Source organism: Rana temporaria, chromosome 1 (assembly GCF_905171775.1).
Source record: "Rana temporaria chromosome 1, aRanTem1.1, whole genome shotgun sequence".
Taxonomy (NCBI): domain Eukaryota; kingdom Metazoa; phylum Chordata; class Amphibia; order Anura; family Ranidae; genus Rana; species Rana temporaria.
The window spans coordinates 496,754,014-497,042,371 of record NC_053489.1 but is presented as its reverse complement, the minus strand read 5'-3'; the positions used below and the strand labels follow the sequence as shown (position 1 = coordinate 497,042,371).

Below are 288,358 nucleotides of genomic sequence, written 5' to 3'. Positions count from 1 at the left end.
CGTCGGCTGGCTGGACAGGACCACCAAGTTGATGACATCGCTGGCGAGATTTTCCCTATCGATGGTAGAGGTGGTGTAGATGGATCCGGAAGTGGCGTTAATTCGAAAAAGCGCATGGGATTCGCTCAGCCGGTAAGTGAATCCTGGTTTGGTGCTTATGGTACCTACATAGGTCTCTGTTGGCTGTTCCTCCAGAACTTCAAAAACCTGACGTGGCTGATTGCTGCCCAGTGTCCCAGGAACCCATATCACAAAGAAGAAGGCTAACAGGGGCATTGCTGACCAGGACCTCTGCGGGGTCATGGTGTCCATCCAAAACGTTCCTTTCTGGAATTCAAAAAGCAATTCTAGGAACACCTTTGTAGACTTAGTGAGATAACAGGAAAGTTGTGTCCATCAGCTGAAGAGTTGGCAACACTGGAGGGATGAGGATGGAGAAGATTGTACATCCAGGAGGAGAAGACAGCATTCCGCACTGCAGTCACTGCACAAACACCAACATCTCAGGAGGATCGGCCACTAGGAACAGTCATCCATAGACACATCGATCAGTGTGCAGTTCCAAAGACACATCGGTCAATGTGAAGGTGCTCAGTGTGGAGATCCAGCCATACACACATCGATCAATATGAAGGTGTAGAGACACATCGGTCAGTGTGGAGGTCTATAGACACATCGGTCAGTGTAGATGTCCATACACATATCGGTCATCAGCTACACTCAGCTCCGATGATGTCTCCCTGATCTCTCTTCCAGGCTCCCCAGGACCGATCCGTGCATTGTCCGCATGCACCCCCCTTTATAATCCAGCTACTCATCCCCGAAGCCTGCCGCACATTTCTTTTTCCTCACCATGCCAGATCTCTTGCGCATCCCAGCAGCAACTTTGTTCTTTTTTTGTAAATCCAGTAAATGGGGGGGGGGGGGGGCCTATGAGCGCGGCGCCCCCAGGAGTGCGGCGATGATCGGGGGTGTGCGGGTGAGCTTTGCGGTCATAGTGAGGACTGAGCTCTCACTACAAGTGTCTCCCGGAGCCTTCACTGAACAAAAAAAAAACTTTCTCCGCTCATTGATCCCTCTTCAGGGGAGCCAACATTGGAGATCTCCCCCCTCCCCTACCCTCCCTCCTCTCCATCCTTCGCCCCGCCCAGCCACACGCCTGTCACTTCCAGCAACTCCCCCCCGAGACACGGATTGGACAGCGGCTACCTAAGTGCCCGCCCCTCTCCGCACAGTCCTGGGATGCCCGGCTAATCCCTCCTCACCGTGATTGGCTGCTGCCTCTTGTGTGCGGGCCAATGGATGGATCCGCTCGCCTGAACCGTTATGTGGATGGAGATGGACTGGTCCACGGGATCACACACTGGACTGACAGATGAGACCATTATTATTATATACTGTATGTGTACACCGCACTGATGAGTCTATATAGGGGAGAACACTCACTGTGTATTATACATCACACCCTCATTACCTCCATACTGAACGCTTACTATGCAGCGCGGAATCCCTGTACTAGAAGCTCTGTCATCACCTTGTCCGATGTACATTAGGGATTCATTAGGAGAGCAGGTTACCCAATCCATGTCTATACAGCGGGGAGCGCTTCACCGGTGTGTACACACTGCCCTCTACTGGCCGCATACCGGTATAGCGGGGTGATCGCTGAACACTCTGATGTAGGCTAGAGCCCAGCATAGTACAAGGGAATGATTCTATGGGAGTGATTTACTAAGACTGGAGAATACACCCCATTACTACCCATCATAGCATAAGAACGCATACCTAAATAATACAATAAACACAACAAGGATTATGGGAAAGTTTAGGATGCAGCCCCTCAAGCCTTTTTCTGACACTTGTTGTTTACAAGTAAAAATCTGCATTTTTTGCGCAAAAATCCTTATAACCCCCAAACACTCTTTATAATATATATATTTATTAACCACTTAAGGACCGGACCAATATGCTGCTAAATGACCCAAGGGGTTTTTACAATTCGGCACTGCGTCGCTTTAACTGACAATTGCGCGGTCGTGTGACGTGGCTCCCAAACAAAATTGGCGTCCTTTTTTCCCCACAAATAGAGCTTTCTTTTGGTGGTATTTGATCACCTCTGCGGTTTTTATTTTTTGCGCTATAAAACAAAAATAAAGGGATAATTTTGAAAAAAATATTTTTTACTTTTTGCTATAATAAATATCCCCCAAAAATATATATATTAAAAAAAAATGTTCCTCAGTTTAGGACGATACGTATTCTTCTACCTATTTTTGGTAAAAAAAATCACAATAGGCGTTTATCGATTGGCTGGGCAAAATTTATAGCGTTTACAAAATAGGGGATAGTTTTATTTATTTATTTATTTTACTACTAATGGCGGCAATCAGCGATTTTTTTCGTGACTGCGACATTATGGCGGACACTTCGGACAATTTTGACACATTTTTGGGACCATTGTCATTTTCACAGCAAAAAATACACTTTATGAATTTAAAAAAAAACGAAACAGTAAAGTTAGCCCAATTTTTTTCAATAATGTGAAAGATGATGTTACGCCGAGTAAATAGATACCAAACTTATTAGGCTTTAAAATTTTGATTTACAGAGAAGGTCTTTGTATAGAATTATTGATTTCGCTATAACGATCGTGGCGATTACCTCACATGTGTGGTTTGAATCCTTTTTTTACTTTTGCAGACGCGACTTACGTATGCGTTTTCTTTGGTGCGCGAGCACAGGCGCTTCAATTTTTTTATTTGTTTCTTATTTATTTATATTTTTAAATTATGACCTGACCTGACTACACTGAACTGACCTGACCTGCATACACTTAACTGACCTGACCTGACCTGACTACACTGACCTGACTACACTGACCTGACCTGACTACACTGAACTGACCTGACCTGCATACACTTAACTGACCTGACCTGACCTGACTACACTGACCTGACCTGACTACACTGAACTGACCTGCATACACTGAACTGACCTGACTACACTGACCTGACTACACTGACCTGACCTGACTACACTGACCTGACTACACTGACCTGACTACACTGACCTGACCTGACTACACTGACCTGACTACACTGACCTGACCTGACTACACTGAACTGACCTGCATACACTGAACTGACCTGACTACACTGACCTGACTACACTGACCTGACCTGACTACACTGACCTGACTACACTGACCTGACTACACTGACCTGACCTGACTACACTGAACTGACCTGCATACACTGAACTGACCTGACTACACTGACCTGACTACACTGACCTGACCTGACCTGACTACACTGACCTGACCTGACCTGACTACACTGACCTGACCTGACTACACTGACCTGACCTGCATACACTGACCTGACCTGCATACACTGACCTGACTACACTGACCTGACCTACATACACTGACCTGACCTACATACACTGACCTGACTACACTGACCTGACCTGACCTGACTACACTGACCTGACCTGCATACACTGACCTGACTACACTGACCTGACCTACATACACTGACCTGACCTACATACACTGACCTGACCTGACCTGACTACACTGACCTGACCTGACCTGACTACACTGACCTGACCTGCATACACTGACCTGACTACACTGACCTGACCTACATACACTGACCTGACCTGACTACACTGACCTGACCTGACTACACTGACCTGATCTGCATACACTGACCTGACTACACTGACCTGACCTGCATACACTGACCTGACTACACTGACCTGACCTACATACACTGACCTACATACACTGACCTGACTACACTGACCTGACCTGACTACACTGACCTGACTACACTGACCTGACCTGCATACACTGACCTGACTACACTGACCTGACCTACATACACTGATCTGACCTACATACACTGACCTGACCTGACTACACTGACCTGACTACACTGACCTGACCTGACCTGCCTACACTGACCTGACCTGACTACACTGACCTGACCTGCATACTGCATACACTGACCTACCTACACTGACCTGACCTGACTACACTGACCTGACCTGACCTGCATACACTGACCTGACTACACTGACCTGACTACACTGACTTGACCTGACTACACTGACCTGACCTGACCACACTGACCTGGCCATACTGACCTGACCACACTGACCTGACCTGACTACACTGACCTGACCACTCTGACCTGACCTGACTACACTGGCCTGACCTGCATACACTGACCTGGCCTGACCTGCATACACTGACCTGACCTACATACACAATCACTGACCTACATACACTAACACTGAGTGACCTACCTCAGCCGTGGTACAGATGCAGCCAGAGGACTCGAGGAGGCTCAGGACTCAGAAACCGAGGAGGAAAGGAGAGCTGCTGAATGGAGCAGGAAGCTGGGATGTAGGGTGCCAATGTGCCTGAGGTCACCCTGTCGTACAGATGCAGCCGAGGAGGAGAGTCGCTGAACCGAGCGACATGGCGCGCCGGGCAGGATTGTAATTCCCGCCTTCTGAGCTTGCAGCGCTTATGATGGACGTCACATGTCCCGCGGTCCCGGATTGGACCAGTGGGACGTCCATCATAGGCGCTGCAGGTTCCAGAAGGCGGAACCTGCTGTGTCTTTGGGCACACTCTGAAAAATATATATATTTTTTTTTACTTTTTTCTTTTCTTTCTTTCTTTTTTTTTTTTTTACGTGATTGCGATCACAAGGGGTTGTAAAGGTTTGTTTTTTTATTTTCTAAATAGGTTCCTTTAAGCTAGTGCATTGTTGGTTTACTTACCTTTTCCTTCAATTTCCCTTCTAAATGTTTTTTTTCTTTGTCTGAATTTCTCACTTCCTGTTTCTCCTCAGTAAGCTTGCCCCCATTATCCGAGCCATTCTGGCTTGGGGTTAGTCAGCGTGCTTGCCCCCTCCCTTGGGACTACATCCCTGCGGGGAGACAGGGAACCTATTTAGAAAATAAAAAACTCCTGTAGAAGCAACGTTTTGTAAGTCAGTGTGCATGGAGACTGAGGCCCCGTACACACGACCAGTTTCCTCGGCAGAATTCAGCTTCCGACCGAGTTTCTGGCTGAATTCTGCCGAGAAAACCGGCCGTGTGTACACTTTCGGCCGAGGAAGCCGACGAGGACCTCGGCGAGGAAATAGAGAACATGTTCTCTATTTCCTCGTTGTTCTATGGGAGCTCTCGTCCCGCCGAGCTCCTCGGCGGCTTCAGGGCTGAACTGGCCGAGGAACTCGATGAGTTCCTCGGCCGTGTGTACGAGGCCTCAGCCTATTAGACTCAAGCAGCAATATCTTATACCAACCAAATAACAATTTACCAACGCCCTATGGGCGACATTACCCACATAAAGGGGGGCCGTAAAAAAGGAAAAATAACAAGGTGGGGAGGGGGGAAAACAGGTAAAAAGATCCAGAAGGAAGGCTGAGGATAATCCAGGGGTGAGTCCAGCTGACAGACCTGAGGTAAATTCTGACTCCGCCCAGTCACAGGAGAGGATAGAAGTAAAAGGTTACACTTATTGGCTAGATGTTTCACGCCAAAGTATTTGTCACCAATACAGTGCTCAGCATCTGAGGTAAATCTTCCTAGCAACAGCAGGCAGCTTGTTACCTGAAACACAAAACAGAAAGAACCAGCAAAGCAAACCATGGAAAGCCACGTACTTAACAATCACCATATCCCTCTATTAAGAGTAACATTTATTTATAACACAAATGGGTGTTAGGGGTGACAATCCCATGGGGCCACTTCCCTATTTTATTCTTTCATGGCCCTGACATTCTGGTGCAGCTCTCCATAGAAACCAATCAGCGTCCAGTTTTTATTGTCAAAGCTTAATTGAACAAAATTGAAGTTAGAAGCTGATTGGTTTCTTTGTAGAGCTGCCCCAGATTTTGCACTCTGCATTTTTAGTAAATCAACCCCAATGTCACCTTCCGTGTGTAGCTAAACATGTCTATTAGATATGTAATGGATAAATGCGGTCATCAAAAAAGAAAGCAGTCTTAACTATTGTAAAGTATTATTAATGTAGTATGTTGCACTTTACCAATCATTAGATGTGGTGGCTGCATTCTTTTATTTAGCCCTTGTTCAAATTGGAGCGATTTGATATGCAATTTAACAGGTCAAAGCGCATGACAAGTCGCAGCCTATTGCTGGCAATGGCCCCATTCCAATAGGTGCGACACCGACTTGCAAATGTAGTTCCTGCACTACTTTTGCAGATTTCGGGTGCAATTTCAATAGATATCTGGGCATAAATTCGCACAGATGTCTTTCAAGTAGCACCTGAAATTGCATTGACCTGCTACTTTGTAATTGTGCTAATTCAAGTGAAGTAGTAAGATTTCAAAATAGCATCAATGTGAAGCAGGGCTTAGGCTGTTTTCATTCTGTTTTCATCTGGTGATCTGGTCACTAACACACCTCATGTATTAGACCCCTTTCACACTGGGGCGCTTTTCAGGCATTTTAGCGCTAAAAATAGCGCTTGTAAAGTGCCTGAAAAGCGCCTCTCAAACCTTTTTTCGGGGGTTCAAAGCGCCTCGCTAGCGGCCGAAAAGCGGCGCTATAACTGCGGTAAGGAGGAGATAAAACTAGCACCGCTTTACCCCTAAGGCCCGCACTGTGTTAAAGGGGTCTTAGTGAGACACCACTCTGGAGGAATGAGAACAGGTAGAACAGCTGACAGCAGCATTGTCAGTGTTTGTGTGTATGTGGGGGGGGGGGTGTTAAATGTATTATCAGATTTAAATACATTAACAAATTAAAGCCAAACTCCAGCTAACACTATATAAGCCATTACAGCATTTTGGGATAAAGGTTTTACATACATAAATAAAAGATGATCATTTTAAGCACCCCAGTCAGAGTTGAATGGTTTGTCTCATCCCTCTAACTTATACAGAGTATATCTGCAAGAGAGTTTATTCTTTTGGAAAAACAACAGATTTAATGCTCAGATCACCAGATGAAAATAGAAGAAAGAAAGCCTGAAGAAGAAAATGAATGTGGCCATCACGGCTAAGAATTAGTAAGCTGTGATATATTAAATGTTTGCTTTTGGGTTTAATATCACTTTAATCATATGATTTCCAATTGTGACACTATGGGGGTTATTTACGAATGGCAAATCCACTTTGCACTGAAAGTGCACTTGGAAGTGCAATCGCTGTAAATCTGAGGGCTAGATCTGAAATGAGGGGAAGCGCTGCTGATTTTATTATCCAATCATGTGCAAGCTAAAATGCTGTTTTTTATTCTCCTTGCATGTCCCCCTCGGATCTAAAGCGACTGCACTTCCAAGTGCACTTGTAGTGCAAAGTGGATTTTCCTTTAGTAATTAACCCCCACAGTGTGAGAAATGCATACGGAACATGGTTTTCCTGCACTATACTCCATTGTGCACAAGCCCTTAGGCCCCTTTCACATGTGCGGATTGTATGTCCGCATTTTCATCCATCCGTTTGCGGATGAAAACGGGACATAAATTGGTCCCTATGTGATTGCGGGTGTCAGCGGATGTACATCCGCTGACACCCGTAATCACCCGCCTCCGCAAAGATCCGATTTTGCGGACAGAAGAAAATCCTATTTTTTCTTCCGTCTGCGGATCGGATCGGATGAACACACGGTCCGTGTTCATCCGATCCCCCCATAGGAAAGACAGGGCGGTCACAGTGTGCGGGGACCGCCCTGTCAGCCGATGGTTCAGCTGGGATTTTACGGAGCGATCTCAGCTGAGCTTACGGACACACGGAGGCCAATCATTACAGATCCGCCCGTGTGAAAGGGCCCTAAGGCCTGGTTCACACCTTTGCCGTTTTTAGTGCATTTTCAATTGTGCAGGAACACACTACAGTCCATTTAACATGGCTTCCTATGGATGTAGTTCACATCTGTGCATTTTTCGGAAATGTCCAGTTTTTTTTTTCTGGTTTTTGGTTCAATAGACTTCAATGGATAAAAACGTGTATTGAAAAATGCAAAATGCACCTGGAATATGCAAAATGCAACCTGCATAAGTGTGAATCAGGCCATAAAAATGGATCTTCCCCTAAAGAAAGACATGATGATATAAGATTCCCTAACATTTAAAAAAATATATGTTTTTCTGCTTTACTTAGCTTTTTTCTCATGCACATCTTTGCTTCCCTTAACCCCCCCTGACGGTATTCCCGAGTCTGGCTCGGGGTAAGATTTCAGTACCAAAAGTGGTATCCCTGAGCCTGACTCGGGATCGCCTTGCAGTGTCCACAGGCATGGTTTACTTACCTTGTCCCTGGATCCTGCGATGCATCCCCGATGTGTGAGCGAGCGGCATCCTCGCTCGATTCACACAGTGCCTGTGTGCCGCAGATCTCCGTTCCCTGCGACGTTACGACGCACGGGGGCGGAGATCAGCGCCAAATTCAAAAAAAGTAAATAAACACATTGCATACAGTATACTGTAATCTTATAGATTACAGTACTGTATGTAAAAAATACACCCCCCCCCCCCTTGTCCCTAGTGGTCTGCCCAGTGCCCTACATGTACTTTTATATAATAAAAACTGTTCTTTCTCCCTGTAAACTGTAGATTGTCCATATCAACCAAAAGTGTCCCTTTATGTCAAAAATGGTTTTAGAGCAGCTAGAAAACAGCGATAATAAATTATAATCACTTGCAGAATTGGGCGATAGCGATTTGTGGGGAAATTCGTCATAAAAAAATAAAAGTAATGACAGCGACAATTCTGCAACTGAGCAAATTTCAGTGTTTTTGATTTGATTACATTATTGAATCATTTTTATTATAATTATATTATTATTTCTTATAATTATTTATAGTTATTTATTATATTATAATTTATGATTTTGTTTTTCAAACTTTATCATACCCAGGATGTCTACTAGACTCTTGTTTGGACAGATTTAAGTGAGTTATTCATAAGAATTCTAGCCCTACAATGTAAAACGCCAAATTTCCATGCAAAATAATGGTACCGCTTTCAGCACCTAAAACCAGAAAGAATCATACCGCCAGGGAGGTTAAAGGAGTTGTAAAGTCTTGATGTTTTTCACCTTAATGAATTCTATGCATTAAGATGAAAAACCTTCCGTAGGGCAGCAGCCCCCCCCCCCCCTTTTACTTACCTGAACCCGATCTTTCCAGCGACAGAGACAGGCACAGAAGCTCCAGCCGCTGTCTCAGGACCTCATTGGATAGATTGATAGCAGTAGGACTCATTGGCTCCCACTGCTGTCAATCAAATCCAGTGACATGGGAGCCGGGGGCGTTAATGGACGCAGAAGCAGGACTCGTGAGCACGCCCACACGAGTGCCCCCGTGGAAATCGGCTGTCCGTGGGGGCACCCGATGAAGAGAAGGAGCCAGGAGCGCCGCCCAGTGGATGCCAGAAGAGGAGGATCGGGGCCACTCTGTGCAAAACCCTTGCACAGAGGAGGTAAGTATTAAATATAATATATATGAACCTTTATAGCCCCTTTAAGGCAATGGTGACATACTCCCTGATACACAGATGCCCCCTAAAAATACCACCATTGCCTTTAGGGTAATCTCAGTGTTATTTTTCCGAACAGATGTCGGGAGTATCATAAAGCACATGCGTGAGATTAGAAAATGTGACGTCATGCGCTTTGTCTTCTTCTTATGCAGTATCCCCAATGTTTTCAAAATGGCAGCACAGGAATGGAGACCTAGGCAGCACAGATGCAGGACAAAATAAGTATGAAGAAAAAGTCACAGGATATAGCTAAGTCAAATTTTTGTATTTCCTCTTGATTATATATACAGGTTTATAGAGTAGGTAGGGAGGAGTTGGGATAATGGAGGTCCTCTTTAAATCAAAATTAAACTCATCAACTTACATCAGAACTAGAAGCTCCTCAAGATACACCTTCTTCTTCCAGTGCTGCGACAGTTACATCCTGCACTGGTCGGTGTCATTTTGTCTCCAAACAAAATTTGGGTGCTGGGATTTCAGCCTATTGATTGGCCAGTGGGGGATGACACGATGCATGTGCATGAGAGTCAGTCATTCCAGAAGTGGCTCCCCTATCTATGCGTCCAGCCCCCTAATCTACATACGGAGCGCCGGACGCATGGATTCCAATGGGATTCCAATTTTTTTTAAGCATGTGGTTAGAGCCAGAGGCTCTAATAAGCTTCAAAAAAGGGTGAGCTCGGCGTGCATAACACTGCACCCCAAGCCCACCCAGTTGTGTGAAAATAGCCAATGAATACGCTATTGTCTTCCTGATTCTCCCCACGGCCAATCAGGAAGCAGGTCCTGAGATTGGCCAAAAGAAGAAGTGATTCTATTGGCCTAGGAGATGGAGGGAGGAGGAGAAACAAGACGGAGGGGAAGCCGTCACCTGGAGGGAAACGCTGCCTGCCCTGCGCCATAGATAGGGTAAGCTCAGGGCTGGTAACCGACCGACCAGGGGGGGGGGGGGGAGAGGGGAATGCATGCTGAATTGAAAATGATCATCTCAGTGTACATTCAATAGAAGAAATATGCAAGTAGGCAGGTGAGTCTTAATGCAAAAGTGACATCCTAGGTCTGCCTGCTCACAATTTTGTTTATTTATATATTTTGTTCTACTTTAAAGTGAAACAAAAGTCTAAAAAAAAAAAAAAAAACCTTTGACCTGCAATGTCCCTTCTGCAATAAAATAATCCTACCCGCCTGTTCACAGTCTGCATTAAAATGTACACTGAGCTGCACTCATGTGCATGTACCCCTATTGTGTACATAAAGTCACTAATAAGGCTTCTTTCATCTATAACAAGAAATCCTGCATACAGCATAAAGCCTCGTACACACGACCGAGGAACTCGACGGGCGAAACACATCGTTTTCCTCGTCGAGTTCCTTGTTAGGCTGTCGAGGAACTCGACAAGGCAAGTTTCTCCATTCCCGTCGAGGAAAAAGAAGACATCCTCTCTTTTTTTGGCTTGAAGGGATCCTCGACGAAAAATGTACACACGACCGGTTTCCTCGCCAAAAAAAAAATCCCATCAAGTATTTCTTGCTGGTTTTTGCCGAGAAACTCGGTCGTGTGTACGAGGCCTGAGTCTGATGTGCATGGACTTTGCTTTTTTAAGTCACTCAGATTCACAGTTTTTAACCCTTTTTTCTGGGCATGCAGGGATGTTAGCAGAGCAGTGGCAATGCCAGTGCAGGGCACTATAGGACCACTGTACTGGATTATATAATACGTGTGCAGTTTGCCATAAAGACCCTTCTTTACAGCCATGAGATTTTCATTTTCATATCATAGTTCATCTGCTTAAAAATACCCGATTGCTCATTCCTGCATTAGGACACTGCTGTCACTTTAATATTTGAACAATATATATATAAAAAAAAAAAAAAACAATATAAGGAAAGCCAAGTGGCTGCTGTAGGTGGCAGTTGGGTTCTGTGGATGCCGAGTGCTGCTTGCTGGCTTAGCGGATTACTGGAGGTAATGGGATGGAGATAACAGATAGTGATGATGCAGACACCAGACTGGTAGATGTTTGATGAAAATCAAAATTTTTACAGCCATTTAATGCCATTAGCGGGGGCACTTAGTGGTCAGAGATCTGACTGCCACCTGAGCCACCCAGTTGCCTTTTTATATCATTCCTGTAATGAAGTAAACACAATAAGATCAGTTTATTAAGAAACAAATGGTTGTGAGTGTCACCGGCGCAAAAGAAAATAAATAAATAAATGTGAACTGTGATCTGCTGCAGTACTGTGTGCCCTTAGTGGGGGTCAATAGTGCTCTAAGAAGAAAAATGTTACTGCGCTGATCTAATTATCCAGAGGTATTTAATCTCTGGGAATATGGACATAAGTGAAATATCAGGGCCACAATGTACCCAATCTTAAGTGTGAATAACCTGAATACAAACAATAAAAAATATAAGAAATATATGAGACATACAAATGTGACACAGTGATTTCAAACTTAAATCATATATCTAGATCAGTGTGTCAGCATACAATCCATATGCCACAGTGCTTCTATGAGAAAAATGGCTGTTGCTGCTACTGACCAACCAAATAGTGAAAACAATACGAAAGATATTACAAAAAAATATATTATATATATATATATATATATGTGTGTGTAAAAACCCAATATGCGGTACGCCAACTGCACCGTGAGTTGTCCAATAACCAATATTGGAACAAAATAAAATAAATATCAATAAAAGTGAAATAATTATCAAACAACCATACAAATGTGCAATGTGCTGGCTGCACTTAAAAATAGTCCAAATGACAGGCAATCTTGCTCTTATACAATAGGTTCCAGCAAACACAAGGTTCAATGTTGGTAATGCTGTATACAGGAAAGTGCCGCTATCTCTTCCACCCGACAAAGATGTGCCACCATCACCAATGGTTAAAATCAACACTCACCAGACCCCAGATATTATTAGGCTCCAAAGTGGTGTCTTTTCTTTGTCGGTCAGTGGGTGTTGCCTCCTTTTCCCTTTTACAAGGTGTCATCAATTCCTCAAAAACAAGGGGCTCATCATGGTGTAGTATATTAAAATATGTATTTATTTAAAAAAGGTAAAAAAATATAACACTTACAATATAAAGTGCCTCTGACCGGCACTGAGTGTCTTTGGCAGTGTCAACCGTTAAAAGCCGCTGACCAGCATTTAAGTGGCGTCCTAAGAGGTGTGCTTGCCCCGCTGTGCTCCGCATGTATTGCTACAAGGGGTCCGTGCGCGCTGGTGTGCTGCACCCTCAATGTGTGTGTCCAAACAGCCTCTACGCGTTTCGCTAGTTGCGTCGTCAGGAGAGCTGTGGACACTACTGTTTAGGCTGTATTTATACCCCTGTGGATTCCCTGAAATGCTGCAAGGTAGTCACAGGAAACAGGAAGTCTTCCGGCCACCATCTTAGCTGGTGGTGCAGGAAGTTCCTGTTCCACCATTTTGGTTCCTGGATACCTGGCTTTTTGCCAGTCCTGGCCATTCACAGGAAACAGGAAGTCTTCCGGCCGCCATCTTAGCTGATGGTGCCGGAAGTTCCTGTTCCACCATTTTGGTTACTGGATACCTGGCTATTTGCCAGTCCTGGCTGTTGTTACTGGGTGTCAGCAATAAAAATATAAATATAAATATGCCCAGCAGCCAGGGTGGCTGTATGTGTGGGGCGCTATGTGCGCTGCTACCTCTGTTCGTTTGTGCACCTCCCCCCACCCCCGTGTGCGGGCGCTTGTCGCCCTGTGTGTTATTCCCTGTATTATCGCCACAACCGGAAGTGCTTGTGCGGCCACCTTGCCTCCGTTACCGGAAGTGTCCGTTCCGCCATTTTGGTTACTGGCATCCTGTGTTAGTCTATGCCTATTTTAGGTAATGGCTAATTCCCCACACAGGATGTAATATTGGTTATTTTAGCTACTGGCAATAGTCCCTGTGTAGCAGTCACCGTCTCTGGTTGACGCTGCCAGGGACACTTTACAAAAAACAACATTTTATCACCTATATTACTGTAAGTGGTCAAAAACTATGTTTACTAAAAGTTTTATTTACTAAAAATTAATCAAACACCATGAGGCCATAAAAAGCAGGAAACAAATACAGTTTTCATTTTTCTGCTGCTATATTTTAACTTTTCTATATAAACCCTTCTCAGTGTATATCATTACTGATATTTTAACCCTATATAATTAATACGCATACTCGTTGGTTTCTGATACTTGATGGTAGGTGATCCATCATCAAGTGATCTAGTGCTGTTTCTTAGATGCTGTTTCTTAAAGGGGAACTGCTCTAATTGCATACATACTAGAAATATTGATGTTATCAACTTATTAATGGAATGCTTAGGGGGAATGAAATGCGGAATACTTAAAACATCAAAAATCTTCCAAAAAACTATTTATATCTAATTCCACATTCATTCCCTTAGGCTTTAATGTGTCCAATCTAAAAATCCACTCAGTTTCGTTCCTCGATACTTCCCTTCTTAAATTTATGTTCCTCCAATTCTGTTCAATTTTATCTATGGCATAAAACTTCATTTTACTGGGGTCTCTGTTATGTTTATTTCTGAAGTGTAATGACACACTATGATGTATATACCCTTTTTTGATATTTCTAATGTGTTCTCCCATTCGCACCGAGAGTTTCCTTGTGGTTCTGCCCACGTATTGCAGCCCACACTCGCACTCTATTACGTACGTTACGTGTGTGCTGCTGCACGTGATCAGTTTACCCACTTTAAATTGTTCATTATTGGCGTGAGATTGAAACTGGTCAACCTTTCTTGGTCCTTTTGTGGTGCGACAAGGTTTGCATCTTCCGCACCTATAAAAACCCTTCTGGTCAAGGAAGGATATCATCTTTTTGGGTGGGTCCGGTACATTTTTAACCAAGGAATCTCGTATTCTCTTTGCTCTTCTGTATACAAATTTTGGTCTAGCTGGTAAAATTGTACTGAGTTGTGGGTCTCCCAAAATAATGGGCCAGTGTTTTCTAATGATGTCTTCAAACACTCTGTAGTCTGCATTGAAACCCGTTATGAAGGTGACATCATTCTCTTTAGGGGGTGCAATTACTCTCTTTTTTAGCATATCATCCCGGTTCAGAGATCCAACCTCCAATCTAGTTTGCTCCAACCTTCCTCTATCATAACCTTTATTAGCAAACCTATCAATTAAGATGTTTGTCTGTGTCTGATAGTCGGCCATAGAGTTACAATTTCGTTTTATTCTGATGAACTGGCCTTTGGGTATAGCCCGCTTCCACTGCGGATGGTGGCAGCTTCCGAATGGTATATAACCGTTACGGTCGGTTTCTTTAAAGTGTGTTTTCGTGTGCAGTTCACCTTCGACCTTGAATATTTCCAGGTCTAAGAACTGGGTCACATCAGGTTGTACGTTTACCGTGAATTTAATTTCATAGTGGTTGGCGTTGATATGCTCTATGAAATTACTTAATTGCTCGCGATTCCCTTTCCAAACGATTAGGATATCGTCGATGAATCTTTTGTATATTTGTATGTGTGGCCAGCATTTTCCGAATATTTCCTCGTTTTCCCACTTATTCAGGAAAATGTTGGCGACACTTGGGGCGTACTTATTCCCCATGCCAACCCCCTTTATTTGGCTATAGTACTTATGGTTGTGCCAGAAGAAATTGTTCTTCATGGCCATCCGCAGACCTTCAAGTATAAACCTTCTTTGTTTTAATTTGAGTTCCGAGTGTTTTTTTAGAGCCCATGCCACTGCTGCCAGTGCATCTGCTTGTTTTATATTCGTATATAGAGACTCCACATCTATGGTTATTAATAGTGTGGAGTTATCTACAGGTACCTGTTTCAGTGCGTTTATGACGTCTTTGCTATCTTTAATAAATGATTCACCTTTCGCTGCCAATGGCTGTAGGAATACATCTAAGTACTCTCCCAGTCTTGAATGAACGGAGTTTATGCCGCTTATTATTGGGCGGCCGGGAGGTTTCGATTTATTTTTATGTACTTTTGGTACCTGATAGATCACTGGTATTCTGGGGGCCTTAGGTAGTATGTATCTTCCCTCTTTTTTGTTCAAAATGTGATCCGCGATCCCTTTGTTTAGAAAATCTCTCAGTTTATTTTTTAGTTCTTTATTGGGGTTCTTTTTTAATAGTTGATAAGTGGTGATGTCATCAACTAACCTGTTTAGTTCACTCGCATAATCTTGTTTGGTCAGGATGACCAGCCCCCCCCCCTTATCTGCCGGCCTCACCACTATGTTTTTACGTTTTTCTAGTTTTCTTATCCCTTGCCATATTCTATCTTGTTTGATGTTTTTCTTTGGTTTGATATTTTTTATTTCCTTTTCCACCATCTTTTTAAATACTTCTATATGGTGGTTGGAACTGATTTTGGGATTAAAAGTGGATTTGTTTTTTAGTTGACTATGTGCGTATTCAGGGGTACTTGCCTTATGGGCATTCTCCCCTTTCCCCTCGAAGAATTTTTTTAGGTTTAATTTTCTTATAAATTTTTGCAAATCTATAAAAGTTTCAAAACTGTTAAAGGCCCTGCTTGGCGCAAACTTAATGCCCTTGTCTAATACCAGTAGTTCCTCCTGGGAGAATTCAATGTTAGTTAGGTTGAAGATCCCTTCACCTAACCCACCCTTTTTCTTTTTGCTTCCCCCTCTGCACCCTCTCCTTCTTGGGGGTTGTGATTCCACCCCCCTCTGCCAGTCTGAAAAACCGGCATAGGTGGTCTGAAAGACTCCCCCCAGTCCCTCCATTCCCCCTGCCATTGGGGTGGCCCATAGTTTTGGCCATAGTATCCTCTCCCTCTACCCCTTTGGCCTCCCCTCCAGGGCCTGGAGTATTGGCCATAATAAGGGGGGTGGGAGTGTTGTTGGGGTGGTGGTGGTGGAGGTGGTCCCCCTTGTTGGTTTTTATTTGGGGTGGATTTGTGTGCATTATTTTTAACAGCCGGGGTGGCTGCTTTCTTTTTCACACTAGTAGTTTCAATTTTCCCCTGGGAGGTGCTTGCACCCTGCGTATCGTTCGTTTCCATTTCGTCATTAAGGGATGTATTATTCGAATTGGGTATTGTATCATTCTCTTGCCAGCTATAAATTTTCCCTGCTGCATAATCTTTCTTATCTCGTTGGTATTTTTTAACCTTTTTGTTTTTGATTTCATTATCTAATTTAGTCAGGAAATCTTGCAATTTTTTAGCTCTGGTGCTGTAGTCATCAGTGCTACTATGTGGGGTCATGTTCTCTTTAAGGCCGTTAATGGTTGTTTCAATTTTCTTTAGCTTTATCTTTCTTCTATCAATAATAATGTCCAATAATTTGTTTTCACATCCATTAAAAAAGTTATACCAAACTTGTGTTAGGCCCTCCTCTGTTAGCCCATCATTGGGTCCTAAATCCCACCTTAACCTACGCGGTGTTATGTGGGCTTGTTTGTATTTTTCCAAGGTTGTAATGTCCCACCATACCCTTATTTGTTTGTCCATTAAGTTTTTTAACTGTTTGAACCTTTGTTCCAGATTGACTGTGGTGATGTCATCTGTATTTTCAAATGGGTCTCCCATTTCTAACCTTCTGCTGGCCAGGAATGAGAAGACCTCCATTTTATGCTGCCCGTGCGGTAATTTAGGAGAAAACAATTGGTTGTGAGTGTCACCGGCGCAAAAGAAAATAAATAAATAAATGTGAACTGTGATCTGCTGCAGTACTGTGTGCCCTTAGTGGGGGTCAATAGTGCTCTAAGAAGAAAAATGTTACTGCGCTGATCTAATTATCCAGAGGTATTTAATCTCTGGGAATATGGACATAAGTGAAATATCAGGGCCACAATGTACCCAATCTTAAGTGTGAATAACCTGAATACAAACAATAAAAAATATAAGAAATATATGAGACATACAAATGTGACACAGTGATTTCAAACTTAAATCATATATCTAGATCAGTGTGTCAGCATACAATCCATATGCCACAGTGCTTCTATGAGAAAAATGGCTGTTGCTGCTACTGACCAACCAAATAGTGAAAACAATACGAAAGATATTACAAAAAAATATATTATATATATATATATATGTGTGTGTAAAAACCCAATATGCGGTACGCCAACTGCACCGTGAGTTGTCCAATAACCAATATTGGAACAAAATAAAATAAATATCAATAAAAGTGAAATAATTATCAAACAACCATACAAATGTGCAATGTGCTGGCTGCACTTAAAAATAGTCCAAATGACAGGCAATCTTGCTCTTATACAATAGGTTCCAGCAAACACAAGGTTCAATGTTGGTAATGCTGTATACAGGAAAGTGCCGCTATCTCTTCCACCCGACAAAGATGTGCCACCATCACCAATGGTTAAAATCAACACTCACCAGACCCCAGATATTATTAGGCTCCAAAGTGGTGTCTTTTCTTTGTCGGTCAGTGGGTGTTGCCTCCTTTTCCCTTTTACAAGGTGTCATCAATTCCTCAAAAACAAGGGGCTCATCATGGTGTAGTATATTAAAATATGTATTTATTTAAAAAAGGTAAAAAAATATAACACTTACAATATAAAGTGCCTCTGACCGGCACTGAGTGTCTTTGGCAGTGTCAACCGTTAAAAGCCGCTGACCAGCATTTAAGTGGCGTCCTAAGAGGTGTGCTTGCCCCGCTGTGCTCCGCATGTATTGCTACAAGGGGTCCGTGCGCGCTGGTGTGCTGCACCCTCAATGTGTGTGTCCAAACAGCCTCTACGCGTTTCGCTAGTTGCGTCGTCAGGAGAGCTGTGGACACTACTGTTTAGGCTGTATTTATACCCCTGTGGATTCCCTGAAATGCTGCAAGGTAGTCACAGGAAACAGGAAGTCTTCCGGCCACCATCTTAGCTGGTGGTTCATTCAAGACTGGGAGAGTACTTAGATGTATTCCTACAGCCATTGGCAGCGAAAGGTGAATCATTTATTAAAGATAGCAAAGACGTCATAAACGCACTGAAACAGGTACCTGTAGATAACTCCACACTATTAATAACCATAGATGTGGAGTCTCTATATACGAATATAAAACAAGCAGATGCACTGGCAGCAGTGGCATGGGCTCTAAAAAAACACTCGGAACTCAAATTAAAACAAAGAAGGTTTATACTTGAAGGTCTGCGGATGGCCATGAAGAACAATTTCTTCTGGCACAACCATAAGTACTATAGCCAAATAAAGGGGGTTGGCATGGGGAATAAGTACGCCCCAAGTGTCGCCAACATTTTCCTGAATAAGTGGGAAAACGAGGAAATATTCGGAAAATGCTGGCCACACATACAAATATACAAAAGATTCATCGACGATATCCTAATCGTTTGGAAAGGGAATCGCGAGCAATTAAGTAATTTCATAGAGCATATCAACGCCAACCACTATGAAATTAAATTCACGGTAAACGTACAACCTGATGTGACCCAGTTCTTAGACCTGGAAATATTCAAGGTCGAAGGTGAACTGCACACGAAAACACACTTTAAAGAAACCGACCGTAACGGTTATATACCATTCGGAAGCTGCCACCATCCGCAGTGGAAGCGGGCTATACCCAAAGGCCAGTTCATCAGAATAAAACGAAATTGTAACTCTATGGCCGACTATCAGACACAGACAAACATCTTAATTGATAGGTTTGCTAATAAAGGTTATGATAGAGGAAGGTTGGAGCAAACTAGATTGGAGGTTGGATCTCTGAACCGGGATGATATGCTAAAAAAGAGAGTAATTGCACCCCCTAAAGAGAATGATGTCACCTTCATAACGGGTTTCAATGCAGACTACAGAGTGTTTGAAGACATCATTAGAAAACACTGGCCCATTATTTTGGGAGACCCACAACTCAGTACAATTTTACCAGCTAGACCAAAATTTGTATACAGAAGAGCAAAGAGAATACGAGATTCCTTGGTTAAAAATGTACCGGACCCACCCAAAAAGATGATATCCTTCCTTGACCAGAAGGGTTTTTATAGGTGCGGAAGATGCAAACCTTGTCGCACCACAAAAGGACCAAGAAAGGTTGACCAGTTTCAATCTCACGCCAATAATGAACAATTTAAAGTGGGTAAACTGATCACGTGCAGCAGCACACACGTAACGTACGTAATAGAGTGCGAGTGTGGGCTGCAATACGTGGGCAGAACCACAAGGAAACTCTCGGTGCGAATGGGAGAACACATTAGAAATATCAAAAAAGGGTATATACATCATAGTGTGTCATTACACTTCAGAAATAAACATAACAGAGACCCCAGTAAAATGAAGTTTTATGCCATAGATAAAATTGAACAGAATTGGAGGAACATAAATTTAAGAAGGGAAGTATCGAGGAACGAAACTGAGTGGATTTTTAGATTGGACACATTAAAGCCTAAGGGAATGAATGTGGAATTAGATATAAATTGTTTTTTGGAAGATTTTTGATGTTTTAAGTATTCCGCATTTCATTCCCCCTAAGCATTCCATTAATAAGTTGATAACATCAATATTTCTAGTATGTATGCAATTAGAGCAGTTCCCCTTTAAGAAACAGCATCTAAGAAACAGCACTAGATCACTTGATGATGGATCACCTACCATCAAGTATCAGAAACCAACGAGTATGCGTATTAATTATATAGGGTTAAAATATCAGTAATGATATACACTGAGAAGGGTTTATATAGAAAAGTTAAAATATAGCAGCAGAAAAATGAAAACTGTATTTGTTTCCTGCTTTTTATGGCCTCATGGTGTTTGATTAATTTTTAGTAAATAAAACTTTTAGTAAACATAGTTTTTGACCACTTACAGTAATATAGGTGATAAAATGTTGTTTTTTGTAAAGTGTCCCTGGCAGCGTCAACCAGAGACGGTGACTGCTACACAGGGACTATTGCCAGTAGCTAAAATAACCAATATTACATCCTGTGTGGGGAATTAGCCATTACCTAAAATAGGCATAGACTAACACAGGATGCCAGTAACCAAAATGGCGGAACGGACACTTCCGGTAACGGAGGCAAGGTGGCCGCACAAGCACTTCCGGTTGTGGCGATAATACAGGGAATAACACACAGGGCGACAAGCGCCCGCACACGGGGGTGGGGGGAGGTGCACAAACGAACAGAGGTAGCAGCGCACATAGCGCCCCACACATACAGCCACCCTGGCTGCTGGGCATATTTATATTTATATTTTTATTGCTGACACCCAGTAACAACAGCCAGGACTGGCAAATAGCCAGGTATCCAGTAACCAAAATGGTGGAACAGGAACTTCCGGCACCATCAGCTAAGATGGCGGCCGGAAGACTTCCTGTTTCCTGTGAATGGCCAGGACTGGCAAAAAGCCAGGTATCCAGGAACCAAAATGGTGGAACAGGAACTTCCTGCACCACCAGCTAAGATGGTGGCCGGAAGACTTCCTGTTTCCTGTGACTACCTTGCAGCATTTCAGGGAATCCACAGGGGTATAAATACAGCCTAAACAGTAGTGTCCACAGCTCTCCTGACGACGCAACTAGCGAAACGCGTAGAGGCTGTTTGGACACACACATTGAGGGTGCAGCACACCAGCGCGCACGGACCCCTTGTAGCAATACATGCGGAGCACAGCGGGGCAAGCACACCTCTTAGGACGCCACTTAAATGCTGGTCAGCGGCTTTTAACGGTTGACACTGCCAAAGACACTCAGTGCCGGTCAGAGGCACTTTATATTGTAAGTGTTATATTTTTTTACCTTTTTTAAATAAATACATATTTTAATATACTACACCATGATGAGCCCCTTGTTTTTGAGGAATTGATGACACCTTGTAAAAGGGAAAAGGAGGCAACACCCACTGACCGACAAAGAAAAGACACCACTTTGGAGCCTAATAATATCTGGGGTCTGGTGAGTGTTGATTTTAACCATTGGTGATGGTGGCACATCTTTGTCGGGTGGAAGAGATAGCGGCACTTTCCTGTATACAGCATTACCAACATTGAACCTTGTGTTTGCTGGAACCTATTGTATAAGAGCAAGATTGCCTGTCATTTGGACTATTTTTAAGTGCAGCCAGCACATTGCACATTTGTATGGTTGTTTGATAATTATTTCACTTTTATTGATATTTATTTTATTTTGTTCCAATATTGGTTATTGGACAACTCACGGTGCAGTTGGCGTACCGCATATTGGGTTTTTACACACACATATATATATATATATAATATATTTTTTTGTAATATCTTTCGTATTGTTTTCACTATTTGGTTGGTCAGTAGCAGCAACAGCCATTTTTCTCATAGAAGCACTGTGGCATATGGATTGTATGCTGACACACTGATCTAGATATATGATTTAAGTTTGAAATCACTGTGTCACATTTGTATGTCTCATATATTTCTTATATTTTTTATTGTTTGTATTCAGGTTATTCACACTTAAGATTGGGTACATTGTGGCCCTGATATTTCACTTATGTCCATATTCCCAGAGATTAAATACCTCTGGATAATTAGATCAGCGCAGTAACATTTTTCTTCTTAGAGTATTAAGAAACAAAGAAGAAAAAGAAGAAGAAGAAGAAAGAAACAAGCATTGGGTCAGCAAGGAATAAACCTTCTGAAAAGTTAAAAATCAGAAGCCCACACTAAGCTAGCTGCAGATATAAAAGCAACATTCTTATAAAAAATAGACACAAAGAAAAAAAATGTAATTGTTGCAAACAGTTACAAAACACAAAAAGGAAGCTCATTCATAGAAGAGTCAGGCCTCGTACACAGGGTTGCCTACAGCCTCATACACTCAATTGTATTTTCATTGGACAAAGCGTAGGACTTTTGTGGTCAGGAACTTGTATTGCATACAAATGGCAAAGAATTGTCGGCCAACAAAAATGTGTTTTTTACTAATGTTGTGTTATGGTGATCATTGCTTCTGAGCATGCATGTTTGTACGACAGACTTGTGTACACACGATAATCCGACAACACACAATTGTTGGCAGACATTTTTAAAGCATGGTTATTTTTAAAGCATGCTATCCCACATTTGTCCGCATACAAAGGGTTTTCGACAGCCTGTCATCACACAATTCCCATCGGATAATCCGATTGTGTGTACAAGGCTTTAGCATGCTTTAAAATTGTCTGCCAACAATTGTGTGTTGTCGGATTTTCGGACCATGTACACAATCCGTCGGACAAAACTCCAATGTACAAACAGGCATACTCAGAAACAATGCTAACCATAACACAACATTAGCAAAAGTTGTCCAAAGAGTTGTCTAAAGAGCTGAAAAACCAATGCAATACAACCAATGCAACACAGGTTCATGGCCAACGCCCTTCGGACAAAAGTCCTACGCTTTGTCCGATGAAAATCCCATCGTGTGTATGAGGCTTAAGCTAATGAGGCGTGACCCCATGCAAATGATGGGGCAAGTGCCATAGAAGTTCTTAAAATGAACGGCGCATGCGCCGTCCCGTGGCCGCATCCCTGTGTGCATGCTCAGAATCACGTCGGAACTACTCCCTAAGATATGACGGATCACTGCCTACGACGTGAACGTAACCTACGCCCAGCCCTATTCACGTACAACGTAAACCACAAAAGATACGACGGCTTGTGTTCCCTGGTCCATACCTTTGCATGAGTTGCGCCTCCTATATGGGGAATAACTTTACACCGGATGTACGACTTACGCAGACCGCGTATATAATGCGCCGGGCGCAACTACGTTCGAGAATCGGCGTATCTCCCTCATTTGCATATGTGCATAGAAAATCATTGGGAGCGGCAAATGCACCTAGCGTAAATATGCGCCCACGATACACCGGCGTAGGAAAGTTACGTCGGTCGGATGAAGCCTATTTTCAGGCGTATCTCAGTTTATGGGCACGGCGTATAGATACGACGCCGCATACTTACACTTACGCGGCGTATCTCGAGATACGTCGGCGTAAGTGCTTTGTGAATCCGGGCACTAGTGAAAAAATAGGCTTGGTCCTTAAGTGGTTAAATTATGTTCCTTGACTGCTTGGTAGTTGTCATGGTCCTGAGCACATTTTCTTTTCCACTTCACGCAAATCGCTGTACCCATACATCGGTACTTCGACACTAAATTTCTCTTTAAGATAAAAGTGGTCTCCACGGCTAATTCACTGCAAAATCACTTTTATCGGCGGCGGGAGAGGTGCCCACCCTCCTCCCCCCAAGCTCCGGCTTACCAGACCCGGACACGATCGTGTGCTCTTCCTGGTTGCTGACTGAGGGGAAGATGGCCCCCTGCTTGACTCCATAGTATGGGAGGACGGAATCGACATCAAACATCACTTCCGCCCATAGCTCTTGAAGGAGAATTTTTATTTACATTTTTTCAAGTGACATTTTATTTATTTTTTATTGCATTTTAGTGTAAATATGAGCTCTGAGGTCTTTTTGACCCCGGATCTCATATTTAAGAGGTCCTGTCAGTGACCCAATAAAAAAAAAGACAGTGTCAAAATATATTTTTTAAGTAAAATAAATATTAAAACATTTTTTTTTTAAAGCACCCCGTTACCACGAGCTAGCGCGCAGAAACAAACACATATATGGGTGAGAGCAATAATTCTAGCCCTGGACCTCCTCTGTAACTCAAAACTGGTAGACATTTTTAAACATTGCCTATAGAGATCTTTCACAATATAAAAAAAATGTGACTAACTTTACTGTTGTCTTATTTTTTTATTAAAAAAAGTGTATTTTTTCCAAAAAAAGTGCGCATGTAAGACCGCTGAGCAAATACAGTGTGACAGAAAGTATTGCAATGACCACCATTTTATTATCTAGGGTGTTAGAAAAAATATATTTAATGTTTGGGGTTTTTTAATAATTTTCTAGCAAAAAAATATATATATTTTAACTTGTAAACAACAAGTGTAAAAAATAGGCTTGGTCCTTAAGTGGTTAAACAATATACTTTGGTGAGTAAATCACTATGGTAAGTACATTATCCACGAAGAGACATGTTCTCTTCTCCCCCTTTATTGTATCTGTTCTCCACGTCCTTCCCTGCATCGCCCGCCGCGCGCACATACTGTCAGTGGTGTACATTCCATACACTAGGGTACATTAATCAAGTCAATTAGCCACACAATTAAATGCAAATCAGGCTGCCTCTTATTTTGCCAAGTCTATGTGACAGATACCTATGTATTTGTGACCCTTGTGCCTGTGACCCTGAGCAGACAATTGAAACAGATTTATTACTGAAGTATGACAGATTTTCACTTTAAACAAGTACATGAATTAAATTTGTTTCTGGTATATACAGTAGGCTCAGTAACATTACTTACCTCTAGTGCAAATCCAAATATAATCATATAGTTGGGACTATTGGGCCAGATTCACATAGAATTACGTTGCTCCACGTCAGCGTAACGTATGTGATTTACGTTACACCGCCGCAGGTTTACAGCGTAAGTGCCTGATTCTCAGAACTCTTACCTGTAAACTTGCGGTGGTGTAACGTAAATGCGCTCGGCGCAAGCCCCCCCAATTCAAATGGGGCGGGCACCATTTAAATTAGGCGCGTTCCCGCGCCGAACGTACTGCGCATGCTCCGTCGGGTAAATTACACGACGTGCATTGCGCTAAATGACGTCGCACGGACGTCATTTGTTTAGATGTTAACGTAAATGGCGTCCAGCGCCATTCATGGACGACTTACGCAAACAACGTTGTTTTTTAAATTTCGACGCGGGAACGACGGCCATACTTAACATGGCTTAGGACAACTAGGGCTCAGCCCTAATTTTACGCGGCGTAACTCGACGAAAACGACGTAAAGTTAGATCGACGGGCAGCGCGGACGTTCGGGGATCGCCGTAACTATTCATTTGCATATTCTACGCCGACCGCAATGGCCTCGACACCTAGCAGCCGGCCTAGAATTGCATCCTTAAGATCCGACAGTGTAATTCAATTACACCTGTCGGATCTTAGGGCTAGCTATGCGTAACTGATTCTATGAATCAGTCGCATAGTTAGGACGGCCCTAACACAGAGATACGACGGCGTATCAGGAGATACGCTGTCGTATCTCTTTTGTGAAACTGGCCCATAGAGCTTAAACAAATTAAAATCATACTATCTTGATGATTTAATATTTCAATATTTCCAGTTGGAATAATTGCCCTGTAGCCACCCTTTCCAGAATTGGGTATTGATCGTTATCTAGATCACTATGATAGCCTGGCCTAAAGGCATACGTATAAAGGGGTGGAGAAGTATAGAAGGTCAGTAGGACCTCACTTGTAGTCTTAGGCCCCGTACACACGTACCGCGGTTTCAGCATACATGTTCGGTCGTGTGTAGGCGCGAGCGGGCCGAATTCCAGCAAACATTTGCGGGCCTTTTCCCAGCAGACAAATATTCCTGGACGTGTTTTAAAACCGTCCGCTGGAATCCTGCCCGCTCGGACATGTACAGTCGTCAGTACAGACCTACCGTACATGTCCGAGCGCCCACCGTACCTCGCATGCGTCGAATGACTTCGACGCATGCGTGGAAGCCTTTAAATGGCAGGCCCGCCCACGTCGCCGCGTCATCGCCGCGTCATCGTCGCGGTGACGACGCGGACACGCCCCGCGTATTGTTTACGCGCGGACTTCTGTACGATGGTTAGTACAGCCATCGTACAGAAGCCCTCTGGCAGACATGTACGGTGAAAACGGTCCGACGGACCGGTTTCATCGTACATGTTTGCTCGTTAGTACCCGGCCTTAAAGTGATTATAAAGGGTTGTTTTTTTTTTAAACAACAAACATGTTATACTTGCCCCCTCTGTGCAAGGGTTTTGCACAAAGCAGCCTGGATCCTCCTCTTCTTGGGTCACTCTTAGCCCCTCTCTCTTTTGAGTGCCCCTCAGCTAGCAGCTTGCTACAGGGGTCACCCAAACTGAGTCAGAGCTCCACGTATCCATTCAGACACCTGGCCTCGCCCCCTCTCTCCACTGATTGGCTGACTGATTTTGATTGACAGGCAAGGGATCCAATAGCGCCACTGCTCTGTCTCAGCTAATCAAGAGGAGTGTACTGGATGGCTGAGGGGATTGTGGACATTGCTGGAGAGAGAAGAAGCCCAGGTAGGTAATTGGGGGGTGCTGGGGAGGCTGCTACACACAGAAGGTTTTTGATCTTAATGTATAAAATGCATTAAGATAAACTCCTTTAAGCAGTAAATAAATTTACAACTCCTTTAAGCGGTAAATATGATTCTGAGATCACCTGTGATTCCTTTAATTATGTGTCTCCCCCATAGGCAAGCACCAGCTATCATAGGGTCTAGATCAATCATTCTCAACCAGGGTTGTGTGGATCCTTGAGGTTCCTCCAGGGGTAGATAGGGTTTCCTTGAGCTGTGGCTAACTCACCTCCTATCTGATCTGGTATCTGCTCAGTTCAACATCCAATGCCACTTGGCAGAGCCAAGGGCATTACTGAAAGGGAGTCATTCTGGCCAGCACTATAAGGAGGGCACTCTTCTCTCTTACTACCACCAATAATAGAGGCATTTTCTTAATGACAATTGGAAGACTAATCTTACCAAGACCCAAAAATTATTTCAAGGGGTCTTCTGGGGTAAAAAGGTTGAGAAAACCTGGTCTAGATAATGATCAATACTAGATTCCAGAAAGGGTTTCTATAAGGTAATTATACCCACTTAGAAATTGTTGCCAAAAATTAAAGGGGGTTATTTACTAAAGGCAAATCCACTTTGCATTAGAAGTGCAAACTACAAGTGCAAAGTGCACTTGAAATTGTACTGGAAAGTGCACTTGGAAGTGCAGTTGCTGTAGATCTGAGGGGGACATGCAAGGAAAATAAAAAACAGCATTTTAGCTTGCACATGATTGGATAATAAAATCCACAGAGCTTCCACTCATTTCAGATCTACCCCTCAGATTTACAGCGACTGCACTTCCAAGTGCACTTTCAGTGCAATTTCAGGTGCACATTGCACTTGTAGTGCAAAGTGGATTTGCCTTTCATAAATAACCCCCAAAGTGATTATAAAGTCTTAAGGTTTTTCACCTTAATACATTTTATAACATGTATACCATGTTTATTATTTTTATAAAAATATATATATATAGTTTAATGAACGCTTTGTGACCCGTCTTTGAAACAATGTGATAACTGAATTGAAAGCCTGTACTTTGCCACATAACACTGTGGGGGTTATTTATGAAAGGCAAATCCAGAGCTTCCCCTCATTGCAGATCTTTCCCTCAGATTTACAGCGACTGCACTTCCAAGTGCACTTTCAGTGCAATTTCAGGTGCACTTTGCACTTGTAGTTTGCACTTGTAGTGCAAAGTGGATTTTCCTTTCGTAAATAACCCCCTGAGCCTGGCCCTGAGTTGCTTCCACCACGTCACTGCGGACATTCAATGACAAGGTTTTGTTCCCCATCATTTTTCTCAGTGTTTGTATGTGTGGGAAAATTTGGGAAAATTGGGCACATGATAATTAAGGTTAGGGTGAAATGCCTGTCCTAACCGCATTGAATGCATGTGTCTTAATCATCCTGCCGCAGCCTAGCACAGGACTGCTGGTAAGAAAGGTATATTTATATAATGGTGACTGCTACAACAACATACATGTTAATTAGCTTGTGGGTTCAGGCAGTGTCTGTGGTACAAGAGGAATATAAACACTGTGAGAGAGAAAAACAACAATCATGGGTCATTTCTAAACATTTTAATAGGATATCATTATGTGAGTATTTACTGTTTGCTTTGTATAGTATTTCAGATAAATAACTACACAGAACAAAACCTTTTTTTCAAAGGGCAGGTTCATGCTAGTGTGCATAAAAAGGTAGGTAAAAGCTCATGTGCACTCACCTGCTTTTACATCAGTTTTTATGTTTTGTTTTGTTTTTTTACATATCACATTTAGCTGCATTGTTTTGTTTTTTTTAATGTGAGTTTTCTGGAAGCTGTCACTATACAGGCTTTTCACCAGCCACCAGTTTTCTTTTTTTTTTTTCTTTTTGCGCCCTGCTGCGTTAGTTTACTGTGTGTTTCTTTTATTTCAACTGTTTTTTTGGGCTGCAGTGCAAAAAAATACAGTCTTGTTGCAGTTTTCCACAAGGCTTTGCGTACACCGCTCTGTGGGGATTATTTACGAAAGGTAAATCCACTTTGCACTACTGAAAGTGCACTTGGAAGTGCAGTCACTGTAGATCTGAGGGAAAGATCTGGAATGAGGGGAAGCTCTGCTGATTTTATTATCCAATCATGTGCAAGCTAAAATGTTGGTTTTTCATTTCCTTGCATGTCCCTCTCAGATCTGGGGGAAAGAGACCGCCGCTCCAGATGAGTGCACTTCGGTGGTAAGTATGAACTCCAATGGGTGCAGGCAATGCACAAAGCATAAATGGAAGCAAAAAGGTATGGACAGCCGCACTCCGATAAATGTAAAAAACAATAAAAGCATTTAATCCAGTAAAAAAAAACACTGCACAAACAGAGAAACAGCAAACAGTGGAATAATATAGCTGACGCGTTTCACATTGTTGTACAATGCTTAGCCATAGCTTCACTTGCTGTGTACTTGTATGCAAGCTGGATTTGCCTTTCGTAAATAACCCCCTGTGTTTCCACACAGCTACAAATACTGTAGCTGCTGACTTGTAATATTAGCACACTTACCTGTCCAGAAATCCAGCGCTGTCTTCAGCCAAGACAATTTTACAATCAGATCTCGGGTGCTGCCGCCGCTGCCATCTCCACTAAGCTTCCCTGCTGCGCAAAGCACACCGCGCTTTGCGAATGGGCCGGCTGCGGGGGAAGGAGGAGGGGGACCAAACTTCCAACTCAATTTGCCAAAGTGGGAGTGGGTACCTGTCAAAAGCAGGTAGCCGCTCCCCCCCAAAAGTTGCCAAATGTGGCAGTGGAGGGGGGAAGGAGGCAGACAAGTGGAGCTTCCCCTTTTGGGTGGAGCTCCGTTTTAAGAATACATAGTTAAATCATTTTTTTTTTTTAAAACAGTGTCACGTTCAGCCTGCAGTGTATGGCTAGCTTTAGTTGTAGAGAAGGAACACAAGTCTATACTTGGACAGTACCATAAAAAAGACTGATCAGTAATGAAAAAGTTATCTCAAAATCATTTTTTTAGACTAAACAGTTTCCAAACTGTCCCATCCTCAATGTCTGTAAACTGGTTTGATCTTTAAGGGGGGTAAAACTATAAAGTGAGTCAGCTGCACAGGTTTGTCTAAAATAAGATAAGTTTTTTTTTTTTAGAATAATTCAGTCTGCAGCTTTTATAACATTGCAGTAGGCTGTTAGAGCAAAACAGCTCCCTCTTGTGGCTATTGTAGTGTAATGCAATCACTCTAACAACTATTCATGGTAAACTTCAAACATAATTGTTAAATGATATGGCTGGTAGGTTGTAAAATGATATTTTGAACAATTAAGAATGCAGTCGGGGAGGAAAGTGTCTGCAAGTTTATCTCATATTTTGCAGTTTAATACACAGCAGCTGTGCAGTAATTATATTGTTAAAAACAAATAGCCCAATTTTCCTTTCTATTGTCAAGTGTTGGTTGGAAAGAATTATTAAACTGTGTGTTCAGTTAGTGATATCACAGGTCTCAATCTACCTCATTAGTAAGCAATCTTGGGATATAATTGATTGGAAACTCTTGTGTGCTTATTTGTTTGGTCTAAGAATTCTACGCAGATTCTTTTATATCTGGATCATCAAAAAACTGGCTAAATTTGGGGCGAGATGAAGACCGCATAAACCACGAAATCCTCCTGCAGTTTCAAGGTTGAGTCAGAGGATTATCTACGTTCATTCCTTGACGTTTTTTTTTTTTTTTTAAGTTTTCTTTTTTAAACAGTGAGTTGTTTCAGTTTGTCTGCTCATAATTGTACATCATTAAGATATATATGAAAAGCCCAATTAGTGTTCTTAGTAATGTATGGAGACGTGATAGTGTGCTTAATGCAGGAGCTGCTAGCAAGCAGTTTTCACCTATCATCAATTCAAATCAGTTAGAATAATAAAATATTGTTGCTGTTTGGTTGATATAGATTAATGCAATTTATGTTTTCACTGTCGTTTTTCTGTAGTCTGTCCCAAATAAATTAAAGTGTATTTAGCACCTCCTTGCCCCTAGGCAGGAGTTGAGGACTCCAGGTGGCTCACTGGGCTAGCGATTCACTTTAGGGTGAAATTCCTGACTCTTTGTGGAGTGGAAGAAATTGGGCACCAATCAGTTTAGAAAGTTTAACATTGTTTACTATAGGACCATAACAGGACTTATGCCGCATACACACGACCATTTTTCATGAAGTGAAAAATGCCATTTTTTAAAATGCTCATTTAAAACGATTGTGTGTGCGCTCCAGAGCATTTTTCTCGACGTGAAAAATGGGCATTAAAAATTTAGAACATGCTCTAATTTTTCTCGTTGTTTTTCACGTGAAAAACGGTTGTGTGTAATCTTTAACGACGTGAAAAAAACGCGCATGCTCAGAAGCAAGTTATGAGACGGGAGATGAGATGCTAAAACTAGTGTTTGTAATGGAGATAGCACATTCGTCACGCTGTAACAGACTGAAAAGCACGAAGACTGAAAAGCACGAATCGTCTCTCACCAAACTTTTACTAACACAAAATCAGCAAAAGTAGCCCAAAGGGTGGCGCCATCTGAATAGAACTTCCCCTTTATAGTGCCGTCGTACGTCACGATCGTGTGTATGCAAGGCAGGCTTGACGAAGAATCACGTCGGGAAAAAACGTTGTTTTTTCTAGGACATTAAAATTGGTCGCGGGCTTTAGTGCTTTGAAGAGAGATAAGAAAACACTGCAGATATATGTGCCCAGCTCAAATGTCATGAATCAGGTTTACATCCACTTGAAGGGAAAGTTCATTCATGTCTATATAGTTAAAACTTTTTTTAATTATAATTTTTTTCAGTAGAAAAAGGAAGGATTGAACCTTTGTCCGTATTTTTTTTTTTCTGTGTCCTATGAGATTTCCCATCACATCCTGTCCAAGAGACACAACATGAAGTGCAAATAAATATCTACTTTTTTTTAATATATACTTTTTGGCCGTTGGTACTAAAACAGAGGCGCGACTTTGCGAGACGACTTCAGGGTGACTTGGAGCGACTTACAACGTGTCTTCAAGTTGCCTCCAGGACAGGCGACTTTGCCAGTGGCCAATAAAACAATAATCAGCTCTGTGGAAGGGAGGGGTTTGCCTGAGTAAACTATTTTCTCTTTCTGTAAAGTTGCTTCAGATAAGACAGTGATCTGGCTTTGGAGGCATCTTCCATTGAAATCTATGGGTACAAGTTGCCTTGACGTAGTACATGAGCGACTTCAGTAGTGTACATTAAGATGGCTCTCATTTACTTCAATGGAATTTCTCATGTCACGCGACTTGGGGCGACAAAAAAATAGACAGGCACCACAGCGTGTTGTTACACACTGCAATGCATTACAATAGCAATAGTGTTGGGCTGATTCGCAATCCGCTACTTTATAGGTAACTTTGTATTCTATCAATGAATACAAAGCTTTCTGTAATTGGTCAGAGATTATGATGTCATCAGCCTGCCTCTCTGACTAATCAGAGGAAGCTTTGTATTCATTAATAGAATACAAAGCTGCCCATGAATGGCTGAGCACCACTCAGACCAACACTATTTTGTTCCAAGTGTGAGACAGGATGGTCTTGTCTCACACCTGGAACATGGTGCTGTATACGGTATGTAGCTGAGGCACATGTTAGTGAAGGAAATAGTTCATTTTAGGCAGCTTGGCCCAAACGAACTTTAAAATTAAAGTAAACCTGAACATCAGCTTGAAAAAAAATCTTAAACAAAAGCATTGCAACATAATAAAAAATACAATTTCAGCACATGCAAAAACACATCACAGTGTACATCATCAGTGTGTGTGGTATGAACCTGAGGCCTTTGTAATAACGCATTTTCTCTTCAAGCTTTGCACTTAAACTTCATTTTTTGAACGTCTCAATATATAGTATGTGGAAGTCCCAGCATCTATTGCTCTGATTGGGCTTTGCTATAAGAGTTTCCTCAAACATCTGTCATTTAGCTTCCTATGCTACATGAACAGTACATGATTCAGGATTTCCTAGCCCTTTATTATGCACTGAGGTGCTGCTGTTAACGCTCCTCAGGTGCATTTGGGAGTGAAGAGACAAGCTTTGGGCTTCCCATACTACAATAATAGGCCTGGAATTGATGGAGGGAGTAGAACCAATATACAGAGAAGTACAGACTTTTTTCGTCTTCAATGAATATAAATAAATAAATAAATATATATATATATATATATATATATATATATATGTCTGTAATATATCAGAGGGTAGAGGAACAGCTGACATTTACAGTCCTCAAATTGTTCCATTCCAAGTAAAATCTGAGGTTCACACAATCCAGTTTACTAATCTCTAAGGATCAATCTCTAAGAAACAATAAACCAAGATCCAATATCCGTCCCAGAGACTCATAGCCTCCAGACGTATACAAGGCAAGCATGCCCTTCAGTGTATACCGCACTCCGATGACGGTCAAGACTGGTTTTTACATCACTCGGAGTACAACCAGCACCTGGAGCATACTTTCTCCAAGCTGCCATTTCTCTCACGAACTGCACTACCTTTCTCTCCAACCCACAATCAGACAAACATGGCAGTTCCTTATTCTCCTCTGCACAGCGGAAACTCCTCCCCCTGCCAATTGATTGGTGCAAATGTTCTCTGAGAACTGTGGCACCCGCCCTTTTCATGTTGTAGCGTGCCCAAACTGCACTGAAGTTTAAATCAACCCTCACAGAGCTGGTGGGAAGTGTCAAAGGACCAGATTGATCCTTTCCCCTGAGCAGTGAGACTTGGTGTTTCTTCCACACATCGATAGTACACATGACAACACAGTCCATTAGAAGTGTAAAAGTCACTTGCCACCTTCCCACAGAGACGGACGAAATCCCGATGGAGCAGAGGCCAGTTGCTATGGGTGCCAGCTGCAGAGATAATGCCTTAGCCCCACGTTGGGCACCAAATGTAGCAAGGTCCCAGGCCTCTTCTGGTCTGATGAGAACCTCTAGGGCCAGGGATAGCTGACATCATTCGGTATCAAGTGGGTTGTGAGGCATAGTTGGTGCAAAGATGGTGAAAGTCATTGGGCGCCAGACACTTCTTGGATGTAAAAGAGGTTTTATTTCTCTTAACAGTCCTTTTTGTATTTTGGGGGGAGATAGGGTTAGGGCCAGGACACCCTTAGATAGTTGCAAACTCCATTAGCAGACTCCGAGACTTCAATAGGAGGCCAGCAGTGCAGGGAAAGGCCTCCAGCAAGAAACTACATCTGCACATGCAGGAATGTTGTCTCCTATGACAAAAGTCTTTAACAATTCCTAACACAAAGCTTAACAGTTCTTTCACTACAACTTTTCCTTGTAGTTCTTCCATACACTGAGCTCCCGGTCTCTCACTAGACCCTCTGATTCACTGCCACTGAATCCCTTGAGCTCCTCCAATCTTCACAGGGGTATCTTCCTCCAGCATCACCTCCGCTTCTCTGCTGGTTCCCTAGCTTCACCCACGCTGACCTGCTCGGTCCCTAGCTTGGCACACAAGGCTGTTCTGCAAGCGTCACCTCCACTGGCTGGGTCCCTGGCTTTATTACTACTGAAGTTTCCCGATCCTTCACCATCCCCATCTGGTGAGAATGCTTCCCTTCTACCTCCGAGACAGCTTCCCCTCTTTCCCTCTACCTCCGACCACGACAGGTTTTCCGGCCGACAGAACCGTCATGTTTGGTTGGACTGCAAGCCGCAATCTTAAAGTGGAGGTTCACCCTTTAAAAAAATTTTGACATCACACGGAGCCGCGCCATCCTACCGACAGAATGCCGGTGTTTTTTTTTTTTTCTCAGCACATACCTCTTAATCAGGATTTTCACCTCACGGCGATCCCGCGGGAGTGGGCGTTCCCAAGCACTGCCTGTGATTGACAGGCTTCCGAACGGCGCATACTGCGCGTCACAGGTTGCCGACACAACCCGAACGTCGGTGCGCAGGCGCCGTATAGAGCTGCACCGACGTTCGGGTTTTTTCGGCAACCTGTGACGCGCAGTATGCGCCGTTCGGAAGCCTGTCAATCACAGGCAGTGCTTGGGAACGCCCACTCCCGCGGGATCGCCGTGAGGTCAAAATCGTGATTAAGAGGTATGTGCTGAGAAAAAAAAACAACCACCGGCATTCTGTCGGTAGGATGGCGCGGCTCCGTGTGATGTCAAAAATTGTTTTCAGGGTGAACCTCCACTTTAACCCTGCGCTGCTCTCTTGCTTCTAAATATTGGATATGTTTTATAACAGAAAGTGACAATTTATATTTTAATATTTATGAATGCATTATGGGAAATTTGGGGTGAAAAATAGCAGAGGGGGAGTTTTTTAGAAATATAAAAAAAAAACACTGGTAAAGGCCGACACAGGTAAATGCATCTTAACATGCATAAATGCTTGTGCTAAAAGTGCCTTTTTTATGCCATGTTTTCCTGCCAGCAGTACTGGCGTTTAGTTTTTTTTTTCTAACATCCAGTGTGCATGAGGGCTTAGGCCCCATGCACACGAGACGCTGCTAAACTCGAGTTCAGAGGCATTTGGGCATTTTTTTCAACTGCCCCTGAACACATTTAATGTTATCCTATGTGTCCATGCACACAATCACGTTTTTTGGCGTTTTAAAGCAGTTGGGTTTATGTCCGTTTTTTCAGACGCAAAATTTTGGGTTCAGAAGCTTTTTTTTTTTTCAGCCACAAACGCGGTAAAACGTGGTTTAAACGCCGGTTTTTGCCTTTGAAAACGTGAGTTTAGAGGTGTTTGTAATTGCTTCTCGTGTGCATGGGGCCTTAGAGGCCTGTGATCATCCACAGGCTTATTTTCTCCTAATGTATTGATTTCTATTTAACTATCTAATAGTGTTGTTGTACTTATTGATTAGAGTAAGGTCACACTTAATAGAGATGCCTTTAGCTAATAGTATGCCTTACACATGTTTGAAAAAAGATTTTGTCGGCCTCCCAAGTTTGATTGCAGAGGATCAATGTGTATTGTTCATTCAGTAGTAGAGGGAGGGGGGAATAATAATAGTGGGAGGAAAAACCTCAAATTATTAGGAGCCTTATGTGTCACAAGGTGTCACATGGATAAGTGAAATGTAGACAATCCACATAATCAGATCACAGATCTTCTCCGGGGATCCTTAAGTTACTTTGATTAGAAGTGATAACAGCTCACAGTTTAATCACATAAAGTACATATAGCTGGTGACCCAATAAGGCTGACAGTCAAACCCTCAGACTAGACTATTAACTCTGATTTCTCATCTAATTGTGGAAATGTATCATCAGGGGAAAATCCGGAGGAAAAAAACATTGTACAGCAGAATGAGGAAACTTTGGGAAAGGGATACCTATTTTAGCTAAACTGTGACACCCAAAGATTTAGCGTACTTAGTGAATATGATAGTTTTAAGGAAAATAGGAAATATATATATATACGAATATACAGTATCATAAAAAAGTGAGTACACCCCTTACATCTTTGCAGGGCTTTTTTTCTCAGAAAATAGGTGCAGGAACTCAACCTTGACCCTTCAAATCACCCCCCCCCCCCCCCACACACACACACACACTCAAACACACCCTCCAAACCATTTATCCAACCTCCATAAAATAGTGTGGTCAAATTTCACTCACAGTGGAAGGGTCTTAAAGGGGCATTGAATACCAGGAGTGCATTATGTACAGAGTACAGGGGGGGTTACACACAGAGTGCAGAGTTCAGGGGTGTGCTATGTACATTGTGTAGAGGTAAGGAGTGCCCTTTGCCTTCTTCCAAAGCTGCTGTCAGGAAAGGTTCCATCCGCTGGTAATATCTATCATTTGGCATGCAGTACTGAGGTCCACCAGCAGGTGTCTCCTGGCAGTTTTTAACTGTCAGGGGAACTTCTCCCTGCTGGTGTTATGTCATTCTTGGGCCGCAGTACTGGCGTCCACCAGCGGATGGATCCTGGCAGTGTGGAGCAGACAGCAGCTTTTGCGCTCAGGTGTGACTTGAGGCCAATTACAGGTATTCCTATAAATACCCGGCAAGTGCAAACATACCTTGCCCTCGTATCGTCCTTGTGCCCTGATCTGTACCTGCTGCCTGATTATCTGAACCTGTTCCTGAAATCTGCTACCTGAGTTCCTGATCCTGTCTCCCTGTCCTGACCATCCATCCTCTCCCTGTCCTGTGTTCCTTACCCCATCTGCTGATCTCCCTGTGTATGACCTTGGCCTGGCTAACGTTTATGTTTCTGGAATATCCCTTTGTCCATCTACCGATCTGCTGTGTATGACCCTGGCCTGGCATTTCCCATTTATTGTACATATCTGCCTGTTGTTATTTGTGGGTCTCTGTCTGTTGGTTGGTTTGTTGCACTGTGTCATATTGGAGGTGGTTGTATTTATATTATTCACTTACCTAAATAAATCATTATATTTTCACTTATATGTGTTTGGTGTTCCTCTGTTGCTAGCCACACAGTTCTGGTCACACCTGGTACATGACAGCTGCTTACTTCTGCATCCCCTAGCCACAACTCACTTTCCCCCTTATTCAGCTCTGGCCTCTGCATGCAACCCCCCCTTCCACTGCCCCCATATTCTTCCTCCCTCCTTAGAAGCTCCACCATCTTCCACATGCAGTGGCGGTTCGTCCATAGAGGGCGCTGGAGCGCCGCCCCCTCTGGCTCTCACCGCCACTGAGTCAAATAACATAGATTCATGCATTGCACGAATCTATGTTATTTTCGCCGCTGCCGCTGTTATTCAGATGGTCGGCGCTCAATGTCCGGCCATCTGAATAACGCCAGCTGGTTGGCTGTACGGAAATGTCTATCAAAGCCAACAGCTCTGATAGGCTTTCCCAATACAGCCCCCAGGTCCCGGAAGCTTATTCACAGAGCGCACAGACTGTACGCCCCTTGAATAAGATGACAGGCGTCTCAGCCAATCAGGTTGGCCGGTTCTGGCTACCGGTAACCTGATTGGCTGAGACGCCTGTCAGTCATCGAGGGCGGGAGAAGACATTGTGGGACGTGGATGCCTAAAACCAGTAAAGGTAAGTGCCGGGCGGGGGGGGGGAAGAAAGCAATTTACAGGGCACAGTGGGGACAATTGGCACAGCGGCGACCATTAAAGGGCACAGTGGCTGCGTTTAATGGCATGGCACAGTGGTGACAATGGATGGCACAGTGGTGACAATGGATGGCACAGTGGCTGCGTTTAATGGCATGGCACAGTGGTGACAATGTATGGCACAGTGGTGACAATGTATGGCACAGTGGCTGCGTTTAATGGCATGGCACAGTGGTGACAATGTATGGCACAGTGGCTGCGTTTAATGGCATGGCACAGTGGTGACAATCGATAGCACAGTGGTGACAATCGATGGCACAGTGGCTGCGTTTAATGGCATGGCACAGTGGTGACAATGTATGGCACAGTGGTGACAATGGATGGCACAGTGGCTGCGTTAAATGGCATGGCACAGTGGTGACAATGGATGGCACAGTGACTGCGTTTAATGGGATGGCACAGTGGTGCAAATTGATGGCACAGTGACTGCATTTGATGGCATGGCACAGTGACTGTATTTAATGGCATGGCACAGTGGTGCGAATTGATGGCACAGTGACTGCATTTGATGGCATGGCACAGTGACTGCGTTTAATGGCATGGCACAGTGGTGCGAATTGATGGCACAGTGGCTGCATTTGATGGCATGGCACAGTGGTGCAAATTGATGGCACAGTGGCTGCATTTGATGGTATGTAACAGTGGCTGCGTTTGATGGCATGTAACAGCGGCTGCGTTTGATGGCATGTAACAGTGGCTGCGTTTGATGGCATGTAACAGTGGCTGCGTTTGATGGCATGTAACAGTGGCTGCGTTTGATGGCATGTAACAGTGGCTGCGTTTGATGGCATGTAACAGTGGCTGCGTTTGATGGCATGTAACAGTGGCTGCGTTTGATGGCATGTAACAGTGGCTGCGTTTGGGCACAGTGAGACTGCAATTTTTTTTTTCCTTTGCGCCCCCCCAAAAATTTTGAGCACCAGCCGCCACTGTCCACATGTTTTACTTCTGTTGCTGTATTATGTTGAAGCACCCACCGGGCTCTAGTGCCTCCCCGCACACTGTAGGTGGCTCTGCCTCTATCACTTGTAGGGAGATCACATGATCCAGAAGGGGTTTTGGAATCTGGGCTGCACCCGGGCACCTTCATCTCCCTTGTCCCCATCCTGCACTCAGGAGATCAGATCTGTGGGAGCTGTCGGGAAATAAGCTGTCATTGATAAAAGGCCGGACTTCTTTTTTTACAAGTGATAGTGGTGACTGGTGAGAAGGGAACTGGAGGCCTGAGCCAGAGGTGGTGGGACTGAGTTCCACCAAGTTCCAGCTGAAAAAAAAACCCTGTATTTTTGTAAATATTTTATTTATATCTTTTCATGTGGCAATGCCAAAGAAATTACACTTTGCTACAATGTAAAGTAGTGAGTGTACAGCTTGCATTACAGTGTAAATTTGCTAAAAAAAAAAACTGTTGTTTGTGTAGCTGCGCTGGCCCTTTAAATGTGTATATTAAACAGTGCCTCAACATGTTTACTCTATCACATATTATGCCTTAATTAACATGTACTAATGATTTCCATCATAGTCCCTGTTTAGCAAAACATGAAAAAGTCCCAGTATTGAAAATAAACAATAAAGTCCAAAAGAGTTAAAGCGTAGCTCCATAGCAATCGATTCTGCGATTGCTCGTCCCTCGGCTGACGACATTGCGGGTGCGCTGGACAGATAAGTGTCCATTTTTTTAAAAGTCAGCAGCTGCAGTATTTGTAGCTTCTGGCTTTCTTTAGACTGGAAGTGTGTTACTGGCAGGATCACCAGGTGAAATAAAGGAAGATAAACTAAAAATGAAAACTAATGCAGTCACCATATCTAAGGATTGGTAAGCTGCAATACATTTTTGGGTTTAAAACCACTTTAAGCATTTTTAAATGAAACCAAGTTCAGATATTAGTCACAGCTAAGATTATGTTATGTAGCAAGGTCTCCGGCCTTATCCAGTCTAATGAGGACCTCCAAGGCCAAAGATAGCTGATATCCTTCAGTATGTAGTGGGTTGTGAGGCATAGTCGGTGCAAAGATGGTAACAGTCATTGGGCGCCTGACACCTTTTGGATGTAAAAGAGGTTTTATTTCTCTTGACAGTCCTTTTTGTATTTTTGGAGGAAATAGGGTTCGGGCCAGGACACCCTTAAAGGAGTTGTAAAGGAAAAAAATGTTTTGTCTAAAATTAATGTCTGCAAGGTAGACAGACAGAATAGTGTAATGATTCTGTTAAAAAAACGAGTAAATACCTATTAAATTCCTTCATCTATATCACCTCCGGCATTCTAGTTTCTGTTCTCTCATTCACTTCCTGGTTTGCGGCGCTCGTTCATGTAAGAACTACATTTCCCAGTATGCATTGCGGCACGCCCAGTAATTCACACCTCCTTGAAGTCTCTAACACGTAGAGAGCGTCCTGCCACTCAGATGTAGTTCCCAGGAGGGGGTGAGCACGTTACCGACCACCGCAGTAAACCCTCCCGTCACGGTGGTCAGTAAAATCAGACAAGCAGGAAGTGAACAGAACAGAGAAGAAATAGAGCAACTTCTGAGCAAAAACAAACAATGAGGAAGTGAAAAGAGGAATGTCTGCAGGTAAAGGATACTTATTATGAAAAAAAGTGTTTTCCTTTACAACCCCTTTAAGTAGTTAAAGATTCAATTGGCAGACTCCGAGACTTCAATAGGAGGACAGCCGTTCAGGGAAAGGCCCCCAGCAAAGCGCCACTTCTGCACATGCAGTAATGCTTTCTCCTATGGCTACAGACCTTTAACAGTTCCTAACTCAAATGTAACAGTTCTTTCAGCTTCACTACAGCTCTGTAGTTCTTCAACACTGAGCTCCCGTTCTCTCACTAGACCCAGTGGGGTAGATTCAGGAACAATTTCCGCCGGTGTAGACTGAGATGCGCGGCGTAAATGCCAATTTGCGCCGGCGTATCTCCGCGCCGTATTCAGCAAACAATATTACGCCGTAACGTAGATTTATTTTTTTCGTTTGGACCTTTCCACGCCGGTGCGGCGTGGGCGCCCATTTACGCTGGTCTGAACTAGCGCGGCCCTGGTTTTTCTATTTTAAATATGCAAATGAGGGAGTTGGTCCGATTCAGCAAATTACGAATTGCCGGCGCAGGCTACTCCCGGTGCGTGTAACTCTGGTTTGCAGCGGAAAGTTACCCTTTATAAAGCAGGGGTAACTTTACACCAAACTTGCAGAGGTCAGCTGGAGAGCAGCTAAAGCAGCAGCGTTGCAAACGACCTGAGCAACAACACTTGCTGGACAACACATAGAGGCGGTCCCCATGTTGGGAGAGGCCCTCAATAATTACAGCCCTCTCCTCTGGGCTGAAATTGGTCATCCGCCCACCTGAGGATTCCTCATCAGCCATAACTGCCCCACCACAATGCAAACGACCTAGCTTAGAAAAAAAAAAGCTTCAGTACATTTGCACCTGCAGGGCGGAAGTCTGGGCTGATTCATGGGCTGGGCTTTGGTAGTGGGTCGGCGTAGCTCAGGGATCACGCCGGGGCGCAGTTCTGAGCATGTGCAGATTGGGGCATTTACCCCTGGATGTCACTGAGCATGTGCGGTCTAAGATGTGCCCCGCCGTGACCCCTGCGCCATGCTCCCCGCTTCATTAGCATAGGGAGCCACCCATTTTATTCTACCCCGCCTTACGCCGCGCTACGCCGCCTTACGCCGTGTAAAATCCGCCACGCTGGGGCAAGAGACAGGAAAAAAGTTTCCTGAATCACTAGCATGCCTCTCTGCGCTGCTCCGGCGCAGTGTAAAAAAGATGCACTGCGCCGGACCAAAGATCCGCTGATGTTCCTGAATCTGGCCCACTGATTCACTGACTCTGAATCCCTTCAGCTCCTCCAATCTTTTTTTCACAAGAAAAGCTCCTCCAATCTTTGCAGTGGTATCTCCCTCAAGCGTCACCCCCGCTTCCCTGCTGGGTCCCTGCACTCCAGATACTTCGCAATCTTCACCCCTGCTGACATGCGAGGTCCCTGGCTTGATTTCACAAGGCTGCCCTGACAGCGTCTCCTCTGCTGGTTGGGTGCCTGACTTGATCACCGCCTAAATTTTCTGATTCTCCACTGTGCCCGTTCGGTGAGAATATGGTTCCGGTACTTTCTTCAGTTACTCACTGTGGTCCGTGGTAAAGGTGGTTGGTCCCTTTGTGGCGACAGATTCCCTTCTACCTCGGACCACCGACAGAATTATCACCTGTGCTGCCCTCTTACTTCTGGATAGGCCATCACACAGCCTGGCAGCCAGATGCCCCCAGTATAGGCCTAATCCCCAGCTAGCAGCCCGGGGCGTACGACACATGTCCACCCAGACACCCATCCCAGTGGCACAGAACCACGATCACCTGATCTCACCCGAATATATAGGGCAGGGGTAGTGAATTAAAATTCACGGGGGTCCGGTCGGAAAAAAATTCTTCCAGCGGAGGTCCGAATGTCATATTGGTGCTATGACGCCACATGATATCCTCCACTTCACAGCGCCCCCCCACCACACACATGCACACACCTTTAAGACCCACACACCATCGAAATCGACATAAAAATCTCAAAATACATTTCTTTCATTTTTATGCAGCACAGATCAGTTGCGGTGCATAGAAATTAAACAGAATGCATTTTGCACCACACTGCTCAGCACGCAGGGGCACTGTTTCAATGTGAACAGGACACATAGAAAACCTGACCTTTGCCAGTGCAGAAATCATAGAACCCCTTTTACATCAGTGTCCTCAGCCCCCCCCCCTTACATCACATCCCCCTGCCTCATCACAAACCCCCCATTACAGACTGACCCCCCAAATCACAGATCTCCCATCCCAGACTGACCCCCCCAAATCACAGACCCCCATCACATACCGATTTCCCCCCCCCCAATCACAGATGGACACCCCAGCACAGACTGATTCCCCACAATCACAGATGAACCCCCCAATCACAGACTGACCCCCCAAATCAGATCCCCCAAATCACAGACCCCCTATCACAGACTGATCCCCCCAATCACAGATGGACCCCCCCAATCACAGATGGACCCCCCACAATCACAGACCACCCCATCACAGACTGAACCCCCCACAATCACAACCCCCCCAAATCAGACCCCACATCAGACTGATCCCCCCCCCCCAATTACAAACGGAACCCCCCACAATCGCAGAACACCCCATCACAGACTGAACCCCCCACAAACGCAGATCCCCCCCCCATCACAGACTGACCCTCCAAATCAGACCCCCTTATAACAGACTGACCCACCAATCACAGACTGACCCCCCAAATTCACAGACCACCCCATCACAGACTGACCCCCCCCCCAATCACAGACTGAACCCCCCCCAATCACAGACCCTACTATCATAGACTGATCCCCCCCACAATCACAGATCCCCCCCATCACAGACTGACCCACCAATCACAGACTGACCCCCCCAAATCACAGACCTCCTATCACAGACTGACCCCCCAAATCAGACTTGACTCCCCCCCCCCCAATTACAAACTGATGCGTGTGTGTGCATGTGTGTGGTGGGGGGGCGCTGTGAAGTGGAGGATATCATGTGGCGTCATAGCACCAATATGACATTCGGACCTCCGCTGGAAGAATTTTTTTCCGACCGGACCCCCGTGAATTTTAATTCACTACCCCTGCCCTAACTTAAAAAGTCCCGCCCATTGTCCAGCGCGGTCGTGATTCAAGTTTGTGTGAATAAGGCAGACAGGCAGTGTGGGGAGGGGGGAGTGCAGAGACGGCACAGACCTGCTGCGCCTGCCATGCTGTGTATATAGCGGCATCGGCAGGCGGGCGAGCCGGCCATAGAGACACACAGGCGAGGCTGCGGTCCGGGTAGAATGGCCACTGGGGCCGGAACCGGACCGCGGTCCGCCATTTAGTGACGCCCGATATAGGGTCTCCCAGCAGGCCAAGGGGTTCAAGAAAAACCCCTGCTCATTGGCAGAGATACCCCATATACCCATAAACTGACCTTAGGTTGCCTAGTGGTAGAAGAGAAAAGTGCAACAAGGCCAAACTAAGGGAGAAATCAATAGATCTCTATCAATCGACCAAGATGACTACTCCTGGCAAGTAAATTTGTGAGGAGCTCCCTGGCTAAACCCAGAGTGCTACAGTTATAATACGTTTTTATTTTAAACTTTTTTTAAATACATTTTGCAGGTTTGTATATATAGTATACGTGGTTTTAAATCCATCAGTTCTCCTTTTACATATAGAAGGCCCTTAGATGCAAGCAGCAAATTGGTTGCATTCAGACCTGTGTTTACTTGTGTTTTCTAGATACTAGGTAAGTTTTTTTTTAAATTAAACCATTGTCATTACAATTTAGTGTGATTTTTTTCAAATATTGCTAGCAACCTTTTAAGCACACGTTCCTTGAAAAGGCATTACAATGAATGGTATTGCATATGCAACGTGCATGTAACATGTACAGCAAGCATGTAATGCATATTTTACAAGAAAAAAACAAATACATTTTGACTACCTTCTGTTTTCTTTAAACCTCAATTCCAAATTCATCCCCCAGCCCCTGGTGTTCTTCCCTTACCTCCTGAAGCCCCAATTGCTTTGTCTTCTCATCTGCTTTATCTTTTAATGGGAAATACTAGACCCAATTTTTTAGACAGAAATCAATCATTAAAGTGATTAAGATTTCCTATCATCTGTGCCCAGTCTTGCCACACAGAGTTAATCCAGCGCTGAGCAATCCACTTTTATTGTTCAGTGAAATACAACAGACTTCCAGATAAAGACCAAAGTCCTTGCTTAAGTGACAGGTTATTTACATATCTCGTGCACTAGCTTGCAGACATGCACAGCTTCTGGAAAAAAAGTGCACAATTCACATCCCCCTCCTCTCCTCTCCCTTCCAGCTCTCCCAGGATTGGCTGTCTTTCCTGTGTTTTGATTAAATGTTTTCAAAATATGGGGTGATACAGAGTTCAGTGTCATGAGGAAATGTTCCAGTGAACAGCCATCAGAATATACATAAAGCTGTGCATGTCTGCAAGCTAGTGCACGAGATATGTAAATAACCTGTCACTCAAGCAAGGACTTTGGTTTTTATCTGCAAGTCTGTTTTATTTCACTGAACAATAAAAAGAGGATTGCTCAGCTCTGGATTAACTCTGTGTGGCAAGACTGGGCACAGATGATAGGAAATCATATTCTCTACATTGTGACATCCAAAAAAAAATTTTTTTGGGGGGTTTACATCCACTTTAACTTAGCAACATATCTTTGGAGTGTAGGAAGAAACCCATGTAAGTTAGGGTGACCAGACGTCCCCGAATTTGTCCCCAGGTTGGAGGGGTGGCGGGGGGGGGAGAGTAGGGGGAGGAAGCAAACGACAGCTCTGTGGTGTGTGGCTGCGACATCTCCCTGGGCCTTGTAGTTCTCTTCCTGAGCCTGTACAGTGGAGAGGGGAGGGGCCTCTGACCCAGGGCATCTATCAGTTTCACTCTTCAGAGTGAGTCGCTCTGCTTGTACACTCTTGCTGATAGATGCTCTGGGTCAGAAGCCCCTCCCTTCTCCACTGTATAGACTCTGGAAGAGAACTACAAGCCCCAGGGATATCCCGCTGCCCGTGGACACCACAGAGATGTCGATCGTCACCTCCCACCTCCCCCCACTGCATAGTAAACTGCAACAGAAGTGATCTGAGGTGCAGGGGGAGATGCTGACCACAGACTGTCATCAGAATTGATTGGTCAGTGACCAAGGGGAGAAAGTGTTGGGGTGGAGGGGGGTATAGAGGTGTGCTAGGGGTTGGGTGTGGAGTGGGTACGGAGCACATATGTTTTAGGCTCTTTCACACTGGTGGAGTGATCGGGTCCCCCTGTCAGTTTCCAGGCAGACCCGATCATATCATCCATAGCCCTCTATGGAACCGTAGATGTCAGCGGACCTGTGTCCGCCGAAACACCCGCCACATCCAATCCAGTCCACTAAAAACAGACAGATGGGAGATCCATTGCCCGTCTGTCTGGCGGATCAGATTAGATGGTCCATCTCCATTCAAAAGCCCCACAGAGAGCAGCGTGCTGTGTCCATATGCGTTCTACATCAGCGGACCGGACATGTCATCCGTTTGCTCAGCTGTAATCAGGAGATCAAGAGATCCCCCAAAGAGCAAATGTATTTCGATGTCAACTTTAATTTGATTCGCCGGGTGCCTGCCATCACACAAGTCCTACCTCCTGGGTTTCTTTTTTGACAGACAGCACACTTGTCCAATGCCAGGGCATGTGTGTTGTCTATCATAGATAGGAGCCATCCAGGAGGCAGGACTTGTTTGGCTGCATTCCTGGGCATGGGTGAGACTGCATTCCTGGGCACAGGTGATGCTGCATTGCTTGTCACTGGTGAGACTGCATTCCTGGGCACAGGTGAAGCTCCGTTCCTGGGCACTGGTGAGGCTGCATTGCTGGGCACTGGTGAGTCTGCATTCCTGGGCACAGGTGAGGCTGCATTCCTAGGCACTGGTGAGGCTGCATTGCTGGGCACTGGTGAGGCTGCATTGCTGGGCACTGGTGAGACTGCATTGCTGGGCACTGGTGAGGCTGCATAGATGGGCACTGGTGAGGCTGCATTGCTGGGCACAGGTGAGGCTGCATTGCTGGGTACTGGTGAGTCTGCTTTCCTGGGCACAGGTGAGGCTGCATTGCTGGGTACTGGTGAGTCTGCATTCCTGGGCACAGGTAAAGCTCCATTCCTAGGCACTTGTGAGGTGGCATTGCTGGGCACCGGTGAGCAGGGCAGCCATCAGGAATTATGGGGCCCCTTACACAGCTTCAGGCATGGGCCCCCTGGAGCAGAGAACCGGGGGGGGGGGGGGGCTGCCGCCTAGAATTGAGGAGAAGCGGGGGGGGGGCCTTTACAAAGAAAGAAGAAATAAAGAACAATATATATATAAAGAAGGGGGCCCTTTAATAAAAAATAAATATATATATACAAATAATATTTTTTTTTTAATAAACAAAATTACAAAAAAGGGGGGTTGCCATCCGGGACCTCTGGGCCCTTTAATAATAATAATAATAAAAAAGGAACCTCTGGGCCCTTTAATAAAATATATATATATATATATATATATATATATATATATATATATATATATATATATATATATATATATATATATATATATATATATATATATAAAAAACATTTATAAAAAATGGGCCCTTTAATAAAAACATAAAAAATAAATATATATAAACAAAAATAAAAAAAAATAAACATTTATAACAAATAAAAAAGGGGGTTTGCCACATGGGGACCTGGGGACCTCTGAGCCCATTAATAAATATATATATATATATATATATATATATATATATATATATATATATATATATATAAAAGAAATAAAGTAATATAATTTTTTATTTTTATAAAAAAAGGGGGGTTGCCATCCGGGGCCCTGGGGACCTCTGGGCCCTTTAATAATAATAATAATAATAATAATAATAATAATAATAATAAAAATATATATATATATATATATATATATATATATATATATATATAAAAATATATTTTTTTATAAAAAAAAAGGGGGGTTGTCATCCGGTGCCCTGGGGATCTCCGGGCCCCCCGTACCCCTAAAAAAAATTGTCTCTTTAATAAGAAATAAAATAAAAATATATTAGAATTTTTTTTTTTTTTTTTATAAAAAAATAAGTGAAACAAAGGGGGGGTTTCAATCCAGGGCCCTGGGGGCATTCAGGCCCCTGAGGACCTCCGGACCTCTAAAAAAAAAAACATATTAAAAAAATATATTTTTTTAAATAAAAAATAAATAAAAAAAAGGGGAGTTGTCATATGGGGCCCTATGGGCCTCCGGGCCCCTGGGGACCTCCGGACCCCTAAAAAAAAAAAAAAAATGGGGGTTGCCATCAGGCCCCCTGGGGACCTCCGGGCACCTTACAGGTGTACTGCCTGCACCCCCCTGATGGCGGCCCTGCCGGTGAGTCTGAATTCCTGGGCACTGGTGAGGCTGCATTGCTGGGCACTGGTGGGGCTGCATTGCTGGGCACTGGTGAGGCTGCATTCCTGGGCACTGGTGAGGCTACATAGATGGGCACTGGTCAGGCTGCATAAATGGGCACAGCTGAGCCCTGCATTCTTTATGTAGTGCACTCCTGAACTCTGCACTCTGTTTTTTCTCTGTCTTAACATTTGGCAGTCATATCTCAAAAAATTCTAAGCAGTATCTTTTTTTAATCTTTATTCATGGATGAATATTAGAAATAACGTATGTATGATACAATCATTCCATAAACACATACCACATACACTGCATACAGGGCCGTCTTTAATATGGTTTGGGCCCAGGGCAAACATTTTTTTTGGGCCCCCCTCCAGCTTATTTTGGGCCTGGCTGGTGCACATGTATGTTTTGGCGGTCCTCATTTGTGCAGGTACAGCAGCCCATTGATTTGAATGGGCTGCCATGCCTTTGTTTCCTGCAGAAAAAAGGTGCATTCAGCATTTTAAAAATACAGTTGCCTTGAAATCCATTCTGCTTTTGCACCATGCTACTTACCTGCAGTTCTTGCACACACAAACGCACTGTGTTTTTAAAAGCATGACCTAAACATCTAAAAATGCAGCAAGTTTGACAGTGCGGGAACTGAAGATAAGTCACAGCAGACAGCAGAATGGACAGACAGTGCTGTATTTCAGTGCTTGATGGGCATAGGCGTGCCGTGTGCGCAGCCTATTACATGAGGCATGCGCTTTTCTTTGCAGGAAACGCAGGCATGGCGAATGGGCTGCTGTGCCTGCGCAAATGTGGGCCGCCAAAACACATACATGTGAACCAGCCAGGCCCAAAATAAGCCCATCAAGCAGTTAAATACAGACAGTAATGTCATGTACTCTGAGGCTTTACTCAGCCTGGACTGCAGGTCTGGTCTGTGATTTAAAGAGTTCCTCTCTTTTACACATGGCATGGCATGGGGTCCCATGGTGCTAAAGCAGAATGGACAGACGGTGCTGTGACCCCATGCCATGCCATGTGTGTAAAATAGAGGAACTTTTTAAAACACTGACCAGACCTGCAGTGAATCATCAAATATTATAAAGACTTTGGGCACACTCTACAGAAAACTTCAATTTACAATATAGATTAGCAAACAGTGACATACCTTGAGGAGCAGGACATGAAGAAGTCAGCCTCAGGAAGAGCAAACTGGGGATGTTATAAAATCACATTCTAATTCACTTTTATATACAAGCAGCACCCAGTGGCAGGAAGGGAGAAGTGCGCGTCTAAAGGGAAGTCAGGGGTGCTGTACATTTTAAAACACTGGGAAGGGAAGCAGTACTGTCACTGGCTGCGTGCCGCTGATGATTTTCAGCCTGATTTGTGGGCAGCACAGGGGCTTAACGGGAGGCAGGGCCGCCATCAGGAATTATGGGGCCACTTACACAGCTTCAGGCATGGGCCCCCTGGAGCAGAGAACCAGGATGGGGGGTGCTGCTGCCTGAAATTGAGAAGCAGGAGGGGGGGGGCTGCCGCAAATTTAGAAGCGGGGGGCCCTTTACAAAAAAAGAAATAAAGAAAAATATATATATAAAAAGGGGTGTAGCCATCTGGGGACCTCTGGGCCCTTTAATAAAAAGAAAAAAAGAAATAAAATATATATATATAAAATATTTTTTAAAAAGGGGGTTGCCATCTGGGGCCCTGGGGACCTCTGGGCCCTTTAATATTTTTTTTTTAATAAAAAATAAATTACAAAAAAAAGGGGGTTGCCATCCGGGACCTCTGGGCCCTTTAATAAAAAATATATATAAAGAAACATTTATAAAAAAAAAAAGGGGGGGGTTGCCATCCAGGGCCCTGGGGACCTCTGGGCCCTTAAATTAAAAATAAATAAAACAAATATATAAACAAAAATAAAAAAATAAACATTTATAAAAAAAGATAAAGGGTGTTTGCCACATGGGGACCTCTGAGCCCTTTAATAAATATATATATATATATATATATATATATATATATATATATATATATATATATATATATATATATATATATATATATATAAAGAAATAAAATATATAAAAAAAATATTTTTTATAAAAAAAAGGGGGGTTGCCATCCGGGGCCCTGGGGAACTATGGGCCCCTGGGGACCCCCAGACCTCTAAAAAAAATTGGCCCTTTAATAAAAAATAAAATAAAAATATATAAAAAAATTGTCCCTTTAATAAAAATATAATTTTTTTTTATTATTTAAAAAAAAATAAAAAAAAGGGGGGGTTGCCATCTGGGGCCCTGGGGTCCTCCGGACCCCTAAAAAAAAAAAAAAAAACATTTTTTTTTTTTTTTTTTAAAGGGGGTTGCTTTGGGCCCCCAACAGTGACAGGGCCCAGGGCACCTGCCCCATTTGCCCTGCGGTAAAGACGGCCCTGACTGCATATATCATTTGAGGAAAATATACTTATAAAATAGTTTACCATTTGGCAATAATAAAAAAAAATGTCCCGGATTTTATTTAAAAAAATCTGGTCACCTAATGTAAGTACTAAGAGAACATGCAGATTCCATGTACACTAATGTTTCCAAAATGTAAGGCGGGTATGAAAAAAATGTAAATTAAGAATGCTTTACAAAATAGAGGTGTTATTAATTGTTACTCAGTTAACAAAATGGTAAGTAAATGAGCAGAAGAGAAATCCAAATCAAATCAATATTTGGTGTGACCGCCCTTTGCCTTCAAAACAGCATCAATTATTCTAGGTACACAGTTTTTGAAGAAACTTGGTAGGTAAGTTCCAAACATCTTGGGGAACTAATTACAGATCTTTGGCCAGATTCAAGTAGAGCGCCGCATCTTTAAGGCGGCGTATCGTATTTACACTACGCCGCCTTAAGTTAGAGAGGCAAGTACTGTATTCACAAAGCACTTGCCTCCTAACTTACGGCGGCGTAGCGTAAATGGGGCCGGCGTAAGCGCGCCTATTTCAAATGAGGATGGGGGCGTGTTTTATGTTAATGTTTGGTGACCTGACGTGATTGACGTTTTTTACAAATGGCGCATGCGCCGTCCGTGTACATATCCCAGTGTGCATTGCTCCAAAGTACGCCGCAAGGACGTATTGGTTTCGACGTGAACGTAAATTACGTCCAGCCCTATTCACGGACGACTTACACAAACAACGTAAAATTTTCAAATTTCGACGCAGGAACGACGGCCATACTTAACATTGACTACGCCTCCTAGGGGGCATCTGTATCTCTTACGGAAATGGCGTATCTTTACTGCGACGGGCGCACGTACGTTCGTGAATCGGCGTATCTAGTCATTTACATATTGTACGCCGAACTCAACGGAAGCGCCACCTAGCGGCCAGCCTAAAAATGACACTTTCAGATACGACGGCGTAGAAGACTTACGCCGCTCGTATCTTAGCCTAATTTAAGCGTATCTGGTTTCCAGAATACGCTTAAATTAACGCCGGCGTAGATCCAGAGTTACGTTGGCGTATCTACTGATATGCCGGCGTAAATCTTTCTGAATCCAGCTACTTGTGTGGATGTAGTGTGTCCCTCATCCTTCTGATGTTGAGATCAGGGCTCTGTGGAGGACAAACCATCACTTCCAGGACTTTTTGTTCTTCTTTACACTGAAGATATTTCTTAATGACATTTGCTGTATGTTTGGGATCATTGTACAGCAGAATAATTGTGGGGCCAATCACACATCTCCCTGATATTTTGGCATGATGGATAATTGTCTTCCTGTATTACTCAGCTTTAAGGACATCATCAGAATTGCTGCTGTCTGCTGCTGTCTGTTTCCATCTCAAAAGCCTGTAAAGAAATAAAATATACACAAAACTAAAGGCAGATACAACGACCGATCAATAGATAGATACCTGAATTTGTGCCACATCCGTGGGTTTATCACTAGGTAGAGGTGAATGGTGGGCTGCGGTAGTCGTTGGTGCCATCGACATTGCAAAGGAAGGCTCAGATGTCTCATGCAATGGAATATCCTTTAACTCCTCCTCCCGCGTCTTCCTCTCCTATGTGGGCAAATTAGATGTTGTCCTGAAAAGAGAATTAAATATTAAAATATATATTTTTATTTAAAAAATATAATGCCATTTTTTTTTATTTTAAAAATGTTATAAACAATTATTTTTTTTAAATGTAATTTGCTATAGAAAAAAAAAGACATGGGGGCAGATCCACAGAGCGAGTACGCCGGCGTATCTACTGATACGCCGGCGTACTTTCAAATTAGCCACGTCGTATCGTTGTTTTGAATCCTCAAAACAAGATACGACCGCATCTGGGTTAGATCCGACAGGTGTACGTCTTCGTACGCCTTCGGATCTAAGATGCAATTCTTTGGCGTCCGCTGGGTGGCGTTCACGTCGCTTTCCGCGTCGGGTATGTAAATTAGCTATTTCCGACGATCCACGAACGTACGAGCAGCCGTCGCATTTTTTCACGGCGTCTCTAGTCGGATTTTTCCGGCGTATAGTTAAAGCTGATATTTCGTCGCGTATAGTTAGACCTGCCATGTTAAGTATGGCCGTCGTTCCCGCATTTATTTAGAATTTTTTTTTTTTGTGTGTAAGTCGTCCGTGAATCGGGATGGACGTAATTGACGTCTATGTTAAAAAAAATTACGTCCTTGCGACGTCATTTAGCGCAATGCACAGCGGGAAATTTAGGGACGGCGCATGCGCAGTTCATTCGGCGCGGGGACGCGCTTCATTTAAATGAAACACGCCCCCTAATCACCGATTTGAATTCCGCGCCCTTACGCCGCCAAAGATAGACTACGCCGCTGTAACTTACGGCGCAAAATCTTTATGGATTCGATTTAAAGCCAGGTAAGGTACGGCGGCGTAGCGTATCTCTGATACGCTGCGCGGGTGCAGATCTCTGTGGATCTGCCCCTATATATTTAAAAAAAAAAACGTAAACAAAAATGTGTACAAATGTTTTCTTTAAATCTTAATTCTTACGGCATTTTTTTTTTTTATGGCCACATAGAATAACATGCAGGGGAGCTTCGAGGCAGGAAATAAAATGCCTTACGCCCCTAGAAGCAGCTGCGAAAACATCCAGTGTGCATAAAATGCAATGAGCAATGCCTAAATAAACCAGCCATGGAAAGAGCTCTGTACATTAAAGAATCCAGCAGTATGTTAGCTAGACAAGTAGAACGGGATCTACTTTCTAGAATTACGCCAAATATTCTAGCAAAATCAGGCCAGAATGACATATTTATAAAGGACATTATTATAGACACACAGACAGCGAGGTTGCAGGCAGGTTGCAATCTTCAAAAGAATTATCCCCAAAGCTTAAAGCGGGGTTCTGGCCATAAAATGTTTGATTTTTTTTTTTGCAATCTCAATTACATTATTATGAATATTCATTAAAACATATTAATAAAGCACAATCGGTACATAAACAGTTGCAAAAACTTACCTGATGTCATCTCAGGGATCTTGTGGCCGTTTCCATCATAGCTGTGTGCATTATGAAGCCCAGTTCATGTTTCTTCCTGGATTTTCCGAGAGAGGTGCATGCTGGGATTTTTAGACACAGTAATGCCCAGAGACTCCTGGGAAATGAGTGTCATCATTTCCCTGGAGGCAATGGGGTCTTAGGACAGGAAGTTCTACCACCTTGGACTAGGAACTAGGCAGATTCCGAAATCTGCCTAGTGACAGCCATATAGAAGTGAGCAAAAAATAATTTCTTACGATTTTTTTTTTTACATTAAAGGCATTAAAGGTTCATAAAAAGTTAGGGCCAGATTCACGTAGAATCGTGGTGGCGTAACGTATCGTAGATACGTTACACCGCCGCCAGTTTTTATCGCAAGTGCCTGATTCACAAAGCACTTGCGATAAAACTTCCGCCCGTGGCCTCCGGCGTAAGCCCACGTAATTCAAAGGGGCGTGTGCCATTTAAATTAGGCGCGCTCCCGCACCGGACCCACTGCGCATGTTCCCCTTTGAATTTCCCGCCGTGCTTTGCGCGAAGTGACGTCATTTTTTTGAACGGCGACGTGCGTAGCGTACTTCCGTATTCCCGGACGTCTTACGCAAGAAGGAAAAATGTTCACATTTCGACGCAGGAACGACGGCCATACTTTATACAGCACATACGTGTGCTGTGTAAAGTTAGGGCACCAAAAACGACGACTAACTTTGCGATGGGAAACTAGACTAGCAGCGGCGTAGCGAATGCGAAAAACCGTTGTGGATCGCCGTAACTACTAATTTGCATACCTGACGCTGGTTTACGACGCAAACTCCCCCCAGCGGTGGCCGCGGTATTGCATCCTAAGATCCGACAGTGTAAAACAATTACACCTGTCGGATCTAAGGGCTATCTATGCGTAACTGATTCTATGAATCAGTCGCATAGATACTCTGAGAGATACGACCGAGTATCTGAGATACTCCGTCGTATCTCTGCTGTGAATCTGGGCCTTAGTATTTTAGGGTAGAACTCCGCTTTAATGAATGAGGTGAAGTTTTGCTGACTTCCATCATCCAATCATGTGGAAGCAAAAATCCTGTTTATTTTTTTCTTTGCCTGTGATTGGGTATTTTTTGCAGTCAAACTTCACCACATTCACTAAACTCTGAAGAAAAGTCTCTTGCAGAGTACTATTTCATTTGCAAAGTGAACAGTGTATTTTCCATTAGAAAATCAACCCCCTTGTGTCTTGGCCAACATTTGTACACAGCAAAGCATGACCTATTTTCTAGTCTGTGAAAAACCTTAAAAAAGGCCAATCACTGACGGATGTAAAGCACTTACAAACTGGATGTACAAATACAAAAAAAAAAAACTGAAAGACACCAGTCATAAATGGAAACATATGTACATGAAACACATACCGATTTGGCCAAATGTGTGATATCTAGTCTCTGATCCCCAAGTCAAACTGTGAATTGTGTTGGGACAATTGAAAAAAAAAATAACAAATGGTACCATTATCAATAGGTCAAAGGATTTGTCTGCCAATTATCTACCTGGGTGCTGCACATTGAACTAAAACCAACACAGACAAATGTCTTTATGTCCATCTCATAAAGACTATACACAGACTTTTATTAATAGTTAATACAACCCTGAAAATTCAAAGGTAACACCTATCACACGCCAGAAAACAAATCATAAGATCACTACTTTTTCCATTTCCTGGATTGGATTTTTCTTTTTATTTTATGATTTTTGGCAATCAAGTCTGGATTACTTTTGATGAATTTTAAGGTTTCTGGTCATAAGGTATGCATTACTTATGATTACTTTTTAAGGCTTTTGGCCATTGAACCTGGATTACTTTTGATGTTTTTTTATAGAATTTGGCAATTGGGTGTAGATTACTTTTTGTGGTATTCATTGTATTTATGTTAACGTCACTGGATTACTTTTTGTGGTATTAGCTTTAATGCTTGGTGACGGCTATCATCTCTAGTTTAAAGGACTGATCCTCTTGGAAACAAAGGGCAATGTGTGATATTTGTGAAATGCTCTTCAATGCTAATTCAGCGCATTGCATTGTCAAACGATGCCTTTCATTTGGGTGGTATGTGTCTGCTTCTAAAATTTAGAAATGGGCTTATGACTGACTCAATACATCTAAAAATAGTTTTGTCTGGTTTATTTTAGCTTTCAAATCAGCACTTATTTCAGCAGCACACACATATTTGCAATGATATTAGTAAAATCTAGAGGGGCCTTGGTGAAAAATCTGAACAGGGTTCACCTCGTTCCTCTACTTCTCTTTCATGTAAAAAGTATAGATATGTATTCCAATTTCCTCTTTATTGATTCTAATAACTTCAGCAAAAGGAAAATGTGTATAAGACCCCTTTCACACTGAGGAGTTATTCAGGCGGTACAGCGCTAAAAATAGCGCTGCTATACCGCCTGAAAGACTCCTGCTCAGAAACCTCAATGTGAAAACCGGAGGGCTTTCACACTGAGGCGATGCGCTGGCAGGAGATAAAAAAATCAAGCAGCAACTTTGGAGCGGTGAGAATAAAACAATGGGAAACCGCGGTAATACCACCCGCAATGCACCTCTGCAGAGGCGCATTGCGGGCGGTATTAACCCTTTATCGGCCACTTGCGGGGGTTAATACCGCACCGCTAGCGGCCGAATCCCGCCCCAATGTGAAAGGGGCCTTAAGGAAAGAGAAATGCGTCTCTATTCCATGGAAAATGTGAAAAAAAAATCTAGAATGTAAAGGGAAGGAGCAGTTTTTCCAGTCTCTTGACCTCATTGGTCCAGGAGCAGTGGCACACCTGTTTGCCTCATTAAACCTTATCATATTTCTGGTGTTAATTATTTGAGGGTGCTGTGTGTCCTCTGATGTCTGGTGAATAACCACTTCCTGCGAATATTAGAGCGAACGTTAGAGCGAGAGCAATAATTCTAGCCCAAGACCTCCTCTGTAATTCTAAACAGGTAACATGTAAAAAAAACTGAAGTGTCACCTATGGAGATTTTTAAGTACCGAAGCTTGGCGCCATTCCACGAGTGTGCGCAATTTTAAAGTGTGACATGTTAGGTATCTATTTACTCGGTGTAACATTTCACATTACGCAAAATAATCGGGCTAACTTTAGTGTTTTGTTTTTTTAAATTTGTGAAACTTTTTTTTCCCCAAAAAATATGTTTGAAAAATTACAACAAACAGAATTTTATTCCATAGGGCTTCTGCTAAAAAATATATATATAATGTGTGGGGGTTCTGAGTAATTTTCTTGCAAAAAATGATGATTTTTACATGTAGAAGAGAAGTGTCACAATTGGTTTTGGGGGCAAGTTGTTAAGTTACTTAATCTTACTTAAATTGGTTGTAAAGGCTTTTATTTTTTTTATAATACCAAACATGTTATACTTGGTATGCAATGGTATTTCACAAAGCAGCCCCAATCCTCCTCTTCCTCCAATCCTCCTCTTTTGGGGTCCCCTGTTGGCATTCTAGGTTCCTTCTCTGCTTGGTGTGCCTATTGACACACAACACAGATTGGCCCTGCCCCCCACCCCATCCTCACAGGATGTGCTTGACAGCTTCAGGAAGCAATGGTGCCTCTGTGTCCGCGTGAAAAAGGAAAGAGAGCAGCGCTGGTTGCAGACAGGCACAGTGCAGGGTAAATATAGGATGGTGAGGGGGCGATACACTTAGGCTGGCCATACAGTATGCCATTTTCTTTCCTTCAACCTTAAAGGAGTTCTCCAAGCTAAAACTTTTAACCCCCGCTGTGCCCGGGCTGTAAAACTATACAAAATAAACTTTCACTTACCTGCCTACGATCCCCCGTTGTTCCGATATCGGCGTCCCGTTCTCCGGTCCCGGTCTCTTCCACTTCCTGCGGGTCGGTGACTCACTGTGCGCTCAGCCTATCTGCGGCCGCAACGGGACATTGCTGCGGCCGCTGATAGGCTGAGCGCACTGTGAGTCACCGACCCGCAGGAAGTGGAAGAGACCGGGACCGGAGAACGGGACGGCGATATCGGAACAACGGGGGATCGTAGGCAGGTAAGTGAAAGTTTAAGTTGAAAGAAAGAAAACCAGTTGATTCCCCACATTAACACTGCGCTATTGTATTCTGACAGAGGTTGGTTTCCCCGCCATCAAAATACAATGATCACTACTGCCAGCTACAGCCACCAAAGGTGATTATATGAACAAAAACCTGACAGGCCAGTTGTAGTGAAGTTAATCAATAGATTGACTTTAGAACAACCATCCTGCCCATAGATGGATCTAAATTTAGCTAGTTCCTGCTGAACCGGACACATTTTGATCCATCTATGTCTGGCTTTACTGAGGCTTTTTTTACCTTAAAGGGTCACTAAAGGAATTTTTTGTTTTAGCTAAATAGCTTCCTTTACCTCACTGCAGTCCTGGTTTCATGTCCTCATTGTTCGTTTTTGCTTTGATGTTGCTGTAAATCCTCTCTGTTCTGGACACTTCCTGGTTGTCTGTTTCCTGATCACCACAGTACTGGGAGATTTCTCACGGTGGTGACTAATCAAGGAGGTGTGATTACTGTGTGTAAAACGAAACTGGATTGGTGCTGAGGAGTTTTAGACAAAGTATCACTGCTCTCTATTGGCTGACTGCCCTCTATTGGCTCTCTGTACATCAGAGAACCAGCAAACAACAGCAAAAACGAAACTAAACTGCAGGCACATTATATGATTGGTTTTATCTATTTTTAATCGTTTTTAAAAGGAATCAGTTAACTATTATGTCTCTATACCCTGTAAACAGTCATTTCAGCTAAAAAAAATGTTTTCCTTTAGTGACCCTTTAGTGACCCTTTAATGCAGTAATTCATTAAAGTGGTTGTAACCCCTTACATACAGTATACACAGTGACCTGACTGGCCTCAGTTGATACACAGAGGTAAAATCCTCCTAGATAAGTTGTACCTGTTTATCTATGGCCGTCTTTCCCCTCCCTTTATTCAAAGTGCAGAATTTACACAGGATCTCTGAGCTTTGAAAAGCAGGGGACGGAGACCTGAAGTTATATCAGTGAGGAGAGATCTTAGAGTTGATTGGAGAGAAGGGATACATCCCATTCACACAGCACACAGTAACAGAGCTGAGACTGTTAATCTGCTGGAGGTCCCTCACCTATCACCATTTTTCTCTTCGTGTCAAGAAAACTCGTCAGGAGTGACTCATACTTATAGCAGGAGAAAGAGGCAGTGGACAGAAATTACACTTAGGTCTACTTTGCATATTTGTTCAAGGTCAGTGGTTCAGAAAATATCAAAGCCAGAGAAAGAGCATTACAGGGAAAAAAAAAACATTTTAGAAGCATGCAGTAAATGGTAGTCTCTGTATTTCTCTAATGACACTTTACTAACTTATCAAGAAAATTCTGGCTGGGTTCACACCTATGCAAATTTTATGTGGTTTTCCCCACTGCCAATTCGCATAAACACATCTAAAAGGTGACTAATTCTGTTCATCACCTGACCAACCAAATGATAAAACCTCCTCCATTTTAGGAAACCATTAAAGTTCTGCAAAACAATTTGTGAGTGACAAACCTGCGCACGCAGCTGTTAGGTGGTGATGTGGTTTACATGCTTTGTACTGTGAATTGTTTGTGAGTACCACTTTTAATAATAAAGCCCTGTTTTTCTGGATAATTTAGGGCTATGGACTGTGGTTTATTTTCTTTTGAGTGATGCAAGTATCCCTTAGAGCCGGTTCACACTGGGGCGACCTGGGATCCGACTTGAAGTTGCCCCAAGTCGTCCCAAGTCGTGTGGTTATGAAAATCAATGGAAGAGAATGGAGCCGTCTTAATACACACTACTGAAGTTCCTCCGACTTCAGAAAAGGTTCCTGTACTACTTCAATCCGACTTGTAGGCAACTTGTACCCATTGATTTCAATGGAAGTTGCCTCAGAAGTCTGATCACTGTCTTAACTGAAGCAACAATACAGGAAGATAACATACATTTCTCAGGCAAACCCCTCCCTCCCACAGAGCTGATTGTTGTTTGATTGGCCACTGGAAAGCCTCCTGTCCTGGAGGCGACTTGAAGTTGCCTTGTACTGTCCTTGAGGCAACTTGAAGTTGCCTTGTAAGTTGCCTGATGATTCATACTCAAGTAGTGTCCAAGTTGCCTCCCAAAGTCGTGCTGGAAGTCGTGTTGCCCCTGTGTGAACCGGCTCTTATGAGATGATATTCTGAAGCCAAGAAACTGCATTGGGTGACATGCAGTAAAGAGTATTCTGAGGCTGAGAGGCTGCGTTGGTTGATATCCAGTAAAGAATATTTTGAGGCTGAAGCCCTGTACACACGACCGGGATTCCCGGCGGTATAAAGTCCGCCGGGAATCCCGATGGGAAAACCTGCTTGGTAACTTTCCTTGTGTAAACACAAGAGGTTTTCCCATCGGGAAAACTGCAGGGAGAGCTTTGGCTGAGAATCCCGGCCGTGTGTATGCTCCCTTGCAGTGTTTCCCCATAGGAAAACTGCCGGGCTTAAAACCGCCGGGAACCCCGGTGGGAATATAGAGAGCAGCTTCTCTATTTCCCGTCGGGATACCCAGAAGTTTTCCTGTTGAGGAAGCATACACACGTCTGCTTTTCCCGGCCAAAAGCTCTCTTGCCAGTTTTCCTGGCAGAAAAACTGGTCGTGTGTACAAGGCTTGAGAGGCTTCATTGGTGCCCCCCCCCCCCCCCCCCAATAAAGAATATTCTGAGGCTGCATTGGGTGCCATCCAGTAAAGAATATTTTGCAGCTGAGAGGTGTGTTGGGTGACATTCAGTGAAGGAGCTGGCTGTTGTGGCAGTGAGGGTTCACACTCTACATTAACATCTTATAATTTGAAGGTTAATTCTCTAGTAAGCGACCTGCACTGTTGGTGGTTGTGGAAACATTGTTTATTTATTACATTTGGTTGTATGGGTTTTTTATACACTCAGTATGAATATGCATTTATACATAGGTGTGCGCAGCCTATTGAATTAAGGTGTGCACCCCAAAGCTCAAACACATGTCTTGCTCTGCAGCCTCAGCTGTACTGAACAGTGAATGAATGGGAAGTACTCTGTGCTGAGCAGCTTCCTGTTCATTCACAAACTGAAGCATAATAAACACAAGATTCTTTTCTGTACATAATGTCACCCTAAGGTTTCTTTTAAGTTGTACAGCAATGCTTGCGACTTACTATGGGAAAAAAAAGTTATGTTTTTCCAAATATACATATTTTTTCACAGAAATATTCTCCATCCTCTGTGGCATTTGGACATACTATCATTAAACTAACAGTACCATCAGGGTGTTATTTATAAACACCTCCTATACTTTTGGATGTCTTGAACTACCCAAAAGAGATAAGGATTGCTCCAGGTCTGACATCTATCAGGGCTCCCTTGAGATACATATAGCACCTCCATTCCCTGGCTCTGTATCTGGTGGCACTCAAAGCTCAGACCCCATTTTGGATTGGTTTGTTCTCTCAGACTCAATTCCAACGATGTTCCTGTTTTTTCTGTTTTTGTGATTTGATTCCAATCTACGTTGTTTCATTTTAGAATATTGTATAGTATAAATACTCCGTATGGTATTCCCCTGAGAAAAGGACAACAAATCGGTCCTGAAACGCATTGGGTTCATTAATAGAAAACTATACTCATAAGATGCAACTCTGCAATTGTTTTTATCTACTTTGATATATGATGATGTATGCACCACTTTTTTTTTATATATCTTTAATACAATTTTTATATTTCTATAAATCTATTGGTTATTAGTTGCCCTCAAAGTCCCTTGAGTGCATTTTTTGGGGGGTACTGTCTTTATATGGTACCATGGGAAAAGGTGTTAAAGAAATCTGTTACAAAAGCATACTGTAAAATCTCTGTTACATTCTTGTATAACAAATCTGGATGCTCTGGGGCATTACAAACAGATCTTATTGAAGAAACTGTGATAAGAAATTCATTGTGAAAAACAAAGCTCAGCATATGCAAACATAAGTTAATACCACACATTTTATAGACATTATACACTATAAACATTTTTTTCATTTTTTTTATATAAATATAGACATAGAGAGCAACCAATAGGTTGTATCTCTTGCTTTCAATGTTATAGCCAGCTATGCAGGTTGGCCAGGGGTTACTTGATATGTTACCCCTGTTTTTGAGTCTCACTCCTGCTATTGCATTCTCTATAACAGCCTGTCCCAACCCTTTAACCCCAGAGAAACCCCTAATTTTCCAGTCTCAGAGAACACTAAAATCTATTTATTAAGGTTCAGTGGCAAATACGTCTCCTGCAGTGATGGTAGGAATGTTCCCTTTACTAAAGCTAAAGAGATAATGTTTGTCATGCTGCTGCCTTTCCCTAGTGCAGGGGTCTTCACAAATTCGGCACGAGGGCTGGATGTGGCCCTTTGCTAGCCTTCATCCGGCCCTTGGGGCAGTATTGCTCTCAATGATATGAGGCACTATTCTTCCCAATGGCACCAAAAATGGGGCACTATTTCTTAGACTAATAGCAATGATGGAGCACTATTCCTCCTGCTACTGCCCACCAACACTGGGGCCATGTTTATTCTAACTGATGCTCGGCCCTGGGGCATTTTCTACCCTGACTGGTCAGAATACGGCCCCCCTGAAGTCTGAAAGACCGTAAACTGGCCCCTTGCTTGAAAAGTATGGAGACCCCTGCCCTAGCGGCTTTAGCCTTGCAACCACCATGTTGGAGGTCAATCAGCCACAGCTCATGGAACCCTAAGGACTTCTGGAGCAACTCTAGTTCCACAGAACCTTTGCTGAGAATGGTTGCTCTGTAATGTAAATTGTATAAAACAAATAAAGCAGGAACAATAAGCACAGCAGGTACAGTAAGTACTGTAGAGCACCTCAGATGCACATAGGTTACAAATGGACTAATATAATAATTTTGCAATTTACTGTGTTGGTATTTATCAAGACATATATGCTTTTGGGTAAATAATATCCTTTAAACTGTTCTTGTGGGGAAAAAAAAATATTAAACATTAAACATATAGCAATAGTGATTTATATTACAGGTACCTCCAGGTGCCTACAAGCCAAATGTGTACTTTTTTAGATTTCCTCCAGATACCTGAAAAGTAGGGCACTATAATGTGCAAATAGCAACCTGATTCTGTTCTTATTAGCCCTGGCCCAACTCCAATGCCTCACTAGTAGCCCATTACTGTGGTGTGTGACTTCACTAACCAATAAACTGCAGAGGAGAAGGAAATGCAGGACCAGCAAACACCGACACTGATTGCTGCTTGAATGTTATAGTCCTCTGCCATTCAATGATCCTTTGGCTCTGTAGAAAACAACTTGATCTGTAAGCACCTTGAGATAAAAAGCACCACTATAATGAAAAATATTGATTTCTGGTAATACCCACAACAATGGTTTTCAGCATATGAATTCCTTTCTTTTATTTCAAATTCCTTTAGTTATCATTTTACCCACCTTTACCAAGATGGTACAGTAATAGTAACTGTTATAAAGTTTAGACAAACCATGTAACAATGCTGGGGTGCTTACAACATTCTGACTTTTATTCATCTAGTTTTGGATAAATTAGGGACAGGTTATGCCCCGTACACACGATCTGATTTTCCGTCGGAAAAACCTTAGATGGTTTTTCCGACTGAATTCCGCCCAAGCTTGGCTTGCATACACACTGTCACACAAAAGCTCCCTGAACTTTCGTCCGTCAAGAACGCAGTGACGTACAACACTACGACGAGCCGAGAAAATTAATTTCAGTGCTTCCGCGCATGCAACTAATTGTTTCCGAGCATGCGTCTGAATTTTGCGCGTCTGAATTGCTACAGACGATCGGATTTTCCGATAGGAGTTTTTTTCGTCTGAAAATTTGAGAACCAGCTCTGAATCTTTTGTTTTGGCAGAAATTCAGACAGCAAAAGTCCGATGGAGCATACACACGGTCGGAATTTTCGTTCAAAAGCTCACATCAGACTTTTGCTGTTGGAATTTCCGATCGTGCATACGGGGCATTAGACACTGTGTCCCTGCTGGGAAGATTCACCCTAAGGCAGAAAGTAATGGGATATCTCTCCAGCAGGACACAGACAGCAAACATTTAAAAAAAAAAAAAAAGGATAGGGATTTGACCCTTCCCTACAGTGTTTTAAGTTTTGACTGAATTTCTATCAGTGTGTGCCCACCCCTGTTTAACAGAAGCCTAAAAATAAATTGTTAGACAGGGTCAATTTGGTTGTTTTGCAGGTTGGCTGGTAAGTGTGCTGGGAAATCTTGTGTTTGTTTCTGAAAGAATGTGTGGTTGTTAAATTTGCATGACTGGGGTATTGGGGGGATTGGGTAGATGAGATCTTGGGAATGAGTAATAGAGGTTTTTCTGAGGGTAGTTGGCATGGTTAACAGTTCACATAATTTTAGGGACCCTAGACAGGATTGATTTAATATGGGTAGTGTGTAATGTATCCAGGATTTCCAGAAATTTAGTTTTAGAGTCATTAAGAATACTGCATAATTTATCATTTACTAGGAAGAAGTTCATTTGATTCTTTACTTTGTGAATGATTCTATAGTTCCATTTTAAGCATCAGGTTTGCTTTAAGTTGTATTCTCTTTTAAATGCAGCATAATTTAATAAATAAATACATACATAAAGTCTGTTATAAGAAAAACTGTAAATCCGTATTGAATTTCTACACAGGATGATTATAAATGCATTCACCATGTAAGGGGGATTTAGTTTATGAGTGTACTGAGATACTAGATTTGTATTGTGAAAGAAGGTACATTTCAGCCAAGTTATCTGGGAGCCAGCCAGTTCTCTTTAATATAGCAGAGGTGAGGCTGTGTCATTTTTGCTATGGAAGAAAGTGATCTATGGAATATGGATTTGTGCTAAATGTCAGGGTTGAAGACTCCAGTCAAAGAATGATTCATATGTGCATGCAGAGTATAATTACTGGTGTTAGGGATGTATAAAAATAAACATTTATCAAAGAATGCACTATACTTGCCTAGACCTTATTGCAATATATATATTTAATTTTATTTATAACAGCTTCCCTATAAAATCCATCAAGTCACATTGCTGTACAAACTGGCAACGACTACACACAGAAGAAGTAAATAAGTCAGAAAAGTAACTCATCTTCCCCCCCACACACACACACACTTTTGTTTTTTGTCAACTTTGTCCAAGGTTTAGCTAGTCGCAGAGAGGCGAGCACTCCTGATGTCTATTTCTTTAGAAAATATATAGGGTAACATGTCAATTCATGAATGCCTCCCTTAAACAGGCCATACATGCTTCAAATTTCTTGCTAAATCAGCTGACCTCTGATCCATCTATGAGCAGGGAGATTATACAGAAGTTGATTTGTATAACTGCCCTGTTGAACTTCCCCTGTCATTGGCTCAATCCTTAGTTAGGTTTTTCTTGGCACAGTTACCATAAATTTTCTTTTTTGGTGGCCTCTTCGGGTGCTTAAAAAAGTTGAAGCAGCAGGTCCAGTCTTCTACAGATACAATTTACACAGGGCCGATCCTAGGGTGACAGGTGCCTGGGTGCAGAAATATTTCAATAAAACTAGCGGCACTTTACCGCCGATGCCCCCACATTGTCAGTGTAAAAGGGCTCTTGATACACTTCTTTTTATATATTTCATCTGTAGATGGACTACTGAGGCACAGAAATGGGCAGGGGCTGTGTATACTATGCAATCTATCATGCCATAAAACATCTAGAGCAGGGGCAGCCCAGAGCATGTGTAAAGGGATGCTGGGGATGCCATCCCCCAGCACACTGAACACTGTGACTTACCTCGGTTCTCTCTCTGTGCAGCCCGAGATAGAGATGGGAGGGGGAGGCATTCCAACTGGAGTTCGGAATCCAAGACTCCCAGTGTGAGGAGTTCATTCCTGCACATCAGCACACAGCAGCCACTGAAAACTAGAACTCTTGTGTCAGGAAGAGGAGCGGCCCCTCCCCCGAGCACTGCCAGGCTGGATGGACTGCCCTATGCTCACACGTCAGTTCTGGACAGACACACACCTATGCTCAGAACACTAGTTCTGGTTGGACACAAACAAGGAGAGAGGAGGGAGGGGAGAAATCTGTCACTTCGGCGCCCCCACCCCTGCAGGTGCCTGGGTGCAAAGCACCCTGTGCACCCTGCCTAGGATCGGCCTTGAATTTACAGGTCATCCAGAAACAGGCTTTAGGTTAAGCAATGTTTTGTGCTGTTAGGCTGGGTTGACACCTATGCGAATTGGATGCAGGTTTCCCTGCATCCAATTCGCATGGTAGGAGATTGTGACTGGCTCTCTATATCTCCTCTGTGGCTCCGGTACAAATTTGCACAGGGGTCCTGTGCATCTTTTGGTCCGTTTCAGGTCCAAATTCAGCTCCAAAATTTGGGCAGATATCGGACCTGAAACGGTGAACGGGGACGTACCGAACCCTTGTTGCATGTGGTAGTAGTGTGAACCCAGCCTCATGAATGGGTTACATTCATAACAGCTGTGATTTTTATTGTGATTGGCTACAGCTAATTACTTGGTACAGGGTGCTATGATTTGCCCAGGTACCAAGTGATAGCTGTAGACCAATAATAGCATCAATGTATAGGAAACACAGCTGTTATGAGTGAAATTCATTCATAACAGCTTTGCTGACATTGTGATCATGTGATAGTTTAAGCGGCCATGTAATCGGGAGCTGCAATGCATTTTGTCTAGTGGGCACATCGGTCACGGAAGCGGAGTACTGCGCGCTCCAGGCTGGATGGCGTACACATATGTGATCCAACCTGCCCGTGACACCCGCCCACAGTAAATGTACTGTGGGCAGGCGACAAGTGGTTGATGCGGTTGATGAACCTGCATGCAGTTAGTGTAGGTTGAAGAAGTGGCAGGGCTTTTTTTCAGGGGGAACTTGGGGGAACTCAGTTCCACCACCTCTGGCTCAGACCCTTTGATGCCTGCTCACCACAATCACTTGTAAACACAGAAGTCTGGTTTCTGTGTTTACAAGTGACAGCTCGGCACTCTGTGTGTAACCCCCCTGAACTCTGTACTCTGTATGTAATGCAATCCTGGTATTTAATGCACCTTTAAGACCCTTCTACTGTTTGTGAAATCTGAACGGGGTCGTGGTTGAGTTCCTGCACCTATTTTCTGAGAAAAAAAGCTCTGAGAAGTGGTATAGTGTTTTAAACAGATATAAAGTAGATGCAGGTAAAACCGGTGACAATTCAGTAGAATCACGGTACAGAGTTAGTATAGGTGTAGTATAGCCCTGGTAGAAGTACTGAAAAAGGCTAGTGTAGACATAGCACGTGAGAGGTGTGGTTGGCGTCTTGCTCTCAGTGACACAGTCTCTGCCAGCAGTATTATCAATAGGCTAAAAGCCATCTCACCAATCCTGGGGTACAGATGTGGATGTTCTTACCAAAAGGGGGCCCACTCCCCCCGAAGCTTCCAGCTGACAGTGGTGTGAGCAGATGGACGTAAACATTCTGACCTCCTGTTAGCAGTGGCACAGGTGTTGCTAGTGCATCAGAGTCAGTGCTGCATTGAGCGTCCTCAACTCCCTAGTCACAGCAGCTGATATTCAGAGGTCCTCTCTCCTCCAGCCCTGGCACCAAAAGCCTTAAACATTTCCAGCCAGAGCAGAGCAGTAAAAATCCTCCTTTCCTCCCCGAGTCCTACAATCTATTGTGACCTGTAGTTTTGCCGCCTCCACACAGTGCGGCAATCCCTTTTTCTTATAAGCTGACTGTATTTGCACAGACTTTAAACAGTTTGTCTAGGCCACTTTTTAACAGGACCTAATAGACGTGCACTGTCGAAAAATTTGTTTCCGTTTTATTCGTTTTTTTTTTGTTTGTTTTTGGTCATTCATTTTCATTGAAACCAAACATTTTAAAATCCGAAATAATAACTAACTAATAACTAATAATAAAATTATAGGTATTGGAGATTCCTTTCAAATTGTCTGTTAGTGAATGTAACGAATACGAATTTATCCAAAGTTACGAATTATCCAAAATCACAAATACCACATCTAAGAGCCCATTCACAGAGGGGCAACACGACTTCCAGCACGACTTTGGGAGGCAACTTGGACACGACTTGAGTATGAATCATCAGGCAACTTACAAGGCAACTTCAAGTTGCTTCCAGGACAGTACAAGGCAACTTCAAGTCGCCTCCAGGACAGGAGGCGTTCCAGTGGCCAATCAAACAACAATCAGCTCTGTGGGAGGGAGGGGTTTGCCCTGAGAAATGTATGTTCTCTTCCTGTATTGTTGCTTCAGTTAAGACAGTGATCCGACTTCTGAGGCGACTTCCATTGAAATCAATGGGTAAAAGTTGCCTAGAAGTCGGATTGAAGTAGTACAGGAACCTTTTCTGAAGTCGGAGCGACTTCAGTAGTGTACATTAAGACGACTCCCATTCACTTCTGTTCATTTTCTCGACCGTGCGACTTGGGGCAACTTGGGGCGACTTGAAGTCGGATCACAGTTCGTCCCAGTGTGAACCGGCTCTAAATGAATAGAATGTAACAAATTAGAAATAATAATAAAACGTTTTTAGTATTATTAAATATTATTAGTTTGTTACGTTCTATTTGTTTAGATGCGGCATTCGTTATTTCGGATAATTTGTAACTTCAGATAAATTTGTATTTGTTACGTTCACTAACAGCCAAATTTGAAAGGAAATTCCAATACCTATGATTTAGTAGTTAGTAATAGTCATTATTATTAGTTAGTTATTATTTCAGATTTTTGAATTTTTGGGTTTTCGAATCTTCAGATTTTCTTTCTTATTTTTGGATTTTCGTACTTTTGAATTTGCAGATTTTCAAATGTTCTAATTTCTTAACCTTTGAATTTAGAATTTTAGAATTTCCAAATTTTAGTTTTTGGAAAAATTTGTTAAACGGGTTTTTGTTAATTCAAATATTTATGAATTAACAAATTAATCGAACTTCGTCTAAAAAGGCCATTCGGAACAAAACGACTTGCACATGCCTAGGACCTAAACCAGCCATTTTTAAATCAAGAAATCAGTGTTAAAGAATATATTTATATAACTGTTAAAAAGCCCCCAAAAACATTATAGGGAGAAAATGCAGTCTTTACACACTTTAACCATGCTACTTTGTCAACAGGACCCACACCAGACAGCTTTTAAAAAGAAAACAGCATGATAGCATATTTATTCCACCAGAACCCCCCCCCCCCCCCCCCATAACAGTTATATGGGCAATACAATTGAATCTATATTGTTTCACTAGGTTCATTATTCATAGTAATGCTGCCACCCTGTGGTCATTGTTTTAATTACACTTTTTTAGTATCCTCCCTCCTATATGATGTAAGATCCTTTCTTCCTCATTCCTGTATTGTTCCTGCAAGACATACAATGAGACTCGAAAATAAATATTTATTTTGATCTTCAAACGCTGAAGAAGCCAACATCTACTGCATTAAATTGTTTCCTTCAACCCTTCTTCATGCAATAAAGATATCTATGTATGTTAAAGCGGATCTTCACTGCACCTGAGCATCACAAGCCAAAAACACTATGTAATTCATATTTAATATTGAAACCAAACTCCTCCATCCATCCATGTCTCCATGCTTTATTTCTGGCTGTGACCATCTCCAGTAAGAGCATTTAAATCCTGGGATCCATCTTTCCATAATTCAAGCATGCATGCAGAAGAGTGTGCTTAGCTGAGAAAACCCATCTTCCTCTCCACTCCTGAACAATCCTTGGATGTGTGGCAAAATTAGCTTAGCCTGGACATCAGGAAGTAACTGAAAAGAAATGTAACAAAAAAAAGTTTAAAGCAAGTAAATGTGATATAATTTCCTATCTATCTACTAATGCTAGCAGCATTACCATTACAAATAATTAATTTTGATTTGAAGAGTGAAGTTCCACTTTATGTGTTTGGTAAGTTCAGCTATTTGGTCTACAACCAACTGAGTGACCACCTCATAAAGAATAACCTTTTTGATCCCCTTCAGTCTGGATTTCGCCCTCAACACTCAGAATTTGCTCTTCTAAAACTCACAAATGACTTACTAACCGCAAAAACCAACGGACACTATTCTGTATTCCTACTTCTGGACCTTTTCGGCTGCCGTTGATACGGTTGACAACCCCTATCTCCTGAAAAATGTTTACTCCCTCGGTCTCTGTGACTGCGCTCTTCGGTGGCTCTCATTCTACCTATCCCAACGCACCTTCAGTGCCTCTTACAATTCTACTTCGTCCTCTCCTATTCCATTCTCTGTTAGGGTCCCCCAAGGTTCTGTTCTTGCACCTCTCTTATTTTCAATCTACACGTCTTCCCTGGGTCAGCTGATTGCCTCACACGACTTTCAATATAATTTCTACGCTGACGACACCCAAATCTATCTCTCCACCCCCCAACTTACTCCATCAGTCTCCTCACGCATTACTAATTTACTAACAAACATATCTGTCTAGATGTCACACCACTTCCTCAAACTCAACATGTCCAAAACCAAGCTCATAATATTTCCTCCCTCACCTGCTTTTTCCCCTGACTTATCTGTCAAGAGCAATGGCACAACCATCCACCCACCCCCACACAAGGGCGGATCCAGAGTCTAGTCTCGGGAGGGGCACTGCCAGAAAATAAGGTGTTGCTTACAGAACTCAATTAGGTGTCCGGTGTGTCCGCTGCAATGTTGCAGTAACGCTAAAAAATCAATGATCGCCGCCATTACTAGTAAAAAATATTTTAATATAAATCTATCCCATAGTTTGTAGACGATTGTCAGGGACTGCAGACATGGTACAAGAGTTGGTCAGAGACTGCAGACGTGGTACAAGAGATGGTCAGAGACTGCAGACGTGGTACAAGAGATGGTCAGAAAATGCAGACATGATACAGGAGATGGTCAGAGACTGCAGACGTGGTACAAGGGATGGTCAGAGACTGCAGACATGGTACAAGAGATGGTCAGAGACTGCAGACATGGTACAAGAGATGGTCAGAGACTGCAGACATGGTACAAGAGATGGTCAGAGACTGCAGACATGGTACAAGAGATGGTCAGAGACAGCAGACATGGTACAAGGGATGGTCAGAGACTGCAGACTTGGTACAAGAGATGGTCAGAGACTGCAGACATGGTACAAGAGATGGTCAGAGACTGCAGACATGGTACCAGGGATGGTCAGAGACTGCAGACATGGTACAAGAGATGGTCAGAGACTGCAGACATGGTACAAGAGATGGTCAGAGACTGCAGACGTGGTACAAGGGATTGTCAGAGACTGGAGACATGGTACAAGAGATGGTCAGAGACTGAAGACATGGTACAAGAGATCAATGTAGCCTCATCAGTGCCCATCATTGCAGCCTCACTGTACATATGAATGCAGCCCCACTGTATATATGAAGGCAGCCCCACTTTTGTATATTAAAGCAGTCCCACTTTTGTATATTAATGCAGCCCCACTTTTGTATATAAATGCAGTCCCACTTTTGTATATGAATGCAGCCCCGCTTTTGTATATAAATGCAGTCCCACTTTTGTATATAAATTCAGTCCCACTTTTGTATATAAATTCAGTTCCACTTTTGTATATAAATGCAGTCCCACTTTTGTATATAAATTCAGTCCCACTGTATATATAAATTCAGTCCCACTTTTGTATATAAATGCAGTCCCACTTTTGTATATAAATTCAGTCCCACTTTTGTATATAAATTCAGTCCCACTTTTGTATATAAATGCAGCCCCACTGTATATATAAATACAGCCCCACTTTTGTATATGAATACAGTCCCACTTTTGTATATGAATGCAGCCCCAATTTTGTCTATGAATGCAGTCCCACTTTTGTATATTAATGCAGCCCCACTTTGTATAATAATGCAGCTCCACTTTGTATATGAATGCAGCCCCACTTTGTATATGAATGCAGCCTCACTTTGTATATTAATGCAGCCCCACTTTGTATATGAATGCAGCCCCACTTTGTATATTAATGCAGCCCCACTTTGTATATTAATGCAGCCCCACTTTGTATATTAATGCAGCCCCACTTTTGTATATTAATGCAGCCCCACTTTTGTATATGAATGAAGCCCCACTGTGCATGGCACTCACCATGGCATTGCCTCGATCACACACAGCAGGTATCTCCTCTCCCGATGTGTGTCATGGAACAAACAGGAGCTGTAGGTCTGTGTTTGGCAGGGCAGTGTGCTCTAGCAAGGTCCCCCCCTAGACGGGCTTGTGTGATAGACAAAACACTGATTCAATCAGTGTTCCATCTCCATCTACTATCACACAAGCAGGTCTAGCACAGGCAGCACAGCAAAACACAGACCCAGCTCTCACACACAGCGAGAGATGCCCGGTGTCCTACATGCAGGAGAGAGGGGGAGCGCTGCAGTCAGCTACAGCTCAAAGCAGCCTCAGGACAGGCAGCCTACCTCGGGGTGGGGGGCAATTTCCCTGTTGCCCCCCCTGGATCCGCCAGTGCCCCCACATGCCAGGGTGCTAGGTGTTATCCTGAACTCTGAACTCTTCTTTAGGCCCCACATCCCATCTCTTCCCAAAGCTTGCCACCTCAACCTTCGCAACATCTCCAAACTATGTCCATTCCTAACCAATGAGACCACAAAGCTCCTGATTCACTCCCTGTTTATCTCTCGCCTTGACTACTGCAACTCCCTCCTCAATGGTTTACCTTTAAATAGACTATCTCCTCTTCAGTTCATCATGAATACTTCTTCCAGACTCATCCACCTTACAAACCGCTCAGCATCTGCTACCCCTCTCTGCCAATCCCTCCATTGGCTGCCATTCACCCAACAAATTAGGGAAGTAAACAAGTGGCTGAAGAGCTAGTGTAGTAAAGAGGGGTTTGGATTCATGGAGGACTGGGACGACTTCTCAGTCGATAACCAGCACTATAGAAGGGACGGACTGCACCTAAATGAGGAGGGTGCAGATCAGCTGGGAATAAGGATGGCCAAAAAGTTAGAGGGGTTTTTAAGCGAAAGGGGGGAGGGTCCAGAGATAGAGATAGTCAGTGTGGAACATATTCAAGAGGGTAGTATTAGGGGCATTAGTGGTAGGGTAACCAAAGCACATAAACCCAAGGTAATTAGAGTAGCAGGTTCTAGTTGCAATTTCGGAACACCCAACAGGATAGTATGTGACCGGTCAAAATATATTAATGCAGTAAAGTGTTTGTTCACCAATGCCAGAAGTCTGACGAGCAAAATAGGTGAGTTGAAAGCTCTGGTGCATCAGGAGAGCTTTGATGTAATCGGTATTGCTGAAACTTGGCTTCATTCCTCACATGACTGGGCTGTTAATATTCCTGGCTATGCACTCTTTCGGAAAGACAGGGTAATAAGGAAAGGTGGCGGGGTCTGTCTCTATGTGAGAAGTGACCTCAAAGCAAGCGTGAAAGAGGACCTGGCTGATGGTGAGTGTGATGAGGCTGAAGCATTATGGGTGGAACTGCATACAGATGTGCATAGTTCAAAGTTAATCATTGGAGTTTGTTATAGACCACCCAATGTTAATGAGGAGGTGGAAACTCAGCTCCTTGCACAGATGGAAAGGGCTGCAAAGGCTGGGACGGTGATAATAATGGGGGATTTTAACTACCCAGAAATTAACTGGAGTAATGGCACTGCTGGGACAGGTAAAGGGCAACAATTTATAAACCTATTGCAGCCCCACTGTATATATGAAGGCAGCCCCACTTTTGTATATTAAAGCAGTCCCACTTTTGTATATTAATGCAGCCCCACTTTTGTATATAAATGCAGTCCCACTTTTGTATATGAATGCAGCCCCGCTTTTGTATATAAATGCAGTCCCACTTTTGTATATAAATTCAGTCCCACTTTTGTATATAAATTCAGTTCCACTTTTGTATATAAATGCAGTCCCACTTTTGTATATAAATTCAGTCCCACTGTATATATAAATTCAGTCCCACTTTTGTATATAAATGCAGTCCCACTTTTGTATATAAATTCAGTCCCACTTTTGTATATAAATTCAGTCCCACTTTTGTATATAAATGCAGCCCCACTGTATATATAAATACAGCCCCACTTTTGTATATGAATACAGTCCCACTTTTGTATATGAATGCAGCCCCAATTTTGTCTATGAATGCAGTCCCACTTTTGTATATTAATGCAGCCCCACTTTGTATAATAATGCAGCCCCACTTTGTATATGAATGCAGCCCCACTTTGTATATGAATGCAGCCTCACTTTGTATATTAATGCAGCCCCACTTTGTATATGAATGCAGCCCCACTTTGTATATTAATGCAGCCCCACTTTGTATATTAATGCAGCCCCACTTTGTATATTAATGCAGCCCCACTTTTGTATATTAATGCAGCCCCACTTTTGTATATGAATGAAGCCCCACTGTGCATGGCACTCACCATGGCATTGCCTCGATCACACACAGCAGGTATCTCTTCTCCCGATGTGTGTCATGGAACAAACAGGAGCTGTAGGTCTGTGTTTGGCAGGGCAGTGTGCTCTAGCAAGGTCCCCCCCTAGACGGGCTTGTGTGATAGACAAAACACTGATTCAATCAGTGTTCCATCTCCATCTACTATCACACAAGCAGGTCTAGCACAGGCAGCACAGCAAAACACAGACCCAGCTCTCACACACAGCGAGAGATGCCCGGTGTCCTACATGCAGGAGAGAGGGGGAGCGCTGCAGTCAGCTACAGCTCAAAGCAGCCTCAGGACAGGCAGCCTACCTCGGGGTGGGGGGCAATTTCCCTGTTGCCCCCCCTGGATCCGCCAGTGCCCCCACATGCCAGGGTGCTAGGTGTTATCCTGAACTCTGAACTCTTCTTTAGGCCCCACATCCCATCTCTTCCCAAAGCTTGCCACCTCAACCTTCGCAACATCTCCAAACTATGTCCATTCCTAACCAATGAGACCACAAAGCTCCTGATTCACTCCCTGTTTATCTCTCGCCTTGACTACTGCAACTCCCTCCCCAATGGTTTACCTTTAAATAGACTATCTCCTCTTCAGTTCATCATGAATACTTCTTCCAGACTCATCCACCTTACAAACCGCTCAGCATCTGCTACCCCTCTCTGCCAATCCCTCCATTGGCTGCCATTCACCCAACAAATTAGGGAAGTAAACAAGTGGCTGAAGAGCTAGTGTAGTAAAGAGGGGTTTGGATTCATGGAGGACTGGGACGACTTCTCAGTCGATAACCAGCACTATAGAAGGGACGGACTGCACCTAAATGAGGAGGGTGCAGATCAGCTGGGAATAAGGATGGCCAAAAAGTTAGAGGGGTTTTTAAGCGAAAGGGGGGAGGGTCCAGAGATAGAGATAGTCAGTGTGGAACATATTCAAGAGGGTAGTATTAGGGGCATTAGTGGTAGGGTAACCAAAGCACATAAACCCAAGGTAATTAGAGTAGCAGGTTCTAGTTGCAATTTCGGAACACCCAACAGGATAGTATGTGACCGGTCAAAATATATTAATGCAGTAAAGTGTTTGTTCACCAATGCCAGAAGTCTGACGAGCAAAATAGGTGAGTTGAAAGCTCTGGTGCATCAGGAGAGCTTTGATGTAATCGGTATTGCTGAAACTTGGCTTCATTCCTCACATGACTGGGCTGTTAATATTCCTGGCTATGCACTCTTTCGGAAAGACAGGGTAATAAGGAAAGGTGGCGGGGTCTGTCTCTATGTGAGAAGTGACCTCAAAGCAAGCGTGAAAGAGGACCTGGCTGATGGTGAGTGTGATGAGGCTGAAGCATTATGGGTGGAACTGCATACAGATGTGCATAGTTCAAAGTTAATCATTGGAGTTTGTTATAGACCACCCAATGTTAATGAGGAGGTGGAAACTCAGCTCCTTGCACAGATGGAAAGGGCTGCAAAGGCTGGGACGGTGATAATAATGGGGGATTTTAACTACCCAGAAATTAACTGGAGTAATGGCACTGCTGGGACAGGTAAAGGGCAACAATTTATAAACCTATTGCAGCCCCACTGTATATATGAAGGCAGCCCCACTTTTGTATATTAAAGCAGTCCCACTTTTGTATATTAATGCAGCCCCACTTTTGTATATAAATGCAGTCCCACTTTTGTATATGAATGCAGCCCCGCTTTTGTATATAAATGCAGTCCCACTTTTGTATATAAATTCAGTCCCACTTTTGTATATAAATTCAGTTCCACTTTTGTATATAAATGCAGTCCCACTTTTGTATATAAATTCAGTCCCACTGTATATATAAATTCAGTCCCACTTTTGTATATAAATGCAGTCCCACTTTTGTATATAAATTCAGTCCCACTTTTGTATATAAATTCAGTCCCACTTTTGTATATAAATGCAGCCCCACTGTATATATAAATACAGCCCCACTTTTGTATATGAATACAGTCCCACTTTTGTATATGAATGCAGCCCCAATTTTGTCTATGAATGCAGTCCCACTTTTGTATATTAATGCAGCCCCACTTTGTATAATAATGCAGCTCCACTTTGTATATGAATGCAGCCCCACTTTGTATATGAATGCAGCCTCACTTTGTATATTAATGCAGCCCCACTTTGTATATGAATGCAGCCCCACTTTGTATATTAATGCAGCCCCACTTTGTATATTAATGCAGCCCCACTTTGTATATTAATGCAGCCCCACTTTTGTATATTAATGCAGCCCCACTTTTGTATATGAATGAAGCCCCACTGTGCATGGCACTCACCATGGCATTGCCTCGATCACACACAGCAGGTATCTCTTCTCCCGATGTGTGTCATGGAACAAACAGGAGCTGTAGGTCTGTGTTTGGCAGGGCAGTGTGCTCTAGCAAGGTCCCCCCCTAGACGGGCTTGTGTGATAGACAAAACACTGATTCAATCAGTGTTCCATCTCCATCTACTATCACACAAGCAGGTCTAGCACAGGCAGCACAGCAAAACACAGACCCAGCTCTCACACACAGCGAGAGATGCCCGGTGTCCTACATGCAGGAGAGAGGGGGAGCGCTGCAGTCAGCTACAGCTCAAAGCAGCCTCAGGACAGGCAGCCTACCTCGGGGTGGGGGGCAATTTCCCTGTTGCCCCCCCTGGATCCGCCAGTGCCCCCACATGCCAGGGTGCTAGGTGTTATCCTGAACTCTGAACTCTTCTTTAGGCCCCACATCCCATCTCTTCCCAAAGCTTGCCACCTCAACCTTCGCAACATCTCCAAACTATGTCCATTCCTAACCAATGAGACCACAAAGCTCCTGATTCACTCCCTGTTTATCTCTCGCCTTGACTACTGCAACTCCCTCCTCAATGGTTTACCTTTAAATAGACTATCTCCTCTTCAGTTCATCATGAATACTTCTTCCAGACTCATCCACCTTACAAACCGCTCAGCATCTGCTACCCCTCTCTGCCAATCCCTCCATTGGCTGCCATTCACCCAACAAATTAGGGAAGTAAACAAGTGGCTGAAGAGCTAGTGTAGTAAAGAGGGGTTTGGATTCATGGAGGACTGGGACGACTTCTCAGTCGATAACCAGCACTATAGAAGGGACGGACTGCACCTAAATGAGGAGGGTGCAGATCAGCTGGGAATAAGGATGGCCAAAAAGTTAGAGGGGTTTTTAAGCGAAAGGGGGGAGGGTCCAGAGATAGAGATAGTCAGTGTGGAACATATTCAAGAGGGTAGTATTAGGGGCATTAGTGGTAGGGTAACCAAAGCACATAAACCCAAGGTAATTAGAGTAGCAGGTTCTAGTTGCAATTTCGGAACACCCAACAGGATAGTATGTGACCGGTCAAAATATATTAATGCAGTAAAGTGTTTGTTCACCAATGCCAGAAGTCTGACGAGCAAAATAGGTGAGTTGAAAGCTCTGGTGCATCAGGAGAGCTTTGATGTAATCGGTATTGCTGAAACTTGGCTTCATTCCTCACATGACTGGGCTGTTAATATTCCTGGCTATGCACTCTTTCGGAAAGACAGGGTAATAAGGAAAGGTGGCGGGGTCTGTCTCTATGTGAGAAGTGACCTCAAAGCAAGCGTGAAAGAGGACCTGGCTGATGGTGAGTGTGATGAGGCTGAAGCATTATGGGTGGAACTGCATACAGATGTGCATAGTTCAAAGTTAATCATTGGAGTTTGTTATAGACCACCCAATGTTAATGAGGAGGTGGAAACTCAGCTCCTTGCACAGATGGAAAGGGCTGCAAAGGCTGGGACGGTGATAATAATGGGGGATTTTAACTACCCAGAAATTAACTGGAGTAATGGCACTGCTGGGACAGGTAAAGGGCAACAATTTATAAACCTATTGCAGCCCCACTGTATATATGAAGGCAGCCCCACTTTTGTATATTAAAGCAGTCCCACTTTTGTATATTAATGCAGCCCCACTTTTGTATATAAATGCAGTCCCACTTTTGTATATGAATGCAGCCCCGCTTTTGTATATAAATGCAGTCCCACTTTTGTATATAAATTCAGTCCCACTTTTGTATATAAATTCAGTTCCACTTTTGTATATAAATGCAGTCCCACTTTTGTATATAAATTCAGTCCCACTGTATATATAAATTCAGTCCCACTTTTGTATATAAATGCAGTCCCACTTTTGTATATAAATTCAGTCCCACTTTTGTATATAAATTCAGTCCCACTTTTGTATATAAATGCAGCCCCACTGTATATATAAATACAGCCCCACTTTTGTATATGAATACAGTCCCACTTTTGTATATGAATGCAGCCCCAATTTTGTCTATGAATGCAGTCCCACTTTTGTATATTAATGCAGCCCCACTTTGTATAATAATGCAGCTCCACTTTGTATATGAATGCAGCCCCACTTTGTATATGAATGCAGCCTCACTTTGTATATTAATGCAGCCCCACTTTGTATATGAATGCAGCCCCACTTTGTATATTAATGCAGCCCCACTTTGTATATTAATGCAGCCCCACTTTGTATATTAATGCAGCCCCACTTTTGTATATTAATGCAGCCCCACTTTTGTATATGAATGAAGCCCCACTGTGCATGGCACTCACCATGGCATTGCCTCGATCACACACAGCAGGTATCTCTTCTCCCGATGTGTGTCATGGAACAAACAGGAGCTGTAGGTCTGTGTTTGGCAGGGCAGTGTGCTCTAGCAAGGTCCCCCCCTAGACGGGCTTGTGTGATAGACAAAACACTGATTCAATCAGTGTTCCATCTCCATCTACTATCACACAAGCAGGTCTAGCACAGGCAGCACAGCAAAACACAGACCCAGCTCTCACACACAGCGAGAGATGCCCGGTGTCCTACATGCAGGAGAGAGGGGGAGCGCTGCAGTCAGCTACAGCTCAAAGCAGCCTCAGGACAGGCAGCCTACCTCGGGGTGGGGGGCAATTTCCCTGTTGCCCCCCCTGGATCCGCCAGTGCCCCCACATGCCAGGGTGCTAGGTGTTATCCTGAACTCTGAACTCTTCTTTAGGCCCCACATCCCATCTCTTCCCAAAGCTTGCCACCTCAACCTTCGCAACATCTCCAAACTATGTCCATTCCTAACCAATGAGACCACAAAGCTCCTGATTCACTCCCTGTTTATCTCTCGCCTTGACTACTGCAACTCCCTCCTCAATGGTTTACCTTTAAATAGACTATCTCCTCTTCAGTTCATCATGAATACTTCTTCCAGACTCATCCACCTTACAAACCGCTCAGCATCTGCTACCCCTCTCTGCCAATCCCTCCATTGGCTGCCATTCACCCAACAAATTAGGGAAGTAAACAAGTGGCTGAAGAGCTAGTGTAGTAAAGAGGGGTTTGGATTCATGGAGGACTGGGACGACTTCTCAGTCGATAACCAGCACTATAGAAGGGACGGACTGCACCTAAATGAGGAGGGTGCAGATCAGCTGGGAATAAGGATGGCCAAAAAGTTAGAGGGGTTTTTAAGCGAAAGGGGGGAGGGTCCAGAGATAGAGATAGTCAGTGTGGAACATATTCAAGAGGGTAGTATTAGGGGCATTAGTGGTAGGGTAACCAAAGCACATAAACCCAAGGTAATTAGAGTAGCAGGTTCTAGTTGCAATTTCGGAACACCCAACAGGATAGTATGTGACCGGTCAAAATATATTAATGCAGTAAAGTGTTTGTTCACCAATGCCAGAAGTCTGACGAGCAAAATAGGTGAGTTGAAAGCTCTGGTGCATCAGGAGAGCTTTGATGTAATCGGTATTGCTGAAACTTGGCTTCATTCCTCACATGACTGGGCTGTTAATATTCCTGGCTATGCACTCTTTCGGAAAGACAGGGTAATAAGGAAAGGTGGCGGGGTCTGTCTCTATGTGAGAAGTGACCTCAAAGCAAGCGTGAAAGAGGACCTGGCTGATGGTGAGTGTGATGAGGCTGAAGCATTATGGGTGGAACTGCATACAGATGTGCATAGTTCAAAGTTAATCATTGGAGTTTGTTATAGACCACCCAATGTTAATGAGGAGGTGGAAACTCAGCTCCTTGCACAGATGGAAAGGGCTGCAAAGGCTGGGACGGTGATAATAATGGGGGATTTTAACTACCCAGAAATTAACTGGAGTAATGGCACTGCTGGGACAGGTAAAGGGCAACAATTTATAAACCTATTGCAGCCCCACTGTATATATGAAGGCAGCCCCACTTTTGTATATTAAAGCAGTCCCACTTTTGTATATTAATGCAGCCCCACTTTTGTATATAAATGCTGTCCCACTTTTGTATATGAATGCAGCCCCGCTTTTGTATATAAATGCAGTCCCACTTTTGTATATAAATTCAGTCCCACTTTTGTATATAAATTCAGTTCCACTTTTGTATATAAATGCAGTCCCACTTTTGTATATAAATTCAGTCCCACTGTATATATAAATTCAGTCCCACTTTTGTATATAAATGCAGTCCCACTTTTGTATATAAATTCAGTCCCACTTTTGTATATAAATTCAGTCCCACTTTTGTATATAAATGCAGCCCCACTGTATATATAAATACAGCCCCACTTTTGTATATGAATACAGTCCCACTTTTGTATATGAATGCAGCCCCAATTTTGTCTATGAATGCAGTCCCACTTTTGTATATTAATGCACCCCCACTTTGTATAATAATGCAGCTCCACTTTGTATATGAATGCAGCCCCACTTTGTATATGAATGCAGCCTCACTTTGTATATTAATGCAGCCCCACTTTGTATATGAATGCAGCCCCACTTTGTATATTAATGCAGCCCCACTTTGTATATTAATGCAGCCCCACTTTGTATATTAATGCAGCCCCACTTTTGTATATTAATGCAGCCCCACTTTTGTATATGAATGAAGCCCCACTGTGCATGGCACTCACCATGGCATTGCCTCGATCACACACAGCAGGTATCTCTTCTCCCGATGTGTGTCATGGAACAAACAGGAGCTGTAGGTCTGTGTTTGGCAGGGCAGTGTGCTCTAGCAAGGTCCCCCCCTAGACGGGCTTGTGTGATAGACAAAACACTGATTCAATCAGTGTTCCATCTCCATCTACTATCACACAAGCAGGTCTAGCACAGGCAGCACAGCAAAACACAGACCCAGCTCTCACACACAGCGAGAGATGCCCGGTGTCCTACATGCAGGAGAGAGGGGGAGCGCTGCAGTCAGCTACAGCTCAAAGCAGCCTCAGGACAGGCAGCCTACCTCGGGGTGGGGGGCAATTTCCCTGTTGCCCCCCCTGGATCCGCCAGTGCCCCCACATGCCAGGGTGCTAGGTGTTATCCTGAACTCTGAACTCTTCTTTAGGCCCCACATCCCATCTCTTCCCAAAGCTTGCCACCTCAACCTTCGCAACATCTCCAAACTATGTCCATTCCTAACCAATGAGACCACAAAGCTCCTGATTCACTCCCTGTTTATCTCTCGCCTTGACTACTGCAACTCCCTCCTCAATGGTTTACCTTTAAATAGACTATCTCCTCTTCAGTTCATCATGAATACTTCTTCCAGACTCATCCACCTTACAAACCGCTCAGCATCTGCTACCCCTCTCTGCCAATCCCTCCATTGGCTGCCATTCACCCAACAAATTAGGGAAGTAAACAAGTGGCTGAAGAGCTAGTGTAGTAAAGAGGGGTTTGGATTCATGGAGGACTGGGACGACTTCTCAGTCGATAACCAGCACTATAGAAGGGACGGACTGCACCTAAATGAGGAGGGTGCAGATCAGCTGGGAATAAGGATGGCCAAAAAGTTAGAGGGGTTTTTAAGCGAAAGGGGGGAGGGTCCAGAGATAGAGATAGTCAGTGTGGAACATATTCAAGAGGGTAGTATTAGGGGCATTAGTGGTAGGGTAACCAAAGCACATAAACCCAAGGTAATTAGAGTAGCAGGTTCTAGTTGCAATTTCGGAACACCCAACAGGATAGTATGTGACCGGTCAAAATATATTAATGCAGTAAAGTGTTTGTTCACCAATGCCAGAAGTCTGACGAGCAAAATAGGTGAGTTGAAAGCTCTGGTGCATCAGGAGAGCTTTGATGTAATCGGTATTGCTGAAACTTGGCTTCATTCCTCACATGACTGGGCTGTTAATATTCCTGGCTATGCACTCTTTCGGAAAGACAGGGTAATAAGGAAAGGTGGCGGGGTCTGTCTCTATGTGAGAAGTGACCTCAAAGCAAGCGTGAAAGAGGACCTGGCTGATGGTGAGTGTGATGAGGCTGAAGCATTATGGGTGGAACTGCATACAGATGTGCATAGTTCAAAGTTAATCATTGGAGTTTGTTATAGACCACCCAATGTTAATGAGGAGGTGGAAACTCAGCTCCTTGCACAGATGGAAAGGGCTGCAAAGGCTGGGACGGTGATAATAATGGGGGATTTTAACTACCCAGAAATTAACTGGAGTAATGGCACTGCTGGGACAGGTAAAGGGCAACAATTTATAAACCTATTGCAGGACAATTTTATGGTCCAGCTTGTTGAGGCCCCAACTAAGACTGATGCTCTGTTGGACCTGGTAATCTCAAACCATGCAGAGCGTATTACTAATGTTCAGATAAAGGAACACCTGGGTAGCAGTGACCATAACATGATTTCATTTGATGTTAGCTGTAAGCAAAAACCACATACGGGAAAGATAAAAACACTTAATTTCAAGAGAGCAAATTTTCCAAGGATGAGGGCTCTTCTCCAGGACTTAGACTGGGAGAGAATATTGGCATCAATGGGCACAGAACAGAAATGGGAATTCCTCAAAAAGACTGTTTGTGAACTCACTGCAAAGTATATTCCCATGGGCAATAAGTTTAAAAGGCAAAAAATAAAACCTTTGTGGCTCACGGCCAAAGTAAAAAAAAAGCTATAAACTATAAAAAATATAAAAATTAAGGAACACTAGTGTTGTTTAAATGTTACAAAGAATATAACAGGATATGTAAAAAGGAAATCAAGGATGCAAAAATTCAAAACGAACGACAAATTGCAAAAGATAGTAGGACAAACCCCAAGAAATTCTTCAAATATATTAATAGTAAAAAGGTCAGGTCTGAGCATGTAAGCCCTTTACAAAATAATCTAGAGTGGGTGACTGGGGACAAAGAGAAGGCTTAGGCCCCATGCACACGAGACGCTGCTAAACTCGAGTTCAGAGGCATTTGGGCATTTTTTTCAACTGCCCCTGAACACATTTAATGTTATCCTATGTGTCCATGCACACAATCACGTTTTTTGGCGTTTTAAAGCAGTTGGGTTTATGTCCGTTTTTTCAGACGCAAAATTTTGGGTTCAGAAGCGTTTTATTGTTGTCTTTTAAACTTTGGGAGGGTCTACAATGTCTTTGAGATAAGCGCTGACAGCCGCAAACGCGGTAAAATGCAGCTAATCGTGGCAAAACGCCGCGCAATTCTCGGCAAAAAACAGTGTTTTAAACGCCGTTTTTTGCCTTTGAAAATGTGAGTTTAGAGGTGTTTGTAATTGCTTCTCGTGTGCATGGGCCCTAATTTATTAAATATTTTCTTCAGCTCTGTGTATACAAAGGAGCATGGGGGAGCTCATGTCCATAATGGGGGTGGTAGTGACAAAGCCCCAAATGATACACAATGGCTCAAAAGTGATATGGTCCAGAAATATTTAGACAGAAAAAAGGTGGATAAAGCACCTGGGGCTGATGGCATCCACCCACGGATCCTAAAAGAATTGAGCTCTGTCATTTCAAAGCCACTGTATCTAATATTTAGGGACTCATTAATGACAGGAATAGTACCACTGGATTGGCGCAGGGCCAATGTAGTGCCCATATTTAAAAAGGGAACAAAGTCTTTACCAAGTAACTATAGACCTGTTAGTTTAACTTCTATAGTTGGGAAGATACTGGAATGTTTAATAAAAGACCACATAGACGAGTTCTTGCTGGAAAAAAACTATTTAAGCAACAGACAGCATGGATTCATGAAAGACAGAAGTTGTCAGACAAACCTGATTTATTTTTATGAAGAGGTAAGTAAAACCCTGGACAGAGGCGTGGCAGTGGACGTGGTATACCTGTTTATTACAAAAGCGTTCGAAACAGTTCCTCACACACGGCTCATGTGTAAGGTAAGGTCTACAGGATTGGAAATATCAGTTTGTAAATGGATAGAAAACTGGCTGAAAGACAGAATTCAGAGAGTCGTGGTTAATGATTCTTAATCTGAATGGTCAAAGGTTAACAGTGGTGTACCCCAAGGTTCAGTGTTGGGACCCTTACTTTTTAATATCTTTATAAATGATATTGGGTCTGAGATCAAAAGTAACATTTCTGTCTTTGCAGATGACACCAAGCTATGCAGTGGAATAACGTCCTTACAGGATGTCTCTAATTTACAAGCCGACCTCAGATGAGGTTTAATGTTGATAAATGTAAAGTTATGCACTTGGGGGCTAAGAATATGCATGCATAATACATACTAGGGGGAGTAGAACTGGGGGGATCCGTAGTGGAGCAGTATCTGGGGGTTTTGGTAGATCATAAGCTCAATAATGGCATACAATGCCAAGCTGCGGTTTCCAAAGCGAGCAAAGTTCTTTCTTGTATTAAGAGAGGTATGGACTCCAGAGAGAGAGATATAATTTTGCCCCTGTACAAATCATTAGTAAGACCTCATCTGGAATATGCAGTTCAGTTTTGGGCCCCAGTTCTCAAGAAGGATATTGGGGAACTGGGGAAAGTGCAGAGAAGGGCAACCAAACTGATAAGAGGCATGGAGGAGCTCAGCTATGAGGAAAGATTAGAGGAACTGAATTAATTTATTCACTCTTGAGGAGGAGATTAAGGGGGGATAGGATCAACATGTACAAATATATAAGCAGTCCATTACGTCTAGAGGAAAAGAGATTTCACCTCCAAATACAGAAAGGTTTCTTCACAGTAAGAGCTGTGAAAATGTGGAACAGACTCCCTCCAGAGGTGGTTCTGGCCAGCTCAGTAAAGTGCTTTAACCACTTGACAGAGGACCCGGCGCATCACGGATCACGGTAAATCGCAGCTGATTGCGGCGGTTTACCACGTGATCGCTCCGTCCAATGACGGAGTGATCACTTGTAAACAAACCATGACACCGGTTCCTCCCTCCCCTCTCTGTACCGAACAGTACAGTGTGAGAGGAGAGGGGAGAGAGCGGATGCAGCAGCAGTGCTGTGGGCTGGATCTGTGACAAATGTAGTCACAGATCCAGCCATCCATCCCTGCTCAGCCATCCCTGCCCAATACCCTGCAATACTCTGCCCCATACTGTGCAATCCCTGCAATACTCTGCAATACCCCACAATAATCTGAAATACCCCGCAATACTCTGCAATACCCCGCAATACTCTGCAATACTCCGCAATACCCTGCAATACCCCGCAATGCTCTGCAATACCCCGCAATACTCTGCAATACTCTGCAATACCCCGCAATACCCCGCAATACTCTGCAATACCCCGCAATACTCCACAATACTCTCCAATACTCCGCAATACCCCGCAATACTCCGCAATACCCCGCAATACTCTGCAATACCCCGCAATACTCTGCAATACCCTGCAATACACTGCAATACCCCGCAATACTCTGCAATACCCCGCAATACTCTACAATACCCCGCAATACTCTCCAATACCCCGCAATACTCTGCAATACCCAGCAATACCCCACAATACTCTGCAATTCCCCGCAATACTCTGCAATACCCTGCAATACCCCGCAATACGCCCCCCCCTCCTGCTTCTACCGACTCAACGCTACGATCAAAGCCAGGATTGATTTTTTTTAGGCTTCCCAGCCTAGAGGTGAGATATGGGGTCTTATTGACTCTGTAAATATCAGGTTATTTTTTGGAGATAGTGGAAGAAGAGGCAGATCAGAGAGACAGGAGCAAACAGCCTTTATACACAATGCAAAGGATTAACCCCTTAGGTTCCACAGTGAGTATAACAAGCATGTTTTACTGCATATACAGACTGATTTTATAGTTGTGTTTTTTTTTGAACAACAGAGTGAGAGAGTCCAGCTTCAGAGTTCCAGCTTTGTTGCTGTGGACACTTCCCATGAGCATCCAATAGTGGGGTCCTCATAGGCTCCTAAAAACTCCTGTAGCGGCATGATGACATCGCAATGAGGGGTAAAAACCAGATTGGACAGCGACAGGCCCAGAATGCAGCAGTGGATCATTGGTCCTCACTCCTGGAAGAGGTGCTTCAGAGGGTCACATAACAGTGTATTTGGAAGGGTTTTAAAAAATCTGTCCAAAGATGGGAGCAAGGTGGGTAGGGGGGATTGAGGAGAGGACAACCTATTCCTGAATATGGGCTTTAAAGTAAACTACTGAGAAAATACGTAGTTTGCCATTGAGGAACTCTTTAACCACTTTAACCACTGCACTTTAACCACTTCCTGCCCACCCTATAGCAAAATGACCACCAGGTGGTGGTTCAGTCATCCTGAGTGGATGTCATATGACATCCAGCAGGATAAGCCGTGATTGCAAGCCCGGGGACGATCGGTGTGTGTCAGTCTGACACACCGCTACACTGATCCAGGTAAAGAGCCTCTGACGGAGGCTCTTTATCACGTGATCAGCCGTACTCCAAGCACGGCTGATCATGATGTAAACAGGAAGAGCCATCAGTGCCCATCAGTGCTGCCTTTCAGTGCCACCTATCAGTGCTTATCAGTGCCCAGCAGTGCTGCCTATCAGTGCCACCCATGAGTACCCATCAGTGCAGCCTTTCAGTGCCCATCAGTGTTGCTTATCAGTGCCTACAAGTACCATCTATGAGTGCCCATCAGTGCAGCCTATCAATGCCCATCAGTGCTGCATATCAGTGCCACCCATCAGTGCCACCTATCAGTGCCCATCGTCAGTGTCCATCAGTGCCACCTCATCAGTGCCATCTCACTGGTGCCACCTCATCAGTGCTGCTTTATCAGTGCCCGTCAGTGCAGATCAGTGAAGGAGAAATCATACTTATTTACAAAATGGTATAACAGAAACAAAGAAAATAAAATGTTTTGGTCTTTTTTTATTTGTTTAGCAAATGATAAAAACTTCAGAGGTGATCAAATACCACCAAAAGAAAGCTCTATTTGTGGGAACAACATGATAAAAAATTTTGTTTGGGTACAGTGTAGCATGACCGCGCAATTGTCATTTAAGAAATTGACAGCTGAAAATTGGCTTGGGCAGGAAGTGGCGAAAGTGCCTGGTATTGAAGTGTTTACATTTTTAGTGGTATTATGTTGATCAAAATGCTTTAATACTTTATAATTGTCATTGACCTGAAACAATATGTATAGTGGATCAGGAGGTCAGCATTAAAAGTCTGTGTATTCGTCTCAGTTAGCCCCCTTTCACACTTGTGGATCCTGAAAGTTGTGCAACTTTGACGCAACTTTGACATGACTTTGACGCAACTTGAAGGTCTATGGACCTCAAGTCGCATCAAAGTCAGACCAAAGTACAGGGTGGGCCATTTATATGGATACACCTTAATAAAATGGGAATGGTTGGTTATATTAACTTCCTGTTTGTGGCACATTAGTATATGTGAGGGGGGAAACTTTTCAAGATGGGTGGTGACCATGGTGGCCATTTTGAAGTTGGCCATTTTGAAGTTGGCCATTTTGAATCCAACTTTTGTTTTTTCAATAGGAAGAGGGTCATGTGACACAACAAACTTATTGGGAATTTCACAAGAAAAACAATGGTGTGCTTAACATAACGTTATTCTTTCATGAGTTATTTACAAGTTTCTGACCACCTATAAAATGTGTTCAATGTGCTCTCCAGTGACATGCGGCGAGTGCCACGCTGTGGGCTCTTGCTTAATGAAGCTAGGACAGCCACTGATGTTTCTTCATTAGTGACAGATTTCATGCGTCCACATTTTGGCAAATCCAACACTGAACCAGTTTGACGAAACTTAGCAAGCAGTTTGCTAACTGTAGCATGGGAGATGGGTGGTCTCGTAGGCTGTCTTGCATTGAAATCTGCTGCAATGACCCGGTTACTGCGTTCACCAGACATCAACACAATTTCTATCCGCTCCGCACGTGTTAACCTCGGCGACATGTCAATGGCTTTAAACAAAGAGAAACCTGTAAATAACTCATGAAAGAAAAAAGTTATGTTAAAAATAAGCACACCATTGTTTTTCTTGTGAAATTCCCAATAAGTTTGATGTGTCACATGACCCTCTTCCTATTGAAAAAACTAAAGTTGGATTCAAAATGGCCGCCATGGTGACCACCCATCTTGAAACGTTTCCCCCCTCACATATACTAATGTGCCACAAACAGGAAGTTAATATCACCAACCATTCCCATTTTATTAAGGTGTATCCATATAAATGTCCCACCCTGTAGTGCAGGGACTACTTTGAAGTTGCTGTGACTTGAAGTCACACAGATATGAACGTTTCTCAATGGAAATCATGGGGTACGACTTGTCATGTGACTTTGCAGTCCCAAGTCACAGGACAAGTCGCACAAGTGTCAAAAGGGGCTTAAGGTTTTCTTTAACCTAAACAATGTTTTTAAAAAAAACAAGGCTTATAAGCATGACTTGTCTTTATTTCCTCTCAACAGGGTTGGCAAATGTCAGTAAATTCACCGACAGCTTGTAAAACACGTAATTTTTACATTTGCCTGGGAATATCTATTATGGACATGCAGGGTGCATGTCCGCAACGCACATTCATGGACAGATGTAAATATTATTGATTTTGCAAACTGTCCTTGAATTTCATGATGGTTGGTAACCCTGCCTGTCAATGAAATTCATAAGGACTCATTCACATGGGCATACATATGTGTACATCTGTGTGAGGGTGAGGGTTGCCACTTCATCCCTTTAAAACCAAACATGTATTAATTACACAGGTTCTGAGGCTGATTAAGGTGTTAATCAAACTTACTTAGTGCCTTATTTGTATTAGATTAGACACAGAACCTGTGTAATTAATATTTGTTTGGGTTTATGCCGACCGCCGCATGTATATGTACGTCCACAGAATGGCACGTACAGGCAGTTGGAGCGTACATGTACGTCCCCGCCTTTCCGCGGGTCGGGGGGCCGATCGGGACCCCCCCCCCGCTACATGCGGTGGTCGGATTCCCGCGGGGAGCGATCCGGGACGACGACACGGCTATTCGTTTATAGCCCCTCCGTCGCGATAGCTCCCCAGAGCTGAAGAACTGGGAGAGCCGTATTTAAACACGGCTTCCACGTGCTTCACTGTGGCGGCTGCATCGATCGAGTGATCCCTTTTATAGGGAGACTCGATCGATGACGTCAGTCCTACAGCCACACCCCCCTACAGTTGTAAACACACACTAGGTGAACCCTAACTCCTACAGCGCCCCCTGTGGTTAAATGCATTTTTTGCTGTGAAAATGACAATGGTCCCAAAAATGTGTCAAAATTGTCCGAAGTGTCCGTCATAATGTCGCAGTCACGAAAAAAATCGCTGATCGCCGCCATTAGTAGTAAAAAAAAAAAAAAATAATAAAAATGCAATAAAACTATCCCCTATTTTGTAAACGCTATAAATGTTGCGCAAACCAATCGATAAACGCTTATTGCGATTTTTTTTACCAAATATAGGTAGAAGAATACGTATCGGCCTAAACTGAGGAAAAAATTATTTTTATATATGTTTTTGGGGGATATTTATTATAGCAAAAAGTAAAAAATATTGCATTTTTTTCAAAATTGTCGCTCTCTTTTTGTTTATAGCGCAAAAAATAAAAACCGCAGAGGTGATCAAATACTACCAAAAGAAAGCTCTATTTGTGGGGAAAAAAGGACGGAAATTTTGTTTGGGAGCCATGTCGCATGACCGCGCAATTGTCTGTTAAAGTGACGCAGTGCCGAATCGCAAAACCTGGCCTGGGCATTTAGCAACAAAATGGTCTGGGGCTTAAGTGGTTAAAGGGATGAGGTGGCAACCCTAGTAAAGGGCTGTTTTTTGCCCCCGTGGGATGTACAGATTCATGTCTATTTGGCGCAGTGGCTGCACAGACACAGTCGCTGTTCCCAATTTGGTAACACCAGATATAGGTGTGGGTATGTGTTCTCGAATGCAGACAGTGCCTGTTTAGTGACAAGACCTGCACCTGCACGGCTGTCAAACCATCAACAAGACTAAACAGCAGTGAGTAGAAAAGACGCAGGCGCTGCTAAAAAGTTTTATGATGAAAGTAATGCAGTGTATGATTTATCCACTAGAGGTCAGCATTGCATTTGCAATTCTGAGTTGCCAACATTTTGCTACTGATCCTAACAATTTAAATCATATGTCAATATAATTATAAACCTGCATGTTGTTTTAAATTAGATCGTGAATACATTTGTTCACTGTGAGATTATATACATTATAAACATTTTTAAAAGTCTTGAAATCAATAAAGCAATAACGTAGTTAATAGTTAGTTTCCATTCCATTTGATTTCTTTAGGCAGATAAAAGCCCAAAAATGAATGACAGTAAATGGCAGTTAACGTCTATCTCAGTGATATACAGTTCATATTCCCATCGCACACATTCCTGGAATGAGCTCTTAAGGTACTGAGTGCTGTAGCGACCGCCAGCTGGATGCTGGAACTTATACGATATGTAGATATTCGCCAGGACAGCAAGGATCATCAATTTCATCCAAACGGTTTTTATTAAAGAAAAATGACATCACAAAACGGTGTAGTGCAACGTTTCGGAGCCACGCAGGACCCCTTCGTCAGGCATGTGATGAGAGTGAGTCACATGCCTGACAAAGGGGTCCTGTGTGGCTCCCAAACATTGCACTACACCGTTTTGTGATGTGATTTTTCTTTAATAAAAACTGCTTGGACGAAATTGATGATCCTTGGTGTGCTGGCGAATAGCTACATATCTCAGTAATATGACTGTCTATGTTTTTATCTCTGACTTTATTTGTCATTCAGTGGGTTATCGGCAGCAGAGGGATTTTTTTTCAGCACTACTTTATTTAACAAATCCAATCTTAAAGCGGAGTTCCGCCAAATTTTTTTTATTAAAAGTCAGCAGCTACAAATACTTCAGCTGCTAACTTTTAATCTATGGACACTTACCTGTCCTGGGCGCTCGTGATGTCGGCACCCGAAGCAGATCCATCCCCCAGCTCTTGGGTGAAGGCGCCGCCATCTTCGATAAGGGAATCAGGAAGTGAAGCCTTGTCGGTTCGCTTCCCGGTTCCCTACTGCGCATGCGCGAGTCGAGCTGCGCGAATCCATTGGTCCCTGCTGTCTTCTGGGACCTGTGTGTCTCCCAGAAGACAGCAGGGGGGGGGCGGAGGGGGCGCAGGACGTGGCATAGGTCGCCGTGGTGACCTATGCCCGGAAGTGGGAGAAAATACCTGAATTGCACAGGTATCTGCTCCCTCCTCCCCCCTGAAAGGTGCCAAATGTCACACCAGAGGGTGGGAGGATTCCGAAAAGCATAAGTTCAATTTTTGGGTGAAACTCCGCTTTAATTCAGTCCACAGGTTATATTAAAGTGGAACACTGCACTTTCCTAGATTGTAAGCTCTAATGAGCAGGGCCCTCTGCTTCCTCCTGTATTGTATTGTTTTGCAACTGTACTGTCTGCCCTCATGTTGTAAAGTGCTGTGCAAACTGTTGGCGCTATATAAATCCTGTATGATAATAATAATAATAATAATACGTGGGGGTGATTTCATCGTGGCCAGACAGACCAAGTAGCTGAAGAGTTGAAACAGGATAGATCAGGAGAATATGGCAGTGTCGGTGACTAACGGCAGCGCTGACAGTGCAGTGCTGAAGAGGATCACTAGCCGTATAACTCTACTAGCACATTATGGCTAAAAGCTCCAATTTATTTATTTATTTATTTTTGTGTGGCAGGTTAATTCTGCATTAACCCTTTCACTACCAAAGCCGTTTATGTAATTTATGTAAAACCCTCAAAACGTTATACAGAATATTTCCTCAAAGCAGATACCCTAGAAAATAAAATAATGATAGTTAATAATAAAAAATGTCAGTAAAAAATACACCGAAGTTAATTTTAAGGCACAGAGTAAATAGATACCCAACATGTCAAGCCTTAAAATTGCATGTGCCAGACAAACTTTGGTACCTTTCCTATAGGCTGTGGTTTTAAAGCCCCAACAGGTGATCAGTTTAGATGTAACTATGAATAATGAGCCTGGAATTGGAATTATTGCTCTTGCTCCATTGTGCATGTAAAATGTGTAGCGCAATTTGTGTTTTTGTGTGTAGGCTCCCCCGACACTTACATTTGTGCTCATATATTCATGTTTGTGGGGGTGGAGGGGGCTCAAAAATGTTTTTGGAGGGGACATTTTAAGTGCTTGGGTGTTCACATTTTAAAACATTTTTTTCCTTAACATAGGGGACAAAAAGTGTGTTGTAATTCTCATGCCCCGTACACACGATCACTTTTTGTGATGAAAAAAAATGTAATTTTTCACCATGAAAAAAAAAACGAAATTTTTCCAACTTCATCATTCAAAATTATGTTGCCCACACACCGTCGTTTTTGAAAAATGATGAACAAAGCGACAGAACTCTAAAGGGGAAGTCCTTTTCGCCATCAGGCTGCTTTTAGCTGGTTACTTGTTAGTAAAAGACGATTTGTGCTTTTTTGTCTGTTACAGCGTGATGAATGTGCTGACTCCATTATGAATGGTAGTTTTACCTCCCGTCTCATAACTTGCTTCTGGGCATGTGCGGGTTTAAAACTTCATTTTTGCCCACACACGATCATTTTTTATGACACAAAAAATGACATTTAAAAAAATGACATAAAAAATTGAAGCATGTTCGAATTTTTTTTTGTCGTTTTTCAAAAGACAAAAAATGATGTGAAGCCCACACACGATCATTTTAAATGACGTTTTTCAAAATGTCATTTTTTTTCATCACAAAAAGTGATCGTTTGTACGGGGCATCAGTGACAGGTTCTCTTTAATGAGACATCAGGATTCACCCCTGATGTCTCCCCTGTCTGCCAGATCACACTCCATTAGCTATTTTCTTGGCCATACTGGCTGGGGAAAGTAAAACCAGGATCCAGATGTAATGTTATACACATCGGGCCGGATTCACAAAACACTTACGCCGACGTATCTCAAGATACGCCGCGTAAGTGTAACTATGCGCCGTTGTATCTGTGCGCCGTGCCCACAGAACTAGATACGCCTGAAAAAAGGCTAATTCCGACCGACATAACTTTCCTACGTCGGCGTATCGTGGGCGCATATTTACGCTGGCCGCCTCATTGCAAATATGCAAATGAGGGAGGTACGTCGATTCACGAACGTAGTTGCGCCCGGCGTAAGGCTTACGTCCGGCGTATAGTTATTCCCCATCTATGAGGCACAACTCATGCAAAGGTATGGACCAGGGAACATCCGTCGTATTTTACGCTGTTTTTGTAGTAGTACGTGAATAGGGCTGGGCGTAGGTTACGTTCACGTCGTAGGCAGTGATTCGACGTATCTTAGGGAGAAGTTTCGACGTGATTCTGCGCATGCGCACTGGGTTGCGTCAACGGGACGACGCATGCGCCGTACGTTATTCGTATCTTTATGACGCTCAGTACATCATTTACATGGGGTCACGCCTCATTAGCATGGCTCACGCACACTTCCACCTACGCTGGCTTACGTTGAGGAAACCCAGCGTAGATTTAGGGGCGAGTGCTTTGTGAATACTGTGCTTGGCGCTCAGCGCTACGCCGGCGTAGCCTAAAAGAGATACGCTACGCCGGCATAAATATGCGCCAGTGTCTATGAATCCGGGCCATCATTTCCAGGTCATTAGTTTGATATCATCATGCCAGTCCCTGATTTGCAGATGGATCTGTTTGGGTGAGGGCTGACACATATGGGGGTGTCAGATCTATTCCATCTGACAGCTGACAGACAGCTTGGCAGACTTACACACAGTATATGTAAACCCCCCCCCCCCCCCACCACCACCTCAAAAGGGTTAATGGGTTGGCTCACCTTTGCCAAAAAAATGCCTATGCAGGTAAAGTTCACCTGTAGATAAAAACAAACTGTGCAACTTTGACTAACATTGGATAATGCCCTTGCTATAGGTGTAGGTCATCTATTGTACCTACCTCCCTAAGTCCAGCCAAAAATCTCACAGAGATAACATCATCCCATCCTGCTTTGTTGGTCCTGGTGATTTTTTTATCTGGAACACAAAGTGATGGGGTATCTAAAATATTTAAAGCTGTCATAAGAACAGGAGGTGGGAGGAAATCATCCAATGCTTTTGGTAACAACTGTCTAAGTGGGGAGTTCCCCTCACTTTGAAACTTACTTCCTGCTGTGTCTCTGGGACAAGGGATTGTACAATCCCATATTAAACCAACCCCCAAAACTTTACAATACCATAACCAACGGACAATAAATACTGTAAATAATACATAACATACAAAAATTGTGACAAACAAGCGATGGCCCTTTATTGGGGTTTAAACGGCTTATAATTACTTTTATAGCACTCTGTCCTAGGCTGGATACATTTTTGGCTCTGCCACACTCAGCGGACCAGCAATTTTTTTTTCAGGTCTGGCCAGGTCTATCCCTAAACCTGGGGGTTGATTTCTCCTGCCTGCCTCTGGAGGAAGCTTCCATCAATAGGAGTAGGGAGTAGGAGGATCAATCTCTGGGCTATGAATATTTATTTGACCTCAGCCATTACCTGGGAGGGAGCAACCAGAAGGTTACTGGAGAAAAGGTAAATCTTTAGGAAAGCTTGTTCAAAGCTCTCTTCTCCTGGACCCTTTTCCCCTGGGAGGCAGCCTGCGCTGATGAAGATATGTTGCTGTTTGGCCTCAGCATGTGTTTGGGTGAGCACCTGAAAGACATTTGCTGGAGGACATTACCTTATGAAGCTGAGCTTCAGGAGGACCCCCTTCGTGGAAAAGTGTCACAGGTCAGCTGGTTGGAGAGCTGTATCTGAACATTGTAAGTAGGATATTTGCCTAGAGCTTCAGATATGACTGAGCTTTGAGGGTTAGATCATAGATGCCAAGGGTAGCTACAAGGACTGCAACTGCTTTTACAGAGTAGCATATGAATTGGCTGTTCAAACTTCCTCCAACAATATTTAAAGGCTGCTGTTGAAGGATTTTTGCTTGAGAATTTGTCGTTCTGTACCTACTTGCATTTTTTGGAGTATCCCGCTCCCTCATCCTTCTCTATTGTTCAATAAATCCCCAAAAAGACACTTGTAGACTGAGCCTGTTTTTGTCTGTGTGTTCTAGACTGATACCTGGGCCTGGCAGCCCCTGATCAGGTAAGAGAAACCTGTGTTTTATGCAGCGGCCCCTTCGGTGCGGGGCACTAAACTAAAACCTTTATAAAAATAGACCAACAAACCAAACTTGGACTTGAAAGGAAAACACTAGCTCTGTTCAGAACTAAACAAGATTGCCTACTAAAATACCGTCTACCCACAAAGGTGGGTGAAAATTCCTTTAATATAGTTAAGGCTAGGGCTGTGTTTAACATGGAGCAAAAGGGGCAGCTGCCCCATGCCCAAACATTGTTGTGGGGCCCAAATCAGCTGCCCTTTGAGCCTGTGTTGCCTGCAAAAGCTGTAAGTGAGGGCCCAGGAGTCAAGAAACACTAAAAGGAGGAGATTCAAGCACTCTGATAGGTGTAGCAGCCAGACAACTGTAAATAAGGGCACAAGATTCAGGACACACTGAGAGGATTAGCTGCGCGCACATTGACAGGTGGATCAGCTGTAAAACTGTGGGAGAAGGCATGAGAGTTGGACACACTGGCAGGAGGACCTATGGGACAAACTGGCAGGAGGAGCTACAGGCATGCTGTGAGTTAGGGCGCTGGACACATTGATAGGACTGACTGCAGGGGAGCTGGGGTACTGTGAGGGCTCTGTTAGTACCGAATCAGGGGACAAAACTGAGGCACTGTGATTAGCATGGAGTATAGTGAGTATTATTGGAGAGCTGTGAGCAACTTGGAGTCACGGGAGAAACTAGGAGTACTGGGACTGATTTGGAATAACTTGGAGTACCAGGAGTAATTTAGAGAACTGGGAGTAATTTGGAATAACTTGAAGTACTGGGAGTGACTTAGAGTAACTTTGAGTACTAGGGATAATTTGGGGAAACTTGGAGTATGTGGAGTTATTTGGAGTAACCTGGAGTACTGGGAGTAACTTGGAGTATGGTGAGAATAGGGAGTAACTTGAGGCATTGCGAGTAACTTGCAGTACTGTGAATGATTTTGGAGTAACTTGGAGTAATTTGAGTGTTTTTAGAGTATCGTAAATAACTTGGGATATTGTAAGTGGTCTGGAGTAACTTAGAGTACTCTGAGTGGCCTGGAGTAATTTGGAGTGCTGTGCATGATCTGGAGTAGCATGGAGTGCTATAAGTAATTTGGAGTAACTTGGGGGTATTGAGTAATTTTGGAGTATCTTGGAATATTGTAAGTAACTTGGGGTCTTTGTGAGTAATCTGAAATAACTAGGGTTACTGTGAGTAATTTGTAGTAACTAGGAGTGTATGAGTACAGTGAGTAACTTGGAGCATTGAGATTGACTGGGGCACCAAGTGCACTTATTGGGGGACTATGGATAAGGACCTTCAGTGCTGCCTACCAGAGTCATAATGGGCAAACCAGTGTGAGTGGACTCCTGATCGAAAGGGTCACTGGTGCTTTTACGGTGGGTCTGGTGGGAGAGCTTTGTGGCTGCTAATTGTTTCCACCATAATAGACTGAGCCATTAGGAACAGCCTACAAGCTACCCTAAAGCCCCAATACTACCTGCAGGTCTTACAGACTGCTTTAAATTGCACCAATGGTTACCGGGCCCAAAACTTAGCTGGCTTCATTTGTTATTGGGGATGTTGGGGTGGAGAGCGATTTTGCATGATGGGGGGGCCAAAAAAATGTTTGCCTAAGGTCCAATCAATAATAAAGATGGCCATGGTGAAAGCAATGATAAAGACAGGACAGAAGGTTTTTTTTTTATTTAAACTTCCTTTCCACTTTAAAGGAAACATAACAAGAGAGAATTACTGTATGGGGCTACTGGGGCTACTGTTGCTGATCTCTAACCTTTCTCAAACTTCTAGTTGCTTGTTCTGGTTTTGTGAGTTATTAAAGTCAGGGACAGACAGGTAACAACCATTTTCAGAATAAGGATAGAAATGGCAGTCTTAATAGTTCTCTCATAACATGGACACTTTCTACTTGGTATTGATGGCAGAAAAGAAAGAAAAAGAAACAGTTTATATTCTTTACTTCCCAGTAAGAGGAAAAAAATATAAATCATATTAAACAGGCACATTCATAATATCGTAATGTCATACTCAGCAATCTAACAAGACGTTTAAAATGCAGCAACTCATTTGCAATTCATTTGCCTGAAACCAGTTATTTTATATATAATTTCAGTTTATGTTCAGGTTATATTATTCAGGTTATATTATTTAGCATTGCTTGCTATGTTATTACCTAAATAAGGGGATGCTGCAGGGCTTGTCTTATTAGTTTGAGGACTAAAAAATTTACATTTGTATTCCTAAATCTAGTACAATAACGTCATTCTGTTTTTGCACCCATAAGCATGTCAAATGTCTTCAGCTTCTTTAAAGCCCAAATAAAGAGCAAAAATGTAATGTAAAAAGTGCATTGTCCATCAACTATCTTACTCCTCAGTCTTGGTTCCAAACACCTCTTCCTAAGCCATCCTGCAGTGTAATGTGCAGGGCAGTGCAGTTGAGTCACTTAGCCTTGTTTCCATATCCTCACAACCCCAATCGCGTTCTGCGATTCACCAACCAATCTACTCCAGATACCCAAAGCCAGATAAAAGTCCAAAGGAGAACGAAGATTTGCAGTCCAAGGACCTAGACTGTGGAACACTCTACCAACCACCATCCGATTGGAGGGGAACCACTTGGCCTTCAGGAGAAAGATCAAAACCTCTTCTGAGGTCAAAAAGTTTACTCAGGAATGGATACTAAGCGCCCAGAGGCGATTCAGTTCGCATGTGTTGCGCTATATAAGTTTTTCACTCACTCACTATGCATGAAAACATAGGAACTGCAGAAAAATGTCAGCAGGTGCTCTGGATTGATGAGTCAAAATTTGAAATATTTGGCTGTAGCAGGAGGCAGTTTCTGCCGGCAAAAGTGAAACATGGTGGGGCCTTGCAAGTTTGGGGCAAGTGAAGTTGGAGATTTGGCCAGGATCAATGGTGTCCTTAGTGAGAAATACAGGCATATACTGATCCATCATGCCATACCATCAGGGAGGCGTGTGATTGGCTCCAAATTTATTCTGCAGCAGAACAACAACCCCAAAAATACAGCTAATGTCATTAATTACTATCTTCAGTGTAAGGAATACAAGGAGTCCGGGAAGTGATGGTTTGAACCCCAAAGAGCCATAAACTCAACAGCATTAAGTCTGTCTGGGATTACAGGAAGAGACAGAAGGATTTGAGGCAGCCAACAGCCACAGAAGATTTGTGGTTAGTTCTCCAAGATGTTTGGAACTACCTACCTGCCGAGTTCCTTCAAAAATTGTGTGCAAGTGTACCTAGAAGAGTTGATGCACCAAATATTTGTAGCACCCTCCTAGGTAGGTGCTAGAAGGAAGTATCATTTTTGGATTTTTATGCTTACCAGGAAGGCTGCCAGGTAAATTGAGATGCTCTCTGCCTAACAGAGAGCAGAGATCCATTGATAGGGTCTGCTGATGGTGCTCAGGGGCTGCTCATGTTATTTCAAAGTTTCACACTGGTCCAAAAGGATGGGGAATATTAGTCAGTGGGAGGAAACCTGACAATATAGAGTTTAGGCATAGTTATAGCCCTGGACATTGGCAGAGGAAAGTGCCTCGGTGCATGCTGGGTGACTGTATATACGGCAAGGGCACATGTGCTCGGGGTCTTTGGCTGGAAAACGGGGTCACGGAGGGAGGGGAAGCTGACCCTTCTGTGCACAAGCTGCCATGCAGCCTCAGGTGGTTGACCTGAGGGCCTGAATCCGAGTAAAGCTGCAACCAAGATGTCCTGCAGAGCTGACTGGAAGGGAGACACACCAGGAAGGAAGGATATTTTTCTGCCTACTGTGACTATGGATCTGTGTCATGGAGCCTGCCCTGTGAGGGCCATTCCTCCAGCTAGTAGAGTCAGTGGACAGGTGTTAGTCAAAGGAGATGCTAGTGAGTTTCCTGAAGATAAAACAGTTTCATAAATTCTGCTACCACATTCAACCTGTTGAGGCCAAGTGAGAGTTGTCCTCACCTGTAATTAGTTCCAGTTGGAGTATCCCACTATTACCTTCTCCCAAGTTCCAACAAAAAATACCAAAAAAAACAAACACCATGGATTAATTATTGGATAACGAGCAAATGAGATTTAAGGAAGTCGTGTGAAACCCCCTAGCAAGATAATTAGGGGGAGGTCCAGGGAAGTCTACACACAGCATTCCCTACGGGGGCCAGTGTTACATATTGATTTGGATTTCTCTTCTGTTCATTTACTTTCCATTTTGTTAATTGATAAAAAAATTAACTATTAACACTTCTATTTTTGAAAGCAATTCTAATTTACAGCATTTTTTGAAACTGAATAAAACTTTTGCACAGTATAAAACTTTTGCACAGTACTGTACTGTACTAATATATACTAATGCTATATATCTATCTATCTATATATATATATATATATATATATATATATAGATATATATAGATATATATATATATATAGATTGTGAACTTTGGGGGTCTTTAAGCTCCGCGAGACAAGTGCGTAAAACCGTGTCAGTAAAGCAAAGGGTCTTTATTGGTGACCAAACAAAACAAAATAAAGCTTTTCTTCAGCATCCAAAACGTCACAACAAAAGTCCTGCTTGTTTCCAGCATAAATGAAAAAAAAGTCTTTCTTCAGAAAAACAACCAAAAGAAAGGCACATACGTTTTTAGTAAGAAGTCCTCCAGACCTTCCCTGCAGACACAGCTTCACTTCCAAACTACTCAAAAGTCCTCTCTGAGCAGCTAGCAGACTTCCATCTTGTCCTCTCAGGTGCACTCTCCCAACTCACTCACCCCCTCCAGCATCACTTCCTGCTTTAATGGGTGGTTGTCTGAGAGATTTTAACCCCTTGTGCGCTGGCTTCCAGGGTTTAGGAGTGGAGGCTCCATCCCACCCAAATAACACTTTGGAGCCTCCAAAATTCCAGGCCCCAAACTACTTTATTAAGATAGAGAAGACTGCAAGCCAGTCCTCTCTGAATTAGCGCCTGCCTGGAACTTTTCACCCACTTTTGGGTGACCCCCTGAACCTTCTACCTCTATTTAAATGGACCATAGTCCAAACAGTGGTGCCGTATAGCACCCGTCCAGGACCCACCCCCGGTGTCCTGTACATATCCCCCCCCCTCTGCCTCAACGCGGAGGTGTTGGAGGCAACAGTAGACACCATACAATGGACTCGGGAGAGGGCATCGGCATTCTGATGCTGTCTCCCGGGTCTGTGCTCTACCATGAAATTGAACTCCTGCAGAGACAGAAACCACCTTGTTACCCTGGCATCGGTGTGTTTGTTCTGTCTCATCCACGTAAGAGGAGCATGGTCTGATATAAGGCGAAACTTCCTACCTAGGAGAAAATAACGTAGGGAGTCCAAAGCCCACTTGATGGCAAGACATTCGCGCTCCACCACCGCATAGTTTTTCTCAGCTGGCGTCAGTTTCCTACTAAGAAAAACTATTGGATGCTCCTCTCCGTTGATTTCTTGAGACAGAACTGCTCCTAGCCCTTCACTTGAGGCATCTGTCTGCACTATAAAATCCTTAGAAAAATCTGGCGCCACAAGCACCGGATCCTGGCAGAGTGCGGTCTTAAGCATTTGAAAAGATTTTTCAGCCTCGGCATTCCATTTAATCATGACCGACTTTCGGCCTTTGGTGAGGTCAGTTAGCGGTGCCGCAATGGTGGCGAAGTTGGGGACAAACCTCCTATAGTACCCAACTAGGCCTAAAAACGCTCTGACCTGTTTCTTTGTTAGGGGGCGGGGCCAGCCCTGTATGGCCTCTACCTTGCTCATTTGGGGCTTCACTAACCCTCTACCTACAATGTATCCTAGGTACTTGGCTTCCTCCACCCCAACCGCACACTTCTCCGGATTGATGGTGAACCCCGCTCTTCTCAAGGAGTCTACCACTGCCTGTACCCGGGGAAGATGGGAATCCCAGTCCGTGCTGAAAATGACTATGTCATCCAGGTAAACGGAGGCATACCGTAGGTGTGGACGTAAAGTTTTGTCCATGGCCCTTTGGAATGTGGCGGGGGCGGAGTGAAGACCAAACGGCATTCTTTTATACTGGAAGTGACCTTCCGGGGTAGAGAAAGCTGTTTTCTCTCTGGCCTCCTTGGTCAGGGGAATCTGCCAGTAACCTTTTGTGAGGTCCAGCGTGGTGATGTACCTGGCAGGACCCAATCTCTCAATCAGCTCATCTACCCGTGGCATGGGGTATGCATCGAACTTGGAGACCTCGTTGAGTTTTCTAAAATCGTTGCAGAAGCGGAGAGTACCATTGGGTTTGGGCACCAACACGATCGGACTGGACCACTCGCTCTGCGACTCTTCGATGACCCCAAGTTCGAGCATCCTTTTAACCTCTCCAGACACTGACACTCTATAAGCTTCTGGGATACGGTAGGGTTTAAGCCGGATTTTCACCTTGGGCTCAGTCACAATGTCATGCTCAATGACGTTGGTGAGCCCTGGCAACCCTGAAAACATGTCCCTATTCCTTTGCAGAAATTCTTTTACTTGCTGGGTTTGGGGCCTAGTTAGGGTAGCCGCAACCTGCACCAGGTCGATCCCTACATGGTCCCCTGACTGTACCGCCACCACCGCGGACACCGGTTCTCTGTCTCTCCAGAGCTTCAACAAATTTATGTGATAAATCTGGTAGGGTTTTCTTTTTCCTGGTTGGTGTACCTTATAGTTTACCTCACCCACTTTCTCTACTACTTCAAATGGACCTTGCCATTTGGCCAAGAACTTGCTCTCCACTGTGGGTATTAGGACAGCTACCCTGTCTCCTACTTGTAACTGTCTCACTTTAGCCGACCGATTATATACCCTTCTTTGGGCATCCTGAGCCTTCTGCATGTGCTCTCTCACCATCGGCATCACTTTAGCCACCCTTTCTCGCATTTGAGAAATATGCTCTACCACGGTTTTGTGCGGGGAGGACTCACTTTCCCACGTTTCCTTTACCAGATCAAGCAACCCCCGGGGCCTTCGTCCGTACACTAGCTCAAATGGCGAGAAACCCGTGGATGCCTGTGGTACCTCCCGGATAGCGAACAACAGGGCAGGGAGTAACATGTCCCAATCTTTCCCGTCTTTCTGGACCACTCTTTTTAACATGGACTTTAGAGTTTTGTTAAACCTCTCAACTAGGCCATCGGTCTGCGGGTGATAGACGGACGTCCGCAACTGCTTAATCTGAAACAGCCTGCACAAGTCCGCCATCACCTTTGACATAAAAGGGGTGCCCTGATCCGTTAGTATTTCCTTGGGGAACCCAGTACGTGAGAACATTTGAAATAACTCCCGGGCAATGGCCTTAGAGGACGTTTTTCTCAATGGGACTGCTTCTGGGTATCTAGTGGCGTAGTCTAGGATGACCAATATGTATTGGTACCCCCTTGCCGACTTTACCAGGGGTCCCACAAGATCCATAGCGATCCGCTCAAATGGGACCTCAATAATTGGCAAGGGTACTAGGGGGTTTCTATAGCGGGGCACTGGGGCAGTTATCTGGCAAACAGGACAAGACTCACAATATCTTTTAACCTCAGCCTTCACCCCTGGCCAGTAAAACCGATCGGTTATCCTGGCCTACATTTCTCCGCCCCCAGGTGTCCTCCCAGTGCGTCGTTGTGGGCTAGATCAAGGAGCATCCGCCTATACGGTTGAGGGACCAGCAACTGCTCTATGGGTTCCCCTCGGCTCTCAGCCACACGATAGACTAGGTCCCCCTTCAACGCAAAATGAGGAAACCTCTGATCTGCACCTGGTATTTGTGAAACCCCATCAATGACAGAAACCTGCTCTCGAGCGTTCACTAAGGTAGGATCCTGTAACTGGGCGGTGCCAAACGCACCCCTGGGTACATCCAGGTCTGGATGCACTGGCCTTGGGGATGTTTCCCCCTCACCCTCCTCAATCGGGGAGAGCTCCTCGTCATCCTCCCCCAGCATGACTTGTAATGGGGAGACTCCCCCCCCCTCAGAGTTCAACTCGGTTTTGAGACCTGACACAGGACCACTATTATTAGAACTAAGATTCTCTGCAACGTCATTATCACCAACAGGTATTTCCACATTAGAGGGGTGTGTTGTGGAGGTTTCAGGCCCGGATCCCCCGGACTCTGTCCCTTCCAAGCTCAGTGTCCCCAGTTCTCCTGGCAGACCCGTCTGTACCTGGTCCCATAGTTCCAAAAATAGTGGACAGTCCCGCCCCACTATGATGTCATGTATCAAGCTTTTTACCACCCCAACCTCCTGGGTAACCGAGGTATGGCCATAGGACACAGTTACCGGGACCAAGGGGTACTCCTTGGTGTCCCCATGGATACATACTACCCGTAGAGTCTTAGTTACTGGGCCTATCCTCCCAAGCACCCTGGCATGTACGAGTGTGACCATGCTGCCGGAGTCCAGTAGAGCCCTGGCAGGAAGGTGGTTCACCCACACTTCGCACTCAAACCGTCCTGCAGCCAGGTCAAGATGAGTGGTACACACACTTCGCACATAGAAGGAGCTTCTCCGACCAGTTCCGCACTCCATAGGCTCCTCCTGCAGTGGGCATTGTGCCCGGGTATGCCCCCAGGACCGACATCGCCAACATTGTATGTCTCCCATCTTTGGTACAGGAACCGACCTCCGTGGTTCTAGGGCAGATGGTGTAAACCTGCGGACGCCAACATCTGGCAAGGCTTCTCTCCTCAGGTTGGTGACTGGTCTGGGTGTCCTTGGCGTGGGTTCTCGACGCTTGGTAGGCCCAAGCAGGTCCTCCACCACGGTATACCGTTCAACCAGCTCGACCAGCTGGTCAGCATTAGTAGGGTTTCCATGGCTTACCCAGCGCTGTAGGTCATCTTGTAGGGACCGTAGGTACCGGTCCATCACCACTCGTTCCACCATTTGTGGACCTGACAACTTTTCTGGCTGCAGCCATTTTTTAACCAACTGAATTAGTTCATGCATTTGGGACCTGGGGGGTTGGTCAGGTTTGTACCGCCAGCGATGCACCCTTTGAGCCCGGACGGCTGTGGTCACTCCCAGGCGGGCCAGGATCTCGGTTTTTAGACGCTCATAGTCCCTGATGTGCTCAGCTGGGAGGTCAAAATAGGCTTTTTGCGGGTCACCAGTGAGGAAAGGGGAGATAATGCCAGCCCATTGGTCCCGGGGCCACCCCTCTCTCTCTGCTATCCTTTCAAAGGTGGTGAGAAAGGCTTCCACGTCATCGCTGGGCGTTAGTTTTTGCAAAAAATGGCTGGCCCTCACAGACACTGGGTTGCTAGTGGCAACGACCGCTTGCACTTGTCCCTGAGCCAGCTGCTGTACGGCCTCCTGCAAGGCAGCCACCTGTGCTTGAGTGGACTCCTGCTGGGCCGTAAACTGGGCGGATAGCAGCCGTGTATTTTCCTGCTGCGCAGCTATAGCCTGTGCCAGGGCCTGCTGCTGCTGAGCCATCGCTTTCTCATGGCGACGGTTTGACTCTGCTGACGCTTGCTGTTGGGCCACAGTGGCTTGCTGCTGGGTCACAGTGGCTTGTGCCAAAGCCTTAACGACCTCCTCCATGCCTTTGTCTGCTGTTTGTAACGCCTGGGCAGACTTCACCCAAGACATGCCATAAGTATACTGTCTCTTTAAATGTCAGTTTTAAACGGTTTTTGCGCCTGCAAATGCACTTTGCCCGCATTCTCCACCAGTTGTGAACTTTGGGGGTCTTTAAGCTCCGCGAGACAAGTGCGTAAAACCGTGTCCGTAAAGCAAAGGGTCTTTATTGGTGACCAAACAAAACAAAATAAAGCTTTTCTTCAGCATCCAAAACGTCACAACAAAAGTCCTGCTTGTTTCCAGCATAAATGAAAAAAAAGTCTTTCTTCAGAAAAACAACCAAAAGAAAGGCACATACGTTTTTAGTAAGAAGTCCTCCAGACCTTCCCTGCAGACACAGCTTCACTTCCAAACTACTCAAAAGTCCTCTCTGAGCAGCTAGCAGACTTCCATCTTGTCCTCACAGGTGCACTCTCCCAACTCACTCACCCCCTCCAGCATCACTTCCTGCTTTAATGGGTGGTTGTCTGAGAGATTTTAACCCCTTGTGCGCTGGCTTCCAGGGTTTAGGAGTGGAGGCTCCATCCCACCCAAATAACACTTTGGAGCCTCCAAAATTCCAGGCCCCAAACTACTTTATTAAGATAGAGAAGACTGCAAGCCAGTCCTCTCTGAATTAGCGCCTGCCTGGAACTTTTCACCCACTTTTGGGTGACCCCCTGAACCTTCTACCTCTATTTAAATGGACCATAGTCCAAACAGTGGTGCCGTATAGCACCCCCGTCCAGGACCCACCCCCGGTGTCCTGTACAAGATATATATATAGATATTGTTTTTTTTTAAATATATATTTATTTATTTACAACATAAGAGAGGCAGTACAGTTATGATACAATACTAGATGTTTAGGAAGGCCCTGCTCATGAGAACTTACAATCTGATAAGGCCGTCTAATATTAAGTAGGAAGTCCCTGATTTGGATTAAAGTCCTTCTGTCCCTCTTTGCTCCTTATTTGTCCCTCATTTGGTCATGGTGGGAGACCAGGCTGAGGTTGCCACCAACCATTGATCCAAGGGATTGCATTAATGTGTGGCTAAAGGCAGACTTTCTCATACATTAAGCCTGGGACGAGCTTCCACCCAGACCGGCACTCTTGGTAGTGGATGTCAAGGACTCGTGCCCCATACGAAAGCCAGAGTGGCTCACACAATGGGTCTTTTTGGGTTCACTGTATATTAAATGCACTATTTATCTTTCAAAAATGTTTCCCAGTACTTAAAGGGGTTATAAAGGTAAATGTTTTTTCACCTTAATGCATCCTATGCATTAAGGTGAAAAAAACATCCGACTGTACCGCCCCCCCCCTCACCCCCGTTTTACTTACCTCACCCCTCGAAAGTCCCGCGTGCGTCCCCGTGATCCTCTTCTGTTCCCAGCCTGGCCGTTGATTGGCTAGGCTGGACGGATTGATAGCAGCGCAGCCATTGGCTGGCACTGCTGTCAATCACATCCGATGACGCGGCGCGCTGGGGGGGCGGGGCCGAGTGATACAGTCGGCGGCTATGCCCGCATGAAGGTGGAAAGCTTTTGCAAGGAGGAGCCGAGACTGCCGCCGAGGGACCCCAGAAGACAGGGTTCGGGGACACTCTGCAAAACAAGCTGCACAGTGGAGGTAAGTATAACATGTTTGTTATTATTTTTTTTAAACATTTTTGCTTTTAGTGTTCCTTTAAACTTTCATAAATTTCTACATTGGTAAATTTCAAAAGCCAATATAAAGGAATAGTAGTGGCAAAAAAAAACACTTGTGACTTTTGGGTTTAACTAATATTTTTTTTAGGGCTGTGCGTTAAACGCGATATTAACGGCGTTAACGCAAACCCATGTTAACGCCGTCAATATTTTTATCGCGCGATTAACGCAGGAGCCCTCGGGGTGGACGTGCAGAGTGTGCAGCGGCGCGTCGCGGCTTACCTTCTCGCTGGATTCACAGGCAAGTTACTCACCTTGTCCCTGGATCCAGCGATGCCACCCCGCTGTGTGATCGAGCGGGTCCTCCTCGCTTGGCGGGTCCTCCTCGCTCGGCGGGTCCTCCTCGCTCGATTCACAGTGCCTCTGTGTGACGCCGATCTCCGTTCCCTGCGACGTTACGACGCACGGGAGCGGAGAACGGCGCCAAATTCAAAAAAGTAAACAAAACACAATACACACAGTATACTGTAATCTTATAGATTACAGTACTGTATGTAAAAAATACACACCCCCCTTGTCCCTAGTGGTCTGCCCAGTGTCCTACATGTACTTTTATAAAATAAAAACTATTCTTTCTGCCTGAAAAACTGTAGATTGTCCAAAAGTGTCCCTTTATGTCAAAAATGGTTTTAGATCAGCTAGAAAACAGCGATCATAAATTATAATCACTTGCAGAATTGTGCGATATTTGTGGGGAAATTCGTCATAAATTAGATAGATTAATCGTGAGTTAACTATGACATTAATGCGATTAATCGCGATTAAAAATTTTAATCGTTTGACAGCACTAATTTTTTTGTATAATTTTCTAATAAGGGGCCATGGCAGGGAGTGTATCCTATGCCTACATACATTTGCTAATAGGTGTCTCTCGTTCCTATTGCTAAAAGTTGGGAGGTATGTAGGAGTGGGTGCCTGGTCAGAAGCAGACATAAGAATATAAGGCTTCAGGGGACAGAAGATCTCTTACAATAGCAAGCACATTCAAAGAAGAAGGAACAGGGCAGGCCTATGCACTGCATAGGTTCCAGTGGATAGGCCTGTTCCCCCACACACAGTCACAACCACAGCGATGCCACCCTACAAGACTAAAGTTTACCAGAGCCATAAGCAGAAGGATTCATAGTCTGTGTCGGAGTATCGTTACGCCGATTCTCCAACGCAGATACGTCCAAAAAATAGGCTTCCTCCTCCGACGTAACTTGAATGCGGCGGCGTATAATCGTGTGCATTCTCACGCTGGCCGCTAGGGGCGCTTCCGTTGTTTTCGGCGTAGAGTATGCAAATTACCTAGTTACGTCGATTCACAAACGTAAATGCGCCGGCGGTAGTTTTTTACGTCGTTTGCGTAAGGCGTTTTCGGCGTAACGTTGCTCCTGCTATTAGGTGGCGCAGCCAATGTTAAGTATGGACGTCGTTCCCGCTTCGAAATTTGAATTTTTTACGTCGTTTGCGTAAGTCGTTCGCGAATAGGGCTGGACGTAATTTACGTTCACGTCGAAACCAATACGTCGTTGTGGCGTACTTGGGAGCAATGGACACTGGCATGCGCCGTTCGTAAAACACGTCAATCACATCAGGTCATCACACATTAGCATAAAACACGCCCCCCTTCCACATTTGAATTACGCGGGCTTACGCCGGCCCCATTTACGCTACGGCACTGCAACTTATGGAGCAAGTGCTTTGTAAATACTGCACTTGCTCCTGTAAGTTGCGGCGGCGTAGCGTAAATACGATACGCTGCGCCGCCGTACGAATGGGCGCAGCTACGCGAATCTAGCCCTAGGTCATTTCTGCCATTACCAGTGCTGTAATATTTCCAGAGTCTGACCAGCAATCCAAATGTCTGCAACACAAAATGAAACTTCAAAATTTCACAGCAAATCAGAAATGTCAGATTTTTCCATTAAGGTGCATTTTGTACACCTGCAAACAATTGCCTTTGATTGGAATGTTTTATTTTAATTTTTTTCTTCAAATTACATGATAAATGAGATTTGCCCACAAATAAACAGGGTATGGCAAGAAGTAGCCAGTACTGTCTATGTAATTAGCTGTTACCAAGGGGACAGTCAACATAAATAAGTACAAGTGTGCTGAGACTGAGATCATTTTGTCTTTATCTCATTTTTATACTGATTAAAATACATCTGTTCATTACAGGGATAATATAGTTAGGATGTAGTTGGTAAGAAAAGGAGACACAAGAACATGATATTCTTTAAAAATGCAGCCCTTACAGTGAAAGGATATGGTGGAGCAAGGGTGGGGGAAGTCAGCTGGCATGCAGATGTTAAATGAGACAGAAGACAATTGGTAATGGACCTAAAGCAGGGAAGGCTGGGGAGGATAATGGAAGAGTTACAAGTTGGGTTTATGCAGAGCTGATGACAGAGAAGAAAGGAGCTGAGAAACAAAATCACTTTTAGTACAAGTGCAGGGAGAAATAAAAATGTTATAGTGTACAGCAAACATTTACTGGTCACAGCACCCTTGAAAAATATTTTTGGTCCTAAGGTACTCCAATCTGATGCCGCGTACACACGATCATTTTTCAGCATGAAAAAAAACGTTGTTTTTCAAAAACGTCATTTAAAATGATCGTGTGTGGGCTACACATCATTTTTCAGGTTCTGAAAAACGACAAAAAAGAATTTCGAACATGCTGCATTTTTTAACGTCGTTTTAAACTATGTTGTTTTTCGGGTTGTAAAAAATGATCGTGTGTGGGCTAAAAAAACAGCGCATGCTCAGAAGCAAGTTATGAGACGCGAGCGCTCGTTCTGGTAAAACTACCGTTCATAATGGAGTAAGCACATTCATCACGCTGTAACAGACAGAAAAGCGTAAATCGTCTTTTACTAACACCGAATCAGCTAAAGCAGCCCAAAGGCGAATTGAACTTCCCCTTTATAGTGCCGTTGTACGTGTTGTACGTCACCGCGCTTTGCTAGATCATTTTTTTAAAACGATGGTGTGTAGGCAACGTCGTTTTAATGATGAAGTTGGGAAAACGTAATTTTTTGGACATGCTGAAAAACAACATTTTTTTCATGCTGAAAAATGATCGTGTGTACGCGGCATAAGGCTTGGTTCGCATTACTGTGTGTTGGGGAATGTGTGCAAAATTGTGCATGTTCCCGACACACAGACAAATGAGCTGCTCTTTAACAGACACAAAGGGGTGCCATTAATTCTTAGTATCGTCACACATTGGCAAACACAGTGCATTTTCGATGCAACACAATTTTAACAATAGTGTCAGGGCCTTCTTTCCTTGCGTTTTTGTAGGTAGGGCAGTCCACTGAAGTGAATGGTCTTCCCCTCACACATCCATGAATTGGTGCAGACACACAACTTCTGCTGATTTGCCTGTTATCTCTTTAAAATATTGCTACCTGAAGTGCCTGAATCGGAGCTGATTATAGACAGGATTCACCGTCTACCAAAAACATATTTTATCCCTAAGGAAGTGCCTAGGGATCAGGGCTCAAGTCCTGCGGGAATGCGTGGGAACGGAGTCCCTGCACTTTTTTCACAGCAGGAACTCAGTTCCCTTTGCAGGACTAGAGCAGCCGAGCCGCCCGAGCCAATCCTTCACTAAGCGGTGATGCCCAGCTCGAGTCACTGTCAGGCAAACCTTAGTAATCCTTTATGTCACTGGCTGCTTCCTGTATATGGATTCATCAGGTAGTGTGCGGGTATTCCGTCACTTCCTCGATGCCGCAATGTCTCCTGGGAGCTTTTGTCATTGTTCCCAGGAGCCTTTTGCGGTGGTCTGCCACGAGTTATCAAGGGATTTCAAAAGAACTTGCGGGTAACATGCGAATACCCGCACACTACCCGATGAATCCATATACAGGAAGCGGCCAGTAACATAAAGGAATACTAAGGTACAGTGGATCGAAAAAAAACAAACATGCGGTTTAGTATATATGCATATGAGTGCATAATTTATTTATTTTTTTGGTGGGGAGTGGATCTTGGGTGGGAGTTCCCACACTTTTTTCCCCAGGACTTGACCCCTGCTAGGGATGTTTGATGCTCTGAGACATACAAAAATTAATCAAATCAGGCAGTAATTGTGATTGGTTGCCAGAGGTTACAGTGTATCATTACCGCTCACTGACTGTCTGCTAGAGGTTACAGCACACATTATGGCTCACTGATTATTTGATAGAGGTTACAGCACATGACTTCTGCTTATATATTGGTTGCTAGAGGTTACTGTACATCAATACTGCTCAATGATTGGTTGCTAGAGGTTACGGGGCATCCTTACCACTCACTAGTTGGTTGCTAGAGGTTACTACACATTATTACTGCTCACTGATTGGTTCAAACACAAAGAACAAAAGGTTAATTGAGCGCACTCCTGGTAAATTAGTGGAACCTACTGCTATAGGGACAACTGTAACTAAAGGTGAATGTAGTAATAATAATAAGTCCATTAAATATCCATTAAAACAAGTTAATCTAGACTAAACTTCCGCAGAGATGGCAGCCTGCTAGCTGATGAAGATTAATCTGAAATGTAGCAAGAAAGTAAAGCCGAGCCTTCTAAGCGTAGTAAGTAAATATTTATTAAAAAATATTAAAAACCATATAAGGAAATACACTCACAAACATTGAGTTTATTACATTTGTGAGTGTATTTCCTTATATGGTTTTTAATATTTTTTAATAAATACTTACTACGCTTAGAAGGCGCCCCTTTTCCTTTCTTGCTCAATGATTGGTTGCAAGAGGTTAGTGCACATCATTACTGCGCACTGATTGGTTGACATAAGTTACTGCATATCCTTACTGCTCAATGATTGGCTGCAAGAGGTTAGTGCACATCATTACTGCTCTTTGCCTGCACATTATGGACTGGGGAGGTGAGGTGACCAATCAATAGACAGAAAATTCCTAGGACTCCTGGAATCAGTGGCAATGCTGGGGAGGGGGGTGGTCAGTGGCAATGCTGGGTGGGGGGGGGGTTGATGGGATCAGTGGCAGTGGTGGGGTTGGGGGATTAGTTAGGAGGCACTACACTGTGGCAAATTCTAAATCATGCAGAGCTGGAAATCTTTGGCAAATATATAGTGGTGGATTCTACACTGACCACCGATGTATTGGGGAATTTGGAATGACCACCAATGTGAGGGGATATTTGCAGTGATCACCATGTAACAGGGCATTTTACGCCACTCACCAATATAAAGGGGTATTTCTACACTGACACCAATGTAATAGGAGCATTTACACCAACCACCAGTGTAAGGGAGAATATACAATGCCCTCCCTGTAAGGGGGAATTTACACTAACAACCATTGTTGAAGAGATTTGTACTGACCACCAATGTATGATGGCACTTCTAAACTACCATCAATGTTAGGGGGATTTACAATGACAAACAATGTAAAGGGGGATTTACACTGACCACCAGTGTAAGGGCAATTCTGCACTTACCACCAATGTAAGACCGGGTTCACACCTATGCGAATTGGTTGTGGCTTAAACCGCATCCAATTCTCATAACATTATAAAATACATTGATTTAAATGAGGCTGGTTCACATATGTGCGATGCATTCGCACAGCGCATTGCCGAAAAAACGTGTGTGTTTTCTAGGCATTGCGGTGCGGCTCAGATGCAAATTCAGAACCATTATCTTCTATTGGCATGCATCTGATTCGCACATGTGTTCATTTCTCTTCAGGATTTCTCTCATTCAGCTCAATACACTTCGACCCTCCCCTCTCCCAGGTCTCCAAATTTGCATCTAAAACGCAGCTGATCTGATAAACAGTTGTCTTATCTCTCTACAGAGATAAGAGAGCTGAAATTCGCACCGCACTAGTGTGAATCCGGCCTAAAGGGAAATGTACACTGATTACTAATGTAATGAAAAGTTTACACTGAGGCCCCATACACACCATAGAATCCATCCGCAGATAAATCCCAGCAAATCCCAGCGGATCTTTATCCGCGGATATATCTCCCCTGGGATGGATTCCAGCAGATCGGATATTCGCTGACATGCACAACAAATCCATCTGCTGGAATCCATCCCAACGGATGGATCCGCTGGTCTGTACAGACTCACCGAATCCATCCGTCCGAAGGGATCCCCCGCATGCGTCGTAATGATTTGACGCATGCATGGAATTCCTTATATGACAGCGTTGCGCACGTCGCCGCGTCATAATCGCGGCGACGGCGCGACACGTCATCGCAAGAGGATTTCGGCGCGGATTTCAATGCGATGGTGTGTACACACCATCGCATGAAAATCCGCCGAAATCCACAAGAGGATTTATCCGCGGAAACGGTCCGCTGGACCGTATTCACGGATAAATTCTATCGTGTGTATGGGGCCTCACAATCAATGTAATGGGGGATTTTACATCAAAAAACAATAAAGTGGCATATCTACACTGGCAACCAATGTAAGGGGGATTTACACCCACCACTAATTTAAAGGGGGCTTCTACATGGACCACCAATGTAAGTGAGGATTCTAAACTGACCACAAATTCCAGTTTGGATTTTGTTTACCGATTACCAATATAAAGAGGAGTTTCAACACTGGCCACCAATGTAATGGGGATTTACACTGCCCACTAATGTAAGGAGGACCTTCACACTGGCCAGGATTCTGAATGAAAGGATTGTAAACCAAGCCCCAATGTAAGGAGAAGATTTTCACTGACCACCAGTGTAACTAAGACACATGCAAAATTGTTTTCCTGACACCACAGAAACGTGCTGCCCATTAGCAGATACACAGCAGTTCCATTAATGCAGTGTTTCTCAATTCCAGTCCTCAGGCCCCCCCAACAGGTCAGGTTTTCAGGATTTCCATTATTTTGCACAGGTGATTTGATCAGTTTCACTGCCTTAGTAATCACCACAGCCTTTTCATCTGAGGGAAATCCTGAAAACCTGACCTGTTGGGGGGGCCTGAGGACTGGAATTGAGAAACACTGCATTAATGTCACCCTTGTGCATCTGCTGAGATGTGTGTATTCACATGCACCAAAATTCACGGAGCTATGGCACCACGTTGTTTAGAAAAAAGATTCCACCTCCAATTTGCATACCTTTGCACAACAGACTGATGTTAGGCTTAATAACCACAGTTGTAGGACTACAAGCATGCCCCTTTACCCCTGGGCAGCATTCGGTAGAAGCGATGGTGGATATGACCTCAGGGGGGCATGATATACATATGAATGCAGCCTCTATTTGCATACCAATGCCGCTGATCCGTGGCTATATACATATTAATGCCAACATGGTTTACATAACAATGCAGGTTATTTACATGTAAACACAGGGTCTGCAGGTGAGTCATCTGTACACGGCAATATGGCAGAGATGGACAGCATTCGTAACAGAACTTCATACTAAGATATCAGGACACATCACAGACTAAAACTTCAAGGGACACAAGAATTTAAACTGGGATAGTTGGCAAGTATGAGGCAGCTGCTTTGGGCCCCACAACAATAATAGGGCTCAAGGCTGCTGCCCCTTTTGCCCTGTCATAGAGATGGCCCCCAATCACATGGTTAGATCACGCTTCTATAACATTGAATGTCTGAGGCCTCGTACACACGACAGAGATTCTCGGCAGAATTCGCCGAGAAACTCGGTCAAAACCCGGATTCTGCCGAGAATCTCTGTCGTCTGTACAGTTTTGGCTCGATGGAGCCGCCGAGGAACTCGACGAGAAAATAGAGAACATGTTCTCTATTTTCTCGTTGTCCTCGTTCTTCTATGGGAGAAGCCGGCCCGCCGAGCTCCTCGGCGGCTTCATCCCAAAACTCGACGAGGAACTCGACGTGCCAAGCACGTCGAGTTCCTCTGTCGTGTGTACGGGGCCTTAGACTTTCTACCTCCTAAACGTGTGTCTCTTTGGAGACTTAACCCCCACCTGTTGAACTCTCGACTGAACAAAACATTTCTTCATGCCCAACTGACAGAATACTTATAACTTAATGTATCAATAATCAACCCTGTCCTCAGGGCCCACTAACAAACTTGGTTCCAGGGCTAAGAAGGGAAGGCTGCAGCAGCTTGATCATCTCATGGCAGATATTAAGCAGACTGAAACACTTAATAAATCTAAGCCTTACTTACTACCCTTAAACATGAATTATGCCTATTGCTCCTCAAAGGTTTTGAGGTTTTGCACTAGACGCTTGAATATGATGTATTATACGACGGGCAATAGGGCAGGGAAGACTTTGACTAGACGCCTACAGGGCCATCATAGTAAAACCAAAATTGCCTATCTATATCATCCCACTACTGGGCAGAAAGTTTACAATCCACAAGAAATTACTAACACATTTAGCTGTTACTACAGCTTTCTCTACAATTTAACGACCCCTCGACAGGGCCCTATTTAGATCTGATCTTCAATTCTGTTGCAGCCTCCTCCTATTTCTGGCAAGAGATGCTCAATGCTCTTGCCAAAACCAGAGAAAGATCCCACCACCCCCCCAGAACTTTGTAACGATATGCCAGAATAGGTTTAGTTCTATGGATCGCAACTGCGGAGACTTCTCAGGTTCGAACCCAGGTTTCACTCTTAACTATGTTGAGAGTTTGGGTTCTATCATCACAGCCTCAGTAAGGTTGATGGCGCTTATTCCGGCATTAGCGACATTAAAGTAAATCTTGGAATAAAGAGATGAATAAGGTAAAGGGGTATTGAGTAGTCGCAGTTTCAAAGCTGCCTTCTGAAAGCTGCTATGTTACCTTTTTTGTACTACACTTTTGTATTACTTGACTGAACATATGAATACCTTGATGTTGCTATGAAAATGTTGTTTAATATGTAAAACCTTTAATAAAGAATGATTGAAAGTAAAAATAGAGGCAAGAGGAGAAAAAAATAAATAAAAATAAAATATCAAACTACTTTTATTTTGGTGTGAAGGTCTGCTTTAAGTAATCATATAACATTTTTCTTTTGCAACAATCATACTCCGGGTATCTCATATTGATTTTCCTTTTTTTCTGTGTGTTTTCTGTGTGCATCATTAGTTAAAAGGCTCTGAATAGGCATGAAAAAAATGTCAGATGGAGAGGATTACAACTGCTGCACAGCCAATAAATTATAGTGTGTTTATACATTTGTGAATAAATGGTATTTTATGCCTTGCATGTGAATTCCCATTTTCATATAATCTGTAAAAGGGCCAGGAGAAAGGAACAGCTGCTCCACCATATTTCAGAGCCAGGCATTTCAGACATTTGCTATGAATCCTCTCTGGGCAAGGAAATTTAGTGGAAAAAAAGGACAGAGACTGTGAAGGGTGTCTACAGCCAAACTAGAAAGGTTCAAAATCTGACATATGATAAAAAAACATTCACACATTTAAAGTGACTTTAATGCAAAAGCAGACCATGAAAGCAAAAGCTTTATCATTACCTGTCGGAGTGTAGTTGAGTTTAAGCTTCAGCCATTTTAAGAGTTCCAGGTACCGCCACCATCCAACACATCCAGGGGATTCAGAGAGCGTGGCACTGTGGGCACTAGTGTGGGGCTCTGTTTCTCCCATCAATCCCTACAGTGTCCTTTAGTGACCTGTAGGGATTGATGACCTGTAGTACACACCAAACTCCCAGCCACCTACCGAGATTCTAACATTACAGCCTGACAGGACTGTACACATGCCAAGGCCACAATGTTTTGCTTCCCAGCCACAGCAATTGACAGGTGAAACCCCCCATGAAACTCACCCATTAGATCAATGGGGCCACACCTTCATTCACAGTTGTGGAGTTCCCCTGCAATGAAAAATTGCCATCCTTTAAAAAATTGTAGCGCCCCCTTGTTTTCAGCATGGGCACTACGCTAAAGTTAGTGGGAATGAGAGAGTTACTTTGCTCCCATTCGTGGTTTGTCTAAATTTGGAACTTCTGTCATCCCAGAAATGTCCACTGGGTCAGTCTGTGGTGAAGGGGTGCAATACCACCCCTTGCCGGCAGTTGGTGCCAGAGGAGTTCTGGCAGAGCAAGTTTTCCCCAGCAGCCAATTGGAGGAGTTTTCCCTCGCGGGGCATGCTGGGGGAGAGTATATCTGTGACAGGGGTCATGTGTTGGTAAATCTTTGCGGGGTCCCCGTTCCAGGTGCGGTATCCACCTTCAGGGTACGCGCATCCATGGACCCCGCCAGCGTGGCCCACCTGGCTAAAGCTAAAAGCTACATCAAACCTCATCCTGAGGAGAAAAAGGGACCCCAGTGTTTCACTGGGTTCCATGACCTGTTGAGAGAAGCCCAGTCTGGGATCGGGCATCCGGACCACTGACAGGTATGCTTGCTGTCATCCGGGGGCCTATATAGGAAAAGTCAACTGGGAGGGTTCGCTCTCTTTATTCACCTAAGTCCTTTATTGAAATTGGCCTGTGGCAGAGGCCCTAGAGCCGGGTCTGTGAGAGAGGCCTGTTCCTCCCAGCTAGTTCAGAGTGATGCTTCGGCTGCCAGGCCTATTATAGGGGTCTGTCCAGGGGGCACTTCACCCACTCCAAGTAGAGTGGCGACGAGTTACAAAAATTGGTACTATACAGAGCAGTATTGACTGCTCCATTTGATATCCAGGCCTGATACCGCAATGTTCTCTTCTTTTTCCTTCATCAACCTTGACCTTCCCAATACATGTTGATGTTGGCCGTATTTGGCCTGGACAGTAAAGCAGTGAAAACCTTTTATTGGCTGTCTGGACCTTCGCTCACTACCGCTGTTCTCACAAATACACCCCTAGACACCGCCAGGGTAACTTAGAAGGCCGATCCCAAAATCAACCAGCGGCTTGGGCGTGAGCACTACAAAATGTATGCAAAAACTGGTGACAGGAGGTGGCAGTAGTGCCTCCTGAACACCTGCCAGCTGCTGCAATACTGCCTGGCGACCTGCTGTCAATTGACAGTCCCACAGGTTTAGGCCAAAACCATGTTTGACCCGAATCTTAGCTTATCAGCAATCATGACCAGCATATATAAGAAGATAGCTACATCACTGGATTTTAGGATAGTTTTCTGTGTACTGCATGAAACACTTGTAGTACTACCCCCGAAGGAGCTGCTGGAATATTTTTGGGCGGCATGTTACCTCTATCCTCTCGCCGTCCAGGGTGGTAGATGAGAGTTGAAAAAGTTCAATGTCCACACTTTACACTTCTTTTTCTAAGATTTATTTTGTAGAACTTGGTAAAGAAAGAAGAAGTGGATGAAGGGGTGGACGGGTAAACAAGTAGATAGGTTCAGGTGTAAGATTTCAATCCAGAAACACTCCTGCTTCCAGTAATACAGCTTTCGTCGCCACTCTAGCCAGAGTGGGTATTGCGCACCCGGATAGGTCCCTCTCACCAGCCTAGCAGCCGGAGGAGTGGCACATGAAACAAAGTACAGTCTCTGCCACAGACCTTCCTTTGAGTGAAGATATTTTCGGTCCAGAATCCCCTAGCACAGGATTCAGCACCCGGATCTCTTCAGATTAATTTCTGCAGAACTCAAGTCTGATAGGTGATCACCATCAAGCCTCTCAGTACGTGGTGCATCCTTTGATGAAGTTTCCAGGCCTCTCCTGAGATACCAGCCTCTTGCTTGGTCCTCTCCAAGATAGGTCCTTCATCAAGCGGCTTCCTCCCTCCAGGACGGACAGCACAGGATCACCTTGAAACTGTAGACCCAGTCTGCTTACTGGGCCTACTCAACAGATCACAACCCCAGACCAATGTGGTCCCGGAGCCAGGATTGCAGGAGCACACATCCCCGGCCAGGAGTTCCACAAGGTGGTGGGACGACAGACCAGGGATCGATTACCCTGGTCCAGTGGCGTCTGTTCCTTAAGTACCCCTCCCCAGCATGCACATCGGGACGATCAACCCCCACTGATTGGCTGCCTAGGAGAGACACCCAATATCACCCTGACTTAGCTGCTGCCACCCTTGGCCTGGGGTGGTAACAACACCCCAGGCGAACAATAGTGGTCGCTCCCAGCACAGCCACGGCTGAAACAAATACCAAATTTAGCCCAAATTATATGTGTCTGAATTAATTAACACTCAGAGTATCTTCTAAATTTAAAGCAGCGCCAGCTCAACAGGGGCAGGCTGCTACACACTTAAGAGTAGGTAATTTGTCTACAGTGCAAATGCATCTCATTAGGACTTGCTGTATTCAAAGAAATGCAAAAAAAATAACTATCCAATCACAGCCTAATCTGCACTATACCATTAAAGTAAACAGGAAACCACTGTCTTGCATACAGATGTGTCCATGTGCATGGTTTGTCTAATCGAGCCCTAAACCTTCTGCACTGTGTTAATAAAAAAAAAATATTTTAGCTGGATTTGGGCCATAGCTATCAGCATTTTGCATCATTCAGTAATTCACACACCCAATTTACCTTAAATGTACATTTAAATATACTGATAAGTTAGAAAGATATTTACAGACCTGAATGCCAACCTCACCAAAGTGATAAACATTAAGTGAGATCTATGGTACACAATCATCCTTATGGGTAATTGGGATCTATGGTAGGCAATCATCCTTATGGTTAATTGGGATCTATGGTAGACTATCATTTTTATGGGTATTTGGGATCTATGGTAGGCAAACATCTTTATGGGTAATTGGGATCTATGATAGACTATCATCTTTATGGGTAGTTAAGATAAATATCATCATAATAAGTAAAGTGTGCAACAGTACGCTATTAGTTACCTCCGTTTACAAACAGCATTTTTAAGTTGGAATTACTTCAGCTATGAAACTATGCCTCGGAAAGATATTGAGATATATCATACCATTCAATGTGCTTAGTCTGCAAATACAGACCGAGAGAAAAGCAGTTTGTTTTTGTTTTAATGATTAAGACAGATTCATTGCAAGGAATGACCTGGCAATGGCGCACTGCTATCCCATTATTCAGACATGGAATACTATTACTGGGGTTATATCAGGCCAATGTTTTTAAACATTTACTCAGCGAGTGTAGAATTTGTATACACTAACATTTTCTTCTATTCGTCTTCATTTTATCATTGGAAGGAATTTTCCTGTGTAAGGGATCATTTGTCTAAGCTAGATTACTAAATATGCAGCCTATTTGGGTGGTGAAGCTATGTGGACATAGAAACTGTATAACTTAAAAAAATACTTGTGGGTTATTTGTGAGACAGATTGAAAAGTCTATTGGCTAGAGATTAGTGTAACAATCTAGATAAAATAAAACATAACTTTGCCTTGTAATGTGGCTCCAGGTCTGTGGAACAGGCACAACACTTAAAATGTACGTCAAGCCAAAACTTTTTTTTTTGTGTTTGAGACACTCACAAATGCAACTTTTCTTTTGTGTCGACCCCTAAACCCCAACCCCATACCTATTTTTTGTCTTTTTTTTAAACCTAGCTAAAAAATAAAAAAATGTATATAAAATGTGTGAAAAAAAAGAAAAGAAAAAGAAAGCTAAGTGCAAGAGAGACTAAACAGTTGTTGCAGACCATAGGCATGTGCACAGGGTGTGGTGGATGTGCCTGGGCACACCCTAATCTACCCATGTATATTAGTATTATCGCTCTGTGTGCTGGCAGGAAGATGGGAAAGATCTCCTTCTTGCTGGCTATGCTGCCATAAAAAAAGTGTTTACGCGCTTCTCTTTCACTAAACCGGGAGGGAGATCAAGGTGCCGGGATACTATATATCAGTGATGGCGAACCGTGGCACCCCAGATGTTTTAGAACTACACTTCCCATGATGCTCATGCACTCTGCAGTGTAGTGGAGCATCATGGGAAATGTAGTTCCAAAACATCTGGGGTGCCAAGGTTCACCATCACTGCTATATATATATGTAGACATACACACACGTGTGTTTGAGCTTTAGGGTGCACACCCTAATGCAATAGGCTACGCACACCTATGTTGCAGACGCACACAAAAAGATAGTTCAGTCCAGGCACTGTGAACACAGGGGGTGGGTGGTACTCACTAATGCATAGCCCACCACACTGCAATTCACATTACTGTGGCACAATACAGCACTGTGTATAGTACCGAAGAGCACTGTATAGCCCAGGTATCTCTACCTGCAAAAATTGTCATCTCTCTCTATCTACTCCAGTACACACTGACAAAAGGCTGCTGTGAGTCCTTTTATAGTGAGAGAGTGGGTATATAGGAAAACCCCCCATTACCTCTATTAGAAAATAAATACATTAACTATTTCCTATTTCCTTAGTCATAGGCCTTACTTAAAGAGGAGTTCCAGTCTCCCCAGGAAATTTAGAAGTCAGCAGCTACAAATAATGTAGCTGCTGACTTTTAATATAAGGACAGCATTGTCCTCACCTGAGCCGATTCTTTAATCGGCTTTGGGTCCAGGTGTCAGCTTCTTAAATAGTTTCACTGTATTACACTCTGTTTATACTAACTCAGACACTATGAGGCACGTTTTCTGTATTCTGCAAAAAACCTTGTTGATCCTGCTGGTCTCTATCTCCACAATTCAGCTAGGGATTTTGCAGCTGTGGTGGCAACTCTGCACATGCTCAGTTTTTCGTGAGTTTCTTTGCTGAACATCTCCTCCCTATCACATCTGAGCAGCCCATGTGACTATAGAGTCGCACACGTGGGTGTATACACAGTGGTAAATGATAGCCCACTCCCTCCCTCCACCTCCATGCCTACTAACCAGCTAAACACAATGGGGGTGGGATATTACATATTACATATTCTAAGACACAGGCTATGACTCGCAGAAATTCATCCACACCATGTTATTTCTACAAAATAATAAAGATTTAATTTAAAATATATATTTGTGTGCCAATTTAAAACAGTTTATTGATATTATTTATTTATTTTTACTCTGTATTCCAAATTTTTATTTTGAACATGTCACCAGCAGCAGAGGACTAGAAGCCCCTCCTGCTTATGTTTCCCTGCAGATATGCTGGGAAAGATCTAAGTCATGTGACAGCTGCATATGGATTAGGAAAAATGTACTTAGATTTTTTATTAAAAATATTACACACCATCATCCACATACAGAAATAAAAGGGATGATGTAAATTAAACAGTGGGGGCCGGATTCAGGTAGGAGATATGACGGCGTATCTCCAGATACACCGTCGTATCTCCAGATACGCCGTCGTATCTCTGAGTTGCGGCGTTGTATCTATGCGCCTGATTCATAGAATCAGTTACGCATAGATTTCCCTAAGATTCGACTGGCGTATCTTAGGCTGCATATTTACGCTGGCCGCTAGGTGGCGCTTCCGTCGATTTACACAAGGAATATGCTAATTAGGTAGATACGCCGATTCACAAACGTACGTACGCTTGGCGCTATTTTTTACGTCGTTTACGTTAGGCTTTTTCGGCGTAAGGTTGCTCCTGCTATTATGAGGCGTACACAATGTTAAGTATGGACGTCGTTCCCGCGACTAATTTTAAAAATTTTACGTCGTTTGCGTAAGTCGTTCGCGAATAGGGCTGTACGTACGTTACGTTCACGTCTAAAGCATTGACGAATTGTGGCGGAATTTCGAGCATGCGCACTGCGATTCTTTTACGAACGGCGCATGCGCCGTTTGTAAAAAACATCAAATAAGTGGGGTCACACTAAATTTGAATAAAACACGCCCACATCATCCAAATTTGAATAAGGCGGGCTTACGCCGGAGCACATACGTTACGCCGCGGTAACTTAGGGCGCAAGTTCTTTCTGAATATGGAACTTGCGCCCTAACTTACGGCGGCGTAACGTATCGGAGATACGTTACGCCCGCACAGCATTACGCAGGGCTACCTGAATCTAGCCCTGTGTGTTTAGTATCACTTTAAGTAGGGGAAAGCCTTGTGGCTTCACAGCCAGTTCCCACTGCACATGAGCAAGCCGTGCTGCACGTTGTGAATGGTCCTGCAGTCTTCTGGGACCTGTGATGTGCCCCAAAAAGCTGTGGGGGAAGAAGGGGTGCAAAGTGGGAGCGTGTACCTATCAAAACCAGGAGCAAGTTGCTGCCCTAACCCCAGTATTAATAGTCAGTAATGACATAAATGTACTGTGCGCGGTCGGCAAGTGGTTAATTATAGATGGAGTATGGTGAGTGGAGTCAGCCTTTGGCTTCCAATATGTTTTAGATTCTCCAACAATGAGATCTCCCAGCCATAACTCCTGACTCTTCTCCTGTCTACCTGGGAGTTGTGGGTGTTCCTGTCTACTAGGGATGAGCCTGCGGTTCGAGTCGAACGTAAGTTTGACTCGAAAATTGGGTGTTCGCTTGTTTGCGGAAGACCGTGCATTATGACATTATGGGGCTATCTTGGCTCGGGGTTCCCCTTAAAATCCATACCAGACGTAAAGGGCCTGGTATGGATTTTGGGGGGACCCTTGCACCATTTTTTTGTAATTTTGGCGCAGGTTTCCCCTTAATGTCCATACCAGACCTGAAGGGCCTGGTATGGATTTTGGGGGGGCCCCATACATTTTTTATTGGAGAGGGGTTTCCCTTATTATCCATACCAGACCCAAAGGGCCTGGTAATGGACTGGGGGGAACCCATGCAATTTTTTTCAACGATTTTTATCTATATTGCCGGGACCCGACAATACATTGCAGCCGCAAGCAGTTTTAAATGACATTTTTTCCTTTAGAATTGTCATTTTGCTGTGATACTGTTCTAAACATGGTAAATATGTGTTACTTTGCAGGCATACTAAGGACACCCCCCCAGGCATGGTATTTAAAGCGGTTCTCCACCCTAAAGTGGAGTCCCGCTGATCGGAACCCTCCCCCCCTCCGGTGTCACATTTGACACCTTTCAGGGGGGAGGGGGGTGCAGATACCTGTCTAAAGACAGGTATTTGCACCCACTTCCGGCCACACGCTACGGGCAAAAGACGGGTTTTTCTGACTTCCCGTCTGTCACCCGTTGTGTGATGGGAACACTCGGCTCCCAGCACACAGCGTGTGAGCCAATCAACGGGCGCAGCTCGACTCGGCATGCGCCGTAGGGAACCGGGCAGTGAAGCCGCAGCGCTTCACTTCCTGGTTCCCTCAGCGTGGATGGCGGGGGGAGCAGCAGAGAGATGAGCGATCGCTCGTGCTCTGCTGCGATCAGCGCTGGACTGCAGGACAGGTAAGTGTCCTAATATTAAAAGTCAGCAGCTGCAGTATTTGTAGCTGCTGGCTTTTAATATTTTTTCCCCATGGCACATCCGCTTTAAAGGAATATTTAATTGTTATTGTTTCACTTTAAGCATTATTAAAATCACTGCTCCTGAAAAAACGCAATTTTTTAAAACTTTTTTTTGCATTAATAAATGTCCCCTGGGGCAGGACCCGGGTCCCCAAATACTTTTTATGGCAATGACATGCATATAAGCCTTTAAAATTAGCACTTTTGATTTTTCATGTTCATGTCCCATAGACTTTAACAGTGTTTGCGTGTTCGTACTAATTCGCAAGTTCTGGTACAAGCTGAACCAGTGGGTGCTCGGCTCATCACTACTGTCTACCTTTGGCTGGTTTCACACGGGCTTCAGCTTGTATAAGAGAAGTATGAACAGCAAGCTTTGATAAAGCATTTGCAGAGCTTTCAGCAAGCTTTGTTGAAGCTTTTAATCACTTATGTACAGGGGACTTTCACCCCCCTTCCTGCCCAGGCAAATCTTTAGCATTAAGCACTGCCAGAAAATGTCAGGACAGTACAATATTCCCCAAATGACCCCTTTTTGGAAATTAGACAGTCCAAGGTATTTAGAGAGAGGCATGGAGTGTTTTTTTGGAAAATGATTAGGGACACTGACTGGTGACAGTATGTAAAAAAAAAAAAAAAAATGTAATGCTATTTTTTTTTATTCTTTTTTTTTTATATATATTTTTTACACGCTATGATCAGAACAATACATTGTTACTATAGTAACACTGTACTACTCTGGGGAAGTAATCAGGGTTTTTTAAATGATTGCTTATTTACAGTGAATTACACTAATCAATCATTGGCTATGTCCGGTGGACATGACGTCCACCTGGGACGATGAATGTCCCGCCCAGTCTACTGTCAATGACAGTTCCAGTTTGTAAATGTTGAAAACAGATCTTAATGGGAGTTGCTGTTTTCCACTTTAACCACTTCCCGACTGCGCTATAGTCAAAAGATGGCTACAACGCAGCTCTCCTGGAGTCATGGCCGCCATAAGGAATTATGGGGCCCTTTACACAGCTTCAGGCATGGGCCCCCTGCAGAGAACCGGGATGAAGCTGGGGGCTGCCGTGAATTAAGAAGCGAGGGGGGGGTGCCACCGCTAATTGAAAAAAAAATATATAAAGAAATGTATTTTTTTTTTATTAAAAAAAAGGGGGGGTTGCCCTGGGGACCTCTGGGCCCTTTAATAAAAACAATATATATATATATATATATATATATATATATATATATATATATATATATATATATATATACAAATAGATAAAAAGAAAAAGCTATAAAAAAAAAGAAAAAAAGGGGGGATGCCATCCGGTGTCCCCTGGCGACCTCCGGGCCCCTTACAAAAAAAATTGAAAAAAAAAGGGGGGTTGCCATCCGGGCCCCTTAAAGGTGTACTGCCTGTACCCCCCTGATGGCGGCCCTGCCTGGAGTACGCATCGGGAGTTCTCTGTAACTGCTGTGTTCCTCATCACAGATCTTGACATGTCCCTCCTGATCATGTGATGTTTGTGGCCAAACATCTGATGGTGTCACTGGTGAAACGTCAACATCTGTCACAGTATACCTGTGCACAAAAATCTCTGTCACAGTGTACCAGTGTCTCGTCAACATCTGTCACAGTGTACCAGTGTCTCGTCAACATCTGTCACAGTGTACCAGTGCACAAAAACATCTGTCACAGTGTACCAGTGTCCCATTAACATCTGTCAGTGTACCATTAATATTTTGAGCTTTCAGCGCTGTCACACTTTGAATGCCAATTGCGCGGTCATGAAACACTGTACTCAAACTATTTTTTTTTTTCATTTTCTTCCCACAAATAAAGCTTTCTTTTGATGATATTTGATCACCACTGGGGTTTTTATTGTTTGCTAAACAAACTACAAAAGGCAAACATTTTTGAAAAAATCAGTTTTTCTTTGTTTCTGTTATAAAATGTTGTTTTCTCCTACACAGATGGGTACTGATGAGGCTGCACTGATGGGCACTGATGAGGTGGCACTGATGGGCACCTGTGAGTTGGCACTGATAAGGTGGCACTGATGAGGAGGCACTAATATGTAGAATTAATGGGCACTGATAGGCGGCGCTGATACGCAGCACTGACGGGCACCTATAGGCGACACTGATATGCAGCACTGATGGGCACTGATAGGCAGCACTGATGGGCACTGATAGGTGGTACTGATGGGCAATGAAGGGCACTAGTAGATGGCACTGATGGGCACTAATAGATTGCACTGATTGGCAGCACTGATGATGAGATACTGATAGTCATTTCTGATGGGCACTGATTGGCATCTGTGAAGGACACTGCCAAGTGTTACTGATGGGCACTGGTTGGCATTTTGATGGGCACTGATTGGCACTTTGGTGGGCACTGACTGGAATCTGATGAGCATTGATTGGCAGATGTAGTGGGCACCTCTGATGGGGGCATAGCGGTTAATCAATGCGCTGATTATGAGTGCAAACCCCCCTCTAACAGGAAAGCCGTCAATTGGCTCTCCCTGTCAGCACGAACCGAGGAAAGACGTCTACTTGCACTTCCTGGTTACACGCTGTGATCAGCTGAGATTGGTCACAACTGATCACGTGTTAAAGAGCCTACGTCATAGGCTCTTTACTATGATCGGAGTTGCGGTGTGTCAGAGTGACACACTACACCACGATCACTGCTCTGCGTGCCCCCATGTGCGCAAGATCACGGCTTATCCTGCTGGATGTCATATGATGTCCAATCAGGATAACTTAACCACTTTGCGCACGTCATTCTGTTATTTGGCAGGCGGGAAGTGGTTAAGAGGTCTACAGAGGTGGTGTGCGGTTTGGCTTGCTCTTAGTGGAAGACTCAGCACATTCGTATTGGGCACATAGACTATGTTTTGTATTTGATGACACGGATCTATTTGGACACTTTGGGCATTTGGACTACACTTGCACATCATTTCTTTTTTTTTTCAAATAACAATTTTTATTAAGCGCAGGTTGACACTGTGATACAAAAACTTCAGCATAACAGAAGCATAAATAGTGTATATCACAATACAGTTAATCACGAGGCAGACTGCAGGGGGAGCTTGGCGACTCCACAAAGAAACTACTAAACCTCAAGCACAGTCTGTCGGAAGCCACATCAAAATGCACAAAAAGGAAAACAATAAAACAAAGAGAAAGAACGAAAGGAGAGGGCCAGAAAGAAAATAAAATAAAAGGAGAAGAGAGAAGAAACTGCAGATAAAAGAGGAATGGGGGGAATGAGGTAGGGGGGGCTCGGCCATTAGTTCAGGGCGGGTCCTCTCGACGGTGCCACTCCTTCCAAATCTTGTCATGCATTTCCAGTCTATCCTGTAATCTGGCTGTCATTTTTTCCATCAGCTCTATATCTTTTATCCTAGTATACAGATTCGCCTGGGATGGAGGGGATAGTCGCTTCCAGTGGAGAGCAACCAGGCATCTTGCAGCTGTCAAAATATGTCTCAGCAATTTTTTGGAACATTTGGAAATTTGCAAGGGCGATACCCCTAGTAGAAATAGTTTTGAGGTCCTGGGAACCGGTACTCCCAGGAGACGGGACAACAACAGCTGTGTTTCCGTCCAAAATGGTACTATCTTGGGGCAGGTCCAGTATATATGGTACAGGGTCCCCTTAGCTCCCTGACAGCGCCAACACCTGTCTGAGCTGGAAGGATAAATAGCGTGGAGTACATCTGGTGTCAGGTACCAAAAATAGAGGATCTTGTAGGTATTCTCCTTATAGAGCGTACAGAAAGAGCTTTTAGCTGCCTGAGACCAGATCGTCTGCCACGTTGCCGATGGGATCTCCTCCCCTAGCACCTTTTCCCAGCAGAGCATATACGCATGCTTAGCCCGAGTGGGAAAGGAGCGAGAGTTTAGCAGTTGATACATGTCTGATATCAAACCGTGGCAAGCAGATCCCTCTAACACCAGCTTTTCTAAGGGGGTTGGAGCCGAAAATTGGAGATTCAGGGCAAAGGATTGTGCGTAGTGTCGTATCTGCAAATACCCATAAAACACCTGGCGAGGTAGATCGAATTTCTTTCGTAGATCAGAGAATGAGAGCAATTTACGTGTTAAAGGGTCCACCAGGTGGCCAAAGTGGAACAGGTCTCGCGTCGCCCAGGGTGACGACATCTGATGAGTTAGTCTGTCAGGCATCCTGGGGTTATACAGGAAAGAGGTCAAAAGAGACCTTTCCGAGCCCAGGCTATGTGCTTGGGACAATCTATGCCAGAGCGTCCTAAGGTGAAGCATAGGTCCCAGGAGCCGGCCTGAGTCCACCTCTGCATTCGCGTTCCAGAGCAGATTGTTTGGGTGCAAGCCATATTTTCTCGATTTCTGTCCACTTATTATAAGAGTGTTGGGGAAACCAGGAGGTGATAGCGAGCAACTGAGCTGCCTAGTAATACTTGAGGACCAAGATATTGGTAAGATCTGAGCCTCCCTAGTTAGCCGGAGGGTGGCGTTATTGACAAAAAAGTAGTCTATACAGGAATGCATACGGTGGGGGGCGGAGTAGAACGTGAACTGCTTTTCCCTTGGTTGGAGGGTCCGCCACACATCAAATAGGGCATAGTGTCTAGTAATCTGACAGAAGAGTTTGGAGTCCCTGTGGGCTTGGGTTTGCGGGTCCGTAGGGTTCAATACATGGCGCTCTAGGACCACCGACTGGGATAGGTTAAAGTCCACACCAATAAGCAAGTATTCATTAGGCGTCCGGAGCGGATGCGCAAATACTCTGGAGAGGAAGTGGATCTGGTGGGTATTGGGTGCTTACAGAGTACACAGTGTGATGGCTTGTGTCTGCCAGTGTCCTCTCAAAACGATGTAGTCTCCCCTTAGCGTCAATAAATAACTCAGAGCACGTGAAGGGGTTGCACATAATTTCATATCTTGGACTAGTATATGTGGCGCTTACTCAATGAGCAATAAATAATGATAAATCTTTAAATAAATAAAGTGCAAATTCAAAAGTGACTGTGCAAATAATATGAATAAATTACGTTTGTTCACACACAATAATGTATTCTTCATGCACCATAAAGGTGCCACAGTGTATAAAGTGGCAATGTAATAAATAAAAATAATAACGTGCCTAGTCAAAAAAATCATAGATAAAAGTGTGAAATGAGCAGAATTCAATAAGTCCAGATCATATAAACTTCCACCATCTGTAGTGCGCCATTGATTTGCCCCAGCCTCTCACCTCAAATAAAGACCCCTACAGGTCTAGTTGAACTTATGTTTATATGTGACTCCACGATCCAAGCAATTGTTCAGGAAAAACTGTACAGATAATAACGAAACCTGTTTAATAAATCTGGGATTCCATCAGTGGCACTGGGGGGGGGGGGGGCGGGTGTACATGAATGCAGGGAACACCGGGAACACCAGCAACACAGGACTTGGGCAGCCTCCTTACCTTAGGAGGCAGATGCCCTGCCTGGGATGACGGTGATCACCCCTCTTCATCCCTCCCCTGTCCGATCTGGTGAGTGCTGGATGGCTAAGCGGCTGCGGGTGTGCCATCTCTGGAGTCACAGTGCCGACTGGTGGGTCGGTCGGTCTTCCCCTGCATCTCCTCTGGCCATGTGTCTCCTTCTGAGAACCTCCATTCCTACTCCTAGGACCTCCATTCAGACAGGTTAGAAGATTTTCACTGGTAATGGTGATGTCTTTGAGGCCCTGTACTCACGACCAAACATGTCTGCTGAAACTGGTTCGCAGACCAGTTTCAGCAGACATGTTTTGCCGTGTGTAGGCCCGAGCGGACCATTTTCGGGCAGATCGGACAGGTTTCCAGCGGACAACTGTTTCCTGGACTTGCTTTAAAACAGTCCGCTGGAAACCTGTCCCCCCGACATGTACGGTCGTCTGTACAGACCTACCGTACATGTCCGGCCGCCCGCCATCCCTCGCATGCGGCGAATGACTTTGACGCATGCGTGGAAGCATTTTAAAGGCAGGCCGCCCACGTCGCTGCGGCGACACCGCGGACACGCCCCGCGTATTGTTTACGCGCGGATCTCTGTTCGATGGTGTGTATAGCCATCGAACAGAAGTCCCCGGGCAGACATGTCCGATGACCGGTTTCATCGGACATGTCTGCTCGTGAGTACTCGGCCTAACAGATACTCACTTCCCTCCATATACCATTCACATGTAACATAAGAGAATCTCCATGGTGCAGTAATCCAATACACATATTTTATTAAAACAGCAGTAGACTTACAGTTAAAATCACGCTAATCAGTTTCACATATAACAGGACTTTGGATCCCAGCCACAACCGGAAGTCCTGTTATATGTGAAGCCGATTATATGTATAATTCACTTAATTAGTTCACACAAAAAGTAGCACTGCAAATTTTTTGTTTATTTTGTATACCCGAAAGCTTATCTCAAGGATTTAAATGTTAGTGCAAATAGAAAAAGTATCATGGACAAGTGTACTAATACAGCTACAATCACCTCAAGCACGTTGTGTGGGATGTTAATCTTGTGCAAGCTCTCTGCTGATATGTGATGACATCATGACCTTTGCCTCTGGAGGTTACATCAAAGCAGCTGCCTGGCTTACATCAATAACTAAATCCCCACTTTACTACCCATTTGATGTGGGGCCTTTGATGATTTCATTTCAGGGGTGCAGGTGCAGTTCTAGCAATGCACACCATGCTGTGAAGTCACACATGAAAAGCATGTTCCCAGTGGATCCATAGAGTAAGGAGCCCAAACTGCGGAATGACTCTAATTTAGAATTAGGAGGACTAACACATGTTATGCCAATATAAATGCAGGAGTTACTAATTAAGCAGCTAATATAAAATTCAGCAGCTTAATGGATATTAAAGATGCACTTTCATTTGTGCTTTCATTATATTATTTGTATGCAGAACTCTCTAAAAAAATTAAAATACATGCAGCAGTTAAAGCAAAGATTCAGTCTAATTAAAAAGGAGGATGTTGTTTTAAATCAAATAGTTATTGAATTTTTAGCAGGTAGCATTTTGTTTGCAGTGGGATTATACATTGTTCCCAAAATTACTGTTAACCATTCAAATGAATATATTTCCTGTCGCTCGGCTCTGCCTTAAATCAAAGAGATTGGGCCAGATTCTCAAAGAGTTACGTAACTCCGAATCTAAGCCCGTCGTATGTCTAAATGTATTCTCAAACTGAGATACACTTAAACATGCCTAAGATACGACGGCCTGCGCCGTCGTATCTTAGGGTGCAATATTTACGCTGGCCGCTAGGTGGTGCTTCCATTGCGGTCGGCGTAGAATATGCGAATGAGTCATTATGCCGATTCACGAACGTACGCTTGCCCGTCGCAGTAAATTTACGCCGTTTCCGTAAGAGATACGCGGCGTAAAGATAAACATGCCCCCTAGGTGGCGTATCCAATGTTAAGTATGGCCGTCGTTCCCGCGTCGAAATTTGAAATTTTTACGTCGTTTGCGTAAGTCGTCCGTGAATGGACGCCATTTACGTTAACGTCGAAACCAACGACGTCCTTGCGACGTCATTTAGCGCAATGCACGTCGGGAAATTTTAGGGACGGCGCATGCGCAGTACGATCGGCGTGGGAACGCGCCTAATTTAAATGATCCACGCCCCCTACCTGGATCATTTGAATTAGGCGGGCTTGCGCCGGAGGATTTACGATATGCCGCCGCAACTTTACAGGCAAGTGCTTTGTGAATCAAGCACTTGCCCGTAAAACTTGCGGCCACGTAACGTAAACAAGATATGTTACGCCGCCGAAGTTTTACTCCATTCTACGAGAATCTGGCCTATTGAGTCTAATGTTTTCTGAATGCGTACATTTACACATATATGTTGAACCCACATTAGACATCAAGGCAATTTTGTGTTCTGTGGTCCCACGCTTATCAACTTGGCAAATATGAAAAAAATATATAAACTGACAGCATGCTTACCTGGGCGTTATTCCAAACCTCCCTGTGATGAATGCGCATGAAAAGTCCAAAGTAAAGCTGTCCATACACCAATAGAATTGTGTTCGAAAACATTTGTTTCCACAACGTTCGTTTGATTTTCTATTGATTAGTGGGGTCAAATATTTTTTTTTATGTTTTGATTCTGCAGTGATGACAAAACTCAAACAGGCAGGATAGAAAAGCTTTACAGAACAAATGTGTAACTGTGAATGTGGGTTCAGATAATAAAGAAACCTGTTTGATAAATCTGGGATTCCATCAGTAGCGCTGGTGTTCAAAATTTGGGGGGGGGGGGGGGGGCGGACATGAATGCAGGGAACACCAGGAACACTAGCAACAGTGTTGGCTGGCCTCCTTACCTTAGGAATCAGATGTCCTGCCTAAGATGACTCTGATCACCCCTCCTTATCCCTCCTCTGTCCGAGCCGGGGAGTCTTGGATGGCTGACCCGCTGCGGGTGAGCCATCTCTGGAGTCACAGTGCCGGCTGGTGGGTCGGTCGGTTGGGCTTTCCCTGCATCTCCTTCGGCCGTGCGTCTCCTCCCTCCTCCTCCATGCTCCTCCTAGGCCAAATGGATCGCTTCTGCTTTCAGTCAATTGGGAAATGATTGTCACGACCCGATTGGCTGAGCGGAAAATCAGTGTGACAATAGCGAATAATTATTCGATATTGTGACAAAACTGGGTGGGCTCAGGGCGCCTCAAGCCCACCCTTTTTTGAAGCGTATTAGAGCCTCGGGCTCTAATCACATGCTTAAAAAAAGAAAAAAATCCCCCATTGGAATATATGCGTCTGGGGCCCTGCATGTAGATAAGGGGTCCGGACGCATGGATGGGGGGCGGTGCCCGTGCGCCCCTAATAGACTGGCCACCACTGTATTCCATTTAGATAGCTGGTCTGTTCAAAATGTAAAGGACTTTCAAGTAAAATTTGTTGATTCATTGATGGCAAGAAAGAGTGTTCTGATAAATGATTTTTCGACAAACGTTTAAATGAAAATCTAACTGTGTATGGTCAGCTTTAAGAAAACCAAGAATTCATTGTATACATGTGCAAATAAATATGGAAACTGCATAGTGCATAATGGAACCTCTATTTTCCCACAATCAAAAGTTTGTTGGAAGTCATGGGGACCCTATTACTCCTTTCACACTGGGGCCATTGGCACGTTACGCTGAAAGCATCGCTCGTTTTAAATGGCATGTTTCGCCCACTAGCGGGGAGCTTTTAACCCCAAAGAAGGGGTTAAATGCTACCCATGTTGTGGCACTTTGGAAGCGCTGCCTATTCATTTCAATGGGCAGGGCGTTTTGGGAGCACTAAATACAGCGCTCCTAAACCACCCCAAAGATGCTGCTTGCAGGACTTTTCCTAACGTGAATTAATGGGAGGCGGTTTTCAGGTGCTTTACAAGCGCTATTTCTAGTGCTAAAACGCCTGAAAACTGCCCCAGTGTGAAAGGGGTCTAAAAGTGACACTAAACTATGGTATGTATGTATTCTTAACTGAAAAAAATACCCTTCTATTGCTCTCAGCCACCCAGTGGTGTATTTAGGTTTTGTGCTGCCCTAGGCCTGACTAAACTCGTGCAACACCTAATTTAAATATGATCCACCCCTTCCTGTCAAGGTACATTCCTCCCTGTTTACGACCTGCCCTGAAATATTCCAGTGGGGACACTGCTTCTGAGGGCCTTGAAGGGGGGGGGGGGTATTCCCTTAATCTGCAGAGATTCCCTCTCATTTCCTGGTTGGCTATGGGGCAGGAAATAAAGAAAATTGAACGGATGGCAAAAAAATAAAAAATAACAGGGGCTATAACCATCCCTTACTCTATCCAAAATGAAAAAAAAAAAGTGTTGCTTATAGTTTCACTGATGGGCACTGATAAGGCGGCACTGATGAGATGGCACCAACGAGGTGGCACTGCTAAATGTATGGATATAACCATGCCAGTGGTGCAGAAGAAAACATAAAGCACTGTGATGAAGGTATGTGGTACAGGCAGTAAGCAAAAGAAGGATTGGGGGCAGGAACAAATAAATCCATCTGTTTATTTTTCCCATCAGCAATCAACAGAAATAAAATTATGATTACCTAATATGTACAACTGACACAAGCAAAGGATTGTAGGAGAGTCCTACTACCTACCTGGCAGGTATAGATGACCATGTCAGTGTCCCTTGTGTTCGCACCATCCCTATCATACCGGCAGCATACACCCACTGACACCTCTATGTCCGCTATTCATGACAAATGGGAAAGAGACTTACAGATTTCCATATCTGAGGACGACTGGAACTCTATTTGGACACATATACACAAAGGTTCGATTAACGTATCTGCTCAGGAAAATAGGTATAAGATATACTCACGTTGGTACAGAACCCCTAGCAAGCTACACAAATTTTATCCAACAGTCTCTTCTACCTGCTGGAGATGCAATGGGGCAGAGGGTACACTCTTTCATACTTGGTGGAGCTGTCCGAAAATCCAGTTGTTTTGGAATTCTGTACATTCACTCATTACCCACATTACTTCATTCACTCCTGATTTCACCCCTGAGCAATACCTTCTACATCATACATCCTTGCCACAGTCGACCTACCGGAAATCCCTATTGCTGCACCTAATTAACGCAGCTTCCCAATGCATCCCGTTACACTGGAAAGACTCTCTTCCACCCACTATACAGGAATGGCATGTCAGTGTTAATAAGATCTAATTAATGGAAAGACTAATCCATAAGACCAGAAATACAACGGACAGATTCAGACTCACCTGGGGTGGCTGGATACACTACAAAGACTCCCTTCCTGATGACTTTCTAACAGCTCCCTCTGACCACCATGACTGATCTCTCATGACAGCTTTCCTCATCCTGGACTCTCTACATTACTGGTTCCCCTTCCTTTCCCCTTGGTTTTACCCTCCCCCCCTCCTTTCTATACCACATACTCCTAAGTACTATCGCGAGGTTCGAATATATACATCTTTTCAGTTTGTCACACACCTGGAGGGGTGATACCCTCTTTCTCCTGCACCTCCCTGGTGTGTAATAATCACTACATATCATATGAGTTACCCATAAGTTCTGTATTTCCTATGTTCTATACTGGCCTATCGAATTTACCTATCTATACTGACCAAATGTCTTCTTACCCCCCTTAGTTATGCACTTATTAAATATTCCCCCCTCTTGGTTCACAGTATTGCTCCCCTTGGGGGTGGATTGAGAGGGGGGACTAGCCTATTGGTCGTTCTAAAAGCTGTTATATTGCACTTTAGCCCTTTCTACATATGTAGTGATAACAGTTCATATCATACCATGGACTTTCCCTGATTCAGGTACAAATGCGACTTTCCCGTTGGAGGTGCTATTACCTATTTCACAGTTGGCTTTTTGCACATTCCAATTTATGTTTATTAGCAACATTAAGATTAAGTAATAACCGTCCATTTTACCGTACTGCGATACGGTCTATATTACAGTACTGTATATGCTTTCTGCTACTGCAAAAATTTATAGAATGTACTGCATATCCTGTTATACTGTTTTATCTCTTGAATAAACTATTATTCTGGAAAAAAAAAATCATACCGGCAGCAGTATGGGGGCGACAGATCGATTTGTCTTGCGGCCCAGTCCACCTCATAAGACTCATGCTGCACTAAAAGTGTAGCGAAAGCTGGCTGGGACTCTTTTCATGCTGCCCCCCTGCAAAGTGCTGCCCTAGCCCTGGGACGTTGCTTTGCCTGCCCATGCCATTCTGCTGACATATATGTACGTGAGGCAGTCGGCAAGTGGTTAATAGTGCCCCCCCCCCCCTTAATACTTAACTGAGCCCGATTTCGATCCAGTGCTATTCATGTCTGTAGCAGCTCTTCTCCACTTTTCCTGCTCTCACAGGCTTTGCTTAGAGCATTGGGAGCCATTGGCTCCAGCTGCTGTCAGTCAAAAGCTGTGAGCATAGCCTAGGGGCAGGGCCTAGTGCCACTGTCATTGTGTCATTGTCAATTAAGCTTTTCATATTGATGTAACAATTTAAAAGAGACAGCGCACCCAACCAACTATAGTGACATTTCTTTGGGTGTTGATGTATTTAAACACATTTTAGAGTGTTGCTTTCTCTGAGAGTCGCAATTCTTTTCACTGTGTCATTTAATAGTCATCTAATGCAGAAGTTTTTTTACACAATCGACAAAGACAGTGAGGCTCCGGATCGAGCACGCACAAGTGCCCCATACAGTAGGTGACCGCGATATTGTGTCAATCTCGCTCCCTTTCTCGGCGAGAAAGGCCTCTTATGACATCACGGTCCCATCATGCTCCGGGACCCATGGAGCATGATGGGACCGTGACGTCATAAGAGGCCTATATAAATCGGTGCAAGCCGCGTACCCGGGATTACAGCGGGAAGAAGCGTTGCGTCAACATCGGAAGAAAAGAAGAAGGCAGAAGACCCGGGCTGGCCGCTGCTAGTAAGAGAGCTAAAAAGAAGATATCGGCGGCCAGCCCTGAAGAAGGCACCGGAGAGCGAGCGGGAGAAGAACCAGGGAGCGCCGAAGCGACCGCGGAGAGCGGAGAAGATGGAAGAAGACCCCCCAGAGAGTGGAGAAGACCCCCGGAGAGCGGAGAAGACCCCCGAAGAGCGGAGAAGACCCCCGGAGCTGACTAATAAATTATTTTAAAACCCTGTGTTGTGTGTTTATTTTATTGACATTTTTCTTCCAGGTGAATGGGTAGGGGTACACGATGTACCCCATATTCATTCACCTAGGGTGGCGGGTCGGTATCTGGGGGCCCCCTTATTAAAGGGGGCTCCCAGATTCCGATAAGCCCCCCGCCCGCAGACCCCGACAACCAACGGCCAGGGTTGCCGGGAAGAGGCCCTGTCCTTATCAACATGGGGACAGGGTGCTTTGGGGTGGGGGGGCCGCAGGGCGCCCCCCTACCCCAGAGCACCCAACCCACCCATGTTGAGGGCATGCGGCCTGGTACGGCTCAGGAGGGGGGACGGCGCTCGCTCGTCCCCACTCCTTTCCTGACCAGCCGGGCGGCGTGCTTGGATACGGGTCTGGTATGGATTGTGGGGAGACCCCCACGCCGTTTTTTCGGCGTATGGGGTTCTCCTTACAATCCATACCAGACCTAAGGGCCTGGTATGCCCCTGGGGGGGAACCCATACCGTTTTTTTATTTAAAATTTGGCAGTTCCCCCTCATGATTCATACCAAACGCCGTGGCTAGAATTGGCGGGAATCCAAGTCAGATCCCCGTCGCTTCTATGACGCGCTCGCTGGAATGTGCTTTTCCTATTCCAGCGAGTGCGAGATGTCGGCACCATGTCACCGAGAATTAGCGCAATGCCGTCGTGCTGGAAACACATTCTCGGTGACAGGTACTGTAGCAGGCAAGGGGAGGAGGCAGGAGCGCCGACGGGGGACCTGAGAATAGGAGGATCAGGGCTGCTCTGTGCAAAATCATTACGCAGAGCAGATAAGTATAACATGTTTATTATTTTAATGAAAAAAATTTAAAGCTTTACAGTCACTTTAACCTCCTGGGACCCGCGCTATAGTCAAATGACGGCTACAGCGCGGATCCCAAAATCCAACAGGACGTCAATAGACGTCCGCCCCTTTGGGCATTCCCCGCGCGCGCTCCAGAGCGCGCAGCTGGGAAACTCTGTGTTGGCCGTGTCCCTTGGACACAGCCAATTACAGATCGCCGCGAACGGCCAATCAGAGTGGCCGTTTGCGATGCGATCTGTGCGGCCAATGAGAGATGATCTCATATGTAAACATATGAGATCATCTCTCATTGCCGTTTTACACAGAGACAGTGGTGCTGTCTCTGGAGAGGAGACTGATCTGTGTCCCTTTTACATAGGGACATAGATCGGTCACCCCCCCAGTCACCCCCCCCTCCACCTACAGTTAGAACACTCCAAGGCTACACATTTAACCCCTTCCCCACCCCCTAGTGTTAACCCCTTCAATGCCAGTCACATTTATACTGTAATTAGTGCATATTTATAGCACTGATCGCAGTATAAATGTGAATGGCGCCAAAAATGTGTCAAAAGTGTCCGATGTGTCCGCCATAACGTCGCAGTCCCAATAAAAATCGCAGATCGCCGCCATTTCTAGTAAAAAAAAAAAAATAATAAAAAATAATAATTCTGTCCCCTATTTTGTAGGCGCCATAACTTTTGAGCAAACAAGTCGCTTATTGCGATTTTTTTTTTTTACCAAAAATATGTAGAAGAATACGTATCGGCCTAAACTGAGAAAAAAAATGTGTTTTTTTTTTTAAGTTGGGATATTTATTATAGCAACAAGTAAAAAATATTGTATTTTTTTCAAAATTGACACTCTTTTTTGTTTATAGCGCAAAAAATAAAAACCGCACAGGCGATCAAATAACACCAAAAGAAAGCTCTATTTGTGGGGAAAAAAGGACGTCAATTTTGTTTGGGAGCCACGTCGCACGACCACGCAATTGTTAGTTAAAGCGACGCAGTGCCGGAAGCTGAAATTTCACCTGGGCAGGAGGGGGGTATATGTGCCCAGTAAGCAAGTGGTTAAGAAGCAAGAGATTTTAAAATGATATTGGAGACTAGAGAAAGACTTAAAGGGGTTGTAAAGGTACATGTTTTTGTTCACCTTAATCCATTCTATGCATTATGGTGAAAAAATATGCAAGCATTAGCGCCCCCCCAGCCCCCCGTTTACTTACCTGACCCCCTCGTAAGTCCCGCACCGTGAACGCGCAGGCTTCTTGGTCGGCTTCTCGACTCATTCATTGGTTGATAGGCTCGCTGACAGCCTGGTTGATTGGCTCGCTGACAGCCTTGTTAATTGGCTTGCTGACAGCCTGATTGATTGGCTCGCTGACTGCCTTGTTGATTGGCTCTCTGACAGCCTGGTTCACTTGCTCGCTAATAACCTGGTTGACAAGTTCACTGACTACCTGGCTGATTAGCTCACTGACAACCTCATGGACTGTCTCACTGACTGCCTCATTGATTGGCTCGATGACATCCTGGTTGATTGGCTCGCTGACAGCCTGGTTGATTGGCTCGCTGACAGCCTGGTTGATTGGCTCGCTGACAGCCTGGTTGATTGGCTCGCTGACAGCCTTGTTAAATGGCTCGCTGACTGCCTTGTTGATTGGCTCGCTGACTGCCTTGTTGATTGGCTCGCTGACTGCCTTGTTGATTGGCTCGCTGACTGCCTTGTTGATTGGCTCGCTGACAGCCTGGTTGATTGGCTCGCTGACTGCCTTGTTGATTGGCTCACTGACAACCTCATGGACTGTCTCACTGACTGCCTCGTTGATTGGCTCGCTGACAGCCTGGTTGACTGGCTCGCTGACTGCCTTGTTGTCTCTCTTGCTGATTGCCTCGTTGACTACAAGATAAATTGAAATGATGACATGTTATTACCTTACAGCAATAGAACACTTACTTCACAAAACACTAAATGACAATGGTGGAAAACACATGGAAAAGAGATATTCCTGTTTACTACGACTCTCAGTTGCTAAGTAGTTTGGCCAAATAAAGTGAAATAGCTTTATGTTACTAATTAGATTGCAGCATGTTTTCACTGTGAGCAATGAGAGGGTAACATTCCCTTTTCTAAAGGCAAGGTGGGGGGTCCTACTCTACAGCTGTTGGCAGGGGACAGGCTTTTCTAGCCTGTGGCTGCTTTCTAACAGAAACACGCTCTAAGGGGCTCATTTAAAACAGAAAGTGGATATGGTAATGCACCCCTGCACTGGCCTAACTAGGATTTGATCCCAGATAAAATATCTAAACAGTGACAATTGTTTTTTATGTAATCGTTTTCACCATTCTTACTGGTCTCATCTGAGAAGGTCATCTGTTTCGTATTTGGAGGTGCAGGGAAAATCTCATCTGATGCTGGTCTCTTGTTGTTCCTCTTGGGCAATATGCAACTACATATCATGCCTGGTATTTTTTTTTGCCCAACTCAGTTCAGCATGAAATATTCCCTTGTTTGCCACCCTCTCTTTATCAGCTGATTGGTGAGATTCATTATCTCTCCTCTGCTTCTTTCCTTTGGTCTTGTCACTCTCCTTCTCTCCAGAATTCTTCCTCTCATAAGAGTTCCCAAGCTTACTTCCCCCATTGTTGGGGTGTTGAGGTGTCTCCACCTTTAACCCACTGACATTTGTTGTTTACAAGTTCAAATCAGTATTTTTTGCTAGAAAGTTACTTAGAACTCCCAAACACTATATATATATATATATATATATATATATATATATATATATATATATATATATCAGTAGTGTATTTAGGTTTTGTGCTGCCTCAGGCCTGAAAAAAACTCTTGCACCCCCTAATTTAAATATGACCCACCCCTTCCTGTCAAGGCCACACCCATTCTGTTTAAGACCCACCCTGAATTTTTCGAGTAGGGACACTAGTTCTTAGGGCCTGGGGGGGGGGGGCATTGGATTCCCTTAATTTGCATAGATTTCCTCTCACTTCCTGTTTGGCTATGGAGCAGGAAGTGAAGGGAAATCTCTGGAATGGGACAGGGATGGTAAAAAATAAACTGACAGGGACTATAACCCTTGCTTACTCTGTTCAAAATGAAAAATAAAAGTGTTGCCTATAGTTCTACTGTAAGTACAAATTTCTGATAATTTTATGGAGAGGACTAAGAAGATATAACCATGCCAATGGTGCAGCAGAAAACATATAGCACAGTGAGGAAGGTTTGTGGTCCAGGATGATAGGACAGTCAAAATTAGAAGCAGCTTGTGTTGTGTTACACTAACAGTGTAGAGCATGCCGGTGGGGACTCTTTCTGTGCTGCCCCCCTGCAAAGTGCTGCCCTAGGCCTTGTTGGCCTAGGCCAGGATACAGTGTTGCAGCCACCTATGAATCTGCAAAATCCTTATCTTTTTTGTTCAGTACACAGGGTTGATATTTATAGAACCGGAATTATAGTCTGGCACGTTCAGGTGATTGGACACAGGCAAAGCTTTTAAGGATACACTCCCTAGGCATGCCCCTATAACCCTACCCCACTCCATGAGTTCTTTATTTTTGCTAGTGTTCTAAGGAGGTGGACTAAGGAGAAGCACACTTACTTAACTAGTTTACTATTTTATTTTGTATTGTTTAATCAGCTCAATCAACATTTTACTGTCTTCCAGTACAACAAGAAGAAGCAGTGCACCCGGAGCCATACCCGGACCCCACACTACGAGGACTGCCTATAATGTTGCTTTGTTTCCATCTCTTTGGAACTCAGACAATGAGGACCCCTTTGGAGTTATGCCCACCATGATGGGGTAAGTCTGGCCCCTTTATTTTTGGGGACCAGCAGTATAGTTAGGTAAGGCAGGGTCATCATATTTATTGGACCGTTCATGTAGCCCAAGAGAAAATCTGAGATATAATACATCCATTACTTGCTTTACACTGTTAATGTGTATTCAGAAAAGTATATATTTATAAGTTAAAACTTTTGAGAAATTGGGAATGTGTTTGAAGCTTATTCACTTACAGAGTGCTAAACTTTTCAAACTCAGTGCTGAAATTCCACAACACAGAGCTTAGTCTCAGGTGAATGACCAATCCTTCCTCCTAGAACCTCTAATATTTGTTCCTCCCACCCTTTTCCCGTGAGGACACTGAGGTCAACACACAGACATCTTAACCCGATTTCCTGCATCCTACTCTGTGAGTACTCTACAGGGGAATACCCTCATTGGTAGCAATAATGTAACCAGGAGCAAGGGAACCACAGCAAAAGGTTAGGCAAACGCACAATCTTGTGGACCTAAAATATACTGTATATGTTTCCTGGAGGGGAGCAACAGTGCCAACAGGCATTTGGTAAAGTCGGATACATGGCGAGGAGCACCATTGGGGTATGGTACCACATGGTGATAATTTTATATTAAGATTTTTGATATTTTTTTCTAGTTGAGGACTTGTAAGATAGAGAAAGTAGTTTAGTGTGAACTTCAGGTGTAAAAGTACCATCTAGGTCCCTTTCCCATTGGTCGAGGAATCGCTTAGGAAATTGAGAGGCTTCTGAGAGAAAAAATTTGTAGGCCCGGGAGAGCGTATGTTGGAGTTGAGATGGCAAGAGGTATTCTTTTTTAAAGAGTGTTAGGTTCCAGGCAAATTGTCTAAACACAGGAAAATTGTAAGATTTAAAATGCTTCCAGAGAGGAAAAGTCTGATTCTAAAGACATTTCAGATTTTAACATTAAAAAAAAAATTACAGGTAGTCTTTTTTACACATTACATCTCCCTATTTGATAGCAATAAATTAAGTGAAAAAAAGTGAATAAAGGTATAGTAAATCAATAACCCCCCATTTTTTTTAAAGCCTCTCATGTAAACACACATACAAACATAAATCATGCGACCAATGCACTTATGTAAAAAAATTGGTTGTGCTACACAAATTAGGTATCGCCACACATGCCAGAGTGAGAGCAACAACTCTAGAGCTATTATTCATTGTTAACTCTAAATGTATGACCTGTAACATTAAAGCGGGGGTTCCACAGCAGATCGTTTTTTTTTTTTTCATTCAATGTATTTGTAGATCACCAATTAGTACTCACATGTTTGGTGACTTTAAACCTCCCCTGTCTGTTTTCAGGCAAAAGATGAACTTTTAAAATCAGCTCTGGAAAGTTTCCATTGTGCTTGTGGGCATTGTGAAGCCCACAAGCACTGACTTCCTGGAAGCTGTGGATGGTGTTCTCTTGAAAAAGGTACGCCCGGCAGATAAGGACCCCCCCCGTATTGCGTAGGTGCGTCACGAACCTCAACGGCGTTTCCGAAAATAGCCGAACATGTAGAGCTGCGAGTTAGCTCTACACGGCGCCTGCGCACCGACTAGGAGCCATGTAGAGCTGACTGCGCAGGTGCCGTGTAGAGCTGACTCGCAGCTCTACATGTTCGGCTACTTTTGGAAACTCCGTTGAGGTTCGTGACGTGCCTGTGCAATACGGGGGGGGGGGGGGTCCTTATCCGCCGGGGGGAACTTTTTCGGAAGGACATCACACATCTGTGAGAACTCCCAGATTACATTGCGCCTCAGGATAGAAACGCCTACTCCCGCGGAAGTGAGTACCTGGAAGCCGAATTTAAAATAGCGATGATAAGGTATGTACAACCTAAAAAAATTTAATAAAGTGGCTACTGTACATGTTAGTGTAAAGAATTTGTTCTTACTGTATATAGATGTTATTTTGGGTAAACCTCCGCTTTAAAACGTTGCCCTTGAGCAATTTTGAGTACCAATGTTTTTTAACCATTTCACAGGCGTGTACAATTTTAAGATTTTAAATGTTTGGTATTTCTCATCATTTATATCCCCCCCCCCCCCCAATAAAATGGTAATGTATGCTTTACTAAAAATATGGGTTTGATAAACCGTTTTGCTAATACCATGTCAAAAAATTGCAACTATGACCATTTTATTTTTAGGGCGGTCTGCTTTTGGAAAATATGTAACCATTGGGGATTTTAACCAACCTTCACGCCTAAGGCCTCGTACACACGGCCGAGTTTCTCTGCAAAAACCAGCAAGAAACTTGCTGGGAGATATTTTTTTGCCGAGGAAACCAGTCGTGTGTACATTTTCGTCGAGGAAACTGTCGAGAAACTCGACGAGCCAAAAAGAGAACATGTTCTCTATTTCCTTGACGGGAATGGAGAAAATTGGCTCGTCGAGTTTCTCGACAGCCTAACAAGGAACTCAACGACTAAAACGATGTGTTTCGCCTGTCGAGTTCCTAGGTCGTGTGTACGAGGCTTAACAGTTGTATTTTAAAATACAAAAACAGTTCTGGCAATGAACATGTTATTTACTGTGTGTTCAGAATATTTAAATAATTTAATGTCCATAGATTGGCCAACGATCTACAATCAATAAATAAATAAATACATACATAAGTAAAATAAATAGAAAGGTTCTTGCATTTTTGTGATGTGTGTCAGTTCTGCCATATAATGAAAGGTCAGCTATGCTGGAGATTTTAATAACATCTCAATAAAACTTCTTGTTCACAATATATTTGTATTCATTTAAAAGACGTTAAAAACAATGCATTTGTTAATGAAAAATGTGTCTTTTGTTTTTAAAGTGGAATTAAACCTTTACAAAAAAAAAAAAAAATAGTTAAAAAATGCCTTAATGTGATTGTATGCACAGAAAACTAGCACATTATGGCAGACTTGCCTTTGAAGCGATATGGTGTCAGACTTCCCACCCGTTATGAGTGCTTCCGTCTTCTTCAGGCTTTCCTTCAGGTTTGGACCCTTCTGCCGTTTGACTGGCCTGGCTGGGATAACGTCACCCCCATCCATGTGCCCAGAAGTCACATCATCTTGGCACAGAGCCATACCATACATGTATGCTTGCCAGCTGTGTGAAGAAAAATAAAGACTCAGCAAAAGATATTTCTGAAAAAATATATAGATATGCCTAGTATGTCTTTTATAAACGACTTCAGAAACTGCTCTTGTAATTCATGTTACCAAGGAAATCATTTAGTACAGTCACATTCCTTTGTCACACTATATTTTATAAAGACCATCTTTGTGATTCATTGCAGTGCCACAGCAGTAATGATTGCCCTGACACTGAAGAAATATGAATTCTATGCCATCAACAATAAGTCATAAAATGAGCAAGTCCTTCTAAATAATGTTTTTACCACAATGTCACCTTGTTGTTGCTCAGAGGAAAATAAAGTGATTCCTAACAATGGCTCCTCAGTTTATGTTATCAACTGCTTGTCCCATTATTATGAATGTACTGTATTTACTGACTATTTATTTATGTCTGATCTTGGTATCTACTTTCTAAAATGGGAAAACATTTAATGGTTTATTTGATCTATAGTAGAGTACCGTATTTGCCGGCGTAAAAATCGGCTGGGCATATAAGACGACCCCTGTTTTAAACCCCATTCAGTTTAAAACGTTGGTTTTGTGCTCTACTCACCATATAAGACAATCCCCTTGTGTGGTAATATTGTATGTTCAAAAACAAAGAGGCCGCAGCCTGCCGGGTGCTCTGTAAAGCTGTATGTACTGTATTTAGCATATGCGCCGCTCAGCGAATCCCGGCAGGCGATGCACTGATGATGACTACAGAGCCTGATAAGCCTATTCGGATTGGAGTAACAACCTCTGCCAATCCGAGCAGGCTACATAATGAGTTATTTACTGTACCTATAGGTAAGCCTTATATTAGGCATACTTATAGATACAGCTTGAAAAAGCTAAGTAAAAAGCCAACATTTTTGTTGATTTACTAACACTGGAAAGTAAAAAATCTGGTGCAGCTCTCCGTAGAAACCAATCAGCTTCCATTTTTTTTTTTTGTCAAAGCTTAATTGAACAAGTTGTAGTTAGAAGCTGGTTGGCCACCAAGCAGAGCTGCACCAGATTTTGCACTCTCCGGTTTTAGTAAATCAACCCCCATGTCTCCCGTGCACTAAAGTTGCATTATCTGCCTGCATGCCCTATACACTTACCTATGCATGCGTAGCTCAGTGTAGAAATTTCAGCAATGTCGGGATAAATGAATTTGCACATGCAAGGGAGTAACATAATCATGGCCAGGCCACTGAGAATCGGTGCCCCAAAGCCGATCCGGCAGAAGAGGACAGCTTCTAAAAATAATGAAAGAGTTACTTTAACATGGCTATAGCATGGATTTAAAGCATGACTATTTTGGATAGAGTGGGGAAGTGTTGAAATCTCTGTCAGGTTTTAGATAAACTTTTAAAAACATTTAAAAAACATATTCCCAGATGTATGGAACATAAAATGCTTCCGTGTGTCAATTTTCTTTATTTTGCTATCTACACATTTTCCGATAGGAATATACTTGAATGCATATTTTCCCTTTGCAGAGGAGTAGCCCATTACATTTTCCTGATGTCATTCCAAAATATAAATATCACATTTAAGAATAAAATATGACATAGACTACAAGAAAATAAATAGATGTACAGATTAATAGATACATTATTTAAACAGCAATTCAGTTTAGATTCCACTGGAAATACAACATTTATAACCTCTCTGTCATCATGTTTGGAATTATGTTCTCAGCATTATTATATTTATGATACAATATATGCGGGAGAATGGATATGAAACAAACCCATCTGTTATACTATCACCACTTGAGTACCATTGTAGTCAAGGCTTCTTCCTGATCGTAGCAACATGGCACATTAACCACCTTTTGACAAAACGTACATCAATCAGTAATAATCTGGAGCATTCTCCACAAATGTATATTTACTTCATTAAAGGAGGAGTCCCACCCCTGATTTTTAGGCTGGGCTTCTCCTCTGGGCCACAGGAGTGCATTTCGTTTTGCACTCCTGTGACCCGTTTTCAGCGGAGAGCGGTCTGAAGTACGCTCTCCGCTGATGTCACTGCCATCAGTTGGGGCAGCGAGTCATCACGACTTCCAGCTGCCCTGATTGATGGCAGTCTCAGCGAGCCGCTGAGACGCTGGCACAGCCTTTCTCCGCCCCTCCAAGGCTCATCACTTCAATGAGCGTGGAGAAGCAGAGAGGAAAGCTGCTGACTGACAGTCAGCAGCTTTCCTTTAGGGGATCTGTGAGAACCGAGCCATCGGCGGTGTTCGGTGGCTCGATTCTCAATGCAGAGACGTCGGGGGACAGATGGAGCATTGGTCTGATGCTCCATCCACCGAGGTAAGCATGAATCTAAAAAAATATGAAAACCCATACTTCTCTTTTAAACGGTATAAATATTACATTGGGATAGCAGAAAACCTTTTACCACATCTTCCTTTAGAGTTAAAATGGTAGAAATGTCGTGTTTCAAGCACAAATGGTAGTCTAAAGTAACTTTCTGGCCAATACCAAAGATCCTTCTGACTAGATTTTTGGCTGACCTCAACTTTAGTGCCCGTGTAGCTCACCGCATCTTTAATCAGTAGTAAAAAATATTGGTGAAACTGAAGTGGGTTGGAAATGGCGGGTGGCATAGAAAATCAACAACAGTACAGCAGGACTGAAGTTGGGGTGAGCTTACGGTCTGGGACTGAACTTTTTCTGTTCATGGAAACTGAATATCAAGTATAATAGCGGTATTAATCCCAATATTATACATGGCAGCTTTCTGCTGCCGTGGTTGTTAAGGACATCAGCAGGTGCTGGCATCACAGAGTCCTTAGCAACCAGTGACGCCACTGGCCCCATTTACCTTCATGGTTGGAAATTCCTGACCATGTAAGCAAAATAAGCCTTTAGTCTGTTGATGAATAAGGCCACCTTCAGGCTGGAGTGGAATCTGCAGTGACATCTATTTAACCCCTTACAGTGATTGTAAAGTCAATTTTTTTTCCTATAAAAATAACAAACATGTTATACTTACCTGCTCTGTTGCAGTAGATTGCTGACAAAGATGTTATCTGACTGATGCCTGCAGCCTGCAGATATCCCCACTCAAAGTCCAGGATTACAAAATGTTATAACAGAAACTAGGAAAACATGTTTTTTTCTTTTAAAATTTTCATTTTTTTTTTGTTTATATATCAAAAAATAAAAAAACGCAGTGGTGATTAAATACCACCAAAAGAAAGCTCTATTTGTGTGAAAAAAAGATATACAATTAATTTGGGCACAGTGTTGCATGACCATGCAATTTCCAGTTAAATTAGCACAGAGCTGAATAGCAAAAAATGCCCTGGTCATGAAAGGGGTAAAAGCTCCCGGAGGTCAAGTGCCAGTATATAGAGACAGAATATTTAACGCTTGTGCCGGATGTGTTTTTGTTTTTGTTTTTGCTTTTGTTTCTGTTTTGGTTTTTAGCTTTTTTTTTTTTTTTTTTTGGATAGAGCCATTGTGTACCCTCCCTTAGGCGGCACCATTGGTTATTCGACCTCCCACAATGGTGGGAGGTCCTCCCCAGCCCCTCTGGGAGGTCCCTATTTGCTTGATTGGTGATGTATATATGTGACTCTCTTCTTGTACATGGACAGCTGAGGGAGGTTGCACTGCTGGGCTCTGAGGAAGAAGGTTGTCCTTCAAAACGCGTCAGCCGGCAGTGGCCCTCATCATCCCCTCTATGACCATCTGGAGTGTTTTGGTTCCTACTTACTGCTGCTACCTGTGGAAACTGTGTACACCTTTGTTTTTGAGTAGTTTCATTTTATCTTTTTTAAAAAAAATCTGTTTTAAGGATAATGCACTAGGCTGGTGCGCCCTCTCTTTCTTTTTCTCATTCACTGTTTGGATATCCCCTATCTTTGAGGCCAGTAAAGCCAAGTGACATGCACCATCACAAAATTCAGTCTGTCTGGTAATCCACTTGTGCGCAGGAGTTTTGTTTTCTGTTATCAGCAATTTTGACGACCTGCCTGGCACCTGCCTGGGTGCCCTTCACCAAACAGGGCCAACTGCCCTCCAAACCCATCCAGCAGACCAAGAGCTAATACCAGGCCTTTAACGCAAGCATCATACACAGACAATATCTTGAGGTAAAAACCAAGGGAATGATTCTTTATTATAACTCAGACACATACTTTATACACCACATGAGGGCATTCCCCCTCTTGGGGATATTATCATGACAATGCAAAGTTCAAACAACAATCCGAATAAACAACTAACAGTGATCTTAATTAAACAGTGATGTACCGTATTTATAAATAAAATAAATGTAGCGCCAAACGAAAGAGAGCCATCTGTGTAGCAGATCTATTATGGATCAAGTGACACAATGATCACAGACCATAGACAGCAAGGTGCTCTCTGTATACGAGCACCCACACTCTAGGTGAGTGTGTTAGCTGGAATCTATTGGCACCAGGTTTTTAAACTGTGATGACAAAAGTTAAATAATCACCTCAGGTGATACAGTGAAACAAGTGACACCGTGATCACAGACCATAGGCAACAATATGTGTGCTATATGGAAACACACACACTGTGAGTTAGGCTCCATTCACATCTAGGCGGACGAAATCGCGGCGTTTTGTCCCGCGAATTGCGGCGGCAAATAGCGGCGTTTTGTACCGCGATTTGCGGCGGCAAATAGCGGCGTTTTGTACCGCGATTTGTGCCCCTAGATGTGCCCCTAGGATGTGCCCCTCTATGGAGATGGTCCCGAAATCCGCCTGAAAAAAGGTTCCGGGACCTTTTTTCAGGCGGCAGGCGACAGGCGTCCGGCGTGGAGATGTGAACCATCGCCATAGAGGGCAATGTGTTTCCAGCCCTCTGGCCACAAAACGCCTAGGTGTGAATGGGGACTAAGTGTGTTAACCGTAATCAATTGGCACAAGATATTATATCAAAAAATGACCATCATAAGTGATACCGTGAGTATACAAATACACAAACGTACATAGGTGTATAAAATGATGTCAAAAATGAAAAAGGTCCTACATTGACATAGGATACCAAAATAAGTGTGTGCAAATATTACTGAATATAAACCACATATATGGGGGTATCGGTGACCCCTAAAAATCAATAATATGTTCTTAAAAGAGTAATTTATGTGACAAAAAAGTGAACCCTGAAATGTAAACATACACATGGGAACTATAGTAAAAATCAAATAGTGACTGAGAATCACTATGGGCAAAAAAGTCCCAATCATATTCAATGGTTTTAGTCCATACACCGTACAATTGTTGTAAATATGATCTCCTTCTCCAATACTTGAATCAGATGTGTATTTCAAGATGCAATCCCCAGATATTTAGAAATAAGATGGGTACTCTTACCGGATTCCGTTGACCCTCTACTCACCATACGATGGGAGGGTCGCACAGGCTTATATGGGCCGATTGCCCTTTCTGATCACCGTCCGTCCGGGTAATTATCCTGGGCACAGTAGATGTCACTGGTGTTCAGGGTACATCTGTGGTCAGAACTTCCGATCCGGTATATAGGCAAGCACTTTGGCACTTCCGTGGTACTCAATCAATCAAAACCAAATTCAAGGGGGGGAGAGAGAAGGAAAAAATGCTCCTCATAGTGTAGATTTGATAAAAAATTTAATAAAATATTCTTCCAAAATCATACTGATGACACATCAATGACAGAAAAAATGTAAATAAATGTCCAAAAATCTTAAAAAACACTGCAAAGTAAAAAAAAACACACAGCAGTCTTGTCACCTTGGTAGATGGACAAGTATATTCCAATAGTGTGCAGTAGAGAATGGTAGGACCAGCATACCCGACCGGTTTCGTCTTAGGAGACTTCAACAGGGGTATTTATCAGCATATACCGTGCGCCGGCGTATAGCGCGCACCCCAAGCTGAGGAGGGAAGTTTAGGGAAAAACTTACATTTTGGATGTCTTGCCCGGCGTCCATCGGCGGCTTTGTCCGGTGTCCATCTGCGGCCTTGCGCGGGTCCGTCCAGCCTTGCGCGGGGTCCGTCTGCTGTCTTGCCTGGCGTCCATCGGCGGCCTTGTCCGGCGTCCGTCTGCGGCGGGGTCCGTCAAGCCTTGTGGGTGTCCGTCGAGGGGTTGCAGCGTCGTGTGTTCGAATTTGGCGCACTGTGCAGAGCCGGATTTCCTGTGCACTTGGCTTCACTCGTCTTCTCTTGGCTTCTCTCGGCTCCTCTCATCTCCTACAACAGGCTATGAGACAAAACTCATACAATGTTCCAGCAGTCTGAAAAAGTGGAATAATTTTATCCTCATAGATTGAGGGAGATTGTTGATAAATATTTCTGTCCCAAGTGGAGGAGGTTCTCCAACCCAGTCTGCAAGAGGGCCACCATATTCCCTTTGACCATTACCTGTACAAGATTAATATTACACCTTTCCATCCACTCCACTAAGGAAGCTTTATTGTCTTTATTCAGAGGATTAATCCAAACCTCGCTCTCAGCAATCATCACATTATTGTCCATCGTTAGAGAATGATCTGCTCTCTCCATGGGATCAAAGGCTAAACTGGGCTCTTTTCCATTCTCTGACCAGGCGAAGCAGACAAAATCCCCAGTTTCCTCAATGGGCCATAAACAGTGGATGGGAGGCTAGTAATATTTTCTTTTTTTTTTCCTTTTGCATAGATGTTTACATAGATAGATAAAAGCTGATCATTGTAAGCCCCCCTGTCAGTGGTAAATGGTTTTCCTCAATGCTCTCACTTCTACATTTGCTGGACAGCTTGTTATGTTGAAAAATAACAGATGCGCTGGCCGGATCTTCATGGTGAAAATAAAAGAAAGTATGCCTAAAAAAAGAAAACAAATGAAGCTGCCACATCTAAGAATTGGTAAGCTGCCAAATAATAAATGCTTGTTTTTGTGCTTAACCTCCCTGGCGGTATGATTATTTCAGATTTTAGGTGCTGAAAGCGGTACCATTATTTTGCAAGGAAATTTGGTGTTTTACATTGTAGGCCTGTAATCCTTAGGAATAACTCACTTAAATCTGTCCAAACAAGAGTCTAGTAGACATTCCGGTTATGAAAAAGTTTGAAAAACAAAATCATAAATTATAATAAATAACTATAAATAATTATAACAAATAATAATGTAATTATAATAAAAATTATTCAATAATGTAATCAACTCAAAATCACTGAAATGTGCTCAGTTGCAGAATTGTCGCTGTCATTACTTTTATTTTTTTATGACAAATCGCTATCGCTCAATTCTGCAAGTGATTATAATTTATTATCGCTGTTTTCTAGCTGCTCTAAAACCATTTTTGACATAAAGGGACACTTTTGGTTGCTATGGACAATCTACAGTTTGCAGTCAGAAAGAATAGTTTTTATTATATAAAAGTACATGTAGGACACTGGGCAGACCACTAGGGACAAAGGGCGTGTGTATTTTTTTACATACAGTACTGTAATCTATAAGATTACAGTATACTGTATGTAATGTGTTTATTTACTTTTTTGAATTTGGCGCCGATCTCCGCCCCGTGTGTCGTAACATCGCAGGGAACGGAGATCGGCGGCACACAAGTATACTGTGTGAATTGAGCGAGGACGCCGCTCGCTCACACAGCGGGGATGCATCGCAGGATGCAGGGACAAGGTAAGTAACTTTGTCTGTGGCTGCTGCAAGGCGGCCCCGAGTCTGGCTCGGGGATACTGCTTTTGGTACAGAAATCTTACCCCGAGGGAAGACTCGGGAATACCGCCAGGGGGGTTAATACTGCTTTTAGGTCCTCCATTCATATTAGGTCCTTCTATTATCTTGTTAAGAAGGAATAAAATAAATTTATTATGATTTACAACATAGAATTGTCTGCAGAAACATTACTCAATATTGAGATATTAATTTAAGCATATAAATGTAGCTAGTCGGATTACTTTCTTCTTAAAAAATGCTTTTTCTCTAATGTAAATATGGTTTTCTTCTTTTTTCTTTTTCATTTTTTAAAAATGAGACCCATAATGACAGCATACAGGGACAGAATGGGTCAATAAGTGTTTGGATTTTCTATGTCTCCAGCAATATTTAATGGGATAACAAACAGGGTAAGGGGAGTTTGAACAATCCCTGTATGTGCGACAGCTACAAGAACACACAGGGGATGATTTACTAAAGGCAAACAGACAGTGAACTCTGCAAGTGCAGTTGCTCCAGAGCTTAGTAAATGAGGTGAAACTTTGCAATGAATACCCAATCACGTGCAAGGAAGATAAAAAAACATAATTTTTGCTTGCACGTGATTGGATGATGGAATTCCTGCTCATTTGCTAAGCTCTGAAACAACTGCTCTTGCAGAGTGCAACTGCACGTTGTTTTAAATTTCTCTTTATTGTTCTTTTTTCTGTATACAACATTTTTCATTTATACAAAATTCAGTTCATAATGCAATTATTTCATCATAACAAACACAATTATAAAACCTTGTTTACCCTTTATAAGCTTCATAGTCCTAAAATATTAAAACATACAGCATCCCATTCACTCATTCATCCTTCCACCCATACTTAAAGTGGATGTAAACCCAAAAAAATTTTTTTTTTTATGTCACAATGTAGAGAATAAGATTTCCTATCATCTGTGCCCAGTCTTGCCACACAGAGTTAATCCAGCGCTGAGCAATCCTATTTTATTGTTCAGTGAAATACAACAGACTTCCAGATAAAAACCAAAGTCCTTGCTTCTGAAAAAAAGTGCACAATTAACATCCCCTCCCCTGTGTTTTGATTAAATGTTTTCAAAATATGGGGTGAGTCACAGTTCAGTGCCATGAGAAAATGCAAAAGCCATCAGAATATACATAGAGCTAGAGGAAAGAGGGGAGGGGGGATGTAAATTGAGCATTTTTTACAGAAGCTGTGTATGTCTGCAAGCAGTGCACGAGATATGTAAATAACCTGTCACTCAAGCAAGGACTTTGGTTTTTATCTGGAAGTCTGTTTTATTTCCCTGAACAATAAAAAGAGGATTGCTCAGAGCTGGATTAACTCTGTGTGGCTAGACTGGGCACATATGATAGGAAATCTTATTCTCTACATTGTGACATAAAAAAAAAAACAAATTCTCTCCTCCTCATAATCCTCCTCCATCCCCTGAAAAAATGTTGATACATTTGGCGAGTGATTAAATTCCTCCCATTGTTGCCACAAATTGATAATTTGTTTTTTTTTATATATCCTTCCTTCCTTATCTCCTTTTCCATGTGTTGTGTTTCATTCATTTCATTTATCCATTTTATTATTGTTGAGGTTTGTGTCTTCTTCCAATTTCATGCTATTATTGTTTTTGCTGCTGTGATGATGATATGATATGAAAAATATAAAATTTTAGATTTTTTATAGATCTTGTTGTTATGGATAATATTATATCTTTTATATAAATTTCTAGTTCTATTCCAGACACTTTTTGATAAATTCTAATTATCTTTTTCCAGAACTCCTTCACATGTCCACAACCGTACCAAATGTGTACCATTGTCCCCCCTATCCTTATTACACCTCCAGCACATTTCTGTATTATTTTTATTAGTTTTGTTTATGGCTACTGGACTCCAGTACCACCTCATCAGTACTTTATAATTTCTTTCTTGGTGTTTCGTTGATGTTGACACTTTATGAATTATTAGTATCGCCTTTTCCCATTATTTTAGAGATATAGGTATCTCTCTCCCCTCCTCCTCCCATTTTTTCATATGTATCAATTCATTGACTGATCCTGAAGAAAGCAATCATTTATACACTTTTGAGAGGCTTCTACTCGATTCTTGATCTTCTATTGCAACTGCACTTTGTAAAGTTCACCTTGCCTTTAGTAAATCAGCCCAAAAGTCTGAAAGCCACCTGATAACAGGTTTTGCAAAGATAATTATACAGAATCTTTATTCCAGGTTTTTTCTTTTTCTTAGGAATACAATTTATATCTACCAAATGTTAAAATTTTCTGTACCCAATGCAGTGGCGGCTTGTCCATTATGGGCGCACTAGCCATGCATCCGGCCCCCTAATCTAAATGTGGGGCCCCAGATGCATGGATACAAATGTTTTTTTTTTTTTTTTTAAGCACGTGATTAAGCAGAGGCTTTAAAAGCGGGGGGGGAGGGGCATTGTTTGCCTGCCCCCCCCCCCACAAAAAAAGAACCACCGAAGGGCGTGGCTTGCGCGTGCACGTGAATGGACGCTTTAGCGGTGAGCTCCGCTATCCAGACCGGGCATCCAGCGACTACCGGGTGAATCCGCCGCGATTTCAGGCACCACGACACCGGACCTACCTCCCCTGAGTCCCGCCAGCACGATGACCCGCAAACGGTCGCAAGAACGCGGCCCTCGGAAGCTGGATTCGTTCTCCTTCCAGCCCCGCCGGAAAGCCCAAGATGGCGCCGACGGACCCTCAGCACGGCAGATGCTGGCCTACACAGATCTCCCTGCAGCCCATCCACAGGATCGGAACCTCCTGCTACAGCATCCCTTCCCTCCTGACACCTCGCCTGCTACGCTGGGGACACAGAGCCCAGCCAAGTCAAAGATGCGGATGGATCACTCCTCACAGGCCTCAGTCACAGTGAGTACGGGCCTACACAATGACGCAGCCATCTCCTCCCTGCAGTCCTCCATTGCTCAGTTCCCAACCACGGGGCAACCGGTGCTAGACACCACAATGAAGGACATGCTTATGACACTGCAATCCTCCCTAATGTCTAACCTATCATTGCTGATTAACACATTTTCCCTAGAAATGAAGCACATGGACAACAGGGTGAAATTCATAGAACACAAGATGGCGGACTGTACTGAAACAGTCAATGAGCTAGTAGACGCATATTCTGAGCAAAAAGATGACAATCTATGGATCAAAGCGAAGCTCGCGGACCTCGAGGACCGTTCTAGACGCAATAACCTTAAAATGCGCGGGGTCCCAGAGTCTGTCCAACCCAAAGAGCTGCACGCTTTTGCCAGTACTATGTTCTCCAGCATGCTCCCTGACCTCACACCTATTGAACTCACTATTGACCGTATCCATAGGCTCCCTAAGCCCCGCCATCTTGAGGCTGACGTGCCCCGGGATGTCCTATTAAGAGTACACTTCTTTCAAGCTAAGGAACAAATCCTAATGAAAGCGAGGGAGCTCTCCCCACTTCCCGCACCGTACTCAGACATCCAGCTGTATGCAGACTTGTCCCAGTACACGCTCCAGATGAGGAGGCAGCTCAAGACCGTCACTAAGGCCCTGCACAACCACAAGATCATTTACAAATGGCGACACCCGGCGAACCATACTGGTTACTCATAACGGCATACCTCATACCATTTCTACCCTGGAAGGGGGCATGAAACTCCTACACGCCTGGGGAATCCTGCCGGAACCCCCCCACGGCCCACCTGAACAAAACAGGCTCTCCAATCCATTTACCTTCGGATCTGACAAGGGGAAAACCCAGCTGCACAACCCGAGACAGCCTCGCTGAGCAACTTCTCTGTCCGGTCTGGACATGCGATTTACCAACCGCTCACTGAACTTTCCCTAGAACTTAGTCAGCTGCTCGAATAGAGCTGTCTCTTGCTGACTTTTTTGGTTGAATCCTCCCGGAGGGTTCATATTGTTCTCTCGCTCTACTGTTTTACCAGCATTTTTGTTTTTAATTTTTTTTTTTTTTTCATTTGTGTCTACTGCTGTCTCTGTTCTCCCTAGCTCAGACGACTGTGCATTGATCACCCTTCGTTAATACCTGCGACCACCTCGCTTACTCCGAAAGCACGGACTGCCTTACTTGAATCGCTACAGGTAATCACCTCTTGCCTTTGTCTCCTGACTTTTAGCTACTCAGCACTGCTCTGGAATCTGACCTGCTCGAACACTATCCTCTCGGCCATCACCATCCACTTCCCTCGGATCTGAACTGACCCTGTCAGCAACTGTAAGTTCTTTTTATTGTACACACTCTCTCACCACAGGAAATGGGGATCAAAATTCTATCCCTGAACGCCAAGGGTCTGAATCACCCCGCGAAAAGGGCATCTTTATGGAAGTCAGCACTTGCCCACAACTGTGACATTCTATGCGTCCAAGAGACCCACTTCGCCCTGAATGCTTCCCCCAAATGTACCCACAAACAGTTCCCTCATGTGTTCCACGCCAAGTTCTCTAAAAAGCAACGGGGAGTGATGATCGCTATTAGAGACTCTGTCCAGTTTTAATTACATCAAAGTACCACTGACCCAGATGGTCGCTACGTTTTTTTGAACTGTGAGATCAACAACGTCCCTTACACTCTGGTTTCCCTGTATGTGCCGAATCAGGGTCAAATTACCTTTATCAGGAAAACGTGGAAGGCAGTTCGGAAGTTCCAAACAGGACACCTGCTTGTATGTGGGGACTTTAATAAGGTCCCTAATAACGCCATAGACTCCACTGCCGGACCCCAGAGGCGCCCCTCCACTTTGGATGCATTTATCTCATCTAATGATATGTATGACGTGTGGAGGTGTTGTCATGCGAGCGAGAGGGACTTCACATTCCTGTCGCCCCGTCACAACACCTACTCGCGAATTGACCTTTTTTTGGCTGATCACTGGCTGTTGCAAAGAATTTCGGGCTCTAATATCCACACCACCACCTGGTCAGACCATGCCCCCATTAGCCTTACTATTTCTGATAATTCCTCCCACCCCACCTCCTACATTTGGAGAGCCAACAATTATCTCCTAAATACTCCTCGTTACTCCAATCCCATCAAACAAAGCTTAGAAGAGTACTTCTCACTTAACCAATCATCCGTATCTGACCCGCTGGTGGTGTGGTCTGCACATAAAGCTGTGGTAAGGGGGGTCTTTCTCCAAATGGGGGCTAGAGCAAAACGTCACAGGACTCAACAGATAGATGACCTCACCACCACCCTGACCGCAGCAGAGGCCCTTAACAAGACTAACCCCTCCCCGACCCTGCAGTCCAAAATATTTACATTAAGACACGACCTACGAGCCATCCTTCTCGAAAAACATGAGAAATCATACAAGTTGCTCAAAGCCACTTCGTACTCCACGGGGAACAAGGCTAACAAAGCCATGTCCCTCCGAATCAAAGGACATAGGAAAAAAACTAAGATCCCATACATACTCCACCCCCATTCCAATGAAAAACTCATTAAGCCCCAACTTATAGCGAATGCCTTTAGCACGTACTACGAGGACCTGTACAACCTCAAAAACGACCCCTCCACTGCCCAGCCCTCCCCTGCCATGATCCAAACATTTCTGGACAAGGTCAACCTCCCGTCGGTTACGCCCGCGCAACTCTCCACATTGAACGACCCCTTCACTACGACTGAAATACTCAAAGCAATCAATAACCTCCCCTCCTTCAAATCCCCGGGACCAGACGGGTTCACAGGGGAGTACTACAGTACAAACACTTTCAAAACATACTAGCTCCCGTTATGACTCACTCATTTAATCTGGCTGCTAGCGCAGCATCCTTCCCTGCTGAAATGCTTGCTGCCATGGTGGTAACTCTACCCAAGCCAGGCAAAGACCCCATCTCCCCGAAAAACTTTCGCCCTATCTCCCTCTTAAATGTGGACCTCAAAATATATGCCAAACTTATAGCAAACAGGCTAGAAAACATTCTCCCCTCTCTTATCTCCCTGGACCAATCTGGCTTCACCAAGGGGCGCCAAGCGTCAGACGCCACTCGCAGTATGATCAATGTCATACACCACGTGGAGGTCTCCGGAATGCCTTCTCTGCTTCTATCCCTGGACGCAGAGAAGGCGTTTGATAGGGTCCACTGGAGGTACGTCTCGGCAGTATTGACCAAATTTGGTCTCGTCTGTAACATCCACAACGCCATAATGGCCCTGTATTCCAACCCCTCTGCTCGAGTGTTCTCGGCGGAAGCCCTGTCCGCACCCTTTCAGATCACGAACGGAACGAGACAAGGATGTCCTTTGTCACCTCTAATTTTCAACCTTGTGATGGAACCCCTAGCGGAGACTATTAGATCTAACAAATGCATCTCCGGTATACATATTGCGGAAGAGGAGCACAAAATCAGCTTATTTGCGGATGATGTGATCCTCATGGTCACCGACCCTGAACGTTCCCTGCCCGAGATCCAGAGGACGCTCGCCTGGTTCAGTAATGTCTCTTTCTACAAAGCAAACGAGACAAAATCCTACATCCTTGGCCTAGGAGTGGACGACGCCACTAGAACTCGAATTAAACTTAATTTCCCCTACATATGGGCGGAAAATAGCATAACTTACCTTGGGATCCAACTCACTCCCTCTACTAAAGCACTGTTCGCCTCTAACTATTTGCCGATACGCTCTAAATTACAAGCTGATCTCACCAGGCTGGCGTCCTTTGAATTCTCGTGGCTGGGCCGTCTAGCGGCATTTAAGATGCTCCACCTCCCCCAAATACTGTATCTCTTTCGAACGATTCCCATACCTATCCCCCTTAAATACTTTGCGTCACTACAATCGATACTATCGCGTTATGTCTGGAAGGGTAAGAAGGCTAGGTGCAGTCACACCCGACTGGTGAAAAACTGTCGGGCTGGAGGGGTGGGTTATGTCAACTTCCGAGAATATTACATGGCCTCTATACTAACGCAAACTAAGGAATGGCTCTCACCCAGCCCTCCCCTCACGACATGGGGTAGAATAGAACAATCCTCGGTCCCACATCACAACCTCTCCGCATGGCTCTTCGCAACAATGCTGGGAGCTAAACCACCCTCTCATAGGTCCCCGACAATTCTTGCGACACTTAAGGTTTGGGCCCAATTCGCACAGATGCCCGTGAATCACGATATCCGCGCCACACTGCCTGTCCCTATAGACACTCTGCAGACTTTGATGGTTACCACAAGTTTCACCCGATGGAAATCCAAGGGGCTGACCCACATTTCCAACCTAACTACAGGGGATACCCTTAAACCCTTCTCGGATCTCCAATCACAACACCACCTCCCAGCATCTGACTTGTACCTTTATCTACGCACCAGACACTGTCTCCTATCACTCGCAACTTGGTCGTGTACACTTCCCCAAAAGGCATGGATCTACTACAGATCTCCCGCGTCCCAAAAGAAGGGAATATCAATATTCTACAATATGCTCAGCTCCAAAACTACCTTTTCCAGTTGTACTGCACTAGTTAGATGGGAAAGGGACCTAGGACAGGAATTCACAATAGAACAATGGGAAAAGGCCTGCCGCTCCACATATACAGCCACATGCTGCTCCACCTTGTGGGAACTTGCTTTTAAGATAACCTACCGCTGGTATATGACACCTGTCAGGATATCGAACTTTGCCACCTCACACGACAATACATGCTGGCGGAACTGCGGCATGAAGGGGGACTTGCTACACATACTCTGGGGCTGCCCGAAACTCACCACATACTGGGGTTTAGTGTTTCAACTCCTCCGCGACGTCACAAAGTTGAATATTGACAAACAACCGTCCTTGGCACTACTATCACTGAATGTTACCCACTTCCCGAACCCAGAGAGGATGATTATCATCCATACACTCTTAGCTGCTCGCCTCAGCATCACTAGGAAGTGGAAGGACCCCGACCCTCCCACGCTTTGTGATGTTGTCCATACCACACATACCCATTTCACATATGAAACAACATTAGCACTACGCCACGACAATAAGTCGCAAAACCTCAGAAAGTGGCGGTTGTGGACTGACTGGATAGGTTCATCGGACCTAGAAAACACGATTACTTCTCTTTGACTGACACCTTTAAATGACTCACGACACGGCACCAGGTACTACCCTTGGCTCTATCTGAGCCTCCAATGGGCTTCGGAGACAAATGGAGAGGGGAGGGGGGGTACTTACCCTGAGCACAGTATAAGTCCCCGGAGGGGTGCTTAGGGAGAGAGGCCTTCGCCTCACCCTCAAAAGCAGAGCATATGACACTGTTTCATCTTTTGAGTTAATTGTTTTACTAAGCTGTTGATTTGCATCTCAGGACCGGCGCTCTGGCCACCATTCTATTATAAGTACCATATACTCCCGCACGGATATATAGCTAGGCGCTGCACCGAATTATCTAGGATGTTGAATTGTTCTTATTAGTTAAGTCCTTACTCGGCTGATATAAGGAAAATGTTAAATGCTTGTATTATCGAATATGTATGCTATAATACTTTTCAATAAAAATTTATTGAGTAAGAAAAAAAAAAAAAAGAACCACCGGCCGCCACTAAACCAGGCCTTTATAGTTATATTTATATTCCTAAGCTCATTTATGTTGCAAAATGTATTTAATATGTGTGAATTACATCTATTTGTATTTGAAACCACTTACAATTTCTCCTTTTCACAGCTAGTTCAAGACAGCAGGGGAATGTCCGTTGTCACTATGCACAGAAGCTCCTGTGAGATAGTTAGGTATCTATCAACACAGGTTGGACTTGATGGACTTGTGTCTTCTTTCAACCTCACCTACTATGTAACTATTTAATTCAATCTTATTTTATTCAGAAAAAAGAAAAAGAGAAAGACAAATATCGTCACAAACGTTACATACAGTAAAAACAAATACATCAACCGTAAGCATCGTGTTTGACGTAGTGAAAACATGTCTAAGTTATGTGATAAAAGGGGAAAGAGAAAAAAAAGAAAGGGAATAGGAGCATGTGTGTGTAGACTATTATATGACCGCATGATTGCGCATTCTCCCGGTATATGGAGTAATAAGTAGTTGTGTCTAACAACCTCACTTTAGTGAGGGGTTCAACGTTGCATCACACAAGGTATATTGGGAGAGATTATACACGGATCTGGAAGTAAAATAAGACCTTACAACGGGTAGATAGCCATGGGCGGGTCGGGGCCACGATACGTTAGCTCTATGAGGTCTTAGGGAAGTATTTGGAGATCAAGAAAAGGACAAGAAGCAGGAGCAGATAAAAAGGGGGGCAATGAAATCGGGGACAGGAATCAAGAGACAAGGGTCACTCCATCATGGCTTCAGGGTCACATCGTCCATGCCACGCTCGGCCCAAGATATAAACCCAGAAGAGTATCGGAACATGGACCACGAGGTCCAGGTGAGAGAAAACTGCTCACTCTTACCACCCTCCTCCGCCAACAGACGCTCAAGGTCCCTTATGCGGTCCACTTCCACAGCCCAGTCCCCCAGGGAAGGCATTATTACCGATCTCCAATGACGGGGGATCACCACTCTGGCCGCCGACAGGAAGTGACGTAGTACATCATTTTTGATGGATTTGAACGTGCCAGGAAGTATAGATAAGAGGGCCATCTCAGGGGAAGGGTGGATAGAGGTCGCCATCAATTTGCAGTATAGTTCGAAAATCCGCTGCCAGAATCCCTGCACAGGAGGGCCCCACCAGATGTGGAGCATGGTTCCCTGGGATTTAAGACACCGCCAGCAGGTATCCGGCGCTGCCGAATTGAAATGATGGATAATTGTCGCTATGTAACTATTTAACATGCCCCCATTGTTTTATTTAGAATCCTTCCTCACATCAATGCATGTATTATGACACCGGAGCCAGCAGGCTTGGCAGAAAGCAATTCTTGAAAAGAAACTGAGGCAAGGAAAATAATTAACATGGGGATTCAGTATTCATTGTTTAGCTGCATTACTAGACAGCTACTGTTCAGTTTAAACCACTTGCCTACTGGGCACTTTTACCCCCTTCCTGACCATGCCACTTTTCAGCCTTCAATGCTCTCACACTTTGAATGACAATTACCCAGTCAACACTGTACACAAATTACATTTTTTTTATAATTTCTGAGACAGATGGAGCTTTCTTTTGGTGTTTTTTTTTGCTAAACAAATTAAAAAATAACAACAAATTAAAAAAAAAAAAAGCTTTTCTTGGTTCCTGTCATAAAATTTTGCAAGTAAGTAATGTTTAGCTTTTTACCCCAATCTGTGATCAGAGAGCGTGCCTGATGTGCACCGTAGGAGGTGCATGGGGGGGGGGCAGGGTTCTCAGAGAATATCTACTAATGCCCTGCCAGAAGGGGAGGACTTTTGGCTATAGTGCGGTCGGCAAGTGGTTACCCACCTCCTGGTCTATTGTAATAATACAGCTGGGTAGGAGCATTTCTATCCTGGGTGGGGGCCATATGACTTTGTCCCATTCGTGTGCCTTGTGAATGCCCTAGACACAGAGGAACACAGATTGTTGTATCGGACCACTCTGCATAGCCCTGGTTCCATGTGACCAATCACAGTGGCTTGAATTCATAGCCATTTTGCACTACTGTGATGATCTCTGTGATTGATCACATGATACAGCAGAGCTATACTTTGTGATAGCTGCGGCCAATCACGGTTATCACAATTGTACTCAATGGCACATGAATGGATGCCATTGACAGTTTTACAGTATAAAATTGATTGTTTTTACAGTGATCATCACTGTAATAAGTAATTATATTGTGCAAAAAAAAATCCTAATTACCTCTTTCACTATGGTGACACTGTACTCATCTGGTGACATTTTATGAAAAAAAATAGTAAGAACATTTAATTTTTTTTTTTTTTTTTTTTTTTTACATGCTGTCACCAGTCAGTGTCCCTGATCACCATCATACTATCATATATAATGCTGTATTGCTCTGGTGGCAGTATACAAAAAAAAATTGGAAGAAAAAGTATTATATTTAAAAATAAAAATAGTGACAAAAAATGACAACTTTAAAAAACTCACCGTGCCTCTTGCTAAATACCTTGGGGGATCTACTGGGGGTTATTTTGGGGGTATTTGTACTGTCCTGGCATTTTAGGGCCTCAAGAAACTTACAACTTTCACACAGAGTAAATAGGATACACTGATTTGGGTTATTTATTTTTTACCAAAGAAATGTACATGTTGGCCTAAAGATTATTTATTTGTAACATTTTACAACAGAAACTTAGAAAAGCTTTTTTTTTTAAATCTTGGTATTTTTAGGTTTATGCAGCAAACAAAAATAAATAAAAAACCCAGTGGTGATAAAAAAAACAAACAAAAAAAAACCCACCAAAACAAAGCTCTATGGGGTTAATTTACTTAAGGCAATAAGACTGTGCACTTTGCAAAGTGCAGTTGCACTCTGCAAGAGCAGTTGCTCCAGAGCTTAGTAAATGAGGGGGAACTTCCTTCATCCAATCATGTGCAAGCAAAAATGCATTTTTTTTTTTAATTGTCCTTGCATGTGATTGGGTATTCTTTGCAAAGTGAAGCTTTACCCCATTTACTAAACTTGGGAGAAACTGCTCTTGCAGAGTGCAACTGCACTTTACAAAGTGCATGGTCTATTTGCCTTTAACCACTTAAGGACCCTTTCACGCCGATATACTTCGGCAGAAGGGCACGGCTGGGCACAGGCACGTACTCGCGACCCGTTCCACAGGAGCTGAAGAACGGGGAGAGGTGTGTGTAAACACACCTTCCCCGTTCTTCTGTGTGGCAGTGACGCTGATCGTCTGTTCCTTGATATAGGGAACGACGATCAGTGACGTTACACTTACAGCCACGCCCCCCTACAGTAAGAATCACTCCCTTAGGGCACACTTAGCCATTGTCATTTTCACAGTAATCAGTGCATTTGTATAGCACCTTTCGCTAGGAAAATGACAATGGTCCCAAAAATGTGTCAAAAGTGTCCGATGTGTCTGCCATAATGTCGCATTCAAGAAAAAAATCGATAATCGCCGCCATTACCAGTAGAAAAAAAAATATTAATAAAAATGCCATAAAACTATGCCCTATTTTGTAAACACTATAAATCTTGCGCAAAACAATCGATAAATGCTTATTGCGATTTTTTTTAATCAAAAATAGGTAGAAGAATACGTTTCTGCCTAAACTGAGGGAAAAAAACGTTTTTTTTAAATATTTTTTGGGGATATTTATTAAAGCAAAAAGTAAAAAATATATATATATTTTTTTAAATTGTCGCTCTATTTTTGTTTATAGCGTAAAAAATAAAAACTGCAGAGGTGATCAAATTCCACCAAAAGAAAGCTCTATTTGTGGGAAAAAAGGAGGCCAATTTTGATTGGGAGCCATGTCGCATGACCGCGCAATTGTCAGTTAAAGCAACGCAGTGCCGAAACGCAAAAAGAGGAAAGGTCCTTAACCTGCATAATGGTCCGGGTCTTAAGTTATTTAATAAATCCACCCCTATGTGTCTTAAAAAATAAAAAAAATATAATTTGGGTACAGTGTGGTACCACACTCATCTAAACACTTCCCAAAAATGTTCAACAAGCCAGTGAGGGGATCAAGCCTAAGGCCCCGTACACACGACCGAGTTTCTCGGCAGAATTCAGCCAGAAATTCGATCGGAGCTGAATTCTGCCGAGAAACCCGGCGTGTGTACACTTTCGGGCCGAGGTAGCCGACGAGTTCCTCATCGAGCCAAATAGAGAACATGTTCTCTATTTCCTCATTGTTCAATGAGGAAAGTTGGCTCGCCGAGATCCTCGGCGGCTTCACACAGAACTCGACGAGCAAAATGATGAGTTTTGCCCGGCGAGTTCCTCGGACGTGTGTACAGGGCCTCAGGCCTCGTACACACGACCAGTTTCCTTGGCAGAATCCATCAAGAAACTTGGTGGGAGAGTTTTTTTGCAGAGGAAACTGGTCGTGTGTACATTTTTCATCGAGCAAACTTTCGAGGAACTCGTCGAGCCAAAAAGAGCATGTTCTCTTTTTCCTCGACGGGAATGGAGAAAATTGGCTCGACAAGCCTAACAAGAACTCGACGAGGAAAACGATTTGTGTTTCGCCCGCCGAGTTCCTTGGTCGTGTGTACAAGGCCTAACTTCTTGTTACACAAAAGCACAGTGTTTATTTTGCAACATTACAACCATGGGCCAGCTGCTGTCATTAACGTATACTATGAGATGGTTTTATCAATTTCAGCCTTTTTCAACCAAGGTGCCACGGCACCCTGTAGTGCCACGCCCCCCTACAGTAAGAATCACTCCCTTAGGGCACACTTAGCCATTGTCATTTTCACAGTAATCAGTGCATTTGTATAGCACCTTTCGCTAGGAAAATGACAATGGTCCCAAAAATGTGTCAAAAGTGTCCGATGTGTCTGCCATAATGTCGCATTCAAGAAAAAAATCGATAATCGCCGCCATTACCAGTAGAAAAAAAAATATTAATAAAAATGCCATAAAACTATGCCCTATTTTGTAAACACTATAAATCTTGCGCAAAACAATCGATAAATGCTTATTGCGATTTTTTTTAATCAAAAATAGGTAGAAGAATACGTTTCTGCCTAAACTGAGGGAAAAAAAACGTTTTTTTTAAATATTTTTTGGGGATATTTATTAAAGCAAAAAGTAAAAAATATATATATATTTTTTTAAATTGTCGCTCTATTTTTGTTTATAGCGTAAAAAATAAAAACTGCAGAGGTGATCAAATTCCACCAAAAGAAAGCTCTATTTGTGGGAAAAAAGGAGGCCAATTTTGATTGGGAGCCATGTCGCATGACCGCGCAATTGTCAGTTAAAGCAACGCAGTGCCGAAACGCAAAAAGAGGAAAGGTCCTTAACCTGCATAATGGTCCGGGTCTTAAGTTATTTAATAAATCCACCCCTATGTGTCTTAAAAAATAAAAAAAATATAATTTGGGTACAGTGTGGTACCACACTCATCTAAACACTTCCCAAAAATGTTCAACAAGCCAGTGAGGGGATCAAGCCTAAGGCCCCGTACACACGACCGAGTTTCTCGGCAGAATTCAGCCAGAAATTCGATCGGAGCTGAATTCTGCCGAGAAACCCGGCGTGTGTACACTTTCGGGCCGAGGTAGCCGACGAGTTCCTCATCGAGCCAAATAGAGAACATGTTCTCTATTTCCTCATTGTTCAATGAGGAAAGTTGGCTCGCCGAGATCCTCGGCGGCTTCACACAGAACTCGACGAGCAAAATGATGAGTTTTGCCCGGCGAGTTCCTCGGACGTGTGTACAGGGCCTCAGGCCTCGTACACACGACCAGTTTCCTTGGCAGAATCCATCAAGAAACTTGGTGGGAGAGTTTTTTTGCAGAGGAAACTGGTCGTGTGTACATTTTTCATCGAGCAAACTTTCGAGGAACTCGTCGAGCCAAAAAGAGCATGTTCTCTTTTTCCTCGACGGGAATGGAGAAAATTGGCTCGACAAGCCTAACAAGAACTCGACGAGGAAAACGATTTGTGTTTCGCCCGCCGAGTTCCTTGGTCGTGTGTACAAGGCCTAACTTCTTGTTACACAAAAGCACAGTGTTTATTTTGCAACATTACAACCATGGGCCAGCTGCTGTCATTAACGTATACTATGAGATGGTTTTATCAATTTCAGCCTTTTTCAACCAAGGTGCCACGGCACCCTGTAGTGACTTCTGGGTTCTCAGGGGTGCCAAGGCAAAATGCCTACAAATGTACCCCAAATTGTCAACAAGCTAGTCAGAGGATGAAGCCTACCTTTTTGTTGCACAAAGGCACAGGTGTTTATTGTGCAACATTACATCCCTGGGCCAGCTGCCGGCATCCTATAAAACCGATGGTTTCCTCAGTTGATAGGGAGGATGTCTGGCACCTGCACAACCAGTGCCGAACTGGGAATAAAAATCAGCCCTGGTAATAATTTCATACCAGCCCCATAGCATTATTATACCAGCCCAACGTCATTATTTCCTTGTAAGGGAAAACCATGTATTTTAAAGCACATTTGAGCGTATTATATATAGATAAGACAGACAGCAAAGCACATAGGGATATATATATATATATATATATATATATATATATATATATATATATATATATATATATACATATATTTAAAAAAAACAGTAGATTTCAGTTAAGAGTAGTAAGAGTGAAGCAATCATCAAGGGAGACACCTGGGACTCTGGGAATGTGAGGGGGGGGGGGAGACTCTGGTGACCACCTTCTGCAGAAACTACAGTAGTAGTAGTGATATAGGGGGAACATTTTATATCAGTGCCTCCTTACATTATTGTATTCACTCCCCCCTTACATCAGTGACCCCGCCCCCCTCAGACTGGCCTGGCGGCGCTGTCACTGACCTCCTCTCAGGTGCACCCTGCAGGGATCAGCCAGTCGGCTCCAGCTTGGTGGCTCTGGGTTTCCTATAGTCTCCTCTCCACAGTCCACACAAATCTGACTTTTCCCATGACCCCCATCCCGTGCTCCCACTCTTGACTCCTTTCCAGACTCCCTCAGAGACTGCAGACACAATATAAGATAAGAGATGGTCAGAGGCTGTGGTATAGTACAGAAGATTGTCAGAGGCTGCGGGCATAGTACAGGAGATGGTCAAAGGCTGCGGGCATATTACAGGAGATGGTCAGAGGCTATGGGCATGGTACAGGAGATGGTCAGAGGCTGTGGGCATATTAGAGGAGATGGTCAGAGGCTGTGGGCATGGTACAGGAGATGTCAAGATGTCAGAGGCTGCGGGCATGGTACAGGAGATGTCAAGATGTCAGAGGCTGCGGGCATGGTACAGGTGATGTCAGAGGCTGCAGGCATATTACAGGAGATGGTTAGAGACTGAGGACATGATTCTAAAGATGTTAAGAGAATGTAGACATGATACAGGAGATGGTCAGAGACTGCAGACATGGTACAAGAGATGGTCAGAGACTGTGGACATGATACAAGAGATCAATGCAGCCTCACCAGTGCCCATCAAATGCAGCCTCGCTGTGCCCATCAATTCAGCCTCTGTGCCAGTCCATGCAGCCTCACTGTGCCCATCATTGCCGCCTTACTGTGCTCATCATTGCCGCCTCACTGTTCCCATCATTGCAGCCTCAGCGTGCCCATCATTGCAGTCTCACATACCCATCATTGCCGCCTCACCGTGCCCTTCATTGCCGCCTCACTGTGCCCATCATTGCAGCCTCACCATCGTTGCAGCCGTACTGTGCCCATCATTGCAACCTTACATGCCCATCATTGCAGCCTCACTGGGCCCATCATTGTCGCCTTACTGTGCCCATCATTGCCACCTTACTGTTCCCTCATTGCAGCCTCACCATGCCCTCATTGCAGCCTTACTGTGCCCTCATTACAGACTTACCGTGCCCTCATTACAGCCTCACCATCGTTGCAGCCTTAGTGCCTGGATTACACACAGCAGTCAGCAGACATCTACCGTTGTGTCATGGAGCTGTGAAATTGTCGGCCGCGCTAAGACAAAAGTCTCACCCTCCTTCTAGACCAGCTTGTGTGATAGACAGAACACTGCATCTATCACACAAGCTGGTATAGGAGGAGGGCGGGACTTTTGTCATAGTGCGGCCGAACATTTAACACTGAGCTCCGTGACACAGCAGTCTCCCGCTGTGAGTGACAAGTAGGGAGGAGGAGGAGGAAGGGGAGGGCTGCGCTGCAGCCACAGTCACAACATAAATCAAAGCAGTGCCAGGGCAGGCAGCCTACCGAGAAATGTCCTGGTATCCCGGTAGGCCAGTCCGACACTGTGCACAACATCCTTGTTTGACTCTCCCCTGCCCCTCTCTGGGACACTGGGGTCACATTACCTGAGTGAGTGACAGAAACTGAGGGAGAAGAGAAACACTAGCCTACTAGTCAGTACCAATGTTCAAAGGTATATTTGTTTTGTCAGAAATCACCTCTAACGTTGGGTGTCCTACGTGTGTGGATGCTGCCGCAATGTGTAAAACTATTACAGTACTTCTTATTACATTTTTTTATGGGGTGCCTCCAGATTGTGCAGAATTTTAAAGGGTGCTTTGAGTGAAAAAAGGTTGAGAAGCACTGCACTACGGTATGTCACAAATGCCCGTGTGATTTCTATTTTCTTTTTAGTTTAATACAAAGATGCTCAATCTGAAGTAAAAAAAACTCAGGAAGCTGCAAATATATGGATACATGTTTTTCTAATAGCAAAGAGGATTTTGGAAATTGACACACAAGCGATGTTAGTTTGTGTTTTTTGTAAGCTTGAATGTCCTGGCCACTTTTCTAAACTCATTTTGACCTAATTTTGCTTTTATTGTTCCTTGTTTGTTTGTTTTTTTCGTTTTTTTTAATGACATTTTAAATTGGACTTTATTATTATGTGTACACTCGTTTGCTTAAAAATGCTGTAAAGTAAGTATCCTCCTCTTGGCAGTGATTAAAGATGGCCAGCTGACCAATTTTCTAGGCCATACAGAAAAGCTGTGCTAATCTATAGTACACTTGGGTGCACACACTAAGATAATTACATGAAAACAAAAGCACAAACATTATTGATGGCTTTATTGTGAATAATTCTGCCTACAGCGGACAGCTGAAAAACTAGCATCCTTGATCTTTATCTTTTCATTGCTGCAAAGGTTGAGGTGGCAAATTACAGGTCACTGGGTTTTTAGGTTTTCCTTTTCTTCGTATCCTTGACAACAAAGGCAGGCAACAAACTGGAAGCTATTATTTAGACCTGACGTGGCCTTCTTTTTGAAGCAGATTTCTACTTTAATGTTCCAGGCACGTTAGAACAAGAGAGAGAAACTAACAATTGTTCTACTATAAAGGTTTCAAGGACAACTATCATCCATGTAAAATATAACCTTGACAATAACACTATGATTAATTTGCGTACCTAATTTTATTCGTTTTTAGATTAGTCATATGAAGTTTTTATTATTGGTACACTGTTTTTGTAAAAAAAAAAAAATATGCTCCTCTTTATTATAGTCTGAAAATGTGCTATTATATGTAACTGTATCTGACAATTACAGTATTAAAGTGGAAGTAACCCCTTTTTTGGCATTTGTACCTACAGGTAAGCCTATAACAAGGCTTTCCTGTAGGTATACTTTAGGAGATATTCACACTGCATGCAGCCGGTGACGTCACCGGCGCATGCGTTCTGAAGGGATGGTATACCCTTCAGAGCTCCGTGCTACGGTCCATGACTCCCATGCGCAATACATGCACAGTTTCCACATTTTCCTCTTTAATATTGAGTTAACCTGATGATCTGCAGGACATTCAGCCCCTAAATTACAGTATGAGCCAACAACACAAGTGCCCTGAATGCAATTTTTTGTTGTTCTTTGGTGGTGGGTTATTGTAATGGCAAAAATATGCAGCCACATTTCAAAAAATTATATGTTTTTACTATTTATCTTTCATAATAAAAAAATATGTAGATATCTATTAGGTATTCTTCACCTGCATATACTAAGTCACTGCAAAGATATGTACAGTTTTATTAACACATGTCAAAGTTGCTAAACTGCTTTCCGGCATTAAAGTGTTACTAAATGCTAGATTTTAATTTTATTTAAAGTAAAAAAAAAAAAGTTATACTTACCTGTTCTGTGCAACAATATTGCACAGAATGGTCCTTTACCTCCTGGCATTACCCCTCCAGTGCCATCTGCTCCTTCTTCCTATGGGTCGGAGTTTGGGCATACCCCTGAGCTGGGCTGTGTGCATCCCTAGACACACACACAGTGCTGGTAAATTCTACCCCTGCTTCCCCCTCACAGGAGGCAGTTGCCCTCAGTGTCTCCTGTTAGACCAGGAAGTGAGTGGTGATGCAGCCTGGACAGGGTTGGATCAGTGAGAGGAGTTAGGTGTTTAGGGATGGCATGGGGGAATAGTTAGTGGAGATTTTTTTAACTTAATGCTAGGAGTGAATTAGGGTAAAAAAACCTGTTCGATTTTAGAACCACATTAAGATTTGTTTTGACTTTGTCCTTAAACATTTTGGCACCCACCATAACACACCTCATAAACCAATCATTCAAAGAAGGAATTTTTCCGATCTCCCTCAAGCAAGGCATAATCAAGCCCCTCCTAAAGAAACCCAACCTCGATCCCAAAGATCCAAACTACTGCAGACCTGTAACAAGCCTTAACACCATCTCCAAGATCATTGAGAAAGCAGCAGTACAACAGCTACAACTCCATTTGGACACCTACAAACTCTTGGACTCACTACAATCTGGTTTCTGACCAGGCCACGGGACAGAAACTGCACTTCTCAAAATATGGGATGACGTCCTCGAAGCAGCAGATGACGGAGAATCGTGTCTCCTGGTGCTGCTGGACCTCAGCGCAGCTTTTGACACAGTAGATCACAAAACTCTGCTCGCTCGTCTGACAGAAGTAGCCGGAGTCGCAGACTCAGATCTACCCTGGTTTGCATCCTTCCTAGAGAATTATTTACAGACAGTGAAACTAGGAGCTTTCACTTCGGAAGCACGTACAATTACATGCAGAGTCACTCAAGGATCACCCCTGTCGCCTGTGCTCTTCAATATCTACCTCCGCCTGCTCCTCAAAATCATCAGCAAACAAGACCTACACTATAACTCCTACGCTGATGACACTCAACTTTACCTTTGCATCATCAACAAAGAAGACCAATACCACGCACTAGAAAATTGCTTGTCATTGATCGATGATTGGATGACGGAGAGCTCCCTCAAACTCAATGGATCCAAAACAGAACTCTTTCTCCATGCAAACCAAAAGTAAAAAATTTAGGAAAACATGCACACCACCCACCATCCTTGGACAAACCATCACCCCAAGCACCAAAGTCAAAAGCCTCAGAGTCATCTTTGACTCAGACATGACTATGGATGCACAAATAGGATCAGTAGTCAGCGGATCTCACTACCTTCTCTGCCTGCTGCATAGACTCAACCCCTTCATCCCGGAAGTGGACACAGCAGTAGTAGTTGGAACAATCATCAATTCCTAACTCAACTACGCAATCTTCCTCTACCTCGGACTTCCCAAATACCAAATTGCGTGTCTACAAGTCGTCCAGAACACAGCAGCCAGACTGGTAACAGGAAAAAGAAAAATGGGAATCAATACCCCGTCCCTGAGGTCCCTCCATTGGCTAGCTGTGAAGGATCGGGTTACATTCAAGACCCTCTGCCTCACTCACAAATGCACACAAGGAAACGCTCCTCAATACCTATGCGAGAAAATAAAACACTACACCCCGTGTCCCTCCCTCTGATCAACTAACCAAAACCTCCTCCACATCCACCAGTCTTTCATTTCAAAAGTGGAGAAAAACCGTGCTCGATCCTCCTTAGTACCCCCTTGTGCAACATCAAAAGCCAAAACCACCCCAGAAAAACTACAGAAATTTCGCCTAGTGTCAGAGGAGGAAATCAGAGCTATCATCTCAAAACTGAAACCAACCAGTTATCCTGATGACCCCTGCCCTGCCTGGTTAATTCAGAAGCATGTAGACACTCTGGTTATTGACATCTGCAGAGTAATTAATTTGTCCCTCCGCTTGGGTATAGTGCCTTCTAGATTCAAGAGAGCAATCATACTCCCATTATTGAAAAAAGTGTGCCTGGAACCCACGATACTTACCAACTACCGCCCCATTTCTCTACTGCCTTTTCTATCTAAGGTCCTGGAGCAGGTTGTGTTTACCCAGCTGCAGGAGCAGTTTGAGTAACACGGTCTGTTCCATGACAGCCTTGGAGCTGCTGGACCTCTCTGCGGCGTTTGACACCATTGACCATTCTATCCTTCTCTCTAGAATGCAATCCTTATTTGGCTGTGAGGACGCAGTGTTAAATTGGATTAGATCCTTCCTGTCCAAAAGAACGCACTCCATAAAAATGGAGTCGTACCGCTCAAATACCCAGTCATTGACCTGCGGGGTACCTCAGGGCTCTGCCCTTTCTCCCTTATTCTTTAACTGCTACATGCGCCCACTTGCCGACCTCATTACCAGCTATGGTCTAGGCTGCCAGATCTATGCGAATGACACACAGATCTTGGCAGACCTTGCAAGTGGACCTAATATGCCTGAGCAGCTGAATAAGGGATTATCTAACATCCAACAATGGATGGACTCAAACAGGCTAGGCCTCAACGCCGACAAAACTGAGCTTTTGCTGATCAGCCCACAGGCCAACTCTACCTTTTTACCTGCCTGGCCATCCTCGTTTGGCCCTGCCCCAACTCCAGCTAAGCAGGTAAAAAATCTGGGTATAATTTTTAATGCTGAACTAAGCTTCGTACCTCACGCAAAATATTGCATAAAATCAGCCAACTATCATCTGCAATTATTACGGAAAATTAAGAATCTCTTCACTCAGCACAACCGTATGATCTTAGTTCATGGACTTATCCACTCTAGGTTAGATTGTTCTAATGTTTTCTTTCTAGGGCTCCCACAGAAGTGGATAAAACGATTGCAGATTACACAGAATCATGCTGCAAGACTAGTCACAAACTGCCCAAGGCGGAATCACATCTCCCCGGTGCTTAAGAATCTACACTGGCTCCCAATAGCAAAACGGGTTGAGTTCAAGGCACTCTGTCTGGTGTTTCGGGCCTATTGGAAACTAGGTCCGATGTACTTATCGAATATGACACAACACTACTGTCCACCCAGAGAGCTTCGCTCAACTGACGCCCTGTTAGCAATTATTCAATCTAGTCGATCAGCTTCAAAAGGTGGCCGCCGGCTCCAAACAATGGGGAACTCTCTTTGGAACCAGCTCCCTCATCAGCTCCGAGCATCCTCCTCCTTGATGGCCTTCCGTAAGGGCTTGAAAACACTTCTCTTTTCACAAGCCTACAGATAGAGACTTGGCCTTCCAAGCCCTTAGCAGGACGCTGCCTTAATCCCAGGCTGCGGTCCATGGTCAGGGAGTAGGGATAGGCTTTTTGTGCCCTGACACCCCCCCCCCTTCTTTTTATATTTCTGTTTATTTCTTGTCTGTTCCCCTCTTTTACTTAGGTGTCCTAGTTTCTTCTTTTTGCTCTTGGGAACTGGATACCCCCAGCTTGTTGGTAAGCGCTTAGACGCGAGTTTCACAACTCGCATTCGGCGCTCTATAAGTATTTATTCCAATCCAATCCAATTCCCAAGACTCGCTACAAATCTAAAGGAGAACGAAGATTTGCAGTCCAAGGACCACGGCTATGGAACACGCTACCCACGGACATCCGCATGGAAGAAAACCATCGGGCCTTTATAAAAAAAACTTATGACACACCTCTTTTGAAGACACAGGACGACAATGAATGCAAAAATTGCCTTGAGGCGAATTAGTTTGCATTTGTAACGCTATACAAGTTACTCACTCACTTAAAGGGATTTTTTATTTTAATGATTTCTATGTATTGAGATAAAAAGCCTTCCGTGTGTAGCAGCCTCCCTCAGCCCCTCTAACACTTAACTGAGTTCCCTCTCTGTCCAGCGATGTCCATGAGTTTCTCTGCCTTCTGAGATTCTCTTTTCTAGACATAATATAAGATAAGAGATAGTCAGAGGCTGTGGCATAGTACAGGAGATGGTTTAGAGGCTGCGGGCATAGTAGAGGAGATTGTCAGAGGCTGCGGGCATAGTACAGGAAATGGTCAAAGGCTGTGGGCATATTAGAGGAGATGGTCAGAGGCTGTAGGCATGGTACAGGAGATGGTCAGAGGCTGTGGGCATTGTACAGGAGATGGTCAGAGGCTGTGGGCATGGTACAGGAGATGTCAAGATGTCACTCAGCGGGGATATGGTGTTGGGGCCTGGAACGCCAGTGGGGGACATGAGAAGAGGAGGATTGGGGCTTCTCTGTAAAAAACCATTGCACAGAGCAGGTAAGTTGACATTTGTTATTTTAAAAAAAATTAACCTTTAGAATCACTTCACTAATCACTAATAAAGGCAGGCAATCCCTGTATTCATCATGTCTGGTAGTCTTAAATAGAGCGGTAGAGGTTCTTCATATGTAGCCATTGAGTGGTGGGAAGGCCAAACAGGTGGTTGAGCAGCACCTTTAAAGCGGAACTAAACCCACTGATTTAACTGTTTCTCAAAACCGTTGCATTTAAAGTGGTTGTAAACCCTTACATATACCCAGTAGACATGTGCACAGAAAATGTTTTCGTTTTTTTTTTGTTCTGTTTCGTATCGTTCCGTAGGTTCGTTTCCGTTCGTTTTTCGTAAGACGCCCGTTTTCCTGTTCGTTCCCGTTCGTTTTTCGTACAACGAGATTTTTTCGTATTCCGATCGTTTCGTATTTTCGTTACCGTTTTATTTTCGTACATGCGGGATGGTTCGTTATTCTGTTTAATTCATGTTCGTTACTTGTTAGACAATAATTTTCGTGAATTTTCATCAATGATTTGCATTCTGTGTTTTGGATTCCTTTTTCTGTTCTTGTTTTCGGTCGTGTGTTCGTGTGACATCTATGACAATTTGTTGTGGATGTCATGTGGGCATGCGACTGAACATACGAACAGAAAAAGGATTTTCGTCATTTTGTACTTTCGTAAATATATCGCGGGATTCGCGGCACTTTCAACACGCGGCTCATCCATATTAACTATTGTTAAGCCACATACACTTGGTCAGACTTTTTTAACAACAAACATAAAAACAATCGTTTTCCGTTCGTTCTCAGAAAATTTGTTCGTTTTTAAACTCCATCAGAAAACCATTTTTGGGTTCAAAAGTCTGGCCAACTGATCTCCCTTCAGATGAAAATCCACAGAAAAGTTTATTTGGCTTTACTGTACTACACAAAAGAGAAGCTGCTTTACTAACTACACTCACTGCCCATTCAAAGAAACGAAAATTACATTCTGTGTTTTGGGTCCTTTTTTTCTTTTGGTGTTTTCGGTCGTGTGTTCGTGTGACATCTGTGGTAAAAGATTTGCATTCTGTTGAATCCAAAATACGAACAGAAAAAAGGAATTCAAAATACAGGGTGCGGGTCTTTTGTTGTGGATGTCATATGAGCATATGACTGAGGGTGCGAACAGAGAAGGGATTCAAACAGGATACAGAGTGCAAATCTTTTGTTGTGGATGTCGTGTGAACATACGGCTGAGGATACGAGCAGAGAGGGGATTCAAACAGGATACAGAATGCAAATCTTTTGTTATAGATGTAATTTTCGTTCTTTTGCCGTTTTCGTTTTGTCGTATTTTCGTCAGATCGTTCGTTCGTTCGTATTTGCGGTTGTTTGTTATGCGGCTCATTCGTAATCCTGTCGTTTTCGTATTTTGGTGCTTTAATTTTTTTGTATGTACACATTATTCTGCAGGTACGAAAATGAACATTTTCGTACGAAAATAACATTCGTACGAACGGGAATGCACATATCTAATACCCAGTAAACTGACTGGCCTCAGGTGATACACAGACATAAAACATATCCTCCTACATAAGTTCTACCTGTCTATCTGCAGCCCTCTCTTCTCTACATCTGTTCAAAGTGCTAAAGTATAAATCTTGTCTGAGCGCTCAGAAAAATAGGGGCAGAGATCTGAAATCACACTTTGCAGAGCTCTGATTGGAGGGAAGAGACACCCTCCCCTTTTCACACAGCACACCTAAACACAGCTAAGGATGTCAATCAGCAGGAGATGCCTCCCCTGTCACCTTTTTTCTCTTGGTATCAGGAAAACGTTTCAGAAGTGATTCATACTGATAGAGGACTGAAGCAGCAAACCGAAAGGACACCTGACACAGTGGGGTCGATTTACTAAACTGTCGAGTGCAAAATCTGGTACAGCTGTGCATGGTAGCCAATCAGCTTCTAACTTCAGCTTGTTCGGTTAAACTTTGACAAAAAGCTAATTCGTTTCTATGCAGAGCTGCACCAAAATTTGCACTCTCCAGTTTTAGAAAATCAAAGCCATTGCTCTTAATTAGGACAAGTACACTCTATAGAAGGATATGCTTAATTCATATTTCATACCTGAGGATTACAATCACTTTAAGGCATGCATGGAATCATGGCGGCGAACCTCAAAAAATAACTAGCTACCTAGCGGCACCAGTGACACTAATACAGCGATCAGAAAACCGATTGCTTAGTGGGCAATAAGGGGTGAAAATGCCGGATGAAAATACCAACAGGACGAGAGATGACATCACTTCCTCTGCCTGTGTTTACATTACACAGTCAGAGGAAGCGCATCGGCGGAAGGGGATTGGCTGGGAGCGATCGCAAGGGGGTGGCCAGAACCTCATCCCGGATCGCTCCTACAGCCATGGGAACCGCCGCAAGTACCGGGGGGGGTCCCGATCGGACCCCCAACCCACGTCTAGGCAGGCACGTACAGGTACGTTGATATGCCTGTCTGTGCCATTCTGCCGACGTATATGTACAGTACATGCAGCGGCCATTAAGTGGTTAGGCGTGTGTAGGCTCCAGAGCATTTTTCTCGATGTGAAAAATGGCCTTTAAAAATTTAGAACATGCTCTAATTTTTCACGTTGTTTTTCACGGTCGTGTGTAGGCTTTAACGACGGGGAAAAAACGTGCATGCTCAGAAGCAAGTTATGAGACGGGAGCACTCTTTCTGGTAAAACTAGCATTTGTAATGGAGATAGCACATTCGTCACGCTGTTACAGACTGAAAAGCAAGAAGACTGAAAAGCGTGAATCGTCTCTCACCAAACTTTTACTAACACGAAATCAGCAAAAGCAGCCCAAAGGGTGGCGCCATCCAAATGGTACTTCCCCTTTATAGTGCCGTCGTACGTGTTGTACGTCACCACGCTCAAGCATTTTTTTTTCCACGATCGTGTGTATGCGAGGGAGGCTTGACAAGAATCACGTCGAGAAAAACTTTGCTTTTCTATGACATTAAAAACGGTCGTCTGTACGCAGAGGCGTCTCTAGGGGGGGGCCAGAGGGGGCCCTGACCCCCCCAACATTATGCTGTGCCCCACCATGTGCCCCCCCAAAAAAAAATTTTTTTTTTTTTTTTTTTTTTGGGCCGCCGCTGGAGTAACAGTCTCTCCTGAGAGGGAGAGCGTCCCCAGTCAGCTCTGCGGGGCATTCCTCCCCCCTCCCTCTGCTCGCTGACACTGCATAATGCGAGCGTTCACACAACCACAGCCGCCCGATCTGCTCCTTCCCCTGCATCCTCATTGGCACGGAGAAGAGCGAGTTGCAGAAAGGACTCCATGAGCACTGTGGGGGAGGGGGGCCCAAGCCTTCATCTCAGTTACTGAAAAAACAGACTGATTTCTCCCGTCCTTAGGACAGGAGAACCAGCCTGTAAATTCCGAGAGTGGTGACTGCAAGCTGAGCCAAGTGTCAGTCTATGACACTCTTTTACAGCCCAGCGAGTCTAGCCACCCCCCCCACTCTCCTCACATACGAGCAGGGAGAAATAAAGCTCCTCCTCCTTCTCCTTTCAGTCCCGCCCACACTATCTCGGTGTGCTGTATCTGAAGAGAGGGGATGTGTGTTCAGGAAATATGAAAATCAGCAGCATGTGTGTGAATGATGCCTGAGATTCTAGCCTGGACCGTGGGTATGTGTGTGCACTGCAGACTGCAGTACACTGTAATCACTGAACTGCATTATCTCTATCCCTTCTCTCCACCATCTGTCTCCCTCCCCCTCTCCTGTTCTTTCAAGACATTCACAATTTACTTTCTGTAACGGTCACCACCGTTTACGATATTCCAATCCATCGCCCCACGACAGGTTATCAGACAGTCCGACAGACATCAGACACGACCCATTTAATTTCCCAGAATAAACGAGACAAAACAAGCTCTGGTACTGGCTCCAAAATGAATGAATGAATCCTTTAATGGTAACTTAGCTTTGTTATATACAGTACAAGCATGTTACAGTTAATCACAGGGACAAAGACACACTCCACCCACACATCACACAATGGGGGGGGGCTTCATACACATTCTTTTAGATAATAACATTCCGATGAGTTAATTACTACTTATTACCCAGACGGTCTGGCTCCACATTTAGAGGGGTTAATTACTACAGCTTGACAAGTCACATTCCACATCTTAACAGTGTCATTAGCATACACAATGAACAGGTCTTAGGAGCAGACCTAATTAGCACAATGGACACAAAACAGTATTAGCGTCACACAAAGGAATGTCTAGGAGCAGACTCAATTAACACCTCAAAAGCATGTGTACCCCCATTGAATGAAAACACTCTATTGACCTGTCGGAGTCAGACTTTAACAACTTGTAATATTTCAAGATATCCTGCAATACATGAATTATCAGTAATGTCCCATCTCATGTAATTTATAATTATCATTTCTCAGTCACCCTATGCCCAAAAGGGCATTGTGACGCTGGCACAGGAGTAAACCCCATCCTTCAAAAGTCTCTGGGTGTCACGGTCCATTCTGTTACACTTTCACTTTCAGTTAGGCAGGTAATATACAATGCAATTTTTTTTCCTACATCCACAGATTGCAGGAAAGAAACTTGCATGATTCCCCCATCAACACAAACAGTGCTGACGGGAATATCCCTCCTGCCCAGCAATTGTATTCTATACAGCAACCACTGGTGATAATCATAAGAGAATCTGCTCATTAATGGTTCAAATCTCAGCCAGTTCCTGCTGAACCAGCTGAGATTTAAACTGTCTATGGCTGGTCTTAGCTCTTAGGCAGCCCATACATTGATCACTTTTTTTCATTCAACTATTAGGTTGAATAAAAAAAAAAAAAAAAATGATCCAATTCCCCCATCTACACATTATAGGTGGATGGGGGAATCGTCCCAGTGTGGACCAGTGCTGGAACAACCAGAGTTACTGTCCTGTCCCGGCTATTCACAGCGCTGGTCTCTGTCTCCATGGCAGCGGCGGCAGGACATTGGAACCCAGAGCTGGTTACTTTATGGGGCTGATGTACAGGAGGGCCAGCACAATTTGTTGTTAGAGATGGGCTGGGCATGTTCAAAATTCCACATGCCAGAGCCTGCCAGGAAGCCCACACTGCACAGCGCTAATCACAGGCAGTGAGACATTTCCCGGTCCGCAGCTGCACAGATCAGGAAATGTCTCACTGCCTGTGATTAGCGCTGTGGAGTGTCGGCTTCCTGGCAGGATCGGGCATGTGGGATTTCAAACACACCCGAGCCCATCTCTATTGGTTGTAGACAGTTGAGCTCCCTGCAGGTTGCTTAGCAGCAGTGGCGCTTCTCTGACATGCTGATCGTGATGCAATCCAGGTGATGCTCTTAGTCAAATCCTAGTGTTAAATATCAGAGATTTTATTGATCAAAGCCCACACTTTACAGGCATAGAGCCCACATGGCTGCGGAACATACGTTTGATTATATATATATATATGTGGTTGTACTCTTGATGCTAATAAATATTGTGTTTATTAGATCTGACTGGGAGCATCACCTGGATCACATCCCGATCAGCATGTCAACAGAGAAGGTTATACAGCATTACTGCTGCTAGGTGACCAGCTGGGGGCTCAGCTCTCTATAACCAATAGTGCCAGCCTTCTCCTGCATGCACCCATAATGTCACCAGCACTAGGTCCTAATAGACTGCCGCCCCTGCCAAGGAGACAGACGCCAGACCAGCGCTGTCAATAGCAGGGACAGGACAGCTGGGGAACCCCACAGTGGCAGAACACCAGGCCCCGGTGGCAAGACAACCTTTGCAACCCTGAAAGTTCTCCCACTGCTTTGGACCCTTATATTTTCTTGGTGTGCTGGTTTCTTGTTTTCTGCCACCCTGGGGGGCCCCAGTATAGTAGGAAGGGAGCTCACGACAGAACATGTAAAAGGGCCCGTTGTGGGATCATAGTAAAGGGCCCCAGGAGATTTTATATATATATATATATATATATATATATATATATATATATATATATATATATATATACTGTATATATATAAAATTGCATTTTATAGTTGGCCCCCCTACTTTTTTCCCTGTCCCCCCATGTGCCCCCCCTAAATATGAAAGCTGGAGACGCCACTGTCTGTACGCGGCATTAGGCCTCAGTCACACTAGCATGTCAAACCAGCACTTATTTGTATTTAAAGGACATCTCTAAATGCATGCAATCATTTTTTATTGGTGCCGATCACACTGTACCTTTACCTGCATGTTGGTGCTGTCAGTTTAGCATGTTGGTGCTGTGTTTAGAAAGAATAGAATTCTGTGCGTCCAGATTCCAATTAGATATTCCAATTAGATCTTCTAAAGCAGGAACAGCCAAACACATGAAAACATTTTCTGGGAAGTTGATTATACTTCCAAGAAGACTCCCCTACTTTTAGAAAAGCTAAATGCAAAAGTGCCAATGTGAATGGGGCCTTACACTGCACTATGGAAATCAGTTTTTGCGTACATTGTGGCAAATAAGCCCTAGTGTATAAAGAATCATGTTCAAAAACAAATAGTTCACCATTTTAATCTAGTAAATTGATTAATATTTCTGAAAAAGCTTAAAAAAAGGACAGTTAGGAAATCACTGGGTGTTAACTAATGAATAACAATTATATGCTGTTTTTAAAACTAGGCTGTATTAAATTACCCACCAGCACGTTATGTTCTTATCTCACATTTCTTAATACTTGTCTGCCATTATTCCTCAGGCAGTTTTGTCCTATCATTTAAAATTAGTTTTACATTTAGCAGAACCTATTAGAACCTGCCTAGCAATGAGACCTTTCAATTATTTTGTGAACATAAAGTAGTGTACTGACTGACATTTTACTAAAATTAAACAGAGTGGAATGGTTTCTTCATAAATTAATTTATACATACCATAGCATGGCTAGTATATGTATTCTACGGTATGTATTGCAGGGTTTCCAAAAAATAAAAGATGCTTTTCCTTCTGTAATTTAATAATACATGTAGCAACTACCGTGTTTCCCCGAAAATATATCCGGGTCTTATATTAATTTTGGCAACAAAAGACACAGTAGGGCTTATTTTCGGGGTAGGTCTTACCATGTACTGTGCTGTCTTTTCTCCCCCTCTCTCTCCCTGCCTGACATGAATCCCCAGTGTAAATGGAGTTAAAATGTTTGTATAATCCTATAATCCATTCTATTACAGTAGTATAAAATGTATAATGTGTGCGTTTCTGTAATATAATTGTGCCAAATACCTTCGTTCAGCGCTTCTGTGATCTGCTCTCTTCCCCGTAATTATATTACAGAAACACACACATTGTACATTATATACTACTGTAATAGTATGGATTATAGGATGTTACAAACATTTTAAACTAGGGCTTATTTTCGGGGTAGGGCTTATATTGCAGCCCTCCTGGAAAATAACGCTAGGTCTTATTTTCGGGGTAGGTCTTATTTTCGGGGGAAATACGGTATGGGATAATTAGTATTAATATTTATATATCTCATCACAGATAATTCCTTAGCCTACCAAAGAAAATATAAAAAAAATGAGGCACTGGATCCCTAATATATAATTAGAGAAGTCCTTATAAAGCCAAATTGCTACCTTCTATGGCACAGTGGATCGCCTACGTTAATTCTTTCCTCCTTAAAGAGCAATTGGCTCATCGCCATAGAAAAGCGGTAAAGAAATTTCACCTTATTTGACAAAGTTGGCTTGATAAACCAAGTCTTGCCCCACCACAATTAGTGATGGAGAGGTTATTACAATTATAAGACCACTAAAAGTTAATATGGTTATGGCCTGAGTTTGTGAATTTTCCCGCTGCGCATCCAAGGCCCCGTACACACGAGGAGACATGTCCGATGAAAACGGTCCGCGGACCGTTTTTATCGGACATGTCTCCTGGGAGCTTTTGGTCTGATGTGTGTACACACCATCAGACCAAAATCCCCGCGGACAGAGAACGCGGTGACGTAGAAGACACCGACGTTCTCAAACACGGAAGTGCAATGCTTCCACGCATACGTCGAATCAATTTGACGCATGCGCGGGATTTCGGGACGCTGGTTACACGTTATAACCAGCGGACATGTCCGATTAGGTGTACTAACCATCGGACATGTCCGACGGACATGTTTCCAGCGGACAAGTTTCTTAGCTTGCTAATAAACTTTTGTCCACTGGAAACCTGTCCCCTACGCCGTACACACGGCCGGACATGTCCGCGGAAACTGGTAGACAAGGGAGACTTCTGAGTAAACGTCCCACAATAAACTCTGGCTGTTTTGTTTTAGTTGGTTTTGCCCTATGTTTTTCTTTTTTATTGTTTTTGTGTTTTCAAAAAAAAAAAGGTTTTTGATATGCCTTATTTATGATGTGATGCTTTGTACCTGGTCCTATATTTTATATTCAATACAAATGTTGATGATTGACATCTATGCTTTCCAAATCTATATTGTACAAGTACTCTATTGTCTTCCTTGTCAATAAAAAAGTTTTGATTAAAAAATAAATAACGCCAATTTGCTTGTGTTTGACACAAAACAGGAGCCCCTCTCAAATGACAGAGATCCATATGCATTTTAGCCAAAGAGGGCAGCAAATACATGCTCTAAAGCCATGTACACATGATCGGTTTGTCAGATGAAAAAAGGCAGATGGACTGTTTTCATCGGACAAACCGATCATGTGTGGGCCCCATCGGTCTTTTTTCCCATCAGTGTAAAATAATAGAACATGTTTTAAATTTTTCCTATGGATAAAAAACCAAAAGGAAGTTCCGATTGTCTGTGTGGAACAACATCGGAGAAAAATCCACGCATGCTCAGAATCAAGTGGACGCATGCTTGGAAGAAACGAACTTCAATTTTTTTGGCTCGTCGTAGTGTTTTACGTCACCGCGTTTTGGCAAGGTCGGAATTTAGTCTGATAGTGTGTATGTAAGATGGATGAAAGTCAGCTTCATCGGATATCCGATGAAAAAATCCATTGGATTTGATTCCATCAGAAATCTGATCGTGTGTACAGGGCTTTAGAGGCAGGAAAAAAAAAACACATCCACACAAAAAGTCATCCAATGCGTATCAGGGGTTTAGAACTTCATCAGGACTCCAAATTACACAAATGTTGTATGTAATACATATTGACTAAAATATTGTTAGAAAAAATGAAAGAGTCATTATCTGTTAAGAAGTTTACATACTGTCCACTAGAGGTATCAAGGACCCTATTCAACATAACAGGACACAAATATAAACATGGTTGACATATATCGCTTGCAAGAGTCATATTCTGTGTATGGTGAACACATTATTCAGATTTCCTTAAAATATTAAACTATTGGGGCATGTGGATGAATATAACAAATATCAGTTTAACCTTCAAGGATCACTTCTTCCAAATGTATTCTAGTCATTTTTAGTAAAGTAACAAACATACAAGATAATAAAAAAAAACATAAATCAAAATAGGATTCCGAGCAACGGATAAACACCAACACTAAGCAATTAAAGCAGCAACAACACACTTAGTCCCGGTTCACACTACAGCAACTTGGGATCCAACGTGTAAGTTCTCAAGTTGCCCCAAGTTGCTGGACATAAATGCCATAGAAGTAAATGAGAGCCATCTTAATGTACACTACTGAAGTCGCTCCGACTTCAGAAAAGGTTCCTGTACTACTTCAAGGTGACTTCTTGGCAACTTGTACCTATAGATTTCAATGGAAGTTGCCTCCAAGTCGGATCTCCATCTATATTGAAGCGACTTTACAGGAAAAAGAAAATTAAATAGTTTACCCAGGCAAACCCCTCCCTCCCACAGAGCTGATTATTCTGTGATTGGCCACAGCCAAAGTTGTCTGTTCTGGAGGCAACTTTGGGGCCTCGTACACACGACGGAACATGTCTGCTGAAACTGGTCCGCGGACCAGTTTCCGCGGACATGTCCGACCGTGTGTACGGCCTAGCGGACCGGATTCCTGGGCTAGCGGACAGGTTTCCAGCGGACAAAAGTTTCTTAGCATGCTAAGAAACTTGTCCGCTGGAACCATGTCCGTCGGACATGTCCGATGGTTAGTACGACTCATCGGACATGTCCGCTGGTTATGACGTATAACCAGCGGCCCGAAATCCCGCGCATGCGTCAAATTGATTCGACGCACGCGTGGAAGCATTGACCTTCCGTGTCAGAGATTGTCAGTGTCGTCTACGCCACCGCGTTCTCTGTCCGCGGGGATTTTGGTCTGATGGTGTGTACACACATCAGACCAAAACCTCCCAGCGGACCGTTTTCATCGGACATGTCTGCTCGTCTGTGCAAGGCCTTAGTCGCGTTGTAAATTGCTCATAGTTTCACTGAGGTCGCCTCCAAATTGCCTTGCAAACCTGTAAGTCGGGTTGCCCCTGTGTGTGTGTGTGTGTGTGTGTGTGTGTGTGTTATTATGTCTTGTATTTATTATGAGTAGATGCAATAAATTACACCCTAATAACACAAATGTTCAGGATAAAATCAAAACTACCCCTGAGAGCATATCTTTCTAACCCAAACAATGTCACAATACAACCCCCCCCTCCCCCAAAAAAAAAAGGCAGATGAAAACCACAGATTCAGAATAATTTCTAACCACCGTGCAGATTGAAACTATACTGCAGCTTTCAATAAATTGGCGAGTAATGGAGAAAGATCAGAGGAAGAATGTGCTAAAGTACGTAAATGATAACCAAGGAAACCATACATTCTGGATTTTTTTTGGGCAGACCATGTGCTAGTATGTCAATCTCTCTCTCCAAGACAGCATTAACCGCCTTTTGCCATTGTGCAAATGTTGGAGGGCAAGGTGATAACCACTAGGGCCGAAACAACTAATTGATTAATCGACAACTAATCGATTATGAAATTAATCGATTACAATTGTCATAATTGATTAATCGGCCAGTATCATAATGGTTAAAAAAACTAAAATTAGCCCTTTATAGTACAAAAAAGCAAATTGCTACTGTAAATATTACTTTCACTGTCCCACAGTAAAAAATGAACCCCTTACAGTAGCGATTATTTGCTCTTTTTGTACTTATTTTTGTTTTTTTAACCCCATTATGTTACTGAACATCTCAGGCCTGGGTCACACCTATGTTTTTGGTGCTTTGCAAAAACAGACTACAGTTCATTTACATGTTTTCCTATGGGACACGTTCACATCCATGTTTTTTTTTCAGCTGCTGCGTATTTGGAAAAGGCAAGGACTTTTTAAACGCCAAACGGTGCTTTTTTTATTTATTTTTGGTTCAATATACTTTAATGGAGAAGCTGCAGAAAAGCATGTAATGTGTTTTTGCGGCAATTTGTGTTTTGCAATCTGCCCAACAACAAATTGGCCCAAAAAAAAAAAAATGCAATTTTTTTTTTTTTTTTTTTAAGGCTATTATCCGATTAATCAAAACAATAATCGGCCAACTAATCGATTATGAAAATAATCGTTAGTTGCAGCCCTAATAACCACCTTTGCACTATTTGGCCCAGATTCTCAAAGGGCTTACGACGGCGCAACGCCATGTACGCCGTTGTAAGTCCTAATCTGGGCCATCATATCTATGCGACTGATTCTTAGAATCAGTTACGCATAGATAAGCATTAGATCCGACTGGCGTAAGGCTCTTACGCCGTCGGATCTTAAATGCAATTTTTTTTTTGGCCGCTAGGTGTCGCCTCCGTCGTTTTCCTCGTCGAGTATGCAAATTAGCTAGATACGCGAATTCCCGAGCGTACGCGCGGCCGATGCAGTGAAGTTACGATGTTTACGTTAGGCTTGTCGTGGCGTAAAGTTGCCCCAGGGTATATGAGGCGCAATCAATGTTAAGTATGGCCGTCGTTCCCGCAGCGAAATTTGTAAATTTACGTAGTTTGCGTAAGTCGTCTGTGAATGGGGCTGGACGCCATTTACGTTCACGTCGACGTCATTTGGAGCAATGCACCCTGGGATATTCTTCGGACGGCGCATGCGCAGTAAGTTTGGCGGGGGAACGCGCTTAATTTAAATGCTTCATGCCCCCTACCCGGCTAATTTGAATTAGACGGGCTTGCGCCGGGTGATTTACGCTACGCCGCCACAACTTTACAGGCAAGTTCTTTGAGAATAAAGCACTTGCTTGTAAAACTTGCGGCGGCGTAACGTAAATCAGATACGTTACGCCCGCCCAGTTTTACACGATTCTACAGGCAAGAAAAAAGCTGTGTGTCAGTATTAACCTAAATAACAGTGGTATAAGGACCTCAGGAATTATACCCAGAATCGCCATTTTAGGGTCCGGTAATAATGTTATACTGCATAAATCTTGAACTGAATCAAAAATACTGGTCCAATATTTACAGAGCTTTGTGCAATGCCAAAGCATATGTATTAAAAAGCTGTCAGTGTCAAAGCATCACAGACAGCAAGGTGAATTTTTTCTACTCCATGAATGTCATGGAATGTCCGGGGGGCATATTAGACCCTATATAATATAAAAAGTTAAGTTGATTTCTTGGATGAGGCGATAGATACAGTATAGATAGATAGATATATTGCTTCTAGTGTCCATACCCATTGATCATCATCAAATACTCCTATGTCTTGTAGAAAGGCAGAGAATGTTGGGGGGGGGGGGGGGTGATGTCTGTTTCCACTGAGTATCAATTGTTAAACATTTAGTTGCTGTAAGAATAAGCATCACCAAGTTTTTAAGGATTGTGATACATTTGCCTATATGTCTCAGTCTAATTCTCCCTGCTTGCCCTGGGTGATTCAATCCTCGGCTACCAGGTTATTGACGTGCTAATGTCCCCTCACTATTTCTAAAGGTTAATTGATCTATTGTGTTGTGTGAAGGAGATCTGTGTTTAAGTGGCTTGTGTTAATTATGCTGATTGCTTCATTGTGGTAATTATCTCTCTATATGCGGTGCCGAACCGGCTAGATACTGATTAGTTCAAAGAAATATCTTTATTTCAAAGGAGCTGTATTGAAGACCCCCCACTGTGTAAGAGGGGGGCTGAGATTTGTCATTGTAACAGTTTTGGAAATGACATATAAGCTGTGTGATATAACATTAAACTCTGTCTTGTTCTAGCAGTAAGCCTGGACTAATGTGTGGCTTAATGGGCGATCTCAGGGATATTCCTCATAGTGGAATATTGGGTGATGTTCTTATGGAAGAAGGGAATCTTTGACGGGGATATCATACCGATACCGTCACAATTGGTTGGCAGCAGTGGGATTTTTCCCTTCTATTCCCCTTCACACCCGGATTCCAAGCAGACACTGGAAGAACTACTGGAAGTTCGTGGAAGGATTGCTAGCAACAAAACCAAGCGGGTCATCATAGCAGAATCAATGGAGATAGACCAGGAGGACGGGATTGCAGCAACGCCAGCAGTACAAGAGATGGAGACACCAGTGATTCAGGAGGAGGAATCGCCAGCCAACAAGCTAATGAGAGAGAAGCTAGCGTGGTTCGGCCCGAACCCAACGCCGGATGTGGTGCTGAAAGTGATGGACCTGTTAGCGAAGGAGGCTAAACAAATAAGAGACAAACAAATAAGAGACGCAGAACTACAGGAGGCTAAACAAATAAGAGACGCAGAACTACAGTTAAAACTGGCAGCAAACAGAGCCAATGTGGACAAGCTCACGTTCATTAAAATGAACCAGGCGGGGATGGCGTGGTGCACGTGACGCACGCACGCCGGAGGGAGGAGCTGCAAGCGCCACGGGTCTGACCCTCGAGGCTGCGAGGGATGGAGGGACCTCGACCCGGCGTTGTTCCAGCGACGGCGGATGCCTCGCAGGGAAGGCGATCACCGAGCGGGTAGTCCGTTCACCCAGCAGCCCACGCTGACCTCCTCCGCTCTCCGGAAATCTTCTCTCGTCCTCCGCCCCCCCACCGTCCCCCCCCCGGCAGCAGGGGAAGCTCACCAGGAGGGAACAGCTGAGAGGCTTCCAGCTTCAAGCTGGGGGACGTTGGTTGGCCGCCCGCCCCCCCCCCCCTCCTGCTCGGATCAGATCCCTGGAAACCCAGGCTCCAGGAGGAACAAAGGAAAGGGTAAAAACAAAAGTTTCCTTTGCAAAGAAGACCAGCGAATAAGGTAATATTAACCCTTTTGTCTTTGGTATATGACCCTGTGAAGGCAGCATGTGGATCTGGACCTAGCCCAAGCAGCGGAGACAGGGTGAGAAAGTGGAACTTAGCTATTTACCCTATGTGTTACACTTCAAACGTCATAAAAGTGACTTGCAAACTTGGTTTTTCCTTTTTTTCTTATATATACCTTTTCTCAATATATTCCCCAAGAGTTTAAACGCTGATGGTTTAAAAAATTTTCAGCCCTGTTTGACGTGGAATTTAACGCGGTCACATAGTGGTTAAATACCAGACACCCTGGTGTCACTGTATCTACCTCTGTTAAAAAATATATATAGCCCTGTTAGACGTGGACTTCAATGTGGTTACTTAGCGGTCAAAAATCAGACACCCTGGTGTCACCGTACCTACCTCTGCTAAAAACTATATATATTTAAAAAAAAAAAACATGCAGGGCACCCAGGGTTATGAGCTTGGCACTAGATACTGTAGACAAACATCAGAGGCTTACATTAATCTCACTAAATATGCATAATGCTCTGATTAAGCTTGGCTGTCTACCAAAAACAAAAGAATATGATTAAGGAAAAGAAAAATTTCCTATACTAGAGGAGCATAAGAATCTATGCCCTATAGGTTTGCATACCACACGCACCTATAGGAACCGCCACTTAGGTGTTAGCCGGCAAGTTCTAGTCACCCAGGAGATACCTCACTTACCTCCGCAGACCTCTACGAAATTACTGGGGGACTTGATCGGCATACAAGAGACAAAATCAGAGAAATATATATTTTTTTTATATTTATTTTTTTACCCCCCCCATCGGGCCAGGCCCGGAATGTTGGACTGACGCGCTGGAAAGCCCGAGGGACATTTAGTAACCTAAGAGCAGAGGTAAACAACAGGGCACAGGGCGTAACAGCCCAATTGATTTTGTGGTTTCGGGTTATTACAGAAGGAGAAAGGAGGGTTTCTATAAGAGAGGAGAGAAGAGATAAGAAAAAGAAGGAAATAAGTGGCATATAAGGGGGAGGAGGAGATATAGCCCCCCTACTCGGCCTGTTGTTGCGCCGTTGCGGAAAGATTGCTGGATCCCTATTGAAGACGATCCCTAAAGAAGGCTGGTTCAAACGGGGGTAGTATTACCTTTGATGTAAAACGTACGCAACCCCTCCCTTATGAGTTTACCCAAATGTATGTGGGAAATTAAAGAAATACTCAACTTTTAAGGTCGTCCGGAATTGCTGGGTCAAAACATCTTTCCTTTGCTTCTTTTTTTTTTTTTTTTTTTTTTTCAAACTGGGGAAACGCATCAGACAGACAAAAAAATATAATATGAACAGGTCAACTAGGGGGGCGGCCCCGAAAATCCCTAAAGAGACCTCCTCCACAAGTACGATCAGACATTACATGACTCCGGACGGGAGTACCAAGAGCCCAGGTCAGTTAAAAAAGATGGAAAAATCAGGGACAATGAAAAAGGGAGCGGGGGAGGTGGCCACCCCAATTGCTGACATTTCAATTGAATCAGAACAAGCAACCAGTCAAATGCATGACATCAGCCGGGAGTCTCACGTTCCCACTATGGGAGAAATGGAGGCCATGTTAAGGAGGTTGGAGAATGTAATAAGAGAGGAAATCGGCACATTAAGAACGGATTTACATCACGGGTTAGAACGAATAGAGGAAGCCGAGAAAAAGATTGAAAAGCAGGACCTTGACCTTATTGAAATAAAAAACCAACATCTGTCGTTGAAACAAAACCAGAGGTGGTTGCAATATCGAATAGAAGACCAAGAGAACCGTAACAGAAGGCAGAACTTAAGAATACGTTCTATTAAGGAGGAGAAGGGCGAAGACCTGAGAAAAATTCTCGATGACCTGCTCCTCCCCCTCCTCGAAAAAGCCTCGGAGGGTCCCCTCAAATTAGAACGGGTCCATAGGGTGGGAAAGATCAGAGAGGGAGGAGGAAATTGGCATAGGGATATTATTGCTAGGTTCAGACATTTTGAACATAAAGAGGAGATTTGGCGAAAACTGAGAAAAAAAACGCCGATATCCTATGCTGGGACTGAGATTCAGATCTTCTCGGACCTGGCCTGGGAAACCCTGGCCAGGAGAAGACACCAAAAACCCTTATTGGAACAGATGCGTGCACGTAATATTAATTACCAGTGGGGATTCCCGGCCTGCTTGATAGGCCATAAGGAAGGGGTGTCAGCTAAATTAATATTTCCAGAGGACCTGGCGGGATTTTGCCGTAAATTCGATATGCCTGTGGTGGACTTGCCCGGATGGGAGGAATAGCTAGTAGAAAGACGCTCGACCCCCAGGGTGGTCCTGGGGGATGGGTCCTTGGGGATACTATCCGGTATTGGGGGGAGGGGGTGGGGTAGGGGGGGGTGAGTGGAGGGAGGAGGGGGGAGGGCAGATCTGTTACCCCACCCACTAAAGATCAAGTCCCCGGAATTTCGGGAGAAAAGAGGGTGGGAGGGGCGTAGAGGAGCTCCACCTCAGCCATAGAAGCCGATGGGTAGGGGGTACCAAGGATCCCTTCGGTTCAGAGGCGAGGTATTGGCCTGGGTAGGGGGGGAGGGAGAGGGAGAGAGGAGGGTGGGGGGTGGGGGATGGGGAAGGGAAAAGGGAACTTGGCTCCCAAGGAATCTCACGGACAGATCATCAAGAAATGATCAAGGCATAGAATAATGACTGAAGTAAAATTTCTATCCTACAATGTTAAGGGTTTGAACTCAGCAGTTAAAAGACTCAAGGTCCTCGCAGAGATTGAACAACTTAAAGCGGATGTCGTGTTTATTCAGGAATCCCATTTAACCATAGAGGCGAATATTAAGCTTTTTTCATCCGCATATCCCACTTGGTTTTATGGGGATTCTATCTCGAAACGCGCTAGGGGCGTGGCAATTGGGTTCTCAAGGGGGTTTGGATTTACCCTAGAGGCAAGGAAGACAGACCCAGAAGGGAGATTTATATTCCTTAGGGTAAGGATTGACAACATTGTCTATACCTTAGCAAATATCTACGCCCCAAATGTTCATCAAACCCAATACTTAGGGAAAATTCTGGGAAAGTTAAAAGACTTCGCCGAGGGTTATACGATCCTGATGGGGGACTTAAATTTCGTCCTGGATCCGAAAGAGGATAGTATGTTCCGTGGGAGGGAGACAAAAAATGGACCTCTACAAAGAATTAAACAAAAGATTCATGACCACCAATTAGTCGATGCCTGGCGGATTCTTCATCCTAAGGAACATGACTACACGTTTTACTCCCCCCCCCACGGAACGTATTCCAGAATCGACTACATCTTGGCGGATCACAGGCTTCTGGACTCTATAACGGAAACGGACATAGGAATTATGACGGTGTCAGATCACGCGCCAATCTCTATGAAAATTAAATTGTCCACACAAAAGAGACAGAGGCCGGTGTGGCGCCTGGATGATAGCCTGATTCGCGATGAAGGAGGGGCAAGCAGGGTGGAAGAGGAATTAAAACAATTCTTCCTCATTAACGATACAGAAGGGATAACCAGCGCAACCCTTTGGGAGACACACAAAGCCTACATTAGAGGAATTCTAATTGCGGAGGGCATTAAAAAAAAAAAAGAGCTGAAAAGTAAAGCAAACACCCTGACTAAAGAGATAGAGACATTAGAACGCGAACATAAAGCACAGGGATTAAAAGAAACATACCTCAACTTAACAATAAAGAGGGACGCCCTCAAGGAGACCATGGAACAGGAAGCGAGAAATAAACTTAACTGTATCTCTAAAGAGAGATACGTATGGGGTAACAAACCAAGCAAGCAACTAGCTAAAATGGCTCAAAAAAAGAAAGCTAGAAACTATATCGAAAAAATAAAAAGGAAAGACGGGAACATGGTGCACGCAAATAGAGAAATAGCGGATACTTTTAAAAATTATTATGAGGAACTTTATACACTAAAAAATCCAGGGTGGCAGGCAGGGGAAAGGGAGGGGAAGATCCGAGAATTTCTAGACAGGGCAGGACTTCCTAGTTTAGAGGAGATGGAAAGTTTAAATATGGACCGCCCCATAACTGAAGAAGAAATAAAAGAAGCTCTAAATTCCACCACGGGGGGTAAAAGCCCGGGGCCGGATGGGTTTTCCCCCCAGTATTATAAGAGATTTAGCAACATCTTGATCCCAAAGATGTGCAAATACTTCAACGGGCTAGGATCTGAATTTGAAATCAGCAGGGATGCTACTGCAGCTATGGTCGCAATAATTTTAAAGGAAGGGAAAGATAGCTCTCTCTGTTCGGCGTACAGACCTATCTCTTTGTTAAATACAGACACTAAGCTCTTTGCCAAGATTCTGGCGGGGCGATTAAAAGGGGCCATGCACGTTTTGATTCACCCCGACCAGGTAGGATTTGTGCCCAACAGAGAGGGCAAAGATAATAGTCTCAGGGCTATCCTCCTGCTTCAGACCATAAGGCAGAATGGGCCCCCAGGTCTATTCCTGTCAGTTGATGCTGAAAAAGCTTTTGACAGGGTAGACTGGGGGCTCATGATGGAGACTCTCAATGCAATGGGAATAGGAAAAAGGATGTCCCGCTGGATTAAGACACTTTACCATCACCCTTCAGCAAAAATAAAAATTAATGGGACACTATCGGACCCCTTCGAGATGAAAAATGGGACAAGGCAGGGATGCCCCCTGTCCCCCCTCCTTTTTATTCTTTCTTTAGAGCCTCTGTTGTCTACTATTCGTAACGACCCTGACATTAATGGAGTCAGAGTAGAAGGGGAGGAACATAAATTATCGGCTTTTGCCGACGATATTTTGTTTTATCTAACCAATCCGGCCAAATCTATCCCAAAGCTTTCCAAAGTGTTGCAACAATATGGTGCCATTTCTAATTTTAAAATTAACGAAACTAAATCTGAAATTCTGAATATTAATTTAAACAAAAAGGAGGTGGGTCGGGTCAAGGAGATCTGTGTGTTCCCCTGGACCAAAGAATTAAAGTATCTAGGAGTCAAACTGGCCAATACAACCCAGAAGATGTATAAAATAAATTATATTCCCTTACTAAATGAGATCAAGAGCGAATTAAAAAGAACGGTTAATAAACCCATTTCGTGGATCGGACGCATTAATATGCTGAAGATGGTTGTAGTCCCAAAAATTCTTTATAAATTTTTATTACTCCCCATAACACTCCCTCAGCAATTTTTGAGAATTCTTAATTCCTTGTTACTAAACTATGTCTGGAAAAATAAGAAGCACAGAATATCCCTCTCTATCCTAAAACAGGGTAAGCCACTCGGCGGTCTGGCAGTTCCGGATATTAAAAGTTACTATAAGGCGGCGGTTTTAGCACGTGCGGTAGAATGGGCACGGGATAGGAAGGATAAAAGGTGGGTGCAAATTGAGAAAGCACTAACTAGTAAATATTTGAATAATATTATTTGGATCCCTGCACAACACAGATCACTAGACCACAAAACACATGATTTAACACGGGACACTTTAAGAATGTGGGACAAGACCCTGACACAAATAGAGGGTAAATTTAATTCCCCATTAATGAACCTTAAAGAAAATCCTTATTTTGCACCAGGGGAAAATAAAATTGGAGGGAATTGGATTAAGGTTGACACGGTATATTTAGGGGATATTATTAAAGAGGGAGAGATAATGACCTATGAAGATCTGAGATCCAAAACGGATTTTTGGAACTTGGATAGGTGGCATTACTCCCAGTTGCATCACTTTGTGAGGCACCTCCCCCGTCCATTACGGACGGAGGCGGAACTTACTCCACTCGAGAAGATTTGTAAATCTAAGAATACTAAGGGCACTATCACTAAATTATATGGATTATTGGTAAAGATAGGTTCACGGAGCGAAGCTCCCTTTATAGGCAAATGGGAAAGGGAGTTAGGAATCACAAGAGGGACAAACAGTTACAAGAGGATTATGCATCTTACCCATTCATCCGCAATTGACATACGAACCGCCGAAACTAATTATAAGTGTATCTCAGGGTGGTATATTACACCAGACAAAGCAAATAAATATAAAGCAGATCAGACCGCAGAGTGTTGGCGGGGCTGCTCTGAAAGAGGCACGATGGCCCACCTTTGGTGGTTATGCCCAAAAATACAAACTTACTGGGACATAATTTTGAGTCAAATTAAAGTTATTACGGGTAAAGATTTAAAGAAAGACCCCTGGGTCGTGCTCTTTCATTGTAGCCAAGAGGGGAAAAAAAAATATAAGCAGTCTTTAATTCCTCATCTTCTAAACGCCGCTAAGAAACTTATACCCAAAAAGTGGCAGGAGACGGAAAGTCCACACGTTTGGAACTGGATAGACGAAGTGGAGGAAACGTACAGGCTGGAAGAGTTAAAAGATAGTCACCTAGAGACGAGTGGCGGACATAGGGAAAAATGGGAAAAATGGAGGGAGTATAAAAAAACATGGAGTTATGCAGAAAGAGTTAGGGTATGCTACTAACAAGCCATGGGCCGGCAACATGGAAATTATAACACTTCCCAGGCTAGGGTCGCTCCCTAGAGCGAGTCATATACTATTCATGATCAATGAACGTTAAAGATTGTTTTAGTTTGCGAAGGAAAAGTTTGGAGATTCCTGGGAGCCAAGAGGGGGGGGGGGGCGTTAAATAATATAGGGCTACAATGCCAAGCTATTGTAATGACCCATTCCCGCTATTATTATAGTGTTGGCCTATATTTAAAAAAAAAAAAAAAAAAAAAAAACATAAGGTGCACAGTAAATATACCACACATGATGCAAACCACAAAATGAGACGTAAGACGCATCAAACCATGAGCCGGTCTCTAGGATTTGGAAAAAGCTGAGGTGGTAAAAAAAAGAAAAAAAAAAAAAAAAAAAAACTGGCAGCAGTCCAACAAGCAGCCGCACCTTCTCCGAACAGTGAGTACAGCACAGCAGACGCAAGGAAGATTCCGTTTAGCGCTTTTAAAGCTTTTGATGAAAAGGACTGTGAAATTGATAACTACCTGGTGGATTTTGAGCGACAATGTAACCTGCACCGAATAGCTAGAAGAGAGTGGGTTGCAATATTGTCAGGCAAACTGTCAGGCAAAGCTTCTGATGCTTTCCGGACCGTGCCAGATCAGGATATCCATAGCTACGCCAGGGTTAAAGAAGCGCTCCTGGCTCGTTATGCAGTAACCCCAGAGTCCCACCGACAGAAGTTCAGGGACTCACGCAAAACCACGAAAGACTCTTACGCGGAATGGGCATGCCAGTTGTCCCTGTCGGCCTCTAACTGGGTTAACAGCAGCCAGGCCACCACCGCAGAGGACATTTTGCAACTAATGCTCCTGGAGCAATTTTACAATCACATCCAGACGGATGTCAAAGATTGGGTGAGAGATCGCAGGCCCATGACTCTACCAGAGGCCGCGAAGTTGGCGGATGAATATGCGGATACTCGCAAGACAAACCAGGTCACACCACGGGTACAACCTCCACGACCAACGGCGCCCTCACACCCACCAGCCGCTAGATACCAACCTCCTAACAGACCGATGACATGTAGCCCTCGCTACCCACGCCAGGAGGACAACGAACAACGCTGCTTCCGGTGCAAACAGTTGGGTCACTTCAAGCAGAATTGCCCCATGAATGACAACACCAAGTCAAATTGGTCTCAACCTGGGTACCGCCCACCAGCAGCAGCCCATTGTGTAGACTCGGCTTGGGATCCCCAGGAGCTGGGTCAGGAAGAACCATTGGGCACCCCTTACGAAGCCCTCATGGTACAATCTGTTATTACGGACAACAGGGAACACCATTGTCAGCTGGTCATGGGCGACAGCCATGAGCCGGAGGGGCCTTGGAGGGAGCTGGGCAGAAAGAGGCACCGCCAGCTACCCTCCAAGAAGAAGAGGTCCTGGAAGTCATATAACCAGCGGACCTGGGAGGAGAAGAAGCGACGGGAGGAGATGGAATCGCAGCGGGCGCCCCAGATGCGGGCCGAGATGTTCGCCAAGGGCCCACCGGTGGCCCCTTACACCACCACCCAGTTCCTGATGATGAAGGACCACGTGGAGAGCCTGCAGGACATGAGCAAGCAGGAGCTGATCCGTGAGTACATAGAGCTGGAGGAGTGCATAAGCCGCATGGAGGAGGAGAACAACCACCTGAGGTCACAGCGGGCTGACCCCCCCAGGCTCCATGAACTGGAGATGGAGCTGGAGAAGCTCAAAGAGGAGAACCGGCGGCTGCGGAGGGAGCAGGGGGTGGCTGACCTTATGGGGCTCCCCCCCCGGACTCTGAGCACCAGTGCTACAGCATTTCAACAAATATAACTTTTTCTTTTTATGAATCTCCTGTGACTGTCACTTCAGAGCCATAACCTGCCCCTCCCATAGCGGGACACCTAGATGGCGGCGCACAGACCCATTCGCCGTCTTCACACTGACTTCTGGTGACTTTGCAGATCGCACAAAGACTTGGGGACTGACCGGCGTGTGATCTGACGACCCGGTGGCATACCTGAGTCTGAAGCAGTTGCCAAGGGAGGTCAGTCATGCCAAACGGAGTTAACCTCGGACTAAAAGCTCTAAACCCGTCAACCCTACTGGACCAGGGAAGGTCCAACCGGGTTTTCCGGAGCAGGGAGAAAAAGGGGGGCCATTGTGATACATTTGCCTATATGTCTCAGTCTAATTCTCCCTGCTTGCCCTGGGTGATTCAATCCTCGGCTACCAGGTTATTGACGTGCTAATGTCCCCTCACTATTTCTAAAGGTTAATTGATCTATTGTGTTGTGTGAAGGAGATCTGTGTTTAAGTGGCTTGTGTTAATTATGCTGATTGCTTCATTGTGGTAATTATCTCTCTATATGCGGTGCCGAACCGGCTAGATACTGATTAGTTCAAAGAAATATCTTTATTTCAAAGGAGCTGTATTGAAGACCCCCCACTGTGTAAGAGGGGGGCGGAGATTTGTCATTGTAACAGTTTTGGAAATGACATATAAGCTGTGTGATATAACATTAAACTCTGTCTTGTTCTAGCAGTAAGCCTGGACTAATGTGTGGCTTAATGGGCGATCTCAGGGATATTCCTCATAGTGGAATATTGGGTGATGTTCTTATGGAAGAAGGGAATCTTTGACGGGGATATCATACCGATACCGTCACAAGGATTTTTACAGGAAGGCCCAAAAGATGTATCAGCGGGTCTAGGTGGATAGGTCTGTCAATCACAAAAAAGCGAGTTAACCTCCTCCCAAAAAATATAATTTTTGGACACATCCAAAAAATGTGAAACAGAGATCCCACCGCTGATTGGCATCTCCGGCATCTGTTGAATTTCAAAACCCTGGCTGACCTCTGTAGCTACAGGCACTGAGGAGTAACTAATGTTTCAACAGCCTTTCAATATCTAAGGTAAACAAATATCACATCTGAGCTGCTGAGAAAACTTGGATGACCTCAGTCATATGATGCTGTTGCATTTAAAAATAAATTGCTCCTCAGTGCCTGCGGGAGCAACTTATCTGAAACCACCCACAAATTGGCCCAATAAGCACCAACACAGAAAACTAACTTTCTAAAGCATGATGGGATGCATGGTTCAATGTGGGGTAAGTAGCTACCCATGGTCGCCTCAGCCACCCCTTATTCATGCATCCAGCCCCTTTCAGGTCACCGGGCGCATGAATTACAACAGCCAGAGTTGTTTTTGAAGCACCTGATTAAAACCAGAGGCTCTAATAGGTTTCAAAATAGGGTGAGCTTGGGTCACAGAGAATGCGATCGAAGCCCACCCATGTGTGTTACAACAGCGGATGAATATTGAAACACTGATCCTCAATCCAGCCAATCAAAAGTGGGTGTGACACCCATTTTGCAATTGGTCGAAAAGAGAGGACTTCCGATTGGCAGCTGTGGAGGAGGGAGAAAAGCAGCTGTCGTAGTTTCCGCGAAGACTCGTGAAGAGCTGGAGAGCGGGAGGCTGCCGCCGCTGAGCGGGTGAGGGTTGGCTTTATTACCAATCCTCATTTCCACGACATCCCAAAATGTTCAACATCCAATTGTCACAGGGACAGAACATTAGGTGAAATCTTCTGAACAGGGACACAGACAGCAAAACAAACATTACATTGGGCCATAACCCTTCCCTATGCTATCCAAAAAAAATGTAAATAATTTTTTGGGGTGAAGTTACACTTAAATAGTATACCTGTTCCAACTTACATACACATTCAACCTAAGAACAAGCCTACAGACCATGGCCTGGATTCAAATAGAATTGTCTATCTATAGGCGGGTGTAACGTATCAAAGGGGGGAAATCTATGCGTAACTGATTCTATGAATCAGTCGCATAGTTATGACCCCGCACACTCAGAGTTACGACGGCGTATCCGGAGATACGCCGTCGTATCTCCTTTCTGATTCCGGGTCCATATCTTGTTTGTAACCTGGGGACTGCCTGTACTAATGCTAGCAGCATAATGATTACAAATTGTTAATGTTGATTCAAAAGAAACAAAAAAACTGCGCTGCAACACAATAATACCAGGGCAGCAGCTATCGTGCGAAGTACACAATCAACAAAAATAAACAAAAAGCCGCGCCCAATAAAAAATGAAAAAACTTTTTCTGCAAGAGAAAAGTTAAAAAGTCCAAAAAAGAGTCCTTGTATTGATAAGCAGAGCTCCCAATATGACAATCAATGAGTATAATCTTTAAATGTTGCTCGTGTTATATTATTGGATCTTTCAATCACCCGGTGACATATCATGCAAATCGTGAGATCCCTCCACCGAGAGTAATGAGCCTCTTACCAGATGGCAAGTAATCAGAGCAGTTGGCTATAGACCCGCCACGGCCTTTAGATTCCCAGACGTCCCAGGACAGGACCAATAGTAACCCGACCTTGGCTAAATCATTCGCTCCAATAGCGGGAGTATAAAAGAAAAAAGACGCATATAGCGTAATTCCGCTGGGTAACAAATATTTATTAAAAAGTAATGTACTTACAGCAATCAAATTTAAAAACAGTGTGTGTTTTAAAATGCCGGCCGGCATGCAGGAGCCCTCCTCCCGAGCGTGGTGACGTCACTGGCGTAGCCTCCCAAACGCGTTTCGTCACTAGGGGACGTTCTCAATGGGGGTGGGGCTTTCGGCAGTGAGACACCTTAATATACCTGCCACTCAATATGAAAAGCAGCTCAGTGGATGCAGAAAACGCCATTTGCAATGTGGGTATTTGCCCAAACCAGGAAGCGCGGCGCAACGCTTCCGGAAAAATTTATTAATAACAATAAAAAAGAGAAAAAAGGAAAAAAGGGGGCCAATGGTATTGAAAACTTGGCAGTTACAATCCGTTGGTTATCCGATTATCCGCCGATCAGAATCATCAGATTCGATCAAGGCAGGAAAAGCATAAATTGTTAAAGGGGAGGGAATATCTCTGGCACTGGACATCTCCTCACCCTACTTAGGACATGCAATCAGCTATATACGATAGACAATCGCGGTAAGCTGATATTTCCCCATGGGTAATAGTCAGTCCTGCAAGGATGTATCGAAGGTACAAAGGAACAATAGATTAACCAATAAAGTTAGTTACCTTATCATAATTGGCAATCCTCTCAAAGAGCGATAAATAAATATATACAGTGGAAAACTAAGTGAATAATATGACCCAATGTGTGACTATAATAATAGTCACGCCATTCTGAGGTCTCCCTAATCTGAGTGTGGTGCATAGAAAACCAGTGGGACCCTGCTTAAGAGCCACTGTGCTTAAATATAAAAAATAGTAAAAATTATGTTTATATAAAATTTTACACAAAAAACAATACTACGTGACAAGAGAAAAAGACTTCTCTTATTTTATAAAAATTATATATATAATATTTAACCTCATAATGGGTGTGAACACACCAATGAATTTACTTTTAGTGTAAAAAGGTGTAAAGTGAAGTGACCATTTAGGTCTTATATAAAGGAACCCTAAACAGTGATGAAGGGGATTCACAAAAACTCAACTATACTAGCCATTTCCCCTTATATCAAAACAATTTTGAAAAAAATATATATTTTATATTATTTATAAAAATATTTAGGTAATTAATTTACCCCATATGTGAATATACCCATGTGTTTATTCTTCAGTGAAATTTTTTTTTTTTTTTTTTTTTTTTTAAACATAAAATTAAATATAAAAATAAAAAGCAAAAACAAAAAAGGAGGATAAACCTCTACCTCCAGTGGTGCCTTTCACAGAGAGTACACATTTATGCATTATTAATAAAAGCGTTGACATCCGTGTCAATATTTAAACCAAAGGGGGTGTATGTCTTCAACCGATGTATCCATCCCATCTCCATCTGGGATATATCCCTCACTAGGTTACTTCCCCTCCAGTGGGGTTTAAATTTATCAATTCCCAGAAACAGAGTATTGGCAGGATCTTGGTTATGTTTAAGTCTATAATGGTTCGACACCGAGTGGTCTTTAAAACCAGCCAGTATTTTTGTAATATGCTCATTTACTCTAATCTGAAAAGACCTTTTGGTCCGGCCCACATATTGTAGGCCGCACGGGCATTGAACTAAATAGACCACTCCTGTAGACGCACAGGTTATACATGGAACAATTTTGTATTCCTTGTTCGTAACAGTAGAGGTGAATGTAGTAACACACCTCCTCTTGTTAGTGCTCAAAGAGCAGACTCTACATCTCTTGCATCTGTAATACCCCTTCAATTGGTCAAAAAAACCTCTAGCACCCATAGGGGGATCAATCACATTGAGGGAGATTTTATTCCTCAAGGACTGAACACCCCTGAAAATTACTTTTGGCCTAATGGGCAAGATGTCCTTTAGTACAGGGTCATTGGTTGCTATGTGCCAATGTTTATGGATTAGTTGGGAGATGGACCTGTGCTGAACAGAGTATGAGGTGATGAAGGGTGCGCAATTTAAAAATTCCCCACCCTCATCTTTCTTTTTATCAGCTAACAGGTCCTTCCTATCCATGGCAAAGACCTGACTCAGGCATTGTTCCAATTCTTCCTGACGATAGCCCTTCTCTAGAAATCGATCAGTAAGTGTCCCTGCTTGGATTGCAAAATCCTCAGGGTTGGTGCAATTTCTTCTCAACCTCAAGTACTGGCTCTTAGGAACTCCCTTGATCCAAGGTGTATGATGGCAGCTATCGGTTGGAATAAAGGCATTACGGTCTGTGTCTTTAAAATATGTGGACGTAACAAAACTCCCAGCTTTGATCATAATGTTCAAATCCAAATAGTGGACGCAGGTTTGGCTAGCCTCAGCTTTTAACTCTATTCCCCTCTGATTGGAATTGAGCCTAGAGACGAAGTTAGAGAGATCGTCATATTCGCCAGCCCATAGGAGGAGGATGTCATCAATGTACCTCGCCCATAGAGCGATCTGGGGAGTGTCCCCTACATCGATGACATCCTCCTCCCACTTGGCCATAAACAAATTGGCCAAGCTGGGGGCATATTTAGCCCCCATGGCTACTCCCGTAACCTGTTTATAAAAGTTGTTTTAAAACCAAAAGTAGTTAGATTCGGCTGCGAATTTTAACAGTCCCATAATGAACTCCACCTGTTTTGTTATAAGCCCTGAATCCCTCGAAAGGTAATGGCGGACTGCCTCCAACCCTAACTCGTGGGGAATGATGGTATAGAGGGACTTGACGTCAATGGTGACCATCCACATGCCCACAGTGGGTGGAACACCAGATAAAATATTTATGATGTGTTTGGAATCCCTAACATAAGAAGGGATTTTCTTTACTAAGGGCTGTAAATAGAAGTCGATATATCTGCCCACCCGGGACGTGATGGAATCTATACCACTCACTATAGGACGTCCCGGGGGGCAGATAGGGTCTTTATGAAGTTTAGGGAGGTAGTATATCGTGGGGGTACGTGGGGCTTTGGGTATGAGAAAAAATTTCTCCTGGATGGTAAGTATACCCTCAAACACTCCCCTTTCCACCAAAATCTCCAAATCCCTCTTAAATTTATTTTTGGGATCATTGGGTAGAATGCAATAAGTGTCGGTATCATCGACAATGTTATGCATTTCTTTCAAATAGTCAGCTTTGTCCAAGACGACTATACCCCCCCCCTTATCCGCAGGTCTAATAACCAACTCTTTATTAGTACATAAGGAATCTAATCCTTCCTGTAAGGTTTTATTAAGTGTGGCTTTCTTAACTTCCAATGCCTCTAGATCTCTCAGTAGAACATCCCTAAAAACTTTCAGGGATGGTGCCAGTCCCCCTGGAGGATTGAAAAGAGAGGCATTGGATAGGCCCGAATGAACGTACCCATTACCAGGATGTTGACCAATAGAAGGGATGCCCGCCATATACCTTTTGATATTAATTTTTCTCACAAATTTGTGAACATCCATGTATGTTCCGAATTTGTTAAGGCTCTGAGGAGGTGCGTATTTTAAACCTTTATCCAATATGGATTTCTCAGAATCTGTCAAATTCCTGGAACTTAAATTAAAAATACCTCTGCCTTCTACGTTTTGGGACGTTTGGGCTGCCCTACGTCTCCTACCTCCCCTGTTGCCCCGCCTCTTTCGCCCAGCCTTTTGATGCCTTGGCTGGGCCTGTGAAAACCCCAATTCCGGGAGTTATTTTGAACTGTAGAAGCTCCGGTAGGGGCAAGGGCATTGTAGGACTGGTAGGGGGGAGGTGCAAACCAAGCTCCTCCGTGGGGAACCGAAAAGCTATTGGTTTGAGATGTCTGAAATTCATCAGGTCCATCCATATCACTTAGGGGAAAGAAGGCATTATTGGTTGGGATATTGTATTCCCACCCCAGCCCTGATTCTGGCTGAAAATACACAGGAGAGGGGTAGTCGCCCTCTACCGTAAGGCCCTGCCGCCAGTTGGTATTAGTATCCATAGGATAGCCAAATCCTCTTTGTCCTCCATACCCCCATCCCCTACCTCTAGATCCTTGGTAAGGGGCCCTAGGGGGCTGAGTTTGAGAGAAATGTATCCCTCCTGGTGGAGCAGCCGAGTGGTGACTATAGCCAGAAGCTCCCTGTGGGGGGCCACTGGTATATAATGGTCTGGGGTTCGGTCTAGTCATAGGTGGACGACCCTGATTCTTTAGAGGGGGTCCCTTAGGTGGTCCCCGTCCTCTCCCAGGGGAAGCTCTACCCGAGGGGCCACCTCCCTTCAAATGAGGGGGGTGCCACTTGGGTCCTCCCAGAATGGGGGGTTCAACTGCGGAGGGATCGATAACCGGAGGATTTGATACCTCCATAGCGGCAGGGACTAGTCTTTTCTCCTCCTCAAGCAGTTTTTTCTGCCAGTTGAAGACTACGCTGTTTTGGTAGTCCTCAAGGTCCCTATTAAATTTATTTTTCTTTTTTATCCGCTGGTCTTTGTCCTCCCTTTCCAGGAGAGCCAAAAGACCAAGGGACCTTTCCCTATATTCCTCATTATCCTTTGATGGATCCAGGCTGGTTTTAATGCCTTTAATCTCATCATCCAGCCTACCTAGTTTTAAACTTTTTTTCTTAATGAGGAATTCAAGGAAAGTAATACCGGCAGTATTAAAATACTTAAACCAGTCCTCAAGATCTAGGTCCCCTTTTTGAGGTGGGACCTCCCATCTGAGGCTCCTAGGAACCATACCCAATTTGACATAGGATTCTAAGTAGGCTATATCCCACTTGGTGTGGTTCTCAGAGACCAATACGTTTTTCAACCGTGTGAACAAGCCACCTAGGTCCCCTTCATCATCTTTATAGGATTCAAAGACCCCATCGGTATTTAGAAGCTTTTTGGCTCTGAACTCAAAGATGTCCATTTTAAGGGATTATCAATGAAACTAAGTAAATATACTCTGAACAGTATGGTGTGAGCAGCAGTAATAAATCAAACACAATACAAAAGAAACAAAAAAACTGCGCTGCAACACAATAATACCAGGGCAGCAGCTATCGTGCGAAGTACACAATCAACAAAAATAAACAAAAAGCCGCGCCCAATAAAAAATGAAAAAACTTTTTCTGCAAGAGAAAAGTTAAAAAGTCCAAAAAAGAGTCCTTGTATTGATAAGCAGAGCTCCCAATATGACAATCAATGAGTATAATCTTTAAATGTTGCTCGTGTTATATTATTGGATCTTTCAATCACCCGGTGACATATCATGCAAATCGTGAGATCCCTCCACCGAGAGTAATGAGCCTCTTACCAGATGGCAAGTAATCAGAGCAGTTGGCTATAGACCCGCAACGGCCTTTAGATTCCCAGACGTCCCAGGACAGGACCAATAGTAACCCGACCTTGGCTAAATCATTCGCTCCAATAGCGGGAGTATAAAAGAAAAAAGACGCATATAGCGTAATTCCGCTGGGTAACAAATATTTATTAAAAAGTAATGTACTTACAGCAATCAAATTTAAAAACAGCGTGTGTTTTAAAATGCCGGCCGGCATTTACATGCTTGTTTTTTGTGTAAAATTTTATATAAACATAATTTTTACTATTTTTTATATTTAAGCACAGTGGCTCTTTTTTTTGTTTACAAAAGTTTTATTGTATAGATTAGTATGAATACAAACATAGTCAATAAGTATGAAAACGTCTCACGAGGTACAAAAAAAAAAAATAGACATCCAATTAACATTGTATGCAGATCTTACACGAGGTACAGTAATTTAGTGAGTCCGTTGGAGAGGAAATAATGAATAAGGAAAGAGAGGAATTAATATTTTGGTCATATAGAAACTAGTGAGTGAGATTGAGATTATTGTGTTATAGACCAGTATGACCATTTATCATCAAATGTGTGTAGGGTATCATTTAGTGTGTGGTAGATCTTTTCAGAGAGTTTTAGCAATTCCATCCTATCTAGAACCTGTGACCATTGTAGGATATTTGACCTCCAGTTGAGAGCTATCATCCATTGGATGGAGCTACAGAGAGAATGAAACAATCTGCTACATGGGGGAGGAACATCAGGGATACTAAAATACAATAGACATATTTGTGGGGTAAGATTAAGTTTTTGTTTAGAGGAACTTTCAAATCTGTGTAGTGCGGCTTTCCAGATTGGAGTTAGGTGGGGGCAGCTCCAGAAGATATGCAATAATGTGCCCTCTGTAGGGCAGCCCCTAAAACAATTAGGGGAGACTGAGGGATAATACTTATGAATTTTGGAGGGAGTTAGATACCATCTGCAAAAAAGTTTAATCGGGGTCTCTCTAAAGGAGGCCGCCCTATTACTTTTCCGGAGGTTTTCAGACATCGATTTCCAGGTATCAGGGGTAAGGTTCGACCCTATATCCGCCTCCCAGAGCAACATTGGTTGTGATTTGTCAGGAGTGGAGATGTCATTGAGGTGTTGATAAATTCTTGAGATCATCCCTTTGTCTCTAGAAGTGGAGAGGCAAATTCTCTCAAATAGTGTGTTTGTAGGTTGGGTGGAGAGGGAGAAGTGGGAGGAGAAGAATTCTTTTATCATAAGATACCTTTCATGTTCGACTAGGGGGAATCCGTCAACTCTCTGGAGAGCGTCGAAGGACTTGAATTGCCATTTGTGTTGAAGAGATCCTAGTGTGGTCTTATTGGAGTTTATCCAGCATGAGAATGTGGATCTATCGTCAAGTGCTGAAACTAATCTGGGGTCTCCAAGGAAGGATGTGAGTGGCGAGATGGGGGAGGATAGTCCGAATGTGTCCTTAACTTTAAGCCATAGTTGAAGCATATGTGCCACTATCATATTACATTTGCGGAGTTTACTGTATAGGATTAGGTCGGACCATAATATCCCCTGGAGATGATAAGGGAGGATGGAGGATGTTTCAAATCTAATCCAGGGGATATCCTGAGAGGGGGAGAACCATTGTGAAATTTGTGAGAGTCTGGCAGCCAGAAAATACTTCCAAAGGTTAGGGAGGCCTAGTCCACCATTGGAGAGGGTTCTGTGTAATAGGGCGTAACTATATCTGGGTTTTTTGTTGGAGAATATGAATTTATTAATAAGTCTTTGAATGGATTCTAATTTGGATTTGGGGATGTTGATAGGAAGGGTACGGAAAAAGTATAACATTTTGGGTATAATGTTCATTTTAATAGCACAAATTCTTCCAAGGAAAGAGATGTTGTAAGTGGACCAGGTGTCTAGGAGGGAGCTAATATGGTTAAAGAGGGGAACGTAATTAAGTTTGTATAAGTCATTATGATTAGGAGTAATATTGACCCCTAAGTATCTCACAGAGCGTGAGTTCCAAGAAAAAGGGAAGTTGGCTTGAAGTAGGGAGAGGGTGTTTTGTGGGATGTTAATGGGCAAGGCTGAACATTTATTTAGATTTATTTTGAGACCTGAAATGTCATGAAACATGTTTAGTTCTTTTAGGAGGACCGGGATAGAGATATGGGGGTCTGTGATATATAATAATGCATCGTCAGCATAGAGGCTGACTTTATATTCCGATTGATCTTTAGAGTATCCCCTAATATCAGGATTAGCACTTATGGCTTGTGCAAGGGGTTCAATGGCCAGAGCAAAAAGGAGTGGGGATAGGGGGCAGCCCTGTCTGGTGCCTCTACCAAGAGGGAAGAAATCCGAATTATAACCCGGGATCCTAATGCGGGTTTGTGGGGCATGGTATAGAGCGTTAAAGCCTTGCAGGAATTGGCCTGAGATTCCAAATCTAGGTAGGAGATTGTTCAAGTATGCCCAACTGACACTATCAAAGGCCTTATGTATGTCTAGGCTGAGTAGGCATGCTTGGCGCGAATGTAAGTTGGCGTCCTGTAAAATGTTGGTCACTAGTCTAATATTATCGGTTATCTGTCTATGGGGGATGAAGCCTGATTGGTCAATATGTATTAGTGGGGAGATCACCTTAGCTAGCCTATCCGCAAGAATCCGTCCAAATAATTTAAGGTCATTGTTTAATACTGATATTGGTCTGAAATTTTGTGGGAGGGTATGGTCTTTGTCTGGTTTGGGAATGAGAGATAAATTTGCCAAAAGCATCTCGTTAGGAAAGTTGTTACCTTCGAGTATGTGGTTAAACAACCTCACAAGATTGGGGGCTAGGAGAGGAGCAAACTTTTTGTAATATGACGATGTAAAACCGTCCGGGCCAGGGGCCGTAGAGGTTTTGAGGGATTTGATGATATTTGTTATTTCTTCGACTGTGCAGGGGGAGTTGAGGTAGTCAGTTTGTTGTTGCGTTAAGGAGGGGACCGAAAGAGACTCCAACCACAATTTGGACGCGTCTCCCGAATCTCCATCAGGGCCTGCCATGAGCTCTTTATAGAAGGAACTAAAAATTTCAAGAACCTTTTGTGGGTGGGTGACCAAGTCTCCCTTACTGTTCCTTAATTTATAAATATGAGTGGGTTTACAGTCCTGATTTAGTTTCCTGGCAAACATCGCCGAGGTAGTGTTGCTGTAAAGCATGAACTTGGCCCTGGAGAATCTAAGGGATTTCTCTGCATTAGATGATAATATCAGGTCAAGGGCCTGCCTTTTTTCCTGAATCTGTTGGGTAATAAGTGGTGTGGTAGAGTGTTGTAGCTTGTTATATAGGTGGTGTAGGTCTCTAGTGAGTCTCCTAATGTCCGCTTGTCTTTCTTTGTTTTTGGTGGAAGCTATATTAATTATATGTCCTCTCAGGACCGCTTTATGGGCAACCCATATTGAGGTAGGCGCAGTTTCGTCATTTATGTTTTCAGTGAAATAATTGTCAATATGGTTGGAGATTTTCGCAATGATTGTAGGGTCTGTAAGTAAAGAGTCATTAAGACGCCAGTTAAAAGTGGAAGGGGCAAGGCCAATATAAGAGATGTCAAAGGAGGTGATGCTGTGGTCTGACCACGAGCAGGGGTGGATTTGTGCTTGGGCGGAGTTTGCCATGAGGGTTGGGGTGCAGTATATATAGTCAAGCCTTGCGTAGCAATCGTGTGGATGCGAGTAATGAGTATATGCTTTCACTCCTGTGTTGTGGGCCCTCCAAGAGTCAATTAGTTGCATCTTATTAATAAGTCTACTGATTGTCTTAGTGAAAGATTTAGTGTGAGGGGAGATCTTACTCCTATCTAGAACCGGGTGAGCAGCCAGATTGAAATCCCCTCCAATCACCAAATGTGGAGAGTGGTATTTGTCTATGGAGTCGAAGAATTTCGTGAAAAAGGATGTATGGGTGTCATTTGGGGCATATACGGATGCAATTGTGATATCTCTGTTATTTATTTTTCCTTTAAGGATGATGTATCTACTTTCGGGATCTTTAAAAGTGTGGTGGATGTCAAAGATTATTGAGTTGCGAATAAATATCGCCACTCCTCTGGTTTTATTAGTGAAGGTGGTGAAATATGCCTGATTGTAAGATCTGTGAAAATATTTAGGATGAGCTGAGGTGGCGAAATGTGTTTCTTGGAGCAGTATTATATCAGCTCCTAGCTTTTTATATTGTTGGAATGCTTTTTTGCGTTTATTAGGGGAGTAAAATTTTATATAAACATAATTTTTACTATTTTTTATATTTAAGCACAGTGGCTCTTTTTTTTGTTTACAAAAGTTTTATTGTATAGATTAGTATGAATACAAACATAGTCAATAAGTATGAAAACGTCTCACGAGGTACAAAAAAAAAAAATAGACATCCAATTAACATTGTATGCAGATCTTACACGAGGTACAGTAATTTAGTGAGTCCGTTGGAGAGGAAATAATGAATAAGGAAAGAGAGGAATTAATATTTTGGTCATATAGAAACTAGTGAGTGAGATTGAGATTATTGTGTTATAGACCAGTATGACCATTTATCATCAAATGTGTGTAGGGTATCATTTAGTGTGTGGTAGATCTTTTCAGAGAGTTTTAGCAATTCCATCCTATCTAGAACCTGTGACCATTGTAGGATATTTGACCTCCAGTTGAGAGCTATCATCCATTGGATGGAGCTACAGAGAGAATGAAACAATCTGCTACATGGGGGAGGAACATCAGGGATACTAAAATACAATAGACATATTTGTGGGGTAAGATTAAGTTTTTGTTTAGAGGAACTTTCAAATCTGTGTAGTGCGGCTTTCCAGATTGGAGTTAGGTGGGGGCAGCTCCAGAAGATATGCAATAATGTGCCCTCTGTAGGGCAGCCCCTAAAACAATTAGGGGAGACTGAGGGATAATACTTATGAATTTTGGAGGGAGTTAGATACCATCTGCAAAAAAGTTTAATCGGGGTCTCTCTAAAGGAGGCCGCCCTATTACTTTTCCGGAGGTTTTCAGACATCGATTTCCAGGTATCAGGGGTAAGGTTCGACCCTATATCCGCCTCCCAGAGCAACATTGGTTGTGATTTGTCAGGAGTGGAGATGTCATTGAGGTGTTGATAAATTCTTGAGATCATCCCTTTGTCTCTAGAAGTGGAGAGGCAAATTCTCTCAAATAGTGTGTTTGTAGGTTGGGTGGAGAGGGAGAAGTGGGAGGAGAAGAATTCTTTTATCATAAGATACCTTTCATGTTCGACTAGGGGGAATCCGTCAACTCTCTGGAGAGCGTCGAAGGACTTGAATTGCCATTTGTGTTGAAGAGATCCTAGTGTGGTCTTATTGGAGTTTATCCAGCATGAGAATGTGGATCTATCGTCAAGTGCTGAAACTAATCTGGGGTCTCCAAGGAAGGATGTGAGTGGCGAGATGGGGGAGGATAGTCCGAATGTGTCCTTAACTTTAAGCCATAGTTGAAGCATATGTGCCACTATCATATTACATTTGCGGAGTTTACTGTATAGGATTAGGTCGGACCATAATATCCCCTGGAGATGATAAGGGAGGATGGAGGATGTTTCAAATCTAATCCAGGGGATATCCTGAGAGGGGGAGAACCATTGTGAAATTTGTGAGAGTCTGGCAGCCAGAAAATACTTCCAAAGGTTAGGGAGGCCTAGTCCACCATTGGAGAGGGTTCTGTGTAATAGGGCGTAACTATATCTGGGTTTTTTGTTGGAGAATATGAATTTATTAATAAGTCTTTGAATGGATTCTAATTTGGATTTGGGGATGTTGATAGGAAGGGTACGGAAAAAGTATAACATTTTGGGTATAATGTTCATTTTAATAGCACAAATTCTTCCAAGGAAAGAGATGTTGTAAGTGGACCAGGTGTCTAGGAGGGAGCTAATATGGTTAAAGAGGGGAACGTAATTAAGTTTGTATAAGTCATTATGATTAGGAGTAATATTGACCCCTAAGTATCTCACAGAGCGTGAGTTCCAAGAAAAAGGGAAGTTGGCTTGAAGTAGGGAGAGGGTGTTTTGTGGGATGTTAATGGGCAAGGCTGAACATTTATTTAGATTTATTTTGAGACCTGAAATGTCATGAAACATGTTTAGTTCTTTTAGGAGGACCGGGATAGAGATATGGGGGTCTGTGATATATAATAATGCATCGTCAGCATAGAGGCTGACTTTATATTCCGATTCATCTTTAGAGTATCCCCTAATATCAGGATTAGCTCTTATGGCTTGTGCAAGGGGTTCAATGGCCAGAGCAAAAAGGAGTGGGGATAGGGGGCAGCCCTGTCTGGTGCCTCTACCAAGAGGGAAGAAATCCGAATTATAACCCGGGATCCTAATGCGGGTTTGTGGGGCATGGTATAGAGCGTTAAAGCCTTGCAGGAATTGGCCTGAGATTCCAAATCTAGGTAGGAGATTGTTCAAGTATGCCCAACTGACACTATCAAAGGCCTTATGTATGTCTAGGCTGAGTAGGCATGCTTGGCGCGAATGTAAGTTGGCGTCCTGTAAAATGTTGGTCACTAGTCTAATATTATCGGTTATCTGTCTATGGGGGATGAAGCCTGATTGGTCAATATGTATTAGTGGGGAGATCACCTTAGCTAGCCTATCCGCAAGAATCCGTCCAAATAATTTAAGGTCATTGTTTAATACTGATATTGGTCTGAAATTTTGTGGGAGGGTATGGTCTTTGTCTGGTTTGGGAATGAGAGATAAATTTGCCAAAAGCATCTCGTTAGGAAAGTTGTTACCTTCGAGTATGTGGTTAAACAACCTCACAAGATTGGGGGCTAGGAGAGGAGCAAACTTTTTGTAATATGACGATGTAAAACCGTCCGGGCCAGGGGCCGTAGAGGTTTTGAGGGATTTGATGATATTTGTTATTTCTTCGACTGTGCAGGGGGAGTTGAGGTAGTCAGTTTGTTGTTGCGTTAAGGAGGGGACCGAAAGAGACTCCAACCACAATTTGGACGCGTCTCCCGAATCTCCATCAGGGCCTGCCATGAGCTCTTTATAGAAGGAACTAAAAATTTCAAGAACCTTTTGTGGGTGGGTGACCAAGTCTCCCTTACTGTTCCTTAATTTATAAATATGAGTGGGTTTACAGTCCTGATTTAGTTTCCTGGCAAACATCGCCGAGGTAGTGTTGCTGTAAAGCATGAACTTGGCCCTGGAGAATCTAAGGGATTTCTCTGCATTAGATGATAATATCAGGTCAAGGGCCTGCCTTTTTTCCTGAATCTGTTGGGTAATAAGTGGTGTGGTAGAGTGTTGTAGCTTGTTATATAGGTGGTGTAGGTCTCTAGTGAGTCTCCTAATGTCCGCTTGTCTTTCTTTGTTTTTGGTGGAAGCTATATTAATTATATGTCCTCTCAGGACCGCTTTATGGGCAACCCATATTGAGGTAGGCGCAGTTTCGTCATTTATGTTTTCAGTGAAATAATTGTCAATATGGTTGGAGATTTTCGCAATGATTGTAGGGTCTGTAAGTAAAGAGTCATTAAGACGCCAGTTAAAAGTGGAAGGGGCAAGGCCAATATAAGAGATGTCAAAGGAGGTGATGCTGTGGTCTGACCACGAGCAGGGGTGGATTTGTGCTTGGGCGGAGTTTGCCATGAGGGTTGGGGTGCAGTATATATAGTCAAGCCTTGCGTAGCAATCGTGTGGATGCGAGTAATGAGTATATGCTTTCACTCCTGTGTTGTGGGCCCTCCAAGAGTCAATTAGTTGCATCTTATTAATAAGTCTACTGATTGTCTTAGTGAAAGATTTAGTGTGAGGGGAGATCTTACTCCTATCTAGAACCGGGTGAGCAGCCAGATTGAAATCCCCTCCAATCACCAAATGTGGAGAGTGGTATTTGTCTATGGAGTCGAAGAATTTCGTGAAAAAGGATGTATGGGTGTCATTTGGGGCATATACGGATGCAATTGTGATATCTCTGTTATTTATTTTTCCTTTAAGGATGATGTATCTACTTTCGGGATCTTTAAAAGTGTGGTGGATGTCAAAGATTATTGAGTTGCGAATAAATATCGTCACTCCTCTGGTTTTATTAGTGAAGGTGGTGAAATATGCCTGATTGTAAGATCTGTGAAAATATTTAGGATGAGCTGAGGTGGCGAAATGTGTTTCTTGGAGCAGTATTATATCAGCTCCTAGCTTTTTATATTGTTGGAATGCTTTTTTGCGTTTATTAGGGGAGTTAAAGCCATTTGTGTTGTGGGATATTATTTTAAGGCCCATATTGTATCTTTCCTAGAACTATCGACTGAATATCGTACAAAACTATTCCTATTATAACCCTACAATGAGGGAATGGCACCCTTCTGTGTCTAGAGACAAAATCGCCTATAGGTATAAAAAGGGGTGTAAAGGTGATTTCCTCAATGTGTGAGGGAAGTCTGGTGATATTACCATAAATCAAGTAGTATGGACACAAATCTGTAGGAGCATACATATCATTAGGAACCAATGAGATTGCAAATTTATATTCAAAGATTGCTATGTAAAGGTAAACAATGCTGAAGCATACTAGCATCAGTGGGACAGGGGAAAGTCTGTCAAAATAAACCTGTAAAGAACACAATAACGTGTGAAGGACCAAAAAGGGGTCCATTTCCTGCAGTAGACTCGGGTGCTGCAGAGTATGATGTGCAGCAGACGAGTCTCTGAGCAGGAGTGGGGTCAATCCAGCAACGGCAGATGCCCCCGGTCATTGGAACAATAAAATGCAGAAAAAATAAACATATATAATAATATATTTAGTTAGCTTGGTGCATGGAGTTTGTATGCATATTCATAAACATATGAGCTGTTAAGAAGGAAGTATAGATATGCCTCTAAGTTATAGATTATTACATGTTCTACTTTAAATCAGCTATATCATGTATGAGCAATAGGAGATTAGTCTAATCTTGTCAAGTTATAGAATGACACATTCCTATAGGAAGGTGGTTAGTGGGGTTGTCACACCTCACTCAGTGGATGAGCATGTATGATGATTGGGTTATTAGATACTCTGCCCTGATGAGGGTATCGAGACAGGGAGAGGTAGATACGTGACCCAGGGTAGGTTGTTATAACCTGGAAAGCTGGAGAGGGGTGGGGGGGGAGGCCTATGATGCAAACCCTGGACAAAAACCACTATCACATTAATCAGAGAAAAAATCTCCCCTTCCCTGCTATTCAGCATAAACATATGACCTGTGGAAGGAAGGTAAATAATTAGAGCTGTCCAAGGGTTGTAAGTCACTATGCATATTCTCCGAGAAAGTTACAAGTCCTGTATATACCAGAAACACTACTGGGCATATTAGACAACTTTGTAGTATGTTTTGGAGGATAGTGGTTAAGGTATAAAAGACTTCAGGAGCAGGAGGGGGGGGGGGTCTGTGGGGCAAGGCAAGGACAGAGGTGTCAGCCTCATTTCTCAGGGAGGATTCGTTCCTCAGGGGCTACTGGAAAAAAAAAAAAAAAAAGAAAAAAAAATATATCCAAAAGTAAAGGTTTAGGGGACCCAGGAGGGAGTGGTAATAATCCAATCGCAGTAAGTGCAGCTCCAAGCGATTCCAATGTAGCTGGGATTATCAATTATGTTGATTTTGAAAGGAATTGATCAGTCTCCTTTGGTCCCTCTGGTTGCGCCTGTTAGGGGGGGTGGACCAGATGGGTGAGGGTCTTGGAGTGGATGGAGGACGGGCGTGAGGATCTTGTGTCAGCAGGCCCAATTTAATCAGAAGCTCCTTGCCTTTGATCACATTAAAAACAGTGTATGTGGATCCATTGTGGGGTACTGTGAGCTTAAATGGGAATCCCCAGCGATATCTTATTCTGGCTGATTGTAGAACTGAGGTGACCTCCTTCATCCGACGTCTTCTATCTAGCGTGGCAGGGGAGATATCTGGGTATATCTGGATTCTTTTCCCTTCATGTGAAATATTGGGAGTGTTTCTGGATGCCCTCATGATGTCCTCTTTGACCAAGAAGTCCTTCATACACATGATAATGTCCCTGGGGGGGTTATCAGCTGTGGGTTTTGGACGAAGGGCTCTGTGAATCCTGTCACATGCAAAAGCAGTTACTGGCTTGTCTGGGAGGAGACCATGAAAGATTTTAGACACTGCAGGCATTAGCTCTGTGACAGTCTCAGGGACCCCACGCAGCCGAATATTTTGGCGGCGATTTCTGTTGTCCAAATCTTCAACCTGTGCCTGCATAAAGGCAAAATTATCTGCCAGATTCTCATAGTCTTTTCTCAGGTCGTTATGGGCCAGTGAGAGCTCGTCATGTTTAGTCTCTAAGAGATCTGTGCGTGTGCCTATGGTGGCTATCTCATGCGAGAGGGCTGTAGTAGATTTGTGCACCTCTCTCTCTATTTTCTCCACAAGCTTGACATATATGGAGGTGAGACTCTCATCCAGGTCTGCCTTTGACAGAGGGGAGTTGTACTCACGATTTTCCTGGGTGCTGGGCTGTAGTGAGGCCTGCTCTCCCCCTCCCCACGTGAGGCCGCCGGCGCCATCTTGGGATGCCTTGCTGCTCCTCTGCTCCATGTCCAGGAGAAAGTTAGTGAGGCAGTGCTGGGGTCTTTTAAACCTGTTCTTCCTCGCTGATGGCATGCACCCTTTGTTCCCACGGGGGTGCTCGGTGTTTTCGCCGCGATTTGTGCTGTATAGCCCCGGGGAAATGAGCCAAGAGGACCGGGTACGACGGAGCTGTGCTCAGGCGAGTCCCGTCAGCATCGCGCCGCGCATGCGCCCTGCAGCACAGTGGCTCTTAAGCAGGGTCCCACTGGTTTTCTATGCACCACACTCAGATTAGGGAGACCTCAGAATGGCGTGACTATTATTATAGTCACACATTGGGTCATATTATTCACTTAGTTTTCCACTGTATATATTTATTTATCGCTCTTTGAGAGGATTGCCAATTATGATAAGGTAACTAACTTTATTGGTTAATCTATTGTTCCTTTGTACCTTCGATACATCCTTGCAGGACTGACTATTACCCATGGGGAAATATCAGCTTACCGCGATTGTCTATCGTATATAGCTGATTGCATGTCCTAAGTAGGGTGAGGAGATGTCCAGTGCCAGAGATATTCCCTCCCCTTTAACAATTTATGCTTTTCCTGCCTTGATCGAATCTGATGATTCTGATGGGCGGATAATCGGATAACCAACGGATTGTAACTGCCAAGTTTTCAATACCATTGGCCCCCTTTTTTCCTTTTTTCTCTTTTTTATTGTTATTAATAAATTTTTCCGGAAGCGTTGCGCCGCGCTTCCTGGTTTGGGCAAATACCCACATTGCAAATGGCGTTTTCTGCATCCACTGAGCTGCTTTTCATATTGAGTGGCAGGTATATTAAGGTGTCTCACTGCCGAAAGCCCCACCCCCATTGAGAACGTCCCCTAGTGACGAAACGCGTTTGGGAGGCTACGCCAGTGACGTCACCACGCTCGGGAGGAGGGCTCCTGCATGCCGGCCGGCATTTTAAAACACACGCTGTTTTTAAATTTGATTGCTGTAAGTACATTACTTTTTAATAAATATTTGTTACCCAGCGGAATTACGCTATATGCGTCTTTTTTCTTTTATACTCCCGCTATTGGAGCGAATGATTTAGCCAAGGTCGGGTTACTATTGGTCCTGTCCTGGGACGTCTGGGAATCTAAAGGCCGTGGCGGGTCTATAGCCAACTGCTCTGATTACTTGCCATCTGGTAAGAGGCTCATTACTCTCGGTGGAGGGATCTCACGATTTGCATGATATGTCACCGGGTGATTGAAAGATCCAATAATATAACACGAGCAACATTTAAAGATTATACTCATTGATTGTCATATTGGGAGCTCTGCTTATCAATACAAGGACTCTTTTTTGGACTTTTTAACTTTTCTCTTGCAGAAAAAGTTTTTTCATTTTTTATTGGGCGCGGCTTTTTGTTTATTTTTGTTGATTGTGTACTTCGCACGATAGCTGCTGCCCTGGTATTATTGTGTTGCAGCGCAGTTTTTTTGTTTCTTTTGTATTGTGTTTGATTTATTACTGCTGCTCACACCATACTGTTCAGAGTATATTTACTTAGTTTCATTGATAATCCCTTAAAATGGACATCTTTGAGTTCAGAGCCAAAAAGCTTCTAAATACCGATGGGGTCTTTGAATCCTATAAAGATGATGAAGGGGACCTAGGTGGCTTGTTCACACGGTTGAAAAACGTATTGGTCTCTGAGAACCACACCAAGTGGGATATAGCCTACTTAGAATCCTATGTCAAATTGGGTATGGTTCCTAGGAGCCTCAGATGGGAGGTTCCACCTCAAAAAGGGGACCTAGATCTTGAGGACTGGTTTAAGTATTTTAATACTGCCGGTATTACTTTCCTTGAATTCCTCATTAAGAAAAAAAGTTTAAAACTAGGTAGGCTGGATGATGAGATTAAAGGCATTAAAACCAGCCTGGATCCATCAAAGGATAATGAGGAATATAGGGAAAGGTCCCTTGGTCTTTTGGCTCTCCTGGAAAGGGAGGACAAAGACCAGCGGATAAAAAAGAAAAATAAATTTAATAGGGACCTTGAGGACTACCAAAACAGCGTAGTCTTCAACTGGCAGAAAAAACTGCTTGAGGAGGAGAAAATACTAGTCCCTGCCGCTATGGAGGTATCAAATCCTCCGGTTATCGATCCCTCCGCAGTTGAACCCCCCATTCTGGGAGGACCCAAGTGGCACCCCCCTCATTTGAAGGGAGGTGGCCCCTCGGGTAGAGCTTCCCCTGGGAGAGGACGGGGACCACCTAAGGGACCCCCTCTAAAGAATCAGGGTCGTCCACCTATGACTAGACCGAACCCCAGACCATTATATACCAGTGGCCCCCCACAGGGAGCTTCTGGCTATAGTCACCACTCGGCTGCTCCACCAGGAGGGATAAATTTCTCTCAAACTCAGCCCCCTAGGGCCCCTTACCAAGGATCTAGAGGTAGGGGATGGGGGTATGGAGGACAAAGAGGATTTGGCTATCCTATGGATACTAATACCAACTGGCGGCAGGGCCTTACGGTAGAGGGCGACTACCCCTCTCCTGTGTATTTTCAGCCAGAATCAGGGCTGGGGTGGGAATACAATATCCCAACCAATAATGCCTTCTTTCCCCTAAGTGATATGGATGGACCTGATGAATTTCAGACATCTCAAACCAATAGCTTTTCGGTTCCCCACGGAGGAGCTTGGTTTGCACCTCCCCCCTACCAGTCCTACAATGCCCTTGCCCCTACCGGAGCTTCTACAGTTCAAAATAACTCCCGGAATTGGGGTTTTCACAGGCCCAGCCAAGGCATCAAAAGGCTGGGCGAAAGAGGCGGGGCAACAGGGGAGGTAGGAGACGTAGGGCAGCCCAAACGTCCCAAAACGTAGAAGGCAGAGGTATTTTTAATTTAAGTTCCAGGAATTTGACAGATTCTGAGAAATCCATATTGGATAAAGGTTTAAAATACGCACCTCCTCAGAGCCTTAACAAATTCGGAACATACATGGATGTTCACAAATTTGTGAGAAAAATTAATATCAAAAGGTATATGGCGGGCATCCCTTCTATTGGTCAACATCCTGGTAATGGGTACGTTCATTCGGGCCTATCCAATGCCTCTCTTTTCAATCCTCCAGGGGGACTGGCACCATCCCTGAAAGTTTTTAGGGATGTTCTACTGAGAGATCTAGAGGCATTGGAAGTTAAGAAAGCCAAACTTAATAAAACCTTACAGGAAGGATTAGATTCCTTATGTACTAATAAAGAGTTGGTTATTAGACCTGCGGATAAGGGGGGGGGTATAGTCGTCTTGGACAAAGCTGACTATTTGAAAGAAATGCATAACATTGTCGATGATACCGACACTTATTGCATTCTACCCAATGATCCCAAAAATAAATTTAAGAGGGATTTGGAGATTTTGGTGGAAAGGGGAGTGTTTGAGGGTATACTTACCATCAAGGAGAAATTTTTTCTCATACCCAAAGCCCCACGTACCCCCACGATATACTACCTCCCTAAACTTCATAAAGACCCTATCTGCCCCCCGGGACGTCCTATAGTGAGTGGTATAGATTCCATCACGTCCCGGGTGGGCAGATATATCGACTTCTATTTACAGCCCTTAGTAAAGAAAATCCCTTCTTATGTTAGGGATTCCAAACACATCATAAATATTTTATCTGGTGTTCCACCCACTGTGGGCATGTGGATGGTCACCATTGACGTCAAGTCCCTCTATACCATCATTCCCCACGAGTTAGGGTTGGAGGCAGTCCGCCATTACCTTTCGAGGGATTCAGGGCTTATAACAAAACAGGTGGAGTTCATTATGGGACTGTTAAAATTCGCAGCCGAATCTAACTACTTTTGGTTTTAAAACAACTTTTATAAACAGGTTACGGGAGTAGCCATGGGGGCTAAATATGCCCCCAGCTTGGCCAATTTGTTTATGGCCAAGTGGGAGGAGGATGTCATCGATGTAGGGGACACTCCCCAGATCGCTCTATGGGCGAGGTACATTGATGACATCCTCCTCCTATGGGCTGGCGAATATGACGATCTCTCTAACTTCGTCTCTAGGCTCAATTCCAATCAGAGGGGAATAGAGTTAAAATTTGAGGCTAGCCAAACCTGCGTCCACTATTTGGATTTGAACATTATGATCAAAGCTGGGAGTTTTGTTACGTCCACATATTTTAAAGACACAGACCGTAATGCCTTTATTCCAACCGATAGCTGCCATCATACACCATGGATCAAGGGAGTTCCTAAGAGCCAGTACTTGAGGTTGAGAAGAAATTGCACCAACCCTGAGGATTTTGCAATCCAAGCAGGGACACTTACTGATCGATTTCTAGAGAAGGGCTATCGTCAGGAAGAATTGGAACAATGCCTGAGTCAGGTCTTTGCCATGGATAGGAAGGACCTGTTAGCTGATAAAAAGAAAGATGAGGGTGGGGAATTTTTAAATTGCGCACCCTTCATCACCTCATACTCTGTTCAGCACAGGTCCATCTCCCAACTAATCCATAAACATTGGCACATAGCAACCAATGACCCTGTACTAAAGGACATCTTGCCCGTTAGGCCAAAAGTAATTTTCAGGGGTGTTCAGTCCTTGAGGAATAAAATCTCCCTCAATGTGATTGATCCCCCTATGGGTGCTAGAGGTTTTTTTGACCAATTGAAGGGGTATTACAGATGCAAGAGATGTAGAGTCTGCTCTTTGAGCACTAACAAGAGGAGGTGTGTTACTACATTCACCTCTACTGTTACGAACAAGGAATACAAAATTGTTCCATGTATAACCTGTGCGTCTACAGGAGTGGTCTATTTAGTTCAATGCCCGTGCGGCCTACAATATGTGGGCCGGACCAAAAGGTCTTTTCAGATTAGAGTAAATGAGCATATTACAAAAATACTGGCTGGTTTTAAAGACCACTCGGTGTCGAACCATTATAGACTTAAACATAACCAAGATCCTGCCAATACTCTGTTTCTGGGAATTGATAAATTTAAACCCCACTGGAGGGGAAGTAACCTAGTGAGGGATATATCCCAGATGGAGATGGGATGGATACATCGGTTGAAGACATACACCCCCTTTGGTTTAAATATTGACACGGATGTCAACGCTTTTATTAATAATGCATAAATGTGTACTCTCTGTGAAAGGCACCACTGGAGGTAGAGGTTTATCCTCCTTTTTTGTTTTTGCTTTTTATTTTTATATTTAATTTTATGTTTAAAAAAAAAAAAAAAAAAAAAAAAATTTTCACTGAAGAATAAACACATGGGTATATTCACATATGGGGTAAATTAATTACCTAAATATTTTTATAAATAATATAAAATATATATTTTTTTCAAAATTGTTTTGATATAAGGGGAAATGGCTAGTATAGTTGAGTTTTTGTGAATCCCCTTCATCACTGTTTAGGGTTCCTTTATATAAGACCTAAATGGTCACTTCACTTTACACCTTTTTACACTAAAAGTAAATTCATTGGTGTGTTCACACCCATTATGAGGTTAAATATTATATATATAATTTTTATAAAATAAGAGAAGTCTTTTTCTCTTGTCACGTAGTATTGTTTTTTGTGTAAAATTTTATATAAACATAATTTTTACTATTTTTTATATTTAAGCACAGTGGCTCTTAAGCAGGGTCCCACTGGTTTTCTATGCACCACACTCAGATTAGGGAGACCTCAGAATGGCGTGACTATTATTATAGTCACACATTGGGTCATATTATTCACTTAGTTTTCCACTGTATATATTTATTTATCGCTCTTTGAGAGGATTGCCAATTATGATAAGGTAACTAACTTTATTGGTTAATCTATTGTTCCTTTGTACCTTCGATACATCCTTGCAGGACTGACTATTACCCATGGGGAAATATCAGCTTACCGCGATTGTCTATCGTATATAGCTGATTGCATGTCCTAAGTAGGGTGAGGAGATGTCCAGTGCCAGAGATATTCCCTCCCCTTTAACAATTTATGCTTTTCCTGCCTTGATCGAATCTGATGATTCTGATGGGCGGATAATCGGATAACCAACGGATTGTAACTGCCAAGTTTTCAATACCATTGGCCCCCTTTTTTCCTTTTTTCTCTTTTTTATTGTTATTAATAAATTTTTCCGGAAGCGTTGCGCCGCGCTTCCTGGTTTGGGCAAATACCCACATTGCAAATGGCGTTTTCTGCATCCACTGAGCTGCTTTTCATATTGAGTGGCAGGTATATTAAGGTGTCTCACTGCCGAAAGCCCCACCCCCATTGAGAACGTCCCCTAGTGACGAAACGCGTTTGGGAGGCTACGCCAGTGACGTCACCACGCTCGGGAGGAGGGCTCCTGCATGCCGGCCGGCATTTTAAAACACACGCTGTTTTTAAATTTGATTGCTGTAAGTACATTACTTTTTAATAAATATTTGTTACCCAGCGGAATTACGCTATATGCGTCTTTTTTCTTTTATACTCCCGCTATTGGAGCGAATGATTTAGCCAAGGTCGGGTTACTATTGGTCCTGTCCTGGGACGTCTGGGAATCTAAAGGCCGTGGCGGGTCTATAGCCAACTGCTCTGATTACTTGCCATCTGGTAAGAGGCTCATTACTCTCGGTGGAGGGATCTCACGATTTGCATGATATGTCACCGGGTGATTGAAAGATCCAATAATATAACACGAGCAACATTTAAAGATTATACTCATTGATTGTCATATTGGGAGCTCTGCTTATCAATACAAGGACTCTTTTTTGGACTTTTTAACTTTTCTCTTGCAGAAAAAGTTTTTTCATTTTTTATTGGGCGCGGCTTTTTGTTTATTTTTGTTAATGTTGATTGAAAGAGTATAATTCTGCTTTATGGCACAAAATGTAGAAGAAATCCAATTCAAGTTTTGTTAAAAATTGATGAAAGTAAATAAATGCAAATAATTTTGTAATTTTATATATTTAAATTCCCCTTTAATCTAAATTGCTACATCGTTTTCAATCACTACCCTTATGGAGACAGACCACAAGCATTGGAGTTATGTGATTGTATGCAATCAGATACATCTAAATGTATCTGGCAAAAAAAAAGAAAAAAAATGTTTGAAAGTATAAAAACTGGAGAAAGATATAAGCTAGATAAAACATCCACTTTTAGGACAGTGCATTCTCTGCTTCTGGGTTAAAGTGGTTGTAATCAATCACCTTGTAAAACAACCCATTCAGTTTAAAATAGAAATGATTGGCAAAACTTTTGTGTATACATGTAAAAAAAAACAGTACCTATCTTCCCTTTTTTATACATGTGGTCACATTCTCTCTGTTCTCATTAGAGCTGAGGGGAGAAACAGCAGTACACTGATCTTCCCATTGAATATCTGTGCAGGGTGGGGTGTCAGGACAAGCCTGACCATTGGAGGAGAGCAGCCTGAGTTCCCAGCATAGCTAAAGAACTGACCATGTTGTGCCCTCATTTCTAGCGTGGTCAGTTTTTAATAGAAAAGCAGAGGGACTGGCAAGAACACCAGGTATTTCACACAAAGGATTGCAAAGAGAACAGGATACGTTTTAATACAGGTACATAGTACAACAGGCACATACCAGGAATATGATGTATTGGGTTTACATACTTTTTATTTGTTGAATTGAGACAAAAGAAACTATACTTGGGTAAGCTGCCTTGTATAAAAAAAAGTTGATCTTGAGGTGGCATTAAGTTTCTGAAAATCTGAAGAGGGGCTTTCACCTTTCTGCTTAGTCAAAGCTTTGACATCTTATACTAAGTGAATACAAGCCTTCCTCTGATTAGCTGAGGTGAAGATGAGGGCCGATGTCATCATCTCCACCTCAGCGAATCAGAAGAAGTCTTGTTCTTATTCAGAAAATATAAAGTTTCCTGTGAATGGCTGAGCAGCGCCCAACTCTATTTGATTATAGCATTGCAGGAACACAGTGCTATATACTGTATGTAGCTAATGTTACTGTAGCACCGGCATAGGATTGATTACTGCTGTGGCTAAGAAGGAAGCCCACCCCTAGCAGTAAAGGCAAGGAAGAACATGATTGGATAGCAGCCTAGGAGAGCTGTGATTGGAGGGCAGGCCATTTTTGGGGTGGGCCAGACACCACAAGGAAGACACATGGAGAGAGACACAGACTCAGGGGCGTCCCTAGGGGGGGGCAGAGGGGGCCCTGACCCCCCCAACATCATGCTGTGCCCCACCATGTGCCCCCCCATTTTTTTTTTTTGCAATTTTTGTATTTTGCTCCCCGAGAGGGAGAGCGTCCCCAGTCAGCTCTGCGGGGGATTCCTCCCCCTCCCTCTGCTCGCCATCACTGCATAATGCGAGCGCTCACACAACCAGATATTCTAGCCTGGACCGTGTTTAAGTGTGTGCACTGCAGACTGCAGTACACTGTAATCACTGAACTACATTATCTCCATCCCTTCTCTCTCCCCCCCATCTGTCTCCCTCCCCCTCTCCTGTTCTTTCAAAACATTCACAATTTACTTTCACTTTCAGTTAGGCAGATAATATACGGTGCAAATTTTTTTCCTGCATCCACAGATTGCAGGAAAGAAACTTGCATGATTCCCCCATCAACAGACAGTGGTGACAGGGGAATATCCCTCCTGCCCAGCAATTATATTCTCCCGACAAACAGTGATTATCACTAGTGGCAATACAGCAACCACTAGTGATAATTATAAGAGAATCTGCTCAAATAATGGTTCAAATCTCAGCCAGTTTCTGCTGAACCAGCTGAGATTTAAACTGTCTATGGCTGGTCTTAGCTCTTAGGCAGCCCATACATTGATTAGCACTGTGGAGTGTCGGCTTCCTGGCGGGATCGGGCATGTGGGATTTCAAACACACCCGAGCCCATCTCTATTGGTTGTAGACAGTTGAGCTCCCTGCAGGTTGCTTAGCAGCAGTGGACCCTTCTCTGACATGCTGATCGGGATGCAATCCAGGTGATGCTCTTAGTCAAATCCTAGTCATAAATATCAGAGATTTTATTGATCAAAGCCCACACTTTACAGGCATAGAGCCCACACTTTACAGGCATAGAGCCCACACTTTACAGGCATAGAGCCCACACTTTACAGGCACAGAGCCCACATGGCTGCTGATCATACGGTTGATTATATTTATGTGGTTGTACTCTTGATGCTAATAAATACTGTGTTTATTAGATCTGACTGGGAGCATCACCTGATCACATGCCGATCAGCATGTCAACAGAGAAGGTTATACAGCATTACTGCTGCTAGGTGACTAGCTGGGGGCTCGGCTCTCTATAACCATTAGTGCCAGCCTTCCCCTGCATGCACCCATAATGTCACCAGCACTAGGTCCTAATAGACTGCCGCCGCTGCCAAGGAGACAGATGCCAGACCAGCACTGTAAATAGCAGGGCCAGGACAGCTGGGGATCCCCACTGTGGCAGAACACCAGGGCCCGGTGGCAAGACAACCTTTGCAACCCTGATAGTTCTCCCACTGCTTTGGACCCTTATATTTTCTTGGTGTGCTGGTGACATATATCTCTTGTTTTCTGCCACCCTGGGGGGCCCCAGTATAGTAGGAAGGGAGCTCACTGCAGAACATATGAAAGGGCCCATAGTGGGATCGTAGTAAAGGGCCCCAGGATATATATATATAATTGCATTTTATAGTTGGCCCCCCTACTTTTGTCCCTGTCCCCCCATGTGCCCCCCCTAAATATTAAGCTGGAGACGCCACTGCACAGACTGGCATTGTGGCAACTAGACAGGGAAAAATGTCCCTTGTGCTTGTCTCCTGTGCACTGCCAAAGCCTGTAATTTTGTCCATGACTATCCTAAAGAGAGGAGCCTACTTGGAAGGGGTGTTTGCATTGTGTTATTCAGTCCTTTTTGCCTGATTTCCAAAGATGTGCTAACAGTGCAGTGACATCTAGAGACGAATTTCCGCACTGCAGCAATCATCATCATCCTGTTTGGAAGATTCTGTGACCTGTCACCATTCAGTCTGCTGAGACAGCAATCAATCTACCAAATGCTGGAAGGAAGATCTATCATGCTGGAAGGAAGATATAAGTGCATCTAATGGTGAGATATCTTCTACCACCCTTGTGTGAGTGGGTCTTGTTTAATCCTGCTAGGTCCTATTTACCTCTAATGCAGCTCTATCTGAAGGTGGATCACCACGTCTGTTAATCTTTGTTACCCTGTGACACTTTACGAAGATACCCCTTTCCATTCTGTGGATTCCAAGTATTGCTTCACAAAAGGCTGAGTACTCAAACACAGGATTTAAAGGACCCCAATGCTGGCAGACTCTGTGCTTGTGTGTGTGATTAGAATTCCCACTGGCCAGTGGTTAGCTTGAACTTACAAGACCTAGATAGGCTCTTATAGTCAGTAATATAAATTTTGGGTAATTGTTTAACATTATTTTTTGTATTGTGCAACTGACAGTAGTCGTTCACCACTCACTCAGTGCATTTCAGGCAAGGCACCTCACTGGCGGTTAACCTCCCTGGCAGTATGGTTATGTCAGATTTTTGATGCTGAAAGTGTACAAATAGGTAGATTCAGTAAGAGTTAGGCCGGCTTATCAGTAGATAAGCCGACCTAACTCAGAATCTACGCCGACCTATGTTTAAGCGTATGCTCAAACAGAGATGCGCTTAAACATATCTAAGATAGGATGGCTTGCGCCGTCCTATCTTAGGTTGCAATATTTTGGATGGCCGCTAGGTGGCGCTTCCATTGCGGCCGGCGTAGAATATGTAAATGAGTTTATACGCCGATTCACGAACGTACGCCCGGCCGCCGCAGTTGATTTACGCCGTTTCCGTAAGGCATTAGCAGGCCTAAAGTTATTCCACCTATTAGGTGGAATAACAATGTTAAAGTATGGCCGCCGTTCCCGCCGCGAGATTCAAATTTTTTACGTAATTTGCGTAAGTCGTCTGTGAATCGGGATTTACGTCATTTACATCCACGTCTAAATCAATAGGCCCGTGCGGCGTACGTAGCCGCAATGCACACTGGGAAATGTAGGTGTCCGGCGCATGCGCACTTAAAAAAAACGTAAAAAACGTGAGGTCAAGCCTCATTACCATCAAACACGCCCCCCTCCAACACATTTGAATTTGGCGCCCTTACGCCCGCCCGCTTTAGGCTACGCTGCCGTATATTAGCAGGCAAGTATATTGAGAATCATTACTAGCCTAGCTAATTTACGGCGGCGTAGCCTAAACAGGCTAAGCTACGCCGCCACATCTTTAAGCACTCGCACCTGAATCTACCTAAAAGTGTTTATCTTTTTTGAAATACACTATCGTAAAGAGTTTTGGTATAAATTAGGGCAATATGATCATCTTTATTAGCAAATAAACATTTTAATGCTGGAGAATAATGCTGAAGTAGCATACACAATGTCATATCTCTCTCTACAAGATGAACATCTGGATCTCATGGTCTTTTAGTCTAAGCCTAAGGCTTCTTTCACACTATGGATTGTATGTCCGTTTTATAATATCCGTATTACACCTATTAACGGACATTTATTAACGGATTTAATAACGGATACATACGGATAAATATTTAACCATTCTTCCTTTATTGAAAACGGATAATGTTTATCCGTATATATCCGTATACATCCGTTATATCATTCCTTTCTAACGTCCGTTAATAAAAACCATTTCACCCTTTCTTGAAGTCCAGCTCCAGGAGTCTTTACTGAGCATGCTCAGTAAAATTAACGTCCGTTAACATAACGGACATTTACGGAGACATTTACTAACGTCCGTGCGCCATAGACTTCAATGTTAAAATATAACGGACGTTAATATATCCGTTATTTGCAACGGACAAAAAATGGACAAAAAATAGTGCAAGACCCGTCACATATTCCGTTATAACTAACGTCCGTACGTTATAACGGACTATTACGGATCTTTACGGAACATAAAAAAATCCCATAGACTTTAATGATATTTTATAAAGGACGTATAACTTCCGTTTTTTAACATTATCTGACGGATTTTAATACGGATTATTAAAACGGATTTATTTTGTAGTGTGAAAAGGGCCTAATGCCGCGTACACACCATCACTTTATGTGATGAAAAAAAATGACGTTTTTAAAAACGTCACTTTAATTGACTGTGTGTGGGGGAAAACGTCGTTTTATGTCTTGTAAAAAACGACCAAAAAAAATTGAAGCATGCTTCAATTTTATGTGTCGTTTTTCAAAAGTGCACTTTTTACTTCACAGAAATTGACCGTGTGTAGCAAAAAACTTTGTTTTCTAAGACGTTTTTTCATCCACGCATGCCCAGAAGCTACTTATGAAGCAAGCTTCAATGGTAAAACGTGGTGGAACGTAACCTCACTTTGCAAGAACATTGTGAGAAAAACGATGGTGTGTAGGCAACTTCGTCTTTGAAAATTGAAGTTTCAAAAATTTCATTTTTTACTTCACAGAAAGTGTAGTTTTTTTTCATCACATAAAGTGATGGTGTGTATGCGGCATAACACTTAGCAGATAATCAAGGTCTGTGTTGATAAAAAAAAAAGCTGTTATGGCTTAAAAAATGTTGTCAGTTAGAGTAAAACACTTGAACACATCCAGGGGAAACATGGATTTTCATGTAATTGTTCTTTCAGCAGGTTTTTCGCTAAAGGCTGTAATGCCTCCATTAAGTGCGATGTTGATGAAAATGTGTCAGCTCTTCACCACTGTGCTTCTTTTTCTCTCCTGCAGGTCTTTTTTATGTAGCAAAGCATGTTACGTAGAACACAGATCAAGCACAATCCTCTTCTACATTGTCTACTGCATGCACATTTGTAGGTGTAGAAGGAGGACCTCTGTGCCAAGTTCTATATAAGCGATGAATAGGCATCTCAATGTGCAGTCTGAAAAGGTGATGAGACTGTATGGCATTTCATCACTTGACCCCCAGGCTAATTCAGACCTTTCTCACATACATGTAAAAATCAGGATTTTTTGCTAGAAATTTACTTAGAACCCTCAAGAATTATATATTTTTAAGCAGAGGCCCTGGAGAATAAAATTGTTGCTGCTGCATATAATATTTGTGCAGCAGTTTATCAAACAAAAAATATCAGTAAAAAATAATTTTAATAAATTTAAGTGAACACAAACACAATATAATACTTAGGTTGTTTTGTAAAATATAAGATGATTTTACGCCGAGTCAATAGCTACCAAACATGTCGTGCTTTAAAATTGCGCATGCTCTTGGAATGACGTCAGACTACGATACATTCAATTATCCACAGGCATTGCTTTAAAACCCTTTACAGGTTACAAATTTTAAATTACACAGGCGGTCTAATGCTAGAATTCTTACTCTTGTTCTGACATTTCCGGTGATACCTTATACATGTGGTGCGATCGATGTTTACATATGTAGGCAAGACCGATGTGCACGTGAGCACGGGGGGACGGGGGCACGTTTTTTTTTAAAGTGTTATTATTTGTTTAGCTTTTTTTTTTTTACACTGTTCCCATTATTTTTTATTATATTTATTTATATATTATGATCAATGTCATTGCTATCACAAGGGATACACATGTGATAACCTGGGCCGTGACAAATCCTCTTTATGGAGAGATCTGGAATCTATGAGACCCCATATCTCTCCTCTGGCCTCCAAAGCAGCTTATCAAACTAAAATCAGTTTGAACCGCTGCATTGCAAGCTGGTAAATGAATAGAAACCGGAAGTGACAAAAATCCTCATCGCTTCCATTTTCTGACATCACACAGTGGGAGGAACAACGTCAGTTACTCTCAATGGCCCAGATTCAAGAAGCACTTGCGCCCGCGCAACCATAGGTTGCGCGGCGCAAGTGCTTACTTGCTCCATTGTAACGAGTGCTCCTGATTCAGGAACCTCGTTACACCGACTGCAGCCTAGGATATGACAGACATAAGCCTCCTTATGCCTTCATATCCCAGGCTGCATTCTTGCGTTGGCCGCTAGGGGGCGCGGCCATTGTGATCGGCGTATAGTATGCAAATTGCATACTACCACCGATTCACAAAAGTTGCGCGGGCCCTGCGCACGCAAGGTACGGAGTTTCCGTACGGCAACTTTAGCGCAAGGTTGCTCCTGCTAATAGCAGGGGCAACCAATGCTAAAGTATAGCTGCGCTTCCCGCTCGTGAAATTTAAATTTCACGTCGTTTACGTAAGTGATTCGTGAATGGCGCTGGACGCCATTCACGTTCACTTAGAAGCAAATGATGTCCTTGCGACGTCATTTACCGCAATGCACGTCGGGAAAGTTTCCCGACGGAGCATGCGCTGTTCGCTCGGCGCGGGAGCGCGCCTAATTTAAATGATTCCCGCCCCCGGCGGGATCATTTACATTAGGCGCCCTTACGCAGGGCTAATTAGCATAGCGCCCGCGCAATTTACGGAGCTACTGCTCCATGAATCGCGGGCAAATCGAAATATTTGCGTGGGCGCAGAGAAAAATCTTTGCTCTTTGCCCACGCAAATATTGCTCCGATCTACCTGAATCTGGGCCAATGTATGCAGATAAGCTAATGCAGCTGGTGGTGGGAAGGACCCCCTTTCACCGCCTGTAAAAGTAATCAAGCAGCTGTATAACTATTGGATCCATTTTACCAGATAGGGAATCAGGTAATGCTTAGAAGAACAGAGGTCAGGTGAAAATAACACTTGAATGACCAGAGGTAAAGTGTAAGTAATGCATGAAGAGCAGAGGGCAGGTGTAAGTAACACTAGGAGACACAAAATTTCTATATTTATTTAGAAATTCACCACAATAGATACCGAAATCATTTTTTACGCAATTAATAGCACCTTTTTCTTAATTTTTACGGAGAAATAAGCTACCTAGAATTAAATTACCTACACTTATACCGTGCACACGCGATCGGTTTATCCGATGAAAACAGTCTGGTGGACTTTTTTCATTGGACCAACCGATCGTGTGTGGGCCCCATCAGTCTTTTTTCCATCGGTGTAAAAAAATAGAACATGTTTAAAAAAATTTTGATGGATAAAAAAACGATAGTAAATTCCGATCGTCTGTGTGGAACTCCATCGGAGAAAAATCCACGCATGCTCAGAATCAAGTCGATGCATGCTCGGAAGCATTGAACTTCATTTTTTTCGGCTCCTCGTAGTGTTTTACATCACTGCGTTTTGGCACGGTCGGAATTTAGTCTGAAAGGGCCAGATTCACAGTGGACTTACGACGACGTATCTCCGCGTACGCCGTCGTAAGTCCGAATGTGAGCCGTCGTATCTATGCGCCTGATTCTTAGAATCAGTTACGCATAGATTTGGCCAAGATACGAGCGGCGTAAGTCTCCCACACCGTCGTATCTTGGGTTCATATTTATGCTGGCCGCAAGGGGCGCTTTCGTAGATTTACGTGTTGAATATGTAAATTAGGTAGATACGCCGATTCACAAACTTACTTCCGGCCGCTACGCCGTTTACGTTAGGCTTACGTCCGGCGTAAAGTTACCCCTGCTATATGAGGCGCAGCCAATGCATAGTATGGACGTTGGCAAACGTATCTTTTTACGTCGTTTACGTAAGTTGTACGTAAATGGGGCTGTGCGTAGGTTACGTTCATGTCACAGGCATTGGGCCTGGCGTATCTTTTGGAGTAAATTCTACGTAATACTGAGCATGTGCGCGCATGCGCCGTACGATCGGCGCTTCATTTGCATGGGGTCACGGCTCATTTTAATAAAACACGCCCACCTCTTCCACATTTGAATTAGGCAGGCTTACGCCGGCCGATTTATGCTACGCCGCCGCAACTTACGGAGCAAGTGCTTTGTGAATACTGCACTTGCCTGTCTAAGTTGCGGCGGCGTAGCATAAATAGGATACGCTACGCCCAACTAAAGATACGCTCTCCTACGTGAATCTGGCCCATAGTGTATATGCAAGACTGATGAAAGTTAGCTTCATCGGATATCCGACGAAAAAATGCATCGGATTATATTCCATCAGAAATCCGATCTTGTGTACACGGCATTATGTGAACATCGGCACAAGGGGGACTGGCCTTCCCAGATTTTCATAAATATTATCTGGCAGCACAGTTGGTAACGACAGGTGGATGGTTAAATCCAGATAGATATAATCCTGCTATAATGTTGGAGGCAGCAGTGTTACATTCCACGGAAGCATTGCAGGCATTCCTGTTTCGAGGCTTGAAATCTCCATATGATCTGACGCCCTCAATGGTAACAACTATAAAGTCATGGAGAGCAAGTTTAGTGTGGGAAAAACACTCCAAGGTGATTCTATCTCCAAACACGCCGCGGTGTAGGAATCCTCAGTTGCCTCATCTAAACTCAATCCAAGATCCAAGAGCCTGAACCAGATTTAAAGCGGTTGTAAACCCTAAATTTGCACTTTTACCTACAGGTAAGCCTATAACAAGGCTTACCTGTAGGTAAAAAGAATATCTCCTAAACCTGTACGGTTTAGGAGATATTCCCCTCGCAATGCGGGCGGCGCATGCGCAGGGGGGATCCACGGCGGAAGATCCGGCAGCCGCCGGACCCTGCCGATTTTAAATCTCCCGCGCGCATGTGACGTCATCGCCGCTCCAGCCAATCACAGCGCTGGAGCGGCGCCGCTCCAGCCCATCACAGCGCTGGAGCGGCGATACCCGGAAGACACGCCGGAGCAAGATGACATCTCGCTCGGCGTGAACCAGGTAAGTGTTGTTCACCTCGTTTTGAGGTAAGTATTTCATAATCAGCTATTATGCGGTGCATACTAGCCGATTATGCATTTTGCCTTGCAGGTAAAAAAAAATAAAAAATTATATATGCGGTTTACAACCGCTTTAAGGTTAAAAAGCTATCTCAGGTAGTGCAGGGAAAAACAGTGATACCCTTTGTAGGAATGATAGAATACTGGAATATTCCAGGAAGCTACTTTTTTAGATATATGCAACTTGCACATGCCCTCTCTTCCCAGTTTCCTCAAGGTTTTCTGCAACTAGAGGAATCTGCGCTGGAGCAGAAAACTAGAAAGAGAATGGAATAGAAACGTATTTCAGTACTATACACCCATTTGGTAGGAGTATCACTGACAGATATGAGTAAACTTTGAACATGTTGGATAAGAGATGTTCCGGAATTAGAGGAGGAGAATTGGGAGGAGATATGGGGATTCCCTTTTCAGACATTGGTCTCTCTTCGAGATAAACCATTTAAGATAACACACGGAACGTGCTATACACCATATAAATTACATAGAATAAGCCCATTGAATTCTCAGAATTGTTGGAGATGTGGGAATATTACAGGAGATTTTATCCATATAATCTGGTTCTGCCCCAATATCGTAAAATTTTGGACAAGGGTTATAAATGTAATTTCTATAGTGATGTCAGTTGTTTTGGAACAGAATGCAGGGAACTGCCTTTTGGGTTTGATGGGGGAAAATGTTGCTGCCACTATAGCAAAGAGAACACAAATAAGTATATTGCTTTTCTACGCAGGTTAATGGGGAAGAATGTTTTTTTTTTTTTTTTATTCTCTTGTTTTGTGATATGTAAGTATTGTAAATAAGAGTTATGTGGAAGCTCCTGCAAGAGTGGAACATAGATGAAGTTAAAAGTAATATCATTTTATTGAAAAATAATAAAGAGATTTATAAAAAAAAGTGTAGGTAATGCAGGAAGCGCAAAGGGCAGGTATAAGTAACACTAGGAGAATAGAGGTTATGTCTAAGTTATATCTAGGATAGCAGATGTTGGGTGTAAATGAAGCATGGAGAGTACAGGTCAGGTGTAAGTGAACACTGGATGAGCAGAGGTCAAGTTTAAGTAATACACAAAATGCAAAGGCCAAGTGTGAGTAACGATATTAGAGCGAAGGTCAGGAGTAAGTAATGCTGTAAGAGCAAAGGTTAGGTGTAATAATGCACAGGCACAGAGAGCAGAAGCCAGGTAAAAGTAACACAAAAAGAGCAGAAGACAGGTGTAAGTAACACTAGGACATCAGAGGTCAGGTGTAAGTAAGGCACAGTGAGTGGAGGTAAGGTGTAATGCAGGGGTCAGCAACCTGTAGATCGCAATCTACCAGTAGCTCGTATCCAGTTGGTAGATCGAGGTCCAGGCTTGCTGACCCACCATCCCAAAGTATCAAACAAAGTGTAAAGCAGAGGGACTTTTTGTAAAGTTGGAGCTGTTGTAGGGAGCACCTCTTATCCAGACTAGCTGTCTCTGGAGTGGTGCCAGTAGCAGGAAAGAAAAGATCTTCAGGTCAGTGTGAAGCAATGCAGTGTGCACTTTAAGTGGTCACAATTGGCAGGCGTTAGCACCTACCAAAAGCAACAGTGTTCCTTTTTTCCTGCTGCTTCATGTGTACACTTTTGTCTGCTGCCTCAGCAGCTAAAAGGGGTAGTGATTGGGGGCGGTAAAACAGTGACTCAACTGCAGGGTTTTACCACCCCCTAACTTTACGTGTGTACGAGTCTTAAGGGTGCCTCTGCCGAATAAGGACTCACTCAAAAGAGATCTGAGTGTGTTTGACAGGTGGGGAGGAGGTGATATGTTTCCTCCTCATCACCTGATATAAACCCATGATTGCCATGCAATGCATGCAATTGCAACATGGTAGTATGGCAATTAGAGGTTTAAATCAGGTGTGAGGAGATGACACTGTGCCTGGTGATATTTGACTTCTCCCATGTTGTTCAGGTAGATCTCCACCTCTTTAAGTTTGCCTACCCCTGGTGAAATGCATGGAGAGCAATTGCCAGGTGAAAGTAATGCTAAGAGAACAGAGGTCAGGTGTACGTAACCCAAGAAGAGCAGAGGTCAGGTGTAAATAACACAAGAAGAGCAGAGGTCTGGTGTAAGTAATGCATGTAGAAGAGGTCAAGTATAAGTATTGCTAGGAGAGCAAAGGTCAGATGTAAGTGCTGCATGGAGAATATAGGTCAGGTGTAAGCAGTGGCGGCTGGTGCTCCAAATTTTTGGGGGGGCACAAACAAACAAACAAAAAAAAAACAATTGTAGCCTCACTGTGCCCATCATACACAGCTACTGTGCCCATCAATTGCAGTCACTGTGCCCATCCTGGCAGCCACTGTGCCCATCATACACAGCTACTGTGCCCATCAATTGCAGCCACTGTGCCATGCCATCAATTGACGCCACTGTGCCATCAATTGTCGCCACTGTTCCATGCCATCAAACACAGCCACTGTGCCAATCAACTGTCACCACTGTGCCATGCCATTACACGCAGCCACTGTGCTATCAATTGTCACCACTGTGCCCATCAATTGTTGTCACCACTGTGCCATGCCAAATGCAGCCACTGTGCCATGCCATCAAACGTTACCACTGTGCCCATCAATTTTTGTCACCATTGTGCCCATCAATTGTTGTCACCACTGTGCCCATCAATTGTTGTCACCACCACTGTGCCCATCAATTGTTGTCACCACTGCGCCCATCAATTGTTGTCACCACTGTGCCCATTAATTGTTGTCACCATTGTGCCCATGAATTGTTGTCACCACTGTGCCCATCAATTGTTGTCACCATTGAAGAGCAGAGGTCAGCTGTAACTAACAGTGGGAGAACAGAGGTCATGTGTAAGTAGCACTAGGAGAGAAGAGGTCAGGTGTAAGTAATAATTAGAAGAGCAGAGGTCAGGTGTGAGTAACACATAGAGAGCAGGGTTCAGGTATAAGTAATGATAGGAGAGTAGAGGTTAGATGTAAGTAATGTTTAGAAGCGCAGAGGTCAAGTGTAAGTAATGCATGTAGATCAGAGGTCAGCTGATGCAACACTAGGATAGCACAGGTCATGTGTAAGTGAAGCATGTAGAGTAAGTAATGCACAAAGAGCAGAGGTTAGGTGTAAGTATCGCACAAACAGCAGAGGTCAGGTGTAAATAACACTGGAAGAGCAGATGTCAGGTGTAAGTAATGAACAGAGAGAAGAGGCCAGGTGCGAGAAATGCTACAAGAGCAAAGGTCTGGGGTAAGTAAAGCTAGAGAAGGATAGGGAAGATGTAGGTAATTCTAGGAGAGCCAAAGTCAGGTGTTAGTAATGCTTGAAGAGCATAGGTCAGGTGTAAGTAACACTAGGACAGTAGAGGTCAAGTGTAGGTAATGCAAAGAGGGCAGAGGCCAGGTGAAAGTAATGCTAGGAATGTGCAATTGGGGAGGGAGAAGCTTGTCATATAACTCCTCCCACCACAGTCAGGAACAGGTGAGCCCAGTGAGACCAAATTCCCTCTGTTCTGTCCATCAGATTGTTATTCTGATTATCTATATCTGTGTTGTTTAAAATAACATGTAAGGTTTTCTGATTTGACATAAGTCAATCATATGCAGAGTGCAGGTGCCATCTACCGCTCCCTTTTGGTATAGTTTCAGTTGTTCTGTTTTTTTGATACACTCTGTGTGTGGTTAATAAAGTTGCTAGTAAGCAGGGAATTCTGGGTAGAATCTTCACAGGAAGTGAATCAGTCACCATTTTGAGAAGATACCGCAGGAAGCAAGACATGTCTTTTTCAATCCATCGCCATCACCCCTTAGAGAACTTAAAAAGTATGTTTTTATTATATCATCCTGTATTGTAGATCGTTGTTTCTTTAATGTATGCAATATTGTACTTATTGATGTCTATTTCTGTTAATTTGTAGTTTCACCTGGCTTGTTCTAATAAAACTGAGATCAAAGAAATATGGTATCTGAAGTTTATGGAACAGGAAAGGGTTAGCTCTCTGTCCTAGAGACAGAAAACCCTCCTCCCACAGTTTGACCACACTCCAGATGGTGTAAAGTAAAAAAGTAATTTATTTCAATCTTCCATAAATACAAATATAGACATCACAGATCAATAGGACAGCAGTAAACGCATTTCAACCAGAATGCGCTTAGTCAGGGACATATACCCTGTATAGGGGACTGTGGGACTAAGCTGAAAACTGTGCTGTTGCTTGGTATGTCAAAAGCCCAACCAAGGTATGGTAAAAGCCCTGTAAAGATCCCCCTTTAATATACATGTGCTACTAAATATTGTACAAGGAACATTTACTGTATTTTTGTGAAAAATTATTACGGGCAATTAATGTATTATTTATTTATGAAACAGACTTGAATCAGTGACAATGGGAGTGGTGTTTTTCTTGCTCTTCTAATAAATACAAAAATTGTATATTAGCTACTACAGGGAGCAACTGACAACCCTGCAGTGGTTCTGTCTATCTTCTTACCTGCTGTAGAGATAAGCTTTCACACTGTAAGTGCATTGTTTTTAATAGAGCAGCCAACTCATATTTTTTTCATTTGGAACAAGAGTAGTAGCAAGAAGTTGAGCCTATTTCTGTAATGAGAAATACGGTTGTCCCTGTATATACTGTATGTAATTACAAACTATTCATACAACAATGTTTTTCAAATATTAACACATAATTTTTCTCTAGATAATCAATTTCATGTGCATCTCTAAAATGATATGCATACATCATTACTGCAAAGGCCTATTATTAACTGCAAAGGCCTATATATGTTATACTGTTAAATTGTTAGGTGGAGGCAAGATAGTCTTCTCTGAAGAGAAAAGTGTTCAGGGATTGCCTTAAAGTGGATAGAGTAGGAGATAGTCAGAAAGATTGGGGTAGGGAATTTTCAAGGATGGGAGAGGCTCGAGAGAAGGCCCGGAGACGAGCATTGTAGGAGGTGACAAGGGAGCTTGAGAGCAGGAGGTCTTGGGAGGAATGCAGAGAATGATTTGATTGGTATTTTAAAACTAGGTTAGTGATGTAGCTGGGGGCTGAATTGTGGATTGCTGTAAGTTGTTGCTAGAATTTTGAATTTAGTTCATTGGAGGAGTGGCAGCCAATGGTGGGATTGGCAGAGAGGGGTAGCAGATGCTGAGTGGTTTGTAAGGTGAATGAGTCTGACAGCTGCATTCATGATGGACTGAATATGACACAGCCTATGTAAAAGTAATTCAATGAGCAGGGAGTTGCAGTAGTCTAGGCGAGAGATAACCAGGGAGTGGATTAGGAGCTTCGTGATGTCATTGGCTAGGAAGGGACATATTGTGGAGAGGTTGAGGTGACAAGCTTTGGAAAGGGATTGGATGTGGGGCCGAAAGAAGAGTTCAGAGTCCAGGATAACACCTAGCACCCTGGCATGGGGGGATGGGTTGATGGTTGTGCCATTGATCTTGACAGAGAAGTCAGGGGAAGAGGCACGCGGGAGAGTAAATATTAGGACAGGTTGAGTTGGAGGAAGTAGTGTGATATCCAGACTAATACGTTGGTCAGTAAAATAGTAATGCGTGAGAAGACTGATGGAGTCCTCAGCTCTGAGGGGTAGAGATGTAGATGTGGGTGAAGAAATTATGTTTGAGTGTATAAATTATATTAAAGGCCATGGGAGGCTGACCCAGGGAGGAGGTGTAGATTGAGAAAAGGGGAGGTCCAAGAACAGAACCTTGGGGGACCAAACGGAGAAAGGAAGAGGAGAGGAGGAAGTAGAATTGTAAGTGACACTAAAGGTATGGCCCCCCTATTCACCCCCTTGATTTATTAAAAGGTTTCAATCATGTCTGCTCTTTCCCTTCATCCTTCAGACACTACATAATAAGTCACTCTCGATATGTTTTATCCCCCAAAACTTTTCACCATTTTCCTTACTCGTCTCTGGACTCGTTCTATCTTATCAATATCTTTTTGTAAGGGAGGTCTCCAGAACCGGACATGGTATTCTAAATGAGGTTTCACTAAAGATCTATATAGGGGGATCAGGACCTTCTTCCTCTCCTGCCAAAGACCAGAGGGTTCCCTGCTTTTCTCAGCAACATAAAACCCATGAGCCAAGTGAGAAAAGTAGAAAATATTTTTTTTTTCACAAGTACAATGATAACAAAGACGTAAAAGTTGAATTTGAAAGAAACTGAGCCAGGTCCATCTCTTGTATAGCCACACTCTTCTCAAACAGCTCTCGTCCCTCCAGGAGATTTAATCTCTTTCAGTCTGTATGGAAAACGCTAAGAAACAAGTTCAACATCTCACTAATTTGGTTTGGAATTGGTGGAAAGATTATCTGACTTGCAATTGCACAAAATCAATACAAACCTCCAAGTAGTTGGTATAATTTTAGTGAAGGCAAAAAGGTTCATTGGATGAATGGTCAGTGGATCTCATTTCCAGAGCAGTACTCAATGACATTAAAGGAAAGACTATGCATGATGCTGTCACCTTATATCTTGAAAGCCAGATAACCACAAAGAGGGGCCAGCTCTGCATTAAACCATCTCCAGCCTTCAAAGAGACTTCTTCACAAAGGTCAAAATGTAATATAATTACATGTACCATTGCAGATATTGAAGAAGTAGTATGAAATTGTGGATGCATGCGTCACGAGTTTCCGAAACAAGCTGAACGTCGGTGCGCAGGCGCCGTATAACGCCGTATAGAGCCGACTCGCAGTCCAGTTTCTTTCGGCAACTCGTGATGCGGCTGTATGCGCTGGGGGGAAGCTTATGTCATACGTCAATCACTTAGCCTGTGCATAGGAACGCCTACTCCCGCGGGATTCACTACCCGGAAGCCGGGGGAAAACAAAGATATAACAGTATGTACGGCAAAAAAAAAAAAAGATCAGCGTACAGTCAATGTCGGAATGGAGCTTAATGTAATGTTAGAATTTTTTTTAGGGTGAACCCCCGCTTTAAGAATGCTTAAAATATTGATTACTTGTGACTTCTTGTTTAATGATCAATTCACCTGGTCGCTGGAACGGAACCTGGTCGTTAAGTGAGGAGTACCTGTAGTGAAAATTTATAAATTGCAGACACGTCATATTACTCATACTGAATTAGATGAGTAAGGGCTCTTTCACACGGGACAGATCTGTGATGATCTGCCACGTGAACCTCCGTTTGCTCAGCGGGGATCACTCCGTTGATCCCCGCTGAGCCGGCGGGTGACAGGGCGGTCCCTGCACACTGTGCAGGGACCGCCCTGTCAGATCTCCGCTCTCTCCTATAGAGGGATCGGATAAACACGGACAGTCTGTCCGTGTTTACCCTATCCGTTCCGCAGACGAATGGAAAAATAGGATTTTCCTCCATCTGCAAAATCGTAGGATTGCGGATCCGGATGAGATCGGGTGTCAGGGATGTTTAATGTATGTCCCTTTTTCATCCGTAAACGGATAGATGAAAAAGCGGACAAACGATCCGCATGTGTGAAAAGGGCCTTAGGTTATTGTTTTAGGTATTATTGTTGTGTAACCAGCCAAGCTGCATTTTCTCCATGTGCCTTCATCATGCCTTATGGTGGAGGATGCAAGTAGCAGCCCTTCCAGCACAAGGTTTCATTACCAAAAGACACTTCCATTAGAGGTTATGAGAAGGGAGATTCCATATGACAGCCTTTTAACTTCTTAACTGGAACAAATATGCTTCAGTCATCCCACAGGGTGACGGCACTATTCCTTGATTACAAACAGATATTAGCACAGTCAAGAGCTGAGTTGAGGATCAGCCCATACCTCTTAGGGTTTGTCAGGGTCTTACATCCTATACCTAGGGGATGTGAGTAGTTCCATAGTCCTGTACCTCTCCTTGCTTGCCACCACCTGCAGGGAAGATTCATAATATGGGCTATCCCAAATATTACATATTTTCGGCCTTTCTATAAAGCCCTCCACCCAAGATTCTTCAAACTGGCTGGGGCAGGACTGGCACTTTCTTGTTATTTATGATACACCCCACTCACTACTCTAGTTTTAGATATCTAGTGGCTATCAAGGCACCTACACTCCCTACTTTCCACTACAGGGATCTCAAACATAAATATAGTGACACCTATTGGCCAATTTGCAAAAGTCGCAAACATTTATGGCCCTGAACTGTGCCGCAGCGATGTGATTTCCGTGCGCATGCATTAGAGTGACGTAATTGCGGCCCAGTCTATCAAACGGCCGAAGGCACAGAACCTTGAAGGAAGGCCAGGAGAAGATGGAAGCACTGGGGGCCAGCGGAATCAATCCCACCGCAGCAATGGAGGGAACCTTCTGACAGGTAAATCTGTCATAGTGTACTAATATGCTGTGCATACTAACACATTATGGCATAACCCACCTGGGGGGCCCTAAAACAAAAATTATATAGGGGAGTTTACTACCGCTTTAAGAGCTGACACTCAACCAAGCTCAGCAAACAAATGAACAGGAGCAAATAATTTTTTTTGCATAAAAGCATATATTGCAAATTATGAACATTATTTACATCGCTGTATAGAAATGGCCATTAAAGCAGCACTAAAACAGTAAACGAAGATGTCATCTTTACCGCTGTCCGATCTGCAGTTACCATGTACTGCACATATGATCAGTTTTGGCACCAACCATTTGATGACTTGATAGTTTGTTTGTGAACACAAGCAACTGTGATGGTTAGCATTCATGGCATAACTTGAATGTAACTGTTTTGGGAAACTGGTAAAGTTCTACATGTCAATTCCCCGTTCCGACTCTCTGTGGAGCAATCGCAGGTGGCCGGTGGACATATAGCTGTAAAACAGACCGATGTACAGCTACGGCGATTCGCGGGAACGAGCCGACCTGCCGCCATATAATGACGGTGGCTGGTCAGCAAGTGGTAATGTATAATATACTAGGTTTAGTAACAGATACTGAAAACAAAGTGTAAAAAAAAAAACATTTATTTTTAGGTGGATTGTTACAACTAGCAATACTAATGCAACTGGGAATGGCTTAAAAAAAGATGTGCCTTAAACACATTACATTTTAATAAATAAGCATACCGTTTTAATATTGTAAATAAATAAGATGCAGTACACAAACTATTTTTGGCATTAAGTACATTAGTTGATGAAAAACAGTTGTTTTGAAATTGCTTTTATATAACTGCTTGGAACAGTTATTTTAATTACGAAAAAATTCTGCCAAGACTATTGCCACAAATGAAACTTTTACTGCTTGAAATAATTAGTTGAGTTCCGCTGTACATTTAACGCTCCCAAAGCATCTTTCTTATACTTTGCTGTATACATCATTAAATTGTTTGTCAGCAGATTTTTCTTAGGTTGGTCATATTGTAATGTTTTAATTCTAGTTAGAAAATTACCACCATTGTCTAAATTGTCAAAGTTTACTTTTGTAAATGTAGCACACTGTCTGTGATACTACTGAGAATTCAACTACTTTTGGGGTACATATGATACAGTATATGTGATCTGCCATTTAGGTGCTCTGAGGACTTATGCCCTGTACACACGATTGGTCCATCCGATGAAAACGGTCTGATGGACCGTTTTTATCGGTTAACCGATGAAGCTGACTGATGGTCAGTCGTGCCTACACACCATCGGTTAAAAAAACGATCGTGTCAAAACGCGGTCACGTAAACCACGTACGACGGCACTATAAAGGGGAAGTTCAAATCCAATGGCGCCACCCTTGGGGTTGCTTTAGCTGATTTTGTGTTAGTAAAAGACGATTTGCGATTTTCTGTCTGTCACAGCGTGATAATTGTGCTAGCTCCATAACGAACGCTAGTTTTACCAGAACGAGCGCTCCCATCCCCTAATTTAGTCTGAGCATGCGTGGATTTTTAACCGATAGACGTGCCTACAAACGATCGTTTTTTTTCTATCGGTTAGGTATCTGGTTAAATTTAAAACAAGATTGCTTTTTTTTAACCTATGGATAAATAACCGATGGGGCCTACACACGATCGGTTTGGTCCGATGAAAACGGTCCATCAGACCGGTCTCATCGGTTTGACCGATCGTGTGTACATGGCATAATGCACCAGACTATAGTGTCTGAGCAGAGTGACCCTTCCCCAGTAAGGACTGGGAGAAGAACAGATGGGTTTTCTAAAGAGCCTGAGATCACATCAGAGAGGAAAATTAAAAAATAGTAAGAATATATACTTTGAGTTTTTATGTTGCTACTACTTATACATACTACCCAGTCCAGCTTTTAAGCCCTGTACACACGATCTGATATCTGATGGAATCTAATCCGATGGATGTTTTCATCGGATATCCGATGAATCTGACTTTCATCAGTCTTGCCTACACACCATCGGTTAAAAATCTGAATATGTCCAACGCGGTGACGTAAAACACTACGACGTGCTGAGAAAAATTAAGTTCAATGCTTCTGAGCATGCGTCGACTTGATTCTGAGCATGCGTGGATTTTTGACGGATGGACTTCCTCACAGACGATCGTTTTTTTCTATCGGTTTTTTAACCATAGGAAAAATTTAAAACAGGTTCTATTTTTTTCACTAATGGGAAAAAAAACGATGGGGCCCACACACGATCGGTTTGTCCGATGAAAACGGTCCATCGGTCCATTTTCATCAGACAAACCGATCGTGTGAACAGGGCTTTAGTGTTTTCATATTCTACCCTTTATGCACACATTTGTAATAATTATTTCTTATTTGGAATAAAATTCCCCCTTTTCTTTTTGTTAATGCATAATCTTAATTATTATTTTCCTGTAACCTTTAAAAACCTCAATAATAATATATAAACGCTGAAATGTTCAATAAATACGATTAAATTCCTTATAAAAAAAACAGTTAAACTATCACACAGAGCAGTTAGGAGTCATGTTCAGGTCAATCTAGGCAGGCATTAACAATACCGAGGCAAAATGCAGAATTGTAGCCCAGAAACTGTGCATCAAAAATGTAGAACAAATTCAAATTTGATCGGGGCATGAAGGGCATAAACATGGCCAAACTTGGTGGGGGCGGCAATGGGGTCAATCCAGGAATGCTAGACATAATCACACCCATAGAAAAGAAAATTCTACAATAGATAATACACAATAGTGGCTTTTAAAGCAGCACCGGCCAACGACAGAGTTAGGGTTGTGTGGTGCTCATAAGGACTTAATGGATGCTGCAGCAGTAGGCAGTGATGAGTGATGAGACCCAACAGAAGTATCAGGAACAGCAGAGGAAAAATGTCATCATATTGTAGCTACAATTGTCATTTCTAGAGAGACATCCAATCCTTAAAGTGGATGTAAACCCCAAAAAAAAATTTTTTTTTTTGATGTCACAATGTAGAGTATAAGATTCCCTATCATCTGTGCCCAGTCTTGCCACACAGATTTAATCCAGCGCTGAGCAATCCTCTTTTAATGTTCAGTGAAAATTAACAGAATTCCAGATAAAAACATGCCAAATTATAAAGTCTGTTTCTCTGTTCTTGCTTTGTGTTACAGGTTATTTACATATCTAGAGCTTGGACATGTTTATCATATGTTATGTTATGTTTATCATAATATGAGGTGATCCAAAGTTCATTGTATATTACCAGGATATGTAAATAACCTGTAACACAAAGCAAGAACAGAGAAACGGACTTTATAATTTGACAAGTTTTTATCTGGAATTCTGTTAATTTTCACTGAACATTAAAAGAGGATTGCTCAGCGCTAGATTAACTCTGTGTGGCAAGACTGGGCACAGATGATAGGAAATCTTATTCTCTACATTGTGACATCAAAACATTTTTTTGGGGGTTTACATCCACTTTAAGTTAAATTCATTCATACTTTTAACCATCAGTATTTACTTTAGCAAATAGTTTTGAAGTCTAATCACCTCTATAGTTGTATTTCTAGATTAATGTATAATTTCATATTAAAGCGGAGGTTCACCCGTACAATATACTTTTTCCCCTTAGATTGATGCTCGTTTTGTCTAGGGGAATCAGCTAGTTGTTTTAAAATATGAGCAGTACTTACGGTTTACGAGATGCATCCTCTCCGTCGCTTCCGGGTATGGGCCTGCGGGACTGGGCGTTCCTATTTTGATTGACAGTCTTCCGAGAGGCTTCCGACGGTCGCATCCATCGCGTCACGATTTTCCGAAAGAAGCCGAACGTCGGTGCGCAGGCGCAGTATAGAGCCGCACCGACGTTCGGCTTCTTTCGGCTACTAGTGACGCGATGGATGCGACCGTCGGAAGCCTCTCGGAAGACAGTCAATCGAGAAGGAACGCCCGCTCCCGAAGACCCATACCCGGAAGCGACGGAGAAGATGCATCTCTAAAACGGGTAAGTACTGCTCATATTTTAAAAAAACTAGCCGATTCCCCTAGACAAAACGAGCAGGAATCTAAGGGGAAAAGGTAAAAAAATAAATACATGGGTGAACTACCGCTTTAAGGCATTACAGTATCTTGGATTTCACTAAAGCCAGGAAAATCACAGAGAGACTAGCAGATAGCTTGGTGTTATTAGCACTTAGAGTGGAGATGCTGCTTTCCCAAATTTCAAATTGACATTATTGCTGAGTTGCTGCTTCTGACACCAAAGAAAAAGCTCAAAAGTGTGCTGAGAGGTGGGCCTACAATAGAGGAACTGCTGTTGTGACTATAAAAACAGTAATATCTGCAGGTTTGAACAAAAACACTATCCCGCTGACACTGTGCCCATAAAATGTCAAATACCAGGTTAAAAAAACAGAAAGATACTTAATCCCAGAGGTATAGGAATAAAAATGTCATTTGGTAGAAAATGGCTTACACTGTGGTGCTGGCAAGGCTGCTTTCATTTGTGGGCTGGAAATCCACAATCTTTAAAATAGGAAGGGAAGGGAGGAAAGCGCCAAACCGGCATAGTGTAGCACAATTTAGTGTGCTACACTATGCCGGTTTGGCGCTTTCTTCCCTTCCCCTCATATCTGCATGTTTGGCCTTCCCACTAAGGTGGATGAAATGCTAAAGTGGTACTTTAGTCAGAAAATTTTATCCTGATAGATCACTTCAGGCTTGCCCCTTTTAGCTATGTAAAGCATTAAAAATAAGTGCCTATACTGTTTAAAATCCTGTAGTACACTGTCTCACCCTGCTCTGCACATGCTCAGTTGGTCTCTATTTTTAGGCACTGTGCCTAAAATCAGAGCCACTTGAGGCCGATCTGTTGCCAGGCTAAAGATTTACTGCTGCTCAGGGACTATGGGATTCAGCAAAATGGCAGCCAGCAAAGAGAAACAGGACACTGCTGGAGGCAATTTACAGCACACATTAATTTTGGTATCATAATTATTAATGTGGAATGTATGTTCCTTGAACATTATTTTATAAAGGTTGTTATGGGTAAAGTTCCACTGTAAGTGAGCCAATGCGCCAATAGAACTTTGTTCAAAGAATTAGCTTTAAGAACATTTGTTCGATTTTCTACTAGTTAATAGGGTCAAAATGATGATCATTTTGGACCATAGTGATGATAAAAATCGATTGAAAAGCATGGAAAGCTGTTCTTGAATTTATGGCATTCTAACTGTGAATGTAGTTTTCATTCAGGAAAAAAATCATACATACTGCAATGTACATGTGCATCCCAAAATCAAATATAGAATTTAATCTATTGGCATACCAATCAAATAAAAATGTTTCAGGGTTTTCATACGATATTTTTCACATTATGTTAATAGGGAATGCTCTGACCAAATTTTTTTCTGAATTTCTGTATGAACATTCGGAGAACATTCTACTGCAAATGAAATTAGGATGAACAGTGCCAGGCAACTGGAGATCTCGTCTGGATATGAACATTGAATTAAAGTGGATGGAAACCCACTCTCATCCTTTCTAAACTACTGCTGATCTATAAGGATATACATGCCTCCTGCATGTATCCTTACCTGTCAAATGTCTCCCCTCTGTCTGTTATAAGACCCAAAAAACTGCAGATTCTGTGGGTGGATCTGTTATCTGGAGCTCTGTGGGTGGAGTCGTGATGTCAGTAGACTCCCCGCCCCCTCTGCACTCCCCTTGTCAACATGCATTTTTTCCTGTGTATTCCTTACACGAAATTCTGCTATGATCACTAACATCCAGTCAAAATCCAGAAAAGTAACCACATGACTACAGAAAAGGAGTGGGGGTGGGAATTAAAAAATAATGCCTGTCTCCAGGCTAGTGCATGCGATATGTAAATAACCTATCACTCACAGCAAGGGGGAGAAACGGACAAACGTTTTCTCCTGTTTGTCCGTTTATTTCACTGGAAAAAGAAAAGATGATTGCACAGAGCTGGATTAACTCTTTGTGGCAAGACTGGGCACAGATGATAAGAAATCTTTTACTCTACATAGTGACAGCAAAAAAAAAAAAAAAAATTTGGGTTTACATCCACTTTAAGAGTCTATGCTCCAAGTCAATAATGGCAGTGGTGACATTTTTTATTTCAGTTCAAGAGATCAGCATCAAGCATCAAAGCCCAAGCACTACAATAGTAAAGAACCCCTTTTTTTTTTTTTCTAACAAACATTTTTTGTCTAGTACACACTATCAAATTTTTTTCATCCAACCCAGCGAGTTGAACGAAAAAAAAAATGACAGCTCTGGTCGGATCAGTTATACTAACAATCAAATATTGTATTTTTTTTTTGCAGAATTTACATATTTTTATATATTTTTTTTAAATGTATTTGTTTCCCATTTTCCCTGGTAAGGCCGTCCTTGCCCTGGTCAAGCAAACATAGGCAGGGATGGCAATGGAAATTTCTTAAGTAAGAAGAAAGTCCTAGGCCTCAAAACTATTAAAGAGATAAAAAGAAAAAAAAAAGCTCTATCAACATCAATAAAATCCAAAAAATCCCATAAGAAAAGAAACCCCCAAGTTAACGCCCCTGAAACCGCTGGCTCAAAGAAAATCAGTTTAACCACTTGCCGTCGCCGCACCGTCATAATACGTCCACAAGGTGGCTCTCCTAGGCGAGATCACGTATTATGACGTCCTACCTTTTAGCCGCCACTAGGGGCGTACACGCGCCGCCGGAGGCGCGCGCGCGCGCCCCCCGCTCGCCCCCGACTCCCGTGCGTGTGCCCGGCGGGCGCGATCGCCGCCGGGCACACGCGATCGCTCGGTACAGAGCGGGGAACGGGAGCTGTGTGTGTAAACACACAGCTCTCGTTCCTGTCAGCAGGGGAAATGCTTTTCTTCGGTTCATACACTGTATGAACCGAGGATCAGTGTTTCCCCTAGTGAGGCCACCCCCCCCCCCCCACAGTAAGAACACACCCAGGCATACTTAACCCCTTCCCCGCCCCCTAGTGTTAACCCCTTCACTGCCAGTGGCATTTTTATAGTAATCAAATGCATTTTTATAGCACTGATCGCTATAAAAATGCCAATGGTCCCAAAAATGTGTCAAAAATTTCCGAAGTGTCCGCCATAATGTCGCAATACCGAAAAAAAAATAGCTGATCGCCGCCATTACTAGTAAAAAAAATATTAATAAAAATGCCATAAAAATACCCCCTATTTTGTAAACGCTATAACTTTTGCGCAAACCAATCAATAAACGCTTATTGCGATTTTTTTTTACGAAAAATATGTAGAAGAATACGTATCGGCCTAAACTGAGGAAAAAAAATGTTTTTTTATATATTTTTGGGGGATATTTATTACAGCAAAAAGTAAAAAATATTCATTTTTTTCAAAATTGTCGTTCTATTTTTGTTTATAGCGCAAAAAATAAAAAACGCAGAGGTGATCAAATACCACCAAAAGAAAGCTCTATTTGTGGGAAAAAAAGGACGCCAATTTTGTTTGGGAGCCACGTCGCACGACCGCGCAATTGTCTGTTAAAGCGACGCAGTCCCGAATCGCAAAAAGTACTCTGGTCTTTGGGCAGCAATATGGTCCGGGGGGTAAGTGGTTAAACTGAATTAAAGGCCCTATAAACATTAAATATTAATATTAAATATTAAATAACATAGTATGTTATTAAATAACATTTTAGATTATGAAACATCATCAAATTATCACAGAGATGAGGCACAAAACTGCCTGGTGTATATATTACTGTTGCATATAAGTGCCATGATTTTATTTAATTAAGTACAAAATGCATACCTGCTTGTACATCCCACAGTGAAACATGGCGTTTCTCCATGGTAATTTGATTTTTACAGGGCTATAAAGTAGTTCATTTCAGCGTGCGTTCTAGAATGAATGTCCTAATTAGCATTGGAAATGTATCTAGGCAGCCCTAGTAATGTAAGGAGAATGTCTTTAATGATCACCTGCTATGGGCCATAGAAACTCAATTACTCTGCCTTCAGATCAAAATCTGCAAGCACATTGTAGATGTGGCACATTACATTTTTTGTTGAAAGATTTTTTTTTTATTATATACAGTATCAGGAAATGTATGTTACAAAATGCTATAAATAAAAATAACAATAATAAATACCATTTTATTATTTTAGCATTACTTATACCTGTCATTTTCTTACAGCTTATTGACGGAATTTTTAAACATACCTTTTTTTATGTTGTTCTTTACTTTGATGTATAGCTTCATAAGTGGGCCACCCACGTTACAACCTGATGGTGGGCAAAATAATCTGTATTGGTAACATCTACAATATGTAGTGTAAAGCCTGGTACACACATTCAAATTTTCCATGGACAAAGCGTAGGACTTTTGTCCGAAGGAGTGTTGGCCAAGAACTTATCTTGCATACAAACGTCAAAGAATTGTCAGCTAACAAACATGAAACTATGTGGTTTTTCAGCTCTTTAGCGCCACCCTCTGGGCAACTTCTGCAAATATTGTGTTATGGTTAGCATTGCTTCTGAGCATGCGTGTTTGTACTTTGGAGTTTTGTCCGAAAGACTTCTGTACACACCATCGGATAATCTGACAATACACATTTGTTGACGGAAAATTTTAAAGCATCCTTTCCGATATTTTTTGGCGACAATAATTGTCGGATAGAGCATACAAACAGTCAGATTTTCCAACAAAAACCTGCCATCACACAATTCCTATCGGAAAATCCGATCGTGTGTACGGGCCTACATTACCGATCTATCCTACTTTATGTAATCAGGCAAGTCCTCACATAATGTTTAAGTTTTGCTGATTTATAAGATCAAATCCAGAAAGTTCAATCCAGCAGGTATCTGTCCTCATTTTACACTTTTCACACTCCCAAAATGACATATAAAATATATACTATGTAACGATGTCACTAGGAGAAACTGGCAAAAGACTGACTTGTTCTCTGCACTGAGCTTCAGGCAGCCATCTTGAGGGACCCTGTGTCTGATTAAATACAGAGCTCTTTGTACATTTGGCCAGCCATCTTAGACTCAGTGACGTTTTATATGTCATTTTGGGAGTGTGAAAAGTGTAAAATGGGGACAGATACCTGCTGGATTGGACTACGCATCTCCTTCTACATAGGACTAGCTAAATATCAGATTTAGTGCCTACAAGTCGTCCAGGACACGGCAGCCAGACTGGTAACGGGGAAAAAACCCTGGGAATCCATCACCCCTTTACTAACCGTAAAGGATAGGGTCACATTCAAGACCCTCTGTCTCACCCACAAGTGCACACAAGGAAACGCTCCTCAATACTTGTGCGAGAAAATAAAACACTACACCCCCAATCGCATTCTCCGATCAACCAACCAAAACCTCCTCCACATCCCCAAGTCCCGCTACAAATCGAAGGGAGAACGAAGATTTGCAGTCCAAGGACCACGGCTATGGAACGCTCTACCCACAAACATCCGCATGGAAGAAACCAGAAAACGCAGAGAATAAGTCAGTCTTTTGCCAGTTTCTCCTAGTGCCAGAGGTAACCAACAATTATGTGATCACTGTGTTTACTTCTGGTAGCTACATGTAACCCAGATGAGAGAAAATGACCTGAAGATCTTCACCAGTGATGTTATGTTCTTGAGTAAGAATCTCACTTGTCAGTTGCAGTAGCGGCCGTGTAGCATGATCCTATATTTCCATCCTGCTTAAAGAATGCAGTCCTACATTACAGTTATGACCAATATGACAGCTAAACAAAGCAAAGAACAATACCATAAACCAAAAAAAAACTAATCAAATCACACAATCAAAGTTCTTAAAGAGCATGAGTCCACTAGTAGTATGCTTCGGCAGGCAGGACTCATCGTTCTGATAGTGTCTATCCTCAACAGAAGAGTACGGGTGCTGTCCATTCCCATTAGGAGAATCAGGGCTTTCTTGGCCCAGGGTTTCTCCTGCAGTGGGGTCTGGCAAGGGGTTCCTTGGCTGAGGTCAAGTCATTGACTGGAGGAAGAGTCTCTGCCCCTTGGGGGTTGCTTAAAATTACATGTTCGTCTGCACCACTTTGACCCTCTGAACTTTCCAGCCCTCCTGACACTCTAGGTTCAGACATGTTGTATATACTGTACCTTTAAATAACACACTGAAGCAAGGCAAATTGATTAGCTCTCTCAGATTTGACTTAATCAAGCAGAGAGTTTTGGAACTCAGCCAAATCCTGGATAAACAGCCAAGACTCAGTTGAACAAGTCCCCAAAGCAATTAAATGACCATTTGAAATGACAGATACATAATATACTGTAAATGCACACAGAAACAGACAACAAATGAATGGATCTCTAAAAAGACTACTGTTACTGTCTATAATACCACTGCTAAAGGGGGACCCCAGGCCAGCCTATTATACCTTTTATCTTAATGAGAGAAGAAGTAAAATAGGTAATAGTGGTGTTTTCCTTTAAATAGCGATAGAATGACAGTGTTCAGAAATACAAGGCCTTGCGATTATCTTCACCGGAAGTTGGAGCTCAAAGACACAAGAATTCTAAGTGTAGCACAGAGATATGCTCTCAAGGTAAAGCAGCAGTAATAGGTGTTTTTATATCATGCCTTTTGTTTTGAATTTCATCAATAGAGTATAAGAAGGAAACAGAGCTCATTTATATAAGTATGGCTGCCCCCACCTACATATATAATACAATGATTTAAAAATAATAAATGCTGGTATGCTTATTTACATATAGTCAATCCTTTAATTCCATACTATACTATACCCATAGGCGTGCGCAAGGGGTGTGCCAGGTGTGCCTGGGCACACCCTAATCCTGGGGTTGGCAACCTGTCAATGGTGGGCAGCCGATCGGTAAACCACAATCCTTCCTTGCCGACCCTCAGAACCTGGAAAGGAGAGGTGGTGGGGGTGGAATTTAGTGGAACTGATCTGTTTTTTTCTCCTGCAGCAGCTGAAAGTAGGCTTCTCCTCCTCTCCTTTTTTGTCAACATTCAGCTGCCACAGGAGAAAAATATAGGGGATCGATGCTAATATATTGCACCCCTCCTTTCCCTGTTCCATTTCCTTCTGTTGCTCAGGTCCCCCATGTGCTCCCTTGCTCCCCCTTTTTCCCAATTGTTTCAGAATGGAGAGCGGGGAAGAGGCCGGTAATTCTGTCAAACGCATATGTGTTGAAGGTTTGGGGTGCACACCCTAATGCAATAGGCTGCGCACACATATGACTATACCGTACTATGATTCCACTTTTGTCTGAGTTAATAAACGCCCATCATCCCCTCACCCTACAGTCTGCAAAGGCAAATAAAAATGAAGACTTCTGGGCGAGGTGAGGGCGATGTCACTGTACCTCTCTACTACCTTCTGGGATAGTTGGGCACTCAAAATCCTACGAAAATGCACTAATGCAAAGGTATATATATATGCTTACAGGATTGCGAATGCCCAGCTATCCCAGAGGGCAGAGGTGAGGAATGGTGAAGAGTTGGAAGCTGGGGCCAGGCCAGTTTCACTTTTGGGAACTTTCAATAGAGCGGAACTTTCCATTTTCATGGAAGGTCCTCTTTAAGTACATTAATGTCACTATATGTGATGTTTTTAGAAGTGCTTCTTTGACGGCTCTTTATATATAGTAGTCCTTTTTCAGACATACTTCTCTGAGTGCTGCTGAACTAGCCACAGTAAACCTTTTATTAACGGATGCTTGTCAAAGCAGATACAATACTGTGCTACACAATAAAGGGGCCTTGAACAGTAAGGTTGTAGAAAACAAACCAGTCAAAGGCAGCAATAACATATTTTCAATATTGATCCCAACACTTTTTACTGAAAGCTGCAAATAAATCTTCCAGTAAGGTGGATTCATGCTGGCAATGACAAGTAGAAAAATACATTCCCCCCTGCTGATACTTGTAATGTAGTTACCTGAATAACTTTTATTATATAAAGTAATAGAAATCTTTATAAGTAAATAGCAAAGTAGCAGGCTACCTTCTGTATAAGTGTTTATGAATGGTGTACAGTATACAAATAAAAAAATAAAGGAAATGCTTTATTGTGTTCATTTCTCCAGGTGGGTGTTAGTATAACAATCATTTTCTCTGAGCCACTGCTATTATAAATCAAAGCGCAACATTTCCATCATTCATTCCTTACAGCAAAAAGTAAAAAACAGTGCTTCCACCACTATGGCTGAAGCCTAGTACACACCATCTTAGGTTAGTACAATGATCTCTACTGCTGTGCTATTGTGTTCTGAAGACGGGGTTACTCCCAGAACTCTCCGGCCAGTGCTCTCAGCCATTGGCTAAGAATGCTGATCACGCCCCCACATAAAACTCAATCTCTAGGGGTCACCATAAACTAAAATTTGACCGTAAAATCTTTGCACAATCAACTTTAGCTCTAACAATACTATGTAATATGAAGACCTGCCAAACTGTTCAATCAATTTGTATCCAATCTGTCAGACACTTGTACTACAAAGTTGTTGGTAGATCCAAAGGAGGTTGTGCAATCAGATTGTAATGTATGGTCTAAAATAGCTCAGAAATAGTCACATGACATTTGGCAGATTGCAGAGGTAACAGTTATTTATTAAAAATTCCTCAACACTATACTATATCTCCAACCTTCAAATGTATTGCTTGGAAGTTTCAATTTGAGCAACTTGTGAGGTCTGTATACATAATGGCAAGCTATTTGTTCATATAAGAGTTGGAGAAGAAGTCTAATGCCACGTACACGTGACCGTTTTTTCCATCTGAATAAACCTCGTTTTTTCGTCGGAATTCCACTTAAGCTGTCTTGCATAAACACGGACACACCAAATTCCGACCGTCAAAAGTGTGGTGACGTACAACACTACGACGAGCCTAGAAAAATTAAGTTAAATGCTTCCGAGCATGCGCCAATATTGTTTCCGAGCATGCATGTTTTTTTCTCAGTTGGAATTCCATACAGACTAACTGAATTTCTGATGTAATTTTTTTCCGTCGAAGAACATGTTTTCTTTCTAAGTCCGTCTGAATTTCCAACGGAAAAAGTCCAATGGGGCATACACACGGTCGAAATATCCAATGAAAAAATTCCGTCTGACTTTTTTCATCGGAAATTTTGACAGTGTGTACGCGGCATAAGATATAAGATATGGGGCAATTTGAATTGACCAGGATTTTAAAGTGGAAGAATAGAGAACTGGTAAAATTCCGATTGTAATATACACAATACACTCTTCATCCTGGCTCCTCTCTTAATATTTAATATAACTATACCTTGTAGGATGAACTTGTTTCTGGATTGAAACACTAAATGATAATCAAGTACACAGTCTACATATAATGTTTTGTTTTATAGTGATAAACCAAGATATTAAAGCATGACATTGACTGTTCATAGAAAAGATCTTGTAGTCTCTTTTAATAACCTTGTAGACATACAAATATGGTCAGTGAGAATCCTTGTAGAAGGCTAATTCTAATCATAATAAAAATAATTACAAAGACCTTCACTGCCAACAATAAGCACTTCCTAGTAACATAACCAGGGTTGCCAACCGCCAGTAAATTTCCTGTCAGTTTGTAAAAATCTGTGAAATCTTTTTTTTTACAACTGCCGGTAAATATCAGGGGCTGATAATTTCATGCTGTGTTGACTTTTTAAGTGTATCTCAAGCAAATTACTTTGTTATATGTATTGTCAGTGTTTCCGTGTCATGTTTATACTGTTCAAGTATTCACTGTACTAGTTTTCAATAGGAGTTCTGTAATTTCTCAGGTTGCCAGTAAAAAATAGACATGTGCATTCGTTTTCGTCCGAATGCATTTTCGTCCAAATTTCAGGTATTTTCGTTTTAACAAACGAAAAGGAATGCGCAGAATACGAAAACCGAAAGATCCGACATAAACAAATGCTTTATTTTCGTTTCAACAACAGTTTGATATAGATAGGAGATTTGACATGACGCTGACAATAATAATCTGTGTCTATCGAACCTGTGGTCGAATGTGCCTATCCATAACTCTATTAGTTCAAGATTATTCTACATAGAGAGGAAAGATTTGACATTATAGAGAGAAAAGATTCGACATTATAGGGAGAAAAGATTTGATGTTATAGAGAGAAAAGATTCGACATTATAGAGGGAAAAGGTTTGACATAGAGAGAAAAGATCGCTGCTGGAATTGGGTGGGGGAAGTAAAATAAAAATAATGATGATGATGAATGTAATTGGCTGATTGTAACCAAAGAGGAGGAGCAGTAAAATAGCTAGAACTAACTTGACAATTCAACATGAACGACGAAGATTTGACAAAGCATTGAAAAACATACACACATCGAATCTGTCATTGAATGCTGGTGGTGTCTGTGGAAAGTTTTAAGAAGATTCGATGGAGCAGCTAAACTGTACGAGGCTGCAATCATACATTTCCGGTCAAATGCTCCGCCCATAGGCTATAGAAAAATTCTAATGTTGGTTGACTAGTGTAACGGAATGGCCCGTGACACCCAGAGACCTTTGAAGGATGTGGGGTACTCCTGTGCCAGCGTCACTAATGACTCTTGGGTCTGGGGTCATCCTATGCCCCTTTTGGGCATAGGATGGCTGAGAAATGATAATTCATGTATTGCAGGAGATCTGGACATATTACAGGTGTTAATTGAGTCGGGCTCCTAAAATATTCCATTGTCCATTGTGTGATGCTAATACTGTTTTGTGTCTATTGTACTAATTAAGTCTGTAAAGGTCAGATGTCTAACTTTGAGGTGTTATTGAGTCTGGCTTCTGAAAGACCTTTCATTGTGGATGCTAATGACACTGTATGGTGTGAAAAGCCTATTGATGATAAGGTGTGAATAGCTTATTGTCGGAGACAGAACGTCTGACATAGGAATGTGTATTATGCAGGTGAATCGCTTATTGTTGAAGTCTGGACATCTGGGGGATAATTAACTCATCTGAATGTCATTATCTAAAAGAATGTGTATGAAGCCCCATTGTGTGATATTTTGGGGGTGGAGAGTTTCATTGTCCCTGTAACATGCTTTTTGGTTGTGAACTGTATAAAAACCTGAGTTTTACCATTAAAAGTAGTCATTCATTTTGGAACCAGTAACAGAGCTCTGTCTTATTATTTCTGGGGAAAATACAATGGGTCCTGTCTGCTGGATTGTGGATTGTCGGATAAGCTGTTGTGGTTGGTGGAATGGAAATAGTAAATGGTGGTGACCGTTACAACTAGTAATAATAATTAAAAAAAATTATTACTAGTGATACAACATTAGAATTCTACTATAGCTTGTAGGAGGAACATTCGTCCCGGAAATGTACGATCGCGGCGTCGTACAGCTTCACTGCTCCGTCAAATCTTCTTTGAACATTCGACAGACACCATAAGCCTTCAATGACAGATTCGACCTTAATTCCATCAAATTTTCGGACGAATGCAATTTCTAACGAAAAACGAAATAAATAAAAACAAATTTCGGAAGTAACTAAATAAATGTATTATTCGGACGAAAACGAAATTCCGAAACGAAATATTTCAGTGTGCACATGTCTAGTAAAAAATGTGCTCTGCCAGTAAATTTTCCATGTTTTGCCAGTAGATAATGCTTCGGGAGGTTGGCAACCCTGAACATAACATACACATTAAATTGCCCCCTAAAATATTAGTAGCCAGAGAAGCTCATTAGAGTAGACATACCATGTAAATCTTCCACTAGGATAAACTGATGCCATTCCTAGCAAATATTGGAATGTGCATGGCAATCCTAGCTGACTTGAGAAAAGACCTGCACTGGTAAATGAATATTTATTTTTTGCATGCTGCATTATTACTGTACGTAGTCATGGTGTCTCTTGTTCTTTCAAAGTCACAAGCTTCAGGTTAAGGTTGACCATAAGTTGAAATTGTGCACAAATCGAGAAAATGGCAAGCTAATATGGCATCTATGGCAATCAATTACCATTATTGGACTTCCAGGGCTCTGAAAAGTGGCGGTGCGTCTCTAGGGGGTGCCAGAGTGCCGCCCCCTCTGGCTCTCGCACCGCCACTGATTACAATAACATAGATTCATGCATTGCATGAATCTATGTTATTGTTGCCGCTGCTGCCAACTATTCAGATGGCCGGATGGTGAGCGCCGGCCACCTGAATAACGGCAGCTGGTTGGCTGTGTGGAAGTGCCTATCAGAGCCATCGGCTTTTGGCTTTCCGAGTACAACCCTTAGGCTGTAGTCGGCTTCCGGAAACTTATCTAAGGGACGTACGGGGGGTGCGTTCCTTCGATAAGACTGACAGGCATCTCAGCCAATCAGGTTTACCGGTTCTGTTACCGGTAACCTGATTGGCACAGTGGTGACAATTGATGGCCCAGTGGCTGGATTTGATGGGCCCAGTGGCTGCATTTGATGGGCACAGTGAGGCTGCAATTGTTTTTTTTTTTTTTTTCGTTTGCGCCCCCCCAAAAATTTTGAGCACCAGCCGCCACTGGCTCTGAACTGTAATAAGATGGCTTAGAAGGTCCAATTATGGAGGTTTTCTTATGTGCCAGTCCCTACCTATAAAAGTCTGGGTTCTCAGCAGCCTTTGTTCAGTGTCTGTTGGAGGAGACATGGAGAAGTTAGGAAAAGAGTATATAATGTTTGCAAAGAGATCTAGGTGCTGCTGTAAATTGCTGACATTTTCCATTTATATCTATGATGAGTTACAGACACATTGGAGGAGATTTTCTAAAACTGGAACATGTAAAATCTGGCGTAGCTGTGCATAGTAACCAACTAGCTTCCAGGTTTTATTGTCAAAGCTTAATAAAATAAGCTGAAGTTAGAAGATGATTGGTTACCTTACCATGCACAGCTGCACCAGATTCTGAGTGCTCCAGTTTTATAAAATCTCCCCCACTGTGTTTTGGAAAGTCCTGTAGCCAATTAGAGAAATATTACAAAGTGTTTGTAGGGAGACATACTGTATCTTTTTGCATGTGTTGGTAACAACTTAACTTGTTATTTAGCTTTGTGGGTATTTGTTTGCACATTTTACTATTTGATTTTTACTTTCAGCTAGGCTTAAATAGAAAACAGGGTTTGGGGTTCATTATTTAGTATAGTGCTTAAAGTTGTTGTTAACCCACTTATTGTTGTTACTACAATCCCCTATGTTATGATAAATGTTCCCCACTGTATGTGTTTTCTAAAAAAATCTGCAGATTATTTTTTAGAGCAGATTGGCGGTCACGTGAATGGCCATCTCTCTCCTCTCCAGGTCTGACAGCAAAGCGGAGTGGAGCGGAGTGGAGCGGAGAAACCCCCCGCTGACATCAGCCAGGAGGAGGAGAGAGATGGCCATTCACGTGACCGCCAATCTGCTCTAAAAAATAATCTGCAGATTTTTTTAGAAAACACATACAGTGGGGAACATTTATCAGTGGATTTATCGGCGCAATAAAATAAGGTATTTATCAGTGGATTTTTAAGAAAACAGATACATTGGGCACAGTATTTATTATAACAGAGGGGATTGTACCAACAACAATAAGTTATGATACCAGCAGAAGGGAGGGGGGGAGCATCCACTGATACGAGCTGACAGGCAGGAAGGGGAGTAGGGAGGAGGACACAGGAGCAAAAAGGAGAGAAGAGAGCAGGGCTGCGGATGACGGAGGCACATAAACTGACCACGGTTTAAGGACTCAGCAGCCATGATATACCGTGGTCAGTTTACAGAGGGGAGGGTATTGCCAGGCAGGATCAGCCAGGTATTTCAGGTGTTACAGGGGGCCAAATTCCACAGCACAAGCACTGTAACTGTAACATGCTTTAACCACTTCAGCCCCAGTAGGATTTCCCCCTTAATGACCAGGCCATTTTTTGCGATACGGCACTGCATCGCTTTAACTGACAGTTGCGCAGTCATGCGAAGTTGTACACAAACAAAATTGATGTCATTTTCTTTTCCACAAATAGAGCTTTCTTTTGGTGGTATTTGATCACCTCTGTGTTTTTGTTTTTTTGCGCTATAAACAAAAAAAAAAGAACATTTTGAAAAAAAACATTATTTTTTACTTTTTGCTATAATAAATATCCCAAACATTAGTTAAAAGTTTAGGCCAATATGTATTCTTCTACAAAAAAATCGCAATAAGCGTATATTGATTGGTTTGCTTAAAAGTTATAGTGGCTACAAAATAGGGGATATATTTATGTCATTTTTATTTTTTTACTAGTAATGGCGATAATCAGCCATATTTAGCGGGACTGCGATATTGCGGCGGACAGATCGGTCACGTTAGACACTTTTTTTGGCCCAGTGACATTTATACAGCAATCAGTGCTATAAATAGCCACTGCTTACTGTATAAATGTCACTGGCAGAGAAGGGGTTAACACTAGGAGGCGAGCAAGGGGTTAAGTGTTTCCTAGGGAGGTGTTTCTAACTGTGGGGGGAGTTGACTGATAGGGAGTAGGGAGATCGTTGTTCCTGATTACTAGGAATGGCAGATCTCTCTCTACTTCCCTGACAGAACGAGGATCTGTCTATTAACATTGACAAATCCCCATTCTGGCTCTCTAAAGGAGTGATCACAGGTCACCGGCGGACATAACAGCTGCCTGCTACGCGCATCAGCTTTGCCGTCACACTATAGCTCTTGAAGCGGCCGACGTACACCTACTGTGGTTTGCACAGCCGTGCTAACCTGCCACAGTATAATGACGGCATCTGGTTGGCAAGCAGTTAAAGAGGAACTGCAGGCAAGGTGGCCAAATCGAAAAAAAAGCATCATTACGCAAATAAATTACCATACAACATAATTTGTAAACAGTGATGTCTGTGCACATACTTCTTCCGTGTTTAAATGCTTTTTTTATATCCCCCCACGCTGATGTGAGCTGCCATTTCTACTGAGGGCATATGGAGCCGCAGTCACAGTCTTCCTGTAAATGTTTCTGTCCGCTCCGCCTCGCCGCCTATTTTAATCTTGCGCACACTTGGTAAAGGGCTCACGGCCAAACATAATCGGTAAAGGGCTCCCGGACGAACACGCGCGGTAAAGGGCTCCCGGACGTGCATGCACGGTAAAGGGCTCCCGGACGCGCACGCACGGTAAAGGGCTCCTGGACGCACACGCGCGGTAAAGGGCTCCCGGACATGCACGTGCGGTAAAGAGCTCATGGACGTGCACTCGCTGTAAAGGGCTCCTGGACGTGCGCGTGTGGTAGAAAATATGTTTCTTACCTCTCAGAAGCTTATGAAAACTTTTGTTATTCACACACAGGGGCTGAAATCTCTATATAAAAAATAGAAAGGCAATCCTCCTTTTACTTCCCATAGCCTTGCTCCACTCTCCCACGGCTCCCCTGCCAGCAAACTCTCACAAAAATGAGCAGGAAAAAAAGCACTGCTAGGATAGCTGACGTTTATCTCCAGGGAGTCAGTGCAAATACAGGAAACAGCATCATACAACTAGGCGTTTTACAAACAGGGAAAGAAGAAGTGCAGAAAATAAGGTATTTACTGCCACCTATTTAAATTAAGACTCACGATGACTACACAGCAAGGGCATAAAGTTTGAATGAAGGAAAGAAGAAAAAATAGTAAACAGGATCCAATTTTTTTTCTTAGGTTAAAAAACTTTAAGTACTGTACACGTAGTCACTACCATATTTTGGTGCCTTTTTCAGTCAATTAAATGAACTTGTAGTATCTGTCGTGTTGAAAAAACAGTCAAGTGAAAGTAGTTAAATACTGTGCAAATTACACATTTTTGTATGTGTTGCTACAAAATATAGTTTTGTTTTTCACCGAAATGCGCTATAATGCTTTGATTTGTATTTTTTTAAATAAACTTTCATATACAATTCAATAAAAAAAAGCTTGTAATAATCACATGGAAAATTACTATGGGGTACACACTGCAATAATAACATAAAATATGTTCTGCAAATGTACTATTTGTTCCCTTTAACAATTTCTGACTCTGCGATCTTGAACAAGTATAAAGCAAGTGAAGTCAGAACTGCTATTACTTTTTGGATGGTTACTATTATTATAGCTATTTTATCAGCATCACAGTCAGCTATCTAGCATGTTCAACAATGGAAACTCTTGTATTTCTCTCATGGCAGGTAAAGTTAAAGTGATTGTAAACAATCACCTTGTAAAACAACCCAATAGAAATGAAAAGCAAAACATTTTTGTATTGATATAACAAAAAACTTATACATACCTTGTTCACATTCACATTCACTCTGTTCTCACCTGCATAAGAGCTGGGGGAAGAGAAACAGCAGCACACTGAGCTTCCCAGTGAATGGCTGTGCAGCAGGGGCATGTCAGGACAAGTCTGATCATTGGAGGAGAGCACACAGCGTTCCCAGCATAGCTAGAGAACTGATTTTGCAGGTTTACCTTCGGACAGGTAAACATACAGACGACCAGTTTTCTTGGCAGGAAACCCTCTGCCCGGAAACCCTACAAGAAAATAGAGAGCAGGTTTCTCTATTTTCCCTTCGGGATTCCCAGCCGTTTTCCTGATGGGAAAACTGCTAGGGAGCATACACACGGCCGGGATTCCCGGCCAAATGCTCTCCTGGTAGTTTTCCTGCTGGGAAAACCAGTCGTGTGTACAAGGCTTTATTCTTCACTCCTGCCGTAGCTGCAATGTCTCTCCAGCTCAGGTATGTTGGCAGGCTCTTGATAACATTATGTTAAGATATCTGTGAGAAGGCAGTGGATGACTAGTAGAAAAGGGGCAGTTTAGTGGGAATGGATGACCACCCTGGACTGGTGGGATTAAACCCTCGGGAAATAAGGAATAAGGTAATTATTCCTCCGTATAACAACCCATAGGCTGAAAAAGCAGAATTTCAAGAATATACAGTGAAATAGCATGCAAATTATATTTTTCTTATAGTTCATTTTTAAGTGATAATTGCAGATAGCACAGGCATATATGACATGTTTTCTGATTAAAATTAAAAACTAAACAAATGCCAGCTGACAAAAGATACAAAGAAAATGAAAGGTAGCACAAGGTCATGATAACTCAATTGCTGATAGCTATAATCAACAAAACCTCAGCTGAAACTTTTTGTTCTTAAGAATGAAGGATGCACATGATTGCTTCGGTGTAGTTGTGAAAGGAACAAAATTGCTTGAATAAAACTGAAAAGCAGTACAAAAGTGTTCAGTCTTTATCAAAATCATCCATGATTGCATTCAGAACTTGTTGGCAGATCAAGCAAAATCAAACATCTACACTGGCAAGAAGTTAGTAGCAAAGTAGCAAAATAATTACCCCATAAACCAATGAACCAAGGGCATCCAGAAATGGATCAATCATAATTTGAATCAATTTTTTCCTTCACCCCCTGTCCAAGTGGACAGGAAGTGAGGGGAAAACCCCTCAATATGGGCAAGACATCCTTTAAAGCCCTTCCCCACCCAAGGTTTGGGCACACACACACGCACATTAATATTTTGAACCTGTATTATATTTAGCCGCATCTGATATTTAATTTTTTTTTGACAGATCAATGTTTGCAAACAAAAAAGAAGAAAGAAAGCGTGTGGTTTGAATGGCAAAATTACCATTGAGAGCACCTAATTTTTTGGCTACAAAAGTTGGTCTTTGTTCAGGTTGTAGAGTTGCCACCTGTTTTTCTATAGTGAAAATGTAGTTAAAAGAAAAACACACAAGGGTGCTTCAAAAAATACAGAACCAATTATAAAAGAAGAAAGACTGAATAAGCATATAGTAAAGTGACTAATTATTTGACCACCCACACAAAAGTGCTCTTTAACCTATATTTAGGACGTGGGGGGCTGATTCAGCCACTGGTTCCTTGAATGTCTTGGATACTCAAACAGCGAGATCTCCCTGTGTCCCAGCCTACCCAGCGAGTAGTTCTAGATGTTCCCACTCAAATTTGCATATTAAAGCATCATATAATAATAAAATCTAGAAAAACTACCTGGCGGCCATGGCAACATCTCATAATGGCCACAGTAGGAGTGCAAACCAGCAAGAACCAGGAACTCAAGCACATATCAAGGACATATCAGGCATTTTTAGGTCAAAATCTATCAAAACAGAAATATCAGTTATGGGATGGCTGACCTTTTAAAAACGAGAATCTAACTAAGCATCTGAAGTGTCAGAACTAATAAACATTACTACAACTGAGAAAGAAAAAGGAAAGGAAATATACTGAACAGATCTAACCAGCACTAATAATCCTTATTATCAAATGGTGGAATGTGGCACTGTTAAAGTAGGTGGATGAAGGCGCAATACCTGATAAAAAGTTGATCATTGAACTGATGTGAGCAATTAAATTTAAAGTTAGTGTGTCCTATAAAATTAAATCTGCTAGCTCTAAGGCCCCGTACACACGATAGAATCCATCCGCAGATAAATCCCAGCAAATGGGTTTCTGCGGATAGATCCTATGGTGTGTACACGCCAGCGGATCTGTTTCCGCGGAGAAATCTCCTCTGGGATGGATTCCAGCAGATCGAATATTTGTTGTGCTGCACAACATATCCATCTGCTGGAATCCATTCCAACGAATGGATCCGCTCGTCTGTACAGACTTACCGGATCCATTCGTCCAAAGGGATTCCCCGCACGCGTCGTAATGATTTGACGCATGCGTGGAATTCCTTATATGACAGCGTCGCGCCCGTCGCCGCGTCATAATCGCGGCGACGGCGCGACACGTCATCGGCAGAGGATTTCCGCGCGGATTTCAATGCGATGGTGTGTACACTCCATCCCATCGAAATCAGCGGATATCTTTGAGAGGATTTATCCGTGGAAACGGTCCGCTGGACCGTATCTGCGGATAAATCCTCTCGTTTGTATGGGGCCTAAGTGTAAGTACCTAGAGGTGCATAAAATATCAGCAGCTGTCCTTGTCCCCGATACACCCATATGCCTCTGAGTGCCAGACCTTTATATACAGTGCCTTGCGAAAGTATTCGGCCCCCTTGAACTTTGCGACCTTTTGCCACATTTCAGGCTTCAAACATAAAGATATAAAACTGTCATTTTTTTGAAGAATCAACAACAAGTGGGACACAATCATAAAGTGGAACGAAATTTGTTGGATATTTTAAACTTTTTTAACAAATAAGAAAACTGAAAAATTGGGCGTGCAAAATTATTCAGCCCCTTTACTTTCAGTGCAGCAAACTCTCTCCAGAAGTTCAGTGAGGATCTCTGAATGATCCAATGTTTACCTAAATGACTAATGATGATAAATAGAATCCACCTGTGTGTAATCAAGTCTCCGTATAAATGCACCTGCACTGTGATAGTCTCAGAGGTCCGTTTAAAGCGCAGAGAATATCATGAAGAACAAGGAACACACCAGGCAGGTCCGAGATACTGTTGTGGAGAAGTTTAAAGCTGGATTTGGATACAAAAAGGTTTCCCAAGCTTTAAACATCCCAAGGAGCACTGTGCAAGCGATAATATTGAAATGGAAGGAGTATCAGACTACGAAGACCTGGCCGTCCCTCTAAACTTTCAGCTCATACAAGGAGAAGACTGATCAGAGATGCAGCCAAGAGGCCCATGATCACTCTGGATGAACTGCAGAGATCTACAGCTGAGGTGGGAGACTCTGTCCATAGGACAACAATCAGTCGTATACTGCACAAATCTGGCCTTTATGGGAGAGTGGCAAGAAGAAAGCCATTTCTTAAAGATATCCATAAAAAGTGTTGTTTAAAGTTTGCCACAAGCCACCTGGGAGACACACCAAACATGTGGAAGAAGGTGCTCTGGTCAGATGAAACCAAAATCGAACATTTTGGCAACAATGCAAAACGTTATGTTTGGCGTAAAAGCAACACAGCTCATCACCCTGAACACACCATCCCCACTGTGAAACATGGTGGTGGCAGCATGATGGTTTGGGCCTGCTTTTCTTCAGCAGGAACAGGGAAGATGGTTAAAATTGATGGGAAGATGGATGGAGCCAAATACAGGACCATTCTGGAAGAAAACCTGATGGAGTCTGCAAAAGACTTGAGACTGGGACGGAGATTTGTCTTCCAACAAGACAATGATCCAAAACATAAAGCAAAATCTACAATGGAATGGTTCACAAATAAACATATCCAGGTGTCAGAATGGGCAAGTCAAAGTCCAGACCTGAATCCAATCGAGAATCTGTGGAAAGAACTGAAAACTGCTGTTCACAAACGCTCTCCATCCAACCTCACTGAGCTCGAGCTGTTTTGCAAGGAGGAATGGGCAAAAATTTCAGTCTCTCGATGTGCAAAACTGATAGAGACATACCCCAAGCGACTTACAGCTGTAATCGCAGCAAAAGGTGGCGCTACAAAGTATTAACTTAAGGGGGCTGAATAATTTTGCACGCCCAATTTTTCAGTTTTTTATTTGTTAAAAAAGTTTGAAATATCCAATAAATTTCATTCCACTTCATGATTGTGTCCCACTTGTTGTTGATTCTTCAAAAAAAAAATTACAGTTTTATATCTTTATGTTTGAAGCCTGAAATGTGGCAAAAGGTCGCAAAGTTCAAGGGGGCCGAATACTTTCGCAAAGGCACTGTTCATGCTGCCAATTTTTTTTTTTTTTTTGTAGTTTAGTGACAGCATCACATCACGACCATAAGAGTGACTTTGTAATTACCCTATTCCACCATTATGTAATGCATGTCACAAAAAATGATGTTTATGTATGAAGGGTCATTTTAACTTACAAGTGTCAATGGAAGAATGACCACTTTATTTGGCAGCATTATCTTTAATTCATACAACATTTTCGTGGTTAGCAAGTAAAGCATTTCAAGAGCTGTTTTGTTCTGTATTACACATGCAGATTAGAAAAAGTTCACCAATTATGCATTCATTTGAATATTTATAAACTCCTCCAATGTAGCTAGAGATGATGATTTAAAAGCTGAGAAACATTAGTCATGGATATTTCTTGATACATAAATGTATTTGCTTCCCTGATTAAACTATAAATAGTAAACGTGCATTTAGAATAGCATTACAATTAACAAAATGAACATCTATTCTTATTGTTAAAAAAAAAACACCTAAATATATTTACAGATTGTGAAGAACTTTAAAATAATCAGTGGCATACCAAGGATGGGGTGGTAGGTATGGATCATCTTGGTGTAGATAGTAAGTGGATGCTTTGTAGAGAATCAAAACACATCTGGGCTATTCAAGTAGCCCTGGCTGTACTGATTTTCCACTCAACAGAGCTTCCATAATTCTGGAGCATCCTTCAATTGTCAGAGCCAGCTGAACAGGAGCCAAACCTCTCAACTATATAACTGCTGACACCAATTATCTATTTGGCTAAGCTCCCACTGACCTTCAATGTAAAAGATCAATGTAAGGGGGCACTTTACTACTGACCTTAAATGTAGTGGCACATCATCACTGACCACCTAAGTAGATGGGCACTACAATGATCACCAATTTTAGCCAGCATTTGTCCAGTGAACACCAATATAATGAGACTCTATATCAAAGTCTACTAATGTAAGCAGGTATTACAATGATTGCTATTGTAAAATAGCATTTCCCTAATCACCAGGGGACATGGGGGGAGAACTACACCAACCACCAAAGTAAAAAGATATTTCACTGACAACCATTATAAAGAAGTATGTAAAAATTCACCATAAATGTAAAAACTTACTCTACCTTTTTGATCATTTTTTATATTTAGGGGTTATCACAAAACCTGGTCAGCATGCACAGAACACTTATGCCCCGTACACACGATTGGAATTTCCGATGGAAAACGTCCGACAGACTTTTTCCATCGGAAATTCCGACCGTGTGGGTGCCCCATCGGATTATTTTCATCGGAAATTCCAAGGAGTTTAGCGAGAATAGTAGTAAGATAACATTTGCACATTTTCTGCGCCCCCCGTTCTCTGCTCGCAGCTGGAGACAGAACAGGAGAGAGAAGAGGTGAGATGTCACTTTGTCATTTTGGGCAGCACCCCCCCCCCCTTCCTCTGCTTGCCCACCTGGAGAGAGAAGAGGTGAGATGTCACTTTGATATTTACGTCAGCAACGCCAATCCCCCCGTTCCCTGCTCGCAGCGGCTGGAGAGAGAAGAGGTGAGGTGTCACTTTGTCATTTTCGGCAGCACTCCCCCGTCCTCTGCTCATGGTGCCTGGAGAGAGAAGAGGTGAAATGAGATCACACTTACATATTTTCATCAGCAACGACAACACCCCTCCTCCAGTTCTCTGCTCGCAGTGGCTGGAGAGAGAAGAGGTGAGATGTCACTCTCTCATCTTAGGCAGCACCCCCCACTCCCACCCTCGGCTCTAGGGGGCCCATGGCCAAAGCTGTGTAAGGGGCCCCAAGATTTCTGATGGCTGCCCTGACCACAGCTTCTCAATTTGTGTCTAGCGATTGTATACATAAAGGGTATACCAGGAAACGAGAGGGCACAGTTGAGTCACCAAGTAATACTTGGCTATGTTTGGGAAGGCGAAGACTGCCTTGGCAACGGGCGGCCTAGAGGGTAGACCTAACAATATGGTGTCTTTTGTAGTCCCAAAAGAAATTGAGCAAGTTGCCTTAAAGAGATTTGAAGTGCGAGTATGGGATAGGGATGTGCAGCATTTCAAAAAACCAGAGAAGTTTGGGTAGGATCGCCATCTTGATGGTTGCCAAAAAAAGAGACCAGCTTCTGGGACCTCCACGTTTATGTAAAGTTTGAATGATATAGAGCAACAAAATGCACATGCACAGACATTGGAAGAAACAATTACAATATATATATACACCTGTATATTATTTTCTTTTTTTTTTTTCATGTCATGTAAGTATGAAGTATAAAATACCAGACAGAGCACTAGGCTCTTTGTGCATGTTTACCTGTATAATAAGTTTGCTCATAAGCTCCAAATTTACAAACACTATTTAAATAAAATTAATGACCCATTCCCTTTTGATCTGCCTTCTTTTTTTAGATGGGGGCCCAACAAATGTAATCAAAAAAGGGAAAGTCTGAAGGCATACAGCTTCTGCAGTGCTTTAACTTTAAAAAAAAAACATGTGCATCGTAAATCCTGTGGCATGAGGGAACCATATATATATTTTATAGATATAATAAAAAAAGATTAAAAAATACATTTGAGAATGTATAAACCTAAATACCATAAGATTGAAAATTTTATATACCTCCTAATTCTCATTGCCTGTCTTTTTCTTCCCATCTTTTCCCTTATAAGTTTATTTACTTACAATCATTCTTTGGGCTAACAAACTTCTGAATAACTTTGAAACCAAATGGATCGATAATATCTTGTATAACAAGAAATATAAATGTGATCTCTTTTAATTATTGAACTCTACAATATTTCAGAATGATGATGTTTGATCTGTTCAATAGAGACCAATTTAGAAAAGAAAAAGGAACAGTAAGTCCTGATAATACATTAGTATAGTATTAACTTGATAGTATTAACTTGGAATTGACTGAGCAGCTCCACTAGAATGCAATTACTATCTAATACAATGATATTTGCTCTAGAAATTCTCGGGTGGCTCAGCCAGCTTGGTCCATATCTTGCATAAACTGCAAGAGTCTTGTGTTACAGACTTAAAAGTTTGACCTCAAGCAATATATATTTTCAGATACCAGACTGCTTATAATATTTAAAGTAGGTAGTCATGATTTTATGTTTTCTATGGAACTCACCCAAATGTTTATGAAACCACTAATTTCAATTTAAAAAAAATCTATTACCAGAAGAAATGCTGTTATATCCCTCAAGAGACCCTGAGCACTTAGCTCCATTAAAATCTGAGCAGTAAATGAAAAAAATAAATAAATACATAACAAAAATAGTTTTCTGTCTTTGATGGCTGTAGTTCCACCCCTCCTGAAGCCTAAAAATACAGTATGTGGGGCATATCCACATACAATTAGATGGGCGCAGCGTATGTGAGATACGCTACGCCGCTGTAACTTACTTTTGGCAGCTTTGAATCCCGAAAAGAATTTGCGCCGTAAGTTACGGCGGCGTAGTGTATCTCTCGCGGTGTAACGGTGCCTAATTCAAATCGGCGAGTAGGGGGGCGTGTTTCATTTAAATGAAGCGCGTCCCCGCCCTAAACGAACTGCGCATGCGCCGTCCCTAAATTTCCCGCCGTGCATTGCGCTAAATGACGTTGCAAGGACGTCATTTTTTGGGACGTGGACGTAAATTACGTCCAGCCCAATTCACGGACGACTTACGCAAACAAATTTTTTTTTTTCAATTATATGCGGGAACGACGGCCATACTTAACATTGAGTACGCCACGAAATAGCAGCTTTAACTATACGCCGAAAAAAGCCGACTAGAGACGACGTAAAAAAATGCGACGGCCGCTCGTACGTTCGTGGATCGTCGGAAATAGCTAATTTGCATACTCAACGCGGAAAACGACAGGAACGCCACCCAGCGGACGCCGAAGAATTGCATCTTAGATCCGAAGGTGTACGAAGACGTACGCCTGTCGGATCTAACCCAGATGCCATCGTATCTTGTTTTGAGGATTCAAAACAACGATACGACGCAGGAAATTTGAAAGTACGCCGGGGTATCAGTAGATGCGCCGGCGTACTCTGTCTGTGGATCTGCCCATATATGTTCCCTGGGTGGACAATATAATCAGCCCTAAGCCCCACTCCTTCTCCATTTTGCAGCTGTTGTCCCCTCATTTCTCCTGTTTAGTTTACACAAAGGGGGTTATTTATGAAAGGCAAATCCACTTTGCACTACACGTGCAAACTACAAGTGCAAAGTGCACTTGAAATTGCACTGGAAGTGCACTTGGAAGAACAGTCACTGTAGATCCGAGGGGGACATGCAAGGAAAATAAAAAACAGCATTTTAGCTTGCACATGATTGGATGATGAAATCAGCAGAGCTTCCACTCATTTCAGTTCTACCCCTCAGATCTACAGCGACTGCACTTCCAAGTGCACTTTCAGTGCAATTTCAAGTGCACTTTGCACTTGTAGTGCAAAGTGGATTTGCCTTTAGTAAATAACCCCCAGAGTCCGGAGCTGCAGCCTGCTATTTAGGGCACAGATATAAGGAAGATTGTGTTGTGAATGATTGCGGCTCGAGAACAGCACTTTCATTCTCAAAAACACAAGTTCACAAAAACACAAGCCAGGTTCTACATTAGTCCGAGACAACCTAGTGTAGGATCTGCCTTGTGCTGTTGTCAGCCTGTGTTTTTGTGAAACCCTTTTTCCCCAGGTGAAATCATTACCAACACATGCTGGCAGCTTCCATTCTCTCCATTTCCCTGAATAACAGTCTGTAGCTCCAAACTCTGTGGAAAATAGATAAAAACAGAGGGCGCACTGTTGTTGTACATTATCCAACAACAGTTTTATTAGAAATAAAATGTAGGTAAAATACTGTAGATAGTAAAAGCGCCCATCCATTCACTGCCTGTGGCTACAATTTCCCAGCTTTGCCGAAGCCTCAAGCTTGAGGAAGACCTCACCAGCCCTGGGCTCTGATGAACAAGGACATACCTTTGAAACGCATCAGTAGGTAAGGACTAGACTTGTGCACAATGAAAAAATGTGTTTAGTTTAGTTTCTATTCCGTCCTGTTGATTCATAATCATTCGTAATTTTGCTAAACAGGATTTTTCGTGTTCGGACTAATTCGTATTTTCGCAAGTGTAATTTTTTGTTGAATCGGAATGATTTGTATTTCGCAACTTTTTTTGGTTTGTTGATTCGTAATTTTCCCGTGTCTCTCTCACAATGACGCTGCCTAATGTGCTTCGAATGGATTTGTACTTTTCTAAATACATTGCGGTTACTTGTAACGATTGGAAATCTCGTATTTTACTTTCGTTTTTGAAATGCGGCTATAGCCTCTGCCCCTGTACACCATTTTGAGAGGGCGTTCAGCATGGTGAGGGAGGAGCAGAGCAGAGAGTGTTATTGTTGGACATGTAGTTGAGATCACAACAAGTCGACTTGCTGTTGAATTAGGCCGCATTAACGCAACAACGAATTATGCCGAAGGCATTCGGGCATTCGCTATTTGCGATATAATTTATTTCGGATTTGGTTTTATTCGTAATTGCTTTGTTCGGAAATTCGATTGCTTCCGAACCTCCAAAAGTTGCTAAATTTGTCCGAATTTCGTTTTGTTACGAAACGAATTGCACAAGCTTAGTAGGGACCTTGGTGAGGTCCTCCTCAGGCTAGAGGCTTTGGCAAAGCTGGGAAATTGTAGCTACATGCAGTGGCTGGATGAGCGATTTTACTATTTATGTTTGTGAGTAGCTACATTTTATATTTTATCTCTAATGTAATTGTTTTTTGTTAATGCACCAGGTCAGGGCACCCTCTTTTTTTATCTGTTTTCCACAGTGTTCTGAGAACAACCCCAGTCCTAGAGGGCAGCAAGGCTCTAAAGCAGGGGTGGCCAACCAGTGGCCCGGGGGCCACATGTGCCCCGCGGAGCCCTCTGATGTGGCCCGCGACCTCTTGCTCTGGAATGGCGGTTTGGCAAGCCCAGATCGCAGGTTGTCAACGTGCCATACCACAGCATCAGTGTTGTGAATGAAGTCGGTGGTAGGGGAAGAAAGTGGCTGCAGAGCAAAGCCCCATAAGCCGATGCTTCCTCTACAGCGCCGGCTTTTGACACAGGCGGAGTCTATGGCAAAGTGCAGCTAACCCGCAGGATAGACACAGGTGCACTACAATGCACCCGCAGTGTGGGTAAACAGCAGCACATCAGTGTGAAAGCAGTCTTAGGCCCTTTTCATCAGTCCGACCAAATGGGACCTTCAATTCACCTCTATAGAGCTACAGATGTCTGTTTACGCCCACCTACCTCCAATCCAAAAAACAGAAGGGTTTTTTCCCCCCTCCATCTGGGTGGATTGGAGAGCCTATAGAGTAGCCGTGACCTGTCATCTGCCCGCTCCGCTCATAATGGCCCGCGATTGGTTACCAAGTTGCTTAAGTGGCCCTTGCTCTTCAAAAGGTTGGACACCCCTGCTCTAAAGCTATATTCATTTCAGACTACACAGTTCTTTATTGACTTGGGCTATCACACCTATGCACAGGAGATTAGTGTTGCTGTTGCAGCTCAGAACTTTCTGTAAACTAAAGAAGAGAGATGAGGAGACACCTCTGTACAACACAGCATGTTTTGTTTAGGAGGAGAGGGGCTCACTGTGCCTGTCAGGCCCCTTTTCCTGTTGAGCTGTAACTTTATTGTAATTCTCATCTGCACCGTGGTTGCAATGCAGTTTATTTTATTAAAGGGTTTTGTTAAGAGCGATAATTAGCATAAGGCATTATTATTCTGTGGGCAGCAAAACTATGTGTGGTTATACTTAGATCTCAAATTATCCCACATCACAGTGGAAGTTTAAAGTGCAGTTATAAATAATGTAGATAGACAAGCTATCATCAAAACATATCGGTGTAATATGCAACTAGAATAAGTATACAGTTCTTTTTACTTTAGTAAAAAATCATCTTTCTATAATTTTTCTATCTATCTATCTATCTATCTATCTATCTATCTATCTATCTATCTATCTATCTATCTATCTATCTATCTATCTATCTATCTATCTATCTATCTATCTATCTGTCTATATATCTATCTATCTATCTATCTATCTATCTATCTTGTTATTTAGAAGAAATGCTTTTTTTCCCTTGTTACCTTGTTTCATCATTAAAACAAATTGCAATGTACATAATCACAGTCATAATCCAACACTGCGTAAATGCATTTTTGGAAAATTGCCAATTCCTCTTACCTACATTTACAGACATTAGTGAAGGAGTTTTGTTTTCCTCCAATGAAACAAAGTTGACAGGTACGTAAGAAAAACAAAAAAGAAACGTTTTTCTATAACATTGGACTTTGCAGGTACTGTACATGACACGATATCCAATGGTGTATGCTATTAAAATATTTGTTTATTTACACGGTATTCGAAAAGTCCATTTGGGTCCTCAAAGAATCCAAAATTTGCATAATTGTAATTTAACATAACAAAAATATGAAGATAACACTTCACAAGGTCAATAGCTGAACCATTCCAGTCTTCTCATTAGAGATGGGCCGAACAACCCCCGTTCAGTTTGCACCAGAATTCCCAAACAAAGAAAAAGTTCTGACCTGAACAGCGAACCCCATTTAAGTCTATGGGAGCCAAACTTGAAAAAGCAAAAGTTCCCATTTTGAAGACATATATGCAAGTAATTGCCAATAAAAACAGTATGGGAGCTTGTTTACTGCCGTGGGGGACAAGTATCAATGCAAACATGTTTTTTTTTTTTTTTTTAACAGGAGCAGTGATTTTAATGATGCTTAAAGTGCAACAATAAAAATAAAAAAAACCTTTAAATATAGTGCTCTGGGGAGTCCCCTTAGTCTGCCTGTAAAGTGGTGAATCTTTAAAATGTATAGCACATGCTGGTGCAAAATGCTGCAATAAAAATATGCATGAAATTACATTTAAATTTCCGGCAATACAATACCATTGCTGACAAAAGAAAAAGGTTAAAAACGCCCAAAAAAATAAATAAATGGCGTGGCATTGGTGGTTGGTAGAGCAGCAGTGTAGGCACACTTAATAGACTAATATGAAGGTCTTCATCCCAGCACACTTGAGTGCCCAGATGGAGGAACCAGAGCCACTGGGGAAATTTTACCTCACCTGTCCTTGCACACCTAAACAACAAATGGGGGGATTAAATGTCAAAAGAACAGGAATGCACAGAGAACATTGTCAGCGGTTCTAACCATTCCTCATTCTATTTGTCTTTTTGTGTATTTTCATTCAAGAGATTTCCCATCATTTTCCAGCTCTATCCAGAAAAAAACTTGGCTAAAGCTGAGCTCTATTTTTTTAACCAAATATTATTCATAGAGAAGTGATTTTGATAGGTAGTGCATACAATACAAACAAAACGACTTCTACAAAATTCAATTGTCATAAATAATATACTTCATTGTACTGTAAAACATCCTCTGTGGGTAGGTAGAATCCACACTAAAGGTAATGTTATGTGACACTGGTTCTGCTGTAGCCTTATAACATTGGCTGTGTACTGAATCACAAGAACCACACATAATGAAAGTGATGGCTCTCAAAATCTATATGCATGTAAGCACTGAGGTCTTTCTTAGTATTTTTGTAGAAAATCAGCACAGACACACATCCATACATTCTAGGATTTGGAAAAAAAATCTAGCTGAAGCCGCAAACCAGTGCAGCATGAAACCCTGAGGTTGCTATGGTTTCCTTCATCTCCCACCAACACTGACCCCCCTCCACCCCCCCCCCCCCAATGCAAGGATTCAATTTTCTACCAACCACCAATGCCACTTGCTATAGGGGTACTCATCTATTGAGACATACAGCAGGACACGACCATGCCCCTCCCTCTCCCGCCTCTGCTCTCATTCACATCACAACGCTGGATCAAGATTGGGCTCAGGCAAATATAATGGGGGGATGGGGGGGGGGGGGGGAGGCATGCAGAATTTTTTTTTTACCTTAATGCAAAAAACACATTAAAGTAAAAAACCTTCTTTTTTACATCAAAACTCTGTTTATTGAGCAAAACAACATTGTACAAGGTATACAAGCAGTGTACATTTTCCAATAAGCATTAAATTCTTCAGAGAGAGTGTGCATATGGACAAAGCAACAAGGGAAAATAGGTAATGCATTCTTGGTAATTCGGGTGTCCTCTAAATCAGTGACCCGTTGTAAAAGTGCAGGCTACCCTGCCACCCCCGGTTCCCTGCCCTCCTCCCATTTCCATCTCGGGCCATGAGTTCCTCCGTAGTACCCATTCACCCCTACACGCAGGTTGCATGAGATTCCAGCCATTTGCCCCAAACTTTCTCATATTTGTGTGGGCAGCCCCTATGTGAATAAATCAGCTTTTTGTATGGTAGAACAGTGTTAACTTCTGTTAGCCAATGGGAGAGTTCCGGAGGGTCCGGTCTCATCCACACCCGTGCCACAACCTTTCGGGCTGCAAAAAGCGTTTCATGTAAAAATATCTTAGTGAACTTGTTCATCTCCGCGTTTGGAAAGACCCCCAGCAGGCAGGGCTTTGGCTGTAGGGTGATAGGGGACCCCATCTTATCGTGGAGGAATTTCACCACCTGTTCCCAGTAGGCCTGGATTTTAGTACACTTCCATATCAGGTGGAAAAAGGTGCCTGTGTCGTGGTTGCACATCGGGCAAGTAGCGGGGAAGTCCCTCTTGTATTTGGAAACTCTAAGAGGTGTAAGATAGGCCCTATTTATGATAAAGGTTTGTGTGAGGCGGTCTGACAATTTGGGAGATACAAGTTTACAGGCATCTAAAGCATCGCTCCACTCATCATCCTCCATGGGGCCCACCTCCCCCTCCCATCTGGATTTCAGGGCGTATGCTGACACTGTCGCGCCTGGTAGAGTGATCATAGTGTGGAACTGGGTGATTAGCTTCTTGGGATCAGGGTATTTAATTGCTGCCATGAGGGGGTTGTCGGCTAGTACTAAGTCATCCTGTGGGAACTGGGCTCGGAAGGCGTGACGGAGCTGGGCGTATCGAAACAGCATATGATCAGGTAAGTTATATTCAGTTTGCAGTGTGTCAAAGGATTTGAGTTTACCGCCCCTGGTAATGTGCGCCAGGTTGTATATCCCTCTAGAACTCCATGCTATAGTGTCCCGCATGAGCCTCAGCTCCGGGAGGGCAGCATTGTGCCACAGGGAGGTGTAGCCGTGCGGGGATGAGATGCCTAGTCTGTCCGAAACCACGCCCCAGATTCTCCTGTAATGAAACAGCAGGGAATGGCGATCTCCCGCTGGCCCAGCCCCTCCCGCTATCGCCACCAGGGGGTCTTCTGTCGGTTGGGTCCATGTTGGGCATTGGAGGCGGAGGAACCTAGTCTTGTCTATTTTGTCAATATGAAATACCTGTGACAGCTGGGCCGCCAGGTAGTATGCGTTAAAGTCGGGTAGCGCTAGTCCAGCTAGATCGGTCGGGTTCTTGAGTCTGTGTCATGGGAGTTTGTGTCTTGCGGCGCCCCAGACAAATGGTTTGAGAAGAGATTCCAACAGTTTAAAGCATCTAAGCACCAGATATACCGGAGAGTGCCACACCATGTACAAGATCTTGGGTAATAGAACCATTTTTACGAGATTTATACGGCCCGTAACACCCAGCGGGAGCCGAGCCCAGACCTGGGTCCTCTGCTTTAGCATATCATACAGTGGTGTGACATTCAACGAGACATAGTCTGCCGGGTCTCTAGTGGTTCGGATCCCCAAATATTTAATTTCAGCGACTCTCTGTAAAGGGAGGAGGGCCCTGTCTGCTTTCGCTGGGTAGCTGTCAAGAGGGAGTATTTGGGACTTGTCCCAGTTGATTCGGAGTCCCGAGAAGGCGCCAAAGCGCTCTATCAGGGCCAGAGTCACAGGGAGAGAGTCAGTAGAGTCGTCAAGATACAAAAGTGTGTCGTCCGCATACGTGCTAATCCTTTCCTCCACCTCTCCCCTTCGAAAACCTGTGATGTCTGGGTGTGTACGTATGGCGATCGCTAGGGGCTCCGCCGCCAGAGCATATAGCAACGGCGACAGGGGGCAGCCCTGCCTCGTGCCTCTTCGCAAGGGGAACCGGTCTGAGGGCCAACCATTGGCCAGGACTCTGGCCACTGGGGCCTGGTAAAGTAGCTTCACCCACTGTATAAATTTGGGGCCCAGTCCAAACCCTGCAAGGCATTTCCAGAGATACCCCCATTCCACTGAGTCAAACGCCTTGGCTGTATCCAAGGCGACTACTATTCTGGAACCTGGGTTGTCGTGTTGGGCCTGAAGGTTAATAAATAGTCTTCTAAGATTGAATGAGGTATTTCGTCCTGGCATGAACCCCGCTTGGTCGGTGTGTATTAGGGAAAGATTTACAGTGTTGAGGCGCGTTGACAGCACCTTGGCTAGAATCTTAATGTCTACCTGCAGCAAGGAGATGGGGCGGTATGACTCAGGTAGGCATGTGTCTTTCCCTGGCTTGGGGATCAAGACTATGGTTGCTTCCCTCATCGAGGGCGGGAGCTCGGAGCTTTCGAAGATGGAGTTATACAGGGCGAGAAGCCTGGGGATCAGGATATCAGCATAGGCAGTATAGAATTCCGCCGGCAGACCGTCTGACCCCGGCGCTTTGGATTTCGGGAGACCAGCGAGGGCAGCGGAGATCTCCTCCACCCTAAGCGGCTCCTCCAGGGCCTGTGTCTGCTGGGCGGTCAGTTTGGGGACCTGCAGGTCGGCCAGGAACTCCTCAGCTAGAGAGTCTCCTTCGGGGACTACCTTGTCGTATAGGGAAGAAAAAAATTCGCGGAACATGGCAGTCACCTGCTCTGGGTCAGTCACAAGGTCCCCCCCAGTGGAGCGCAAGGAGATCACCACCGGTGGCCTCTCTTCGCAGTGTACTAAGTATGCTAGTAGTTTCCCCGCTCTCTCACCGTGTTCGAATGTCCGTTGTTTGAGAAAAAAGAGCTTCTGTCTTGATTTCTCATAGAGCAGTTGGTCCACTGCCCTGGTGCACAGCTTCAGCTCAGCAGCCAGGTCAGCCGTAGGGTTGGCTGTGAACTCCCTCTCCTTAGCTAGGGTGAGGTCCGTGGCCCTATCTAGCGCCTCCGCGGATTTGGTCTTAAGAGAGTTTATGCGGGATGAGATTGTCGTGCGGGCGTGCAATTTGAAGGCTTCCCAGACTGCCCATGGGGACGCAGAGCCAGAGTTGTCAGCGAAAAATCGCTCCCATTCCGGCGCCAGGTCCGCATCTCCCGGGAGCAGGGTCAGCCAGAAGGGGTTTAGCCGCCAGGAGGGCGGCCGACGGCCCCGAGGCAGTGAAAGCTCCATCCAGCATGGGCAATGGTCAGAAAGGGAGCGGGGGGAGAAGCCCGTGTCTCTCAGTCTAGGGAGAAGGGATTTAGATACTAGTATTAGGTTGATGCGGGATAGCGAGTGGTGCGTGGCCGAAAAGCAAGTATACGCTCTGTCTGCTGGGTGGCCATGTCTCCATGCATCGACTATATTAAAGTCCGACAGGAGCCTCGCAAATCTCGTGGGGCGCGATTCCGCCGGTGGAGTCCGAGCTCCCGCCAACCTATCCAGAGAGGGGTCGAGTACCTCATTAAAGTCACCCAGCCAGATCGCCGGTATTCCGGGATACAAAGCCATGTAGTCAAAACCTGATATTAAGATTGTGGAGTGGAATGGGGGTGGGACATAGAATGCCATTAGTAAGAGCAGGTCCCCATGCACTTTTGCTTTTAAGAAAACAAACCTGCCCAGTGGATCTATCACTGAGTCTTGTAGTTCAAAATTAACCGTTTTCGCGACTAGCAGGGAGACCCCCCTGGAGTGGGACGTGTGGACCGAGTGAAACCCCCAGCCCACCCATGGCCTCCCCAGTGCCCTTTGGGACAGGCCCTCTGCATGCGTCTCCACTAGGACCGCAATATCTGCCCGCTGTTTTTTGAGCACCGCAAAGAGCGCTGAGCGCTTAATCGGGTCTCTCATCCAACGGACATTCCAAGTTAGCAATTTCAGCTTGGCCATGGGATGAGACAGGCAGAGTAGGGAGTCTCAGGATTCAGATGATCCTCCGTCACATCAACTAGTATTCTGCATTCGTTTATGCACATGTCACTGCACACCAGTAGTAACTTCTGTATATACCATCTATATTCGCTTTGCTCAAACTCAATATACATCGAAAAAACAAACAGAAAAAAAGAAAAAAAAGAAAAATAAACAGTAACACATAACCATTGTGCCCATCCCACCCCCCTCCCTGCCCTGCACTGACCCCAACTGGTGCAGGCTTGATCCCTTAACTGCCAACGTGGCAACTGCAGCACCCTTAGCATAGCAAGCAAGTTGAACAATAAGGATACACATAAGGAGGCCTTCACCAGGCCGCCTGGGGGGAACCGCGCGACAGCACCTCCCCAGTCCTGCTTGTGGGTTGCTGCATGTGGGGCGAAAATTCGCTGTGTGCTACGGCACAGAGTAGGACCGTACCCGCTGTCCGTTGCGGGCCTTTAAGTGTTGCATCTCCCTCCGCCGGGGAAGGAGAGTCCATGTTAGGGATAAGTGAAAGTCCTCCAGGTGTAGAAAGAAGCTTGTGTGGGGGAAGGTGGATCAGCTATGCACGTGCGGCGCAGGTGGCCACCCCCTCCGCCCGGGTCTGCGGGTAACATAGTCCCCCGGTGGGGGACCGAGGATCATGTGGAAGAGGGGAATCCGGGTCTAGGGCACTCCCCACCCTCCGGAATGGGTTCACATCCTAGGGGGGGACACCGGGCGTCGCGGGGCTCCAAATGTCAAGGAGCAATGTCAGCATGCCGTTCGGAGCCCCCATCGCTGCACAGGGAGAGAGAGTATCAGGCCTATGGCGGACCTACAATAGAGGGTGTGCAATGTGGCCGCCTCTCAGGAGACCAGTGGGGAGGGGGCTAGGAGGTATCCCCCGAGCCGGAGAACAGTCAGGGGTCCAGGGATCTCTACTGCCAAAGGACCAAGGCTCCAGTGACAGCCGTGCAGCAGCACGGACAAATGAGGAATAATATAGGGAAGGGTAGGGGGGGGAGTGAGTACTTATCTGCGGCCCTCCCGTCTCTCCAGCCAGGTCAGAACCTCCTCAGGATCTTCAAAAAAATATGCTCGGTCTTCACCCTCCACACGTAGGCGAGCAGGAAATAACATGGCGTACTTAATGTGTTTGACACGCAGATGCCGCTTAGCCTCCATGAAGGTCTTCCTCCTGCGCTGGACTTCGGCCGAAAAGTCCGGGAAGACAGCCACCATTTTGTTATCAAAGGGGATGTTGCCCCTTTCCCTACTCAGGCGGAGCACAGCATCCCTGTCTCTGTAGTTTAGCAGTTTTGCGAAGAGCGTGCGGGGGGGCGCCCCGGGCGGTGGAGGCCCGCCCGACATTCGATGGGCACGTTCTACTGTGAACATAGGGGAGAAGGCCGCACCGCCATAAGTGTCTTTCAGCAGTTTTTCGAGGAAATCCTGCGGGTCTCTCCCCTCCACCCCTTCAGGGAGACCAATGAACCTAAGGTTACACCTGCGGGTTCTGTTTTCGAGGTCATCTTGCTTCTGCAGCAGCTGGTTGATCTGTAGCTGCATGGCTTCCGAGGAGTGTTGTAGGGGGGGGGAGAGTGTCCTCTACTGTGCCCAGTCTCACCTCCGCCTCGGACACCCTGTCCCTCAGCTTCTGTATGTCCTGCCACACCAGGGAGACATCCACCTTCACTTCCTCGATCTTTGCGGTGAGGGTGGCCTGACAGGCCGCCACCGCCTCCTGGCAGGATGTGATAGCAAGCAGCACCTTGGCTATATCGGCGCCCGCTGCCGTCTCCTCCGTCCTCGCGGCGCCGCCATCTTGTCCCTGGGGGTCCTTCTCCTGACGGAGATACTGATCGATTTTAGGGCCCGCCGACTTGTTTGTTTTCGGCGGGGCCATGATCGCTGAGTTGTCCGGAGTTAGCTGGAGGTTTCAGCGCAAAAAGAATTTATAGAAGATCCCAGGATATAGCTGAAAGGATATTCGGCCGGCGGAGCTCAGCAACCTAGCGTCCTATCCCATGTCGCTCCAGGCCACGCCCCCCCAAGTAAAAAACCTTCTGCCTTTAGAAACACGTTAATGAAAGTTGCAGAATTAAGATTGATAATAACTTTTGAAATATGGTAAAAGCTTTCTTGGAATTTTCATTTGGTTTACATACAGCGGGACTCTACCCTGCCCCCGCCCCCCTTCCATCATCACTGGCTGTGATTAACAGCAGCAGGAGCCATCTAATTATAAAATAAAATTACAAAACAGACGATGATACATATCAGAGACTGGTTAGGGTCTCAACTAGTTTCGTGGGGTTGTACCGCTTCTTCAGGAGAGCCAATCTATAGAATAGATAATACAATAAAATACATGTAATATAATTCAGCTATAAAGTGTATGATACGTAAGGAAAGTAATAGCTTATCCAATGCTTTATTTGAGCCAATGAGGAGGAAGAGAGCAGACAGAGCCTCTGCTCTAATTCACATTGCTGGATTTCGATTGGGCTCATGTAAGTATATGCGGGGGGGGGGGGGAGCTGCATGCAGAATGTTTTCCTTAAAGTGGATGTAAACCCAATTCATGAAAGTTGAGCTGGGCACATATATCTGCAGTATTTTGTTATCTCTCTTCAAAGAACTAAGTCCCATAGCTCTCTCCTGAACTGTTACTCTGTTATCAGTCTGATAACTCATAATCCAAAAAAAAATTATGACACATCAGATAAAAGCAGCCTGAAATGTCTGTCAGGGGAGGTTACTAAAATAGATTAGCAGGGAGATGGCCCTGTTACAAAACACCTCTGAGGGTCTCTGCCTATGTGGAGAGGGGGTGTGTGCCTTTCCTTCAATGAACAATTTTAGCTATCTTGCCTGTATGGCCAGACATTACACTCTGTGTTAAACAGGAAGAGAAAATCTCCTAACACGATCTGAACTTTCCAAACAGTATATAAATGCAAAGACAGCAGATATTACATGTAAAACCTATTTTACCTGTGTATCATCTGAGGCTGTTCACTTCACTGGGTGTATGGAGGGTTTACATACACTTTAAAGTCAGCAGCTACAAAAACTGTTGAAGCTGACTTTAAAAAAATGGCCATTCACCTGTCCCACAATCCAGCGGTGTGCTAACCCCAGTCGATCTCACCTGCTGTCTTTTTTCCTCGGCACCGCCATCTTCATTATGGCACCCGGCTGTGACAGATTACAACTTCACAGCCAGGTGCCCGCTGCACATGCGTGAGCAGCACTGTGCATCATGAATGGTGGATGCAGTCTTCTGGGACCTGTCACATGTCCCAGAAGACTGCAAGGGGGAGGGAGGAAAGAAAACTTCCTCTCCGATCGCCTAGATGGTCGAATCGGTAGTGGGAGCAGGTACCTGTCAGAATTGGGTACCCAAGCCCCCCCCCATCACTCCTCAAAAGTGGTAATTGTTCAAGGGAAGCGGGGGACAAGTCTTTAAAGCAGAACTTCCCCTTTTGGGTGGAGCTCCGCTTTAATGCAGAAAATGCATTAAGGTAAAAAACCTTCTGCCTTTAGAACAATCTCTTAAAACCTAAAATGCTGTTTTTGAACCGTCATGCAATTTAGGATTTAAAATATGTTTTTGCAACAGCACTTTTAAGCCTCTAAAAAAAGTTCATAGAAAAATATAGTTCATAGAAAAATATATTCCTAAACCTTTCTCAGCACTAAGCTCTAACATTTCCTGTTGTCTGCTATAATCAATTTCTGTAACACGGGGAGTAGGTCTTGTCCCTGAAGCATTGTATTTAGAAAGTGATTTTAAAATGCAAAAAAGATGAAATAATGGAGCACCGAAGATGAAATATGACATGATAAATAGAGGATGCTGTGAAATACATGTCAGAACAATACAATATAAGAGTGATATGAATGAAAGTTATTTGTAATGAAAAGTATAAAAAAAAATAGAATTACAAATGACAGGTGAAAGAATGTCACGCACTTGACTTTGCATCAGCATTCAAAACTTGCTTGCTAACAGGCTATTTCAGCTAACTTTCTGCATACTCAATCTTCCATAATTAATGGGTAATGCCTCCCATTAACCAATAACTGATTATTCTGTTTTAGAAGGACCATGGCACATTTTGATTGGTAAATTGCTTATTGTTAATCTACTTCCCCATCTGATGACACAGTTTTGCCTACCAGCTATGGCCTTGAATGATAATGCGATGTCCAGTGATATACAATAAAGTCAAATTGCCGATCCCTACTGAAATATCCATAGACATTCATGGTAAGCAAAATACAGCCCCGATAACTCAACTGCTCAGGGGGGTGGTGACAGCTTGACTCAAAGTTATCTTTTGAAAAAAGGTCCAGACATGTATGAAAACTGTTAGGCCTTGTACAGATGAGCGAACATGTCCGATGAAAACGGTCCGCGGCTCGTTTTCATCGGACATGTCTGCTGGGAGGTTTTGGTCTGATGTGTGTACACACCATCAGACCAAAATCCCTGCGGACAGAGAACGCGGTGACTTAGACGACACCAACGTTCTCTGACATGGAAGGTCAATGCTTCCACGCATGCGTCGAATCAATTCGACGGAAGCGCTGGATTTCTGGCCAGCAGACATGTCCGATGAGTTGTACTAACCATTGGACATGTCCGACGGACAGGCTTCCAGCGGACAAGTTTCTTAGCATCTGCTGGCAACCTGTCTGCTAGGCCGGAAAACTGTCCGGTAGGCTCTACACACGGTCGGACATGTCCGCGGAAACTGGTCCGAAGGACCAGTTTCAGCGGACATGTTCGGTCGTGTGCACAAGGCCTCAAACGTATGATCTTATATATGAAGCCTCTTATGCCCTGTACACACGATCAGTTCGTCTGATGAAAACAGACCGATGGACTGTTTTCATCGGACTAACCAATCGTGTGTGGGCCCCATCGTTATTTTTTCCCCATTGGTGAAAAAAAATAGAACCTGTTTTAAATTTTTCTTATGGTTAAAAAACCGATAGAAAAAAACGATCGTCTGTGGGGAAATCCATTGGTCAAAAATCCACGCATGCTCAGAATCAAGTCGACGCATGCTCGGAAGCATTGAACTTAATTTTTCTAAGCACGTCAGAGTGTTTTACGTGTTTTAAGTCAGCTTCATCGGATATCCAATGAAAAAATACATCGGTTTAGATTCCATCAGACATCCGATTGTGTGTACAGGGCATAACATTGAGTCTTGTAATTTGTTGTAGATTTACTTCCAATACCCCTGAGGACTTTGAACAACTGTGAAAAAGTCAAGCTTTCACTGCAAAACCAGTATGATATGCCAAGATACATATATAATACTGTATACTTTTTAAAAATATGTTCATAGATATATGAAATAATAGTCGGGAAGTCTCAATAAGGTTAGTTGCTGTACAATCTAAAAGGAGTGTATAGACATCTATAGTTTTATTTTATGGGTTCATATAAAACTTTTTGTTTTTTGTACAAATAAATATTAGAATTTTGTATATATCTGTGGGGTGCCTCAAAAATCAGATTTCTCTTCTTCTTCTTTTTTTTTTTTTTTTAATCCTTATATATGGGTGGTTGTACCACCATGTTATGTATAACATATTATCAATTGTCTTTATTTATTGTGGTAATAAGCAAAAGGATAAGTATAAAACATTGGGGTGAATTTACTAAAGGCAAATATACAATGCAGTTACACTCATATTCCTCAAAGCTTATTGAATGTGGCAAAGATCTGCCGATTTCCATCATCCAATCATGTGCATGCATTTTCCTGCCACCTAATTTGGGTATTCTTTACAAAGTGAAGCTTTATCATGTTCACAAAGCTCTGGGGAAAATTAGCACTTCCAATGTCCACAGTCTATTTGCCAAAGGAAAAGATTGGCTCATGTGTAGAGGCATGAGGTTGCCATCATCCCTTTATCAATGAAAAAATTGAATACCTCCGAGTAGGTGGGATTTTCGGGGCAAAAAAAATTGTAAGTGACAACTAGGGTCATAAAAGATACTAAATTTATTACAGTCTATTTGCCTTCAATAAATCCATCCCTAGGTCTATTAATATTATGCATTTCTATGTGCTTTTCCAGTTTCCCATTTTGTTGAAGTAAACAGATTCCCCTGGCTCAGACAGATTTTGTGAATCATGCATACAGTCTAAAAGTGGCGCAGTATGTGCCAAATTAATGTACCTGTCTAGAAGTGCGCCACTTTTATAATGCGCACAGGATACTTTTGCAAAATCTGTCTTAGCCATTTTGTCTCTCTGTACGCCAAAAGAGAGCTCTGCTTTTTTAAGATATGAACTGTCTGTATTTTGTTTGAAATTTTGCACATTCATTGTGCCATAATGTAAAAGTGGCGCGTTTTAGAACTACCTGAATTTGGTGCACAAGTGGTTGTCAGAAACAAAAGTGTTGCAAAAGCTTCTGGAATTTGGCACAATACAATAACAAGAGGGTTTAATGACAGAAAAGTAGCACAGCAGCTTTATTCAATTTTCCACATTGTCTACAGTGTTCAATAACTCAAGAATAAGCAATTTCAGCAAGAGAGTAAGTCTGAAAGCAGACAGCTTCTACTGCTCTGTCTCTTTCACTGAGGCCGCGTACACACGGCCGAGAAACTCGACGGGCAAAACACATAGTTTTGCTCGTCGAGTTCCTTGTGAAGCCGCCGAGGATCTCAAATTTTCCCATTGCCGTCAAGGAAATAGAGAACATGTTCTCTTTTTGGTCCGACAAGATCCTCGTCGGTTTCCTCGTCGAAAAGTGTACACACGATCGGTTTCCTCGGCAAAAAAAAAAAAACAGCATGCTTCTTGCTGGTTTTTGCCGAGAAACTCGGCCGTGTGTACGAGGCCTGATAGTTGTTTGTTATTGCTTTGCCTCTATAATCCAATGGAAACAAGGATTTAGCTGACATTATTGCTTTTCAGAAGGTCTCAAGTAGTGATTAACTTTTCAATGGGAAAGAAAAATATCTTTTAAAAATTTACGTAGGGTCAATATTAAGTTTCAGCTATCATCAATTCATAATAAATTATTTAGATCACTGACAACACCAGTGTGAAGAACCAGTAATCTGATCTTTAAGGATTTTTTTTAACATAAACAATAAAAAATTGTGTATTAGTACAATAATAAACCCAACATATCAGTAGATATACAGTAAAATTAAGGAAGAATATTGTTTTTGCTATATATTTCCATCTCAAAGCAAAATATAATAACAACTTTAATCAATGCATGGTAGAATTGTTAACATCAGTATAGATCTGCACTTCATGCTGCTAACCTACTCTTCCAGCTGCTGTAATTATATACCAAAGGACAACAAATGTATCCTTCCACATGCAGTCATATATCTTATAAAGTGCCACATATATACTTATTAACCTCCCTCGCGGGATGATTAATTCAGATTTTAGGTGCTGAAAGTGGTACCATTATTTTGCATGGAAATTTGGCGTTTTATATTGTAGGCCTGTAATTCTTAGAAATAACTCACTTAAATCTGTCCAAACAAGAGTCTAGTAGACATCCCGGGTATAATAAAATTTGAAACACAAAATCATAAATTATAATACAATAAATAAATCTAAATAATTATAACAAATAATATAATAATAATAATAAGAATTATTACTTTTGACGATTTTCCCAACAAATCGCTATCGCTCAATTCTGCAAGTGATTCTAATTTATTATCGCTGTTTTCTAGCTGGTCTAAAACCACTTTTGACGTAAAGGGACACTTTTTGGTTGCTATGGACAATCTATAGTTTCCAGGCAGAAAGAACAGTTTTTATTATATAAAAGTACATGTAGGACACTGGGCAGACCACTAGGGACAAGGGGGGGGGTGTATTTTTTACATACAGTACTGTAATCTATAGGATTACAGTATACTGTATGTATTGTGTTTATTTACTTTTTCAAATTTGGCGCCGATCTCCGCCCGCATGTGTCGTAACGTCGCAGGGAACGGAGCTTGGTGGCACTCGGCACTGTGAATCGAGCAAGGAGGATACAGCTTGATCACACAGCGTGGCGGCATCGCAGGATCCAGGGACAATGTAAGTAACTTGTGCCTGTGGACTCTGCGAGGCGATCCCGAGTCTGGCTCGAGGGGTTACTGCTTTTGGTCCTGAAATTCCACCCCAAACCAGACTCGGGAATACCGCCAGGGTGGTTAAAAAAGAAACAACATTTTCAGTGCTATAGGAACTCACATTGTGGGTTATTTACTAAAGACAAATCCACTTTGCACTACAAGTGCAAACTACAAGTGCAAAGAGCACTTGAAATTGCCTGAAAGTGCTCTTGGAAGTGCAGTCGCTGTAGATCCGAGGGCGACATGCAAGGATAAAGAAAAATGATTGGATGATAACATCAGCAGAGCTTTCCCTCATTTCAGATCTACCCCTCAGGCCTTGTACTCACGACCGGATCTGTGCGCTGGAAACTGTCTGCCCGACAGTTTCCGGCGTACAAGGCTGATTTGTGTTTTGTTCCGCTGGCGTGTACACACCAGCGGACCAAATTCCGGTCGTACCGGAACGCGTGCACGTAAACTACGTACGACGTCACTATAAAGGGGAAGACCAAAGTTAATGGCGCCGCCCTCTGTTCCTCTTTTGCTAGTTACGGGTTTGCTCGTGTTAGTGAAGGTTTGGTTAGAGCTGATTCGCGCTTCTCGGTCTCCAGGCTTTGACAGCGTGTATTCACGGGTTCAGTGCGTGTGCTTGCGGTAACGTAGTTGTCATTCGGCTATAGGCAAGCAGGTTGTTTCTGCTTTAGCAGTTGCATCCTGTGCGCTCGTATCTGTTTGTCACGCGTTTGTCGCAGGTAGTGCTGGATTTGCGAGTGCTTTCTGTTTCAGTGTGTTCTTGACTGACCAGCCGGCCGGTTTGAAGCCATGATGGAGCAGCAGCGTCAATTTTCGCGAGTTGGTGCTGTTTATGGGATGGCTGCTGGATATGTTCATTTGTCCAGTACTTTGGCCAGAAACAGGGGGCGGAGGCGTTTCTGGACAAAGAATTGGTTGCGCCAGCGTGACCAGTTCTCACATATGCCTCTGCTTAGGGAAATCCAGGAGAATAATCCTAATGACTTTAGGAATTTTCTCCGCATGACGGACCCCGTATTCAACAGTCTGCTGGAACTTCTGTCCCCCTATATCACGAGGCAGGACACTGTGATGCGCCAAGCCATCACGGCCGAGCAGAGGCTTATTGCCACGTTGCGGTACCTGGCGACTGGGAGGAGCCTGCAGGACCTCAAGTTCTCGACAGGCATCTCTCCGCAGGCGCTTGGGGTCATCATACCGGACACGTGTGCTGCCATCATCAAAGTTATGCATGAGGAGTATATTAAGGTAAGTTTCCTGGCTCTAATAATGTGGCCAACTAACTTTATTTTTATTTTCCCAGATATGCTGTGTGTTTAACTAACGTTACCTTTTCTCCCTATGCATGTTGATATCAGCTTTACATGTTTTATTCTTGGCCTACCTGCATATTTGTCCCTTACCCAATATTAACCTGTCCAGCATGCTATCCTAGGGACAAACCCACCTTGCCATTTTTTAAAACAGGACTTTTTGGTTTTTGTGTCCCCCCCCCCCT

General features: G+C 43.4%; 1 protein-coding gene across 1 annotated transcript in view; it reads right to left on the bottom strand.

Moving 5' to 3' along the window:
* The window catches only part of FAT4 (FAT atypical cadherin 4), a 333,341-nt gene extending 332,231 nt beyond the window's left edge, over positions 1–1,110 (bottom strand). Inside the window, exon 1 of the mRNA XM_040330646.1 lies at positions 1–1,110. This exon is cut by the window's left edge and continues 4,815 nt beyond it. Within this exon, the coding sequence (XP_040186580.1) occupies positions 1–312 (312 nt within the window). The 5' untranslated portion in view covers positions 313–1,110.
* Between the last annotated feature and the right edge of the window lie 287,248 nt (positions 1,111–288,358).